At 36.2% G+C, this 224,177-nt stretch overlaps 37 protein-coding genes and 1 non-coding gene across 38 annotated transcripts; 19 read left to right on the forward strand and 19 right to left on the reverse strand.

Annotated features, from left to right (window-relative positions):
- Positions 1–5,032: 5,032 nt before the first annotated feature.
- CBG27592 lies at positions 5,033–6,159 on the forward strand (the record flags this gene model as incomplete). The annotated part of the gene is made up of 3 exons (XM_045239317.1): positions 5,033–5,374; positions 5,426–5,509; positions 6,085–6,159. 3 exons carry the CDS (start codon positions 5,033–5,035, stop codon positions 6,157–6,159), a joined length of 501 nt encoding a protein of 166 aa, XP_045099951.1.
- Positions 6,160–6,656: 497 nt separating this feature from the next.
- On the forward strand, positions 6,657–10,991 carry CBG17224 (the record flags this gene model as incomplete). Its single annotated transcript, XM_045239318.1, has 5 exons — positions 6,657–6,713; positions 9,956–10,064; positions 10,150–10,227; positions 10,738–10,819; positions 10,901–10,991. The coding sequence occupies 5 exons, from the start codon at positions 6,657–6,659 to the stop codon at positions 10,989–10,991; spliced, it is 417 nt and encodes a 138-aa protein (XP_045096126.1).
- Positions 10,992–13,112: 2,121 nt separating this feature from the next.
- Positions 13,113–13,190, forward strand: CBG27593 (the record flags this gene model as incomplete). The annotated part of the gene is made up of 1 exon (XM_045239319.1): positions 13,113–13,190. One exon carries the CDS (start codon positions 13,113–13,115, stop codon positions 13,188–13,190), a length of 78 nt encoding a protein of 25 aa, XP_045099952.1.
- Positions 13,191–16,761: 3,571 nt separating this feature from the next.
- On the forward strand, positions 16,762–17,626 carry CBG17223 (the record flags this gene model as incomplete). The annotated part of the gene is made up of 5 exons (XM_002644177.2): positions 16,762–16,893; positions 16,944–17,066; positions 17,117–17,314; positions 17,364–17,444; positions 17,528–17,626. 5 exons carry the CDS (start codon positions 16,762–16,764, stop codon positions 17,624–17,626), a joined length of 633 nt encoding a protein of 210 aa, XP_002644223.2.
- A 2,820-nt stretch (positions 17,627–20,446) lies between these two features.
- Positions 20,447–21,754, forward strand: CBG17222 (the record flags this gene model as incomplete). Its single annotated transcript, XM_002644176.2, has 2 exons — positions 20,447–20,851; positions 21,461–21,754. The coding sequence occupies 2 exons, from the start codon at positions 20,447–20,449 to the stop codon at positions 21,752–21,754; spliced, it is 699 nt and encodes a 232-aa protein (XP_002644222.2).
- A 168-nt stretch (positions 21,755–21,922) lies between these two features.
- On the reverse strand, positions 21,923–24,204 carry CBG17221 (the record flags this gene model as incomplete). Its single annotated transcript, XM_045239321.1, has 8 exons — positions 21,923–22,043; positions 22,261–22,520; positions 22,740–22,900; positions 22,941–23,050; positions 23,093–23,304; positions 23,593–23,736; positions 23,781–23,967; positions 24,014–24,204. 8 exons carry the CDS (start codon positions 24,202–24,204, stop codon positions 21,923–21,925), a joined length of 1,386 nt encoding a protein of 461 aa, XP_045096127.1.
- A 15,051-nt stretch (positions 24,205–39,255) lies between these two features.
- Positions 39,256–41,242, forward strand: CBG17218 (the record flags this gene model as incomplete). The annotated part of the gene is made up of 5 exons (XM_002644174.1): positions 39,256–39,412; positions 39,480–39,584; positions 39,632–39,729; positions 40,952–41,051; positions 41,097–41,242. The coding sequence occupies 5 exons, from the start codon at positions 39,256–39,258 to the stop codon at positions 41,240–41,242; spliced, it is 606 nt and encodes a 201-aa protein (XP_002644220.1).
- Positions 40,471–40,542, reverse strand: CBG28297. Its single transcript has one exon. It is a non-coding gene (tRNA).
- A 1,584-nt stretch (positions 41,243–42,826) lies between the features above and the next one.
- CBG17217 lies at positions 42,827–44,474 on the forward strand (the record flags this gene model as incomplete). The annotated part of the gene is made up of 8 exons (XM_045239322.1): positions 42,827–42,849; positions 42,909–43,007; positions 43,053–43,133; positions 43,184–43,276; positions 43,327–43,812; positions 43,856–44,034; positions 44,134–44,210; positions 44,295–44,474. The coding sequence occupies 8 exons, from the start codon at positions 42,827–42,829 to the stop codon at positions 44,472–44,474; spliced, it is 1,218 nt and encodes a 405-aa protein (XP_045096128.1).
- A 158-nt stretch (positions 44,475–44,632) lies between these two features.
- CBG27594 lies at positions 44,633–45,112 on the reverse strand (the record flags this gene model as incomplete). Its single annotated transcript, XM_045239323.1, has 4 exons — positions 44,633–44,697; positions 44,744–44,857; positions 44,902–44,968; positions 45,014–45,112. 4 exons carry the CDS (start codon positions 45,110–45,112, stop codon positions 44,633–44,635), a joined length of 345 nt encoding a protein of 114 aa, XP_045099953.1.
- A 3,750-nt stretch (positions 45,113–48,862) lies between these two features.
- Positions 48,863–52,440, reverse strand: CBG27595 (the record flags this gene model as incomplete). Its single annotated transcript, XM_045239324.1, has 8 exons — positions 48,863–48,980; positions 49,028–49,144; positions 49,367–49,444; positions 49,997–50,500; positions 51,409–51,477; positions 51,525–51,935; positions 52,188–52,344; positions 52,389–52,440. 8 exons carry the CDS (start codon positions 52,438–52,440, stop codon positions 48,863–48,865), a joined length of 1,506 nt encoding a protein of 501 aa, XP_045099954.1.
- A 9,088-nt stretch (positions 52,441–61,528) lies between these two features.
- On the reverse strand, positions 61,529–62,413 carry CBG27596 (the record flags this gene model as incomplete). Its single annotated transcript, XM_045239325.1, has 3 exons — positions 61,529–62,102; positions 62,144–62,326; positions 62,373–62,413. 3 exons carry the CDS (start codon positions 62,411–62,413, stop codon positions 61,529–61,531), a joined length of 798 nt encoding a protein of 265 aa, XP_045099955.1.
- Positions 62,414–65,025: 2,612 nt separating this feature from the next.
- Positions 65,026–69,694, forward strand: Cbr-cut-5 (the record flags this gene model as incomplete). Its single annotated transcript, XM_002644171.2, has 10 exons — positions 65,026–65,064; positions 65,209–65,283; positions 65,791–65,949; positions 67,993–68,135; positions 68,236–68,350; positions 68,438–68,553; positions 68,600–68,759; positions 68,806–68,896; positions 68,943–69,028; positions 69,548–69,694. The coding sequence occupies 10 exons, from the start codon at positions 65,026–65,028 to the stop codon at positions 69,692–69,694; spliced, it is 1,131 nt and encodes a 376-aa protein (XP_002644217.2).
- Positions 66,190–66,764, reverse strand: CBG17212 (the record flags this gene model as incomplete). The annotated part of the gene is made up of 2 exons (XM_045239326.1): positions 66,190–66,464; positions 66,686–66,764. 2 exons carry the CDS (start codon positions 66,762–66,764, stop codon positions 66,190–66,192), a joined length of 354 nt encoding a protein of 117 aa, XP_045096129.1.
- Positions 69,695–72,495: 2,801 nt separating the features above from the next.
- Positions 72,496–73,607, forward strand: CBG17210 (the record flags this gene model as incomplete). Its single annotated transcript, XM_002644170.1, has 5 exons — positions 72,496–72,618; positions 72,694–72,919; positions 72,966–73,143; positions 73,192–73,449; positions 73,499–73,607. The coding sequence occupies 5 exons, from the start codon at positions 72,496–72,498 to the stop codon at positions 73,605–73,607; spliced, it is 894 nt and encodes a 297-aa protein (XP_002644216.1).
- A 3,131-nt stretch (positions 73,608–76,738) lies between these two features.
- Positions 76,739–80,165, forward strand: Cbr-acl-5 (the record flags this gene model as incomplete). Its single annotated transcript, XM_002644169.2, has 8 exons — positions 76,739–76,852; positions 76,938–77,052; positions 77,097–77,215; positions 77,262–77,371; positions 78,175–78,315; positions 78,416–78,715; positions 78,765–79,140; positions 79,893–80,165. The coding sequence occupies 8 exons, from the start codon at positions 76,739–76,741 to the stop codon at positions 80,163–80,165; spliced, it is 1,548 nt and encodes a 515-aa protein (XP_002644215.2).
- A 3,564-nt stretch (positions 80,166–83,729) lies between these two features.
- Positions 83,730–88,521, reverse strand: CBG17208 (the record flags this gene model as incomplete). The annotated part of the gene is made up of 10 exons (XM_045239328.1): positions 83,730–84,163; positions 84,227–84,407; positions 84,913–85,206; positions 85,253–85,551; positions 85,599–85,895; positions 85,958–86,078; positions 86,577–87,134; positions 87,181–87,294; positions 87,350–87,734; positions 88,355–88,521. The coding sequence occupies 10 exons, from the start codon at positions 88,519–88,521 to the stop codon at positions 83,730–83,732; spliced, it is 2,850 nt and encodes a 949-aa protein (XP_045096130.1).
- Positions 88,522–90,647: 2,126 nt separating this feature from the next.
- On the forward strand, positions 90,648–93,565 carry CBG17207 (the record flags this gene model as incomplete). Its single annotated transcript, XM_045239329.1, has 9 exons — positions 90,648–90,692; positions 90,762–90,853; positions 90,931–91,260; positions 91,911–92,024; positions 92,082–92,331; positions 92,847–92,994; positions 93,041–93,186; positions 93,266–93,336; positions 93,394–93,565. 9 exons carry the CDS (start codon positions 90,648–90,650, stop codon positions 93,563–93,565), a joined length of 1,368 nt encoding a protein of 455 aa, XP_045096131.1.
- Positions 93,566–94,654: 1,089 nt separating this feature from the next.
- On the reverse strand, positions 94,655–95,270 carry CBG17206 (the record flags this gene model as incomplete). Its single annotated transcript, XM_002644166.1, has 2 exons — positions 94,655–94,755; positions 95,180–95,270. The coding sequence occupies 2 exons, from the start codon at positions 95,268–95,270 to the stop codon at positions 94,655–94,657; spliced, it is 192 nt and encodes a 63-aa protein (XP_002644212.1).
- A 1,425-nt stretch (positions 95,271–96,695) lies between these two features.
- Positions 96,696–100,526, forward strand: CBG17205 (the record flags this gene model as incomplete). Its single annotated transcript, XM_045239330.1, has 14 exons — positions 96,696–96,783; positions 97,022–97,149; positions 97,195–97,358; positions 97,407–97,531; positions 97,578–97,777; positions 97,819–97,932; positions 98,444–98,545; positions 98,594–98,680; positions 98,754–98,861; positions 98,909–99,039; positions 99,084–99,204; positions 99,256–99,362; positions 100,272–100,364; positions 100,412–100,526. 14 exons carry the CDS (start codon positions 96,696–96,698, stop codon positions 100,524–100,526), a joined length of 1,683 nt encoding a protein of 560 aa, XP_045096132.1.
- Positions 100,527–100,790: 264 nt separating this feature from the next.
- Positions 100,791–101,050, reverse strand: Cbr-cnc-8 (the record flags this gene model as incomplete). The annotated part of the gene is made up of 2 exons (XM_002644164.1): positions 100,791–100,953; positions 100,998–101,050. 2 exons carry the CDS (start codon positions 101,048–101,050, stop codon positions 100,791–100,793), a joined length of 216 nt encoding a protein of 71 aa, XP_002644210.1.
- Positions 101,051–102,036: 986 nt separating this feature from the next.
- Cbr-fipr-21 lies at positions 102,037–102,405 on the reverse strand (the record flags this gene model as incomplete). The annotated part of the gene is made up of 1 exon (XM_002644163.1): positions 102,037–102,405. The coding sequence occupies one exon, from the start codon at positions 102,403–102,405 to the stop codon at positions 102,037–102,039; it is 369 nt and encodes a 122-aa protein (XP_002644209.1).
- A 1,760-nt stretch (positions 102,406–104,165) lies between these two features.
- Positions 104,166–104,536, reverse strand: CBG27597 (the record flags this gene model as incomplete). Its single annotated transcript, XM_045239331.1, has 2 exons — positions 104,166–104,370; positions 104,487–104,536. 2 exons carry the CDS (start codon positions 104,534–104,536, stop codon positions 104,166–104,168), a joined length of 255 nt encoding a protein of 84 aa, XP_045099956.1.
- A 14,630-nt stretch (positions 104,537–119,166) lies between these two features.
- Cbr-npr-6 lies at positions 119,167–121,652 on the forward strand (the record flags this gene model as incomplete). The annotated part of the gene is made up of 10 exons (XM_002644162.1): positions 119,167–119,247; positions 119,905–119,991; positions 120,046–120,140; positions 120,188–120,273; positions 120,328–120,617; positions 120,665–120,840; positions 120,891–121,025; positions 121,131–121,204; positions 121,253–121,348; positions 121,558–121,652. The coding sequence occupies 10 exons, from the start codon at positions 119,167–119,169 to the stop codon at positions 121,650–121,652; spliced, it is 1,215 nt and encodes a 404-aa protein (XP_002644208.1).
- Positions 121,653–122,481: 829 nt separating this feature from the next.
- Positions 122,482–125,659, reverse strand: CBG17199 (the record flags this gene model as incomplete). The annotated part of the gene is made up of 7 exons (XM_045239332.1): positions 122,482–122,784; positions 123,390–124,125; positions 124,172–124,281; positions 125,069–125,229; positions 125,283–125,423; positions 125,473–125,551; positions 125,603–125,659. 7 exons carry the CDS (start codon positions 125,657–125,659, stop codon positions 122,482–122,484), a joined length of 1,587 nt encoding a protein of 528 aa, XP_045096133.1.
- Positions 125,660–127,431: 1,772 nt separating this feature from the next.
- Positions 127,432–131,477, reverse strand: CBG17198 (the record flags this gene model as incomplete). The annotated part of the gene is made up of 11 exons (XM_002644160.2): positions 127,432–127,764; positions 127,841–128,065; positions 128,132–128,227; positions 128,276–128,373; positions 129,099–129,266; positions 129,326–129,419; positions 129,476–129,667; positions 130,633–130,793; positions 130,923–131,075; positions 131,130–131,208; positions 131,415–131,477. The coding sequence occupies 11 exons, from the start codon at positions 131,475–131,477 to the stop codon at positions 127,432–127,434; spliced, it is 1,662 nt and encodes a 553-aa protein (XP_002644206.2).
- Positions 131,478–146,725: 15,248 nt separating this feature from the next.
- Positions 146,726–148,147, forward strand: CBG17197 (the record flags this gene model as incomplete). The annotated part of the gene is made up of 7 exons (XM_002644159.1): positions 146,726–146,849; positions 146,900–147,045; positions 147,093–147,234; positions 147,355–147,506; positions 147,554–147,638; positions 147,868–147,997; positions 148,048–148,147. The coding sequence occupies 7 exons, from the start codon at positions 146,726–146,728 to the stop codon at positions 148,145–148,147; spliced, it is 879 nt and encodes a 292-aa protein (XP_002644205.1).
- A 10,115-nt stretch (positions 148,148–158,262) lies between these two features.
- CBG17195 lies at positions 158,263–168,394 on the forward strand (the record flags this gene model as incomplete). Its single annotated transcript, XM_045239333.1, has 16 exons — positions 158,263–158,331; positions 159,347–159,412; positions 159,488–159,610; positions 159,655–159,801; positions 160,621–160,767; positions 160,815–160,906; positions 160,951–161,020; positions 164,273–164,347; positions 165,194–165,310; positions 165,662–165,829; positions 166,406–166,639; positions 166,684–166,796; positions 166,847–167,198; positions 167,247–167,471; positions 168,192–168,248; positions 168,305–168,394. The coding sequence occupies 16 exons, from the start codon at positions 158,263–158,265 to the stop codon at positions 168,392–168,394; spliced, it is 2,145 nt and encodes a 714-aa protein (XP_045096134.1).
- A 2,533-nt stretch (positions 168,395–170,927) lies between these two features.
- Positions 170,928–173,398, forward strand: CBG17194 (the record flags this gene model as incomplete). Its single annotated transcript, XM_045239334.1, has 8 exons — positions 170,928–170,991; positions 171,599–171,758; positions 171,822–172,018; positions 172,063–172,259; positions 172,358–172,447; positions 172,946–173,059; positions 173,110–173,273; positions 173,323–173,398. The coding sequence occupies 8 exons, from the start codon at positions 170,928–170,930 to the stop codon at positions 173,396–173,398; spliced, it is 1,062 nt and encodes a 353-aa protein (XP_045096135.1).
- Positions 173,399–179,801: 6,403 nt separating this feature from the next.
- CBG17192 lies at positions 179,802–187,502 on the forward strand (the record flags this gene model as incomplete). Its single annotated transcript, XM_045239335.1, has 10 exons — positions 179,802–179,869; positions 184,324–184,423; positions 184,476–184,867; positions 184,921–185,071; positions 185,118–185,252; positions 185,301–185,591; positions 185,639–186,146; positions 186,198–186,369; positions 186,413–186,861; positions 187,279–187,502. 10 exons carry the CDS (start codon positions 179,802–179,804, stop codon positions 187,500–187,502), a joined length of 2,490 nt encoding a protein of 829 aa, XP_045096136.1.
- A 901-nt stretch (positions 187,503–188,403) lies between these two features.
- CBG27598 lies at positions 188,404–189,438 on the forward strand (the record flags this gene model as incomplete). The annotated part of the gene is made up of 1 exon (XM_045239336.1): positions 188,404–189,438. One exon carries the CDS (start codon positions 188,404–188,406, stop codon positions 189,436–189,438), a length of 1,035 nt encoding a protein of 344 aa, XP_045099957.1.
- A 1,295-nt stretch (positions 189,439–190,733) lies between these two features.
- Positions 190,734–191,800, reverse strand: CBG27599 (the record flags this gene model as incomplete). The annotated part of the gene is made up of 3 exons (XM_045239337.1): positions 190,734–190,916; positions 191,577–191,672; positions 191,717–191,800. The coding sequence occupies 3 exons, from the start codon at positions 191,798–191,800 to the stop codon at positions 190,734–190,736; spliced, it is 363 nt and encodes a 120-aa protein (XP_045099958.1).
- A 2,495-nt stretch (positions 191,801–194,295) lies between these two features.
- On the reverse strand, positions 194,296–196,833 carry Cbr-ugt-46 (the record flags this gene model as incomplete). The annotated part of the gene is made up of 10 exons (XM_002644155.1): positions 194,296–194,584; positions 194,641–194,754; positions 194,801–194,912; positions 194,956–195,028; positions 195,073–195,394; positions 195,939–196,133; positions 196,190–196,325; positions 196,376–196,468; positions 196,511–196,628; positions 196,690–196,833. 10 exons carry the CDS (start codon positions 196,831–196,833, stop codon positions 194,296–194,298), a joined length of 1,596 nt encoding a protein of 531 aa, XP_002644201.1.
- A 319-nt stretch (positions 196,834–197,152) lies between these two features.
- Positions 197,153–197,488, reverse strand: CBG17189 (the record flags this gene model as incomplete). Its single annotated transcript, XM_002644154.1, has 2 exons — positions 197,153–197,371; positions 197,420–197,488. The coding sequence occupies 2 exons, from the start codon at positions 197,486–197,488 to the stop codon at positions 197,153–197,155; spliced, it is 288 nt and encodes a 95-aa protein (XP_002644200.1).
- An 8,762-nt stretch (positions 197,489–206,250) lies between these two features.
- On the forward strand, positions 206,251–208,006 carry CBG17187 (the record flags this gene model as incomplete). The annotated part of the gene is made up of 3 exons (XM_002644153.1): positions 206,251–206,470; positions 207,415–207,684; positions 207,732–208,006. The coding sequence occupies 3 exons, from the start codon at positions 206,251–206,253 to the stop codon at positions 208,004–208,006; spliced, it is 765 nt and encodes a 254-aa protein (XP_002644199.1).
- Positions 208,007–211,890: 3,884 nt separating this feature from the next.
- CBG17185 lies at positions 211,891–214,401 on the reverse strand (the record flags this gene model as incomplete). The annotated part of the gene is made up of 4 exons (XM_002644152.2): positions 211,891–212,115; positions 212,794–213,072; positions 213,375–213,572; positions 214,234–214,401. The coding sequence occupies 4 exons, from the start codon at positions 214,399–214,401 to the stop codon at positions 211,891–211,893; spliced, it is 870 nt and encodes a 289-aa protein (XP_002644198.2).
- A 2,098-nt stretch (positions 214,402–216,499) lies between these two features.
- CBG27600 lies at positions 216,500–218,999 on the reverse strand (the record flags this gene model as incomplete). The annotated part of the gene is made up of 8 exons (XM_045239338.1): positions 216,500–216,535; positions 216,789–216,950; positions 217,000–217,218; positions 217,266–217,499; positions 217,596–218,027; positions 218,077–218,334; positions 218,432–218,629; positions 218,823–218,999. The coding sequence occupies 8 exons, from the start codon at positions 218,997–218,999 to the stop codon at positions 216,500–216,502; spliced, it is 1,716 nt and encodes a 571-aa protein (XP_045099959.1).
- Positions 219,000–221,017: 2,018 nt separating this feature from the next.
- Positions 221,018–222,635, reverse strand: CBG17183 (the record flags this gene model as incomplete). The annotated part of the gene is made up of 2 exons (XM_002644151.2): positions 221,018–221,245; positions 222,339–222,635. 2 exons carry the CDS (start codon positions 222,633–222,635, stop codon positions 221,018–221,020), a joined length of 525 nt encoding a protein of 174 aa, XP_002644197.2.
- Positions 222,636–224,177: the final 1,542 nt, after the last annotated feature.

Here is a 224,177-nt window from a genome sequence, read left to right on the forward strand (position 1 = left end):
CTTTTTTTTTTGGATCTGGAATTGATGTCTAAGAACAAAACACAGCTACAACGAGGGAAATCGAAGTTTTGAGTCCATGGAAAATCTGGAACAATGGACAGCTTTGGACGCAATTTCCAGTTCCTGGAGGCTACTTTGAACGCGGCATTAAGAAATAGGGGGTTGGCATCTAAAATCATATAATTTTTGTCGGTTTGTCTTTTTCCTGGGATCAATAGAGAAAAAAACAAAAAACAGCCTTTGACATTCTCACTCAGTTTTGCTCAGATTTCTGATTCAGTGAGGCGGAACTCTATCTATTTACCATTTTGGTTCATGAATGACTGGGGTTACTGTAGATGACGACATGGCTCACGGAAGCAATAAAGCATCCCACCTTGTTATAACCTGTCTCGACAAATTGTTTTCCTCCGTCATACCACCCAGACTCTCTGTCAACCACGTCATCAGGGGTACGGTAGCTGTTTTTTGGATTTTTTGCCTGGAGAAGAGATGAAAGTGTCCGACCAATGTCACTGAGATGGCTCGAAGTACCGTACTTCGCCATCAAATGGGGAGAGAGGATTAGTAAAGTCCATCCGAAAATGTCGGAAAATGAAAACAGCAACCCTTTGATGGGCCGTCACCGTGTTTGTTTTATGCAGATGTCGACAAAAGTTGGTCTGGTGGTAGAAACAGAACCACACTCTTCTATAATTTGGTTTCCTTTCTTTTCTGACATCTCGAGTTGAGAAAAAATATCCTAGCTGTATATTTTTTCCACATTCGTCTAAGCATTATTCTCTAATAAGCTATGAGTTGATGACGTCATTCGGATCATGGTAGTTTTTAGATTTGTCGTCTGGAGCAGAAAAAAAGAAGTCTTAGAAATATTCACAGTACTTTATTTGGTCTTGAGTCGACGACGTCATCAGGGGTACGGCAGTAGTTTTCAAAGATTTTTTAACTACAGTGCGTCCAATAATTATAGGACCCCTTTAGATTTCGAGGGTTCTGAAAAAAACTAAAAGTGATATAAAAATTCTGTAAACGCCATTCGATTTAGAATACAAAATAACCACCAGGTACAAATTTTCATGTTCCTACCTCTTTTCACACCCCCGTACCAACAAAAAAACCCTCCAGCAGGCGTCCAATAATTATAGGACCCCATAGAAAAATGAAAAATCTCAGCTATTTTAGGGTTAAAAAATTGAATTTTTTTTGTTGGAAACTGTTGAAATAGCCTTGGAACAGTCTATTTTGACGTTTTACGCAAAAATTGATCCCTCTATTCCAGTTTTAGAAAAAATTATTTTCAGACATTTTCGCCATTGTAAAAAAAGATAGGGACATGTCTGCATGTTTTCAAAGGATCAGCTGAAAGAACTCTTATCTTATTTCAATGTATTTTTTCGCTCGGATTTCTCTGTTCCTCCGTTTTTTTCTTGCCTCATGGAAAGCTGGGCATACTGTAGATGATGCAATAGCCCTCTGATGCCATAAAACAGAATCTCACTAGGTTAACACATGTTTCGAAGTACCATAGCTCGATAGACTGTGTAGGTGACGTTATCCGGGTTACGGTAGTTTTTTAGATTTGTCTTCTGGAGCAAGAATGAAGGTGTCTTAGCAATATCTTTTAGGACCGCCTCATAGTAAATTCTAGTACAGTTCTACAGTAGCATTTGAGTCGAAAACGTCAGCAGGGGTACGGTAGTTGTTTTCTAGATTTCTTCTCTTCATTCGTATTCTTTTTAGATTTTTGTCGTTCCCAGCCCATTTTTATTGAAAGGCACTGTCGGCGTCACAATATCAGACGTAGGGATTGAATATTCAAACTCGCGATTTTTTGATTTGATATTTGCAAAGAATCGAAGATTTTCGTACCGAGTTGCTTTTATTCAGTCCATAACTTCGTACAAACAAGAAAGTCAAAAATCGATACTCTGAAATGTTGACATTTTTTTTCTGAAAAAAACTTTTTTGAGCTACCTTGAGAGAAATTTCCTTGTTTTTGAGTATTGAAAAATTCTGCAAACTTTGAAATTCTAAAAAATCTGAATTCTCGGAGTTTTGGAATTTCCAGTTTTCATATTTTTCTTGCCTCATGGAAAGCTGGGTATACTGTAGATGATGCAATAGCCCTCTGATGTCATAAAACAGAATCTCACTAGGTTGACACGTCTTTCGAAACATCATACTTCGATAAACTGTGTGGATGACGTCATCCCGGTTACGGTAGTGTTTTGGATTTCTCATCTAGAGCATAAGCAAAGGTGCCTCAGCAATTTCTTTCAGGGCAGATCGCCGCAGAGTAGAGTTTTTCAGTAGGATTTGAGTCGACATTGTCATTTGGGGTTCGGTAGTTGTTTTCTAGATTTCTTCCCTGGAGAAGAGAAGAAGATGTCCCAGCAGAATCTCCATCACCAGATGGCTCGAAGTACCGTACTTTGCCATCAAATGAGCGGGAAGATTAGTTTGTTCTATCCAAAACTTCTAAAAAACGGATAAGGTTGCCGATGGACTGACAAGGTGCGAATTATGATAAATTATCTAAAAAGTTAGTTTTGTCGAAAAGTGTTATACCTCTCTTTTCCCGCTACAGTATCCAGCCACTTTTGCCTTTTTATGATCATTGGGACTTTTTTATTATTGTTTTCCCATTACAGTACCCAGACATGTCTGTTTTATGATCTGGGGAAACGGTTATAAAAGATAGTATTTTTCGTTTTTTTTGCCCTCCTAGTTCAATACAGTATCCTGACATTTTTGTCTTTCTATGACCAGTGCAAAAATTAGAAGAACCGCGGCTTCTTGTTTGAAAGGTGATTTTTTCCCACCTTATAATTTGAATACAGTGCCCTGACATTTGTGTTTCTTTGTGCATATCAGAAACCGCCGTGTGTTGCGTGATGGAAATCACGACATTTTTTTTCGTATTTTTCTAGTTTTCCGCCGTTTTCAGCTCTGTTGTATTGAGATGAAATGCCAGAATTTGAGGGATACACCTATGGAAAATTCTAATATTTCCCTTTCCGAGTTTCTCCTTTCTCTTGGCTTCAAAATTGCGTTTTCCTTGATTTGAAAATGGCAAAAACTTGGAGATCTGAATACTTAGTTGTTTTTAATCAGTCAATAATTTTCAAAACACATTTTTTTTAAAACATAATTTTTTTTAACTCGAAAAATCACATAAATTTCGACCTTATTTTTTGTGCGCTTTTCATCCCATGTGCAGCAACCATTTTAAAGTTTTGGAATTTCTTCAATTTAATCTATAATAGTTTGCAGCTCGCTTCTCGAAGATCAACCAGCCGTTCATTTTTGTTGAAGGTCAAGCAATTCGAAGGTTAGTTTTCAGTTTTTTTTTCGGGTCAGCTTAGTGTTGAAAAACTGATGTGGATGTGACTTATCATCTCTTTAGACTCATCTAGAGCTGGGTTACTGTAGTTGATGCAATAGCCCTCTGAATGAATCAGAACCTCACTATGTTAACACCTGTTTCTAAGTACCATCCTTTGATAGACTGTGCGGATGACGTCATCTGGGTTACGGTAGTTTCTTAGATTTGTAATCTGGAGCAGGAAGGAAAGCGTCTTAGCATTATATTTGTCTGCAGATAGTCTCATAATGTGGTATTTCAATAGAATTCAAGTCGACAACGTCAGTAAAGGTACATTAGTTGTTTTTTAGATTTCTTCCCTAGTGAAGAGAGGAAGGTGTCCCAGAAAAATCTCCATCACCATATGGCTCGAAGTACCGTACTTGGCCATAAAATGAGTGAGGGGGGGGGGGGGGGAGGGGATTAGTTTGGTTCATCCAAAACTTCTAAAGAATGGATAAGATTGCCGATTGTATGACGGGGTGCTAATTGTGATCAGTTGTCTAAAAAATAAGTGTCGTCGTAAAAGTGTTCTCCTCAGTATTTGTTTGTCTTACCTTGTTTGATGATGACTATTGATAGTCATTTGACGAATGGGATCCTTTGTTTCCTATTTTCTCACCTTTTTCACGGTTTGCAAGGTCCATAAAACCCTGCCCTCAAATTGTTAAATTCTAGGGTTAAAAATTCCATGATTCTAAAATCCTGAGTTCTTACTATCTTGAGATCCTGAGGTTCTGAGAATCTGCGTTTCAATATTCTGAAATTATTTTTTTTCGAAATTCTGAAATCATTAGGAGTCACCAGGAAACTCGGAATTACTTCTAGAATTTCAGATTTCATTAGAGTTTTTTAAATTTCCAATTTTTCTAAAAATTTCAAACTTTCCGAATATCCACCTCAGTCATATTGCCATCTCTCATTTTTTACTTATCTCGTCATAGAAAATTTTGAACTTCCTTACAGTAGCCAGATTTTTTTGTTCATTTTTGGCCAAAGGGAAAATTTGGAAATAGCGTATATTTCCCCTCAAAAATTTGTAGTTCTCTTCTTCCCCCTATCAACTACAATATTCTTGCGCTTTTGTTAAATTTGAATATGCGTCCTCTCTCTCTCTCTCTCTCTCTCTCTCTCTCTCTCTCTCTCTCTCTCTCTCTCTCTCTCTCTTTTTTCTTTCCTCCCACTACAGCAGTTTTAAAAGTTTTAAATTTCTGAGATTCTGAGATTCTGAGATTCTGAGATTCTGAGATTCTGAGATTCTGAGATTCTGAGATTCTGAGATTCGACGAATCATTTCAAAGTCACCATTTTTTGCATGAATTTATTCCAACGGCCTGACCCAACCCGGCCCGGAATTTGACAAGTGTGGTTGTATTAAATCGAAAAGCGGGTATTCAAATTCGCCTTATTTGAGGTCAACTGAGTTCTATCCAAATTTCGGAAATTAGGAAAGTCTCGTTTTCGAAAACACGGGAATTTATTTTTTGGCAGTTTGATTTTTGTGTGTTCTTCCGTTCTAAATTTTTGATGTTCAACTATTAAGAAATATCAGAAAATCTCGCAGATCCGAATCATGGAAATCTAGAAATTCCAATTTGCGGATTACGTCACCAGTGAAATTTTTCAGAATACTCAGCTGAAGAAGAGAGAAACATCTTCGTGACAAACATGTCCCAAAATCAGTTCGCCGTCAGTGAATTGTTAGCTGCTGAGGCAGATCAACAAGCTGTTGAAGAAGCCCAGGCACAGATCGTCGATCAGAATAAGCAAAAGGCTGAAATGATCGCTTTGCTGCTTGCCGATTGTTTAAGTATGGTGCAAAAATTTCCAGAGTTTTACGCCGAGGTTGCTGAAGCCCTGGCACTTTATACAGGCGGAAAAATCCAAATGGCCGATGCTCTAGCTATGATGGCACCATCATCACAAGAAGAGCCTACAGCTGGAGGAGAGCCAGAAGCTCAAGAAGAAGAAACATCGGCTCGAGTTCTTGTCGCTTCCGGTGACTCCAGGGTAAATTCATTTCGAGAATTATAAATCTATTTTTTAAATCAATGATTGTAGAAACGTAAAGCGGATGGAACTGCAAATGAGGGAGTCATCAAACGGCCTAAAAAAGTCACAGGAAGCTTGGTGGAGGAGATTGAGGTGGGCCATTGTTCAGATTATTTAGATTTCATTATTTCGAGGAAATGCTGAGTTCAAATTTATCAGTAGCATTTAAACTTGTATCCTTGGAAAAAGGAACAATTACTAAGGAATAACAAGAAACACGTTTAATTAATAAGCGAAAATTTGTTTTTCATAGTTTTCGATCACCTCACAGAATATGTTTTACAGGCTGATAGAGAAAATGCCGGATTCTTCAGCTCAATGATGACGAGAGCCAAAAAATTCCTACGTAGCTTTCTCTAGACAACCCCCCCCCCCCCCTCACCTATATCTCTCCCCCCCCCCCTCTCTCTCTCTCTGCCTGCCAAAACGGTTGTCGATTTTCCTTCTTGAAATTGTCTCTAATACCTCTCCCTTCTCCGCGCCATATCTTTAATTGAAAATTGTGTGATTTAGGAGAATAATGTTTCTTCTCCATTTGTTGTTTTATAATCAGTTTGTTGTTTTCTAAATCCAATGAAACTCAGCAGTTTTTTGAATAAGACCTTTTTCTTTTTTTCCTAACTACAGTTGATACTGTGAATTTATATCTCATCCTAAAACTTTTTTAGGTACAGGGAGAAGCTGATTGGAACTGTCTGGAGAGGGAGGAGCTGGAAAAACATGGAATGAAACTATTGAGATAAGTTTTATTTTAAAGAATTTTTTTGAATATCTACTTTAAAGTCGTCACTTACCATTTTTTTCAGATATCGACAAAGTTTTTCAATCCGATGTGATAACACACTGAAAATGCTGATGGCCAAGAGAGCAACGAAAAGTCGAAGTCTTCTATATGACAATACTCTTCAATGCTGTAAGACAATCGGGAAATTTGCTGGTAGGATGCTTTGAGACAGCTTCGAGACCAATTTTGGGACTGAGACCACAAGGATGATTTGCGGTGAAAATGCTTCGAAATGTTTGCGGTGAGTTGGTTACCAATTTTTTTACAGAGTCAAATAATTTTTTTTTCAGAAATCGATGTACTAATTCACGCTGACCCAATAAAGTGATGGTAATGCTGTTGGTCGGTTGAGACTCTTGGAATCCACAATCAAACTCTACTGGAGCTGATATTGCGCAAGAGTACTACTGTTCATCCCCAAGATGATTTGAGGAGCGACAAAGTGATGTTTCGATAATGTATTTCAATATTCTGCTCGTCATGAGTGATCAATTGATGAATAACCTTTCGATGGTGAGTTCAAATTTAGTTTCTTTCAGAATCAAAAAGTTATTTCTTCAGATATGGACGTGATCCTTCAATAAGACCTTTCCAGAAAACTGCAGATGAGAAATCTAATAAGTGAAAACTTCTAAAGGGGTTCGGAGGAGTTTACTGACAGAGAAACGGTTTTGGGATAACTGGAAACAAAGTTCACAGGACGTTTCCATGAAATTTGCAAGAAGATGAGATGACATTTGCAAACTTGGTTCATGTCTGGATGCTTCATATTGCAAAAAAAGTGGGTCTGGAATATGATCAATTGAGGAATAGAATAGGCTCATTTGATACTTTCGGCCAGGACATCACCAGGACACGACTGAGGGCTCAAGATATCACTCGAGAGATCAGCAAAAATTCAAATTCAAGTTCAAGCTGCAATTTTTGGCACAAGTAAAAATCCAATATGCGGAAGGGCGATAAAAAGAAAGATGAGTTTGATTTAAATTAGTTTCAGTCAGCAATGCAAGCTTTCAGGGACTTTAATCCCTACTCATATCAACTGACAAGATGAAATATGTATCTCTCAAAAACCTCATTGGCGTCCTATCTATTAGAACAGACTTTCGTCCAGAAAATAGCCAACGAGAGAGTCGAGAAAAAGAATAATGTTTATTTCCACGTTTTCGAGCGACAACGAGTACTGTTTTTATACGCTTTTCGGATTTGTTGGCTCTACATATTTGTTTATTTTTCAGATCAATCTACAAAGTTTTCAGAAAAAAAAACTGAATTTTGAATTCTACGTTTCGCTTATATTTTTTGGAACGCTGAGTTTTGACATATTCAACACCAAAATGGATTTTTTTTTTCAATTTTTTATTTTCTCTTTCTTAGTTTCTCTTTTCTTTCAATTTGCGTTTTGTCTAGCGCATTTAGTGGAAAACCTGAAATTTCGCGCCTACTCTCACATGGAATGACTCCCAAGTGTTACCCTCGAAAAAAAATCAAAACCTATATGATGGAATAGAGCGTAAAAATTATCCAAGAATCCAAATGGAATAGTTGGTAAAAAACATTTTTTTTGAGTTATGGTCCAAAAAGTACCAAAAAATGGCTGTTTTTTTTCAAAAAATCATAACTTTGCCAGTTTAAGCGTGTCTGTCAAAAACTAAGAACAGTAAATAGATTATAAATTGAGCTTTCAAAAAAAAAATTTTTTTGATTTTTTTCTTATTGATTGGAATATTGATTTTTTGAAAAAATCAAAAAAATTTTAGATATCTCAGAAATCCTACGTTAGCTTTCTTTTTCATTATAACCATTGAATTCAGCACATTTGATTTACAATAGAAACATATTAATACCCCGGGGGAAATCATGCTCACACAAGTTATAACAAAAAATGTCGATTTTTGGCACTTGGCTTCTTTGAATTCGTTGTCCTCGGCGGCCGGTATGGTGAGGGGCATACTTGTTTTCGTGATTTTTACTTGCATATCGTTTGCTTAGAGTGTTTGAAATAGAATCCTGCGACATACAAAGTCAATTTTTCAAATGCCGTACCATTTCTTAAAATCGTCATCTTGAAAAAAAACAAAACTTTGACATGTGACAGGGCACATCTATAGTTAAACTTGATAGAAACGGCTAGACTATTTTTTTAACATAATCAGAAGAACATAATCTTATCAACGGCTTGAACAGAATTTTGCTTTAGGCCCTAGAATCAAAAATAGTTACGATTTTCCGAGCCTGACCCCTATTTTTGGTGAAGTGTGACATGTGACAGGGCACATCTATAGATAAACTTGATGGAAATGGCCAGACTCTTGTTTTAAATTAGGCCTTAAAAATAAACATATTCAGTGATGATGGGACACCTTGTGTTTTTGATCATAACTTGAGAACGAAAAAAAAATTTAAAAAACTGGTAACGCCATTCGATTAAAAATGAAACAATAACATAGTACAAGTGGAATCAACTTGGACCCTGTGATGAAGGTAATTTAAATGAACGATTTCCGAAAGATATCCTTCCAGCTTCGGACAGCCGAAATCGACCTTTTTTCATTTCACCTTTTTTCACGATACGAAACAAACCAATAACATTTGTCTAATAGTATTTTTTAATTTTAAATGGCGTTACCAGTTTTCTGATATTTTTTTCGTTCTCAAGTTATGATCAAAAACAAAAGGTGTCCCATCATCAGTGAATATTTTCATTTTTTGGGCCTAATTTAAAATTCTGTTTAAGCCGTTGATAAGATTTTGTCATTTTAATCATGTTTAAACAAGAGTCTGGCTATTTCCATCAAGATTAACTATAGATGTGCCCTGTCACATGTCAAAATTTTGCTTTTTTCAAGATGACGATTTTAAGAAATGGTACGGCATTTGAAAAATTGACTTTGTATGTCGCAGGATTCTATTTCAAACACTCTAAGCAAACAATATGCAAATAAAAATCACAAAAACAAGTATGCCCCTCACCATACCGGCCGCCGAGGACAACGAATTCAAAGAAGCCAAGTGCCAAAAATTGATATTTTTTGCCATAACTTGTGTGAGCATGATTTCCTCCGGGGTATTAATATGTTTCTATAGTAAATCAAATGTGCTGAATTCAATGGTCATAACGAAAAAAAAAGTTAACCTAGGATTTTTGAGATATTGAAAATTTTTTTAAAAATTATATTCTAAAATGTTCAATTAATTGTCTATTTACTGTTTTTCAAATTTCAACAAACGGACAAAATCTGACAAAGTTATGATTTTTGGAAAATTTAGGCATTTTTTGGTACTTTTTGGACCATAACTCCCAAAAAAATTTTTTTACCAACTATTCCGTTTGGAATCTAAACTAACTTTTTACGCTCTATCCAACCATATAGGTCTCGATTTTTTTCGAGGGTAACACTTGGGAGTCATTCCATGTCAGCCAATTCATATTTCCCTAATGTTCATAGTTTTAAACCGATCAAAACAAATTTTCGCATATTATACACATTTTTTTTCGAAAACTCTAGAAAATTTTCCCCCAAGTTTCTTTAAAATTTTCTTTAATTTGCTTTCCAACCTCAAAGCCTAAATTTCTCACTTCAACTTGCCCTATATACATTTCAAAAAAGGCGGTTTCCGTTTTTCTTGCTTTCTACTTTTTTTTCTCCCTTTGTTTATCCTTTTCATTTTTCCCGATTTTGGAACTCTTCTTTTCGTTTATCTTTCGCTAAACTTGCCCTTCCGATTTCATTCTCAATTTCCATTTTTTTCAGTTCTCGAACTTCATTTCCTGTGTCGTCCACACCGACTGTACTGTTCTTGGATTCAAGCTCTTGTGTCTCCAACTTCACGAGACATCAGGTTCCGGCTTCAGATTCATAGGTAAGTTAGTGGAAACGCATCATGTTTTAGCTCCATATTTTTGGATGAATTCGAGGTTGATTGTTTATACTTCATGTTATTGCAGAATCTTCAATTTCGATTGTCTTCGAGACTTCTCTTCGTTCGACCGGCTCCCAGGATTTGCAGATCGCTGTGCTGAAAGGTAGTGAAAACTCTACATTCTTTAGGTTCAAATACTGCTATTCGATGTTTCTATTTTTGTTCAGAGCTTCAAAAATAGAAAGCCCAGAAAAAATAGGGGCCCGAAAATAGTAGGAGATTCGGCTCAATCAAGTGAAGACAATGTGTAATTTTTGATTTTCTGTATCTTTCTCTGGTTTTCAAAGCTAGACCTTTCCAAATCTAGACCAACAAACATTTTCTACCCTGCATCTTCCCGAGCTTTACAAATCTACCGCTTCGGAACCTCTCGTTCGCTCAACTTTACATTGTTTCAGATCTCCGATCTTCAAGACTCGCTGCACTCTTCAAGACAGTGTATTGTTCTTGAAATTTTGGATTCGAGAGAGGTAAGGGGCTCAAAAACTTTCCATGTCATTTCTATGTTGTCAAAAATTCCTTCTTCCCAGTTTTAAAACTGTATTATGTTTATCTTTGAAGTCATTTTCTCAAATTTCTTCGCATTTTCATATTCTAATTGTAATAATTTCAGTGATCGAATTCGTCGTCGCTGATTTCTGTTGTTGTAGATTCTTCGAGCAATCTTCGAGGAATCGTCTTCTTGAAAGTCGCAGGTAAGGTTGAAACATTTCACTTTTCACTTTTTCTTGTTTCCGCAAAGAGAGTATTACACGGCACATTTTATATTCTTGCAGAAGCGCTCTTCGTGTTCTTCTATCCATTGTCCAGCTCGTCGTCGTTGCTTCGTTTGGATTCGAAGTAAGAATTTTTTTAGTCTCCATGTAGTCAAAAAATTGATTTTTTGCATTTGTGGGTCACACTTTTCTTCAATCTTACCGTAAAACCTGGAAAGACCTTCTACAGTAGTCCACATAATCATTGTTCCACCCTGAAGTTTGACTGGAACACCTATTTAGGGCAAGTTTCATGAAAAGGTGTCAACATGAAAGTTGTAGCCCTTCTTGAGAAATGGTACCTCGAAAAATTCGGGTCGACTGCGTGACCCAGAAAAATTTTCTGACAGAAACTCCGAAAAACACGTTTTTTCCCATCCACAAAATCATTGTTCCACTCTCAAAATCACGCTTTTTGGGAAAATTAGGTAGAGAAAATCCTGTTGATAAATTGCAAAATTTTGGAAAGAAGATCAGCTGTGTAGAATTTTTTGCTTAAAAAGATGGGAAACATTCCCTCCCGCGTCTCTGTAGCGTGCGGTGACCCCTTCTATTCCTCTGATATCGATTTTTTTTTTGGCCGCTATGGTTGTAACTATTATTAAACATAAACCTCGAAATAAGAGAAAAGCTCTCTCGGCCTTTAAAGATGAAAATGGCGGTAAGAAATCCAAATTGTCTGAATATTCCAGTAAGGAAGCTGTGGATGATATAATTGAATCTGTGGATGATATGTCTAACCCATTATATATCTGCTGTCAAATGATTTCAAATCGAAAGAAGAATTCACTGTGAATGATATTGCAATGATGTTTAAGTCGCTGGCTGAAACGATTCTCAAGCTTCAATCTCAAAACACAATGTTGAAAAACCAAAACTGTATTCTAAATGCCAATTTGTCGAATCTTACGGAAAAAGTTGATGGCTTGGAGGAGAATCTCAAATTGTTATCATCTCAACCTAAAGAATCACCAAAACCTCCTACTAAATTAATTAAAACTTTTGCTTTAGCTGTCGCCTCAACCATCTCTGCTCCAGAATCCCAAATCACTTTCATGCGAGCTGCCTCATTGGCTAACTCTGAAGATGCACGGAAATCGAATGTGATCATCAAAAATATCGACCTTTCGGAAGAAGCTATTGAGAAAGCTGAATTCGCCTCCAAAATTGCCAAGGACTGCGGTACTTCGACGCCATCGGTTTTTCGCATACCTCATCCGGCCAAAGGGCCGCCCATTGTGCGCCCGGCATTCAAGTCCAAGGAGGAAGCAAGAACTGTCCTCACCAAATTCAACTCAATCAAAGCTTCAATACAGGGGTGCTTGAATGCGTCTCCCCGCCCAGACCTCTCCAAACCAGAACTCGAGAAATATCGACAATCCTGGAAAACGGTGATCCAAAAGAACAACGAGGCAGGTCAAACCATTTATACGGTTCGCAATCTGGAAGTCGTCAAAGTTGTCTACAGAGAAAATCAGGAGCCGTGGCCATGGGCCAAAAAACACTCGATCCCAGAAAATTTCTAAAAATTGGTTACACCAATAGCTGCTCAATTAAGAACAAAGTCTTCCAACTCGATCTATGGTCTTCTAATTCCAACATCGATATTCTCTGTTTAGTGGAAACTAAAATTGATTCAAACTATCCTGACTCCCTGCTATCTCTTGATGAAAAATATGCTGTAATCCGGAAAGATCGAAACAGACATGGCGGAGATCTAGCCATACTAATCAAGAAGCCTATCAATTATACGGTAGTATCACTTCCGACACATCTTGAATCCGTTGAAATTCTATCTGTGGATATCAAAATACATGGCAAAACTACAAGATTAATTGTAAGCTACAATCCTAATCACCACTACTGTTTTAAGGACCTTCGAGAATCACTTAACATACTCTTGTCAACTGAAAATCCATCTATTATCACTGGAGATTTCAATTGTGCCCATGTTGATTGGAATTCATATACAGCATCTGATTCTCAATGCCAGTCACTGTTGGACTTTTCGCTTTATAATGGCCTGACGCAATTTGTACAAAATCCAACAAGACTCGAACCACCAAATATATTGGATCTGGTGTTCACTAATTCCATGGACATTATTCGTGATGTCATTGTTGGTGAGAAATTCAGTGACCATTGCAGGATTGAGATTGATACCTTTATATTGCTTAATTCTATTTCACCCCTCAAATCAACGAAAAATTTCAAAAAATGAGATTTTAGATCGATGAATTATATTCTATCAAATATCGACTGGGATTTACGATTTTCAACATGTCAATTGATGAAATGTTTGATGATTTGAGAGGAATTATTCTGGAGCTTATTGAATCTTTTGTACCAACAGAAACTCATCGAGTTCATAATATAATTTATTCCAAAGAAACCAAACAATTACTAAAGAAGAAATTATTGATTTGGAAGAAAGCAGGTAACTCGGACGAGTATAAACATGTTTCAGCACTATTCAAAAGGTCACTCGTAAAATCTGAAGAAGAAAGAATCTATAAACGTCTGAATTCTGGATCAAAAAATTTTTTCGGATTTATGAAATCGAAATTTAAAGGGAACAGTGATATACCGGCAATTCGATATAAATCTAATGATAATGTTATCATGAGTGATGAAGGAAAAGCCGAAATATTTGGAGATTGCTTCAGTGAATTTATCAACATTGACAAAGATATCCTTCCTGCTACAGGTAATCTAATTTCTAAGTTCAGCTCAGATGTCATATTCACGCCGGAGAATATCGAGTTATTACTATATAAACTGAAAGGCCGAAATAATACTTCTCCGGATAGTATCCCGTCAATATTTTTGAAAAGAGCGTGTACTCCTCTTGCGATTCCACTATGCATTATATTCACAGAAAGTTATCGAGTTGGAAGAATACCAAAATCTTGGAAGGAGGCGATTGTTATGCCGCTTCATAAGAAAGGCTCCCGCTCCGATCCTTTAAATTATAGACCAATCTCTTTAACAATATATGCAAGATTATGGAGAAGTTGATACGAAAACATCTAGTCCAATACTTATCCGAAAATAATCTATTATCAGAAAAACAATTCGGGTTCCTTAATCAGAGAAGTACAATTTCCCAACTGATCGCCTACCAGAACAAGCTTGTTTTCAATTCTTTAAATGGGTTAGATACCCATAGCGTCTATATTGATTTCCAGAGGGCCTTCGATACAGTGCCGATAAACAAATTGATTCATAAGTTGGAAAGCTTTGGGATATCTCCCAAACTAAGAAATTGGCTCCATTCATCTGTCACGGACAGAAAATTTCAAGTCAAAATCAATGATATACTATCGAAGGAGAGGCGCGTATTGTCCGGAGTCCCGCAGGGATCTGTTCTTGGGCCTACCCTCTTCTTGTTATATATTAATTGTATTGGGGACAAATTTCAAAGTGACTATCTACTGTTTGCAGATGACTTGAAAATTTATGATACGAATGATAGATTGATTGATGCAGATTTAATTGAATTGGAGAATTGGTGCTCGAAGTGGAAAATGAAAGCGGCTCCTAAAAAGTGCGAATACATCAAATTCAATGCAACAAGAAAATATACCAACTCCAATGTTATGAATCCCAAATTAAATCAAGCTTTGATTCCCCCTGTGGAAAATGTCCGTGATCTTGGAATCTACTTTTCCAGTAACCTGAGTTTCCATTATCATTATTCGTTGATTATTCGGAAATCACATCAGAGGATCAACATGTTCTTTTCCATTCTAAAAAACGCATCGTGGAGTGTTTTTATAAAATGCTATACAATTTACATACGCCCTTTACTCGAATATGGAACGATAGTCACTTCTCCAATCCTAAAGGATCATATTATAAAATTGGAATCGGTGCAAAAGTCATTTGTTTTCAGAATTTTCAAAAAATTCAGGATGGCATACACTTCATACTTTGAAGCACTGGAAGAATGTCGGCTAAGTTCCTTGGAGTAACGCAGGCTCTATAATGATTTGGTCTACACGTATAAAATTATTGTTTCCAAAGAAATTATCATGGAGGTTCCAATTTTCGAAATATTTAATCATGCTGGATCATTGCGACGTCACAAATACTATCTCAAATCACTTATCAAAAACTCAACAAAAATATCTTCTCGATTTCTCTCTAATATAGTAATCAGATGTTGGAACTCTTTACCCGTCAAAGTGTGTCCGGTAAAGCCCTCGTCAGCGGCTTTCAAAAATCGACTATTATCCTGTGATCTAAAACATTTTCTTGTCTTGAATTCAACTAATTACTAACTCGGTTTATCCTTCATCCCCCAATTACTACAAATGTATGTCCCTGTTATATCTCCTAGTTTCATAGACATTTCAAGTGTTAGTGGTTTTCTCCCCTTCGTTGAAATAAAAATAAATAAATAAAATAAATAAACAAAGAAAAAACTGAAAATTAGTTATCTCTGAGTCCTCAATGCATCTGGATAGACTGGAAGTTGGAGTGTCTATCGAAAGATACCGGTTATCAGTAATTTGTTGACTAACTTGTCTCGAACGATAAATTTCTCGGTTTTTTGAGTTCATCCATAATCTGATAGTGTTTGTTAGTTTTGTAAAAAACTCCCATTCATTTTCTATCAGGTTTATGTTGTGTGTACCCCTCAAATAGATGGGAAACCCTCAAAATTGTGTTACTCTGAAATTGAAAATTCTGTAACGGGATTATTCAGCTAGGTAATATACAGGTAAAAAACGAGGTATTTTAGCTGTATCGCTTATTCAGTAAACAAGTTAACAACCCCCTGCTAGAGGTTTTTTACGTGGTGTATTCCTGCGTCTCTTGAAAACACGCCGCGTGCTTGTTTACTGAATGAGCGATACAGTTAAATACCTTAATTTTACCGATATTTTACTGAGCTAATAAGTTTTAGATAAAAAATAAACCGAAAATTCAACACTTTTATAGAAAACTGTTGGAAAACTCTTTTTTTGCTAAAAAACAGGCCCCATTTTGGTGCAATTGATGGAATTTCATTGATTTTGAACGAAAATCCACCAATTTGGAAATGCCAATTTTCTGGAAAAATAGCGAATATCTATAATAGGCCGATTCTTTCCTAAAATCTTTTTACCCACACATAACGTGAACACCCGTCACTTGCACTTTGAGCTCAATTATCTCAATTTCTATAGAAGAAAACAAACATCAGCTAACTGACAAAATATTTGTCATGATATCACCAACATTTTATTAGATGACATATTTTTGATAGCTCTCATAGAAATCGAGATGATTGAGTTCAAAGTGCGAGTATAAGGTGGCCTTCCACACATTGTGTTCACGGAATGTGTAGTTGTTGTTCAATGAAAAATCGTGAAGATATTTTTTTTAGAATTTATATATTAGATTAAGTGCGTTCAAATAATTTTTCGTCACCCTCTTATTACTCTGATCTAATTCGAAAATACAGTCAAAGAAGTATCTTCGGTCCAGCAGCAAGAACATCTTGTTCCAACGAATGCATGCGCCTTTCATACCGTAACTCGCAATTCATTCATTTCAGAACCATATTTGGCTGCTCTTGTAGTCTATAAGAGAGATGAATTAAAGTTCAATAAAATTGAACAAAAATTGACAAAAAAGCAAACAATTAAAGAAAGAAGACAAAAATTAAGTTGATTACGATATTAAAGGCGCATGCTTTGATTTGGAAAACCGTAGCTGTTCTTGCTGCTGAGCCGAAGATTCGCTTTTGCATTATATCCCGGCCGCAAAGCTCATGGAAGTTAGACCAGAGTAATAATTCGTCGCTTAAAAATTTTAAAACTACTGAGAAAAGGAAGATTGCAAATGTAGAAAATTTATTGAAATTCGCAATCTAAACGTATTTTGTTTCAGCAATGCCGTCTGTAGGTGACGTCGTCTACGCCAATACCTACCCAGCGGTGTTACTTCGCCGCCGTGGACGTACAGAGTGGCACGTGCGCTATTTGAGCGCTCAGGAGAATTCGCAATTTCACTGCGATGAAAGCGTGAGTAACATTTTGTTAACTTAGGTACTAAAAAAGTAAGATTTTTGCAGCGGATGAAAGCAGTCCACGTGGAGGACACAGTGCAGGTGGTCGAAAACCCCTGGGGCCTGCTTGAAGATGGTCTCAAGGAAGCTCGGAGGTTGATTGAAGTGGATCCCTCTAAAGGAGGCTGGGTGAGTGGAAAATAACATGCTTTCTTTTTATCATTATTTTATGATTGCAGGGGTCCGCGGACATCAAACTCCGGAGGCCGACACAAAGTCGGACTCACGGAGTCACCAGATTGGGCCTCCAAAGACATGGAGCTGGAATCGAGGCTCAAGGTGCCCTGAATGGATTGGCGCCAGCTGCAGCGAACGTTGTTGCCCCAGCTCAAGGCTCCGTTGTTGGACCTTCAACTCCGGCTCAGAAAGCAGCCAAGGTAATTTTTTTAAATCGAGATTAAAAATGAAGCATGTAATCTTTTTCAGAAAAGATCGGGAGACGGAGACGAAGGAGCCTCAGCCAAGAAGTTCCAAAAAACCACCGAAATGCAGGAGGAAGAGGAAGAGGTAATTTTATTTTTCAAATTTTGTAACGCTTGAATATTTGATTGAGCCCATCACAAATACTGCTTAACATTTTGGTTTTTCAGGTTGAAGCCAAGGACACGAACAGCGCTGAAGAGCCAGCACAACAGCAAAGCCTCTTCTCCAAATATTGGGAAACAATGGTTCAGTGGTTGAAAAAATAAGAGATGTGTTTCAAGCAATTCAGTCAGACATCGTTCCCAGGAAAAAGAAAATCGATATTTTGCATCTCGTTTTTTCTTTCCAAGAATCAGCCGGAGCGCGATTTCTGACTGAATGTTCTATATGACCTTATTCCTTCCCTATTCATCCCATTCACTTCTGCTTCTTTGTCCCCTTTTTGGAAATTTCCTCCTCTCCCCTTTTTTGTCTTCTTCCTCAATGCTTGTAACATTCACCTTGTTTCGGATTCCAAAGAATCGCACTTTCCCAAACTTTTTTGTACCAGAAGCTGGTAACATTTCCCAAACCCATTCATTCTCTGATTTCCAGAATCCCCTTTTATTCTGTCTCATTCTTCTTTTTTTTTTTAATTTTCAGAATTAATTATTTCTTAATCCCCATTCATTATAGAGTCTTCTGAATCCCCTTTTGACTTAACATATTCTTCTGGAGTCACCCAGAATCTTCAATTCACTATCCCTTGAAATCAATAAATATTTTATAAATTGAAATTCGGTGGGTCCTTTTTTGTCTTTTTGTCTAAAACCGTTTGTGCTGTAAATTTCATATCTCTGAAATTATATCATTTGCCGATAACAAGGAAATCCGATGAACAAAAGTAAGTTTCTTATTTGATTTTTTAACACTAACGATACAAATTTTCAGAAATCTGCAACTTCATCGTTTGCCAATACTGTTGGACGATAGAAAGATGCTATGTGTTCCTATGATGAAAAAAAAAAGATTGATGTGGGACAATATCTCTTGGCAAACTCGAAAAGAAATGCTGATGGCTAAAGAAACCGATTTCAAGAGAGCATCACTCAACAGTGCCATGGAAGAACTGGAAACTCGGTTTCTATGATGATTTGACGACATCGTCAAAATCACAAAAAAAGATTCGCTGTGAGAATGCTGTAAAACCTTTTGGGCCGAGTTGAGTTTTCCTTCCTTTTTAGAGTCAAACTATAGTTTTTTTTCAGAAATCGATGTGATCTCTGCACCTTAATCTTTAAAAACGATGGGAATGCCGTTGGTTGATTGAGATACATATCATGGACCAGGATTAGTATTGTGATGGTCCTAAATGATCAATTGATACTGGATGGATAATTGTTCGAACGTAAGTTCAAACTTTGTTTTTTCAGAGTCAAGAAGTATTTTTTTTTCAGATGCAGACATATTCGTCATATCCTATCTAACGACACCAAAAAATAAGGGACCAGGGGTTCAACAACCAGCATATGCCAAAATTATACACTTCCCGAGGAAGCTGCCGATACTGTTATTATTTCGGAAATTTCGTTCTTGGATGTCATTTGTTTAATTTCGAGGATATGAAAGTTTTTTTTTCAAGTGGATGTGGAGATTGTTTGTTTCTAGAATGATAACGGTAAATTGATTATAACAGTTTTTCCGAGTTAAATGATTTGTATTTTTTTCAGAAATTGATGTTATTTTCAGTTGAAGTCGAGTTGGTCAACCTTCAACCGATTGACGTAAAGGAATTATCCCAATAACAATTTGGATAACATGGAACTTCATCGAATGGTGTTTTGTACGTTGCAGAAACCGGGACTTTGTTGGGGAAAGTCAATATTTCCTTCTTCATTCCCAGTAACTATTGTTACAAAAATTGACTGAATCGTTTTCCGAATTTTTATTAATTATACGTTTCCTTAACCTCACTTCCCTTTTTGTTGTATTGTTTTTTTTTCGCCTTCTCCTAAATTCATTTTAGTTTTTTAAACAAATTTTTTTTTCAACTTTTCTTATTTGTATCTTGAATCTTTATTGTTTTTTCGTTATGTTACCGCATATCTTATCCTCTTTGTTTTACTGAGTTTCTCTAATTGATTCTTTATATCAATCGGTTTTATTCCTATATCTTATTTCCCATACATATTTTTCAACAAGTTCACTTCAATAAAAGTCATTTTTCTGTTTTTTTCGTACGCCTGTGTTCTCATATCAGTTTGTTCTGGTGTTGCTTCTACCGATTTTTGTTATTTCTCATTTTCAAAACAGGCTCATCTTAAAGGTGCTGTACGGTGAATTGTTCAAATTCTCGTTTTGTGCAGAAAATTATGTCGATTTATATAAAAATGGAAGAATTTTTTTCGATAGAAACTCGTTCATTTAGAAAAAAAAAACCCTCATCAAAAAATAATTTTTCAAACATGTTATATTTCAGAACAAGTATGAGTTTTCTAGTCCCCCACGGCCACTGCGGGTGCGCCAAAGTTTCCAACCATTTTTATGTAGAATTTTTCGATTTCCATTCGTTTTCTACCAAATTTGCTTCGTTTTTCAAGACAGTTTTGATTAAAAAGGAATTGATTCCACATTTTTAAAAAATAGATGATCGATTTTTTGAGTTGCTTAGGCAATCACCCCCGTACCCTTTCTACCAGTTCCCCATGCGCATGCAACGACACTCCGCTATTCCGCTGTGACGTCACGCGCGCGAACCTGGTGTGTTTGAATTTAATGAGTGTTAGGACTGATTGAGCTTCTCTGAGTTTTTGACACAGTTTTTGACACAGTTAGCTGGTTTTAAGAATTTCGGAATTATCCTTTGTTGCGTTGTTTGTTCTTTAATCATTATACGGAATAATAATCGTCCCTAAGAGCTGACTTCAGAAAAAGGCATTTTTCGATATGTTGTTCTCAATGAAAGGATCATTATTGAATTTTCGAAATTTTCAAAATTCTGAAGCTACATAATTTTCTGCACAAATTGAAGCAATAAAACAACTTCACCGCTCCATTTACAAATTCTTCCGTTTCTCATATTTTGTATACTTTCAGATTTTGTTTTCATGGACCCGGATCGTGCCGCTCGTTTTCCTTTGGCCATTCAGCGTTTGAAAAGGGCATATTTGAATGGCGAAAACGTCATGGATTTGAAAGAATTCATATTTGAATGGCGAAAACGTCATGGATTTGAAAGAATTCATCACCCGCCAATAGAGCACCCCGACTACTGGGATGAAGAACTTGCTAGTGTGCGCGATCAACTCTTTTGGTATCATTCTGACTGGTTTCTCATTTGGTGTCAAGCACCGCTCGAAAAAGTCTCGCGAGATATGGCTCACGAAATTGCGGCCCTCCCACTACCGCTTCGTCGAGAGAGGCTTCAATTTCCCCCGGAAAAGGCCGAATGTCTGCCACACGGTTGTCCCCTGCCTCCGAATACTGCTGTGGATGATTTCTGGCATTGGTCGGTGAGTATACGTTTTTGGTTTTTAGAAGGATTTGTACTTCTTACAAAAAAACCTCAACACCTTGTAAACTTAGGTTTGGATATAATTTTGAAAATACATTGAAGATACTTTATTTAGATTTCTCTGAAAATCCTAGAATCCGATCGCCAGTTTCAGCGGAGTTAGTATATCAGTTTCATTACCAAAAATCACCCTTTCAGTGCGAAACAGTGATTTTCAAATGCAATGAAATTTGTTTTGTTATACTGAGAATCAAATCAAATTGCACATTTCAGACATTTTCCCAAAAAAACAATTTTTCAATTGCTGTTTAAGTTTGGGAAATCGTTAGAAAATCAGATTTTTTGAAATGACCTCAAAGTTGAAAAAATTGCATTTAAAAATTGCTGGTTTGCACTGACGTCGCGAGTTTTGGTACTGAAGCTCATATAACTCGGCTGATACTGGAGAGCGGATTCTAGAGTTTTCAGAGGCAAGCTATTCTCCACCGATCTAATGAGTTACACCAAAATCGGAGTATACAAGATCTTGAGGTTCTATGTTAGTTGCTTTGAGCAAAAACTATGAATTTGCTTCATTTTTACAACATTTTCATGTCCTTATTTTCAGAAAGAGACCGTTTTGTCATGGATGGCTCTTGTCATCCCTCAAGAACACCAAAACGGTGTTATTGGGCGTCTCCGAGAAGTGGATTTGGATGGAGGCTGGCTTCCGGAGCTGGCCAAGGAACAAACCATCAAAAACGCTCTGAATCTCACCGACACCCAGCACATGTTTCTTCAAGGATTCGCTATTAAAGTAATAAATAGATATCACGATCGAGCATATGCTCGTGAAGTGAAGGAATACGAAAAATATGTATCTTGGGTTCACAGCTTTCTTCATCACTTGGATGAGTTTTGAGAGCCCTAAACCTATCCTTCGCCCTCCTCCTTTATCTTTTATCCGAGATTACGGTTCTCTATTTTACTCTCAGTTATTATTGTCCTGCAATTGACTAAACTGTTATCCGAGTATTTATTAATTTCACAATAAATGTAAACTCTCTATATTTTGAATTTCAATAAATGACTATTTGTGACTAGGAGTCTGCTTCCAACGAAGATACTTGTCCGTTTCCAAACTTGACTGGACCAAATTGAAACGCCATTTGAAGAATTGTAAAATTCTTCCCGGTGCGAATTGGTTCTCACTGCAACATGGAAACTATCCCAATAAAAGGACTACAGGCTCGATTGGCTAATAATTCGGAGGGTACCAATATTGTGAGGTCATTGGAAAACAAAACAATTGAGGGACGCAAAATCCTCAATTCAGAGGTACAAAACACCTCAAACATTCGATATTGGTACCCCTGAACCCTGAATTATTGTACCCTCCGAATTATATACATATGCCGGCTTAATTACCTGAATGTAGAAGCGTCGACGTCTTTCAAAAACACTCTTCCCTCGGTCCATGTCTTCCGTCCTTCTTCTGAAATGTTCACCAATCTCCGATTGACGTCATACTCCAATATAAAGTGAAGACCGTACAGTACAGATGGAGCATCAACCTGAAAATTTTGATTAATGTGTTTTTTTGTCGAATTCAATACCATGGTACAACGGAACTTAAGAATCGCAGGAGAATTGAAGAACTGAGTTGGTGGTGGTCCGTCTTCCAGAATCTGGATTTCGAAAATTGTAAATATGAATAAATTATTAAAAATTGATAAGATGAAATCGGAGCTATAAAAGAGAAATGCAGAAATGCCGGTGACCGTCACAGAAGGTCTCGAACAACACTTTCTGAATTTATTCTGTAGTTTTTTCACTGGTTTTTGTCAAATTGTCTGTTATGTTTAATCTCTTCTACATCTCCGATTTTTTTCGTATCAGAATAATACCTGGCTACTGTAATTTGCAAAATCAGTCTCCCCAAATTGTTGACGAATGAATGATTTGGTCTCGTCGTTGGCACACTCATAAACAAACATTGGTCTGCAAAACACATCCACCCAAACTCCAGGACGAATGTCCCACCAGCGATAGTCTCGTCGGGGCATTTCTGAAAATGCTAATGTAGGTTATTGGTTCCGAATTCCTACCTGGTTGCGTTGGAAACGGGATGGCTATTCTTTTCAGGAACAGTTGTCCTTCAAATTCTTTGGTTTCTTCAATGAGAGCTACAGTATGATCGGTGCAATATACGAACATTCTGGAAGAACAAGAAAATGTGAATTAAATGAGCTCAACTCACTTGAAAATTCTTTTCATACGACAACCATGGAAATCGTTCATGTGATCTAGCCAACAACAACGATAGACCAACATTGGCGGTCTGTTTATGAATTCTCGTTGGTCTGGGAGCTTCGGGGCAGTTCGTGGAGCACCGCGACGTCCTACTAACCAAGGATCTTCAGGGAGTTCTTCATCTTCATTTACCTTGATTCCATGCTCTTCAAGAAAGTTCTGAAATCGAGATAATTGAGCTCAATATGAACGCATTGGGTGGGCTTCTATTAATGCGAGTACGGTGTTAGAACGTCAACTTTGAGATTTAATTTTCTCGATTCCTGTGAAAGATATAAGAAATTTGTCAGCTGATCTTGTTTATCATAATGTCACCAATATTTTATTCGTTGAGTTTTTTGATATCTTTCAAAGGAACCGAGATAATTGAGCTCAAAGTTATATATAGGGTAGGCTTCTATTATAGCCTTTACATTATTCATATTAGTTGAAAAATGATAAACTCACTCTAGTAAATCCATCGCATGAAGTAATTCTGTAAATAGTTTGAAACAAGTTTACGTCAGATCCAACATTCAGATCACTCCAATGAATGTATGGTTTACCGATACGATTAGGTGCGGGAACTTTTTGACGGCGAAAAATTCTTCCCTTAAAAAATTCATTTCTCACTATTAATTAAATATTATACTCACATGTAGATAGCCAGTGTTGTCGACAAATGGTTCATTAACAGTTACGGTATCATCATTTAAATGATAATTGATTTTGAAAATTCGAATACGATGAATCTCTTCATCAATCCCGTCTTCTTCTGCGTATGCATCAAAAGATAATACTGCAGAATTTGCTGCTTCCGCTTCATGAAGTAGTGGTCCAGCGCTGAAACAAATTCCTGAACTTTTCCTAAACTCAAAAAAAAACTCACTTGCAAGAATGATGAAAGCTCCGTTGTTTTGGATAATTCTGAACCAAATCTTCTTCAGCTACAAAGCACTCTCCATTTTTGTACTTCAGCTGGTGACGTCTTCTCGGTGCCGGATCACTACCAAACTGTTCTAGAATATCTTCGGTAGGAATGTCTTGAGCCGGGTCTTCGTAGCTCCTAAACGACGACATGAGTGGTATGAATGTTGCAATACTTGTGTCGTTGTTGCATTTAAACGTCGGAAACGACACGACAATTTTGTTGTTCATGGTAGCGAAAGGCGAAAAAGCGGCGAAGAGTGAATAAACGGCTTCCGGCGGTATAGATTTCCTCTCTTCTCGTCTTCCAGTTCTGGCTTGTATTCGTTGCTATTTTAAATACCAAAGAATATAAACAAAAAAGGGGAAAGTAATACTTTTAGAAGGAAGGTAACATTTTCAAGAGAAAATGTGAGTAGCAAGGAAAAAAGTAAATGAGAAGTTCTATTGAAAATGAAACTGAGGTTTATTCATTTTTGCATAAAAATTGTTGGAAACCAATCAAAATGTTTTATTACATCAAGATTTGTAGGTAACCATGCATATTAACGAAGCAACAAACAAAACACTGAAACAACAACTCGAAACTTCAAAAAATCACTTCAAGGAAGGTATATTTTAATTCATGCCTATTTCTGAATCCTTCTATTCGTTATTTTCAGAGTGTTTTTCGAGGGTTTTCAATTTTCTTTTGAATTTCCTCTATGTATGGTTACGTGTTTTTGACATGAACAATCGTGAACATGTTGACATTATCAAAAACATTTTAATAGTTGACAAAATTTTTATATTATTTGGAAGAAATTAGACAATTGAGCTGAATATGCAAGTTTAGTGGCGTCGGCTTCTTCTGATAATTTTCAATTGAAATAGTACATCGGATATGATAGAACTCGACGAGTACTAAAAAAATATTATGCGGAATATTGTATCTTGTCTGCGAACAAAGTTACAGGCCATATAGTGGCTTTTTTCGGACGTGCCGAGCAGGGCCGGGCCGGGCCTGCTTTTTTTGCTCTTTTTTGCCTGTAACTTTGTTCGCAAACAAGATACAGTTTCACAGATAGTATCATTCTGTAGTACTCGTCGAGGTCTATCCTATTTATTTTAGTTGGGCTGTAAATAATGATTCTGAAAGAAACAATGGCAAGGCCCGGATTACAAGTATGAAATATGCCCGAAGAAATATGAAACAACAAACATTTTTAATATTCAATAATATCTCGTAAAGCAATTCATTAAAAAAATATCACAAATTTCATTTCACTGAACAATTGAAATTTTGGCAATCAAACTTTTTCTTAAACTTACAACTTGAAAAATGAATTTTTGCTTTCATTTTTTTTTCTCTCCGCGATTTTATGTATTTCGCTTTTTTTTTGTGCAAAATTCCAACTGTTTTAGTAATGATGATTCAACCATTACCATTTGTTTGCAATATTAAATCCACTGAAACAAAAGCGGTTGCCATCGTCGAGTGTTCCGTTTATTCGGCCGTTTATTTAAGCACACACATCCCGAATATTCCCGGAAAACAGTATGGCGGGCAGTCGAAAAACGATCATTATTATTCTGGATAAGTCAAAAAGATTTCAATGCGCGATTGTTTTGTTGTTGACCCAGCTGGATTGCCGGAGAAAGCGAGAAGAAGTGAAGGAGGGAAATGGACATCGTTGTCGCCACCTGCAAATGTGGTCATTTCAAAACTGTATATCCTGGTTTTGTCAAGTGGAGAGGGACAAAAAACAAGGATAACTGTGCGCTGATTCTGGCCATAGATTATCGCCTATTTTATTTCCGATCTCCATTTCCGTTCATTACTTTTTGACAGGAACAAGCAGTCGCTTTCTATTTTCTCCTTTTCGAAGGTCTTCTGGAAGAGATAAGGACCAAACCGAGGAACAATGCCGACATTCTTCGCTCTCAACCATTTGGTAAGAATTTTTTATTGTTTTTTCTAAGAAACTGGAATTTATAATTGGTCAGTTATACTTACGAGTGTGTCGTTCAGGGCTATTATGGGAAAAACGGAAACGAAGTGTGAACATTGAGAAAAATACGAATATTTTTCAGTTTTGTTTTTTTTAAGGAAATGTTACTTTGAAAAAATGGTACTTTGAAAATTTTAATTTTAGAGTTTTTTTGTTATACAGTATCTGTCAAAATACCGTATTTCCTTTAATCAAACCGTCAACTTCGAGCTGGATTATCTCGATTTCTGTGAAAGATTTAAAAGTTTGTCAACTAATATATTACTTATCATAATATCACCAATGTTTTATTTGTTGAATAATTTTTGAAATCTTTTACAAGAATCAAGATAATCGAACTCAAAGCTGACGGTTAGGGTAGGCTTCAAAGAAACGCGATACATCATGGTTTAACTTTTTCAGTGAAAAATAGTCAACTTAGAAATTCTGGAAAAGTATTCCAGAAATTTCCGATTTCTATGAAAATTCCAAAGTACACTGGACCAACTTAGAACTTCATTTTTGTAGTTGACAACTTTTGTGCCAAATTCCATTCTAGTGAGATATGCAGTTCAGAATCAAAAAATGTCATAAATAACACTGAAGTGAAAATTGTGCCACTGTTGAGTACCTTATATCGCTTGGTTTCATTTTCACAAAAAAGTTATCAATTACAAAATGAAGCTCTTGTTCAGTTTAGTGTATTCTGAGATTTTCAAAAATATTGAGAAATATTGAACCACTTTTGTAGGGCTCCAAAGTTGATTATTTTCCAATAAAAAAATCAATTTTTTTAGTATTTTATTACGATGATTTTTTCGAACAAGTCATTCCAACTAACTTGCTTAAAATGAATTTCTCCAATTTTTAGAAGATCCTACTGTAGAGAAATAAATTCTAAATGTCTTCCACTTCAACACCGGAAAATCCTAATCCCAACTTCTGATCTCTGTTTTCAAATCCGTGTTTATTCCTAGGAAAAAAAGACCAATCCGCAACTTTTGTCTAGTACGCCATTACTTTCCCTTACTAATCCGTGTTCTGAACTTCTTGACAATCCCCTTCAAGCAAATCATTTCAATACACAATCTCGGAGTCATTTTTCACTTTTTTTTCGCCTCTCCTTCTTGACCGTGAATGATGAATGGGTCGAAATGTGAAGAAAAATATTAATAAATCAGATCCGAAAAAAAAAATTAAAAAATGAGATTTTGTGAAAAAAAGACTAGTACTAAAAGCTTTTTCGCTTCATCTTTTTTTTCCTCTCTTATTTCACTTTTACCCGTTAATCGTTTAGTTCTTATGCATGAGAAAACTGTTTCAATCAACGAGACGTCGCAGCAGTCCGTTATGCAATATCCGCGCCGGTGGCTTGCCCTAATCTGTTCATCGTGTGGAGACAGTTTTTTTCAAAACCGAAATCGCTTCTGCTATTTCGCTCCTTTTCCTTTCACCATGATACTTTTTTGCCCTTCTGAAATCTACGTGTCCACTAACTTATAATACGGGGCATTGCGCAAATGGATTCTTCCCGGCGGCAAGTTGTTGGCATAATTATACAATTACCAGCCATTGGACGACAGACGGAAGACAAATTGTCTTCAGTCCAATATTTTTTTTCATACTTCAAGGATTTCGGTAGTGTTCATAAGTGTTGAAGATCATTTTTTGTAGAAGTCGAACTTGGCAGTTTTCATGGCGCGTGATTTTTCTCATCGAATAATTTTTTTTAATGTTATTTATCATTCTGGGAAAAAATTAATGCAACGCTTCTTAAATTAGTGAAAAATAAATATAAATAACTGCATTAAAGAATTGCGGCATTAGTTTTTATTACCAATTTTGGAATAGATTTCTGCACATTTTTCACCTGTTTTCCTCCATTTTCCATTGTTTTTCAAACATTTTCTCCGATAAAAAACACTGAAAATCGTGGAATTATTGAAAAAAGGCATACACTATACCGTAAATTTTCTATAGCATTTCAACATCCCACATTTCCTTTAATAGAAGTCCAGCCAATCAGCCAACTTTGAGCTCCTTTATCTCGACTCCTATGAAAGATATCAAAAATATGTCAACTGATAAAACATTCATCATCATATCAACAACATTATATCAGTTGACCACTTTTCGATTCACTTCACAGAAATCGAGATAATTAAACTCGAAGTTGAAGGTTCGGATGGGGTTCTATTGGATGAAATAAGTATATTTGCACTTTGAGAACAATTATCTCAATTGCTGTAAGAGATATAAAACTTTGGTAAACTGATAAAATGTTTGTGATATTATTATAAACAATTTGACAGTTGTAAATTTTTGTATATCTTTGACAGGAACGCAGATAAATTTGCTCGAAAATAAAAGTTATAAGGTCCTTCCACTTAAGGTTGAACGCTATGTAATGTTTCGTTCTGTTTAGTATTGAAAGAACGTGGTAATTATTTCTTGTTTTTACTACAATTCTAATTCGCACTCTTCACCAAAACTTGCAAGCTTAACTATTAAAATAGGTGCGATAATTGAACCTTTAAAAAATCCTACGTTCCTATCTCCCATCCTTCAAATAAAATATCACCGCTAATTTTGGCATGCTGCAGGTGGTTGACAGATGCTCATGCTCACCGAAATAGAAAATAAATGACCCTGAATGACCTGCAAACAGATGTTCTCTCAGTAAAAACAATGCACGTCTCTCAAATTTTCTACATTTTATTGTTTCTTCCTATTAGACGACAATCCGAAAATAAACCCAATATGCTTCATCATTAAAAAGCATTAAAAACAACCTCCGTAAATGTTTTATCTCTCTTTTTTGTCACCCCCGATTGCCGCGCCGCCGTTAATGCAGTTTTTCGGGAGACAAGTGATTAGGTATGGAAAAAAGGGCATTCACATAATAAACACGCATTTTTCGGGTCGATCTACTAGTGAAAAGAGATTGGAGAATGGACATTATACGGATTATTGTCGGCTTTTTTCTTTTTTTTTCCGCGTCTTTTATCCCATTTTGCGTTGGATATTTATTTCTAACACAATACAACAACTTCCTGTTGATCTTGTGTATTTTTATTTTTTTTTTTGTTTTGCAATCTCTCATTGAAACCCATTCTGACGTGTAGTTTCAATTCAATTCATTTGTCATACCTAAAGTTTCATTCAGATTTCTTTTGTTTTGACTTTCTGGGAGGTGGCTTCTCCGTCGTTTTTTTTCTGGCTTGTTTTGTGCCCTGGGCACTGTGCATAACTGAATATTTGCACGTCGGATAACTAAACCCAGTCTGTTCTTTTGTGGGGGCCGAAAATTAGAGGAAACCCATGTTGCTTCGCAGAAAAATGACCAAAGGGCATTGTTTGTAGTTTTGACCGACAGGGAGGTGGAGGTTTTTTGTGTTTTTCTCTCTAATTCCCTTTTCTGACCTACAATTCCTGAATCTTCTTTTTTTCCTTTAGTGGCCAAGTGTTCTTTTTCTCTTGTTGAGCTTTTGAAAACTGTCAAAAGACTGTTCAAAACTGTAACCAACTTTTTTTTCTGTTTATTTACACTTCTTACCATTTTTTCTGCGCATGGTACAATTTTTCTTGGGTTCACTCTTATCCGCAAATATTACCAGCTCCACACAGTGCCAACCACCTCTATTATATGAATCACCATTTACTTATTCACATTTGAGCTGTTTTTTTTTCAATCGAAAAGTGGTAAAATGTGTGATAATGCAGAAAAGTGATGGTTCGAAAAAAAAAAGAAAAGTTTATAAAATTTATTTGTCCGTCCATTCTATTTCTGAAAAATTTGTTATAAAGATTTATTGAGTTCGCAAAGTGTCAATAGTTTGTCAAAAGTGAATTTTTTTAATTGGAACAAATGAAAAAATGATGAATTTGCTAATTTCGTATATTCAGAAACCTACAGGATCTCAAGACTTTCAATTTTGTGTAGTTTTGAGCTTTTTTCGTTCGGTGTGACTCAATTTTGAAACCTCTATAAATTATAGTAATCAGAATTTCATAATTTCGATTCAATTTTGAATTTTCAGAATTCTACAGTATTCCTAGACTTCCGATCCCGTGAAGCTTCCAACTTTTTAAAATTTAGCTCAATTTCAAAATTTTCATAGCTTTAAAAAAGATTTTCAAAATTCTATCACATTTGTAGCTTTTGATTTAGTTGAATCCAATTTTGAACAATGCAGTTGAGAAATTTACAATTTTCCAAATTATAGGAATTCAAAATTCCAAATACTCGAAATTTCTCGGAGTTTTATTTCAATTTCTCTGTATAAACTTTATGCATATTCCATATCACCATGACTTTCTTATATAATTGGCATTCCCTCTAAATTCCGAAAGCCAAATAGGTATAATACCTTATTGACTCGCCGCCCCGCACTAGTTCCCCTCTTCGACAGAGTTTGACACACAATCTGTAGTAGAGGCTCAGATGGCATAAAACTGACCAGGCTACTAAAGTTCCGTGTGTCTCTATTACAAAGTGTAATCCTGGACACCCATCACTTTTTTGTCTTCTCTCCTCATCACTCTTTCGTCGTACGAACACTTTTGTTTTGTTTTTTTATTATCTGCCGTGTTGCTTCTTCTTCTCTTCCTGCCAAGTTCGTAACGTACGTCTGTTGGCAGGCAGGCGGGAATCTGGCGGGTTTTGACGTGACGACGTTCATCATCTCATTCTTTTTCATCCTACGTTTCTGTATCCCTCATTTCCTCTCTGCTACACCTAATCATTTACGGTTCGATTGGTGGATGCGTAATTTGAGAGAAAAGGAATGTTGGAAGGATTTACAGAAAACGATTCATGAAATTTTTTCGAATTTTTTTCAATAATCCTCTAGTAATGACCAATAGAACTCTAGTGAGTACAGTAATAGTTCAAAAGGGTAGATTGAAATTTCAAAACAGGATTTTTTCCATTCGATAAACAGAAATATTTTAACATATTTTTTATTAAAATTTAGTCATCGAAGTCGGAAATGATATCATAATAATTTTATGGGTTTTGTCTAAAGAAATCACATTTGTCGTACAAATTTATGAACCAACGTTCTACTCATTCCTTCACTTTCCGTAGTAAATCTGCGATTAAAATCTGATGTCCTTTTTCCGAACCAGCCCCCCCCTCAAAACCAATGACTAATCGTTTTCAAAACCTTGTCACGCTTTTATATTGTACAACACATTCCAATATGTCATTTAATCCCAACTCTAGGTGATGTGAAAAATATTTATATCGAATTATCGAAAAAAAGTGACCATGAAATTTTGACGTTTTTTGAAAACGAGTTTTTTCCATTTTTTTTCCGACCAACTCTGATTTTTTACATTCTACATTCACAATTTTGGCGATGGATATCTAAAAGTGCAATTCCATCCCGTATCTTGTTTCTTAATTTCATGACTTTTTAATTTCTACCCCTTTTTTCAACCAGGTCTCACTAAAAAAAAAGAGAAAAGAAATTTTTGTAAGGAAACTGTTATCAATTACATGAATGTAAAAAGGAAGTAGTCAATTATGATTGATGGCCTTTTTCGGTATCGACCCTTTTTCAAACACACGCACCTACAGATCAGTATTACCACCTTCAGATTTGATTGTTGGTCTAAACTGATTGACAGGTGTTGCTGTTTTGTTGCAAGCGATGCCTTCGTACAGTATCCGCACGGGCATTTTTTTTTCGTAAGACTTCAAAAATAGGTAATAAATCAGTGACACAAGGTGGAGGGATGAGGGAGAAGGTAGAACCAACAGAAGAGGCAAAAAATACATTTTTCTCTTGTTTATGCCGAACTTGATTATTTGTTAGAAAAAGGTTTGATAACAAAAGCCCCTTTTACCTGCTGTAAATTCTTTGTGTTAGTTTTTTATCGCTTTTTCCTTTGTGTTAAGGTGTTAAAATTTACTTAGAAGTTTAACTAGAAGGTGATCAGAAAGAAGAAGTTGATCATTGAACATTTATTTTTGAAAATTTTGATGCAAATTACCGTAAAACCTGTAATAGAAGAATCCCTTTACTTAATTTTATCTTTGAGCCGATTTATTTCGGCACCTGTCAAAGAAAACCAAAAGTTTTCAACGGATGAATTGTTTGTCATGATATCACAAACCTGTTATCAGTTGGCACATTTTTTAAACGATTCACAGTAACCGAGATAAATCAGCTCAAAGTTGACGGTTTTGGTAGTCTTCTATTCCCGGTTTTTATGATATTGCGAAAAATTAGGTCACTTTTCAAAATCAAAAAAAAATTTCAAAATGAATTTTTTCAAACTCTCAAGAACCTTATGGTATCAATTTTGATCCAGTGTTTAAGTTATTTTTAAAAGATTGGCACAATTGGTACTATAAAAAAAACTCGAAAAGGAAAACTTTCCTCATTTTTATTTCGAACCAATTTTCCCGGATCCTGTAAACGGTATCAAAAAGTTGTCAACTGTCATAATAATTTCGATATTATGATAAACATTTTTTTCAGTTGACCACTTTTTGATATCTTTGAGAGCAAATGAGATATATACACTCAAAGTTTACGGTTTGGCATCCCATTAGAGTTTACAATAAGTGAATATTTTCTTTGAATTTCAAATAGTCAATTTAATAAAATGCAGTTTTCAAAAACAAGAAATTCTTTCTCAATTAAAATTACAAAAGCATTTTGCCTTGCGGCTTTCCGCGATAGCCAGCCAGGCCCCCAAAAAACTGTAGAAAACGACGGCGATTATAAGGGGTACCCCAGACCAGGCCTGTGCGGCAACAATTTTTTTCGGCAATTCGGCAACTCGACAATTTGCCGAATACTTTTCGGCAACGTTCGGCAACTCGGCAATTGCCGAAAAAAATTCCGGCAATTTCGGCAACTTTCGGCAATTTTTGGCAACAAAAGTTTTGCGTCTTTTTTTAGTAAAATCAATATGTAACTCACCTGAAAATGCTTCTATCAGGCTCAGAACTACAGAAAATGTGTTTCATAAGTTCCTTAAAGAAGTAATTACAAAAATTGGCAACTCAAGACCACATTTTTTATGCAAATTTGAAGCCCATTTTTAGATCCGATGCAAGTATTTTTGATGATTATTGGGACACATTTCCTCTAAAATTCACTCTGAGGGATGATGGTATTCAAAATTTGATTTTTCGAACTTCGAAATCATTTTTTTGACTAAATCTCTAAATTCAAAAAAATTTCAGTTGCCGAAATCGCCGAAATTTTTTTGCCGAAATCGGCAACGGCAATTTGGCAACTCTTTCTTCGTTGCCGATTTCGGCAACGGCAAATCGGCAACAAAAATTCGGCAATTTCGGCTATTTCGGCAATCGGCAATTTGTTGCCGCACAGGCCTGCCCCAGACGAGCGGCCGACATCTCACGAGTTCCGCCGCCCGCTATGTTATAACGTGGTCCCTAGAGGGAGTGGTAGAAAGAGGAGACACAGCGCACAGTGAAATTAATATAGCTTGGAAATTGCAATGGAGACGGTTTTCGAAGAGAAAAAAAGAGAAGTGGGGTAATCGAGGGTGACAAAACTGAATTTCGCCTTCATTTTGCAAGAAAAGTCGTTTAGAAAAATATTTTTACGTTTATTCCCTCTAAAAAATTTTACGAAATTCTGGTAAACCTATTGCAAACTTTTCGAACTAAAGACCACATTTTTTGAGTGCGATCTTATCTGATGTAGAGTGAGAGAAAAATAATTAGGTACAAAGTTTTCAAATTGTTTCCCTTTTCATCCATTTCTCATTTTGAAACATTCCTTTCCTTCTTACCCATTCCTTGCCATTCAAACCCAAACACTTGTCCACCCACACAAATCATCAGAATTCTTCTTCGAAGCCGAATCCGATTCTGAATTCCCGTTAATCCGCAAATTCATTTCATGAAAGAGAAGAAGTTTCCCACCATTTCTGCCTACAACAACTCTGGCTAAATTATCGCTCGTTTGCATAATGTTATTCCTCAATCAACGCTCCCCTTGCCTTCTTCATCACCTTCTCTTTTCCTTTTCCGTGTGATGTTCCTACACCAAAGAGAAAAGAAGTGTTTATTCTCGCACGGGAGCGCCATAGTAGTACTGCCACCAGTGTACATTTTTCGCTGAGAGAGAACTACTCGGAACGAAAGATATCACTCTTTTCCTCACCATCATTACTATATATTATCATAAACTATGTACTAGTAAGATATATAGCTTTTCAGTTCTCTATATCTGCCAAAAGTGTCGACCTGTTCCTTCTTCCTCTCTCTTTATTTATTGTATATTCTTACTTTTATTGTCCACCTTCCGACAAAACCGACCATAGATATTTTTGAACGCTTTTTAAACTAGTTCATTTCTTTTCAGGAAAAAAGGAAAAAAGAAAAAATAATAGAACAAACAAATTTGATGTAATCCTCACAGGAAATTAGAACATGCTGCAAGATTTGAAACGTTTTTCTCTTTTTTCCTCCAATTTCCCCGGAAGGATAATGTTGCCTCATTCGTTTTGCGTCATTTGCTGCTGTTTAGAAGCAATGTGACTTTTGGTTGGAACTGTTGTATAGTTAGGGAATTCGAGAATCGCTTTAGATTAGTTTCAATTACAGTAATCGTTTTGGGCCCCCGGAAATTGATTGGGTTTTTTGTTCATTGCTTTTTTTGTTGGGTAGAATAGAAATATTCCGATAATGATGCTACCGGCCAAAATAAATCATAGTTTGATTTTTTCAGTGAAAACTAGTCAACTTTGTGCTCTGAAAACTTCAAAATAGATATAAACTTCATTTTTGTAGTCGACAACTTTTCTGTCAAATTCTATTGCTGTGAGATATGCTGTTTGAAACCAAAAAAAAAAATGCTGGAAATTACAATATGAGAATTGTGCATTTTTAAAAACGGTTATTTCGCTTTTTTGAATTTTCACAACAAAAATATATGAATTACAAAAATCGAGCTTTCGTTTTGTTCAGTATAAATTTGTAGAAAATTTGAAAAATATATGTCATGATATCACCAATGTTTTAGCAGTTGATAAATTTTTAATATCACTCATAGAAACCAAGATAATAGCGCTCAAAGTTAGCAGTTTAAGCTGGTTTCTATTAGAGGAAATACGGTTACCTTCTCCGATACTGTAGTTGAAAAGTTGAAAAAATACACAGATTTAGCGTTTATTCACTGAAACTATCAATTCTCTGTTTTTTCATCAGTAACAAATGATAATTTCCGACTGAACGTACTTTTTCCTATTTACAGTAATCCAAAAAAAATTACCACGTGCCCATTCAAAGTTTCACCCTAAAGTTCATTTTATTTTTTTTCGAAAATTCGATGATACACTCATGTTCAAAAATAAACTCTCGAGCATCTGGTGATAACTCTTGAGTAAAACAAATATCAACATCTGGGCTGTCTGGTTACGAGTAGTGACTCACAACGACCACTTCATAAACACATGTATCACTGAATTTCAAACTCTACTATATAAAAACTAACCATTTCCACCGCTGCTGCTTTTCGCCACCGAGAATTCGATGAACCAAACCGCCGTTTTGCCTATACTCTTAATGACGTCATTATTCAATTGATTTTACACCCTGCCGGTCTTCTTCTCCCCCCAACCAATCATTTCAAGCTTCACTATTATGCGATCACCCCTCTTTCTGCCCCTCCGATCATTTCTATCCAGGCAAACTTCTCCTGTAAACCTACCCCAGCCATTTTTTATAGCTTTTCCGACTTGAAACGCGTTAGTCCCCTCTCTTCCGCTCACTGCCATTTACTTTTTCACTTTTCTCGATCTACATGATTCTCAAAGTTGGCGGTTTATAAAACATGCAAAACCGTCCAATTTGGTTAGTTTGAACGTGTGCCATAAAAGTTTAGTATGCAGTTGGAGGTGGTCAAGGCGGAATGACAAATTTTGGGTTGTGTTCTCGAAAATTGTTTATTTCTGAATTCGACCGTTTTTTTTTCATTTGGAATGGAACAATGGAGGCACTTGGTAACCGCCCTAGTTAATTGGTTGAATCACAAGTTAGTTATTTCAGATGAGAACTATTCAGTTTAGTCATCAGCTATTGAGATTTTTCGAACTCAGATAATCCAAATAGGATTTTTGTTTGCCTGTACACTGTTTCGGACGCCGTTCTTCAATTATGCTGATTTCGAAATTTGAAATTATTCATAAATTTGACTTTGTTTCAGTCTTTAACAGCGGCTTACTAATCGAAAATAGAGCTTCAATTTTGTAGTTAACAACTTTATTGTACGAGTTCATCCAAATGAGCTAGACCGCTCGAAAGTGTTACGTCTAAAAAATCTATGCTACTTCATAAAGTTTTGGTACCTGGTTGGTTTAGCGCGTTTCATCTCATTTGATTAAATTAGCGCAAAAATTGTGAGCTCTAAAATTCAACCTCTATTTTCATCAGTAAATCTGAAATATTTCAGTTACGTGTTACAAAACCTGATTTAAAACATTCAAGGTTCATTTTCACAAAAAAAAAATACCGCAAACTCTCTAATAGAAGGCCACCCTGTTCTTGCACTTTGATCTCGGTTATCTCAATTTCTGTAAGAGCTAACAAAAATCTGTCAAATGAAAAAAATATTCTTATTAACATCTCCTACATTGTATTAGTTGACACTTTTCCGCTATCTTTTATTGAAATTGAGATAATTGAGCTCAAAACGTAAGTATAGAATGGCTATCTCGGAGCTTTCATGGTTAGCAACGATGTTTACTCTCTACACTCAGTTACTTTACTCCGAGTCTGATACTAAATACCCACTGTCCACCCTCCTATCAATCTCCTCCAAATTTTCGGTCAACAAGAGTACCCCTGGTAGATGATAAGTGTCGGTGCTCTATCTCCCGTTCTTTTGATATCGTCACTTGACCACCGCTCTTTCCCATGATCCCAGGGCGAGAATCTCTTCTCCAAATGTTTTGATTGTTTTGTTCTCTATTCATTTTTGATCAAGATTGGAGCCACCGGGCGGGGCCCCGCAGCGATCGGCTTTCGCATTGTAATTTCCGGCTTTTTTGCCCGGAGAAGGTGCCAAGAGAGGGAGAAAGAAGAGAATTGAGCACACAGAGACACCCCGAGAGACCACCGCAAGGCGATTTTATTCGACTTCTTATCATAAACGAAACAATTTCCCTGTTCCGGAAAATGACGGCTCTCGCTCCTTCCGAAAAATTGAAGGTTTTCACATGGTGTTTGACGCGTGTGCGGTTAGTTGGTGGCGCGTAAAAGCCCAAATGATGTGTATCAATTTCTCATTTTAAAGGAGAAAAGTAAAATCTGCCATCATCGGCTGTCATTCAACTTTCCATTAACTTTTCTCTTCTGGAAAATTCTGCCCCCTCCCCTCTCACATATCATTTCGGAGATATAATTGCAACACTGATTCGATTTCAGTATTTAATTACCAGGGCGTCATTTCAAAACTTTTTCGCCAGGGGGAAAAGAAAGTCGTAAGAAGGGTTCAGTCCATTTGATTGATTGACAAGTTAGTCCATTCCTTCCTGTCTATCCAATACTTGGATCATTTCACCGAGTGCAAAATTACATGCAGGGTTGTTCTATTTACTTCGTCGGTCGTATTTACAATGTATTGGCGGTTTTTCCTTTTGAGATCCATGATTTACACAATACTGAGAAGGCGAAAACGAATGAAAACCTATCTCGTGTCGTCCATTCGCTTCTTCCATCTCCCCCTCCGAAATTTCTGTGATAGTGATTTAGGCAATCGAGAGTTTTATTTATGACTTATTCTCCATTTTCTCCTAGTATGTATATCATTCATTCTTCCACTTCTTCTTCTACCACCATTTCACTATTTTTGTTATTGTCTCTGTATGTGTGTTCTAATTACCAGTCTTCACTTTTTTGCTGTTTTTCTATCACCTAATGATCATTAACTTTATGGTACGATTTCCAAAATGAACAACTTCTCGAAAGCCTAAAGTAACTTTTTGTAGTTTTCTAGGTTCATCGCGTTCACAATAGAAATTAGATGTACAGTTTTATTGGTTTTTTATCTACTGATGGAGGTGGACTTAGCAGTTTTGGAAATGTGTAAAACTGCTGAAAAGGGTTCGCAAAAGTTTTAGTGCTTTATAAATACAATACCAGACTTTTCAGTGAAATTTAGTCAACGTTAGAATCCTGAAGAGCTACTGTATTTCCTCTGATAGAAGCCCACCCAAACCGTCCACTTCAAGCTTAGAAATCTTAATTTATGTGGGAAATATCAAAAAATTGTCAACTGATAAACTGTTTATGATGTTATGATTAATTATTTATCAGTTGACAATTTTTTGGTACCTATCAAAGAAATTGAGATACATAGTTGAGCTCAAAGGTGATGTTTTGGGAAAGGTTGTATTAGAGGAAATACGATATTCTCAAATTATTTTTGACTCGGAAAAGCTTAAATTTTCTATTAGTTTTCAAAAATATTATTTTGTTTCAAAAATGGCAAAATTGACACTAAAATGGACGTTGCGCTACTTTGAACCGATTATCTTGTTTTTTTGGATTTTCAAAAAAGTGGTCTCTTATAAAAATCAAGCTCTAATTTTGTTCAGTGCGCCCTAAAACTTTCAGACACTTTGAAAAATTCTATACAATTTTTTCAGGGGTTCAAAGATGTTTTTTTTTCGACCGAAGTCGTCAAAATATGATTTTTTAGAATGATTTTCTGAATTTATCCATTGTGGAACGTTTTGAAAATCTAAAATTGCCCCGACCTCCCAAAAACACCTGATCCGCTAATAAGATAACATGTTTTCAATTTCAATTATTTTCAAAACTGGTCAGTCTAATCATACTTACTACTTTGTTTTGCATGTCCCCCAAATTGGTGATTCCCACTATCGGCCAAATAATGACTGAATTATCTCGTGAGGCCAGATGTTTTTTTGTTCTAGTCGTATCTTTCATGACAAATCTTTATTAAAATTTAAAAAAATTTTAGATTTTCATCTTCCTCCCTCCCCTTTCACAAACTTTACGACTCGCTTGAACTTTACCAGCTGTTTTTTTTCCATTGCTTCTTATCATATATAAAATTTTGGTTCCTCGTACCCCTCTCAAAAAATCAGTATCATGTTTCCTATACTTCCTTGTTGGTATAATATTTATTTCAAGTATGACACCTCCCTAGTTATTCATCTCCACAAAGATCAATTCCTATAAGACAAGTTTATCTAACAAAATCTTTTTCAGTTTCGAATGCCGACGTGGGTCGTCGTCATGTTGGCGGTGATCGCCGGCATCCTCGCTGTCCTCATGATTCTCATCTTATTTTTCTGTATCCGGTCGAAAGACAAGAAACAACCACCATCGCCTGCCGAGCCGAATAGACGACTTCCAACGAGAGCGGAGAGTAGTAAGTTTGATTTTAAATTTTGAACTTAAACGTTTGATTTCAAAAAAGTCATAAAGTTAAAATTCAGCAATTGGAATCAGACCCAAGATCCCCAACCCAATCTACACTATCAATACAGCCAGTCCGGAGACACGTGGCACCAGTATTGCAGACACATTGACCACGAGAAAACGTTTGTAAAACTCTAGTAGCGAAAGAAATTACAAAGCCATGTTACAGTATCTCAAATGTTCGACTCAAAGAAACGGTTCTCCACCGCATTCTCTCATAAATCGGTCTACTTTGATTTCGAGAACTCTCCACTTCCACGTCACAAGGTAAGAATGTTACCGTAAGATAAGTGTGTTTATGTGAAAGAGATAATCGCGAATCAGGTGATTGCTAAAGCTTGAAAATTAGAAAATTTATAATGCTCCAAATTGAGGATTTAAATGCTTTGAAAATGAGCAATTGAATAATCAAGCTAGTTGAAGTTTAATGAGTCTGAGATTCATAGGATTCGCTACAGCTCTATTTGATATTCATGTAGTCCACATTTTATAGAATTTAGAACTGAAAATGTTTTAGAATTTAAAAAAATTAGGTTAAAAATTAGGATCTCGTGGAATCTGGGAGTTGTCAGTATCAGGATCTATCTACAGTATTTTTTTAAAATACAAACCCACCCGAACATTTGACCTAGACTCAATTATCTCAATTCCTGTGAAAGATATCAAAAATTAGTCAACTGATGAATTGTTTATCATATTTAATCAAACTTTTCTTTCATCGGTCAACCAATTTTTGATACCTTTTACAGGAATCAAGATACTTGAGCTCAAATTTGACGGTTTCGGTGGACTTCTTTTTAAGGAAATACGGTAATTTAAAATTCTTGAAATCTCGAACGTCTAAAACCTTGTGTTCCTGAATGTGAGTTCATCTGTTTCACGGCAAATTGACATTTTTAATAAATTTGCTTTTCGAAATTTTGGATCCAGCAGGAACTTCAAAACCTCGGAAACCTTCATTATGAAAAAAGAACGCAAAAAAAATCACAGAAAAGTAAAAAAGAATTCTGGAGGTATGGGGAATTGAACCCCAGCCCTCTCCCATGCTAAGGGAGCGCTCTACCACTGAGCTATACCCCCGCATGGCGCAAAGGGCGCTAGTGGTTGTATTCAAGCGAGGGGAAAAAGATACAGAGAAATAAATGCGTTTACGCTTGGGAAATGTAGTGTCACCGTGATCACTCTAATTCCCAGAATGCCCCCAAAATCTTCAACTTTACATTAAGCCAATTTACCTCGCTTCCTGACAAAAATATCGAAAAGTAATCAACTGATAAAATGTTTTTTTTTAATATTAAAAATATTTCACCAGTTGATCACTTTCCTCTACCTTCCACATGAATCGAGATAAATTTGCTAGAACTAAAAAGAAGAGGGATCAGTCAATTATAACGTCCACGGTATAAGGATAACTGAATTTTGAGTAATTTTTAAACAAGACGTAAAAATACAAAAACTTTAATTTCCAAGTTCTATCGGAATTTTCTAGGAATATCTCGACTTCAATGATATCGAAAATATGGTCCCAATCAAGAAGCAAGTCACCACTCCGGACCGCCCAAGCATTGATTTTTTGAACGAAATCCATGGTAATTATCAAGTGGTTAGAAACATTTAATATCATCCTTTTACAGAATCCCATTCAAAAATCAAGGAAAACAAAACGAACGACGACTCAAAAATTCCAAAGTCAAACGATAAACGAGCAACTGTCAAACAAGTGTTCGCCGAAGAAGACCACTCCTTCAAACAGAACACTCAACCAATCTATGCAAACTGAACATATTTAATGAGAAACTGTCATTTATCATGACTCCCTTTCTCCCAAAAAGAAAACTCATTCCATCGGGTTGCCAATACGCATTTTTTACAATCTTCCTTATTTGTCCCCGCTGAAAATAACTTCCAAGTATTAGAATTCCTTCCGCGTGACTGTTTCTTTTCTGGCTGCTTAGCTTTAGATATCTCAATCTAACTTTAAAATACACTTAACTCTCTACTAAACACCCAAATCAACAACCAACTTTAGTTCCACCGGCCCGGGTTTATCCAAGCAACAATACAAAAATAAAGAAAATGTTTGCAAGATTGTTATTGCAAAATTTCTGTTTTTTAACCCAACCATTCACACCTCTTTATCTGTATCATTGAACTTTTTTCTGCACTAATCGTATTCTGCACAAAGTGCACCACCCAACCAATTTTACGTGTTATTCCACTCTCTCCTCCCGTTTCATTTCCGCGTTCCCTGATATTTATTATTATCGTTTCAAGCAACGTTTACGTTCTGATATTCAGTTCGAATTTTGAACCTAATAAAGAGAAATGGTGTTTTGTATTTTGATATTTTTCAAACATTAGAATTTCATAAATTTCCGGTTATCAGATTTTCAAAATTAGAGTATCAGAATATGAAAGCTTCAGAATTTTAGAAAATTCAAACTGTGAGAACTACAAAACCTCAGAATCATCGGATGTCTCAAACTTGAAATTTCAGCGCGAAAAATGATGGAGATGTCGAAACTGAAACTAAAAAAAACTGGCAAGTGGTGATGAAGTTGGTTGAAGGCGAATAAAGTGAAAATGTGAAATAGGCGTTTTGAGAGCAAAAATACTGACCTCAGGAACAGTATCAAAACTCCTGTATTTTTGAGCCAAATTTTGAGCACTTAATATAATTTTCTCCATTTTTTTTCGTTTTTTGAATTGTTTGTCTGTTTGATCGAAAAAATCGAAAAATCTCGAAACAAAAGTTTTCATCGAAAAAAAATCACATAAGGGTCACCCCTTATGTGTTTTTTGAAATTTTTAAAACTTGTGAAATGACGGGCCCGGCCTGTTACAAGTGTGGTTTATCGTTTTTCAATTTTTTCGGGATTCGAGTCATATTACGATGTCGGTGATTATGTGACCATTTTTGATAATATTTCAGATTTTGCAAAAATAAAACTTTTTGGCAGCATTTTTTATAAAAGCCTATCAGATACGTGAATTTTGAACTTAATTATTTCGGTTTATATATCAGATATCAAAAAATTGTTCACAGATGAAATGACACAATTAATTATTTTTCAAATTTTACATTAGTCAATTTTTAATCAAAATCAATCAATTGCTCTTATTCAGCCACCGTTCAGAGTTATCAAATTCTACTATCACATGATGCATCTAAAAGATACCAGAAACTTCTAAAAACAAAAACTGTCTCGAGTTTTTGAGCGAGTCGACAGGCGGACTCTGATAATTTCGTCTCTCGATTTCATGACCTATTTTATCAACTCCACAGTTGTGATGATAACAAATTTGCCTAAAAATCGCTGGAGATAAGCGAGCAGTCAGTTTGCCCTGCACACTCGCTTGTGAGATGGTCGCAATTTCAATGTTCAAGTGAGTTCTAATTAATAGATTTTTGATTTTTAGGATTGAAAAATTGATTATATTTTCAGACAGGAGGATGAAAAGGCCTCGGCGCCACTCAGTCGGGTGGAGCATCATCCATTGGCTGGGGAGCACCAATCAAAGAGAGATGAATGGAACTATGAGTTGTGAGAAAATATTTTTGTGATCTTTTGATTTTTTGATTTTTTAAGGAATGCTAGAAGACGAGCTCTAAGAGCAGTTGTCTATTTGATGATTACCAGTATTCTCCTTTTGGCTGTTCTTCAAACATAGTGAGTTCTTATTCTGCAAGTCTCTTTAAGCCAAAAACTTAATTTTTTAGCTACACATACAACAGACTAAAAGAGCGACAAGTCCCACACAACGAGAGAGGAATTCAGACTATTGCCCATGAGTATATTGCCTATACTGAAAAGTGAGTTTGAGAATTTTTCTTCCAAGATCTTACTCAACTGTGACGCACAGATACAACAAGAGCTATTCAACAAGCAAGGAATCTTTGAAACGATTGAATGCTTACTACACCACCGACGAGAATGTTGCCAACTGGAATAAACAGAAGGAGCATGGAAGCGCTGTCTATGGTCACAACGATCTTTCCGACTGGACCGACGAGGAGTTCACCAAGACCCTGCTTCCAAAATCTTTTTATCAAAGACTCCACAAGGACGCCGAGTTCATCAAACCGATCCCTGAATCGTTGGCAGCCATGAAGGGAGAACGCAACGGACCACTTCCAGACTTCTTCGACTGGAGGGACAGAAACGTTGTGACCCCTGTAAAAGCACAAGGACAGTGTGGAAGTTGTTGGGCTTTCGCGTCCACCGCCACCGTCGAGGCCGCGTACGCTATCGCACACGGTGAGAAGCGAAACTTGTCGGAGCAAACACTGCTCGATTGCGATTTGGATGATAACGCGTGCGATGGAGGAGACGAGGACAAAGCATTCAGGTGAAGATAGGTAAAGGTGATGGTTTACAAAGATCGTTTTCAGATACATTCACCGTCAAGGATTGGCATATGCTGTTGACCTACCATACGTTGCTCACCGTCAAAACACATGCTCGGTTGATGGTCACTACAACACCACGAAAATCAAGGCAGCATATTTCCTTCATCACGATGAGGACTCCATGATCAACTGGCTTGTCAACTTTGGACCAGTTAACATTGGTAAGAATGGAAAACTATTCACAGGGAAACAATCAGAAAGTTTATAAACATTCACTTTAAGTTTCAACCTTTTTCTTTTTCTAATTTTCCAAATTTCAGGAATGTCCGTTATCCAACCAATGAGAGCCTACAAAGGTGGAGTCTTCACCCCGAGCGAGTACGCCTGCAAGAACGAGGTAAGTTGTACTTCTTCCTCCTCCATTGTCTCCCCATATCACCTTATCATATTACTTCTTTTATCAGTAATTGTCATTTTCTAGGTGATCGGACTGCACGCTCTTCTCATCACCGGTTATGGAACTAGCGAGAAAGGTGAAAAGTACTGGATTGTCAAGAACAGTTGGGGAAACACTTGGGGAGTTGAGAACGGATATATCTACTTTGCTCGTGGTATTAACGCGTGTGGTATTGAAGATGAACCAATTGGAATTCTGGCTTAATTTGCTTATGTTCGTGTTTTTTTTTTGTTTGTACGAGTTTTTCCCCAAATTTTCATTCCCACTTTTCAAATACTGTTGACAAATAAAATATTTAGAAAATAAATTAAGAACAAATAACCCGCGGTTCTCAAAAAAGTTGGAAAAAATCAGACAATTGATTAATCCCCATCTTTTGCTCTCCAGCTGGCAGTCTTTGGTGCGTCCTTCAACTCAATCGCGTCGTCTGGAAAATTATATTCTTTTTTTTCAAAGTTTAAGTGATTATTCACTTTCTTCTAGATCAAAAGACCTGATAGCCCCATTGATGTCTGCATGTGGGAGACCGTCTGGAAATGGATTCTGTGTGCTGGCCTCCTTGGAGAATGAGAATCTGGTTCCGGACTCTGAAAATTTCTTTTATAGTTATGAACAGTTAAGGAGTAGTTACCATTGAGCTCAAATCCATTTTCACCAGCTTTTGGAGTTGGTGTTCCTGACGACAGTAAATTTTTCTCCTGAATATTATTTTTTCTTATTTCATTAAATCTTTCATTTTCCACATATGGAGCAAGAATAAAATTACTAATCATTTTCTTCGTTACCTTCTTTTGCTCAACTTCATTCAGCTCGGAGCCAGTTGGAGTTTTTTGGCTAGACATTTTTTAGAATATTGAGGCTGAAAATTAGTTTATGGAAAATTATCGAAAGGGTCAATAGTGAACCGGAGGGCTTATCCACTAATATCACAAGACTTTTCGAAAAATGATGAATCTCAGATAGTTATGAAGCTTAACTGAAAGAGACACCTATATCAGATTGGTCATTTCGTGAATGTGATTTTCACCTTTAAACCAAAATTTCTCCTTTGAATTAAATTCACTCCCTGTCAATGTTCAAAAAACCTGTCAACTGTTATACCGTATCCTCTGTAATAAAAGCCCAACATGCACTTTGATCTTAATTGTCTCTGGTCTTGCGAGAGATATCAAAAACCTATGAAAGAATGAAATATTTATGATATTGTGATTAATAATTTATTAGTTGACGTATTTTTGATATCTTTCGAAGAAATCGAGGTATGATATTTGAGCTCGAAGTACACGTATAGAATAAGTTTTTATCAGAGCAAATATAGTAGTTTTGGCCATAAAATTATAAACATTTTAATTGTTAGAAAACTTTTATATTTCTCAAAGAAATTGAGATAATTGAGCTCAAAGTGTAAATATCGGATTGGGAGCTACTAGAAGGAAAATTGGAAGTTTTGAACTATACATTTCAAAGTCTCGAAACAAAAACTGGGAGTTATACATCTGCGTCTTCAAACAAAAATGCCAAAAAATAAAATCGAAAAAGTAGCGCTGAGCAACCGCAAGATCGGCACCCAGCAACACGACCGACATTGACTACAGAGACTTCAAATTTAGCGGACATGATTTATTAGTGTTGAGGAGAATCTGAAGGGAGATTTTTCTTTGAAAAAAGTAGCCTCAAGTTTCCAGAACCCATGACGGCATTTCCCATGAACTTTTGATTTTTTCTGATTGGTAATTCACTTAAATCAATAGGCCTTAAATTTCCAAGAATATTTGGGTTTATTCCAGTGTGGGGATTCCGGGAAATTGAAGGCAACGCTGAAGAAATAGTTCAAAATTTACAGTTTGAAACAATGAGAGCACACAGTCATTAAGTGTAGTTGATGTAAGATCCAATATTCAATTTTTCAAGAAATTTTAGATAAAATTGTTTTTATATTACACATCATCTTGGCTGCCGGCTCCCTATTCTTTCTTAAGTTCCTCTTTGTTGTGGGTCCCTTTTCTTCAAGATCATTCGTTTTTAAACATTTACAAAAAAATAATTGGGACCATTAAATTAGAAAAGAGCTGAATGTTTTGTAAATTTTCTTCCAAATAATATGATTCATGATACAAAATACTTTAAAACAGGAATGCGACATTTGTGTGGATAGGGGCGACCAGAAAAATGCTGAACAGCAATTTCAATTGGACAGGGGAAAACTTTCAAAGTGAAGTGATTGCTAGAAGTTCAAGGAAATCATGGGATCACTTAATGACAGCAATGGGACATTTCAAAGTTACATGTGAAGCAAACAAAGTGGGCATGGAGCTCAGAGTTTTGTGAGTTTGGAACATGAAAATTCGATAATTTAAAATCCAGATGACAAAACAAGAAATCTGAGTGGGTGGTGGCATTCACAAAGACAAGAACAGAGAAAAGTGAGCCCTGTTCCTGAAGAAGGTTGATAATAAAATCGGTTTTGAGAGTAGTAAAATTGCCATTCAGAATATTACGGAGTGGGTAATAAGAGAAATCTGAGGGACCCAAGTTCAAGAGAGTACGGATTCAGAAAATGGGAGAGTAATAAAACTGAGGTTTGGTGAAAAGAAATATGGCTCGAAAACAAGGGAATGGAAAAAGGGAAAGTGGCTTTTTTTGAACTTTTTTTCAACATAAGGGAATAGATACGTTTTTTTCGATGATGTGGTAGAATGGGGCGTTAGGAAAATGATAGTGAAAAATCAATTTTTTCTGAAAACTGATATTTTCAGAAGTTTCGATTCAAGACAATCATTCTGAAACAAGATTTTTTGCAGAACAGAGGCCGTATGCAAGAAGGATTTCCCAGAAAACCGTTTTCTTTGGAAAACGTTTTCCGTGGAAAACGCGTTTTCCGGAAACTGCCGTTTTCCGTATGCAAGAAGCGGAAAACGAAATGGAAAACATTTTCCGGTAAACGATCGTTTTCCAGCCTGTATTTTCCGGAAAATGTTGGCGTATTTCCGGTGTCGGGATATACGTCAGTGATATTGTTAGCCCGAAAATTGATAATTTCGAGTTTTCACCAAGTTAAACCTATCAATACATAATACAATGTTCGGAAGACTGATAAAAGTGGCAATTATGATTATTGGTGAAATTTCTTTTGAGTGGAACGTTTTCAGAAGATTCCGCTATTTTTCTATCTAAATCTTACCCTGTCTTCATCATAATTGAGTGAAAATTGTAAAATAGGGGTTAATTTATAATTTTTGGAGCTAGTAGGAAATGATATTTCATCATTCAACTCGGCAGACGATAGTTTCAGAGTGAAAAGGGAAATACAATAAAACCGTGAGCTGGAAAATGACTCCTCAAAAAGTTACATAAGTCATGAGTTATAGTTCACTATAGGAGAAATTGATCAAACTTTACATTGCCCTAATAAACACATATTTAAATATGTTTCCTTTGAAATTTATATTATTTTTTCAGACTGATGCAGCCAACTAAGCCATTTAAAAAATTTCGAAAAATTCGCTCTCAAGACACTAAAATAAAATTTTTTTCTAAAAATGTTTTGTTTCATACATCTGCTTCAAAAAAACAACGAGATTTCGAGAAATTCGCCGATATTAACCCTTTTTTCTGTTCCGGAAAATCGTTTTCCTCTCCATTTTCCCACCTCCGAGGTCGGAAAACGATTTCGGAAAAGAAAACGCCTGGAAAATGGTTTTCCAGAAAACGAAAATTTTCTTGCATACCGAAATCGTCATTCTCCGTTAATTTGTTTTCCGGAAAACTGTTTTCCGTCTGTTTTCCACTTTCTTGCATACGGCCTCAGATATCTGAGTAATTTTTCTAGAGTTTTGGTTGAATCGTTGGAAAGGGAAGTGAGAAAGTGTATGGAATAGAAAAACCGTACTTCCTTTGACAGAACCTTCTCGAAACCGACAACTTTGAGCTCAATTGTTCGGGGGTGGTCTGGGGTGGCACTGTATTAGGGGGTAGCATTCAATTAGAGGCTGGCACTTTATTGTTCGGAGCTAATTTCTACTGAAGCTCACCACAAAAGGACTCGATCTTCAATTCTAAAAATTCATAAAATGACTTCAGAAGTTTTCTTGATTTTTCTACTTCCTTTTTAGAGATTTTCGGAGTCTGATATTATCCTGAAACCTTTTTGACAAATACAGTATCTCTTTTGAACTTGAAAAAGGCTAGAAACCTAGTAAATGGTTTTTTGTGTTTCTCTTCAACTTTCACCACAGTGACATCTAATCCGCAGTGGCATTATATTAAGGGCTGACACTCTATTGTTCGGAGGTGCTCTGGGGTGGCACTATATTAAGGGCTGGCATTCAATTAGGGGTGGCTATCTAAAAGAGTTTTTACGGTAATGGCGATATTTGATAAAAATTTTAGGTGACAATTTTTTGATACTTTTCCCAGGAACGGAGACAATTGAGCTCAAAGTTGACGGTTCGGGTATGCATCTATAAAAGAAAATGCGGTGAGAGTTTTGAGACTTTTTTTGGGTATTTGTGGGGTTAGGAAAAATAGAGAAATCAGCTGATTAGAGTTTTTAGAAGTTTTGCTTCAGGGTCATAAAGTTATTGTTGAATATTTTAATTCTTGTCGTTCTCCGAAGAAGGTGGCTGTCTGGCTGTCCACTTGATCTCGACATCCCATTCATCGCCTTCTTTCTTGTCTGCTCTGTTGAGCCATTCATGAACTTTTTGATTGCTACAATATTTATCTACATATTTGTATATCTCCACGTTTCAACTCACTAATCATTTTGGGTTATTCCTGCCAAACATATAGCCTTCGCAAATGGCAACGAGATATTTTCCAATCCAAGTTCCTCGCAATATTGCTTCTGAACGAAGCGACGGACCCAGTCAGCACTGAAAAAAAAAACAATTTTTCTTTAAAGGAGGCGAGACAGCAAAACTTTCGGGGGACAGTTCGGGGGATGAAATCGCTTATGTAGACCATCGGTCGTCAGGCCCCTTCGCGCCCCCGTAGTTCAGCCGGTAGCGGCGCTGTACCACTGAGCTGCCTGTCATGAGTTCAACCCCTCATGGGGGTTCTCTACGCAAAATGTATCTGGCAATTGATAAACTTACGCAAAGCGCTGACTCCACTCGGGGTCTTTGGTATCAGGCATTGTGAAGGGCTGGATATCAGTTGGGGGCACCAAATTACTGAAAATTAAAAAAATACAGAGTTGCAATTAAAGAGATGATATCAGGTCTGTGGTCACAGCTTTCTAATAGTATCAATAATTATATAACTTTTTAATGTTTCTGGAAAGCTGGAAAATTTTAATGGATTCTATTCAGTGAGAAGCGAATCATCAAAGAGCTGTTTTTTCCTTATGCAGAGAACCAGCGATTGGGGGGGGGGGCGATTGTTGGATTTTTTCAGGCTATTTCTTGTTCTCGTTTAACTACACGACAACAAAAAGTTTTTGCGAGATTAGAAATTAGAGGCGCATGGAGTTTCCTACTTGGTCTCGCTGAGACAATCGACCCCAGCGAATTCGCTGGTTTTTTTCCTCTGCATGAAAATCCAGCTGTTTGCTGATCTACTTCTCGCTGAATAACCCCATGAAAACTGTTCAACTTCTGAACTTGATAAGCTTATTTCGAACGAATCTCAAAAACTCGTTGACTAAAAATCAAACGCCTAAATGTGAAACGTAATATCCAGAATAATTTATTGCGATTCCTATTATTTTTAAAACTTTGTTTCACCTCTGCGTCGATGGAAGATGGGTGCGCCGCCTCCTGCGTGATGTGAAGTTGCTTTGAACCGTACTTGGCACAATTGGTTTTTGTTCCAACGCAAATTCGGTACTGGGACCAGTTGGTTGACTGTTCTGATTGGCTAGTCGTCCGAATTTTACATAACTGTGAGTTTCCATCAATGACAAATGCTTGATCCCCATCAAGTCAATATCATCCCTCGTCATTTTGTTCATTGGTTTAGCTTTTCTCTCCAATGTTTGAATAGCAAAAATGAGTTTTTCATAGAATAGTACAATCAAGTTCTGATCGATCCCTAGCTCGTGTCCCATTTTTATGAGACTGTCATGCATTCGCATCTGATAGTTAGGGTATGATGGAGCTGTGTTTGGATTCGGAGGAAGTGAAATGTTGAGTTCGGAGAGTTGATGACTTTGCCACATCAAATTTGTGTCGACGACTTCATGACATGGAAGGCTGAGATCACTTGTTGTTCCATAGCAAACGTACATGCTGAAAATACCGGAACATTTGGCATACTTGTAAAATCAGGCCGGATTAGCACAAAGCCTGGGTTTTCTAGATTGAAATTTCAAGAATTGAAAATTGCAAGAATTGAAATTTCAGAAATTTTTTGCGAAACTTTTTTTACGACACTAGTTAATTTTTGGCGCGCTTATCAATTGACAGAAAATCTCAACTAACCCAGACAACTTTTCGGAAAGACGAAAAATTACTGAATACCCGGGATTTGAAAATTCTGGGAAAAAACCCGGTCCGTTGCAAGTATGCTTTTTAGATGAGGAACATACCGTTAGAATAAAGCGAGAACCGTAATTTTTTATAAATGCAAATTGAGAATTCGAATTTTCTTTGCTATCCAAATTGTGAGAATTCTTTCCACCTCACAAGGAAACCTCAACACTCACAAAACCCAGATTTTGATGAAAATTCCATGATAGATTAAAAATAGCCTATCTAGAGAAAAAGAGTAACGTTTAAAGGCGATTTGCACAACTTCACGGACATTTCAAACGTTACATTTTTACACAGAGTTAAATGAAGTTTTATACGTATTCCAAAAATTGCAAAAAAGACATGCAGCAAAATCATGTTCTGAAACGTCCTAAGAGTTGAAAATCAAGGAGAAAACCGCTGTATTTGCACTGAAAAAACATTTTCAGGTACATAAAGTTTAAAAACTCGGCAGAAACTGGACCAGTGGATTCTGAAACTTTCAGAAGTGCCAAGGTAGGCTAATCTTAAAATAACTGAAAATTTCTAAAAAATTTCAGCTCGCTAGGTTTTGAAGTTTTTTTGTTAATTATTTAGATGAAGCTTAATAATGAAGAAATTTGAACTTTCTTTGCTATCGGAAGCGGCGCAGTTTTTTTTTCTACCAAATTCTTCTGCAAACTCACTGATTGTACGGATTCGGCGGAAAGTTTGGAGCTGTTGCCTCGTTGTATGCTACCAATCGGTCGTTTATACTGTAAAGAAAAAGTAAAGATTTTCAACAGAAGTCATAAAATCTTACACTGGAACAACTGTGTTGTCCAAACGCGCAGCTCTCTCCTCGGGAGACAAACGTGTGAGAGCATTGAAAGTTTCGATAGCTGTATGGAAAACAGATGCTGGCGCATATCTTAGACCAGGAGTTTGAGAGACTCCTTCCATGTATAAACGTTCACTGAATTTCAAGAATTCTTCCAAATAGACATCCAAAGCTTTGTTAAATGTGTTCACATACTCCTCGCTAATTTGTTCTTCTCTTGCTTTCTTCCTAAATCCATCTTTGAAGTTTTCGAACGTATCTCGGAGTAGCTGGTGATAAGGATTAACGTGTGGCTGAGCAGGAGCCTCCTCTGTTGGCGTTCCTGGTGGAGTCTCGGGTGGAGTTCCGGATAAAATGGATGCTGACTCATGCTGCTCTGGTGGAGGATTCTTCCTGAAAGAAAGTTTGTTCAAAATAATCTAGGTTTTGTAATATAGCTACTTTTCATCTTCACCATCGTCATCCTTGACAATTTTATACCCCTTGGGCAAGTAGACAATATGGCCCGCGACCTTCCAAATCCCATACCCATCAATTGGTTCAGATGACATAACTGGTTCTTTGCTAACCCCATGCTCACGGATTCCTCGACCAAGATGTCTTAAAACTTGCAAATTTACAATGGAAGCTAGTGACTTTAATTACTTTTCGATCAGCTTTTTCTCCATGTCGACAATTTCCTCATAGGAACCTTCCAAAGTATACAAAGCTTTGACGAGTTCTTTCTCATCTCCTCTGAGTAATGGGATATAAGAATCGAAAAGTACACAACATCGAGAAGCAAACAACTTGATTCCAAGCTCTAGAATATTTTCATAAGACTCATTTTTCACGGATACGTTATACCTATTGGGGAATAGACATGAGGGTTCTGCGTTCTTCCAGGTGGATTCGCCATTTTTTTCCAAGTTCGATTTCAGTTGTCAGATTCTTAAATGAGAAAACCAATTTTTTTAATTCGATAAACTGTAAGACGGAAAATTATAACTTAAAATTGAGATGAAATTTCAATCCTCATGAGCAGCCTCTCTAGAAAATAAATGAACAATGAAGAGAAAGAAACCGAACCCCCAAAAAAATGACTTCTCAAAAAGTCAATTTCCTCAGGAACTCTAAAAATGAAGAAATGAGCTCGGTAGGGCTAGTTTTTTCTCATGGCGGGTTTTGCAAGAAAATGAGTAGCCAAGATTGAAATTTTTGAATTTTTGGGAAAAAAGAGAAACTGAAAGAGGATGGAGAACTTTTAGCAACGGGATGAGGGGAAATACTTAACGAGGAAGGATACAGAGATTATAAATACTTTTATACACTGCTGGACATAATTATAAGTTCACTTTCTTTTTTTCGAGTTTCTCGAAAACTGTGAATATAAACTGAACATCATATGAACGCAATAAATACTATTTTGAAATGTCAATTAATTAATACCATTCGATACCACTATCGTTTCTTGATTTTGGAAATTTCAAAAAAATCGGAAAAGTGACCCGAAAAATAGGGACATAATTATAAGTTCACTTGAAACGATCGAGCATAACTCGGAATATAGGTTTTGCACAGTGAGGAAACTACAAATTATAACAAATATAACTTCATTTAGTCCTAGTAGCATAAGAAACTTGGTTGTATCTATACTCATAATTATGCCTCATCCGTTTTTGGCCAGCTTATACTGAAAATGAAGTTTTTCGTTAATAAATGTTCTGAAAATTACGAGGACTCTAATTTTTTGAGTTTTTTAGTATTATTCTTAAATGCATTCCTCATTTAACTGTTGAAAACATTGTGATTTTTTCACCAACCGGAGAAAAAACCCGCATTTCAGCTCATTTTTATCGCTATGTTCCGAGTGATACTGTACCTTGCTCAGTAGAAACTTTACTGAGCTAATTAGAAGAAAAATACACTCGTGTTTATTCAGAAACATACATAAAATCATGAAAATCTGTATTTGTGTTCATGGAATCACGCAAAGTGTCGGACCACATAAATTCCAAGCTTAAAATTGGCTTATGGGTAGGCATGTTTAAGGAGTTGTTTTGTAAAAAAGGAGACACGTAATCTAGATTTTTTTACTGTAATCACACCTGCTGGTTCTCGAATTGACATATAAACTAGCGAGATTGTTTAAGCATTCCGGTATAGACAAACAATGCACCTTGGGAAACTGCAATTTTTTTGTAAAACATGACCTATTTCCGAGCTCTCAATTTTTGTTTAGAAACAGTCCCACCTATTTTAAAGTTTCTGAACACATTGATAAAGTCCGAGTTTATGTTTTTGTAGTTGACGTCTCTTTTCGAAACAATCATTCCGAAGAGATATGAAGTACCTTCTGAGGTTAGAAACGTAGATTTTTGACTGGTTTTTTTTACTTGAAGTGGACCTATCAAAATGAATCTTTTTGCATATTTTATTTGCCACTTTTCCACTTCAAAATAGTATTTATTGCGTTCATATGCTGTTCAGTTTATATTCACAGTTTTCGAGAAAACTCGAAATTCAAAGTGAACTTATAATTATGTCCAGCAGTGTAGAAGGCAACCTTATACTTGCGCTTTGAGCTCAATTATCTCAGATTTTATAAAAGATATCAGAAATAAGTACACTAATAAAATATTGGTGCTAATTTGACAAACATTTTGGTAGTTGACAGATTTTTACTTTCTTCTTCAGAAATTGAAATAATTAAGCTCAAAGTGCAAAAGATGGTGAACGGAGTGTTTACGGTATTCTAAGAAAGTCCAAAAAAGTTTCAATTGAGATTAAATCAATGTCTTCCACGCTACAGTATGCTCACTATCAGATACGTCCTGATAATATACTAAAATAATTTCGAAGGTTTGTCGAGCTTCTAGAGCAACTTGTTGAAATTCGTGGCTTAATCCCGTGGACAGCTGTCCCCTAGGTCCTAAATTCATACAGTCAGCTTCTGTAACCACATTCTAAAAAACAAATGCTGGATGTTTAGCTAATGATGTCCAGTAAATGGCCAGCGTATGAACAATGTGATCTGCACCCGAGAAAATCTTGAAAAATGCTTTGAAATCCCGAAATCGCCATTTACAGAGTCCACCCATTTTCATACTACAGTGCTGCCATGCAACTAAAAAACTTGTCAGATTCTGGTTAAGACAACTACTGACACGACTCCGACCTTATGGTAACGAAAAACTGAAATTCTGGCCAAAATCAGACCATGTCCCGCGTTTGTGGGCAAATTCCTATCAAGACCAGGCCAATATCCGTCCAAAAGCCAAATCCCTCAATTTTCTGACCATGAATTTCAAGCCGACAGCTCATTAGATTCCCATATTTTATCATCATTGTCCCTAATTCCATTATGCCCTTTTGATATTCACCGCCCGAGTTCAACCCTTTATCACCCCAACTCATTATTCAATCCCCTTTCTATCCCCCAACGAATTAAAATGCGCCTTTCGTGTTGACCCTCTAAAGTTTTCGCCTTGGAGGCACCTATGAGCAATCATGATCACCCATCCCATTCTGCCGAAGATGTGTTGGCAGAGTCACCAGACGGCACCAACCGCGACGCAACACGCAACGCGTGTCACAAAGCATAACTGTACAGAGAGACAGGAACACAGAGATAAAGCGGCGGATGGATGACGAAGAGCCAGATCGAGGAAAGATATGCAAATGAATTTCGTAAAAAACTCCACAAAGGAAAGAGAAATGAAGGAGATGTGCTGATGGATGGGTTGGTAGAAGTGGAAGATCAGGAGCCTATTTGCATCGAAACAAGATAATGTGGCAGAAAACTATTACAGATCCCAAGAAGATATATTTTTGGGAATTTCGGTTAGTGTTTTTCTCCTACTTGAGAAACTATGTTCATACGACGACGCCCCCAGTTTTGATTCCCCCTTTCCCCGTTTTCCTTACCTCGATTTTCCTTTTTTGGATTTCTTTGATTTTTTTTATTGGCCATCTTGAAAAACTGTTTGTAATATCCGCGTAGAGTAAAATAATACATAGAATACGGTCGAGTCTTAGGGGAAAAGACCAAAAGCCGTTCAAAAACCTGATACAAAGTTATCAACCGCTTTTTAAACAACTGGTAGGGTGGAATGGGGCGATTGCGCTTCTCTCTTTCTCTGGACACTCTCTCTCAGTCTCCAAAAAATTCAAATAGAGATAGACGGCGCCAATAAGCAATGTGGGGTGAGAGAGACGAGACGAGCGGGTAGGTGTTCGGTAGTTGAGTGTGTCCGTGCAAACTCAAACACGGGGTGTCGTTGATGAGAGATCACGAGACGCAGAAAAGGACCGAATCACCATAGGTGCACTCTCGCCCAGACGGCTCGGTGGAGGAAGACACGAGCAACAGCGAAAGACGACATTTGGAATAAGAAGGAGGGAGGAAAATAATGGCTTTCGACAGAAGGAGGAGCCATTCACGGTCACGAGCCCGAAATTCATCTTAATCGGATGGAGGGAAATTTAGGGGTGAGATTGAGATCGGAGGAGGAATTATTCAGAAGCAAAATGTCAGGTTTTCATTCAGCCATGTAGTTTGTCATAAGATTACTGTAGATCATCAAACCAGTTAATTTCAGCAGGCGTGTGATAATGAGGAAAACTGTTCCCAAAAGACAATGATACGCAAATTATGCAATTCTTTAGAAATTCCAAATTGTGATACTAATTGAAATCTCTGATTTCACCAATTGAAGAAGGGAAAGGAGAAATATCGTTTGACACTGAATCATGCTCTGAGATTACTGTAGCTTTTCAAAATAGTTTATTCAATAGATTTTAACAACGACGTCACCAATTTTAACGAAATTCGTAATCAGAAAATGATACCATTTATTAGAAATGTTTTTGAATCACCAAATTCTAATATTATCAAATTTTGGGTTTTGTCTAATTGAAAACTTAAAAACGTTGTTTCGATAGCTGATGCGAATTTTTAAAAGTGCTCGTTTACCGTAATCCGAGGAGAAAAACAATGACCCAAACTACTCAAATCCTAACCGTTGTAATCCCAGTCATTTTGCAGACGCGAAGAAGACAATTTTGTCGAAATCCCGTTCATATAGGACACACAATTTGGAGGGTACAACTATTCGGTGGTACAAGGAAAAAGTGATTTAGGGGTACAAAATCCACAACTCAGGGGTGAAAAAAAAATAGATTTTTTCTAATATTTTGTAATCCCAAATTCAGAATTTTGTACTATTAAATCGCATTCCTATAACCTCAAAATTTTTGTACCCTCGAATTTATTTGCCTTCATATGCGCCCCTCAAGGAATGGACTACGGTAGCGTTAGTTGAGGTTGCCAAAAGATGAGATTCCCAAAAGCACCACAAAAGAAACGCGTTGCACCAATCACTGCACACTAACACCAATCACTGTACACCATCACGTCAAAATGTATACTGTAACCCAAAAAAACTGAAACATTTCTTTCCTCCCCTCCTTGAAAACTACAGACCCCTTTGAAAAACGATAGTACTCCATAACTCTTGTATTTTCCATAGCCATAGTCATAGTCTACATACAGCAAGATATTCATCAATTCAGCCGTTTTCTATTTCAAAACTACAGTAATCCCCCTAATGAAGTGCCAACCAGTCCCCCCTCCTTTGATCCTCTAATATGATCCCAACCGAGCAGCGTACTTTGAGACAAATTATCTTGGTTCCTGTTACAAATATTGGAAAGTTGTCAACTAATAAAATGTTTATTTTAATATCACAAACATTATATTAGTTGACACGTTTTCGATACCTTGCATAGGGATCGAGATAAATTGGCTCAAAGTTTGAAGTCATGAGGGTCATTCTATTAGTGTTTACGGTAGAAATACAGTATACAAAAAAAAGCAAAACGATCAAATATTCAAAAAAGAGAAGATGGATGAAGTGAATGAAGATGAAAAATATCAATTCAAGTAACTGAGTCCAACTCCATTTTTTTTGAAAAAAAAAGAAGAAAAACAGGCGGCTCATCTTTCTTTTCTGCAATGATCCTCTATTCAAATAGGCGATATTAGTTATAATCTGTCTGGATAATGATAAAAATGAAATATTTCTATTTTGAAAAATAGTTTGAAGTACAAAAATCGAAAGGAGACTCATTGGTAAAGAACCAGGAAGAATGGATAGGAAATTCCTAGTCGCTTTACACTAATCGAAAGAACAAAATTCATTTACAACGGCAAGGGCAGAAGACACATACACTAGGGAGTGCCAAGGGAGTGGATGAAAAACACAATTGGTTTTTTGTCTTTTCCAGAAAACAAATGATTCAACAATTTCTTTCTGAAAGTGCATAAATATGTAAATGCCAAACAAAATATGTATATGTCGCCTGGCAAAGTACAACAGACGACTAGCGATTAAAGAGAGAGAGAGCGGAGGAAAATGAGCATGTACTTTCTTCAGATGCACTTGACGCTCGCTATTATTAGGTGTCTATATACATGTGTGAGAAACCAACAAAAAATAACACGTCTTCTCATAGTGGGAATATGTATCAAAGACTACTCTTCGGATGAGAGATACACGCTTTTCTGGAATAGATTATGGAATTAAAAATGGACATGGGAAAAGGCGCAAGTTTTTGCAAGAAAATATTTATTTATTTTTGGTGATGATGATGAGAATGATGAGTCAAAAAAATCTCTAACGATTCAAGAATCTAATGCATCAGAGCAATTGGCCTAAAAGGCTCTAATAATTTTTCCTGGCTAGTATCCTCGTAAAAACCTCATAAAATACATAAGGTGGAAGAGAGCACTCGGCTCAAAAGTCCGGATTGAAAGGGGCGGGGCCTACAATAGCCACAGACGAAAAATGTAGGGCAGCGGATGGGAATTGACAAAATCTGGTGTGACATGGAAATTGTAGTGTTTTCGGGGCCTGGTTTCGGGGGCTCTTCAAAGTGACTGACACCCATGATTAATCGGAAACACGGCGCTCGAAGTCACAAGATGCCGAAATCGGAAATTTCAGAAGCGCAAGCATAAATCTCTTTTTTTTAATATTTGAGATGAAAACTTGATTGATGAATTGAATATACGAATTTGTGGTGGAAATAGGAAAATACTTGGAAATAAATGAAAGGAGAGAGAAGATAAAAAGGAGCAAAGAGATAAGGTGTTGGTTAGTGCTCGGCACTGAAATATAATGTGTTTTCCAATGGGATTTCCTAAAATTTGTGATGATTTCAATGTTGAAATTTTTGATGTTGAAGAAGACATCTAAAACGTGCAAATCCTATGATCAAAAGAGAAAGTCTAGCTAAATAGAAATCTTATTAAGGGCACACTAATTAGTTTGAGGGGGATAATCATATATCCAACAAACGATGTTAGAGTTTTTTTAGTCTTTGATTTCTGAAGAAAAGGTTTTTCTAGAAATAAAAGAAGAGATTATAAGGATTACATTACAAATTAATAAAAATTCATTTGACAAGTGAACCACAAAACTTTTTGATTTCATTTTTTGATGAAAATTCAGGATAGATTGAGAATAGTCTATCTAGACATTTCTGAAAATATTGGAATTTGATCCTAAGTTTCAACCGAGTTATACGAGTTTCAGCACCGATTTCAGTTCAAAAACAGAGATTCTCAAACAAGATTTTTTTTCACTTCTATGACGTTTCAGAAGAAGAAATGTGTTGTGTAATACTAAGAATTCAATTAATTTACATATTTCAGGCATTGTTTCAAAAAGCACACTTTTCCAGTTTTTGGAAAAATTCAAGTGGTGGAAAATATCGAGAAAAAAACTTGATAAAATGTCTGAAATGTTTTACTAAACTCTCAGTTTTATCCCTAATCAGGAGATGTCGTGCAATTGTTAGTATCAGAAATGTTCGAAATCGCCTTTCCCAAATTTTTCGTGAAGTCGAAAATTCTAATTTTCCAAATTTCCGGATTTTAGAGTATTCCGATTTTCCAAATTTTCGAATTTTAGAGTATTCCGATTTTGAGAATTCGAAATTTTTTTTGGATTTTCGGAATACTCTAGCTATGAAATATTCAGAATTTCAGAATTTTTGAACATTTTTCAAATTTTTAAATTTCAAAGAAACATTATGTTTTTTATTATAAAAACGTCAAAAACAGGTGATGACCTCACTTCAAAAATCTCTTTTCCCAAAAAAAGTTCCTAATCATAATTAAAAATCTATTTTCGCACAAAATGCAATTTTTGGTACTGAAACTGATAAAGCTCGGCTGAAACTGGCGAGCGAATTCTAAAATTCTTAACATCCCAATATGGATTCACAATATGTTGCGGTTGAGGGCCTTGTGAGGGTAATTGTGGGAGACTAACTTATCTTTCTTCAAAATCGAAGTCACAATTTTATACTACCCTGAAATCACAACGATCACATGATGACGTTATCAAGATTTTTTCAGGAAAATGTACAGAAAAAGACTAGTATGACGACGTCTTATGACTTCTTATGTCGGTCTCCAGAAATAGACAAAAACTTCTAATGACGCAAAAAAACTATAGTTTTGAAGAAGGAGCCAGAAGCGCGGTTTGACGTCTTCACTGCTCCATAGAAGCTCAATTAGTTGTATCTATACACCTCGCGCGCGCACTTCAAAGTGCGAAACTATAATTATAGTGGCAATGATGAAAAATAATATTTTGAAAAATGATGAGGAAGTTTTGTTATGGGGGAGTTTATTTTTATTTTTTTATGAAAAAGGAGTAGAGAACGTAATTATGAAAATGAAATAATTAGTGACGTACTTTCAGGAATTTTATTGAAAACTATTATTCACTGAAGAAAAACCGAAGTTCAGAAACGCGGGAAATTCACAGAATTGTTAACATTTCTCCCAATATAGATAACAATCATCTTGGAACTGAAAAATGTTCCTTGAACATCACATTTTCTTGACGACCGGGAAAAAACTGTAACTAGTTGCGATGATGTTTAGTTTCAAGGAGTAGAACTTTGAAACCTAGTATGGAAGAGGAACTAGAAATCTGAGAAGACTGAAAACTAATTATTTGAAACTGCAGAGCGCAGAGATGTGTCATTTTTCAAATGTGATTGTCTTATACCCTATAAATCAAAACCAAAGATGCTCAAAATGGCCTTTCGGAAATGTTTCGGGAAATCGAAATTTCCGATTTTCACAATTTTTGCTTTTTTTTCTAAATTTCGTAATTTTCCAATTTCGAAACTTTGGAATCTCGGAATCTTTAGCATTTTTCGATTTCCAAGTTTTTAATTTTCAACTATGAGTCCCGTTTGGAACATCTCACTGTAAGTCAATGTATTGAAGTTTACAAATTCAGAAAAATGGAAAACTGCAAAAGGTCAGAATTACAAAATAGCCAGTCACATAAATGTGTCACGGAACAATATGAATTAAAGGCACACGGAATACACATTCAAATTAACCAGAACATTTTTCGGAACCAAAAAAAAATGCGACGAAGGAGAGAGGAGGGAATATGAGAATAATATAATTACTGGCCAGAAGGCAAACATTGAAAAAAAATTAAGACAAGTATAGGAAGAAATTAAGGGAGAATAGAAATGACGTGAATTTCAGAAACTTTGCTTTATGCAAAAGTTCAGCTAGTTCATATCAGAAAGATACTACCGTAATCCACGCTATAGAATGAGCACCACACTCTCAATTTTGACTCAATTTATCTTGTTTCGCGAACAAGATTTCAAAAAATGGTCAACTAACAAAATTTGTGTCAAAAAATGGGGAGCAATTTGTTAGTTGACCAATTTTTGGTATATGCTAGAGTGACCGAGATAAATTGACTTGAAGTGGGGGAATGGGAAAGATAGTTAAAAGAAATGAGAAAGGTAGGTATTCCATGTTTGCCTACTAAGAACCGAAATGACAAAAAAAGAAAAATATGAAAACATGAGAAAACGGGAAAGGCGTGGGAAAACGGAAACGAAAAACACATTATTTAGAAAAATTACTCATTCTCCAAGAAATGATGAATTGTGAAGATTTATTTCCCATGATTTTGTTCTTCCTCTTTCCCAGAACCAGCTTCTTGTTCCATTTGCTCCTTTTCAGCTTCATCAGATTGATCCTTCAAATCAGTTTCCTTCAGTTGCTCGCCGATCTCTTCTATGTGTTTCTCCAAGTTTTCATTTCCAAGACCAACATTTTCGGCTCCAACCTGTAGCTTCTCTTCTTCACCGATCTTCTTTACCTTCTCTTGTGGCTCTTGTTGACCATTTTCCGCTCCTCCGTTTTGGATTTCTTTTCCATCCCCTGGTCCATCTTCCTCGCTATTTCGCCCATCTCCAGCTCCCATTTCCTTGCTCACATCTCCAGATTCTTTCAGTTCCTCAGAAGGTAGATTTGCGAAGTTTATGACAAGGAATGGGCGCAAATGAGAGATGCTGCATCCGATCACTGGTGGATGGTAACGCTCGTAAGTGGTGAGAAGCGAGAATTTGAAGATGACATCGGCGAATGACGCATTTGGCTCCTTTTCATACTTGGCTTGGTCGTTCATACGATGGATACGGCATGCAATGATACGGTCGTTGATGTGGTTACTGAGAGCTTGGCCACTGAAAGTAATTTTTTTTAAATTCTTCTCCTTTCAACATACATTTCGAGGATTTGGCGATCAGTTTCTGGAACTGGGTGACCTTTGTTTTGAATCAGAAAATCATGGATCCAGTTAGCCAAACAAGGCAATGGCTCCGCACCGTAACGAGCAACTTCCCATGGAACATTGACAAATATTGATCTGGAGACCCGAGCATTCAAATGTTGGGCAAGGATGAGAGCACTAAAAATGCATTTAAATATTATAGATTAAACGTAGAGATTTCTACTTGCCGCGTTTTATGATTGCCATTTTTGAATGCTTCGACATCCTCAGCACTGATTGGATCCTCGACCAGTGGAGGCAACGGTACTTCGCGGTTCAGTGGTGGAAAAGGATTATCCATTTCTTGACAACTTCTGCAATTTGTACTAGTTTTTAGGGAAAAAAATCAAGAGAGAATATGGACATGACGGGAGAGCGACAGCTCAATTCTGTCTCAATATTTTTTTCGCTCACTAAAATATATATCATTCAATTAGAAAATTACCACGGTAGACGTATGGCTGACAGCCGTCTGTTTAGTCTAGCAATTGATTTACAAATAGTCACATTTGTAAGAACTTTGGGAACAGTACCGCTATAAAAATTTTATGGCTCGTTGTATGCAAATGGAATAAAGACTGTGTGGGCTTCTTCTAGGGTGGGAGACCGAACGATGAGATGAAACAAAACCGAAATCTTACCATATAGTCTTTTTTGACGAAAAGATGGGAAACCGAAAATTTATGAGAAACGGTAAAGATGGGATTGTGCGACGAGATGAAAAAAGTAAATTCAAAAATTTGAATATTATTCCCAGTAAAAAATAAAAAAATAAGAACAGTGTAGAAGCAATGGGAACTGTTACCGTAATGCATTGTTTCTAGAAAATTGGGATGAGTCACTGGATCTACAGAAACCCTCAAACGGTTTTCTAAATTAATAGTTTCTCTAATACTTATCAAAAAGCTACGTAACCTAAAATTTTTCAATCTTCAATAGTTTTTTAGCAGCTCAACATAACGGAAATCATTTTGTTACTGGAAAAAGTAAATAGAAAATCGAGAAGTACAGTAATCTTTAAGTTTTATTCCAGCTTTTTCAGCTGTCCGATTATATTAGGGAAATTTTTCATAATTTCGAAATTTTTGAAAAAAGTTGATCGGATTAAACTATGGTATCGCAAATCAACAGTCAGAAACTCAAATGATCTAAAACCACAAATTTTCAACTATTTGGGAAACTGAATGCTTTTTAAATTGAGAAAAACTGATTCGAGAAGGGAAAGTGTAATTTTTCATGACATTCTTAGGTTTCAGCTTACAGGACTAATGATCTGAAAAAATTGTATAAAATTCTGAAATCGAAGGTTTTCAAAGAATTTTAGAGAATCTCGTGATCAAACATGTCTGTGTGGGCGAAGGCGCTATCAGAGGAATAATGGGAATTCAAGAAATCGAGTGAAACAAAAAAATGTGATTGTGCGGCGAAAGGGAATGGGAGATGCATATTTTTCGAATATCAATTCTAGAATGATCGAGTGAGAGACAATCGAAAAACGTTATGAGTCACACGAAAATTTCGAATGGTCAATGATCAGATAGAATGGGTCGATGAGCAATGGGGGGAGAGGGTGACGTACCGTTTCGAAATCAGGGTTTGCAGAAATAGGGAAATTTGGCTTTGATGCTACTATGATAGTTTTAGACAAGATAGTGCTCAGCAGCTTCGGATTGAGAACTACTTGAATTGGTGATACTCCAAGTCTGATGAAATACAATAATGCTTAAAAATCGCAAAATCGGGGAAGCCGAAAATCCGAAAATTTTGAAACTCGAACTCTGAAAATCTGAAAACTTCTATTTTCGGATTTTGATAGAACATCTTAGATTTTGAACTTTATACAAATCCCAATAAACTTCTAACATTTGAAAATCTGAAAAATCGAAATTTTTCAAACTTAAAAAAGTTAGAATCTGAAGATTGAATAAGGTGAAATCCGATCTGAAAATTTCAAAATCTAAAAATCTGAAACCTGCAAATCGAGAATCTGGTAAATCTGAGAATTTGATGAATTGAATACTTGAATGTTTGAAAAACGAAAAAATGGACAATTCGAAGATGTGAATACATTTAATTTTTAGGGAGTACGATACACATTTTATCAGTTTTTTGGTGATACTCCAATATTTTTATAACTTTGACAGGTACCGGGAAATTGTCTGAAAGTTAAGAATTAAGAGGCTCTGCTAATACAGATTTTACGGTATTGTTTGATTTTCAATCTGATCGTTCAGATTCTGTTTGTAACACCAAATTATTTGCTATTTTTTCTTCTATTGTCTGAAACTATCCACTAGGTACTTCACATTTTCAGAATTTAGTTCCTATCAACAGTATCAGTGCCATTTTTCCATTTCATATCAATTTCCTCATTTCCGTTGGCCAACGAATCCTCGGGGAGGGGACAGTTTTGAGGGACTTTCTCAGAAGATTGAATGGCGATTGCGAATGGTAGGGGACAAGTGGAAATCGAGGGAATAATACAATTGAATGGTCTGATGCATATCTATGCATATTTCGGGAATAATAAGCCTTGTTCACTCACCGCCTATTCCATCCGACTAGCTTTCGTTTTGTCTCAACGTGTCTCCTTCTTTTTTCTCTTATTTTCAAGAGCTTTTGTCAAATTTGTCCTCATCAAAAGGCCAACACAAATCTGGGAATTAATAGAGAAGGCGGTCGTATTAGAAAGTGGCCTCAACCGAAGCTAATCTATCAGTTTTATAGGTGTTTTCTCAGCGTTTATTCTACTATGTCTTCATGTTCATGTATTTCTTTTGAATTCATTTTCATTATCTTTTTCTTTTGGTCAGTTGATTGATTTTCAGAATTTGTTCATGAATTTCGTGCTTGCGGTATTTGCAATTATTGTTTTGGTGAGTTTTTGAAGTCTTTTTTTATTCTAAAAAACTTCTGGAAAGTTTTTTGTTCGCGAAAATTCTGAAATTTTAAAATTCTGAAAAAAAAAACATTTTCAGAGTTTCAAACGTGAGGGGTTTTTCTAATTTTGTGATTTTCAGCAAACCGCCCAGGGTGAAATAGACAATGCGATTATTGGCGATCCATCTGTAGAATGTGGTGATGACTTTTTTGAGGTAAGATTTTTTATTACATTCTTTTGGCCCATAATTTGGAGAATACAACAATTCTGGTGTAGAAAGGGGCTAAAAATGATTACAAAACACAAAACCCACAACTCGGGGGTGCAAAATTCGAATTTTTCAAGTATTTTGTACCCCCGATTTGTATCACTAAAATGATTCGAACTCTAATGACCCTAAAATTGTTGTACCCTCTGAATTGTTTGTCTTTATTTTCTTTCATTTTTTTCTGGATATTTGTAGAAGATAACCAAAAATGCAAATCAAACATTCTTTATTATAATATCTCCAGTATTTTATCAGTTGACAAATATTTGATATTTTTCAAAGGAATATATGAGTTCGAAGTGGACGGTTAAGGTTGGATTCTATTAGAGGAAATAGGTATTTGCTGCGGTTTTCTGAAAGAAATTCCAGGGTTGATTTGAAACTACTTCAAAAACTTAAATAGGATTTTCCAAAGTTTTACTTATTTTCAAGTCACTAAAAATAATTTTTCAGGTCAAATTCGACACTCGTACCACATTCCACGGCATCGCGTTCGTTCAAAACCACCTTGACAATCCGGACTGCCGAACGTTCGCCAGAAAAGACGAATCCGCAAAGAACAGCAGTCTTCGGCTGACTTTCGATCAGTGCGCAATTGAGAAAAGACATTCGGTAAGTGTTTGTTGATGTGTGTATGCATCTGTGTGTTCATTTCCGGTTCTTCTTGTCTGAACACTGGGTTATCTGATCCGAATGGAATCTATATGTGGGATAATTAGCATAGAAAAATTTTTGACAATTGAATATTTTATTTATTATGAGTCACTTACGACAGGGAGAAGATACAAAAAAGGTGTCGTGTGTGCATATATAAGATACAGCGGATAAATATTAAATAAGAGATAAATAAAATTAGTTTGGCATTGGTGGCCATCCTCCTTGTCCACCACCTCCGTAAGGTTGTCCTCCATATCCTCCTTGTCCACCTCCCGGTTGTGGTCCACCTTGGTAGGATCCGTATCCACCACCGCCTCCCATATTTCCTCCTCCCATGTTTCCTCCGTAACCGCCACCTCCGTATCCACCGTCTCCACCGCCGCCACCCATACCGTAACCTCCTCCCATATCACCACCAGCTCCATATCCGCCACCTCCGTATCCTCCGTATCCGCCATCACCACCGCCTCCTGAAAAACGGAAATCTTTGAAAGTTATGGAATAAAACCACTTACCGTATCCTCCTCCCATATCACCACCACCTCCATATCCTCCACCCATGTCGCCACCACCGCCGTATCCACCTCCCATATCTCCACCTCCACCGTATCCTCCGCCACCGTATCCTCCCATATCACCACCGCCTCCTGGAATAAAGAAGTTTAATTTCATGTCTTTCAATTATACTTACCGTAACCACCACCACCTCCCCAGTCTTGTCCGAGGGCTAGGAGAGCACAAGTTGAAAGGACCAATACAGAACGACGCATCTGAAATACCGGTGGCTAGAAAGGATTTTTTGGCTACGAAAGAAAAATGAAAAGGCGATATTGATGATGGCATATCAAAAAGCGGCCGCCTTATATAATCGGTGAGAAGAGCCGGCTCACGAACGGTTCTGCGCACGGCGGCCCTCCCCGGCGACAATAAAGAACCGGTCATTTGTCTGAGCAAACGAATGGCTCAGATTATTTATCAGCACATATCACTTTCATTGAGTGAAGAGAGGGGAATAGTAGAATGAAAAACGGAAAGGAATATGAAAAAAACTGATATTGGGACAACTTTTTGATCATGATCACTAGTACCGGAATTGATAACACCGGTTGGGACTCATAACTGATCTAAATGGTTATTATCGTTGGGTGAGGAAAAAACAGTTAAGAGAGGATAACTCTTTAAACTTTTCTTGAAGTCGGAAAAGCAAACTACCATATTTTTTGAAACTATGAATATATGTTGCCTATTCTTGCAAATTTTGACGATTGTCGTATTTCTTCTAATTATTTTCACCATTTTAACCCTTTTTTTCCGATTTACATCACAAAAAGGGTGAAAATCGACAAAAAATTGATAAAGACAAAGTGATATTTGAAATAGACTCGAAGAACATAGCTGTTCGCTACCATATTTCTGTAGCTTGCCCGAACCGGTAACTTTTATCTTAATTATCTCGATTCTTGTTAAAGATATCAAAACTTTGTCAACTGATAAATTTTTCATCATAGTATCACCTACATTTCATCAGTTTCAATCTTTTTAGTATCTTTCAGCAGTTTCGAGATAGTTGAGTCCGAAGTGGAGGGCTTCTATCAAAGGAAATACAATGTTCTATTTACCTTAATTCAAATGTTTGCCAAATTTTTGTTATACTTTTAATGATTTTCATAATTTGAATTAATGTTTTCCGATTCACATCGAACAAACGGTAAAATTAATTTGTTGAAAAAATTGAAAAAGAAACAAGAATATAGGATTTGAAGCAAGACAAAAAACATGGCAGCTCACTTTTACGCTTTTGAAAAAAATTAAACGAGATATCCGCATTCAAATTTTTTTCCGTGCAACGAAACTATGAAGGAATGATTTTATAACACTTTTTCTGGCTTCCAAAAAATATATTTAGAAAAAAAATACATTTTTAAATGTCAAAAAAAACAATATTCGAATTAGGGTTTTCTGGAAGGCCTTTAGAAACCACAACAACAAACATTTCAGACATCTCCACGCGGTTTGTTCCTTTACACAAATGTCGTGGTGGCATTCAATCCGGAATTCCTCACCAAAAACGATCGCGTGTTCAAGGTGCAGTGTTTCTACATGGAGATGGAGAGACGTATCCAAAAGGAGATTCAGATTTCGTATGTGCCATTTTTTTCACTTATATTAGGTGTCATTTTTTTACATTAGTCCAGATCAAATTTTCATATATCACTATCAAATTTCGATAAATGTTTTCAGTATGCCTCCACCGACTATGCACTCCAAGCAGCTTAACATGCCCGTCTGCAAATATGAGGTGTTGGATGGATCGCCAACTGGCCCACCTGTTTATTTTGCAACTGTCGGTCAGATGGTCAGTTTATTGCTCATGTGGGAAGCTCAGGGAACACAAAAATCAAAGATCGAAAAGTCGCAAAACATGACAAGACTCTTTTTCTAGGTTTATCACAAATGGACATGCGATACGGAGCACGAAAACACGTTTTGTATGCTTGTACACTCTTGTTTCGTTGATGATGGGAATGGTCAGCGGGTTCAGCTTTTGAATGAGAAGGGGTTGGTTTTTTCTGGGTTACTTTAGCTCAAAACAGTTAATTTCCAGATGTGCCCTTGACAAGTATCTCCTGACCAATCTTGAATATCCCACCGACCTGATGGCAGGACGCGAAGCCCACGTGTACAAATACGCCGACCGTGACAACATGTATTTCGATTGTCAAATATCAATAACAGTCAAAGAACCGGGCCTTGACTATTGTGATGTAAATTTAAGAGATCGAAAAACCAAAAAATAAATAAAAAGTTCAGGTACCATCCTGTCCGGATCCACCTAGAAGGCGAAGATCCAGCAATATAGCAGCAGAGAACACAACAATGACAGCTCAAATTGATTATGAAGGTATTTCAAGGGTTACTGTAGATAACATAGGACAAAATTTTTTTAGATACCGAGATCGTGAGCGACTACATCATCCCGAACGATGACATTATCTCGTTAAATTGGATTCAGAGAAATTTTGATATGAGAATCGTAAGTGGTTTATCATTTCCTTATTTTTTTTAATAAAAGCTAACCCTATACTTGTAATTGGAGCCTAAATATCTTGGCTTCTAGAAGAGATATAAAAAATGTGTCAACTAATAAAATATTGCTGACAGTATGATGAATAATCTATCAGTTAATAGATTTTTGTTATCTCTTATTTGAATTCGAATAATTGAGCTCAAAGTAGCAGTAAAAAGCTGCCTTTCATTAAACGGAGAAAGGGAAGAAAACCTAGAATATCAAAACAAAACCGAAAAGAACGGAATAACCTGAAATTTAGCTTAACAGTAAAAGACGTGCGCTAAAAACATACACTCAAAACTTGTGATAGAAGGGACCCAGACACTGCCAATTACAGTCCAATTATCTCTAAATCTATGAAAGATCAAAAAATTGCGAACGAACTGTTGGTGATAAGATGATAAATAATTAGTTGAAAATTTTTTGATACCTGTCGAAGAAACCAAGAAATTGAGCTCAAAATTCAAGTCTATACTTTTTCAGAGTGAGCTGTGTATGACCGCAATGGGAACTACCGTACTCGTCTTCCTCAACGCATTCCTTTTCATCGTTTCACTGGTTTTCATCATGCATGTATGCTGCTTCCGAAGCTCCACAAAACTTGACAATATACAATCCACAATGTTATAATTCTGGCTCTAATATTTATTTATTTAGTATTTTAAACTTAATTTATTAATGTATTAACTAATAACTTGTGCAATACAGTTATACAGATCTTTGACTTCTTCTTATTTTATCTGTATCTATTTTGGTCATAAATGTTAAATATCTTCTTTCTTTGAGATCTAACCATTTCAATGAAAAACCGAATTAAAACGTGACAAACTTCCATGGAACGCGCGCAGGAAATGACTTGCTAACTAGTGTTAAAACTGGTTTTCCGTTATTTTTCGTTGTTTGTTTGATTCTTTGGAATTTGAAATTTTATTCGCAAGAATTTTCAGGTCATAGTGTAAAACAAGCCGCTTTTCGTTGAAATTCTAATCTTGGTTTTGCACACTAATAAAATTGCACCCTGCTCTTTCTCTTTTCCTAGGCTCGTATTAGTTTTCACGTGAAGCTTCACGTGTCAAATTCATGTATGATGAAATGTGTCACCTTATTTTCGTGGATCGGAAATGAATGTTTTTGTAGCCAAAGACTTAACATTAAATGACTACACAATAGTAGATGAGTGTAGTTCGTAAATACCGTATTTCCCCCTCCTTTCCTCAAAGTTTAAGCTCAATTATCTCGGTTCCTATTAGAGATATCGAAAATTTGTCAACTGATAAAATTCCTGTCATAACATCACCATTATTTTATTAGTTGATAGATTTTCGATATCTCTTATAGGAACCAAAATAATTAAGCTCACAGTGCAAGTATAGGATAACCTTCTATTAGAGTGTCTACAGTAATCCTGAATCTAAAAACCCCTATTTTTTATGAAATTTTTCCTGTTCAGCGTAGGTGTTTCTGATCTCTGTTTTCGATCATCACCATAACCAGAAAACAATTTTTAATGAATACCGAAAAATCATTGATACAATGATTATTCATTTCCTGGTTCTCACGGTACTGAATGGTTTTTCCTGGTTTTTGAAATATGACAATAATTTTTTTCTATCCAAACATCAATTAAAGCAGTATAACAATTCATATATAAGGGATGGCAAATTTTCGAACAGTATGTGTTCTGATATTTCATTCTTGAGGACTACCCAAGCTTCTCTGATAGCTTCATCTCTAACAAACGGCTCTTGACAAATTGAAAACGGTGAGTGAAACGCTTTAGGACACACAAGTTCAACTAGGAACCTTCATAGTTTTTTCACAAATTTCTTAGGATTACTGTAGAAAAAAACAAAGTTTTATGAGTGTCACAAGGAGTTTTTAAAGTGATTTTCATTTGGAATTTAGACTGCAATGAGTTTTTTGGCTTAGGAAACCTTATCATAACTGAAAATACTTGAGAAACTGGAAACAATAATAATCTATCTCAAGGTATTCATGAACTCGTGTACCGTATTTCTTCTTATAAAACGGCACTCGGATATTTTCAATTTGACCTCAATTATCTCGATTTCAACAGAATGACCTCGAGATGTGAACTTTATGCCGACATATCTCATTTTCAGTAAAATATATCAAAAAGTGGTCAACTAACAAAATTTTATTCATCATTCAAACAACATTTTGTCAGTTGATCTTTTTTTGATATCTATGACAGGAACCGAGATACAGTGGCCCAAAGTTGGTTTGAAAGTTCGTTTGGGGGAGATTCTATTACAATGGCGACGGTAATTGTACAAAACGATAAATTATAGTAGTGGCGTTTCATTGAAGGAAACACGAATGTTTGAATCTAGTGATCATTCATAAAAATGTTATACATTATCAGTAATAAAAAATGCTCCAATTTTCAAAAATCAAAAAAGGATGAGACAAGAATCCACCAACATTTTGAGTTACAGTAATCCCCCACATAGTTTCTACCGTTGTCAAACACAAACCAAATGTGAAAATTCCATTTCCTCAGATTCTTTTCTATAATCTAGATAGATTTTCTTCTTCTTCCTCATTTTTCAGTCCTTCATCTCTACACACCACTAATTGTACATCTCCCACCTATCAGCTTTTCAATCTCAAAAACCCATCCATTCAGTCACATCCTTTCCCATTATACAACTTTTTGCATCCTTTCTCTCCGAGCTCTTCTCGAAGATCACAGCCTGCAACAGTTGGTCATTCTACTAATCGCAGTGGGCCTTCCTATTCCTCCTTCCTCCTCCACATTGTACCTCCCTCCCCCCATTTTCTTCAGCTGCCATTCACGTGCTCTTCCCGCCACTCCGTTCTGGGGGTTTTCCTTGTCGAGTGCGACCTCACCCCATCTTTTGTCTTAGTCTCCTCCACCCCCAGCCACTATATCAACGCATTTTGCAAAGACTGCGCTGCATAGACCGTTCTTGTTCTCCCTTTTTTTCTTCCTTAGTCATCTTTGAGATTTCATCAGCTTGATAAATAAGGAATGCTTTTCATGGCGAACGAACGGGACCACATGATGATGTTTTTCTCTAGAAAGTTTTGGGGTGGTGGTGCATCAAAATATATTTTTAGGGCATACGATTTTTGGGTTCTTGTAAAGTTCCTGAAGCTGCCCACGTGCAGAAGAGGAAGCTTCTTAGAAGAAGAAAAATCATTCTCTCTCCTATCAGCTGGTGGTGTGATCTACGTCTCATTTCTTTGCATTATCAAAGAGTGTGTCGTTTCCTTGTCTCTCTTAATGACTGCCTATCATACCATTGCCGCATTTTCAAATCAAGTTCATTCATTTTGCAATGTTTGAGAGTCTAGGACTTTCATCATACTACTCCACTTTCCTTCTCACGCCATTTACTCCTAATTTGAACTGAAGAATCTTTACTTTTCAGCTTCAAACTCCAATGGCATCCACATCAAGTCTAGATGCATTTGAAACGTGCAAAAAATGTTTGGCAGGAAGTGCCGCCGCTGCCATCAGCAAAACGACAACAGCGCCGTTTGACCGTGTCAAACTTGTCCTCCAGGTGAGGAATTTGTGTCTTTTTTGTTTTTTTTCTCATTCAAAGGCAATATCAACAAACAAATATATAAAATTTCAGCTTCAAAGGAAAGGAGAATTCGCTGTAGCAGAATACAATGGAATTCGAGACTGCCTTACAAAAATTAGACTGGAACAAGGCCCTATGGCTCTTTGGAGAGGAAACGGAGCCGGTGTAGCTAGATGTCTTCCAAACCACACGCTCAATTTTGCATTCCGTGACATCTACAGAAATAAACTTCTCAAAAACGTTGACCGTCAGAAGAGTTTCAGCAAGTTTCTTGCCGGTCAGTCATTTCCTTTTGTACTCATCAGCTGATTAATTACTTTCAGGTACATTTGTATCAGGAGGTCTTGGTGGCGCGACTACACTCTTCATTTTGTATCCATTCGACTTTGCCAGAACTCGTCTTGCCTTGGACACCAAGAAAGATGGATCAAAGAAATATACAGGAATGGTTGACTGTCTCCAGAAGATTAGAGCCCGTGAAGGCGTGACATCCTGGTTTAAGTGAGTCGAATCCTTTTGAAATTCTGATTTTATAGAGGAATTTTCTAGAGGACTCTCCGCAGCTATGCAGTTTGTCATTGCCTCTCGAGCCATCTTCTTTGGAATCTTCGACAGTATTAGAACAAGTGTAGAGGATCCAAAATCCTTGAATTTCGCGGCATGCTGGGCAATTGCACAGGTGTCTATCACTACAAGTGGCATGATGTGCTATCCGTTGGATACTGTACGACGCAGTATGATGATGCAAGCTGGAAAGAAAGTGAAGCAATATGCTAGCACGAAAGATTGCTGGAAAACTTTATACAAGTGAGTTGAAGATTTATTTTTTGAAATGAAAAATAAACTAATTTTTCAGAAAAGACGGATTCAATGGATTCTACCGAGGTGCTCTCACAAACTCGCTCCGATCTACTGGTGGAGCACTTATCATCACATTTTATTACGAGTTCTCGAAATACATGTAAAACGGGTCGTCATGGTTTCTATTATTAATTTATTTATTTCATCAAATCCCTAATCTTGTCTCACATGAGCATCAAATGTCATACATTTCAAATGAATTTTCCTGGTGATTTTAATAAATTTTTCTGGTGTTTTAGAAAGTTTTGAAGACGTTCTACTAGACAACAAGCAAAATGATCAAAAATACAAAACGGAGGTTCTGTTTTAATGAGAACTTTTTTGAATCCAATGCTTTTGAGAATGTGCAAAATGAACTCTGACATTCAACTTCAACTAACTCACATTCAAAAACATTTTCAGTGATCACAGTACCGAGAAAAAAATATAAAGATGACCCGTTAGTTGAAAAGGTTAATAATTGATCTTTCGGATTCAAAAAGGTCAAAAATTCACTAACTTTTATTCTGGATTTAACTTTGAAGCGAAAACGGGTATCCTCACATGGCAAGGTTTCTAGTCTTATATTTCAAAAAAAAACCTGAATTTCGCATTTTTTTTATCAGCCACGTTACAGATGAATAAACATGAACGGCTTTTTTTCTGCATCTCATAGTTCTACGATTCAGGTTTTTAAATAATTTCAATTTGATTGTTTTTGCGTGGGAAGCCTGAACGGATTTGAAAATTGAGAAATAATTTTATGGAGATTTTTTCGGATTACCTCGATATGCAAGGAGCAGTGCTCAGGGGTTGGTAAGATGGTGTGTGAAAGTATCTGTGTCCTAATGGCTTTGTCGAAAGTTTGCGGGATATTCAAAGCCAGGAAAATGTTTTTATTTCGAAAAAAAGTAAAATATTTGAAATGCAGAATACGAGGAATTCAGAAATTCAGAAGTTCAGTCATTAGAAAATTCCTAAAGGCCAAACTAGAAAATCAGATATGCATAACAATTCGAGTAATTGAAGTGGTTTTTGATAAGAGCATTTACGAAAAAAGCGAAAAAAGGTTAAAAGGATTTTCAAAAAACATAAAAAAGTTCTGATCGTTGTAACACTAAATTAACAAAAAATGAATTTGTCAATTGGTAAAACTTTCGTGATATTACTCAGACAAGAATGGAGTTCCTGCCGGGGGGTTAAGATTTCCGCCGGCAGGAACTATTGTGTTCAAAGTTATATCCGGCAGGTAAAATGACGATTACATCATCAAAAAAGCTGCTGCCGGCAGGCTAGAAGGTAAGAGATCCTGCCAGGTCAAACGATGCTCCGCGCGGCTGGATTTTTTTTTCATTTTCTATATTTTTTTTTCGTCGTTTTTTCTTATTTTATAGTAATTTTATTTGGTTGGCCCCTGTATAAGTTATCATATGGCGTAATTTGTGATAAAATAGGAAAATTTTTGCAATTTTTCTTTTCTTTTTCAGAGCATGGTCAATGGCTCGTCCTAGCTTAACACACCCGTCAGCGACAAAATGAAGCACCGATGACTGTAAGTTACGTTTTTCGCTGTCAATATCGACTATTCCTCAGATTTCAAAACTCGTCTTCGGCGTCTTCCCCGATTGTGACAACTCTTTCTGAACACACTTCAAAAGTTCGAATGTTTGGCTCGGAATTTCAAAGTTAACAAATAATTTCCCCTATTTATTTCATATCTCCTTCAATAGTCATTGATATTTAAGACACTATTTTATTTCCTATTTTTTATTTTTTAATTGTATCTAACTATGTATAAGTATAGAAATTTTCATGCTTAATAAATTGTACTCAATTTTCATTTTGTTTTGATTGTGAAAAACGCAATGAAAGAGGGAGGATCAGTAAAGGGAATTTACCTGCCAGCGGGAAATCTTTCATAGAAATTGTCGTAATGTTGCTCGAAGCGCAAGAATAGAATATCGTTTCATCAGGCTATTCACGGTATTATCGTCATCTAACTAGTAAGCAAACAAATTGTCTTTGAGAGCGGATATCTCGTTGAATTTTTCTTAAGGCGCAAGAGCAAACTGTCCTTCAGCGAATGGATAAATTTCAGACTACAAAAACAATTTTAGGGTTAAAAAAATTTTTTTTTCTGATAGAACAGAATCTGAAAACTGAAAAATTCAAAAAATCTTCTTCTTTCAAGATCATCAAGTTTTGAATTTTTGCGATTTTCAGAATGTGTTCCATCAGAAAATCATGCTTGGGGTTTTTTCCTCAAATTGTTTTTGCAGTCTTAAATTTATCCGTTTGCCTGCATTAATTGTCGAAAGATTGAGAAAATAGGAAAATAATTTTCAAAATAGACTCCAACAATACAGTAATTCGCCTTTGCGTTTTCAAGAAAAATTAATTGAGATATCCGCTATCAACCTTTTTTTCTCAGACGATAATAGAATAGTTAGGCTTTTGTAAATTTTTTGTGATCTCAAATTTAGATCTGTTTTTTGTTTCGTTTCGCTTTCTACTATAATCTTTTTTTTCTATAAAATTTCATTTTCAAAAAATATCATTCGAATGAGTGTTTAGAAATAAAAAAGAATAGATAGGCGATAAACATGTTAGACTTGCTACCTTCCACTCTGCTCGCTAGACTAGACAGAGTAGGTCAAAAAAACTTCTATTGATGTCAAATTGACCATTGAAACACAACAAACGTGAGGCCCCGAGGGTCCAAAGTACATTGTAGTGCTGCGTACCCTGTACTCTAGGGCCCTCATTCCGCGCGCTCTTCTTCCCGCCGGTTAACCTCCTCCCGTTCGTCCTCACCGTTTAGTATTGTTGCCTTTTCTCTTGTTCCCCCTCTCATCTCTTCCCAACCTATCGATTTTCTTCCAGTCCATGTGCTGCTGAGAGTTGTTTACTAGATGATGTTAGAGAGTTGGTGATTGATTCGGGGTCGTTGTTGGTCTTATCAGTTGAAAAATCTTTTGTTTTATTCCGCAATCGTTTTCTCAAGTTGTTGCCAATTTTTCGCATATGTGGAAAGTCGAAAATGCGGAGAAAAAATTAATCAAACATATCATTTTCAACAATTGATGGATGATATCCCTGATCAAAATGAGTGTTTACATCCCATTTTTCTTCTTTTTTTCTCTCGCTTTTTTCATTTTTCTTCTTGTTGCCTTTTCACTAGTTTTTTCGACCCTCACGTACGCAATCTTTTTTCTTTTTTTTCTCGAGTTTCTATCTCATAGTTTCAATTTTTAGGATGATTTTCCTCTTATTTTGGTTCCTGATCCTTCTACTGATCTTCCTGGCAGTCACCGGCAAGACTTTGGGACTTCGTGAGCTTTATGTGGAAACATTGATTCGAATTTTCGAGGTAAGTTTTTGGTTGGGGAGGAGTGAAATGCGGGAGGAGAGCAAAGATTACTCTGATAACCCACTTATCATTATCATTTTTTCAGTGGGGAGCCACGCTCAGCGAAGAATCTGATGTCGAGGAAGACTCGGTTATTGAAGAAGATGAATTCCCGGCACAACACAAGAAAATCCGGCGGTCTTCATCCTCATCCGACCTTGGTGAGTTTCTTTTTTTTTAATTTTTTGATCAATACATTTTTCAGGCATCATCAATCGAGAGAAATCTGACATCATCGACGCCAAACTGCATGAGACGAATGTAACGGAATCAAAACAATCAACAGTCAGCGTTCTTGTCGATGATACTCTGGATTTTATTACGGTATTACATATAGCTTATGAAATAAACTGAAAAAAAAGATTTTTAGGCTGGAATGGAAGCTGTCATCGAGGATCAAGTCACCAACCGGTTCTCTGCAGCTCAATTACCATCATGGAATTTGCTAAGTCGCACCAAATTTACGTTCCATTTTCTTAAGTGAGTATTTGAAAATTTGAAAAAATGGAAAAAGTTGAAGAACATTGAAATAATCAAGTCAAAAGACATCAACACATACAGCACTGGTCAATAAAGTATACAAAAACTCATTCTTCAGTTGATTTTTGGCCAGTTTGATCATTTCCAGAAGTCTGGAGATTGGCGGTCGATTTTCCGGTGAAAAAAAAACTTGAAAAAAAACCGAGGTCTTCAAAAAATTGGCAAATCGCTGAAAAACTAGGATATTTCAGAAGTTCTATGACTGCGAAGTTAGTAAACAAAACTCCAAAAATTTTGAAGCAATGGGAAACTGTGCAACCAAGCTCCAGGGTTCTGAAAATACTCAAAAAGGTCAAAAATCTACTGAAAAATATGTTTTTGTACATCTTTTAGATTGGTACTATACATGAGAGAGTTCGGATAACTTGAGCAATTTTTATAAACATGATATTGCGAGCTAAATTACAAAAATACTTGTTATCGCAACCTTACAATATCTCAAGATACTGAAATTTCCCAAAAACCCCAAATGGATGCATCAACATAGAAACACAACTGAACTCAATTGGAAACTGCCAAGACTTGATGGCTAAAATATGAATGCTTCTGAAAAGAGCCAATTTTTCAGACTCACAGCTCACAGCGTCACATTTGACACATTGAGATTTTCAAAGCCATGAAAACTGATTATTTAGTAAACCATACCAAAACTTATAAAATGAACAAGTTTAATAGATAAGTTTTGTTGTTAGAAAGACTACTAAAATTTGGAAAACATTTTCTTTAAAAAATCTCTTTTCCAGCTGGCAGCTGACCGCACTCTGGATCGCTGGGTTCATGTTCCGCTACTACGTGCTTGTCCCATGCAGAATTGCTCTGTTCGTCATTGCAATCGTACTGATGATCGTTTCAACATCTATCATCGGATTGATCCCACATGCAAAGTGAGTTTTCTGCCTAAATTCGAAATCCCCGAAATTGATTAATAATGCGGCCAAATAAAGCTAAAAAACTGAACGTTTTGCAAATTTTGCATTGTTCCAGAACCCGAAAGTTCCTGAACCGAAGATGTATGTTGATGTGCATGAGAATCTACTCTCGCGCATTCTCAAGTGTTATTCGTTTCCACGATAAAGAGAATCGAGCCAACAAAGGAGGAATATGTGTTGCGAACCACACGTCGCCAATCGACGTCATGGTTCTGTCCTGTGACAATTGCTACGCTATGATTGGTCAGAAACAAGGAGGATTTTTGGGATTCTTGCAAACGACGCTCAGCAGATCGGAACACCACATTTGGTTTGAGAGAGGAGAGGCTGGAGATAGAAAACAAGTCATGAATAGGTGAGTTTTTGACTGCAGAAGTTGTTTTTCTGACTCGATCCTTTCCCAGAATGCGTGAACATGTTGAGGATGAAAACAAGCTACCGATCATCATCTTCCCCGAGGGAACATGCATCAATAACACTTCCGTGATGATGTTCAAAAAGGGATCATTTGAGATCGGCTCCACAATCTACCCAATCGCTGTCAAATACGATACCCGTCTCACTGATGCCTTCTGGAACAGCAGTGCTCAATCTTACGGAAGATATTTGTGGAGTATGATGACTTCTTGGGCGATCATTTGTGACGTTTGGTATCTGCCACCAATGACAAGAGGAGATGGTGAAGATTCTATTTCGTTTGCAAAGAGAGTGAAGCGAGCAATTGCTAAAAAGGGAGGATTGATTGATTTGGAGTGGGATGGAGCGTTGAAGAGAGAACGGGTGAGTATTTAGCTTGGAAAAAAAGAACAGTTTCGAGAAAACGTGCATTCTAATTTTTATCTTGGTGGAGCTATTAACTTGTTTTCAACCAGTAGAAAAATATAAAAGGAAGCTCTCAATTTTGGAAAAACCGAAAGCATTTGCTATCAATTGGATAACATGTCGAAACGAGCTGGTAACAGCTTCTTTGAGCCTCAATATTTTCGGAACAATTGAATATGATTTGATGGAAATCGAGAAGAAGTTTTTTAAATATGATTTTTTAAAATGAAAAACTGTACTTTACATAAAAGGTGTAGTCAGGAATGTTCGAAATCGCCTTTTCGGGTTGTATCGGGATATCCAAAAATTCTGGTTTGTTTTATTTCGGAAATTCAGAATTTTGAAATATTCCGATTTTGAAAATTTCGAAATCTCAGAATCATCGGAATATTCCGATTTTTGTAAAAAAAAAACCACCCATTCAAAAGTTTTTGGAATTTTCGAAATTTGGAATTCTGTTCCGAACATCCCTGGTTCTAGACCATGAAGTTGTTGAGGCGAGAAAAATCAACCAAAAATATTTTTCCGCTTTCTACTTGGCTAGTGACATTACATATGTGAAGGACAGATTTTCAAACAGTAACATCTTGTAGTACTGACCGACTTGCTTCATTTAAATGTTAAAATATCAAAAAATTGGTCTGGCTTATTGCATGGTTGTCAATACGCTTTTCGATTCTCACTTATCAATCACCTTATCAGTTTTCCAGGTATCAAGCAAACTAGTAACACTGCAACAAAAACTCTACTTTGAACGTCTTGCTCGTACCACCACTCTGAACTCGATGCTCGAAGAAAAATCCAGCGACATTTTGAACATTATGCAAGGAATCACAGAAGAGGAACGAAATGAGCTGCTCAAACAGATTGATGAACAGGACGACGAAGAGGAGATGATCAGGAAAATCTCATCCTTGAAACCAAAATTCAAACTTGGAGAACAGGACACCGATGATAGTCAGCAGCACATCAAAGTAGATTGAATCATATTTTTATAGTTTTTTGTTTTTTTTTCTACCCAAGTTTATTATTACACTTTTGTACAAAACACACTAGCCATTTCTCCTTCGCCATTTTTTTGCTCAGTTTTCCGCGTGTTGAATCGTGTATTGAAATTATAACTTTTTGAAACCGTAATCTCGTTTTTTTTGTTGAATGAAAGTACTTTATTCAAAGGAGTGGGGTTTCAAAAATTATGTTACAAAAATTATTTCCTGCCAAAAAATATATCCGGCCGGATTGTTCCTGGTCCGCTGATCTTCCAAAGACCCAAGTGGGAGCATTTGCAATCACGGTATACGAGGCATTCCGAAGCACATGGACCACGAAGCGTTGTGGGTGGTTGCGTGTTGGTCCTCATCCACAGATACGGATACGCAGCGACAGTAAGAGCTAACATCAAATGTTTCGTAAATGTTTCAAACAAATCATTGTTGAGTTTGTCTCTGTATACTAGCTCGAAGTTTTATATAGAGCAAATATGTTTTTCAAAAACAAATCTCGATGGACTGTGAATTATGTAGAAGACTGTGAATCACATAGACAATTTTTCTACATGTTTTCACTCTCTCATGTATTCCGTTGATGTCGAACAGACTCGAATACAATTAATGTAAGAAGCAAAGAAATCAATTTCAAATTAACGATATTGTAGTTTGTAACGGATGTTTTGATTTTACTCCGAGGGTACATCGAAAAAGGGTACATCACTCTTATAGGGTACATTGACTCAGAGGGTACATTGACTGATAGGGTACATCTGTGGAGGAGTCTGATAGGGTACATTTAAGCAACTCTCATAGGGTACATCGACGAAATACTCAAAGGGTACATCGAAAAAATCTGAAAGGGTACATTGGTCTGATTTCGCACAGTTTTCGAATGTTCGTAACTTAATGAGACGGACAAGTTTTATAACGAAGTTTCGGTCATTCATCGGATTATAAGCAACTTACTGATGCTCGGCGAGGTTTTGCAACGTGCTCCTCCTCAATCTTGAATAGTACGCGCTCATTTCTCGATCACTCAGGAACGCTATTTCAAAACAATTTTAGTAATTTACCCGCATTCTGAAAGCTTGAGCAGCGAGCTACACTTTTTTTTCTAGCCCAGGAAGATAAATAACTTCAAACAGATACAATGAAAGATACAATGTTCGTCCCTAAGTGTCGAGGAATGAGCGCTTACTATTCAAGATTGAGGAGGAGCACGTTGCAAAACCTCGCCGAGCATCAGTAAGTTGCTTATAATCCGATGAATGACCGAAACTTCGTTATAAAACTTGTCCGTCTCATTAAGTTACGAACATTCGAAAACTGTGCGAAATCAGACCAATGTACCCTTTCAGATTTTTTCGATGTACCCTTTGAGTATTTCGTCGATGTACCCTATGAGAGTTGCTTAAATGTACCCTATCAGACTCCTCCACAGATGTACCCTATCAGTCAATGTACCCTCTGAGTCAATGTACCCTATCAGACTCCTCCACAGATGTACCCTATCAGTCAATGTACCCTCTGAGTCAATGTACCCTATAAGAGTGATGTACCCTCAATGTACCCCTTTTTGATGTACCCCCGGAGTATGGGCCGTTTGTAACGGATGTTTTGATTTTTTTTTCTGAAATCGACTTTTCTGAAACATTTTGTATTGAAATCATTAGTTGCGAAATTATTAGTTCTAAAACGTCCGGTTGCAAAATGATGAAATGATATATCCATACTTGCAAAAATCGTTGAAGGCCCGGAAAGGAATTTTTGATCGAAATTTCTCAAACAAAAATGTTTTTTGGTAAATTCTTGAAATTTTTTTAAACAAAAACAATTAGTTTTTGAGAAAAAAGTGTTATTTTACTTCAAAAATGCAATTTTCAGTCCGATCCCACATCCGGAAAAAAGTAAGCAAACATTTTTTATTTTTATAATTTTGTTTAAGCATTGAAAATTTGATACTTACAATTCAGCTCAAAATTAGATGCTAATTCAACGTTTTTCCAAAAAAAAAGAATTATTTTTCCTAAATTTGGAAGCTGGCCAAAACTGTCCGGGCCTTCCGGGCCGGGCCGGGCCTTGACCAACTTTTTGAAAGCCCGGCACGGCCCGTTGCAAGTATGGATATATCTATACAAACGAACCCCACAAATTGTCAGTTTCATCAAGTCGATCTTCCGAAATTTTCGAAAAACTTCGGAATTCAACAGAATTCATATTTTTGAAAGTCCCATTACAAAGTATCCCTTTTGGAATAGAAACAGTATCTAGACTGGCCGGAAAAACTAAAACATATTTCTATTTTTGTGAAAATATTCAGAAAAAAAAAGTGAAAAATTGTTACTTCAACGATAACAACCAATGCCGAGAATTTTCTGGAAACGATTGGGCTTCAGAAAAATTCCGGCAGCTCAAAAACACAATGGCGTTTTTTCAAATTTTCCAGAACTTTACCAGGAGGAAACAAAGTAGAATTTCAACAAAGATTGAGACGTTAACAATGATATAAACCAAATATCAGAGCCTCACTCAGATTAGAAAATTTCAAAGCCTGGAGTCCTGGAGATCATGATCTACCGATATGAGAAGTGGCTTTATAAACTTTCAACAGTTAAAAATGACAATTTTCATACTTTTGAAGATAGCTCCAATAGTTTTCCACATTGCAGGACAGAAATCGCTTACTAAATGTATTTTATTTGTTGTCTAAAATCCGATTTTTCAATTTTTAGAATGATATCTCTAGCGATTCACAAGTTGTGACCTGAAACACAAGTGACCGTATGAACTTGAAACGCACAGTTTGACAAGTTTTACGTTTTGTGAACGTGCTTCCAAATTTTATTCCGAAGTTTCGTACTTGTCTGAAATGGGAGAATCCTTCTTTTTTGCTTGAATTTAAAATCATAATACAAACATTTTATTAACACTAAACATTACTTTTTTCCTATGGGAACATGAAAGCAGAAGAGGTCAAATGGGCATACTTGGTGATAATGCCAGCATTCCGGCATCAGGAAACACGGCGTTTGCACGAAAGCTTCTCTCTTCTTCCGAGAAAGATTGCAAATTCCCCTTCTACATGTGCCAAACATGCAATCATCATTGTTAACACAAAGTTCGGAGCGAATGGAACGTTTTGAAAGTCCGCTAGGTAGAATCGCCGAATTCACAGCAAGGATGAGAACTAGGAGTAAGAATATGGTAGTTTTGGTTTTTGAAGAAAACATTTTCTGAAGCATTTTTTGAGACGATCCTGAGCGCTTTTTATATTGTGCAACACAATGTTATATTAACGTCAGACGAATGAGAAAACATTTTTTAACAACATATTGCATCAGGGATGTGAAAATAATGTAACCAAATGCACTCCATACATACTGTAGCCTCTAAATGCTAGGATTTTGCAAAAATAAATTTTCATTAGAACTTGTTCACAAGTGATACCAGTCAAAAAAAAACGAAATAAAATGATTAAACGCAGATCAAGCATAGGTATTATTAAAATTATTATTATCATTATTATGAATTATTAAGTACTCCGTTATGGCTAAACGTCTATGACACCTCAATATTCAAGTTATCACATTTACATCTTCTTTCTATTCGATGTGAAGAACGAGTAATCTGTCTTTGTATTCTTCTCAACCTCATCAAACGGAACTGATGGTCCGGATCCACCTCCGAAGCCTCCACCACTCCTCCTCCAAACCCGCTACCTCCTCCAAAGCCTCCGCCTCCAAATGGGGATGGAGCTGGTGCTCCGGGTGCTGGTGGTGTTTCAGCGGCAGCTGTGGGAGCTGAAGTGCTAGCTGTGGTTGCTGGTGATGGCGGAGCTGGAGCCGGAGCTAGACCGAATGATTCACTTGGCATGTTCATAAAGTCAGGGGTAGGCATACTGTGTCTACCACCCATCATCACTCCGGAATCTCCATTAAATGTAGCATGAACATCATCACGTCCTTGCTCATAGCCCTCATCTTTGGTTCTTGCTGAAAAACGTTTTATATGTTGATTAAAATGAATAAAAAATCAGCTCATTGAATGTGACTCACGAGTTTTCTTAGTGGTGATCACTGGAAGAGTCGTTGGTGGAAGGGTCACTGGCTGAGGTGTCTCTACTACTGGAAGTGGTACTGGAGCTTGTGGGGCAACACGGAAGGTTGGTGGTGGTGGTGCTGGTGGTAGTGGTCCGACGTATCCTTTTGGTGGGGGAATGAAGTATGGAAGGTTTCCCTAAAATTAATTTCTAGTTGTAAGGTTTCATAAGTTACAGTAACGATCAATAAAATGTACAAAAACGTATTTTTCAGTTTGTTGAGTTTTGGCAATTGATCATTTTCAAGAGTGGATCTCGACTGTTAAGCATCCGATCACTTTGAAATATTCAGAGGGTGTAAAAAACACACAGATTGATAATTTTGATTTGACATAACTTTTCAAATAATTCCTTGGATTTCCAGCTATTTGCCGACTTCTGAATAAAACCTGTTTTTTTCACGTTTTTAGTATAAAACGAGTCAAATCTTGCGGAAATCGGCAAATATCTGGAAAATTAGGAATTTTCGAAAAACTCTATAATACAAAGTTTTCCAACCAGGTCTGATTTACACCTTCCAAGATTTTCAAAGTGATTGGAATCTTGATAGCCGAGCTCCAGTCTCCTAAAAGTCGTGAAAATCAACTAAAAAAATACATTTTCGTATATCTCATTGAGAGCAACTGTAAATATTTTAATTACATTTGTTGCCACTGGTTTCTGTTGTTGAGCATAGTTCTGATAGGCAGAGAGGTCTAGCGGTGCTCCAGTGGCCATTGCCTCCGCTGCAGCATTGTTTCTGATTTTTGCTTCTTCAATTTTAGCGGCCATCGCTTTTTCTCTTGACTGCTTATCTCTTTTCAAAATACCCGGATTCAAAATCTCTCTAGCCAGCTGTGAGCCGAATCCTACTAATGAGTTCTCAGAGTATCCATCAGCCATGATATCTCGAATGTTTGGAGTTCTGGCTCTCTCGTAGGTTCTGACAGAAGCGGCCTGAATATGACTTGATTTTCAATTGGTCTACAAATTTCTAGTTTACTCTAGCTCTTGAAGCAGATGATCCTTGAAGAATGGAACCGAGAATTGGACGGATGTCCTCCATAATTCCAGCAACTGGCCTCATGAGTTGAGAGAGTTGAGGAGCGGTTAGTTGTGGAAGAGCAATCTGTGGTGGAGCAGCTGGTTCTGGGAGGGCGACGGCAGCTGCAGCAGAAGCGGCGGATGGAGCGCCTGTGATGAAGCTCGACGGTTCGCTGGTTGAATCCTTTTGTTCAGCAGATGATGTTATTGGCTTGGCATTGATAGCAGCTTCGAGCTCGGCTGGCGACAGAGTTTTGACTGGAATAAAGGGATCATCTAAAGAGAGTTTGACCCTGAAAGCTCACTTCCAACTAGCGCATTTCTCTGTTTTATATATTCTGGAATATCTGAAGTGGTGGTCTCTCCATCTCCAGCTGTAGTAGTAGACGTTGCTTCTTCTTCTTCAATCTCCTCTTCCGCTTCTGGAATGTTCGATGGTGGCTTTGTACTCGTCGTAGCCTCAGTGGTAGTTGTAGTGGCTTCTGGGGTGGCTTCAGAAGTCACAGCTTCGGTTGTAGCCGTCGTTGTCTCAGGTTTAGTCGTCTTTGGCACCTCTGTTGTCGTCTCCTTATGCGGCTTGTTTTTGTTTTCCCTAGCTTTCTCTGGAAATGAATATCTGAGTCACTGGCTGCCCCCCCCCCCCCCTATGTTTTTGATATCTTACGCATCATTTTCAAAAAGTTGTTGATTCTTTTTCTCGCGGCGTCTCGTTCGTCTTTGCGCTTTTGGACTTCCACATTCTTCTCCTCGTCGGCTTTTTCCTCTTCATCAAGCGATTTGAGAACCTGAATATCAAAAAGTAATGGGAATTGGTTATGAATAGATAACACTCAGAGTACCGATCAATAAGATATGCAAAAACATATTTTTCAGTTGATTATCGGCCAATTTCAGGAGTCTAGAGCTCGTCTGTAAAGTTTCCGATCCGTTTGAAAATTTTTGAAGGTGTGAAACTAAACGAGAATAAAAGTTTGGCATTCACAGAATTTTTTGATATTACTAGTTTTGCCAATTAAAAAAAAACATCCGTTTTTTTTACGTTTTCGGTACAAAGAAAGCTATTGAAAAATCTCTCTCAGAAATCGGCGCATAGCTATGAAACTAGGCATTTTCCTAATTTTCTGTGAATGTAATTTTTCGATCTAGGTTAGTTTCACACCCTCCAAAGTTTTGAAAGTTCTCGGAAAACTTGACAGTCAAGTTCCAGACTCCTTAAAATAGCCTAAATAACAGAAAATCAACTGAAAATATGTGTTTGTGTCTCTCACGGCCCGGTACTGTACCTCGACAGCTTGTTTAGCAAGTTCTTCATTCTCAGCTAGTGGATCCTTGGTAGTCGTTGTTGGTTCTGTGGTGGTTGTGGTTGGTTCTGTAGTCGTTGTGGTCGTTGTGATTGTTGTAGTTGTTGGTGCCTCGGTAGTAATCGTGGTCGTGGTTGTAGTAGCTTCAGTGGTAGTTGTGGCTTCAGTGGTGGTTGTAGCTTTGGTAGTTTTCGTTGTAGCCTTCTTTGTAGTTGGCTTTTTCGTAGTGGTCGTTGTGGTGGTGACTTCTTTCTTGAAAATCTCAGCCACAGACATATCCGCCAACTCCTTCTCCACAAGCTCCTCCTCTTTAGCATAAATCTCTTCCAACTTTTTCATGTACTCTGGCTTGTCATCATCGGACAGTTTGTCCTGCTCCTTCTTCTCATCCTCACTTCTAATTTTTACAGATAACTTGGTGTCTTTTGAATTAGAAGGAGCTTTGGAAGTAGCTTTGGTTGTAGGTTTAGCTGTGCTGGATTTTTCTGTAGTAGTGGCTTCAGTAGAGGCTTCAGTAGTTGCCTCTTCTTCCTTTTCTTTCTGAAAAAAATAAAACCAATGATTGTTCTTAACAACAAGATTAAACCTCTTCCTTCTTATCTGGTTTAGCATCCTCCTCCTGGCTAACATTGTTGTCATCGGTCGTAAATTCCACTCGACTTTCCTTTTTCTTCTCGATACCATCTTCCGCCGACTCTGGCTAAAAGAAATGAGATTGTAAATCGAGTCGTTAAACGAACAGGGATGTGTCTTACCTCGCCACTATCCATATCCGGCTGAACCAATCGTCCGGCAAGTTGTTGTTTTGGTAGTTCTTCGGTTGTCGTTGTGGCTTCTGTGGTAGTTGGGGTAGTTGTAGGCTTAGTGGTTGTAGCTGTTGGTGCGGGAGTAGTTGTAGTTGTAGTTGTAGTCGTGGTGGTGGTTGTAGTTGTCTTGGTAGTTGTCGTTGGCTTTGGTGTCGTGGAAGTGGTGGTCGTGGTAAATGGGTTCTGCCCCTTCATACGCGGCAGGAGCAACGTCAACATTTTCTCGTTAATGATAGAGTCTCCTTTTCCACGTTTCAGCTTGTTCAGATCGAGATCTTCTGGTTTGAATGCAGGTGGTTCGATGGTGAATTGTTTCACGTTGCTTGGTGCGTAGCTGGAAAAAAAGAATCCTGTCACAAATATTTTTTGTTGATATTTGGACATTTTCATCATTTCCAGGTGTCTGAAGCTCAGCTGTCCAGAGTTTGCGATTATTTTGAAAACATTGGAGGATGTAAAACAGACCTAAATTAAAAACTTTGCATTCACAGAAATTTTTGAAACTTCCTAATTTTTAAGAAATCCGAATTATTTTAAGAAATACCCCTTTTCCGCCCGGTTTTATGTTAAAAACAAGAAAACGCCGGCGAATTTGAAAAATCGGCAAAAAGCTGAAAAACTAGGAATTATCAAAAATTTTGCAAACCCAAAGTTTTAAATTAAGGTTTGTTTTACTCTCTTATTTTCTAATTCTTTTGTCTATTCTCTAAACTTTTAACTAAACGTTAAACTTTTAACTAAACGTTAAATAATGAAAAACTGAAAAGCTCTATCCTTCTAAAGATGATCAAAATTACTAAAACTTTCTAAAATTGAACATCTAATACAATACAATTAAAAAATTTTGAATCACAATGTGAAATTATGAGAATGGCAACCTGTTAGAAAAAAGGCAAATGGTTTTTCTTAACTGGAAATATTTGTCCTTACAGTAATCTTTAAAAAAAAACTCACAATTTAGGATTATTCCTGAGCGCAATCTTCCTCAATGCATCACTCCATGAACTAATGGCATCCTTGACTCCAAACTGATCGTTATAACTCTCTCGATTATTTCCAGACATGAAAAATTGTGCAGACGACGAGGCGACCACCGCGAGGGTGTACAACAACACCCTCATCTTTCAAACCGATAGTTTTCTGAAATTGAGGCTTTATAGAAACTTGGCTTATCTTGATAAATGTGAAAGTGATGGGAATGGAAAAAAGAAAGTGAGATTAGCGCGGGAGGGAGGGGGGGGGGGGGCGAACTGTCCGTTAAAAGAGAAAAGAAGTGAAATGAAGTGATATATCCGCAAGAACGACGAGAAGAAGAAGGGTTTATCTCGTCGACCGAATTTATGTGGGTCGCCCGGTCTCGACGTCCTGGAGCGAATGCTTGGAAACTATCCTGCTGGGTATCCTTGCCTTTATCGCCTTCCAATTTTCTTTTTGTGCGGTGTCCTGAATGTTGGCCGGCGTAAGAAGCAACGGTCTAGGTGATATGGCATACAATAGTTTCTATGAAGCGAATGAAAAAAGGTCACTCGAGATCAGAGAAAACGGGTCTCGCCATAGCAAAATGGATGAATGAAGAATATGATTTCATGACAAAAAACTTTCTAAAGGGACAGTCTAGTAGTATATACACAGTCTATTTACATATTTGCCTCGTGTTTTTGCAATCTGGGTCATACCAATTTTAGTCGTCGCACCCCGTCTTCCTTTTTTCTTCAAACGCTTATTTGACCAGTGAAAAGTATTAAAAATCGAAAGTTCATGATGAATGCTTATTTTTCATACTGCTACTGTATTAAGCACATATTCGAGTGGGAGAAGATGATGAAGATGTTTGCACAAATGGTTTTTTTTTTGGAATCTTAAGATGAGATCGGAAAGTCTCTAAAGAAAAAAATTTTTCCTGAAGTTGTTAAAATTTCACCTAAGGAAAATGTCTGAAAATAACCAAATTTCAAAAGCTAAAAATGTCAAAAAAAGTTAGAAGATTCTCGAAGTCTTTGTTAACTTTGAAAAAAAAAAGAATTCTTCTGGAAATAATTGCATTATCCAAATTAAACAAGACCAATATCTCTTGACGATTGAAAACCCAAAAAAAAACGAAAAAAGAAAGATGGCAAAGCATAACAACAAAAAGTAAGAAGCTTTTTCAATAAAGTCAAATGAAAAATGAATCCTCAAAAACTAGAAAAATTCATATTTCTTTATTTCTGTGAACTTTTAGGAAAATTTCAATCAAAAATGATTTTTTTCCAGATTTTTCAGGTGTGTTGTTGACAATTTTAGTAACAAAAAAACATATTTTATGGCCGGACTTTTTCCATTATTTTCTTGGCTTGGCTTGGGTTCCCAGTATTTACTTTTCCTGATTTAAAAAAATCGGAGTCGAAAAAATAACGGATTCTTCTGTGACACTTTGCAACCGGCCGTTTTCAAAGTGAATAGACACGTTTCAGACAACAAAAATTTAAAAAAAAATGGAATTCAAAAAATTCCAAAATTTTAAAATTTGTTCAGTTTTTTGAATTTTTCGAACTAAATTTTTTTTTTGGAAAAATATCAATTTGCCGTATTGTTATGGTATCAAAATGTCTAGTCGCTAAATGTCTAGTGGCAAAATATCCCGAAGCTCAAAAATGCAAATTTTTTGATTTCTGTGAACTGTTACAAAATTTGAAACCTAAGATTTTTACTGTTCCACAAACTTCGAACTCTGTTTTTTCCAGAATTTTTAACGCTCAAAAACAGCTCACTAAAAACCAAAACCTTCAAAAACATTATAACCCATTGAAGTCTTCTGCACTTTTTGAAAAGCTTATGCATTGCCCCAAAATGACCACCGCACAACTTCACGGCTTCCTCTAGCTTCATTCTCGAAATTGCTCAGGAAATTGGCTGAATAGAAACCATGGGATTATTCTTTGTGGATGTGTATGTGTGTGTGAGCATGAGCCATGCGATAAAGCGGAGGGAAACGCCATCACTAACACTTGTTTTCTAGACGGTTTCCATAACAACATTTGGTCACTCTGACGATGGGGAGAGAGAAACGCCTGCGCTTGTGTGTCTCCTTCTCTTCTCTTTAGAAAATTGCGCTAAGTTTCGTTACATATTCGTACATTTCCTCCCTTTCCTTCCGTTAGAAGGAAGGAAAAGCCTTGACCACCCATTATTATTCATATTTTAAAAGTGGTCACTTTTTTTGCGTCGTTTAGTATAGCTCTTTTATACATATTTTTCAGAAAAAAAAATGGTTCGCACATATGCATTCAACGCTTCCAGCCGGTCTGAAATTGTAAGTGATTATTACCTCAATGTGTAATCATGAGTTTTGTCTTTTTTCTTGAAAAATCCTTTTTTTCAGTTTGAGCAGTATAAACATACTGCAGCTGCGCCTCGTTTAAAACAGCAACAATCTACATCTCGGTCTTCGGATACGGTACCATATGATAACAGGTGAGAATTTCAAAGTGAATACCAAGAACACCTAAATTCACCTGGTTCCTGAAAACCAGATAAAAAAAACATTCCAGAAAATTCCAACCCAGTGATTCCCCATTTATAAACTCTACTGCCAACAGCATGACTGATAGCTCTTCCTCTACATCTCAGATGAGCAATCAAGAGAATAATAATCAATACATGAACACTGCGATCCCACCTCTTCATCAATCGAATATCTATCAGTCTTCTTTCCATTCCTCAATGATTGATCCTTTGAATTCCATAGTTGCTTTGAGACCAATTTATCTGAATGGTCAATTAGTCTACATGCCAGTGGAACCTCATATTAACATGATGATTAACCAGCAGTTTGGTGGGATGAAACAAAACGGCGGACCAGCTCAAGTTGTTTACCGCAGGTGATATCACGCACTATATCGGTCAATAAGATATACGAAAACGTATTTTTCAGTTGATTTGTAGCCTTTTTGACCATTTTAAGTGGGCTGGAGCTGCTCAGCTCGGAAGATTCCTCATTTTGAAATTTTTGGAGAATGTAAAACATACCTAAATCAAAAACTTTGCGTTTAAAGAATTTTTTGAGAATTTCAAGTTTTTCGGTTATTTGCCAATTTCAGAAAAACTCTTTTTTTCACGTTATTTGTAAAAACGGGCCGATAGAAGGTGTCTCTCAGAAATCGGCTAATAGCTTAAATGCCAAGAAATATTTGAGAAATTCTGTAAGTGCAAAGTGTTTTATGTAGATCTGTTTTACATCCTCCAATGTTTTCAAAGTGATCGCAAACTGGACAACTTGAAAGCCGAGCTCCAGACTGCTGAAAATGTTCAAAATGGCCAAAAATCAACTGATATACGTTTTTTGTATATCTTATTAACCGGCACTGTGTAGGAAGTGAATTCACTCAGAGAAAATTCAGATTCAACAAAACATGCCAATTCTTGCTCAAAATGCGGCTCAACCATACCCACCGCAAGCCTCTCAGCCTTACTCGGATGCTCCCAACCCAATGATGCGTAGCCAATCCAAACAAGACCTTTATCAAAATAGACAAGACCCATACACCACGCAAGCCAACGTCTCCCGTATGTCAGCTAGCCAACAATACCGACAGAACACGATGAATGCCAAATATGGAAGTCTACCCAACCTTTCGCAAAAACTGTGAGTTGTTTTCCTGAAAACGAATTTCAAGAAAAATCAGAAGAATCTTTTTTCCAGTGGACAGGAGCAGTACAAGTTGAGCAGCCAGGAGCAGCATAAACTAGAGCTGCAACAACAAATCGAAGATAATAAGAGACGGAAAGCCCTGGAGAAGCAGAAGGAAATTGAGTTGGAGCAACGGGAAATTCGGAAATGGGAGGAATACCAGAAGCGGATTCAAGAAGAGGATAATAGAGAGAAGAGGCAGATACAGGAGAAGGCCAGAGCTATAGAGTTGAGGAATCAACAGGTTTATGAGAGGCAGCAGGTTTGTTAGTTTTCAAATGTCTAGTTTGATTTTCTTCAAAAATTTTGCTGTTTATATAAAGTACAGTGAATACTTTAATGGAAGATCATTCACGCTACTGATTTAAGCTAAGTTATCTTGGTTCCTTCGAAATATATCAAAATTTTGTCACTGATGAAATGCTGGTGATATCTTTATGAACCTTGTATCAGTTTCACTTCTGATATCTCTCATGAGAACCGAGATAATAGAGTTTTTTGTAAAATGAGATTTTTTGAGAGCTGTAGTTTCAAACGCCCAAGAAAACCTTCAAACTTTTCGTTGTATTCAACATTTTTGACAAGGAACTTTATTTCTTTTTTTCTGGACCACAGAAGTTCACTCGATTTACGGGTCTTTGAATGGAAGTCTTCGAAAATACGATTAGTGTTTTTTTTTTGAAAATAGAATTTCAAAATTTTGAATGGCAAAAAAAGAAAAAAAACTGTTTCTATTTTCGACGTCACAATTTTTGAAAATAGAATTTCAAATTTCAGAGACAACCAGAATATCAAAAAGAACGGCAAGTCCCAAAACAGCGACCACCACCACAACCACAACAAGAATACTATGACTCGTACGACGATGAGGAGCCAATTCATCCGCGGCAACAAAATCCGCGCCAAGCCAACTCGTTTTCTCCCGGTGACTAATTGACACGCGCCTCATTACATTTTGATTTACTTTGTAGACAACTCTGAACAAGCGCAACAACCGATTAGAAATCGGCAGCAACCGAGATATGAACAACAATATAATGTGGCGGCCAGGGAACAAAGACCTGATTCTTCACAACCACGAGAAGTGGAATGGTGGGAGAAGAAGCAACCGAACAAGGTTTGTGTCTTCTTGTTGTTGTTCCTTCTCTCTCATATGATATTATTGATTTTCAAAAATACGTTCAAATCTTTTTCAGGCGGTCACCCCTCAAAGTGCCGTGATCCCTACACTTCGTGGAAAACCACCCGCAGTTCCGGATAGCCAAAGGTTAGTATACTCGGCTAACGAGTCGCTAATGAGCATGGAAATGTGATACTTGTTTAGAAGTGGATATGATTCTTCTGGGAATGTGGGTGAGCATCAAAGTCGCCCTAGCTCACGTACGACATCAAGCACACAAAGATCATCCTCCGACGCAATGTCCGAACAGCTAATTGTGGCTAGAAATCCGTCAGGAGGACGAAAAGCGCCCACTGCATTTACAATTACCGCTTAAATTAGTTTTTTAAACACTCAGACGGTGACAAGATATATTTTTTGAAGACGATAAAATTTTTGGAATAAAAATATTTTTAAACAAAAAAAATGATTTTTTTTAAGTTGTGAATTATCTAGAAAATATTGTGTTATTTGGTAAGAAAAAATACAGTTGAAGATGTAATGTAAAGATTCACAAAATCAACTGCAGATGAAATAGATAAATGGGATTTTTGTAGTAGGCTCTTCTTGACAGTGTATTCTTTTTCCGGAAAGTGGTTTGTTATTTTTAAGAATAATAATAAACGAACCACAAATGAGTGATTTATTATTTGTTTGAACTTGTGTTTTTTGTCCAATTTCAAAATTTTCGAATTTTCTCGAAAACAAAGAATCGACATTAACCAACACATATGTGTTTTTGGAGTTTTGCTTCAAAAGAAATTCAGTAAAAAAATTATAGTTTTCATAGTTCAAATAAAACATCGAGTTGAGGAATTTCGGAAAATCTTACTACAATAATGATAGGACCTGGCTCGATTTTGAGGGTTCCAGAAAAAGTGAATATGATATGAATGATTTGCAACTACCATTCAATTTAGAATACAAAATAACACCCAGGTACAAAGTTTCATGTCTCTAGCAATTTCGGTACTCGAGTGCTAACCAAATATCACTTTTGCAATATAATGTATTAATGGAAGAACTGTTTTTCGAGCCAGATCCAAAACAAAATATGTGGAAAACTTTCAAATTTAAAAACTTTATTCAACTCTATTAAGCTATTGGAGATTCTTCTTTGAAGGTTAAAAATCATCAAAACTACCTTTTTTTAAATATTATGTCTTTGGGAGTTCAACATGTATCCAAAATTTTATTAGTGTTACCAGGTGAGCTGCGAAAGCGAGAATCGGCCAGGAGCAATACTTAAAATCTATTTGAACAATTCTAGAGAAAATTTAATAACGTTTTGTCCGGATTACCTTAAAATATTTTGCAATGTCCGATCCAAACAAAAATTTAACATGAATGTATTTATTCGCAAGACAAGTTTTTTTATTCAACAGAATTCATCAAGTTTGACGAGAAGATAAGAACTCTTCTTCCACTACCACTGGTCGTACGAGCGGGCCGCGGCGCGTCCACCGTGATTGGCGAAGCCGCGGAGTGGCATCGAAGACTCCACTGATTGAACGTCGCCAATTATTCCTGTAAACACCGAAACTTTACATTTCTCCTAGTATTCCAATTCGTATCAGCCGGAAAAGGAAGTAGCAAGCTTTGCAACTCATCAAGTGTACGCCTATGGAAGCCCATTATTTGTCAAGCGTGAATAATGCGAATGTATTTTTAGCAGTGATTGTTTTTGTTAAAGGCAGCGAAAAGACAGCAGAAATAGAACAAAAAAGTCAAGCAGTTAAGCAAGGATAGGAAAGATCACACTCCGATGAAAATAAGCCTAACTTTTTAGTGTCCTTTTTGAAATTCATTAACAAGTTTGGCGGAATGTCATCTGTGTCAATCGACATATCAGCTATCAGTTGCGCATTCTTTACTGCAAATCAAACATTCTAGATTTCTTATTTGTCTGATTTTTGATAATTCTGAAAAAGTTCCTGAAAATTCTAGATACCGTAGAGCGGACGTCCATGTCCTCCGCGGAATGCCGATGCAACAGCGAAGAGAGCAAAGAAAGCAATGAGGAGAGCAGCCAAGACTTGCATTCTGGAAATTTCTGAATTACTGGGAAATCGTGGGGGTAGGAAAACTGAGAACATCGGGAAAAATTCTGACTTTTCTAGTGACGCGAGCTCATAGAAATCTCAAGCTCCGCCCACTAAACTCCACCTCTTCGTTCTCTTTTTTGTTGCTCTGAATTGGTTTATCTCGTTATGCTAACATGTTTTTTTTTCTGTTCCTTTTTTCTTTTTAACAAAAGAAATGCTTTTAGGAATCAAGCATTTTGGGCACATTGGGAACATCAAAAAGAGAGAAGGTAAAGCACTTTGAATAAATTTGCGCGGGGGAAGAAAATGGGAAAAAAGGAAACAAAAAGTGATTGGTTGAACGAGTTGGACAGAAGTTTTATAAAGCTTTAGGGGTTACAAAGAACATCAAATTACAGGACTAAAAGTTTCAAATGTTGTTTTACGGAGGTGGACCCAAATTCGGAAATAAACAACGGATTGGAAAACAAGGGAAAGTGGCCAAAAAAGTTCATTCTCGATTAGCGGAGAGATTTTCAATAAAATTGAAAAATTCCCAGTTTTCGAAAAAGAACACTATGTTTTTGACGAAAACTAAGATTTTTTTGTTCACAAAAAAATCAGAATGTACACTTGAAGCGGGAATCCGGCAAAAATTGACGTTGGAAATTATGAAGATTCATATATCACAAAATGAAAGTTCGCAAAATTGCAGAACCATAAAAAATCACTTCAAAAGTCGCTAATTTTTCTGTTGTTGTCCATTTCTGAAAACGTCTAGAAGGTTCTCGGATTTTTCAAAGGTTTTCTTCAAACTTGAAAATTTTGGGCCCCCTCTAGAGGAGTATCAAAATGAAAACGGAGAGTTTTCCGTTTTAAAGATAATTCGAAAATTTTTTTTAACTTTCTTGAAGTCCAGAAATCGACTAGAACGTAGATTTTTGAATTCTGAAGCTATTTTTTGAGATTTTGCTCACGGTGTTAATTTTCTTTGGTGCTTTTTTAAATTTATATATTTTTTCATACAGTTTTATGTGTTTAAAAAAAATCAAAAATTAATGGTCTTTGACACAACTAAACAACAAAATTTCAAGAAAAAAGTGTTTTCACTTAAAAATGGTTTCCACATAATGTGGGCGTGAATTTCTCCTTGTTTTTTCACATCTACCCATGTCAATTTAATTGACATAAACTTTGAATTACAAGTGGCTCTCATCTTGATATGTCAACGCCGAGTTTTCTCGAAAATTCACGTAACACAAAATAGAGCAAAAACTAAAACACCCGAGGAAAGGACACTAAACCAAAAAAAACTGCAAAAAAAGTTCCGAATGCACTTTCTTTTTATTCATACCGAGAAAAGACGGTGAAGGGAAAAGGATGAACCTAATTAATAGAGCTATAAAAGAGGGACGGAGCAGAAATGAGTTCTATGCAAAAGTAATGGAGTCCACATTCTCTCATCAGAACTCGATACCGAGTCTTCCACTTCCTGGATTGAAGGATACAATTGAGAAATATCTCAAATCATGTATGTATGTTTGAAAAAATTTACCTTATGTCCATTGATAGACGCCCACCAAACTCGTCGACTTTGAGCTCAATTATCTCGATTACTGTAGAATCTATGAAAAAGTTGTCAACTGATAAAAAATTGCTGACGTTTTGATGAATAATGATTCAGTTGACAAAATTTTGGTATCTTTCAGAGGAAACCAGATATTTGAGCTCGAAGTTGACTATTGGTCATCCTATTGTTTTAAATTCAGTGTCTCCAATTGATTCCAAAGAAGAACTTGAACATGTAACCTCCCTTGCAAGAGGATTCGGAGATTCCGAAAATGGCAGAAAACTTCAAAATTTCCTTGAACTGAAATCAAGTAGCTCCAAAAATTGGGTGAGTACTTGAACAAAATTGTTTTCAATAAAGACAATTTTTCAGCTGGAAGACTGGTGGTACGACGCTTATACTACAAACCAAGACACATTGCTCACACAAAATATGGGAGCAATTATTCCAAAGTCATTTATGAGTAACACCTCACAAATTGGCATGGCTTCACAGATTATTCATCACCTGATGAATTATTGGAGTCGAGTCAGGCAGTGAGCAAATTTTTTCTAGAATCTGTCATATGATTTTTGGTTTTTTAGTGAAAAAATCGAAATCACTAAAAGCAGAGGGATCAATTGGGATATGTCCCAAGTTTATAATTTGTTCAACGCTTGTAGAACTCCAGCAGTCTCAAAGGACAAAATCGAACGGTATTTTTGCACTGGTAGATAGAAATTGAAATAAAAAATCCACTAAAAATGTGAATTTAGAATCCGAAGGCTTTTGTCCTTCACATATCGTGGTCCTCTACAATGGACATATCTGGAAAATGGAAACTGTGCAAAACGGAAAGATTTTGAGTGTTCCTGAGATTCGAAACATTCTAGAAATCATCAAATCTGGCTCGAATAGAACTGACGAAAATTCAATCGTGAAATTAACATCACTGGAAAGAGACACCTGGGCTAAAGTAGGTTATATTTGGAGGATTTTATGTTAAAGGTTTTTAAGATCCGCGAATCCATGATTTGCAATTCTAGCCGAAACCGGAAAATGTTTGAAGCTATAGATAGTGCGGTTCTCTGTCTAACACTGGCCAATGATTTTGTAGAAAATGATTCAGAGGTGGGTTTTTGGTAATTTTCTCCAATTTTCTCTAATTTAACATTCCGTACCGGTCAATAAGATATACAAAAACGTATTTCTTAGTTGGTTTTTTGTCATTTTGATCATTTGCGGGAGTTTGGAGCTCTGCTGTCGAGTGTCCCATCTCTCTGAAAATCTGTGAGGATGTAAAATAGACCTAGATGGAACACTTGGCATTTACAGAATTTTTGAATATTCGTAGTTTTTCAATTATTTGCCGATTTTTGAAAAACCCTGTTTTTGGCCCATTTTAATACTGAAAACCTGCAAAACAGGTGTTTTTCTGATATCAGCAAATAGCTGAAAAACTGGGAAATTTAAAATAACTTTGAGAAGGCACAGTTGTTTTACACTCTACCAAATTTTCAAAGCGATCGGAGATTTGACAGCCGAGCGCCAGACTCTTTAAAATGGTCAAAATAGCCGAAAATCAACTGAAAAATATGTTTTTGCATGTTTTATTGACCTTTACTCCGAATGTTTTTTTTAGCTCATGAAATACTCTATCTTTGGATCCCCCTTGAACGCTTATATGGACAAAAATCTCAATATTATAGTACTCAAGGACGGAAAAGCTTGTTTGCAAGCGGAGGTTACTAATCTTCTGATTTTTCGATTTCCTAAATTTTCAAATTTTTAGCACGGAAATGTTGACGCGATCTCTCTATTTGCGCCGTGTGACTTTGCCGCTGACCAATTTCTGGATGATTCCGAATTGAGTGAAAAGGTACTAATGAGAATTTATCTGTTTATGTGTGTGTGTGTGTTTTGAAAAAAAAACACTCAATTTATTTCTTCAGACTCTTGAAAATAGCTCCTCAACGCCCACTATTGAAAAAATCGACTTCTTGTTAACGGGATCGGTTTCCTCAAGGATTGCCGAAGCTGAGAAGCAGTTTTTCGCTTTGGTGATTTTCTGATTTGATTTTGGATGTGAAAAAAACAAGTGATTCAGAGCTCAAGAATCAATGTGAACGTGTATCACTACTCAAATTTCGGAGCAACGTTTTGTAAAAGCAGAAAATTGTATGCTGATACAATTATACAAATTGCATTACAAATGGCTTACTTGAAAACTCATAACAAGTATGACAAATGATTTCTGAGAAATGACTAATTGAGTTATTAAGGTTGGCACCAATCTATGAAACTGCCTCAACCCGGAAATTCTACCATGGACGGACAGAAACAGTTCGAAGTTTGACGCCAGACCTTGCCAAGTACCTAGAAGCCTGTGAAAATTCCGCAACGGTAAAGAGTAAACAAATACCTCGATTCAATTTGTTTTCAAAAATTTTACAGAACGAAACTATCAAAACACTGTTCTTTGATGCCTATAACTCACATAATACGTTGATGGACGCTGCTCGAGACGGAAAAGGAATTGATAGACATTTCCTTGGACTGAGGTACTTTATTGGAGGGCGCAGCGGGTTGGTCCGTGCCCATAAAAAGTTGTTATTGCGGGATGGACCAAATTAGAAGTTTGGGGTGATGAATAACGACAAACTACACAGAAAGAAAAACGCCATAAAATTGCAAAAAAGTTGGTTCCACAATAAAGAAAAAGTGTTATTGTAATTTGGAAGTTATCGTGTTTCCACTAATAGAAGCTCTCCCAAGCCGTCAACTTTAAGCCTACATATCTTATTTCCTGTGACAGGAATCAAAAAGTGGTCAACTGAAAAAATGTTGCTTATGTTATGATTAACAATTTGTTAGTGAATTACGTTTTCATACCTGTCACAGAAAGTGAGATATATCTTGGAGCAAAATTGACGGTTTGAGTTTTCTATTAGAGTGTAAACGTTATATGGAAAAATAAGAAAAATAGCTTTTGAGCGTCCCTGAAAAAATTTGAGATCCCAAAATTTTTGAAATTTAAGATTTTCCAATACTTGAAACGTCAGAGCCCGGGTTTTTCACAAACAAAAAAATTTTGGAAGTTTATACATTTTCTATTGACTTCGAATTTCTTGACATTGAAAATTTTGGAGAGTTCTAAATTTTAAATTTGGAAAACAAATATTCTATACCATCCACACCTCGAATTGTTTTTCAGTTTTTCAGAATGTCCCAATTGGCTCTGAAATCTTATGGTGAAAAAATCGCCATCCCATTTTTAGACGACCATTCCTATGCGGCTAGTGGGGGAATGGGAATTTCCTATTGTCTACAAGGTAACGTTTTTTTTCAGTTTTTAAAGAGAAGGATACATTAAAAAATCACTTCCACAGTCTCTTCAAAATTCACACGGTAACTCAAAAAACCCATAAATATCACCCCTTTCCTTTTCTCTAAGTTAACCTATTTTTCAGTTTCCTTGGCTACAATGAAAATGGATGTTTCGGCTATGTAGTTCCAATGTGTAAAGACGGATACGGTGCTTTCTATCGCATCAATGCTTCTAGGTCTGAAAAACCATTTTAAGATTCACTTCTCCTTTTTTAATTTGTAGATTCACATTCACCTTATCCAATTACTTTGACGACGCAACGAATGGCGACGAATTCCGCGAGAACCTCGAGTATTCTCTCGATTTCATCAAGAACGTGATTGTGACCAACGAATAAAACCAATGCTGGTTTTTATCTTCTTGATTTCTTCTGTTTTGTGATATAAAATGTTTTCTCTCGGTTTCTTTTTTTTCCTTCTCCGAATCTGACCGTTAACCTTGGTCGATTCGGGTTGTGATCAGAAAACCAAAGCAGAGAATGGAATCTCGAAAATTTCTGACTTCTGTGAACTGTCTCATCGAAAAGAAGAATCATCTTCATTGTCGTTGAAAAAAAAATTTTGTGGAAAAAAATTCAGATATACATAAAATTCAAATTAATCTAGACCTTATGGGCCCATGGTCCTTGCCTGATGATGACAGTCTTCTCAATAACAGTTGGTCGTGGTCCCCATGGTCTTGGTCCCCATGGTCGTGGTCCCCATGGTCGTCCATATCCTCCGTATCCTCCTCCATATCCTCCACCATAACCTCCCCATTGAGCGCTGAAATTTGATTGAATGGATAATTCGAATTTCAGAATGTTTACCTGGCAAGCCCAACAAGGGTGGCAAGCAGTGCAATAAAGAAATTGAAGTTCATATTTTGTAGGCGTTAAAACCTTCTAGAAACGTTTTATTTATATAGCGACCCCCAATTAGTTTCTGTCACGGTCAAATCACACCGAATCCCCGCCTTTTTCATTCTGAAACCAACCGATAACCTCAAGATTGGTTTTGGATTCGTGATATAGACAGTGTAAAGAGGAATGACGTCAGCTTTTCGGTGAAAATGTTTGTCTTTTTCTTCTGTCCATTTCACGAACAGGTAGGGTTTGATATTGGGCGATTTTTTTTTCTGGGCAATTTTTTTTTGGGGGATGAAGGCAGAAAACAAAAAATATGTATCGACCTGATTTGAATAATGGTGGGTGATTTTTAGAGATATGCATAATCATTGATGATCACATTTGAAGAGAAAACTCGATTTTAATAAACGTATTGCTGAGAAGATGATCACTATGACCGTACCTAACGAAAATCCTAAAATTGAGAATTCTGAGAAAAACACCAAACTCTCAATGATTATGAAAACTGTCGTATAGTCTGAAAAAATTCAAATTTTTGAGCTAGTCAAAACAGCAATATAGAGCGTAAAAATGTCTGAAAACGCGAAATTTCGCGAAACCTCAATGAATGTTTTCGTTACATTTCTAAAATTTCTATTTGAATCCATTTCTCTGACTTTATGAACAAAACGCCTTTTTTAGGGAAAAACAGATTTTTGGAGCTATTCTTGAGGTCGCAAAAATTGGCTTTTCTATACGATTCAACTCGCGAAGTAATACTTTCAGAGTAAAACAATACTAGGAAGTACAATGATTTCAAAATTCGAGATGTAGTAGTTTCTTTAAAAAATTGAACGGGTCGGAATTTTAAAATTTTTTAAAAATTCCTAAATTCTCTTATGTGTGTTTTACTGTAGTCATTTTTCCAATGAAATTCCCTAGACAATTTTTGTTACAATTCACGTGAAGGTTTAAAATTTATTATCGAGGTTTTTTAAGACAGAATATTAGAGAAAAAAAATTATTTTCCACCGCGGATGATGGTCTCCTTGATGATGGTTGGTCCTCCCCGTCCAAATCCTGGTCCTCCACCAAATCCGTTTCCTGGTCCACCTCCGAATCCTCCACGTCCACCATATCCTGGCCCTCCTCCGAATCCATTTCCTGGTCCTCCTCCAAATCCACCACGTCCTCCGTATCCTGGTCCTCCTCCGAATCCGTTTCCTGGTCCTCCACCGAATCCTCCACGTCCGAACTGTCCTGGACCTCCACCAAATCCACCGCGTGGTCCGGCGGTCTCAATGATTGTCGTCTTCTTGACGAATCCTTGTGGGGCAGCCATGGCGGCGGCAAGGAGGCCGAGGAGAAGAATAATAGCGTAAGAGTTCATTTTGAGTGAAACTGATTGGAAATATGGAAAATCAACGCGTTTATAAAGCATATCGGTTGGGCAGAGGCGTGATAAGGCGTCATGAGAAATAGAATGGGTGCATGTGAGGGTCGCGAGAGAAAATCGCTAGATATTTCGACATTTTTGTCGGTCGAAAAATCATCCACTCGTCTGAATAGTGTAAGAGTGTAACAGAGAGATGGACACAGTGTGTGATGTTTAGAAGAGGTAAACCAAAGTATTGGAGGAGACATATGAAAAAGAAGAAGATACGGAACACGAAAATTGGTACAAAAACATAGATTCCTTCGTTGATTCGGGTCAATTCTTATCCCGGAAGTGATATTTTCCAGGTTTATTGATCACAGGAAATGGATTATTTGGTCGATGAATTGTGCGAAGCATGACTATCAATTTGACAAACTGATTTCTGTCACCAGCGGATGTCAAGTTGTTTGAAAAAAATTTTGAAACACATGTAATGTTTATTGACAATCATTTTCAAAGGAAAGTAAAACACCATTTTTAAATCAGAGAAAGTGCGTCATCCTCTGACAACAGTGGTTCTGACGACAGTTGGTCGCCATGGCAGCCATGGATTCACCACAGTTCTTTGCACAGCCACCGGTCGACGCCATCCCCAGCCCCATTGAGCAGAAACCCTGAATACATGATGATTGGATTGATAATTGATGTTAAAACTTACGAATTTACCAACATGAGAATAACCAGAAGGGATAGGAACTTTACGGACACAAACTTGGACAAACTGAACCTTAGAGATTTAGAAATATGACAAACAGTGGGAAACTGACAAAATATTGTGACATTAGGGTGTCGGACCACCATTTGAAGTTTCTGAACCTGTCCCATTCGTCTCAAAGCCAGTTTCCAAATTGTAATAACTTTTGTTTTCAAATTTTAATTTTTCAACTATAATAAATTTTTTTGGTTGTATTGTGATAATATCAAAATACAAAAACAGTCAGTTCAAAATACGTAAAAAAGGCCAAAACACGTACAAAAGTTTAGTTTTACAATAAATTGTCAATATTTAAACCACTAGCGTTGACGGAAACGTCCAAACACTTCAGACGTTGTTTAAGTTAAATTTTCTTCAACTTCAAATTGACACAAAATATATTTTTGAAAAAAAATTTTAGCATTAATGATAATTTTGATAAGCATTGCAGAAACCTATAGGACCTTAAAAATATTCCAAATATTCAAAAAACTTTCTATTATTTGACTACATTTTACTTTTTTATCTTTGTTGAATAATATAACTAGTTTCCCTTCTATTGACATTTTTTAACTGTAAAAGAAGACGGTTCGGGCCGAGAAAGTCCATTATTCGGTCCAATGTGGTCCGCTGCTAGTATTAAAAAATGTAATTTGTTGAACTTCTATAAGCCCCTTCTAACTGGTTCATTTCAGATTTCCCGTACAAATCGCTTGAATAGAATACCAACCCGTCAACTTTGAGCTCAAATATCTCATTTCTTAGAGAAGATATCAAAAAGTAGTACATCGTCAAAATGTTGATCATAATATCAAAAATAGTTTGTCGGTTGACTATTTCTTGATATAATTTATAGGAACTGGGATAGAATGGCTCAAAACTGACGGTTTCGGTAACACTCTTTTAGAATGAAAAAAATTTCCCAACAACAAAACAACGATTTTCGTTTTTATGATTTCATTTATTAGTCAAAAAATATTGCATTATAATGAGATTACAATCATTAAAATTGTAGTATTTACTTTCCTGGACGGATGATGGTTTGCTTGATGACAGTTGGTCCACGGACTGATCCTCCGAATCCTGGTCCTCTGTTGAATCCTGGTCCACCGAATGATGGTCCTCTGTTGAATCCTGGTCCTCCGAATCCTGGACGTCCACCGAATCCTGGTCCGCCATTACGGATGATGGTGGTCTTCTCAATGACTCGTTGTGGGGCGGCCCTGGAACGAGAAATATGAGTTTCCGAGATAGATAGAGCGTATTCTGGATTCTATTTTTGATCACAGAATACTGAATACGGTAACCGAAAAAATAGAAATTGAGTAAAAAAACTTACAAAGCGGCAACAGCCAGAACAGCGAGGAGGATGACAGAGTAGAAGTTCATTGTCGACGAGTTGTCTGTTTGTTACCGAGATCTTATTGCCTATTTATACGATTTTCAAAGGTGCGAATGGACCGCCCGATGACTTGAATCGGGTCTCTTTCATTTTGGAAGAGATCTTTTGATCGTCAAAGTTTGTGATTACAATCTGTGTGCCCCCGTTTGTCAAATCATGTCGGCGCATCTTCAAAAGATATGATGTTTTCTTGAGAAGTGTTGCATTTGTCACCGATCTTATCGCGAATTTCGAACCTATGGAATCGAAAATATGGTTTGTGTATGAAAAATAGTTGCCAATGGTTTTGAGAAGTGACGAATTGTAACGGTTTGACGAATGGCATTGATATAGAACTTCTGAACATTTTTCCCATTTTTCGCTTTCAATTTTTATACATTACTTGACAAAAACTAGATTCAAGTTATTTCATTATCTATCTGTCAACGGTTAGATCTTCAAGTGACATCAAACTTCTGAAGTTTTGAAAAGAAAGAGACGTAATCTTCCCTCTTGATCGAAACGACTTCGCCCTGCGGGACATTTTGTGTAATATTGCATTTGTCAAGAGAGAGAGAGAGAGAGTGAGTGACCTTTTTTTGATAGACAGTCCGATACTGTACCGTTTGCTTGATGACATCACGAGATCTATCGGTAAGAGCATGTTGAGGTCAATGTGAAGACAAGGACAAGGTATAGATCGTTTTGTTATGGGAAGGAATTGCAAAATTACAATCTTTCGGTGCAGATGGTTAATTATTTGAAGATAGGGGTGGCCATAAAAAAACAATTTTCTCGAAATTCGGTCCATATATGTACAGTAATACAAATGTGCTTTTTTCAGTTGATTTTGACCATTTTCTGGTGTCTGGAGCTCGGCTGTAAAGTTTCCGATCACTTTCAAGAGTGGTTCGTAGTGTAAAACAAACATAGGTTGAAACCTTTGCATTCACTTAATAATCATTCCGAAATTTTTAGTGTTTCAGCTATTTGCCGATTTCTGAACTACACCTGTTTTTTCACACTTTCCGTACAAAACCATTCAAGAAAGGAGGGTCTTTTGAAAATTGGCAAATAGCTGAAACACTAAAGACTTTCAAAAAAAATTTTGCGAATGCAAAGTTTTCAATCTAAGTGTTTTTCAAATTTAGAAAATAAACTTAACCGCCAAGCTGCACACTCCTTAAAATATGGAAAGTAGCTCAAAAGCAACTGAAAGACGCTCTTTTGTACATTTACTGACCGGCACTGTAAAGGAAACTCCGAGTAAATTTTTTTCATATTCCCCTTTGTTCAAAAATGAGGAAAAAGGGATAAATTAGAGAAAAATTGTTATGGACCGCTTTCTATTTCAGTCTTTCTTGTTTTTATTTTTGTTTACAAAGGGAATCGAATAATGATGAGAAGGGCAAACGCTTCAGTTCAACTCTACAAACAAAAATCAACATCCAATTTTATCATGGAACTGAAACTTCTAGTAATTTTTTTCTGAGCTTTACGAAAGATAATTCAATAAATTGATTTCAGACAACTAGCCTGGCTGGCGCGGCTTCGGCGCGTTTCAGTTGCACCGCTATTCAATTGTGCGGGCAAGACTCAGATCAAAACTTTCAATTTTTAAGATTTAAAGTTTCGAATCTACAATTTTTATGCTATAAAAGGAAAATCCGCCGTCCCAAACTTCAATGGTTCTTAGATCGTATTTTTAGATTTCCTGTGTTCAGGGTAGTTTTCGATTATTGGTTTTCCGAGAAGCGATAACATTATTTTTATCAGACCATCGGAAATTGTTCGTTTATCAACGAGGAAGTGTATCAACGGTTGACACCCTGCAATGAACAAACGGATTTTCTGTATTTCCTTGTTTCTGAGAAACTTGTTTCTAGATGGTTGGGCCTGAACAAAGAACTAGACTACCGGACGGAAAAATATCAGAGTTTTTAATGGAAAATAACCTGTGAAATAATAAACAAGTCCAGGATTTTTCGATTTGTTTGAAAGCGATTATTACAAATTGAGAAAAGTTACTTGCTCTATTAGTCGCCCACTCCATTTGTGTACTTTGAGCTCGATTTTCTCGTTTTTTGTGAGAGAAATTAAAAATTTTTCAATTGGTGAATTATTCATCATTTAATCAACAATAGTCCATCAATTGGCAAATTTTTTATATCTTTTAGATGGACCGTGATAATTAAGTTTAAAGTGTCCGCATAGGGTGGGCTTCGCGTATTTCGTTAAAATGAAATCAGTCGAAAAAGTTGTCAATTACAATATTCTTGCCGAATTAAAAATTTAGTTAAATCTCAAATTTTCAGAGCGATGGAAACTTGTAGAGTACCGCCAGGACCAAAACATTGACTGTATTCCACTGAAAAAAGTTGGTCCGGTAATATGATTTAAAAAAAAACGAGTAAAGTATCATTCGAAAAAGATCACGGATAGAGCAAAAATGTTATTTATAGAGTCCCAAATGATATAAGAAATCTATTGATACAGTGATACCATCAAATTGGCTCATCAACTGGATAATGTGACTAAGAGGGCGAGCTAAGGCAGTAAAAAAACAAACAGAGAAATGAGAGCGTGGGGTTCTCAATGACCGGGCTCAAGTGCATCTCGATTCGCAATCTTCTAGTGTATCAAGTGTTTCGCTCTCGCTATTTTTCTCCCTACATTTTAATTTGACCCCGAATTCTATATTCCTTCTTTTTGTCCTTTCTCTTGTTCTTCTTTTTTTTCAATTTCATTCATCATCGAATTCAAATTGGTTTCGTCTCAAGTTGATTGGCATTTTTCGTTCAAGTGAACCCATAAAATTTTTTGTAGCGTTTTGTTTCATTGTGCATCTAGAAGTATCGCTCCCATACAACGACTTTTCCCCACCCAGCACTTATCAGGTTTTTTTTCGAGAGCAAACTTTTTGACAACTTCGTAAGAGAGACATCACTTCTTGAGTTTTTGGAACAGAGGCATAATTTACAAAGCACTTGAAAAAAAGTCTGTTCTCTTCCCGTTTCTGACAAACAAGAAATTTGAACTAGTTGATTTCACTGAAATCGTTTCAGTGGATTTTCGAGAATTCTGTTCTGGTCGCTGACAAAAAAAGAACACAGACACATCTCAAATTAGAACATTTCTTCGTGTTCTGTTTTTTCTTTCCGATTGAGTTTTTTTGAGTGAAAAGAAAACATTCTTGGAAGAAGAACGGAGGAAGACGCCTTCAAAAAATTCTAATCAACTTCCGTTCTTGTTTTTTATCAAATTTGGTTTTGACTCATCTACTTTTTTCCTTTGGAAACTTTTTTGTGTGTTTGTATGCCTGTATGTCTTTAATTGAATTACTCAAAGGGTTGTTAGTGGTTTGCAGTATGTAGTCATGGACCACCGAGCCCTTCATGTTCATCCTGTCTAGAGTTTTCAGCTAATAGGGAACCTGTACCGTGAAAAATCTAAATTTTTAAAAAATTGTAAAATCTTTATGAGAAGTGAGATTCACTTACTGTTAAGTTCGAACCAATTTCTCTTGGCTCCTATGCGAGATATTGAAAATGTGTCAACTGATAAACTGCTTGTGATATGATAATAAACGATTTATCCGCTGACCAATTTTTGATACCTTTAAAAGGAAACGAGATAAACTAGCTCAAACTGAAAAATTAGGGGCACTTTCATTAAAAGTTTAACGGCTTAAAATTTTCGAAAAATGAGAAAATTGAAAATTTGTTTCAAATGATTGATATTCCGATTCCGTGACCTGCTGAAAAAGTGTCATACCCATTTTTCAATCTTTGACATAATGTACTTTTATCTCTCGAAAAACTCGGCTTAACCTCGAAATTCCTACTTGTATCTCCATGTTTTACTTCTTTTTGTTTTTGATTTGAGTATGATAAAAACCTAAATAGATCACACACTTTTCTATTCAATTGAAATGTTTTCAGATTTCACCAAATTTTACAATCTACTATTATAGGATTTAGAAGACAAAATGAGGATTAGCATTTTTTAAATCCATTTTGATCCAATAGAAGATCAAAAATTGAAAAGTGCTATCAGATAGCACATTTTCCTGACTTTTTCTATATACCTGTTCCGCCGGATTGGACAACCTGGAATCCAGAGAGAATTATCACTTGCGGTCCTCTTTTGTTACCCAAAAAAAAGATCGAGAGGTAATATTTCCCCAAAAAATGATTAAGACGTAATATCAGCTGTAATATTATCTTTTTTGCTGCTTATTTGTTTTCTTCTTTCGAAAATTTGAAACTTGGAATTTCAAGATTTTGGGATTTACCTCAAATTCAAAATCACGTAAATATGAAATCGGAAAGTTCCAATTTTAAAACATTGACACAGAATTCAATATGAGGTTGAAAAAGATGACGATTGAGGAAAATTGACGATTGAGGAATCTATTTTCGAAATTTGCGCTTATTGATAGTTGTGAGATCATTCCAGATTCATTTTTGGAGGTTTGAAAAATATGCGTGGGTCAGACATTTTTTAATCATTTAGTGTGCAAATATGAAAAGTTTGTTTCAATGGTTCTCTCATATGAGACAATTTTTCTTCAGAATTTTTGAGTGAAATGAGAAAAAAGTTGAGCGTAAGAGTTTTTAGTTCATAATAGTTTTGAAGATAAGATTTTAAAAAATTTATATTTTTCTTTTAGCTTATAAGTTTTCTACCGGCTGAGCTATGCAAATGAGAAGCCAATTGCTGGTTGATGATTTTTCCGTATACCGGATTGAAGCTCTGAAAATGGGAATTTTGGTTGCATCACTTCTTTTTTGTTGAAAAATGGTCAGAATGTGTTTTTATTATGATTGAAGGGCATTTTTTTTTAAATATGATCAGTGTGCTTTCATTGTTTTGGTGTTCCCCTTCCTTCGAGGAATCTTTTAATTCCAAAAAAAGTTCAAAATAAGGGACTTAATCTAACGGAAATGCGACCAGCCACTCCACAGCTTCTAAGAACTTCTTGAATTTGTTATAAAATTTTTTGAAACATCCAACACTTGTACTGTTTTCCTGTAAACCCGCTCTAATTCCACAAATGTTTGAAAAATCGAAAGGAAGGTTTTCTGATTTCTGACCATAATTCATTTTCTCACTTTCTTGTTTTTCTTTTCTTGTGGGTTTTGATGAAAGGGACACCATCTGCATAAGCAGTTCCTTCTTCTTCTTTCTTTTCGCAAACGGCCGTGGTACGCTTTATTTTTGTCCGTTCAGAATAAAAGCGAACGGGAAAAGCCATTTCATTAAGACCCTTCATTAACATACGGCGTGGCGCTCCGAAAAAGCACATTTTCGACGCCACTCGCCGCCCCAACCATCACCACCCCCCAATGGTTTTTATCTATTCTTTCATTTTGTTTTCATTTATTTCTTTTTTCTGTTCTTGAGCTTGCGTTGTCCCAACAAAACACTCGTCACAGATTACGGTAGAATTTTCTGCTTTAAAGAAGGCTACGCTCAGTGCTGTGATATTATTTTCGATTCTATTCATTTTGGCAAGTGTCATTTAGTAGAAAATCGCCAAAAGTCATTGAACTGTCTTTTTGAAATCTTATCAGCAGTTCCTATGAACCAAAGTTTAGGGTAGAATTCTCGCTATACAAATTTCTAACCAAACCCTGGAATCAGCGTCTCCGTGAGAAAGCAAACAGCCCACACAAAAATATTCGTGAGTTTTTCTTATTTCAGTGTTTTGGTTTCAAGAGCAACCTAATGGGATTTGTACGTGGTACTTGAATGAAAAACGGATTTTGCTCACTTCCAGTTTCTTCCTGTGGGCGATCTTTTAAAAATGAATAAGAATAATTGCTCCTGAAAAAATACTATGTATTGCTGCACATCGTTATTCTTCTCCACTGAGTTTTCTTTTGTTTCCGGTGGTACTCATTGAATAGGTGTTCAACAAAAATATTGCTCTTTTTTGTATTTTTCTCCTGTTTCCCGTTCGTCCTGGATTTAAGTTATTTATTGTTTTTCAAGGGAAAATCCACAAATAACCTTTTGGTATTTCCTGTTAGTTATCGAGTTCCAGATTTAAAAAATACATAATCTTACGAAGTTATATTTTCAGAATTTTCCTGTACGTGTCATATCTTTTACCACCCACCCCATTTTTTTCGGCTCGTTTTTCAAACGAACTCTTCTCTAGAAAAGAAAACTTTCAGAAAATGTTAAATCTTAATGCAAGTGACATATTTTTGTTCGTTTCTTTTCCTTATTTTTTGTTGATTTCAGAGAACTAGTCCCAATTTTTGTAGACAAAGAAGGAAGTCTTACGATTTAAAATTTTGTTGCAGAGTCTCTAGAATAGCCTAGGTCAATTCATGTGTGAAAATAGTTTATCATTGTTTGAACGTTTTGATATTTTAGAATGAAAAAAATGAAACTTCAGTTGTGCTTAGACCACCTCGTTGTGATTTTGACATAGTTTTTACCTAATTTGTATCAAAAATCGCTTTGAAATGTTTTTTCGTCAAAATAGAAGTGTGGTATCAGAGTTAAGGATTGAAAGTGGAAGATTGAGTACACGTAGTGTCTTTTTGATTATTCTCAGATTAAGAAACTGGGATTTTTCAACTCATTTTTTCCGTATACCGGATTGAAGCTCTGAAAATGAGAATTTTAGTTGCATCACTTCTTTTTTGTTGAAAAATGGTCAGAATGTGTTTTTATTATGATTGAGGGGCATTTTTGTTATTTCCCTCGTAAGTTTTGTCTAATTTTCAAGGCTTTATGGGAATAAAATTTTTAATCATTAAATTCTCAATTGAAAACAATATCCAAGCAAGATGTTCGTATCCTATTGCTAATTTGAAAATAATAAGTTCAAAGTTAGTATCAGCACTTTTTCCAATTCCTTCTTGACAAAAAAAAAACAAACGGACAACTGTGAACAACATTTTGTGTGTGTTCTGAATAATTTCGAATAACTAATAAAACCATTAATCGTTAAAAAATATTAACTTTAAAATCATTAACCTTCCGATAAAAGCGGTTAGTCAACTTCAAAAATCCGCAGAGAAAACCTCTCATTTCTCGCGTCAGAACAGAAGACTTATTCATATGGAACCTGTAAATTCCTAGGATGTTCCGGGAACCTTCAAATTTTAAGGCCTAAAAATTATATCGAACTTTTTTGATTTCTGAAAGTCTTCTAATTTTCATACTTGTAAAATTGCGGGCCGGGCTTGAGAAAATTTTCAAAGCCCGGGCCCGGCCCGGAAAGCCGGTCTAAAAAAGCTTGTATTTTTGAGCCAAATTTCGAGCTCTCAGTAAAATTTTCTCCATGGCCCGTTACAAGTATAATTTCCTATACCTCCTGTCAAATCATGTAGAATTCGCAATACTCGGTAAATCTCAAACAGTCCCCTCACAATTTTTGAAACCAAATTTTGAATCTAACGAAGGTTTTATAATATTTTAGAACACACAAAATATACTAATTAGTATTACTCTGCGAATTTTGTCCTGGGGTTCAAGTTTTGAAAATTTTGGTTCTAGTTTGGTCTGGAACTTATTAAAATCAAACAACAATTTTTTTGTTTCTACTTATTCACGGTCTCAACAACTCTGATGCCGTCATTGCGCGTAATGTCTTTTTTGTTACTGTTGGCAACATTGCTTCTTTTTTCAATTTTTCATGTTTCGTGACCAAATGTATCTGTCCTTGAAAACTTTTTTTGAAACAGAAATGCAACTTTTGAATTTGATGAAACAGTTTTCATCACAAGACGAACACCATAGATTGCAAATCGGATAGATCAGAAACCAATTGAAAGTCGAGAGGGAAGAAATAAATTGAAAGGGTTTGGGAAAATTTCGTCCAATTTCTCACGATTCCAACCAGTTATATCAAAGTACGTGTTACAAAATGAGTAAAATACACTTTTTGAACTTCTAGCCTGTTTCTTGTTGCACCGTTCTCTGATTTCTGATTGCTGAGTGTTCAAGACTACTGTATCCCGTAGCCGGAAGTAGTCGAATGAGGAATACAAATCCATTTTGAGCTCAAATGGTTTTTTCATCTGCACATTTTTCCTTGTACGAAAAAGCGGGGTACAAATTGCCACCCATTAGCATTTTCCTCATCCATTAGTCTTTTTTTCTCAAATCTCGACTATAGTCATAAAACCACAGTATACCCTAATTCATCTTCCTACGCAGAAATTCGTTTTTTTTTTTCGTCATCTAGTGCTGTAGGAGTTGGGGGCGGGGCTAGAAGTCAAACGGAGAAGAGGAGCCAGCGATTTCGTTCAAAACGCGTCTCTTTTCCTTTCTCACCACAAATTCCAATTCGAGGACGATGTTCTTTTGGTGGTTCTGGGCTGCACTTGTTTTTTCTCGATTGGTTGTTGTGACTGATTGTCAACAACCATTTGAGAATCCAACCACAGTAAGTTAATGGGATAGAAGAACAAACTTGCGAATGAATAGAAATTGAATGCGGTAAAGTTAATAGTTTTGGGAAACAATAGGAACTCAAAAACCGTAAAACATATCGTGACACCTGTAATACAAGAGCCCTACACTATCAGCTGTGTTCCATGGTTTCTCCTTTCCTGTCATCTTTATGAAAAAGTCACAAACTAATAAAATTTATGCCATAATGGCATAAATAATTTTCTAGTTAATCCTTTTTTAGCATCTTTGAACCGAGAGTAGCCTAGAGAGAGGGAGAGATGATTTATTGGGTCAAAATGTGACGGTCTTTTTACTGCTAATTTTATGTTATTTTCAGTGTTTGCATCTTATTTGTGAATGATTGAAAAAAAAAAGCAAAATCAACAAAAATGGAGTATATCAAACTCTAGTTCTCGAAAAAAAACAAGGATTTCCAAATCAAATAGTTTTTAGATTCTCTATATTTTTCCATGTAATCAAAGAAGTCTGAAAACAGGTAAATCTCAGAATTTGGCATTTTAAATACTCTCATTTTCTTTCAGAAATTTTCCTGAAGTTTAATAAGTTCTCTTTCTCAATATATCCCATTCTGTTCCAAATTTTCTGGTTTTCCTCTCCTCTGTTGAAATTTACGCCACTCGAATCCGCGCCCATGCACGCCACGTTACCAGCAGTCTGAAAAATACAGATTGTATGGTTTCTGCTCCGACTGGAAATATAAAAATTTCTGTTTTGTATTGCTTTTCTAACCCAGCAATGTAGTGAGTTCCTGTTTTTGCATCCACATGACATTGTCTGAAAATCTGGAAAAATAACAAATACATATTTTTGCCAGTTTTTTATTTTTTTGGACAATTACTTCAAACTGGGGGATTTAAAAAATCTTCCGCGTAGTTCAAAAGTCAGATTAATTCATTTTCCGAGAAAAAGTTGATTCAAAATTTTTCAAAAATAGATTGACAGCGCAACTCGAGTTTTACGACTTTCTGCCTAAAACGAAGTCGGCAAACTTCAAGAATAGGATAATACGGTAGAAGATGGAAAGTCGTAAAACACTCTTTCCGATGTGCTCTGACGTTTATGAGATGAATTGACAAAAGCACAAAGTGACGCCAGCAACTAAATGAATTTTTTTCGTGGTTTAGAGGACTGACTGAAAAGTGAATCAGCTAGGGACCATGATCTTTTGTTCGTCTAAAGGGATGACACCTTATTGGATGAGTGTTTTGTTTCACCCGAATTTTAGGTTTGTAGATTTGGAATAGGCTTTTTTTGAATTAGTCACTGATCCTAACAAATAGCAAACAGAAAATCATTGTTAAAACTTTAAAAAATGTGTCAATATTTTCGAAAAACCTTCCAAGAAAGTACTACCGTATTTTCTCTGATATAAGCCCACTGAAACCGAAATACATATTTGAGGTTAATTATTTTGGTTCCTGTGAATGATGTCAAAAAACTGTCAGCTGATAAATTATTTATCATAATTAAACCAATTATTTATCTGTTGACAAAATTTTGACATCTTTCAAATAAATTGAGATAGCTGAGCCCAAAGTCGATGATTTTGATAGGTTTATTTCATTGACAATACGGTAGCTCTTATCAGCATTTTAAATTTTCACCTTCAAAAAATTTAAATTGTTTAAATTGAAAACGCTGGAAATAATATTTCCTAAAGGAATGCGAGCGATTTCGCCCTTGTATAAATGAAGTTGCAATGGGCGAGTAGTAATCTGATTTACGATGAATACATTTTTGGTCCTCATGAGGAGAGCACGAAAGAAAAGAGAAGCGGAAAAAAAATCTGCGAGAAAGGAGAGAAAGAGAAACATGGGTTGCGCTGACACCTTCCTCTCTTATTCCATTCTCACACGTCTTTAGTCTTTGGGAAAAATTTAAAATTCGGAGTGTAGCTTCCACATACATGATTCATAAGAAACACACACTTCCACCATATACCTCCTTTGTTTGGTGAAACTAAAAGTCTTAAGCTAGAGAAAAGATGAGGGATAGGAATGGAAAAAAAAACTCGCACTTCCTTTTCCTTTTTTCGTCATTTTTTGCACCTAGTTCTTCCTTCTCGAATTTCTGAATATATTTTTAACGGTTTTTACGAGAATTCTCTCATTTTTTGAAAAGTTCATACCGTAAAACGTGTAATAGAAGGGCCCCTTACTTTCAAATTTTAGCCAATTCATCTTGGTTTCTGTCAAAGATATGTGAAAATTGTTTCAATGGATCTTTATCATATTATCACGAACATTTTCACAGTTGGCACATTTCTTATATCTTTCTGAGAAACCGAGATAAATTAGCTCAAACTTGATAGTGTGGGGACCATCTATTATAGGTTTTAGTGTAGTGCTAAATTTCTTTCTTCTAAATTTATCAAGTAACATTCTAGCATAGAGAACCTGAAAATATTTTCATAAAAATTTCAAGTTTCAAGTTTCAAACTCTCATGCATTGTTATTGGAAAACAATGCGTGGTATGACTATTCCTGTTTGTTTTTCCAACTTAAATGGAATTCTGTCTGCAACACTTTCTTCCTCTGAAACTCATTTCATTTCCCCTAACATCATCGAAATGATCCTGTTGTTGGCTTTCGATGAAATGAAGAATCCCGAAGCTTTTCTCTAATTGAAAAATTTCAAAAAAGAAAAGTATAAAGATAATCTCTAGTTCCTGTTTTCAAACATTATTCCAAACAATTGCTCGTCATCTCCATTAGTCAGCCATGTTTTCGGAATATTTCTTCCGATTGAGCCCTGTCTCTTCCAGCCCACCCAATGTTTTTTTAATATTTCCGGGCGTATAGTTTCTCACAGTTATGCATATTTCATCCTTCCACAAATTTATGTTTTCTGTCGTATTTCATTATCCTAGAAAATAAAAATAAGATCTTGTTTTCCAAATATTCTGTTTCAACAACCATTCTGAATATCTTTCTATTCTTATCTCACATCCGGTTTTTTAGAAAAAAAATATAATTTACATAAAACAACGTAGAGTTCTTCCTTTTTCCCAGCAATTTCTCTGAAAATTAAGCATGCAATAACTTGTCTTCTTAGCTTTTTGAGTTCATTTCTCGTATATCCCTTTTTACTTCTTTTTCCCATTCTCAGATTTACGAAAAAAATAATTAATTTCTTTTTTTTCCGTTTCTCTTGACTTCCCAAATTTTTTAGGTTTTCGAAATGTTAGGGGCCAGAAAATCATCCAATAAAAAATATTTTGATCTTGAAAATATATAAGGAGGAGTTTCTATAAAATCAACATTTGACAAGCGAATGATCCTGTTGAAAGTCTTCTTATCTTTGAAAAATCCTATTTCGCTAATCATAAATCTAATTCTTTTTTGAAACGAATGAAAACGGATGGAAATATCACATTAGCTTAAAACTATCAGTGCGGAAAATTGCCTAAAAAGTGCTCATTTTGAACTTTAGGCTCAAATATTCACTCAATAAAAATCTCTATGACCCAAAGTGATCCCTTATGCAACTTGATCTTATTCCATAAATCCCACTCTTTTTTCCCCGGAGCAAAGCTCGCAATCTTTATAGAAGAAAAAATCCTAATAGGATAAAAAGAGGGTGGCTGTAAATCAGAATAAAATATTTTGAGTGCATCCTTCTTCCGCTTATGATATCATTATCAGGAAGAAAACACTTGACGTTTCACTTTATTATTTGATAATTTATCCTTTTTTTCCAGTCGTGATCTTTCATGAATCGGAAGACCAACGCACATTGAAAAAAAATGAAAATAATAATTTACAAAGTGTTTTCCTCAGAAAAGAAAGTCTGGGTTTTTGAAAACAGTAATTTCGGGCATAACTAGAACGGATTACCTATCCCGTCGTATACACCTACGATTGTTATTAAAGGATTAAAAATTCAATTGGAGTTCTACGAGACTATGACGACTGGAAATCTCACATTTCTCAACAATGGTGGATTTCAGCTCATGTGTGTAATCTCTATTCGTTATTACTCACGCATCGTTCAATTTTTGTCTGGTACAACCGTTTGTACCTATTTTTGTCTTTTCGGTTGGAAAATTATTGTAGAATTCAAATTTTGATATCTTTCTTTTTTCTAGGAAGGTGTGCTTTTATGGTGATGAATCAGGAAAATTATTAGGATAATATTATTATTTATATCAAAGTTTCAATTCGAAATTTTATATTCAACGGTTTTTGAAATATGAATTTATAAGATTTTGAAATTTTCGAAGTTTCGGAATTAGGGAAAGTTCATATTTTGGAATTTCGGAAAATTCTAACTTTGAATTTTCAAAAATTCCTACATTGAAAATTTTGTAACTCCGGAATATTTTGTTTTTGGAACTCCAAAGTAATCCAGTTTTCGAAATTCCGGAATGGTCTTATTTCGAAATTTCGGAAATTGTTGAATTTCACTTTTCTATCACAAAAACGGAAAAATTGCTGAAAAAAACGACAAACAGATTCCGAAAACACAAAAAAAAATATTTAGAAACATTTTGCTGGAGACTCACATAGAAATACAGTAGTCCAAAAGTTTCTGATTCCGAAAAAAACGTTGAAAATTTTTCAGTTTTAATTAATTCAGAAAATGGTCAAAGTTTTCCGAATTTTCGGGAATTCCGAGTTCAGTTCCAACAATCCCTGATAAGAACCTTTCGGAATATTTTTGAGGATTCGAAAAACTCAAATTCTTACTCAACTATCCATTTTTAGCCCTCGTTTGTTTTTCTAACAATCCTAAGATCAGAAAATAATTTTTGAAAATGGATTATCTATTGTTCCCCCTGCTTGTTACTTAAACTCAGTGTAGTTGATTTTAGAACAGAATTTTATTTTTCCTGTCACCCTAAAGATAAAGTGGTTCTCTCGATTCTTAAGAAAGCGTGCTATTATCTCCACCAATTCCTCAATTCTTGGCCTGTTTCTGGTGGGGCCTTCTCAGTTTCACCGAAAGCTTATCCACCCCTCTCCAGAAATGTTTACTTTACTTCATGTGCAACGTTTCTTCTCCTTTTTTCTTTTTCTTCCAGTTCAAGGACGGACGGACTGCCTTCAGTTTTTTCTCGACTTTTCTTCGTCCCCCCACCAGACTCCCAAATTCAATTTCCGTGCTCTTGGTGTCGAATTTCAGAGAATAGGCAAAAAAATAGACGGATGAAACAGAAACTATAAAAAAATGTATTCAAATGGTCAAATCATTCAGAAACGCATTATCCCTAATAACTTTATCCTCTGCCTATTTTATTAGTATATGTATATCTTGTAAATGTTTCAGGACTCCTCCATTTTTGAGATTAAATCCACCAGCTCAGCAAGAAGAAGCACACATTATCTTCATCCTCTTCATTTTCCTTTCCTTTCTTTCTTCTTGATCTCAAACCCAGAAATTCATCCCATTTATTTTGAGTTCTTTTTTTTTGTTTTCTTGGTCTCTCATTCATTTTCCTTTCTTTTTTCAGAAGTCAATCTCATTCATTCCATATTTTTCTTTTTCCTGTCTTCATCCAAGATTTATTTGAAACATAAATCAGAAACCCCCAAGATTTTTGGGAAACAGAAATTGTGTTCTGGTACCAACTACCAAATTTTTTGGAAATGAAAAACATTGCAAATTTTTTTTCTCGAAATTTTCAAATGTACGAATGTCTAGTAAAAGAGGGATATGCTGAATTCTCACATGTATATGGATTCTTCCCCTGCCAAAAGTTCACGCCTCCACTCTTTCCTCGTTTTCTCACTTCAGCTCCTCAAATCTCTTAAAGCTGTGGAAAATTTTTAAAAAGGAGAAAACTAAACTAGAAACTTTCAAAAAATGGAAGAGGGCCCATTACTCTAATTCCACATTGTTTTCATAGTTTAGTAGAATCTCCAAAAATATATCTCAACAAAATCCAAGGTGCGCTGCTCATTAAATTTTCATGACTGACAGAGTTTCCAAGCTTCATATTTCACAACTAATGTTTCCGCTTCAAGTGAAACGTGTGAAATCTGCATTTGCCTTCGTTAGCCATCAGGTTCACTTTTTCCACTTCCCTATCTTTTTGATATCGAGTTCTCCCACGTCAAGACTTGAACTTGTCTCACTAATCCGGAGACATCTGGCACGCACTTCCGATTTGAATTTTCTAAAAAAAAAAGCGAAACCAACGTACTTAAGTCTCGATGTTTTTACAATTTCCACTAGTTTGAAGCTACTAAATTTTCAGATGTCGAACGACCTCTCCTCAATAACGTCTTTAGTTGACAATGCGACTTTGGACTATGATAACAACTGCAAAATCAAGATTGTAAGTTATTCGGAGTAATGTAGTCAGGGGGAAAGAAGGCGAGGAACCGTACAAGCAGAACTTCACCTTCATAACCTGCATTTGATTTCAATTAACTTATTTGAGAGATTTCAAAAACCTGCAAACTTAACAAAAATGATTGTATTATTAATACAGAAATTTTCTCAGTTGGCATATTTTTAATATTCTACATAAACTGAAATAATTGAGCGCCCATTGCAAAAACAGTGCCGGTCATTTAGATATACACACTTTTAAGTTGATTTTCAATCATTTTGGCAATTTACACTAGTCAAGAGCTCGGCTGTCAAATTTTTGATTACATTTAACATTTGAGAGGGTGTAAAACAGATGTAGATTGAATGCTTTGAAAGAATTTTATTGCTTTAAAAGAATTTTTCAAAATTTCTTAGTAATTCAGCTATACGCCGATTCATGAAAGACACAGTTTTTTTCACCTTCTCAGTATAAAACTGGTCAAAAATGAGTGTCTTTCAAAATTTGGCAAATAGCAGGGATTTTCAAATATCTTTGTGAATGCAAAATATTCAATCTAGGGCGGTTTTACATCATTCAAAAATTTCAAGTGATCGAAAACCTGACAGCCGTAATTCTGACTTCTGAAATTACGATAATTCCCACATCATCATTTTTTAGAATCCATTGACTTTGCCCTACTTTCAACAAGCGTTCATCTCAGCATATTTTGCGATTTTCTGTGTTGCCATATTCGGAAACTTTTTGGTGAGCTCTCCATTTCAAAAAAAACATCGTATGACATCTCTCTTCCCATTTCAGGTTATCTATGTAGTTATGAAGAACAAACGTATGCAAACAATCACAAACATTTTCATCACAAACCTTGCTGTTTCGGATCTTATGGTTAATTTCACGTGAGTCTCAAGTCATTTTCTAACACCAACCCCTTCTTCCGTTTCAGGTCGTTGTGGCTTACTCCGACATACACCAAAATAGGGCATTGGGTATTTGGAGGCGGTTTGTGTCATGGACTACCACTGTTCCAAGGTATAAAATTACTCAGTTTTTTTCTCAAAAATGATCATTGATCAAACTATACAGGTACAAGTATCTTCATCAGTACATGGACATTAACAGCAATTGCAATCGATCGATACATCGTGATAGTGCACAACTCGTCAAATATCAATATCAATGATCGAATGTCGATGAAATCCTGTCTCGCTATCATTGTTTTTATTTGGGGTGCGTCCTTACTCATGGTCGCCCCTTATGGTATCAACATGAAACTCATCCATATTCCTGCGCCTTGTAACTTCTATGTTTGTCAAGAGGACTGGGCTGATCAACACTTCCGTTCCACATTTGGCCTGGTGGTGATGACTCTTCAGGTTGGATCTTTTTGAAAAACTAATTTTTTCATCCCACCGATTTTTAGTTCATCGTCCCATTCGTGCTTATTGCAATCAGCTATACAAAAATCTGGTTGTTCTTAAATAGTCGTCACAGTATGACTGAAAGAAAATCGGATATTAAGCGGAAGAAGCGTCTTCTTCGGATGTTGATTTGCATGGTTGTCATTTTCGCAATCTGCTGGTTCCCATTCAATTTGCTGTAGGAGATATTGATGTGCAATAAAAACGATTCTAACTTTTGCATTTCAGAAACTGCCTGCGAGATTTGAAATTTGTGGATTTCTCTAACTACTTCGTCATGGTTTTCACCCCGGTTCACCTTATAAGTATGACGGCGACGGCGTGGAATCCGATTCTTTACGCTTTGAAGAATGATACCTTCCGGTGGGTTTATGTAAATTTAATCTTTGTTTCTCCTTTTTCTTTTTTTTTTGAAAATTTTCGTTACATCACAAACTAGTACAATAAATATTGAAATTATAATCTCAGAGAAGAATTCGCAAAAGTGGTTCCATGGCTGTTTGCTGGTCGCCCAGGATCTGGACCCATCCGCGTTATCACTGGTAAAACTCCAAAGCTACTCGGTCATTCTGTATTTTAACTTATTCTAGAACGCACCGCAATGATTGCCAACCCATTTCGCCGGGGTAATCAGAAGAAAGCTACCTCTACCCCCACTGAGGAGCAACCAGTTACAGTGGTTTCCGGTAAGCCTTGTTCTCTTGTTGACTGTGTTTTTTAGTTGTATATTGGGTTAAGAACTTTTGCACGCCACATCGAACGAGGAGTAGAAGAAGCCAGAATGCCTGTCTCGTCGTTTGCCGTCCTCTCCCCGTCTCTCGTTTTTATGTTCTTCTCATCTTTGTTGTCCATTTCTTGTTAGAAAGCCATATATTATGTATAAAATCCGATTCAGAGAGTCCAAGCCAAGCAGCACCAGAGCCAGTGCGCAGCATTGTGTACCTCGATGAACCTGAAAACGGATCGAGCTGCCAGACGCTTCTGCTTTAATCTCGGAATATATTATGTTTAAGATATACAGCAATCCCATGATGTGTTTGAACAGTTTCTACCGGACAGAATGTTTTGATTAGTTTCGAGGGTTACTGTATCTCAAAAGATTTAAAGTGCACGTGCTTCTATGAGAGTGAATACGGTATACGTTTCCTTTTCTTCGCTTGCCTGTAAATTTTTCCGCTTGCCTTAATTCAAATCTCATTTCGAATTTAATTCGAATCTTCCAACATTTTTGTCACCCACGTTTCTCAATGTCCTCTACATGTCCTCTTTCGGAGGCATCAAAGTTTTTATTATCCCGCCTTTTTCTTGTTTACTATACCCCAAAAGCAAAAAATGTATTTCGCTTTTTCTTAAATTATGAACTGCTTTTCTTTTTCTGTTTCCTTCCATATTGCATAAAATTGATACAAATAAAGATATTTTGTAGTTTACACAATACATTTTAGTGGGTTTTTGCATGAGGATTTCAACTGGAATGGTTGATAAGATCAGACAAGGGGGGTTGAATGGTGGAAAGAGATATGGAAAATATGATGAATTTGAAAAAAAATAGAAAAAATCATGACAAGGCATCAGGATTTTGAGATTGAGAAACGGGGGATTACGGTGGAACATACAATCGCAAGGGAAAATAAGTAACTTTTCCGGAAAAAAGGGAAGTCAGTTGAAAATGGAATTTGAATTGACTTAACATAATAAAAACAGCTAAAATTTGAAGACATGCATTTTTTGTTTGACTTTGAAAGAGATAAAAGAAAATAATGATTAGATTAACAAGGTGGAACCATGAAAAAATTTAATAATTAATTTAACAAGTAGTTTAATATCTCTCGATAACAGTTTCACTGCGATATTCAGAGTAGGTTTTTGGGCGCGCCGCGTAAATGGAATCATCCACGTGGTCTCCATTCATGTAACTTTTATCCAAGTTTTGCTCCATAACTGGGGAGTCCTTATCATTGTAACGAGATAGACACTTGGAGCCAACAAGGTTGAGTAGGATGTCGAAAATTGGGGCGGTCACTAAAACGGACAAAATTGCTGCTTTCATGACGAGAGCAGCGTCCTTGGACATCTCTGGGAATGGTGCGGCCATCAGAACTAAAGTTGGAGCAAGGTCAGCCTGAAAATGTTTCAATTTTAAACGACAACATACAAATACCGGTCAATAAGATGTACAAAAACCTATTTTTCAATTGACTTTGACCATTTCTGTAGTCTGGAGCCCGGCTAGCAAGTTTCCAATCTACTTTGAAACTTTTGGAGGATACAAAACAGGATATTTTGGAGGATAAAAAAAACCTAGTGTTTTCAGCTTTTTGCCAATTTCTGAAAGGCATCTTGGCTCTAGTTGGTTATTTTAAATTAAAAAAAAAATTTGGATCGAAAAATTTTTTCCGATAAAAAAAAGGATTTTAAAGATATTTTTAGATTTTGAAGATTTTGAGAAACGTTGAAATCCAGAAATTTCTTCAAAGTTTAAAATTTTCTGGCCTTCAAATCCAAAAAAAATTTCAAAATCCAAAACTTTATGAAATCCGAAATAACAGACTGGAGCCGACACATTTTACTGGTCTGCTCTTTTAGTGAAATGTGATAAAAACAAAAGTTCATTCTAGGTCTGTTTTACACGTTCCAAAATTTTCAAAGTGATAGGAAACTCAAAATCCACTGAAAAATGCGTTTTTGTTTATCTCATCGGACTGATACAGTATTAAGCTAAAAAACCTGGAACGTGGCTCTTGGCAACAAGCTAAGAGCAACCACAACTTGCTCCTTGAAATTGATATGAGAAGAAAGAGTGACAAGCATCACGAGAATGGTTCTGACCAAGAGACCGATTGCAATCACAGCGATGCAGAGGAATACGATTTCCCATGTGAGCTGTAAACACAATTTTTGTTTGAAACTTGAAACAGAACCCACAGTTGAGCAATCAAATTTCATTCCGAGGCAGGTAAACAAGAGTGGAAGTGCAAACGAGTCCCAAATGTATTTGTAGGTTGAGACCACTGATTCAATCTTGTCCTTATTGTCCGTGCTCCATTTCATGGCACACATGGCACTGGTAATCAGGGCAGCGAGGAATCCAGAGCAGGAATACTTGATGAGATAGGTTCCAATCATCATTGAAAGGCAAATAGCACCAAGAAGAAGGATTCTGGCAAATTGGGTGTGTGGGGCATCGGATCTTGGGAATCTCCAAAGCAACCATCCTACAATGACTCCTCCGATAATGCCAAAAACAATGGTACCGGCGTTGAGAAGGATGGTGGTGGCGATTGGAGCATCAGTGAAGATAATCGAAGAAAGAACCATAAAGACGACCACACAGAAGAGGTTGTCTACGCAGCAGATGGCTAGAACGTTTTCAGGGATTCTTTTCAGGGATCCCAAATTTTTTTCCTTGAAAGAAATCATTGCTGGAACAGTGACAGCTGGGGATACAGTAACCAAAATCAGTCTGCAAATAGGGAAAATTCGAATAAATGGGATTTTGAGTCACTTACGCGCAGAAAATGGACATGACGAATGAAATGTTGAGGATAAAATAGGATGCGATTGTGACAGCGATGATTTCTCCAATGGCAGTGACAAGCCCAATAGTGACAGGCATGACCTGTAAAATTCTAGGATTTTTAAAACCACACTTTCCCAAAACAAAATTGTGGCTTCGTGCGAGCGAAAGGCTCCATTAACAGTTTTCAAATTTCAATTGAATTTATCCTGGTTTTTGTCCAAGATATAAAAATATGGTCCATTGAAAAAATGTTTATCCTAATGATAGATACAGTACCGGTCCATGAGATACACAAGACAACGTAATTTTAAGTTTATTGCCAGTCATTTCGACCATTTTCAGGAGTCTAGAGATGGGTTAACAAGTTTCCGAACACTATGAAACTTTTGGAGGGTCTCAAACAGATCTAGATTAAAAAGTTACAGTTCACAGAACTTTTTGAGATTTCCTATTTTTTACCTACTAGCTGATTTTTAAAAAAGGCCGTATTTTCAGTGCAAAACGGACCACAAAGGGCGTATTTCAAAAATCGAAAAAAGCAAAAAACTAGTAATTCTCTAGAAATACTGTAAATGCAGTTACTTGTGAAAATCGTTAGAATTTTCGAACATTAACTGAAAAATACGTTTTCGATTATATTATTGGCCAGTACTGTCTATTTTGTCCAAGTACCACATTTCCATATCTTTTACGGTAACTTAAATTAGGTCTAAACTGAAGTCTTTGGTACTAACAAAATTTCGAGACGAACTTGGGTCAAACCCGACTGTTGAGATAACTTTGGGGTTTTAAAAATCTATTTCTGTTAGTATAAAAACTTAAATAAAACCTCAAAATGATCTTCAACGTTATTTTTATTCAAAACTTCAGACATTTTACCACTTACTGCATTTTCATACAAGAATTGCACATCGGTGGCAAGTCCCCATCGAATCACAATCATCACAAGAGCCACTTTTCGGATCATGGTCTCCACAAATGGAGGGAACACGAAAAACTGCTCAAACACCACAATGTTCCTGATGACAATTCCAAGAGCTAGGCAACCTGTAAAGAACACATTTTTCAAAAAGTTTTAATTAGAAAATTCAAAATCGTACCAAAAAGAGGAGGGAGTCTCAAAGCTTTTGAGAGTTTTGCCACAATGATTCCAACGACGAGAAGGATGAAAACGACGAAAATGGTTCTAACTGTCACATCTTCATTTGTAGTGGTAACCGGGTGGTCGGCAAGAGGGTTTACTAAAATTTCGCCAATTATAAAAAAGTAAAATTTTGAAAAATCACTTACAAAAGTTCTCACCCAGAAGAGTGATAATAGAAATGTACAAGGACAGAAAAATTAAGAGAGTTGTAGCAATGGCATTGATCTGAAAATTTTTCAAAAGAAATTTTTGAAAAATAAAAATAATAAATCTTACCTCTCGATTATTGAAAAAATTGTGTAGCGTGTTGTGTAATCTTGCCACGCAATGCATATTTTTGTTTTGATCACCACGTGTGTTGTTTGATATAACTGAAAAAAGAATGTAAAAGCTGGGAAAAAAAATGAAAAAAAAACGAAAAAAAAAACGAAACGGAAGAGCAGGCCACAAGGTGTAATAAAAGAGAGGGAGGGATGAATGCTATAGGGGGAAGAAGAGTGATTAAACTGTCAAATGGACCCCGAAATCGGAAGCGAGAGCCTATTTGCGGTGTTGCTTCCCACCATCACATACTAACTTTTGATTCACAAACTATCTTCCCTTTCTCGGAGAGTAGGAAGAGGAGGCAGCAGAGTGCTTACCGCTTAATCTGTTACACTTATTCAATAACGCATGACGCCTCTTTTCTCTATTTCGTCTTTGCATATTATATACTATTATACCAATGTTGCTACTTGCCCGTTTATGTAAATCCCTTAACGTTGACGCATTGACAGTCCAGTTTTTCAGATTTCAGTTGATAATGTATGGAAAAAGAATGAGTCAATGGAAATAGGAAATATGAGTTTGAGAATGAAGAATGTGAAAAAATAACATGATCTAGAGGGAGATTGAATGAAAATGTGTTTTCCCGCTCGGATGGTCAGGAAAAAAAGAGAATAGAAAAAGGGTAAGACACTGAGAAGAGATAGAGAGCAAAACAAAAATAAAAAAATTGAAATAAAAATGGTGGATTAAAATGAGGTTCGATGAAATAAAATTGACAAAGTAGAAAAATTATTTTAACAAATTTAATGTTGGTGAATTTATTTTAATTTCAAAATTTTAGAAAAAATAAACTACCGTGAAGACTCTAATAGAACGCCACCTAAGCCGTCTACTTTGAGCCAATGTATCTCAATTTCTTCAAATGATATCAAAAGCGGCACTATTTTATCAGTTGACTTTTTGACATCTTTCATAGAAACCGAGATGCAAAAGTTTAAAGCAGACGGTTAAGGTGGCGTTGTATTATAGTGTTAACGGTATTGATATTTCTAACAAATGACAACAACTGCTTATTAAACGCCAACTTCAAAACACTGAAAAAATAGTTCTAATAGGTATTTTTTGAAATATCATTTTGAATAAACCTTAAATTAATAATAAGCTTGCAACGGGCCGGGCCCAACAATGAAAGTTTTTTGCCAGGCCCAGTACTGATTTTTTTTGTGGCAACTAAAAATGTGATAAAGTTCTCAACTTGATTCGAAAATAAGGTTTCAGTGTATTTTTTCCGCAAATTTATAGAATTTGACTTTGTCAAAGTTCAACGACGAATTGACGACAAATTATTTTCTTAAATGACGATGTTGCATTTAAGACTACATTGAAACAAGTCTTTTTTTATTTTTAGACACAAAACGGCCCTTCTGTTTTCTTTATGTCACTCATTCCTCGCATCACAGATCAACAAAACCGTAATGATCTTTACAAAAAATTATTTGATATTTTAAGAACACTTTAGTTCTTATCACAATATCAAATCTCAGAATTTGTGATACGAATTTAGCAAATTTCTGTGTTCTTTCATAGTCCACTGATAAGAGAATACGTTACGTCATAATTTTGTAAAATGTTGCGAAATAACACTTTAAAAATCGTAAATGGTTTCATATCCGGTGCAAAAATCAATAAAAGTTGGGAAATTTTACGAAATGTTAAAATAGAGTCTAGTCGTTTTAAAGATTCATTTTTGTTTTATAAAAACAATGAAATCCAAGAAAAAAATATGAAAAAACGTCTGAAACATTGATCAGACTGTAACGAAGAAAAACAATGCAATCTCAATTCCTCATTCCGTTTCTGTATGTATTTGTGTTGTTAAAATACTGATAGTGTGGTTTGGGATAACCGTTTTCCGAGATGTTAATTGGTACAAAATTCGGATTCAGCTCATAGATTACTCTATTATTTAAAGTAGTGTTGTTCGAAGACGACTTGATAATTTGCAGATTTTGCTTCGAATCGACTTCATCCAAAATTGTGGAGTTGGTGATATCTCGATTATACAAAGATGTGCCTTCCTTGATCCTTAGGATCCTTGGTCCAAGAATATCCAATAAAATCTCAACGACAGGACTTGTCACCATTACTGCGATAATGCAAATGTAGACGATCTGCAAATAAATAAAAAGAGATTAGGCAAATAACGCTTCCCTTCTTTTCTCGTATTCTTTTATTCTCCTTCCTTACCAGTTTAGTTTGCTCTCGGAGTTCCGGAAAGCCAGCGGTCATTAGAATAAGCGACGGGGCCAGTGCACACTGAACAGTTGCTTTTGGCATCAAGGTCAGGGCCAGAATCAGTTGTTCGTAGATGTTGAAGTGCCCGCAAAACGATAAGATCATTGCAGAGATCAACCGGAAAGAACAACCAACTGCGATGAGGACAAACGCGGTTTTCCAATCCGATGCTGATAGCTAAAGCGTAGTTGATAAGTAATTTGATAAGGATTAATATATAGTAAATAACAAAATTCTCCTCACCTGATCAAAATCAAATGTGTATCCAACAAGAGAAAATAGCAGAGGAACTGCAACAAAATACCATAAATTGTCGTACTGGTGAACCAAAACCTTGATCTACAAAGATCAAGAATTATAATTTATTTGTTGTTTGAGGCCACATACTCCTTTCGGGTTATCTTCTCGCCACTGGGTGGTACTAACACAGCAAAGGCAAAGACCAGCAACGATTCCAGGAAACGGGTAGCCAAGGACAAGCATACCTGAAAAACACGGATTCCATTTAGAACGTTTTTTCGTCAGAATGTTTTTTATGTAAGATACGAAATTTTTTCGTCAACTTTTCCGGTGAGCGAGCAAAAAAATTAACATTTTCTTGGTCCTGGAAATGTTTTTATAATCCCTGGTTAAGTTTGGTCTTGGTCTAAAAAAGAAATTTTGAAATAGTTGAGAAAAATTTCGAAACTACAGTACCGGCCAAATAAGTTATCGTATATTCACTTTTTACCCAAATTTGGAGTTCTGAAAACCTTAATTCGGAGGGTACAACAACTCGGAGGGGGTACAAAGTGATTTAGGGGTACAAAATCCGGATTTTTTCAGGTATTTAGTACCGTATTGAGGATTTTGTACCCCACAATCGTTTTGTACCTTAATGACCCTAAAATTTGTGTACCTTCTGAATTATTTGCCGAAAATCTTCTCATTTCTAAGAAAATCGCAGAACACACCGAGCAGCACACACTTTTAGGCAAGTTTTCTATAATTTTTAGTGCATGTGAAAAATTTCCCTGATTGAAAAATACTCTTTTCAACTCGCCTCAGAAATCACAACTTGGGATTTTCATGTTTTGTGTGTGGCTTGCATCGAAAATCACAATTTCCCATATAACTCAGTACTATTCTTTGATGTTTCCGGTTCATTCTCATTCAAATTTCTGTTCATCAAAGTTCCCCCTTCAATCTATTTTTGTCCCCCAAAAATTACTTGTTATAACCGCATAAGTGGACGACGCAATGACAAGAAACCGAGCAAAATGCGTGTGTCTATTGTCATTTTTTGGGAACCAACGAAGGAGCCAACCGATGACGCAACCAATTATCGCCGCCAGTACAATGGCCCCGATACTTTTCACCATTGTCGCGAAGACAGCGTCTGGAAGAACAAAACACATGTTCTTTTTTTTCATTTTCAGAGAACCAATTTGTGCCTACCATGTGTATAAGTGACAGACGATGTTACGGAAAATATCAACAACGACGTAAAGTTATCAAAACAGCACGCAGCTGGAACCACATCAGGAATGTTCTGGATTGGAGGAAAATAAAATATGAATTTGTGTATGTATTTTGATTATTACTCACCTTCGTTGTTCCTATTCCTTGTTCTTTCAGCCGGAGCATCGTTGGCATGCCGACAGCTGGAGATACTGTAGCCACTACGAACCCACAAATAATGCCAAGTGAGATGGGAAAGTTGAAAAAGACGCAAGCAGTGAAACATATCGCAATTGCTTCGCAAAACGCGGAGCCGATCCCCAGAATTGGTGGGAAAATCTTTAAAAAAATTGTATTTTTTTTTGTTATTTTCCAGTGGTTTTGATTTTTTTTTGCTTCGTCATGATAGTTTTGGTTTCGAACAACTTAAGCCTTATAAAGCTGGAAAATAATGGGGGATAATGACTTTGAAAATCAAACAGCACAAAAAAGGCATAAACAGTTTTAGATTACTGTTTTCGTGGTTTTCGAATATGATTTCTCTACATATTTTGTGCAAAAAAAAACCAAAAGTTTAAAACGGCAAGTTTGAATACTGTAAAACTTGTAGTAGAAAAGATTTCAAACTTTTGACTTCCAATCGATTTATCTCGAATCCTGTTTAAAAGATGAAAATTTTGTCAACTGATGAATTATTTATCATATCATCATCGTTTTATCAGTTTACAGATTTTTGGAATCTCTCACAGGAACCGAGATAATTTAGCTCAAACCTGACACTTACTTTTTTCGTAGTAAGTGTATTTCCAAAATTTGACCCTAACGTACGTTTTTCATGTGAAAAAGAAGTATCAATATGCCAAATATGTCTTAAACTCAATGAAAATCTGAGAAAAAAGCTTTAAAACGGAAATCGTCTTTTTTAAAAGACATTTTCAAAGGGAACATGGTCAAGTTTTGGAAAAAAAACACTATTTTCAAATATCGGAATTATCAAAATTTGTATGTTTTTTTTGCTAGTTTCAAAATTACTTGGTATTTGAAGATCTGTTTGTTCAATTTTGAGAGAAATTTCTTGAGAGAAATTTTGTGTTTCTACCGTAATCCTTATCACACAATTGTGATTTATCGTGATATCTAATCACAACACACAAGATTTCTCTCAAGAACCAAACAACAAACCAAAACAATAGTTTTATTATTATTTTTCCTAATTTTTCTTCTTTCTAGGCCGATACATTATTTTTATTTCTGTATATGTTGTTCTTACTACACTAAATGTGTTTCAACTCTCTCTCCCTTACATAGTTCTTTTTGATAAATCGAACATTAATGGAGATCCCCCACCGGATGATGATGACGACCAAAGACAGTTTTCGCAGGATGAATTGCCAATACTCGTTGATATAGAATAGTTCTCCGAACTGCGGCACGTTCCTCATTGCTATTCCGACCAGCATGCATCCTGTGAAATTTTGACGATTTTCAGCTTTCCAGTAATTAGTACTATTAGCTTTTTTGGCTATTTTCTATATGTGCCACCCCCTCTGTTCTATTTTTGTTGATCTCCCTTGAAAACACAAGACCAACCTACCAATTAATGACGGGATATAGACAAATTTGACGAGCTTTCCGGCGGCCACCGCCAACACGATCATCATGAAGCAAGAAATAATTGAGTGAAGAATCTCGTTGGCTGCATTTTGCAAATTCAGCGTGTTTGAAGTGACCGGCAAGAGTGGGTGCACTGCAAAAAGGAATGGAATGGGACCAAGACATCACTTAAGCAGAAAATACTAACAAAAATTCTGTCCCGTAATTGACACCATTGATACATAAAGGCCAGCAGCAATAATTAGGAATGTCACGATTTGGTTAACCTGAAATTTTTTTTTTTTGATTTTCCAATTATTAAAATAAAATATAAAAACGATTTGTTGGAATCGGTGTCACGCTGTCATCTTTTGGAAAGCTTGAAAAATGAATATAAATTGATGTGACACTTTAAGGAAAGTGAGGAGTAACAAACTAGATTAAATCGCTCCGAAGGCGCAACAGCTTTCTGGTTAAAATATAATACACCTACATGATTATTATTGAAAAACTCGGAAATCCTTGTCTTTGCTCCAGGCCACATATGTGCTCCCATTGTTTGGTCCAACTCTGAAATACTCAAAATATAAGGAGATACGTGATATACTGTAGATCCTATAAATAGGATAATGTCCTCTGAATATGAACTAAATAGATAACAATCAGTTATGATTCACGAACTCGCGCGGCCCCTAAAAGGTGAAAGGGTGTAACAGTGAGTGACATAAACTGACATAAACACAGACTGATTTTTGGGAAAAGAATATTTCGATAGTCACGAAAATTTGCATAACCCTTCATAATCGGCTGCTAGAAAAAAGAAACAAAAACGGCTGGAAATTTACCGGTGAACTGGAAGTGCAAATGTACAAATATGAGAGAACCAAAACTGATGCATTTTATGTTCGTGTACCCGACGTAATTTGATTATCAGACCTAAAATTTAATTGGTCATACGTGACAGATGAAAGAAGTTCATCTGGTCAGTTCATTTTTTTCAGGTGGTTCATGATATCACTTTGTTGAAAAATTGGAATTGTGTAAAGAAGAGAAATGAATTTTCAGAGTTTCTCGGAAAATCCCTTTGGTAATTTTTTTAGGTTTGGTGTCTTGAACATTTCCTGGTCTCTTCGTCGTCATAGAAAGCTGATTTCTCTTTATTATATGTTCATTTCCTCGTGGGTTTCCGATGGTCATGATGATGTAACGGCGTCAAAATCGTATCAATTCTTGTCTGCCTTATGAAAATCTCCTTGACGAGCGGGATGAAAAAAGATGGACAAGGTTTGCAGGAGATCAGGCGCAACAACGAGATAATGAAAAAGTTTTAACCGCATTCACAACCCATTAGTCACAGATTCATATATTGTCTCCGCGACCCGCTTTTTCCTATTTTTTTTTGACTTGTGTTTTTTTTTCATTTGCCTCTTTTTTTTTGGTTTTATTTTGAGCTATTCTTTTTTTCCGAATCTGAAAATATCCCAAATCCGAGACCTATTTCTGGTGGAAGATCTATAAGAAAATTTTGTGAATGTTCTATGACCTACCTTTCAATAAATTATGGTGGTCAAGAAACAAAATGATTCACAACTATGCTATCTCTAGCGGTTTTCTCAATTACCATTCCCCATAAACAACAAAAAAACCGTTTCCTTGTTTATAACCGTAACTTTCTCCATTCATTCAGTTCTTTTTTCTATTTTTTCTGACATATAGTATAGTTGTGATTGATGTCTTAGTCTCTGAACTCTATACGTTTCTCAAATCACTAATAAAAGAGACATTTGGGGTTTTTTCTCACGCCCAGAAAACTTGATTCGAAATTGACTTGAAACTTTTTTCGTAACGTTTTTAAAAGTTTCTCACACTCGGGAGACACACCTTGATATGTACCCGTAATGTATTATCTTTTGACTTTTCCCAAATTTTTTACGCAAGAAGAAGGTCACTTGAGACTTTTAGGTTTTTAGGTTTTATGTACTTACGATTTTTTAAGGTTCTATACTATCTATACTACGTTTTTTGACTTTGTAACTTTACAAGGGAACTCCCACAAACTCAGATTTTCATTCTATTTCTATATAGCAAAGAATAGCCTATCTAGACAATTCTGAAATTCTCAGAATCCGTTTCCTAGTTTTAGATGGGTTTAATAATTTTCAGAACTAAAAATGGCATTTTCAACAATTTCCACAATTAACAGAACAGTTCGAAACATAAGACTAGTTGTGTTATACTTCAAATGCTACGAAATTTTATGTTTCAGAAACGAATGTTCAAAAAAACCTATTTTTCCAAGTAATATCAGTTTTAGTACCAAAAATAGTTTTAGTGCAAAAAATCGGACTTTTCAAAACTAGAAATTTGTTGCTTGGTTTTCAGAGTTCCATGAAATTCCACACTTCAGAAATTTTTTCAACAATTATTTTTTTCAAATTTTCGAGTTTTTCAACCATTCAGACTACGGCGCTTTCTGGTACTAAAACTGATATAACTTGGCTGAAATTCTATTTTTTCAACTAGATACCTAAAAACATACTTATCATGGACCCCCTCGGGGTCAATTTGAGCTTTTCTTTAACCAAAGTCAAATTTCGAATATTTTGAATTTTTTAAAAATTTCAGAAAAATGAGTCGAGATTTCCTTCTGAGGTACTGCTATTTCCAAACTTTCCAATATTAAAATTTTGTTTTGCAAATTTCGGAAAAAGAAGATCTTTATTTTTCCAAATGTGAGATACATGTCTACGTGTGTTTTTTCTTGACTTCCTGTTGCTAAAAGTGACCTTTTTTGACCTTTTGAAAACTTCCACTTGAAAAAGTTTTTTTTAGCACCAAGTGAACTTCGTCACCGTCCAATAAAACCCAAATATAACTTTATCTAGTTAGCACAAATTTCGAAGAATACGCTTCATTTCGTAATTTATGGGGGCTCCGCGTCACCCGTCTCAGGGCCATCCATCCATTATACACACACGCACTCCACTGACTCATCGAACGCATATTGGGACTATTTTAGCTTCTCAATCTCGTCTCGCCCACCAGTTCTTCTTATTCCACCCCAAATGGAAAGTGGTTCTGGAGAAGAACACAAGTAGAATAATGAGGGGTTCGAGGGCCCTCCCCAAAAAAGACAAAACCTACACGTCGTCTTCCTCCCAATGAGACCCATATAATTTTCCGGGGGTTCCTTTATGCTCGCTTTTGTGCAATGAGGCGTCGTACAACGACTCTTCATTTCAAAATCTTGGAAGAGAAAAGCTTTTTTGGTACCAAGCCACGCCCATTTGCACTCATATAGAAGGAGAGGAAGAGCTCAAAGAGTCTTCCAACATTGCTAACTGTGCTTTTCTTGTTTTTAGTGGTTTTTTAAACCCAGTTCTGTTCTTTCAATCATGACCAAACTTACTGGAAAACCTGTAATAGAAAGGTCCCTGACTTTTAGTTTTGAAACCGATTTTTCTAGTTTTCTGTCAAAGATATAAAAAAGTTGCCAACTGATAAATTGCTTATCATAATATCAGAAGTGTTTTGTCAGTTGACACATTTTTCATATCTTGCATAGCAATAGAGATAATTGAGATCAAACCTTCCTAACACAGGTTTCACGGAAGTTTTTCTTCAAAAATACCGTATACCCCTGACTTTGTGATTTTTTGCGGTTCAGCATTTTGGAAGGTTTCAAGCAGAAATACAAATCATCCTTCTGATCCCATTCCTTGTTGATCCGATCAATGCATACCCCTACGCAATAGGAGATGCAAACTAAGCGGATTGTCTGAAACTTTACTCTTCCTCAATCTAAAAGACCAGGTCTATTAGTCACTGAATGAAAAATATCGTGCTCAGCCCACATCATGGTAAATGTGGGCTTCTGGGCTTTTTTTCCCACATGGCGTCAATAAAAAAGAGCTGAAATATGAAATATGATTTGAAAAACGTAGTCAGAAACGAAACAACAAACTGAAATCACATTTTGCACTTGGTGTGTATGATTGTGGTGAGAATTTGATGGGAGATGTGTCTGAACAAAGTAAAAACAAATCGGATTGGGTACGAATTCTTTGAATCAATTGTGAATACTTTTAGCTAACAGGATCCCCCATGTCTGAGCGGGTCCTCAGTAATCTGTGTTTCATTTAGTACTTGTTTATTTTCTTAGGAGGAGACTTGAGACACTGTACTTGTTCTTGATCGAACGTAAAACATGTTTATTTTTATATTTCGAGCACTTTTTTATTTGAGCAATCACAAATTGAAAATTTATCCTACCAACTACCAGGATTCACATCCGTCATCAGTTTTAAAGCATAAGAGAAAGACCTTGACAGGCTTAAATTTGCAGTTCTGATGAGATCACTGATTTTAAGAACCATACAAGTAGAGTGTTTTCTTATGATTATCGTAGTAAAGCATAAACATCAATTCAGTAATCAAAAAATAGCAAAACACCACCTTGAAAACAGGTTCGACCTCTAGATCGGTTAGGTAGTAGAAAAACATCTAGTAGATCTTGATCTATTTTTCATCCCGCCCATAATTGTGATTTTTGGAAAAAAAAATACGATTGTGATAGTTCCTGGTTTATTTCGTTTGAATTTTTGAACGCTAATTTTGTAGCTGACTATTTGGAAAATTCTCTATGAAAATTTTTTGAATTCTCTCGTCTACAGAAGGTATTTATTTTTTCCAAATTTTTTCAAAGTTCCCAATTATTCCGATTTTCGAAATGTTGGAATTTTGGAATCTTCGGAATTTTCGGACTTTCGAAACTTTCCGTTTTTGAAAATTTGAAATTTCTAAATTTTCGAAATGTTGCAATTTTGAAAATTTCGAAATTTGGAATATTGCAACTTCGAAATTTTCGGAATTTCAGAATATTTGGATTATTCCAATTTAAAAAAATGTTTGAATTTCCTATCAGAATAGCGGGAAAAATTAGTGAAAAATTGACCAACAGATTTTGAAAACGAGAAAAATTGAAGTAATTTTAATCGCGATTTGCATGAAAGACTTTTGCCTGCGCTTTTGACATACCGTAGTCTCCAAATGCCTGATTAAATAATAAATAGAACCTTATTCTGGTTAATAAACCTTTATATTTTTTTTTATTTTCTGAGATCTTCAAAAGTGTTCCTATGCTTCCCACGTGTTGAAAGCGTGTTCCAAATTGTATAAAAAATAATCTAAAGCGGATTTGCTCCTGTCTGACACCTATAAAGAATACTAAAGAGGATCTAGTTCTAATGTTTATAAATCCGAAAATCTCAAGAACGTTTCCGAAATGCAGAGTTTACCAACAAAAAACACTCATCCCATGTTAATCTATTTGATTTTCTCTTTTTGCGTCTTTCTGTATTTCTAAACTACGATTTTCGTGTTCTTTGAGTTTCATTCAGGACTTCAATTAAATTCCGGGTGGGTGTCCCAAGACAAGGAAGCAGCTCTCATCAAGTGTTTTCTTTTGCTGCGTGGGTCAATTTCAGTTCAATTTTTGAACTTTTCCTCACGTCACTTTTCTTTTACTTTTTTCCTGTTCTTAAGAACGTTCGCTAGACTTGATGTCTTTTAATATTCTATCGGCTTCACTTCAAAATTGCGCATTTTTGATTATTAGTGCAGACATCTCATTTTGCTTCAATAGAGCAGAAGTGTTCCATCGAATCATTGCAAAAAATGATGATTTCATTACTTCTGACTGGACTAAGAATAAGTTTTTTTTTGAAAAAGATTTCTGAAACTTCCAATCTGATACATTCTGATACCAACACCAAAAAACGTGTGTCGCCAATGTTTCAATTTTATTATCAGCTGGAATATTTATATAGACCTAAACCTAATTTTGGATTCTTACAACCTCAAATGTATTATTTTCAGCCGTCATAGTATCCGCCATTTTCAGATCTGCTACGAACTACTCTATCGGTAAAAAGAAAAAAGTCTGGAAATCAGCGTTCTGTATATTTGTGATTCACGTTTTGTTTTTCTTGGTGTGTGTAGTATTTGTTAGATCTTTCCTCGCGTTTTCCTTTGTCATTCTGTCTGAACAATTGTCATTTAACCAGACTTTTTGAATTGGGGTACTTGGAATTTGACACCAAGTTTTTCTATCAATCGATCCTCTTGTAAGTTCAAGTGTTCGTTCAAATTATATTCTTCAAAAAATTAGCAATTTTGAGCTACAGTAATCCCATTTTCGAATAATCCCCTGTTTCTTGCTTTTCTTATCATTTCTCCGAGTTCAAGAAACTATAAGACCAGGCGGATTAGACAATGTCTGACTGCAAAACGCCCAGCAACAATTTAATTCTTCCCAAATGTTTTTATCTGAACGGATTAACTATTCGAACACTTGGATTAATCTCCAAATCTCAAGAAGTTGTCTGAATCCCGAACTATTTTTCATTTCCAAGATCAGGAACAGTTACTCAGACGTCAATCAACGTTTTTTAGGAAGCCGAAGATCCCTGACTTTCAAATCCTTGCAGTTAGGAAACTATAAAGTTCTTGGAAAAAGTGATAAGCTTATCGGATGATTCTATATGATATAAAACTTTAGGGAGGAGATTAGCTATTGTTGGAACGCTTAAAAAGATTAAAGAGTGCATGATCTATTGGTTTTAGCTGCTTTGGAAATTCTAAGAAATTGAGATTACTGTAGGTAGAAACTGAAAAAGCTCAAAATCTAAGTTTTGAGGTGGTCAGCTTACTGTATTTAGTTCAGGGATGTTCGGAACGGATTTCGGAAGTCTGAAAATTTCAAAAATCCCGGTCGGAATATTCCACGAATTCCAAAATCTTCGAATTTGGAATATCCTGTAATTTTGATGTTTGAAAAATCGATATCCCGAAATTTTCAAACTATGATATTCAGTATTTTCGACAATTTGAAAATATTAAAATCAGTATTTACTAGAATTCCGAATATTGTAGAATACGAATTTCCTGAAACTCCGAAAAATTAGAAATTCGAGTAGTCTAAAAATTCTGTAATTCTTCTGAAATTCTCAAAATGTGAATACTTTTAAATTCGGAATATTCTGAAATTCTAAAACCTGGAATTCTTGATATTTCGAAATTGTTCAAATAGAAATATTCCAAACTGTTTTCGACATTCCGATAATTTTGAAATCGAAGTTCTCCAAACCGAAAAATTCTCAAACTCAGTATATTCCGGAATTACTATTTTTAGATATTCAGAATTGTTGAGATGTCCGAAAATCCCAGAAAAGCCTTTCCAAAAAACTTTGCTCTAAATTTTCAGCTCCTCAGCTTACTGTAATTAGTCACCATTTGATATATGATGCTTACAAACCAATGCAAAGTTTAATCTCAATGAATCAAGTCTTAAATACAAATTATGCTTCCGCCGAGACCACAATATACCAGAAAAAATTGTCTGCCTGATCTTATAAAAACTACAATTTGTTCCAACAAAAAATGCCTGCTCGGGTGATTAATCAAACCTCTCATTGTCTTTTCTCAAGATTTTCGATTTTTGCTCATTTTTCGATCTCCCTCCCAGCCGCGCGCATCATTTCCGCACCACCCTCACATTTTTTCTATACATACACCCTCACAACACCTTCCTATTCTAATTAGAGATACATCCTAAATGCCAATCCAGGATAACATCCTTGCTCTGGAATAGAAAAGGGTTGAAAAAAAAGAGAAAACCACGCGACCCACAGATCTTTGCGTGAACTTTGAAAATTGAGAATTAGGTGTTGGTTGCAACCGGAATTGACTCACATTGCTAAAGACTCTTCTAAGAAGTTTCTTAGATATGACGAGTAGTAAATAAGCGTAAAATTGATAAACATAACGTGAAGTGACAAATGTCATCCCTATGGGGGGAAATAGCAGCCGAGTCGGCAGGATACGCGTGGTTGGCTGTAGCCGAAGCACTTATTAGAACTATTAAAGCGGACGTCTAAACCTTCCTGATAAGTCGTGTTGGTAAACAAATTATTTTTTCTTTTTCTCTTTGGTAGACTTTATAGAACTTCCAAATTGTATTTTTTTAGCTATAAATTCTGTCAAAAAATTTGCTGTACTTTGTAGTTTTCTAAAAGTAGTTTTTTTGGCCTCCGTCATTTTTAAACCCACCCTGAACTTAGACGAAACACCCGCTCAATTGCGTATATAAAATTTTCGCCATATATTCATTTTTATTATATTAAAATTTAGATAATGCGATTTTGTCTTTCCCCCACTTCTAAGTATGATCCTCCCGCTTCCAAACATTATTTTTCTTATTCTGCTTTTAAAGCAAATTACATTCTGCAAAATTTTGCAGATCTATCTCTTGGTTTTAGGGTTACTGTAGTTTTCTAATTTATTCTAAATCTCACATGCCAAGACCTAATGTGAGCTAATGTGAGCTGACACACCTCTCCGGCGTATTCTAGATCATTCTAAATGACATTTATTCAGTAGTTTGATTTTTGACTTCCAGAGATATATAGATCCTTGATCTTCCTACTGTACCTAGTTTTCTGTTCCCTATTTTCTAAAACCCTTATTAAAAACTGAGTCACTGAGCAAGGTTTTCAGCCTCCCGTACTACGTACTGAACTTTGTTTATTCTGACTTTTTTATTTTCGGATTTCGTCGACATTTAGTTTTTCACCAACTTTTTCTTTCTGCTGAAAATGTTTGCCTGTTTCTGATACCAAAAGTTGTTGGCGATTTTAGCAAACAAAATGTGCGATTTCTAAAGATCCAGCTGTTAACCAAAGAGCCCTACCAACCGGTTTCTGGTGTTTCTCGAAGATTTCTAGTGATCCAAATAGGCGCCGACACAGATCAAAGGTGCAGCAACCCAACTTCGTAGTGTACCACATTTTTTAATTGGCTCTGCTATTGCTCATTTATTTGATTTTCTTGATTTTTTGCGCCTACGTAGACTCTTGATCGCCTATTATGATATGCACCTGGAATCGAATCAAAAGGCCCCTACAAAATATGGTGTTATGAGTTTTTGTATGTGTCTGAAACAAGTATTCTGGTCTGAAGCAAATTATGAAACTATAATACAAAAAATTGTGAAACTCATTTTTTTGTTTTGTTTTATTTCAACATCCCTTTTGCAGGAAATTGGTGAATAAGAGGATTTTGCATTTAAAAATGTAGTTTTGACTTTCGAGACCAAACAGCTCTGTTTCCGGTGCCACTTAGCTGAATAAAAATATTAAATCATCCAAAAATCATCTATATTGTTTTTCCCCAAACGGATATAAACATTCACACCCTCATTTCCGGTGAACACTAAGATTCATTGAATTAATCATTGGATTCGTTTTTTTTTTGCGATATCCTGGACCTGTTCTATGAAACTATGTCAGTTCGTGTTCGCGAACACGTTGACGTATTCTTATATCTAATTCCAGGTGCATTTATGTCTTAATACGGCCACTCACCCCTTGAGAAACACCTGCCAATGACCCCCATTATATTCCTATTTGATTGGTCTCGTTTTCTAGATTCCCAGCTTCCTGATCTGGATGATGTTATATGTACTTGCTACATTTTGACGATTGACCTAGTGGGGGTTTATACAATTTCTCCAAATGCCAGACACGATAGTCCGTGACCCACACTACAAACCCACAACCCACTAGATCGAATCAAATTTCTGATTATTCTACATACAAGTCGACATCAGAAAACTCATGACCCATGATCTTTTACTTTTTCTGATTCCCATTGTTTTCAAAAAACGTCTTCTCACCCCGACACATCTTTCTTACGTTTCATATGTTTCACACCTAGCGAAACCTTATCAAGTTCAACTATTCTCGATGACATCAGAAATCACCAGAAAATAACCCAGTATCCCCCGCTTAGACGACCCTCGTGCATAATTATTCACGCTGTGTTCAAAATGTTGATCCGGTTAGTACTTTGGCACGTTTCTGGTTTGGATTTCGATAGATCATCACGCCTGAATCGTGTGTATTTTAAAACATGACTGAATTTTAATTCCGAAATTTTAAATCTATCGTAAACAGTCTAGTAGATGCCCACGCTACACACTGTTAGCTCAGTCATCTCAATTTCTATAAAAGGTATCAAAATAGTGTCAATTGATAAAGTGTTAGAGATATCATGACAAACATTTTATCAGTTGACATATTTTTGTTACCTCCTATAGAAATTAAGATAGTTGAGCTAAAGAAAAAAGTATAGGATGGTTTTTTAGTAGAGTGTTTACGGTGTATTATCAGATAACTGTCGGCCGGAGTTTATGTATTGCTCATGCTTACAGTTCTTCAAATTCTCAACTCTATTCCAAAAAAAGAAATTTGTTAATCCGACAGATTTATTTTTACTTAACAGCTTTTGAAAGCTTCTACCAAAGAATGATAACGAACATCATCGTGTGTGGATTTTCCTTATACAATCAGTTAATGTGTTTTTCGACATTTTTACGTAATTTGTTATTTGTGATGTGTTCTGTGCTTAGAACTAGTAGTTACGGTATTCTATTATTTTTTGTTGCTCATAACTTAGTGACATGATGAAGAAGAAATGGCTTGAAATCTGAGGTAGACTTCCTGCTTAAAACGCCTCCAGTTTCTGAATTTAATACGAAGAAATCCTTGCAATAGTCATTCATAGTAAGAAAAATGATAGATTTCATATTTCGTGAGATCTTGAAATCTCTATTTACCATATTCCATATTTTATGCCAACTAATGTTTTCCGAAATTTTCGAAATATGAATTTGAATAAAACAGCACAACGCAATTTATTCCAGATACAAAATTTCTTGATTGTTTTTGACTTATAAAGAATCTGGGCTCCATACACCGACAAACAAAATCTGATCTTTATGCTTGTATAATACTGAAATCTATTTTGTATTGTAATCAGATTAGTGCCACAAAATTTCTTATTTCAATATTCAAGCTTCCAGGTTTTTAGTCGGGAAAAATCCGATTTCTGGTTCCAGCTACAACTTGGAGTCTTGTGTCCCCGCTAGGCACCAGTACGATTTCTATACAATTTCAGGATTTTTAAAGACAGAAGTTTTGAGTTATAGTCCACAGTCTAGGTGTTCTTTGTGCTTACAAGGTAACTTACACCACCTTGTCAACTCAGATTTTGATGAAAATTTCTGGATAGGATAAGAATACCCTATCTAGACACTTTAAAACATTTTAGAGTCCGCTCGTCAGTTTCAGCAGAGTCGTATCTGTTACAGTACCAACATCGAATTTCCAGTGCAGCAATTGTAATTTTCAAAGATGATTTTCTCAATTTTTAGGACGTTATAGGATATTAGACCTGTTGTTTTGTATTTAGACATTCGTGAAATTGTTATTTTTCAGACATTTTCTCAAAAAAATATTTATTTGAAATTTTCAAATTCTTCCATTTATGTCGAAGCAAATGTTTTAGAGAAAATGTCGGAAATATAGAAATTCGTTGTGTTCTAATTATAATAGAACAAATTTGATAATATAAAATGTCCTGGAAATTGAGAAAATTGTCTTTGGAAACTGCGGTTTTTGCTATAAAAACGCGATTTTTGATACTGAGAATGATACAAGTCGGCTGAAACTAGCGAGTGGATTCCAAAGTTTCCAGAAGTTTCTGGATATGCTATACTCAACCTATTGTGAAATTTTCATCAAATTCTGGGGTTAGGAGGTGTTGAGGTACAGTATTCAGTCTTAATTGGTTTTGGCCCATTTTTCAATTCAAATTTTTAAGACCTCTAACACTTCCTGTTTCTTAGGTGGATGAGACATTGTTGTGATTTAAAACAGAACTAACTGGTAGACAAAAAACTAACATTTCTCATTTTTCTTGAATGTTATTCCAAAACATTTGAAATTGGTAAATGAGATGTGAACATTTGGTTATGATTCATTTTAATGAGCACATTCTTCTAACATCCTGCAGTTTGTTGTTGGTGCTGGTGGCCGCCATATCCCTCTAAGTTTTGAAGATCGCCACCATTCTTAATAAACATCAAACTTCGAGAAAGGAGTGCGGAGCGCCAAATCTCTCAGAAGCTTTGTCTTCTTACAATCAGAAACTTGAAATCCAACGAAATTTATGGAATTTTTCAAAACCCCAGAATTTCATTTTCCCCACCAAGTTTCCAGTAATAGACCCTCCCACCCAGACAATAATTAGTTCCGGTTCTTGATTATTTCCCAAGTGTGATTCCTGGTTTCTAAGCGGCGATCATTGAGGAATCCAGGAATTTCCTCAATTGTCTACCGAGGGAAATTGACTCAATTTTCCCACAGCGCTCGTGGTATTTCACGTTTTTTTAACCGTCGTTTTATGTTTTTGTTGTGGCTGTTAATTTAATTTTACGTTTGAAGAAATGAATGAAAATTTTCTTGGGCCGATTACCGGGAGCTTATGTAAGTCTCCCTGATCCTTGCATCTAAGATATTGGTAGTCGAAATTCACTTTTTTCAACATGCGACTTCTATTCCAATCCGATTCCTATTTCAAACGCATTCATCATTTCAATTTAGGCTATGATGGTCATTTTGTATTCGATTATTTTTACGCAGATTAGTAAGGAGTCACCCAAAAATTTTTGTAGTCTCTTTTAGTGTCCTATATATAAAGTTTGCTGTTTTTCCTGAACATCACCGGATCAGAGTGACACAACTGCAATCCCAGCGACATTTGTCCTATTCATTCAGAAGGACAGAAAAAAAAAGTGCGCCTCTTTCGGAAAAATCAAAGTGACTAGGAGCTTCTCACTTCTAATCTCCATGATATGTTGAATCCCTATTCTTAGCATTTTTTCTTTTATTTTTTCTAGGATGGGTATACTGTAGAGTTGTGTTTTAAGATAGTTGTTACATCGAAGCTATTCGGCTGTGGGATAGGAATACTGTAGAAGTTTTGTGTTTAGGAGAGGTATTACAGCGAATTTTTTTCTGTGATAGGTGTACTGTAGAATTTTTGTTGTTAGGAGGGATGTTACATCTGAATTATTTTTTCTTTGTTGTTTACTATCGAATTGTGTTATTTAGTGTTTTTATATCGAAATTATTCATAGGCGGGTAGCTATTCGAGAATCTAACACCAAAACTGTTTTCTGAGAAGCTTATCGCTTTCTTCCAATTTCCCTCGCCCCATAAGTAGCTCTCACTAGCGTCATTGCTTTCTCATCGCTGCCTACCAATCCGTAGATGTTCGTTGTTCTACGTTTATCTTTTTTTTTTTGGAAGAAGAAACATCTTCTCCTGGATTTTGTGAAGGTTCCTCCTTTGTTTTGTTTTTCGAAAGAATTTTCATTTCCTCCTTTCCCCCATCAATTCGTTGTTATTAATCAAATTTTCTCAATTTTCGAAAATGGAAAAAAGGACGTACTGGCTTCTGGAATTAGTTAGACATTCTTCTGTATGCACTTTAGCCACTTCTTTTTCTCCTTGGTATTTCGAATTTTTAAAATAATGACGTCTGTTTTTGTGTTCTTCCTCGTTGTCAAATTAATTTATTCTGGATAGGGCGTTCTTTTTCAAAATTTTGAAATTTATTGTTTACTTTTAGATTTTATTTTGAATCAAAAAGGAATTCAGAATTGGCTTGTCTTTGTTAATTCTGGTTAATTCTTCCGTGACGAAATGAGTCAAAGCCTCATCTCACTCGCCATTTTATTATCCAAGCCCTTTTTTAACATTTTCAGTTTCATATCCTATTATATTCTGACACAAAAATGCATGGCCTGCATCATATTTATCTCCTAGTTTATCACAAATCTTCTACATTTGCATGAATGTGTCACCCTTTTCTTCTTTTTCTGATTTTTTTGTTTACCTGGTAGTACACTGTTTTGGAGTTCCGAATTTCATTTTGTGCATTTCTTCGGACGCCCCAAACAGAAAACAAAATGTAAATTTCGAGTACAAATCATGTCCTGTGAACATTGCTCAAAAAGCAAAGTTTTCTCGATTAGAGGACGACAGGATGTACCGGTTAATTTTTCCTGGAGGATTTCTTGGGACCGATAGGATAGATAGGAAGTCAAGTTCCTGGTTGCTAAAATTTTTCTACACACATCAACTTTTTTTTTGCATACATCTGCTACGTAGTGGATCCTAATGTGCACCAAGGCACCGCGATTTCTTTCCAGTTGAGATTTTTCTGGTTTGATGAGTTTTGGTAGGCATTACGTAGTAGTTGGTAGCTGTCACCACACTGGAATCTTGTTCTTTTGAGTAATTGCTCATATCTTTGATGCCAATCTTTTTTTTTTCAAAAGAATGAGACCTCAGATGACCTGTTAGGCCAATTTGGCTGATATGGCTGATATGAAATTCTATGAAATCGAACATTTGTGACAATTCACTCTATTGTCAGGCGATTTTCGGGGCCGGGTAATCCTGCTAGCAATCTCTCAATAGACAAAAATCAACTCCTCATTTTGATCTACTTGCACTTGTGTTTTCATGACCAGCTCTTCCTTCGCCACCCGCGAAAAGTTGTGCTACAGTAGTTATATTTTACAGAGCTCATCCTTGACGTCTAGGATCAAATAGTCTTCTGAGAAATCTGGTCTTCCCATTTCTCTAGTTTAAGACCAAAAAAAATACGGGCGGGATGTATCATAATCAGACTAGATGTATTTCTGTAACCTATTATTATTTCTCATTGTTGTTTTTGTTTGATAAAAACACATGCTGATATTTTTTCACTTTTTTCTTTCGAAGATGTGTTTTACCTGATTCTGACACAGCCTTCCCTTCACTGAGAGTACTGTAGTTCTGTTCTTTCATTTAAGATAAAACACATTTTTCAGAATGTGTCCAATATTTTATTCATTTCTATTCTATTGTAGGACTTTGAGAGCGCCTAGACTTTTTCGCATCATTCTTCTTATTAATTTTTCAGAATGCTAGTGAGTCGGGAACAGAAGCCTAAAAAAGAAATTCCCAAAAAAATCTTTGGGATCCTTTTTGAAATCTACTTCGCTTTTTCCAAACTTTTTTCTGATCACCTAGGACCAGCTACGTAGTCACCACCCTGACTCGCTACCATGATCCCGATTTTTACGCTTTGTTTGATTTCCATTTCCAAATTTAGGGATCTAAACACACTATGTGTTTGCAAAATCAGTCATCCCGAAATTGTGTGTCATCATCATCAATGCCAAAATTTCAGAGACGGTCTAAGCACTTTGTTTTTTTTCTTCTAGCTAAACTAATCAAAAAGCGCGGCGCTCAAAATACAGAGCATATGATAGTGCTTAAACTGTTTTCAAAATTTTGACGACAGTGTTTGTGATATAGTAATCTCGATCAACTCTCCAACGATCAGTATCTATGAGTTCATCCCCCCTCCTCGATTTGATCAGTTCCTTATACGAAAACACATTTTTTTCCTCATCATCTTTATTTTTATTACAATATCATTTTATTTTATTTTATTGCCCTAACCTCCACAGAAATTCGAGTGCAAAGAAAAAAGAACGTTCGCACATTACACCTGCTAATGGGGCGGCGCGATCTTCCTAGGCTCCGCCCCCTTTTTCTCTCTTCCCAACTCCAAAAGTGGTCCTATCCTATTCATTCTGTCATGGGTTTTGTTTTGTTTTTTTTAGTTGCTATGTATTATTTACGTAAACTATCACAAGTGGTAGCCTTAATTGCAAGGTGGATATACGTGTCAATTAGTGATTCAGAGACAAAAAAAGTATCTGACATTTTCTGGTATAAAACCCCCTCTTCTCTCCTCCTCTCGACTCCGCCCACTTTCCTCTCCTCCTTCTTTATCCGTCCCCCCGTATGAATAATAATTTCTCCATTCATCCGATTACAGACAATGTTCAATTTGGAAAGGCTACTCACTATCATTTGTGTCCTTCTTTTAAACCTTGGCTATGTCACACCGACGCTTGCCGAGTTCCTTCAACTTTTAAAGAATGCAGAGGAACAGAGAATAGCATGTGAGTTTGGAAATTTTAAAATTTCAAAAATTATTTTTTTTTAATTTCAGATATAGACTGTTTTCATAGTATCACTCACACGGGGATTTTTATCTTTAATTCGGACGAAAGCATACCCTCAACCCAATGTGACGTTACTGTAGAAGTGCCAAGAGGTAGCATGGTTTACGTGCGGCCCACAGAAAGGACATGCGAGGTAATGAAGCTTAAATGTCTTCCATTGTTCCAACCCCCGAATTTTAGATGTCGTCAAGCGCGAACATCTCCACAATGTGCGACCGACCGCATCAGGAAGAGCAACTAGGCGCCGGCAGTCATCATTTCCTTTTTGATTCCACTGAATCACTGAGCATCCAAGTAATCATCACGCCGATTATCAGACTTGGTGAGTGAAAGCATCCGAAAACGAATGTGTGTGTGTGTGTGGCCTTTTATATACATCTGTGGCGTCATTAAAATCTAGGCTATAACATTTATGTTTACTAATGGTTTGCAAAAATTACAGGTTGTGGCGAATGGGCTAAAAACCTATATGAACTTGTTGGCTCTACTATTGTTATGGAGAATAGCGATAGTAGTAAGTACTGTATGGTTCAACTACCACCGTCCCTAAAAATCACATGGGTCAGCTTTGAGACGGAAAGCCGAAAAAAGCCGGTAAGTCAAGCCAGTCTAGAGATTAATGCTCATCAACCGTGTTTCAGTGTTGTCCTGATATATTTACGGCGTCCGCGGATCTGGACCAAAATCCGATATCTTACAGTGATTCATTCAACGCCTGTGATTTGCGTAAGTCTTCTTCTCCTTTTTCTTTTTTGGAGCTTGGAATTTTAAGAGCATCTCATCATCTTTTTTAAATTAAAAGAAGAGAGAAAAGTCGTTATCCGGAAACATGCCGCTAATAGGATATATTATGCTTGCCTAGTCAAAAGTGCTAATCCGTGTATAGGCTAAGTCTAGAGAAAACAAGAGAGATGATGCAAAACGGAAAGTTCATCCTAACAAAGTTAGTTTTCAGGTAATACTCGCCCATCTGTAATCACAAATTGTGAATCTACATTTATGTTTCTTCGCCAGTCGGCTCTATATGACCGTGCCTTTTTTCGAATAGAGGCACGGCCGAAGACAAATGTGACTAAATGTATTGCGTAAGTTAAAAATCATAAAATTGCAATAATTTCAATTTTTCGATTTTCAGACCTGTCATTGAGCCAGAACCATCAGACTACCTTTGCCTGAAAAAGCCGAAATCCAGCAAAAAATCAAAGTCCAAAACAAAATCGCTGTTATCCTTCTAAATTATTATTTTTAGCTATTTTCTAGCAACATAGAATAATTGGGTTGATTTTATTTTGTCATATCTTATCTTGATTTCAATTCCTTTTTGCCCTCCTGATCTCATTGTGCCTTCTTTTTGTGTGATGTTTTTCTCTCCTTTTAGAAATAGTAACTTATTGTATCTTATCAGTTTCCCTAAAGTGTTATCATACTTATCATTTAGATTCATTTTGAATCCGCTCCTTCCGTATCAGCTTGATCTGATGATTCCCATTTGTTCCTCACGGGTCCTTCCTCCATAATTTTTCGTCCCAAGTACGATTCCTCAAACATTTTTGTTCTGTTCACTGATATATTATGCTCCTCGCACCAAATCTCCGCGTATTATCTTTCTGCTGTTAATGAATTTGCATAATCTCTACACGTTTTGACACTTGCGGGCAAAAGGATTGGGCTACTAAAATAGAAACAGTGCACTTTAGAAACAGTGCAAAAGATAATGAATGGGGGATTTGGGTTTCTCCAGGCAATTAATTCATTGCTGCTAATCTTCTAGTAAAAACCACATGGCGTTTTTTGTTCCTATAGACACACTTCATATTCAATTGGATTATTTTTCAATGGGGGGAGATAACTTCGTTGAACTTCGTGCAGACGAAATGACGTGAAAAACAATGGGGCGCGAGAACAATTTGACAAGAGCAAAACGTTCAATTAGATTTCAGGTCGATTGTATAGACGTCATTGAGTGGAGCGGGACAAATCAAAACGCTGTTTGACTCACGAATAATCGAGTCAAATTTAAAAGCCACCCTCTGGCTACAACGAACATGAAAAGCAGAAACTACGACAAAAATGGTCTGGGGTTTTTTGATCTTGCAATCTGATGGGTTTACTTCACGCACACATTGACGCCGTTCTCTTCTTGAAGTCTCCGGAGTTTGAAGATTGAAAAGTTTCCAATTTGTCATGGGGAGAGACTTGAAGGGACCTGAATTTCTAATGAAATGAGCTATTGAGACCGTGGGAGTTTAGAAATCTGAATTCAAAATGATTTCGAGTTATTGTGTCGTATTCCGTGAACTAGTGAAGAAAAATGAAATCATGCGAGATAAATTTAGTGTTGATAGTTTTCATCTTGGGTGTCCTAGTAGGAATTTATTCTGAGTCACTCTCTGAAAAGAGAAACAAAAACAACAAAAACACCCAGATTTAGCAAATCCCTTCTATGTAAGTTTCCATATTTATGTTTAGCGCGAAAGTTCATAAGTTTCCGCGATCAAGCAGAAACCATTTTCTATGATTGGGACCAAACCGAGATGATTCTTTGGTTGAAACTGAAAAAACCGCATGTGGGATTTCGACGTTTTCAGAAATCATTCAAAAATTAATCCCCGTTCTGTAGGAAGGGTTTTTTAGGGATTGTAAGTTTAAGCATAAAGTGTCGAAAACCAATGGAATCGAAGTGCATGCCTAGAGAAGATTTTAGGAAAACGTGGTAGGGATCAAAAAACGTGAATAATCTTGAAATTATTTCAGAATTGAAAGGTTTCGATAAATCTAAGTCTGCCGAAAAGTTTTGAGGTGCCTGAATAGGGAAAAAATGTATTTAACAGTTAAGCCCTAACATTTTGTGAACCCAGATTTTGTTAAAAATTTCAAGATAAGTTGAAAAGGGCTATTTAGACAAATCTAAAAAATTTAGAATCTGCTGGCCAGTTTCAGCCGAGTTATATCAGCTGCAGTACCAAAAATCCCGCTGTCAGTGCAAAACAGTAAGTTTCAGAAACGATTCTTTTTAATTCTAGAACGTTTCAAAACATAAAACTTATGATGTGGTACTTAAATTGAACGAAATTTCAAATTATAGACAGTTCCTCACAAAAGTTTTAAACCAATTTTTTGAATTTTTCAGCCATTTTTTTGAACATTTTTCATATTCTGAAACGTTCTAGAAATCGAGAAATTGTACTTGAAAATTGAAAAGCGTTTTTTTTGCGTTAAAAATGCAATTTTTGGTACTGCAACTGATATGACTCAGCTGAAACTGGCGTGCGGATTCTAAATTTTTCAATAGTCTTGAGATAACCTATTCCCAACCAATCCTGTGCTTTTTGTCGAAATCTGGGTGTACAAGGCGTTCAGGTTTTCTTGTTATCTGTTACCGAAAAAAATTTCTAGATACCTGATTCAAAAAAATTTACATTTCTTGAAAAACTCTTTTCCAAAACCTTGAAAATTCAAAAAAGTCCGTGTATATTTAAATATTTAGTCCATAAAGTTTTCTATCAAGTCCATATCCGAATTTATCACCAGAATTTCAATTTTTCAGCAAAACATTTTTTTTCAAAAAATATGCATCCATCTGAATCAGTTTCTATTTTCCTCTGCACTTTGTTGACAGGTATTTATGTTTACTGAATGAGAAAAATATGAGGAACTAACTTTCTAATGTCAGTAGAATATGAAAATTTCATTGAGTCACGTTAAAAAAATGAATGGTGTCATCCGGAAACAAAAATACCAATGGAACGGCTTCCGATTTTTTGAAAATTCAAGACCTCCATTTTCGATTCCCAGAGAAATGCATCGGAACTAAAAAAACTACCGTACACCTCACGTCACTTTAAAAATAGTTTATGCCTCAATTCTGTTTTCCACCGTTTTTGCTTTCCAATTTTCGAATTTCTAGAACATTTGAAGAAACAAACACCCATTATCCAAATGACCATTGTTAGACAATGGAATGACGACCATTGTCCAAGTTTAATAATCTATCATTATGCAGAAGTCACACTATCCCACGTTCTCCAGCTAACGTCAATTGTGTAATTGGAATGTTTTCGATACATCAGGAAAAAAGTTCAACTATTGAACAGCTTCTGATTTGTCTTAATCCTCTGATAAAACACTTAAAAGTCTGGTGTTGGGGATCGAACGTTACTGATGAGCAATTGTCCTAATTTCATTTTCTGCCCACCACACGATGGTCACCCCGGAAAATTCGTCAAGACTGGCTGGCCCATTCGGAAAAACAAGCCTTGAAATAGAATTGCCTCCAAAATAGCTAATTAATTTGTGAATGTGAATAGCCATTCCGAGAATTGCATCTTTTTAGGGTCTCATAAAACACACGTCTATCGTCATCCTTATTAATATCATTCGTAGCTTAAAAAGGCTAATAGGACAGACGAAAGGGTTTTCTTTTAAATTTTTGCTACTAACTACAAATTCCAAACGTCAAAAGATTGCAAGTTGATTGAAATCCCTCGTCCAAAAAGCTTTTCTACATTTTGGGAAAAAAAGAACGGGGTTTAATGAAAAAGAGAGAAGCGTCACTTATCGCCACCATCTATGGAATCTCTCTGCACCGCAGTGCGGTCAAGAATGAATGAATGACCTGCAAATTTATGGGTTGGTGAGAGGAGGATGAGATCTGTTTTTTGACACAATTCTCAAATGTAAATGGAAATGTGGAGAGTTAGAATAGGAAGTAAAATCAAATAACACTATTCTTCATTGTTGGAAGCTTATACTGTATTTCTTTCAATAGAAGGTTTCCCAAACCGCCCACTTTAAGCTCAACTATCTTGCTTTTCGTATGAGATATGAAAAATATGTCAATTGGTAAAATATTCGTGATATTATGATACATAATTTATCAGTTGACCAATTTTTGATACCTTTCGCAGAATCCTAGATAATCGAGCTCAAAGTTGACCGTTTGGGTGGGCTTCTATTAGATAGAGGAAATAGGAAAAATTAGGTTTTATGATCTTCAAAAAGGTTTTCTTAAGGTCAAAAATTTTGAAATCGTTCATAAAGTAACTGAAAAAAATGTTGAACCCATCGATTTCAGAAGCATCCACAATGTAAACAAGAACATTAGAAAAATTTTTAAAAATTTTAAAAATTCTGAAAGAGGTCCTGTTCCCATGGAAACTAGAAAACAATAAAATGGAATGCGATCCACTGAAGATAACCCAAAATTTGAGTTCCCCATTTTTCCTTTATCAGCAGATTTTCAAAAAAATGTACTGAAAGAAGCATTCTCCAATTGATTCTAAATTTCTAAAAATCCAGTCACCAAGCTTATGAAAGACTACTTCAACTACACCGTTCAGGAACATTCTGGCGTCTTTTAATTCTTCAAAGTGTTCTACATGTTGCAAAAATAATTAAATTTGCACCTCTCTCTCAAAGCGTTTTTTTTCTTCTCACCAAGTTTTGATGACTGCTGTTGCGGGGCTAAAGTGATGGATCATGTGGCACTCATGTTACACATGAGCTAAGGGACCAACAGCATTTCTTCAACTGATACGGGCCGCCAACATGATATCTTCATATACTCTTTTTCTGATTTTTCCTCATTTACCTCTTCCAAACCAAACATCATATTGTTTGCTTGTTCTCGAAATTTAGATGTACACATTTATCTTAGTCTGCTCCAGAAAGTTTACCACATGTTGTGTTGGGCAGAACAATTTTTTTATGAGACAGGAGTGGTGTCGTAAAACAAAAAGCTCAATGGCTACTATCGTACACTCCCCTTGTGTTCATTATCCGTGTTTTTATTTGCTTTCAAGAAAGAAGAATTGAATAGATCATCATTCAGTTTGGAATGTGATGTTCCACACATTTACGTGGTTGTGTTTGGTTCGTGAAGAACAAGAATCCTACACAGGCTTTAGGAGTAGTGACGGGCCTCGTAAGATCTCATCAGCCCCTCATTTTCGAAGCGCGATGAAAAACTTAAGATAGTAGCTGCAATCGCCTCGAGGCTGTTTGTCCGAAATCTAGACCGTGGTATACAGTTTTTTCAACACCCCGCCACTCAAATGTCGCCACCAACGCTTGCCGTGTCCGAAATCCAATTAACTAGGGGGTATATTTATGTTTGGTGTGTAACAGTTTTGGCTTTTGGCCAGTTTTTCAAGTTTCTCAAGTTTGTCTCGTTTTATGAACATTTTGAATCGAGGATTACTGTAATCATAAATTTCATTAGTTTTTTTCAAGAATTACCGTAGCCAAATATTTCATTGATTTTTGTCTTTGTACTTTAATATCATACTTGTAAATAATAGTTTTGAGAACATGAAATATTTCTGATTTTGAGACAGAAACTATAAGTGCTCTGATAGAAAGCCACCTGCATTTTGAGTTGAATCATCTCAATTTCTGTGAGATATTAAAAATCTATTCACTGTGAAATTATTGTCGTTATCACCAGCATTTTATCAGTTGAAACATTTTTGATATCTTTTTTTATATTTGAGGTAAATTAGCTAGAAGTGCGAGTACAGGGTAGCGTTCTATTTGAATTCTTACGGTAGTAACTCCTCTTCTCACTTTTTTGTGACTCTTGAAATTGTATTTGCAAATCCTCATCTACTTTTTTTCATTGTTTTCCGTTTTTTCTTAGTTTCCTAATATTCGATTTTTTTTTGGAATCTTTCGGAACTGTTGATTTTTCAAATACCACTCTGCTGTTGTGAAAGAACCTCATCCTATATGTACACTTCAAGCTCAATTATCTCGGTTCCTATACGAGTTATCAAAAATTTGCCAACTGATAAAATATTTATCACAATGACATCAATACTTTATCAGTCGACAAGTTTTGGATATCTTTTGGATGAACCGAGCTAATTGAGCTCACATCGAACGTCTAGTATTAACTTAGAAATTTAGAATATCTACGGTACACTATTAGAAAAACCAGTTTACATTTTAAAAATTCTAAAATTACGAATTCCTTTTTTTATACTTCATTTACAGAAATGTACGCGTTCACTTCCGATATTCAAATTGTAACATCTCATAGAAAAAGATCATCTTTATTTTCTTTTCCTTCATTTTCATCTCATCATCATTTTCTTGTGCAATTCTTTCTCGTGCTCCTATTTACAACCTGGGAGCCAGGAATACATTGGCTATCAGTGAGGTTAAGAAAAGCTGGACGCTTCTCCTCTCCCCCCTCGGTCAGCTGTTTGCACTGTCGTCATACCTCCGCAGAAAAGACTCTTTTCAACACGTTCATTATTTTAGAAAAATACTTTGATCCCTTTTTTTACATCATGTGTATGTGATTTTTCTCAAGCTCCAAATCAGATTTGACAGATCAATCATATTTCCATTGTTTTGCATCCCACTCGCTTCCGTCAAAGCACAAAGTTTGAAAAGCTGGATTTAAATTGAACTCGTTCTAGGCCCACCAGAAAAAAACAACGTCATCTTCATTGTCTACGAAGTTCACGGGTATTAGTTACAACAAAAAATGTCCGGCAACGAACGCACGTAAGTCACAAGAAAACAAATTGAGTGGGGGCGAAAAGAAAGGGGTCATTGTTGTGTGCACAAAAGTGACCGCAAGGGGTCGGAAGAGATGAGAAAAGAAACTAATTAGGTGATAAGGGTAAAAAGAAACAATTGACATTCTGTGATTGTACTATATAGTTTTGGAAGTCATGCTGGCAAGTCCTAGATCCAGAAATAGCTATTCTAAGAGGTAAGAAAACTGAAAATTGTTTCGAAAATTTAAAAAAACGAATTTCCAATAAATCACTAAATTTTTGTGCCAGGGAACTCAAAAACGGGGTTTCAAAATAAAAAAATTTGAACAAAAAATTTAAGAATCGAAAATGAATTGAAACCAAACAAAAATGAAAATTCCAAAATTTGAAAATATGAAATTAAACAAAATATATTTTTTTAATTAGAAAAGTGAATAAAAAAACAAAATTTAAAAAAAAAAATTAAATTCCTAAAATAAAAAGTATTAAAAAGAACAAATCTATTCAAACGTTTAACTAAGGGTTTTCAGCAAAAAAATATCTGAAAAAAATTCTTAAAGTCCCAACAACTTTTTCTTCTTTTCCCCGCTACTACCATACCTTTTCATACCATTTTTTTGTCAATAGTTTTGTTGACAAGAAAACTCTACTACACTGTATAACTAAGGCAGAGATCATATTTCAAATATCCACCCCACGCAAAATGCATACAATCAAAAAATGAACCCGGTTTTCGATAGGTCGTAGCTGTCAAATAAGCCCCAATCACAAAAAAAGGGCCGTAGGAAAACTGAAAGTTCAATTTCTCATTCATTTGGTAGTAAATACGAGTGACATAAAGATTACAGCTTTTTTGTTCTTTTTTCTTTACGAATTTGTTCTCGCTCAATTTGAAGTATCTACAAACAGTTTTCTTCTCACATTTTTTTCCGACTTCTCCCCCAAAACCTATTTTTATGCTCACAGCTGTTTGATGTTTTGATCGGAGCATGAATGTTTGAAACATTCACATCTTGTTGCTCATCATCAAAATCACATTTTCTCTCTGTCTCTCTCATTTTCTCTTACATTTTGCGATCTAATCAATTGGCTTTGAAGTGAGCACCTATTTTTTCCGCACCTCGACACTTCCGTTACACTGAGAATATTCTAGCAGCAGCTCAAAACCCGTCAATGAGAAGAAGAGGGTGGCGGAGGCTATCTGCTCTTGCAAAATTATAAATAATTGATGAATGGCTAATGGCAAAATCGTAATGTCATAGTTGACATGATAGTTGGAGTGAGGCGAGTGAAGAGTTAACTATAGTGGGAGGGCTGAGATGAAAAGGAAAGTGACAATTCTTCTAGTGGTAATGAATATTACGGAAACAGGGACCGGAGATAGTGAGAAGAGTTTGACAATATTAGGTTTGGCGGAAAAATGAAAACAAAATCTTGTATTTCCTCAATTATCTCGATTCCTGTGAAAGTTATCAAAAAATCGTCAACTAATAAGTTATTCGCATTATCATAAAAATTGAATTAGTTGACAGATCGGAAACATCTTTTACAGTAATAGAGAACATTGGGCTTAAGACACAATCTCTGAGAAACTCGAAAACACCATGGCAATGGAAAAAAAAAAAAAATGGTCCCTAGGAGTCAGATATTGTATGTGGTAGATATAGGGGCTACTTTAAGACTTTTGGCCATGGTAACCATAGGCCACGCACCCACCTGGGCGCGAAATGATACCGTAACCACAGAAAATTATTTTTTTTCAAAATTGTGATATCAACTCAAATGTTTCAGATCTCAGTTTCTGGTACATTAATGATCATTTTTTGGGTTGGGACCATTTTCCTACAGAAACCCTGAAGTAGAGAAAAATTCTATTTTTTGAATTTTTTTCACTTTTTTGGAAATGTAAAATACAGTTGACATTTCACGATTGAACAATTTTTAGTCCAGAAACTGAACTTTTATACTAAAATCTATCATTTTTACATTGAAAAAGTGATAAATAAATCTTATATCACGACAATGATTTTTTGAAGATTTTAAAAATAGTAATTTGTTTCGAAAACCAAATATATTCAAACAAACAGTGTCTTAGATCCTATTCAGCTGTTTCCTGGCATTTTTTCATAAAATTTCATTCAATTTCTTGACATGAAACAAAAAATGAATTCTTTAAAATTGGTATCTTTTAAGAGGTTAGAAAAAAAAACGTTTTCGTCAGACTATTTTTGAATACACTTATATGACTATTAAAGGAGGGGAGACATCAAAAATTTCAAAAATTTCATTTTTTCTCAAAAGATTTTGCTCTGAAGTATAAATATAGCCATGTACTTAAAAATCTGAAAAAAAACACTTCCTCGATGAAAAAATGCTCTTTTTTGTCACCCTAATTTCTTCCCCTGCTTGCTGCTGCGGCGTCGCTTCATAATGTGCAACAACGCGATGGTCGCCTCTTACACGCGTAGTGTAGTGGGTACGCTCTAGCTTAGTATTCAGAAGGTCAGAGGTTCAATCCCTGCTGGTGTTTTTACATTTTTCTTAGCTTGCTTCTTTCGGATTGAACTTTTTGAACTTGGAATTTCTGATGGGCAACCAGCGTGCCGCCGAGGCCTAGCTCCGATATATCAAAATCAGTTAAAAATGAAAATAAAGATGTTTTATTATGTTAACAAATAAATTATGAAAAAAACTACAATTAATTTTTCGAAAGAGCTCTAACAATTGAAAAAATCACAAAATTAAAACCAATCTCGTGCAGGGTTGGTCGTCGGAAGGCAAAGGAAGTAGTAGAAATGGAGACGTCTCTGAAAATCGCAGTCATAAAACATTTTCTTATTCCCATAGTAATAACGAGAAGAAATGAGATAAATAGGAACAGTGAAGAAACGGTTATCGGAGAGAAAATAATTTTTTCGCATGTCTATAAAAAACACCGGCCACTGACAAAATAATCGGCTGGTTGAACTTTAAATTTACATTTAAAAACTCTATTTTATATGGGTTTTATAATAAATAAATAAAAAAAAGCTTTTTTCATGTTTAAAATAGTTAAAAATTGAAAAAATAAAGTCGAAAAAGGGAAATAAAAAAATAAAAATGTTTGGGGGCGTGGGATTGCGTGCTTTAGGTGCGAACACCGCGACGGCAAAATACACGTTCTCTGAAATTTTCTCCGAAATTTTTTGCTGTCTGGCCCTCTTTAACCATACATGTGAATGGCCGGGCCGGGCCCGCCCTGAATACCATTTCAAAAATTTTACTTCCGGAATGTGCCAAAATATTCGAACGAATATGATTTTAAATACATAACACTGTCTGAGAAAGTCAATTCAAATAATTAAAGTTTTTACAAAAGAAATCAAATTTAATCTGGTTAAGGATGAAACTATTTCTTAATTGCGACCTCAAAACATTTTTTTTTCCGACAGAATCAGCATCTAGTGTAGAGTTTCTTTTATCTAAATAGAAGATAATCGATCTCGAAAAATTATTATTCGCTGTAAAATTTCAAAATTTTCGAAGAGCGGGATGGCCCGCTTTCAAAAAAATCTCAGACCGGCTATAGCCCGGCCCGCGGCCCGGTCATCTTTTCCACAAGAAAATAAACCCTTTAATTTTGAATGAGTTGAACTAAATGTGCAAAAAAGCCATAACTCATTTCCTGCCGAGTCTTTTGCTCCCAGACGAATCAACATACGGTCCATTGAGCAGTTCAAATCAAAACTAGTTCTTTCTCATTTTTCCAAACAAAATCTACTTAGAATTTTCCCCGTTCTAATTTTCAAACCAAACCTCTTGTTCCCCAAAATTTGATAAGCGTAATTTATCATTTCAGATCAATGCCCGATAGCCCGTTTCGAACAGGGACACCGTCGAAGATGCCATCGGCGTTCGGGGAGAAGACCTATGTAAGTTATCTGTGTGTTTTCACTTGATAATAAAATTAATACAACGATGGTGAAAGTCGAAATGTCACTTTCTCTCTATTCAATTTTCTGATTATGCGTGATATTGATAAGGCAATTCGAACATGGGAAAGCTTCTGGAATGAGAAAATATAAAATAGGTCATTTTGAGATGTTTGGCGGGGAAAATCAAATCAAAGTGAAATTGAATCACAGCTGGAGATCATCTTTCTTTGTTGCAAAACCTTCAAAACCTTCTTGATGATGCCGCCCATCGTTCCCGCCCCTGATTATTCAAGAAACTTAATTATCAAAGCGTCATATGCCAAACTATTTCTGGATCCATTCATTTCAGGACTTTTTGAAAATGCTTAGAATCTAAATGAAGTTTCTAACGAGTCTAGGTCTCTAAGTAACTTGTTAGTTTGCGGGGAGCAGCTTGTCCAAAACATCTGCATACTATTCAAAAGGCAGCCCATAAGAATTTGATCTACTTCAACTCGACAGCCGGTCTAGTCTAGTGGTCCGTCTCTTGTTTTCTGCGCACACACACCTGCAATTACGACTCACTATGAGTGTGTATGTGCGTCCTTGTACGGTCCGCTCTCCCTCTCTTTTTATCGTCCCTTCTGTCGCCTTTCACTCATCTAATCCCCCCACACACTGACCCCTCTTCTTCTGGTTCTTTTTTTTTGTCTTTTATGGACCAAGTAAATTGGATTTGGTCATTTACCCCACACTTTTTGTGTAGATCGTCTAGGTTTCCCATGCAGAACACCCATGTTTGTGTTCGCTTTTGTGTACTCCACAGATTATACACTTCTTCTTCTCTCCTTTTTTATTCCTTCGACGATTCGATCTTGAGAAAACAGTCATGCCCACACAAACAGTGATTTTTTCGCGCGATTAGGTTTTTTTCTTCTGACGCCTCCCTATTGAAATATAAGTTTCTTCTTTTTTTGCATTGTTGAATCTCATTATCTTCTCTTATCGTATCTTTCTAGAAGCAGTATTAAAGATGCCAAGAGTCATTGATAGGAATCGTAGAGCTACAGTCACCACATTTGACTTGGCACCGCTCCAGGTTTGTTTTCAGGATAAATAATTAAAAAATTATTCATTATTTTTTTTCCGTATTTTCAATATTGAAAATTTGCAGGTCAGCAAAGAAGAGCATGAGAAGGAAAGGACGAGATGGTTGGGGAAAATGGAGGAAGTGGAGAAACGGTTGATGGATGCGGAAACTTTGAACTCTTCGTTGACGATTAATAAAGCGGAATTGGTAATCAAACATTTTCAAAATATCGAAAAATCGCTGAGTTTCAGAAAAAGAAGATTGTGGAGATGGAAAAAGGACAACGCCCGATGATTGATGCAAATCGCAAACTTTCCGATCGCAACAAGACACTACAGCAGGAGATGAAAAAAGCCGAGCAGAGATTCAGTCATAGTCGGGACGATTTCCTTACCCTGGTTAGTCAGAACTTTGTAGAATTTCAAGAAAAAATCGCAAAATGTCTCCAGAGATAGAGTCACGGTCAATAAGATATACCAAAACGTACTTTTCAGTTGATTTTCGGCAATTTTGACCATTTTCAAGAGCTGTAAATTACCTCATAACTTCGAAAATTTCTAAGGGTGTCACATAGAACTAGATTAAAAACTATGAAAAATAAAAACGGATTCAGATGGTTGCATGTTTTATTTTTGAAAAAATCTTTACGAAAAAGTGATTAAGTTCTGGTAATGAATCTGGATATGGGATTGATAAGGGAATGTACGGACAGTAATACAGTAACGGTCAATAAGATACGCAAAAACGTACTTTTCAGTTGATTTTTGCCTATTTTGAATTATTTCAGAAGTCTCGGGCTTGGCTTTCAAGTTTTCGATCACCTTGAACATTTTGAAAGGTGTCACAGACAAAAATTGAACATTTTCATTTAGAAATTTTTTGAAAAATCCTAGTTTTTAGCTATTTGCCAATTTCTGAAAGGCATCCATCTTTGAATAGTTTTTTTTAACTGAAAACGTGAAAACATAGGTGTCTTTCAGTAAACGGCAAGTATCCAAGGAGCTGAATATTTTTAAAAATTCAGGGAATTCAAAGGTTTTCGTCTAGGTCTGTTTTACACCCTCCTAAATTTTTAAAGTGTTTGGAAACTGGACAGTCGAGCTTCAGACTCCTGAAAATGCCAAAAATCAACTAACAAATACTTCTTTATATATCTTATTGACCGATTCTCTACGTTTAATATATCCAGAGTAAATGTCAAGTCTTCAACATTCCAGAAAGACATTCACGAACGTCTACTGAAAGAGAATGCCTGCCTCAAGGAGAAACGTGTATCCCCCGAAAAATTGGAAGAGCTCAGTCGCTACCGTGGAAAAGTTCTGGAATATTCTAAGTGTATCACAGCCCTCCGCAGCTCTGCATATGTGAGACTTTTGTTTTTGAATTGTTTAATTATTCATCTTCTTGTCAGGAAAAAGACAAGCGATATGAAATGTTGGTCCAGAAATTCAAGCGTCTTCAGAAGTGTTTAAAGAAAAGTGAAAACGACGATGACAGAATGAGGTAAACCTCCGCCAAAACCCCAATTTTTAATCCTATTTTTGCAGTAATGGTGGATCGGATTGTTCGGCAGCCAGTACTGTCAGTCTTGATACGATTACAGAGGATTTCGAAGAGGTTTGTATTGTGTCTTCTATACTTTCCAAGGAAACATTTTGTCACACCTTTCGCATTATTCATCAATACACATATTCTTGATTTGTGGCGTCTAGATGTTTTTAGTTCAAGCAAATTAATTTTTTTTTTCGCATCTAATCTAGTTTAACATTTACAGACCCGGGGTGGATAAACTGATCTGGATTCTTTGTCAGTTGACTCAGATTCCAGGCATATCTTGTTACGGATAAAGTTACCAGTATTATTACTATTACTACGTAAAAAATTCCCCTGTTTTTAAAAACAAGAGGAAAAATAGATTTGTGGTGGACAAAAAACATATGAAAGTAGAATGTTAGAAAGGGGCCAGGAATAGTTAATTCTATTAGTTAGAGCCGCAGGGTAAATTGAAAGAAGGAAAAGGGAAAAACTAAAAAAAAAACGAAGTAAAAAATTAAGTTGTTTTGTTTTCGTTTTTTGAGTTTTTTGAAAAATGAAGATTCCCAAGAGCCTCATATTTCAAACAAAGGTTGGGTTTCATTTTTGAAACTTTGCAAGAAAAAAAAATCAGATTTTTATTTTTGCATAATTCCGTTTACAGTTTTTTTTTTTGAGAATTTTGAAAACATTGATTTATTTTTTAGTACAATTACGTAATTTACAGTAAAAAGTATCAAAGAATATTATGCTGATTTTGCGAAAAGTGCGCAAAATACTTGTTATATATCATCAAACAGAAAAAAATTGAAAATTACCCTAAAACTGTAATTTTTTTGTTGTCGAGGACGTTGTGCTTCTTGGCTGAGTTTTTTAGCGATTTTCGTTTTCAAAATTTCTCGTAGTTGTCTTATAACACTTGATGAAACAAGCAAATTTTTGCTGTAAACTCAACTTCTTGTTTTTCAAATTGTAAAACCTATGATAGAAGAGTCGCTTTCAATATTAAGCCAATTTATCTTGGTTTCTGTCAAAGATATAAAAAAGTTGTCAACTAATAAACTGTTCATTTTAATATTTCAAGAATTATTTAAATTGACGCATTTCTGATATCTCGCATGAGATTTGAGATAAAGTAGCTCAAACTTGACAGTTTGGGGGCTTCTTTATCACAGGTTTTGTAGAAAATAAAATGTGAAAAAAATAAATTATTCATTTTAAAACCAAAATGAAATTCAGTTCATTAGCACTAAAATGTGACACAGAAAATATATTAGAAAAAAAATGCATCAAATTTTTTTTGCAAGAAAAATTGCAAGTTCAAAAGTGCAATCAACGCGAAAAAAACTAAAAAAACCAGCTATAAGAAGTTTTTTTTCTGTTGCTTCTACAAACAGTTTATCTTTTTTTCCGACGTCATTATGTATGACCAACCGCACTTCTACACTTTTTGATAAATGTTAGTCTATCCTCAAACAAACGAATCGTAAATGAGACGAGGGGATATCTATAAAAAAACTGTTTGACGACCTAAACAATCATTCACTTTTACTTCTTCTTATTCTCCATTCATTATCCCCAATCCTTCTTCTTCCAGTTTCTCTTTTTACGTTTGTTGGTATAAGGAAGCGAATAATTGAAGAAAGAGACAGAGAGAAAAAAAAAGGATTGTCGTAAATCTAGAAAAGGAACAATAAAAGTGTATATAGAGAGAAAGCAATTCTCGAGGAAATATCAAAGCTTGCCGTCTCATTAGGGTGCGGTGGTTTTTGTCTTCTCAAATCATTATTTTCTCCTATTTTTCCTTTTTAGAACAACTTTATACACTTCCTAAGAATTACCCTTGAAAGCCTTTTGTTCTTCGTTCATTTCTCGATCTTTCTAATTTGATAAACTAGACGATCCTCTACTACATCCCTTGAAAATGTGAATGTCTTTTTCTCGTGTTCCATTCTTGTCTCTCCCGCATAAGGTTAGTGCCCCCGCTCGCTCTCTTTTCAATTCTTATGCAAAATTGATTAATTAAAAATGCTAACCATTTTTATTTCCGTCATGCCGCTCTCAGCATGACTCATTTTGTAACCTGTATAGTTTCGATAGCAGCACAGTAGGGTCTTTTTGGTGGTCTTATTCAAAATCGAGCATGTTTACTCGTAGAAGAGAATGCTATATTTTCGTTATTTCAGAAAAAAAAGTCAAACTTGAAATCTTAAAAAAATAATCGAAAACGCTTCAATTTGTTTGAAAGTTACGCAATACGCCAACCATCATAAGAGCTTTGTTATTGACCACTGTTTTGTACAAATTCAACCAAGCGATATGAAGCGGAACAGAGGCATTTTCGACAATTTTTTGGTTAAGATGATATATCTCATCAGAATAGAGCTTGCTTGGCTCTAAAATTTTTATGCACTACAATGAAATTCTATTATTTAATAAACTCTGATCCTTTTAGAGCAATGCGAAAAGTCTTAACTTTATTCTGGGATTTGTATAATTGATTAATTTCTTCTGAAAATATCGTCTTTCATATAAACGAGGCTCAAATCAACTGTCAATTTTTAGCTTCATTAGCTCTATTTCTGTTAAAGATATCAAAAAGGTGCTAGGTGATAAAAGACATTTGGGTGAATAACCGAGCAGTTGCCAATTTTTTAATATCGTCAACGGGAATCGAGATAATTGAGCTCAAAAATATTATATTTGTCATCTGGTTCTCTGCTAAAATATTAACTTTCAAACTTTTCCATAATACAATTTAGGGTCACAAATTTAAGAGTAACACTATTTTAGTTCAATCTGGTACCACAGTGTCCTTGAACACCCTCTTTTCCTTCTTGCGACAAACAGTAATCAATCACTTTCCTAGAATCAAATTAAGACACCAGCCTTCCAACGTTTACCCGTCGGTGATACGATACTGACAAGTTGTTTTTCTTAGCGAAACACCTAATTTTTTCTTTCTTTGTTTGAAACTTGGAAACTATATATTTATTAAAATTTTTGGTCAACCTAGAAAATAAGCAGGTCAACCTGAGATTAGAAATTTAGAAATTGAGGGGGAAATTGTGTGAATTGGACCGTAAATTCGAGAAATCGTGTTCCCTTTCCCCGCACACACCGATGTTATGTTAATGAATGATATGAATCTATTCGAATTTCGGTTTTCACTTCTTCTCGACCAATAGAGATATTAGCCACTTTTTTTTCGACGTCATCACTCGTTTTTCAATTCTTGGGCTGTGGTAGTGTTTTACGATCAGATAGACATCTACAACCTTCACCTAATCGGCCCCACTAGTCACTTCAATTTAAATCAAAAATTTTTATTTACAGGTTTTCGCCAAGGATATCGAGACCGACTATCAAGCACTGTACAGAGAGAACGCCGAGTTGCAGCGTGCATTAAATGTAAGTTTAATGATTCATTTTCAGACTTTTCTCAAATCTAGATAATGAGATTTTAAATGAAACCATAAAATTTAATTTAGGAAATTTAATTTTTCCGAAATATCGAATTAATTACTTAGAAAACTTTGAAAAATAGGTTGAAAGTGTGGCTCACTGAAATTGTTCGAATTTTCCCATTCAAAAACTCAAAATTTTGAATACAAACCTTTTTTTCAAATTTCAAAAATTGGAAATTGCGAGCTGAATTCTGATTTTTATTATTGAAACTTTTGTTTTTCTCTGGATGTCAAGAAAAAATCGGGATGTCCACATCAACCGTATAAGGCAAATGTTTCATCAGTTGACAGATTTTTAAGATTTCTTGGAGAAATTGAGATGATTGAGGTCAAAGTGCAAGTATAAGGTGTCGTTCTGATAAGACAGGTGCTCAGAATAATGTATTTTTGCAATTTTGGGTTCAAAAAATTAACGTTTATTTTCAAATTCAAAAGTTTATTTAAATCCATAAACGTTTTACTTACAAAGCTCAGCCGGTGTTAGTTCCTAGAAGAAGAATATTTTTTATTCTTACTATCACAAGTTTTCAAGCAATTCCTTCAATAGAAACCATTTTAAACCGTCTACTTCAAGATCAATTATCTGGATTCCTGTGTAAGATATAAACAATTTGTTAACTGATAAACTTTTGTTTTTAATATCACAAACGTTTCACCAGTTGACTAATTTTCAATATCTTTCACAGGAATCTAGATAATTCAGCACAAAATTGACTGTATGGGTGGGCTTCTATTGAAAGAAATCACAATTTCCAAAAACTTTATTTTTAAGAAAATTCCAAATTTGCAGGAACTCCAATTGAACACATCCGACCTTAGTGAGGAAAGTTTCCTACGCGACCAGATCAGTTTCGCCAATTCCACAATCGAACAGCAACAACTTGTCATCGACGCGACACAGGACATGGTCAGTTGATAAACCCAACGCCTTTTTCTTCTTTGTCCATTCATTCTTTTCTTCTTCTCCTAAAAAGCTCTTCTATTGCATCTGTCTGTAGTGCCTTGAGCATTGAGCAGCTGCCCCGCCAGCAAAATGACGTGACTACCGAAAAAAGGGTGGAGCGGCGACGCGCGGCAGTGGAAAAAGTGCGTTCCGCGTGGACTTTCGTGTGTATGTGTAAATACAATATACCAGCTGGCAATTACGTACAGCCAACGCCACTACCAATCCCTCTCTTTATTCCAATTGATATACTGATTTGCTTGCGTTTCGTGTGTATTTTTTGCCCTTTTTGCATGAGAACTAACCAAATTTCAGATGTCCCAAACTGCCCAACTCAAATCGACCATCGCTGGTCAACAGGAACACATTCGTTGTATGGAAACTACAATTGATGACTTGAAACAACAAATTGCGTCGCAAACCGAGAGAAATGATGTGCTCGAGTTCCAAGTGCTTGAGATGGAGGAGAATCAGAAACATCAGGTTTGATAGACATAACCATAATAGAGTTTTTTTGGTTAAAATGCTGTGATTTTGATTTTTCGTTAATTTGAATTATCTGATTTTGATCTGACTCGGTTCAGTTGGGATAATAGAGTTTGAATTAGTTTTCTTGTAAAATTAAAAATTAATTATTGGAAGCCGCAGTATACCGCTAAACCTGCGATAGAAAAATTTTAAATGTCCACATTTACCAGTTACTATTTACCAGCACTGATAGAATGTCTTAAAACCGTCAACTTTGAGCCTATTTATCTTATTCCCTGTGAGGGATATCAAAAAGTGAACAACTTACAAAATTTTAATGATAGCATTAAAAATTTTTTTCTGTTGATAATTCTTTGCTATCTCTTACGAGTGCCAGGATAATCTGGCTCAAAGTTCACGGTATATGTTTTTGAAACTTGTACAGGAACTGAAACATCCTTTGATTGACTGTAAAAAACTTCTTCTATAATATTACAGGTTAATTAGTTAATTTTAATTAATAATATTTAATTTTTAGTTAATTTTTGGTACAACTTCTATGTTTTTAATACCTAAAACTGTATATTCCAGGAAACGCTTGCCGAGAAAAATACAAAATTCGAGTCTGAAAAATCCCAATTGCTCAAAGAACTAATCGAAGTCAAAAAGGCTCATGCTGCTCAACTTGAAAATATTGCCTCTATCAGAAAGGAACTTGAAGAGCACAAGTCTGCTGCTCCAGCCGCCAATGCTTCAGTATCCGAGTCAGAGAAAGTGAAGACCATTCAAGAGAAACTAGAAAAAGCTGAATCTGCCAATGTTACAGTAAGAAATTGTTCAATTACGCAGAGAGTTAATCCAATTTTCAGATTAATGAGGAACTAAGGTCGGCGTCGAAGGAACTTGGAAAGATTCGATTCCAAATGCAAGGGAAAGAAAGCGACTTAACTAGAGAGAGAAAAATGACAGAGGCTCTCAGCGCGTATGTTTCTGAAATTTAGAAGTTAAATTGAATAATGTTTCTTTTTTCAGACAACTGCAATCAGTAGTGTCCTCATCTCAAGAAGAGGCATTGAAAAAAGAAGAGGAACTAAAAAAGTTGAAGGCTACAGTTGAGCAACAACAAGCAGATATCGAGAAGATGAATAATGACAAGAAGGAAGCTGACCAGAAATACAAAACCCTTGAAAAAGAATTCGCCGCATTCAGAGACGAGCAACGGCCAGAGATCAGAACAGAGTTGGAGAGAAGATATGAGGAAGCCAAATACAGATTGAAGAATGCTCTAGAAAAGATTCATGACTATGAACTGTTGTACGAGGCCGCCAAAAAAGCAGAGAATGACGGAAAGATTTCACAACATCTGGAAGAGGAGCTGATTGAGGTAACTTCTATCATAAATTTTGATATAAAATATCGTAATTTTTTTCAGGTAAAAGAATTCAATGCACATCTTGAACGGCAATTCCAAGCACAATCCGATATTATCGAAGCGCTTAAGAAGAAGCTATTGCAACACAGATCGTTCTGTGACAAAATTAACAAGCTGTCAGAACTAGAGGATGCTAACAGAATTCAGGAAGAATTGATTATGTTCTCCAGAGAAAATAATTGTGATGAAGGAAAATTGGCAGCGAATATTGCACTTATCATTAAGGTGAGCTCATTCCTCTCAAAGAAGCCCACCCAATACGGGCGCATGGAGCTTGATTATCTTCGTTCTTTCGAAAAATATCAAAAATTTGTCAGCTAATATAATTTTTTTTTATAAATATCACTAACATTTTATAGCTTGACTGTTTTTTGTTGTATTTCGAAGGAATCTATACAATTGTGTGCAAAGTGCACGGATCGGTGTGGGCTATGGTGTAAATATGGTGTCTGATTTTTTGAAACTTCAGAACTTCAAAAATGAAGAACTCAAAAATCTGTGAATTCGTGAATTTCTGGTTTGAATCATCAACAATTTTCAATTTCAAAATTTAGAGTTCCAGGAAAAATGGGATTTTCAAGATTTAAAAATTGAAATTTTTAGATTTTTTTTTTGGATTTTTGGGATTGAAAGTTTGAAAGATTCTAAAATAATGATTTTATTTGTTAAAAATACTAAAATTCTGGAATCATAATATTTTAAGATTCTGCCAAGATGTGGAGAACTCTGTCTAAATTACAGAGTCTGCAATGATTTCAGAATTTTAAAATTCCAGCTTTCAAATTCACAAAATCTCAAACATTTCAATATTGTTTCCTTTCAAAAAAAATGCAGACTCCAAAGACAAACCAAATTGTTATATTTTTGATTTGAAAATTTTGTGAATCAATGACTTTGACCTTTTGAGGCTTGAATTTATACTTGGTACTAATGACAAACTTTCAGGACATCCGAAAAAACACATTCTACTCGCCATTGGAAATCTCCACTGCACATCATAAGGTAAACATGACCCCCATCGCCAGATGGTCTTTTAATTCATTTTTTGTTTTCTTTAGATTCGCCCATACAGCTCCGTTGACTCATCGGCCGAGTGGCAATCGAACAGCAGTGAAGGAATCGTCTCGCCAGACGAGCATGACGAGTAGAACATCATTTCAGATGTTTGCAATCGATTTTGTGCAATTTTATTATAATTTATGACAATGCCTTTCCCTCCGTCACAACCTCCCAAACCCATCTTTTCATTAAATTCCAACTTATTGCCTTTTGTTTTTTCTAATGGTGTCCGTTTTACGATTCTGATTTCTGATATTGTCACGAAATTCCAATTTTTCTCATCCCGAGATATATATTTTTTCTAAATTTACTTTGATTATTCTCACACATCGGGAGCATTAATTGGAAAAATAATGCAGCACACTCACTTATCCCGGAAAAACTATTTTATGATGTTATTTTAAACACTGTATTTGTATAATTTGCGTGCGAAATAAAAATGAAGATGATTATTTGAAAAAAAACGGGATGCGGGAATTTTATTAGTGTTGCAAAAACAAGATTTTGTTTATAAAAACGTTTTAATAAGATGGGATGATTCATAAATAATGGAAAAACGGGGTTTAAATTTTTCAGATTCTGTACATTTTTTGATTTTCGAATTCTTACAGTTTTCACGTTTTGATGAAATTGCAAAAATTCGGAAAATTGGAAGCTTTGGAATTCTTTCATGTCAACAATTTTTAAATGTCGAAAAGTGAACAATTTTTGAAATTTTCACAATTTTTCAATTTTGGAAATTTTGAAAAGTCCCAATTTTTCAAAAATTGAAAATTCGCATTTTTAGAGCATTTAGAAAATTCCATTTGTAATTTTTTAAAATTAGAAAAGTAAAAAATTTTTTAAAACTTTGAAAATTCAAAAGTTTTTGAAAATTTGTGAATGTTCAGACAAATATTTCCGAAGGGAATAACGAAAAACGTTCATCCAGAAATTCTAGAATTTTAATTTTTGCATAAACCGCTGAACATTTTTTCGAGTTTCTGAAAACCCGAAAAATTATAAACTTTCACTTTTTTTTTTGAATCCCAAATAAAATCAAAATGTCAATTTTATGAATCTCTCTCTCTCTATACAACTTCCCAGGTTTAATGCTCCGTGTGTGGGGGAAAAAGTTTCGGAACTTTTCCAAACCTTTTCAACAAAAAATCCAACAAGCATTTCACAGAAGCCATCAATAATCAAAACGCTACAAAAAAGGCATCATCCTTTTCGGAACATGTATAATTGTCAGCTACTCAGTTATTCACTACTATTAGTATAATTAGCGTTCATCCGTGCCTACGTGCATCCTCCCAGATGTTCCTCTTCTATCTTTTCTTCTTTCTCTATCTCTCTCTCTCTCTCTCCCTCTCCCTCTTCTCCCAATACTCTTGACCCAGATTCTATTACACTAATTTTCGTATTGATTGACGTTTTCTGATACTTCTAGTATCTCTACACAGTTGCCAACTTTTATCAGTTCGCTAGTCTTCCTAGCTTTTCTCAACTGTTTCAAAATAAAACAACTAAAAACCGAAAGTGTCCAAAGAAGTCCATATTTTTCCTGGCATATGTGTCCTTCACGAAACAGTTGGCCGAATGTCTGCATCTCTCTCCTCTGCCTTATGTCTCAATCTCTAATCCTCAGAATTCCTATATCTCCCACTTCCTTCTGCTTCTTCTTCTTCTTCTGTCTTCATTCATATGCTTCTTATTCTTTTTCGTCTTCAGTTTCTAAATTAGTACTTGAACAGTGGTCGTCATTTTCATCTGGTTTTGAGAGGAAAGAGGAAGAAGCGTCATACGTCTGCTTATTTTCTTCATTGGTTTTCTCGTTTTCATTGACTTCCCCCCCATATATCTCTATAACCGTTCTCTGAGTGTCTTCTGTTATCGGTTTTGTTTTGGCGAACTGGTTTTGGATGGGTGTCGATGCAATCGTATATCTGATTGGATTGATATCAAAATACTGATCAAGATTGTGTGGTTTGCAAAGGAAGATTCCAGATATTCAAGATATTTTCAGCTAGTTTTTTCAGATGTTTGGCGCCTTTTTTATTGATTTGTTTCGTTTACTTCTACTAAGAATGAAACCATAATTCTATCGATACCAAGAAACAAGTTTGGGAACCCCCGCGCATAAATATATTTTATTATTCCTCTCCTTCTCCGCCATTTTTCATTTCTCCATGTGTTCCTTTATTTATTCAGCTTCTCCCCTTTTTCTAACAATACCAAAAGTATCCCATCAATCTAGGCGATTTGGAAGAAGCGACCTAATGCGATTAGAGACGACTACCTTTTCTGGGGCTTCTGAATCGATTGAATCGCTACGACTTCTTTTTTGTCTCGCGACACTTTCTTCTAGAAGAAGGCGACAAAAAACCTTCAAACGGCAAAAAACACGGCAAGAAACTGGTTTAGTTCTTCTCCAACACCTCCTTCATTTCTCTATTCTCTTCTCTTTTTCCTTTTTTCGTTTTTCTGTAATCAACAAAAATCAAATCGCCATCTCTACAACACCGTTTCTTTTTTTCCGTTTCCTTTTCTCCGTTTCGCTTTTTGGTGTAAAACTTCCGGGTAGTTGGTAACCAAAAATGTTTTCTTCATTTTCATTGTTTCAGAGTTAGGCCGAGAACCATGTTCTGGTTCATACTACTCTCATCATGTATTGCCATACATGCACAGGAGGGATTATTGCTCGGTGAGTGAAAGAGAATTTAATAATGGACAAGTTGGAAGTTCATGAAAAGGGCAAAAACGACAATTGTATTATATATTTTCACTTGAACGTTTTTTAGGGCGCTTTATCTTTTCTTTGAGACCATATACCGTAAAACCTGTATTAGAAGTGTACCTGTAGTAGACGGGCCCCTAATAGAAGGGATCTTTAAGGGGGGCTCCGAAAAATGGAGGGACCCTTGCAAATATATATTGTTTGAGGCTGAAATTTTTTTTTCACTTTCAGTGAAAAACATTCCGGACAGTCCACAATTTTACTGAAATCTGTTGAAATGTTTTTTTTCGCTAAAAAACTGCTCAATTTTGGTTTAATTGATAGATTTTTCATGAAATTCAGACGAGAATTCACCGAACTATTGGAAAAATAGAAGAAAAACTAGCCGGAAAAATAGAAAGGTCGGCCCTTCTAATTCAGGTTTCGCGGTGATTATAATCAGTAGAACATACAAAATACAAATTTCAATGCTCGGTTTCAAACCTGTACAAATGAATTCATAAATTGGGGGTAACACATAAACATAGAAGTAATGTTACTTCAATCTCAAACAAAAATTTTTTTTCGTTTTCAGACCTCCACCCGGCTGCTGGTCCTCAATTTTTCGAGGAATCCCTTCTGGGTGGGACCAACGGTAACAAACTGAAGTCAGAGTTTGATGACGTGGCCGTGGACTCGTTGATGGATCCAGAGGGCAAGCCGATTCACGAACCGCTTAGAGCACACGCTATGGTGTATGTGTTGTTTCCTTTGGGGATTTGATTTCTTGTTGTTTTTTCTCACACTGAACTTTGCAGACTCGAGGAGGAGTTGAGAAAGGAGGCAGCCGAAATCCAGAAGATTATGTGGCAGAGCGAGGAGGAAAACAAGCAGGGAGATGTTACCGCTGCCACGTGGCTCTGGACTCTGTTTGGTTGCTCGTTGGTAGTTAGCAGTGGAATCGTTCCAGCTTTCTTGCTTCCAGCCAACATTCACGATTTCCTCCAATCGAGAGGTTAGTCAAACTTTTAAAAATAATTTCAAATTTTCAATTTCTAGAGGGTCAACGCCGCCTCAACCTGGTCCTTGCTTTTGGTGTTGGAACTCTTCTCTCCGACGTCTTCTTGCATTTGCTACCAGAAGCCTATGACAACCATACGGACCAAATCTCTATTGGATTATGGACACTTGCAGGATTCCTCTCGTTCTATTTTATTGAAAAGATTGGAGCATCCACTGAAGAGGGACAGCATCAGGCAAGTGAAATGTATAGGTTTTTGAAATTGAAATTGTAAACACTTGGGAGGGCGGAGAAACAAATTGTTGGAATAAAAATTAACTTTTGAAATTTTAGCTCTGCGCCTACATGAACCTGTGTGCCAATGTGGTGGACAATTTCGCTCATGGACTCGCTGTTGGAAGCAGTTTCCTAGTTTCCACGAAGGTTAGTGAACACTTTTGGGAGTTAATTTCAATTCTGACAAAAATCAGACTTTCAATAAAAAAGTGGTGCAATGAAAAAATATTCTGTAAATTCCGAAATATCGAAATTTACCAAATCCGAATATTGTAATATTCCGAAATTGTCAAAATCGGAATATTGCTAAATTTTAAAATTTTGAATGTTGAAAATTCTGAATTTAAAAAATCCTGAAATTCCAAAATTTTCAAAATCAAAGTGTTCCAATTTTTCGAAATATTTCCTACCGGATTAATTTGAAACTCTGAAAATTTCAAAATCTTAATATTCCGAATTTCACAAATTTTGAGTTTTTGGGAATTTCGAATATCTGATTATTTTGAAATTTTGAAATTCCAATCTTTGCAGAATCGGAACATTCTGAAGTGTCGAAACTCGCTATTTTCAATATCCCGAATTCCAAAAAAGCTTTTCCAAGAATCCTATATAAAAAGTTTCAAGATCAACTCGAAATATTTGCAGTTCGGATTCCTTACCACTATCACCATTCTCCTCCACGAGATTCCACACGAAATCAGTGATTTCGCTATCCTCCTCCGCGCCGATTTCGACCGAGTTGCTGCTATTAAGGCCCAGGTACGTCTACTAGTTCAAAAGCTCACCCACCAACCACCAATTTTTTTCAGTTCGTAACTGCTTCCGCTGGAGTGTTGGGCTCATGTGTAGCACTTTCTCTTCACACCTCCAACGTGCCCGTCATTGAGACTCTCCTTCCGTTCACTGCTGGCGGTTTTCTGAATATTGCGCTGGTTCAGATTTTGCCAGAACTTCACGAAGAGAGATCTCCTATGTGAGTCTAACTTATAAAATTAAATGTTTTTTTTTTACTTTTATTTCAGTCAAAGTTTCAAGCAGTGGGCCATGATCGTGACTGGAGTCTTGTCAATGATGTGTCTCAACAATTTAAGCTTCTAAAAAATTCTGTTCTATATTTTTCTTTGTATTTTTTAAAAATCTCTTCGTGCCTTCCAAAAATGGTTAGTGAATATATCAGTGCCTTTTTCCATATAAAATACCGCTCGTCGTGCTTGCCAATAGTAATGTAAATCTGTTCCCTTTTTTTTTGTTCTGCCTTTTTGTAAACCTACCGGTCCTCTTTACCGGTCGACCAACCGATTTTGTTTTTTTTTGTTCAACAATTTTTTTTTTCTTTTTCATAATGAAAAACCTCTGCATCATCGAAACATTTTCCATTTTTAATTTTATTTCATGTCAAATTAGAATTCCCAATGTTCAAAGTCGAATATAAAAAAGGTGGAATCGCAAATCTCTTCGAGTTGCCTGTGGAGATGCTGACAGCTCTTGACGGGTGCCTAGAAACCACTTCACTACTGAAACATCGGCCCCCACGGACCACGCGCATTTTGAAAATTTCTTTGCATTAGTTATTTCGGTCCCCTTCCCGCTCCACCAACACTTTCTCTCTGTTTTTGTGTGTGTCAACAACATATGGTTGATGCTCCGAAAGCAGAGCTCATTGTTTTTGAATTTACAAATAGTATATCCATGTTCCTTTATATGGGGGAAACCAAAATGCTCTGTGTGAAGAGCCCGACCGAGAGCATTTTGCGGGCATTTTGTGGTAAACAAGTGGGAAATGAAACGTATAAGAGGACGAGAAAAGAAAGGTCTGAATATGTCGACCTCCGTTACTAATCTTTCATTGTGCTCCGTCTTGTGTCCCGCCAGCTGCACAATTCACCTCGAAATGGTTGTGTACTAAGGACCACAGAAGATTTTATTGCTGAAATACTGGGTTGAAATTTATGGTTTACGACTGGTGCTGGGTCAGATTTTATTCTCTCTTTGCACTTTCATTTTATGTCAGTTGAACTATAGGTTTTCTCGAATTTAAAAATGTTTGTTTTTCTTAACAGATTACGTATTTCGGGCCGCCCCCTTTTCTGGGATAGAAAACCTCTCACCATTTTTTTTCTTACTCATTTCTATTTGAATTGAACCTTCTAGAGATTCTCTTAATTCTCAAAACACTTCACTTCTCAACAATTTATTTATCTTAAAGTTCACTGTTGCAGGATTTACTATTTTTTATATGTTTCTGTCCTAGACTAGCTTTGTATGTGTTGCTGAACTACTATTGTTAACTTTCCGGTAGTTGAGTATGACACCGAAAAAAACGAGAACTAATAGTGAGAAAATACTAGAAAAAGTGCCATTGTTTTCATATGTTATCGCTGCTGTCTTTCAAATTTCCTAGACATTCATTTTCAATTGATACTGGAAATTTAAGTTCCACTACCTAAAAATGATAGTGAAACGTTTTTTTGTTCATTTTCCAATATGTTTTCATTATTTCAAATATTTTTATAGGTAGTAGTCTTGTTTTTCAAGCTTTATCTGGAATATATATTCTTAGATATAAAATAGAATAACTAAATTAGTAGAAATTACGAGTACAGCGCCGGAAAACGGCTAAAATATTTTTTAGTGACACTTCCAAGACCTGAGAAAATATTTTAGAAGTTATATTTTTCTGAAAGTTTCAAATCTTATTGAGCCTAAAAATATATTAGCTTTTTTAATAATTTTATTTGAATAGTCATGTCAAATATTGAAATAACTACTTTTTTGGAATTTACAATTTTTAACCGAATTCCATTCTGGTGAGATATGACGTTTGCATTTAAAAATGTGCTAAAAATGAGAAAGCTAGAACTAAACTTAAAGTTTGGCCACTTCTCAACTGCTTATCTCGTTTGCTTAAATTCGTTGTCAATCACAAAATTAAAGCTGACCATTTGTTCAGTATACGCAGAAAATTTCCGACAAATCGAAAAATTCTGTAATACTTTTTAGTACACAAAAGTTACCGTGTTTGCTCTGATTGAAGCCCACCCTGTCCGTGCACTTTGAGCTTATTTACCTGAATTCCTGTATAAGACATCAAAAAATTGTCTACAGAAATGATTTTCAATAATACCACCTATACTTTATATATTGACAAATTTATCTTTTAAAGAAACTGATTTAATTAAACCTAAGGTTTATGTATAGTTGGCTTGAATTAAAGCAAACACAGCTTATATTTTCCACTGAAAAAAGTATTTCAAAATTTTACCATTCTTGCGAAAATCGTAGTCGTAAACCAAACCTTTTCTCCTTATTTCTTTCCTTCCAATCAGGTATTTATGACCCTTGACCGAACTCTTCTCGATGGTGGTCATGTTGTAAATCTGCTTCCTCATCTATTTCTCCTTCCTCTTTTCCCACACATATCCCCGTTTTTTGATTCCTTTTTTGTCACCCGCTCCTCTCAAAAAGTATTAACCTAATTTGAATTCTTCTCATTCTTGCCCCTGTCCACACTCAAAGGACGGCGTTTACGTTTACGAGCCTAGAGGTGTGTGTGCCTGTGAATGGAAAGGCTAAGGAGGTGAAGATGATGAGTATGATTGGGTTGCGCAATTCGGGTCAGGACCAGCACAGATTGTTATCATTTGGGCAAAGTGAAGTGTGCTAGTCGAACTGTTACCCATGCCATGGCTATTTTTGTCAACTAAACAAATGTCCCGGTCCTAAAAGTTTCCAGTACTCGGCCAGTTTCTCGAAAGAAAATTTACGAAAAAATGGAATATTGTCTTTCAACTTGATTTGCAGGTTTAATAACCATGAGATTCACATGAACTCGATGATAAACAGTTTAATTGACTTTTTTCCCAAAAAATGATTCCATTTTTTCCCAGGAAGCTATTTTCAGTATCAGGTTGCAGTTTTGTAAAGACTTGAGTTTCTTTTTTCATTTCTCAATTTTCTTGGTTTTCAGTTAAGGGTGTTAACTGAAAACTTACCAACCCATTCTTTTTAGTGTCTTCCGGAAAAGGGTATTACTCAATTTTGTCCTAACAGAAAAAAAAACAAAGATTTGAATATAAAAACCCAACATTTTCAATTTCCGGAATCCGCCTCTCCAATTTCCGAACGACCTTCCTTATTCCGCAACCTTTTTCCTATTACATATATTTTCACCCAAACCTTGCAAAGACTTTTATTTCCAACTCGACGACACCGATTTATGTTTGGAAAGCGGAGAAAAAAAATACAAAAGTTATGACGCATTTTCCAGGCTTTTCCTGTTTTTTCGTTGCCATTTTTGGAAAAAACCTCCAGTTTGCAAGTCATCTTTATGTATCTATTGTAATTGCAAAATCAGCCACGGTCCGGGTTAAAATTCTGAATATTCAAGAAGATTTCAATTTTTTTGGGAAAATTTTTTCAAACAACACTCCTTTTTTATAACTCTTATTATTTTTTGAATATTTTTTGACTCCAAATTTTTTTAAAAAAAATACAAAAAAAGAAACCCGGGCCGAGAAAATTCTGAAAAAAAAGCCAGATACGGCTCGGACGGGTCGTTGCAAGTATGGTATCCATCGCTATTTCAAAAATCCGTTCCATAAATGATAGTTCTTTTTCCTTTTTTTTTCGGTGACTGCTTTCACATCCCGACCGCCATGTAAGCTGTCGACTGACTGACCCCGTGCGTGTCTTCCGATTACACGTGGTATCTGGTTTGCATCGTAGGCCGAAAGAAGAGGCTGAAGAATGGACATGGAAGACAGACACCCGATTTTCACTTTCGGACACTACTCTCGCACCATGACATCTCCCCCGCACGCACTCGTGTAAACATTTTCACATATGTTTTTTTTTCTCTCGCTTAATTCATTAGAGCCACATTGTGAGCAGAATTATATAGTATTTTGGAGGAAAATTTCAATTTCTCATTGTCAATGCCAAGATGTTGGCCTCTAAACAGTTGAATAATGGACAAAACCAATTGGAAACATTTTAAAAAAATGATTCTAATCTACAGTAATATCCTTTTTTCTCATTTTCTCGACCTTTTTTTATGAGGTTTCCCGTTCCCCTGATTTTTCATAATTCAATTGGAATTTCTAAAAATCCTAAAAATTCGATTCCAAAGTTTGGCTTCTTAATCCGTTTTCCAACCAATTTTTTCGGCTGTGAAAAAAAGGCCAAAAAAATTTCGAAAATCCTCCGCACACTTTTTTAGGTCTTGTTTCATAAAGACTAAGCGGTTAGAAACGGATTTGGATTCGAAGTACGCGATTGTAAAATTCGGTATGGGTTAAACTCCCCCATTCTCTTCCTTTGCCCCGAACAGTCACTCCACTTGAAAATAGAAAATTAGGTTACGTAGTTATCCTTGAAAGTTTATTTCGCTTTTTGAGGAAATTATGTTTAGCAATTTAGGTTTAGAAATTTCAGTCATTTGGCAAAAACTGCTATTTCAACACTTACGAAATAGTGTGTTCCGTCATTTCACTAGTTTTGAAATTTTTAAAAAACACATTAGGGGGGACCCTTATGTGATTTTTTTTCGATCAAAATTTTTTTTCGAGTATTTTCGATCTTTTTTGATTAGACAGACAAACAAACGAAAAAAAAAGGAAAAAATTATATTGAGAGCTCAAAATTTGGCTCAAAAATACAGAATTTGTGACACCGGTCCTTGAAAATTTCCTCAGGCCCGGCCCGGAATTTTACAAGTATGTTTTTTTTAGTTAAAAAAAAAAACTTTCTCTACGCCTCCTTATATGTGTAAAAATGTCAAAAACAAAAAAAAACATTAATTTTAAACAATTATGAAAAAGTGCAATGAATCGGGTAAACTCTCAACTTTCAACCTTGTTTATTTTTCTAAATGATCTTCTCTCACCTCTTCATCGAATATTTTTTTCACTCATGAAACAGAGGAAGCAAACTTCCGTGCCAACGCCCCGACATGTTTACCAACACACACACGATGGTCGTAAGTGACAGTCATTGTACTTTTTTTCAACTTTCGAAATTGACTGATAGTTCTTAGTCGCGTGCAGTTGATGGATTGGTTAGTATGGGATGGATGGGGGAGCAAAGAATCGCAGCTAATTACATAAAGATGTACATAGTAGTTTTTGCAATATTTTTTGTCAAAGAATGTGGGGGAAAAATCATTTCTCTCGGTTTTCAATAATGTTGAAAATGTGTATTTTCGGAAATTTTTGGGAATTTGTAATTTTTTATTCTATCAAGTAATCTTTTTTCAAGTAAAAACTATTTTTAAAAAATAATTTTCGAAAATTAAAAAAATATTTCCGCAAAAAAATTAAATTTGAAATCGGGCATTTTCGAATATCGCCTAGCTGAAAACCGTGTTTAAAATGTTCGTGGAAACACAAAAATTTGAATTTTTAAAATTCAAATTGTTGTAAATATTGAGAAACCAAGCTTCTCCCATGAACCACTTAAAATTGGTTAGAAAATACCACTAGGATTTTTTCAAAGGTTTCATTCCAGCAAATAATTTATTTTGAAAATCTTGAAAATTGGCTCGATCCCAATTTCCGTTTTCCAGCTCAAAATCTACGGTAAAACCTGTAATGCCTAACTTGTAACTTGGAGCCGATTTCCCTCGGTTCCTGTCAAATATACAAAAAACTTGACAACTGATAAATTGTTTATCATAATGACAGAAATGTTTTGTCAGTTGGCACATTTTTGATATTTTGCATAGGAAGTGAGATAATTGAGCTCAAACTCGACAATGTAGGGGGCCCTCCTATTATATGGATTTTTCTCTTCTCCCATTTTTTTTGCTCCGAATTATCTCTTTCGCATGACCACATGTAATTTTTCATGTTCTCTAAAAATTCACAATCTCGACCAAATCATTTCGAACGTTGTTTTTCCCATAAACAAGAAAATGATGCGGCGTTTTCCCTCTCTCTTTTAGGCTTCATAGTCCAAAAAAGAAAGCGAAAAGATGTTAAGATATAAAGAAATGAGGCAAAATACAGGCAGGCGGTTGTACTTTATCTACGCGGATCTCTTCAACTTCTTCGTTCCTCCTTTTCTCTTTCAATTCTTAATCGAATTCGCCGGGCGCTGTTTTCATATTATTGGATAGTCCCTCTATATCTATCTATCCAAAATGCCACGTTGCAAATACGAACACCATATATACGAATCCGCATAATTTTGTATCAATCGATGGAAAATCATTTTTGCACTAGCCTGCATTCGTGGTTTGTTTGTTCAACACCTTTTGTTGCCTTTCTCGCTCTCTCATTTTCTTTTACTGTCAGTTTTCCATCTTTCTCTACCTCCATCGTTCCCCTCTTCCTGTACCTCTCTGTATTTGTCCCCTCCCTGCTTACTATCTTTGTCTGTTCCATCATTTCTCGTCGTGGTAGAGGATGATGCCACGTAGATTGTTGATGTGGCCACTAGCTCGACTCTCGCATCGCATTTTAGCCGTTTTACCTTCCTTTTTAATTTTTCCTTTTTTTTCAGGATGGCCACGTCTGCTGAAATGTCGGGCACAGTTCAGCAAATCGAGAGCATCATTCAAACAATTGAAAGGTGAGTAAGAGGGCCTGCAAAAGTTTACCGAACACTAAATAGAGTATTTACCGTTGAAATTACTGTCTAGACTTGGTCACTTAGTGTCATTATCTTGACAACTGGTTTTTTTGCAAAAAAAACTTCTGGAGACGTCGAATTCTTCAAAAAACGAAAGAAGAAGACAAGCAAAAGGGGTGGGAAGAAAATAAAAATAGAAATGCATGCAACGAGACGAGGAACGCCATCTTAATGGTCCCTTTGCGGACACCTCCAATACATTTTTCGCGCATTTTTGAGCTTTTTGTACTTTTCTCGGGTTCAGAGCATGTTTCGACGTTTCACTTCTTTCTCATTTTTAAAATTTTTTAAATTCAAATTGAAATTAAAAAAAAACCGGCGACCTACTAACTTTTGTGTGTCCCAGTGTCCCAATTCATCTATCGATTCCACGGATCTCTATCTTTGAATTCGTTGTCTTCCTTCCAGATCTTTCTTTCCTCCTTTCCCCTCCAAAACTTTTTGCGTTCGCCGAGCGGTGTCAGATGTTATCGTGGACCCGGTTTTTCCTGATCGGTCTCTCTGTCGGTGCCCCACTCTCTTTTCATTGACTGGTGTCTGTTTTTCATGAAACCTATCAACAATGAAAATTTCGGTTGGGATTGAAAGGAGAGGAAGAAGTTGGAGAGAGGAGGAATTCTATGGACATCACATGAATCATGTTTACACAGTTTGGGGATAGCATCACAAAAAATTCAAAAGGTGAAAAATCAGAAAGAAAGTTTCAAGAAAAAAATTTGGTTTGAATAGGTGACGTGGGTGACTTGGTTTTCAATAAAATTTGAAAATATTGAAAATTGTAGGGAAGAAACTTCTTGGGTTACTGTAGGTGAAACGTTCGAATTAGAAATTCGGTAATATAAATTCAAAAAATTGAGCGGGGTTTTTTAAAATTAAGGGTTTTTTATTTAGGTTTTTTGAATTCCGTATTTTGTCCTAAAAAACTTTCATACCTAAACTTTGAGCTCAATTATCTCGGTTCCTGTTTAAGATATCAAAAATAGATCAAATGATAAATTGTTTATCATATTATCACCAACATTTTATCAGTTCACAATTTTTTTTATATCTTTCATAGGAACCAAGATAATCAAGTTTGATAAGCACTTATATGGTGAGTATTGGAGCAAATACGGTAGCTTGTTGAATTTCAGTGGGGTGGGAAAAATCCCTTTCACACTGTAAACTTAAAGCTCAATTATCTAGGTTCATTCGAAAGATATCGAAAAATTATCAACTTGGAAATTGTTTATCATAATATCACCATTTTTTCTTAGTTATTATTATTTTGATATCGATTACATGAACCGAGATAATTAACCTCAAGTGCATGTTGGTGGGTATCTGTTAAAAAATGAAATGATGGATAGGAAAACCTTCTCATTTGTTTATTCAAATTTAAATGTTTTGTTAAAATTGAATGATTTTGTTGAAATCGAATATTATATCCTTCAGTTACTGAACCTACCGTAACCTGAAACATTTTGAGACTCAGATCCTGAATCTTTCCTAGATTCATGATACTAATATTAGGTGTGAAAAGTGTTCGACACATGAAGCTGACTCATTTTATTGGAACATCACATGTTCTTTTCTATCTTTCTCTTTTTTTTCGCCCCAAAAAACTTTTCCAAATTGTATGGCACTAAACACTGCATTCGAAATATTCTACCCGGCTCCTGACTTTTTCCGGTGTGTTTCATAAAATTTTCAAAAAGCGTTTTGCACTTAAGTAACCTGATACATTGAAATGAAAAAGGGCCCTTCGGTGCGTGCGAATATTCATATTCAACCAAAAAATGCTCAAATGCCTCCGGGGGCCTCATTTTTTTTGCAACCAACAAATCGGAGCGGCCCGGTGTGGATGGTGGTCGTGTCATTCGTTCATTCTTCAAAACGAAAAGCAATGAATAAAGCACACATTGAGCCCCCCCCCCTCATTTCACACAGATAGACAAGTCCCCTATTTCTCCTTTTTGCATCAGCCCACCCTCTATCCCTTCTATTGTCCATTATTTGATTTGGTATTGCCCGTGTTCGGGAAGAGATAAAAAAACGAAACACAGAGCAGCTGGAGCATATGATGGCACTTCTATCTTTCCCTTTTTCTTCTTTTTTGTCGCCTCCGATAATGTCAATTTGAGTTGTTTCCCTATCTGAGACGACGACTCTTTTTCTTCTTGTCCAAGTTTTTTATGGTTGTCCTTGATTCAGCATTTCGCTTTTGACTTGCTCCAGAAAGTGGACAAGTTGCCAAAATGACAGCAAATTTCTGACACTTTGTTTGTCAAGGCTTGACTCAAATATGGGCGTATAAGATTTGTTATGTTCAGTTTTAATTTTATTTTTCGGTCAGGGAACCGGAAACATGGGTCCTAAAACCAATCTAGGGAAGTGAAACTTTTTATGGGGTAGATAACCAGACAGATTTGCACTTTTTATTGCCCTAGTTTCCTTTTTGTTTCTCATTTTGGTTCTGAGCGCAACTTCGTTTTTTTCAAAGCCTCTTTTTTTGAAAATGAAAAAAATTAGCTAATACTCTATTTCTTTTTTTGTTTATATTATATTCCTAACTTTCCACTTGCTCTACAAAACAAACACTTGGGGTCGGGTTGAAATGAAGGAAAAATGTATGCAGTTTTCATTTCGAGCTACTCTACCCCCTTATTTTAGATTCAACCCTTTTTCGTCCGCCCATTTTTCTTTTTCTTCTTCTTCTACTGAATCAGATTTTATATATGAAAAAACCTCGCTCAATTCAATTGTTTTTCTTTCGCCTTGTCCTGTGTGCTCTTCTTTTTGGATGTCATGATTTATTTGACTTTTCAGAATGAGGCGATGAGGCACAACTCTGAGAGCTCATCATTCATGTTACCATGCTCATCGCATAGATATCAGAATCATCCGCCATTACCGTCAACGTAATAATTTGTGTTGTCAATGGGGAAAATTTCAATTTGAGAATAGAAAAAAAAACATTCGAAATGATCTTTTTTCGGGGGCAAGCAATGCTCTAAAAAAACTACCGTATTTTCTTCAATACAAGCCGAACCAACACTTTGACCCTATTTATCTTGGTTCGTATTAGAGATACCAAGAATTTGTGAATTGATAAAATATTAACAACCTTATGTTTAAGAATTTATCTGTAGACAAATCTTTAATACTTCTTAAAAGAGCCGTGATAATTGAGCTCAAAGTGGACATATAATAAGCTCATATAATGAAAATACGGCATATAAGTTTCTTGAAAATTGAATTTTACTGTAAACCTCGATACTAAAAAAATGAGTCTCAAAGTTTGATTCTAAACACTTCCCTACTTTTTTTTTGTGATACAATTTGCATTCTAAGTGATTTTGTCCCAAGAGCCCTGTGCTTCCTTCCCCCCGCTACTACGCTAGTGCAATGTTCAAAACTTGAGGCATTTTAGCATGTTTCTTGAATAAACTGAATTTTGTGAACTACAGTAATTCCTGTAGAAATACATACAGTACCGCTCAATAAGATATACAAAAACATATTTTTCAGTTAATTTTTGGCAGATTTTACCGTTTTCAAGTGGTTGGAGCAGCGCTGTCAAGTTTTCAACCTCTTTTAAAACGTCGGAGTTGGTGAAACAGACCTAGACTGAACAATTTAAATTCAAAAAGTTCTGGAAAATTTCTAGTTGCTCAGCTATTTGCGGATTTCTGAATAACACCTATTTTTCCACGTTTTGAGTACAAGCTAAAGGAGAATCTTTTAGAAATTAGAAAGACGCTTAAAATTCATGAAATTTCAAAATTTACTGTGAACGCAAAGCTTTCCAACTAAGTCTCTCTTACACCCTCCAAAATTTTCAAAGTGATTGGGAACTTGTTAGTCGAGCTCCAGACTTCTGAAAATTGTCTGAAAGGCCAAAAATCAACTAAAAATACGTAATAAAGTACTGTAATTGGACATTATAACATTCTGAGCATTTCATAATGATTTTGCTCTTTACTATCTCATGACCCTTCATCAAAGTCCAATGGAGCATTTCAAATGCTCATCAAAAAACAAAGAGCATCCCAATTAAATGTGAAATTCCATTAGCAAAAAAAAGAACTGACTGGTTTCTAGTCGTTTTCATCATCTACTTCTTCTTCACCCCTCTTCGCTCCCCCACTTAATTTCAGAAATTGCGTACATGTGTGGCGTTTTATGCGAATCGAGTTTCGTGTATGCGTGTCAATTTCTAGAGTGACTGAGCGACGACACGAGTGAAAATACATGAAAATACATGTGTTAGTGTTGCTGTGTTGTCCCTGGGGAACGTCTTCCCTCAACTCTTTGTTCAGCCATGTTTCGAGAAACATGGTCGACGAGAAAACACTAAAAAATTCACACCTTCTAAATTTAGTTTCCCATTTGATAATTTTGGGATCTTTCAGCAAAATAGAGGTGTCCTCCCAACAGCACAGCCCAGCATCGAATAGTTCTTCAACAAAGTCTGAGGACAGTGGATTGGATGATGGACCAAAAAAATCTGTTGTGAGTTTTTTTTGTTGAGAAACATGTGTGGAACACCCTGCAAATTTTCCAGACCTCCACCGTTTCGGCCAAACCAATCTCTCGCAAATCTTCGCGAATGTCGCAATCGTCTGGGGTTTCACTTCCACCGGTGCTCGAGCAATTGGAGCACATGATTATTTCTGACGACTGGCTCGGAAATGAGACGACCACACCAGTCGGGTTAAAGCAGCACGTCCAAGTGGCAAAGACTAGGTTGGCGCTTGATTTCGTATTCATGAATCAGCTTCCGTTTTTCTTTCCTTGCAGATCTCGCGAAGGACAAAAGCTTTCCGAGTTGGGACGAACTTTGGTCACATCTGCAAGTCTCAAGTCCTACATTGATCTTTTGAGCAGTCACCATCGCCAGAGCATTGCTTCCTGGCTTTACGGAAGTGTCAACCATGTCTTCAGCAACCTTTTCAGGTAAAAATCTTGAAAATTTCTTAAAATCGAAACTTTACTTCGAACATTTCCAGATTTTCGGACTCGCAAGTCTATTGCTCGGACCCGGAAGCTACTATTTCTCTCTCAATTAGAAATGGAATTGGACATGCTATCAAACTTGCGCTCAAGTCCTCTTATGGAACTGACTATGCTACCAAGGGATGGAAGGCGTTTGTTGAGCAGGTTTGTGAATTAAAATGCACATAAACTATTTAATTCAAATGTTCAGGGAGCCCCTGTCGTGTATGTGTCTCCAGCTCTTCACATGGATGTTTCATCCTACCTGGCTTCAGAGTTCGGAATCGCTGATGTTACCATTCTTCCAAAACTTGAGTCTGATTTGAGTGAAATCGAAGGAAGAATTGTTAGTGTTTAAAACATCTCTAAGATTTTGAAACCAATAAAATTTCAGGACCATCAACAATTCGAGAAGATCCTTGACGAGGACTTGGCTGCCGGGAAGAAGCCCCTCATTCTCATTGGTGTCGTCGGAACGACCATTTTGGGACAGAATGACATGATTTCCAAGATTTTGGAAATTCGGGAGAAGAAGGCGCATTTCTGGCTTCATATCACTGGACAAGCAATCGCTGCATTGACATTCCGCGAGCCAAATAATGTTCTGGTTCATGTGTTGTCTCAAGTGGACAGTATGACATTCCCAATTGCTCTTTGGCTTGGTATCCCATCCGCTCCAGTTGTGGTAAGCGTCAGGTTTCAGCTATTGAAAATCTAAATGTTTATTTTCAGACTCTACACAAATCCGTCGAGGGATACAAGGCATCGTACCGTGAGAAACTGGACAGCCTCCCTTGGTGGGTAGCCTCGTCCTACCTTTCCGGAAAGAAAATCGTCGACATGGTCGAAAACGCGTTCTTGCTCAGCAAAGTGATGCTCAAGGGACTCTCCGCAATCCCAGAGGTCGAAATTGTTGGCGTTGAAAACCCAGTAGATTTCGCTAACCGTGTCTACAAGAGCAAGTACACTGCTCCAACTGTGCTCATTTTCAAGTACAACTATGTCAGCATCAAAAATGCTATTCAACATCATAAGGATTTGATCCAGAAAAATGAGGATCATGATGCCATTTCAATTGCTGAGAAGACGCTTCAAGATGAGTTGGAGTATGGAGATTATCTCAATGCTTGGCTCCGTGACGGACTTCTTCCAGAGTCACAAGCCCTTGGAATTGATACGATTGAGCTTGGAGGAAATTACGGAATCGCTTTCCGTTTTTGCCCATTGGAGCACGCAGCTAGTAAATTTTTACTTTTCATAAAAATCATATGATTTAAAAAATCAATTTCAGCCTTCTCCTCTCACATCGATCATGTGCAACGATTTGTTCGTAAGCTGACTGACATTATGAGAATTGTTGAGTCTACTGTAGCCGCCAAGCTCAAGTTCTCGGAGCTCAAAGATGACTTCCCATCTTTGGTGCTTCTTCCAATCCGTAACTGGGCTGGAATTGGAGCTGTCTGGTATGCCTAAAATCTCGAAAGTTCAATAAATATATATTTCCAGCTACATCCCATCTATTGTGAAAGAGACAAACCCAGAAGACTGGAATGCTATTCAAAAACAACAAATCTCGCATCTCAACTTGGAGCTTGTGCACCAATTGAAGAGCGTCGACGCCGCTTTCTCTTCCGGCGACTGCACTCGTTATGGTGTCTCTTGTGTCAAGTTTGGCATGCTTTCCGACGTCAAGGATTTGCATAATTTGGTCCTGATGGTGTCAGATAAAGGAAAAGAAATTGAGAACAGCCAACAGTATTTGGATAGTTTGGCGGACTTGATTCGACAAGGAATCGAAGCAGCAAATGAGGCGTTGAGAAAAGAAAATGATCAACGACTTCAAAATGAGGGAATGATGAGGCAGCTGCCAATTATGGGATCGTTGGTTAACTGGTGGTCTCCACTCACTCCAGAATCACAGAATATCCGAGGAAGAGCATTCAACTTGAAGACAGGTTAGTAAAAATTGAAATTGAGTGATTTATCCTGTCAATAAGATCTATAGTGAAAAATTTGCATTCGTAGATTTTTTCGAGAATTTCTAGTTTTTCAGCTATTTTCCCGTTCCCGAGAGACACCTGTTTTTCCACGTTCTCAGTTCAAAAACGGACAAAAAAGCGATGATTCCCAAAAACTAGCGAATAGCTTAAAAACTACGAATTTCAAAAAATAAACTGTGCAAAAATTTCAAGTTCTGATCATTTTTATACTCTCCAAAGTTTTAAAAGTAATCGAAAACTTGACAATGGAATTCTAGACTGCTGAAAATTCTAAAAAATCAACTGATACATAGGGTTTTGTTTATTTTATTTTTGCTAGAAATACGGTTTAGTATATGTAATTGTCCGTTACTGTAACTCAACGTTTTTCAGGAGAAATGCAAGAAACCGATGTTTTGTTCAAATCCAAGAAAAATAGTGATGTCACCCCACCAAAAACGAAAAACGAGACTCCACAAATTCCACACGAGCCATCAGCCACAAAACTCGAGGAGGAGCCATCTCAATCGTCGTCTGAGGGTGAAGCTACAGTAGCCGAGGAAGTTACAAGCTCGTCTGAAGAAACAAAACCTGCTATTGCTGCCGAATCCGCATAAATCCTTGATCAATCCATCTGTAAAATTCTTGTACTGGTACCTCTTTGTGTGATTTATTTTAACTTTTTCTCTGATTTTTCAAAATTTGATTCCGCCTGTTCTTGTGACGTCTTCTTCTTAGATATCTCCTAAAAAACGACTTTAAAAGTTGGGGTAGAAATTTTTGTATTCTTGGTTTTTTCACATTGGTCATAGATCACGTTTTTTTTTCAAAGTAAGCCTTTCTGGTTGTGCATTTTACATTTTCTTTCTTCTCCCTTTTTCCAGTATTCCGTGTTCAGTTCCTCTTGCTCTCTGTGTTTTTTCATTCTTTCCCACCACCTAGTTCGTTTGACTGGTTAGCCCCCCCCCCCCTCATTTTCTTTCTCGGTTATATTTTATCTACACTCCCACTATTTTCTTTTTTGTTGAATATTCTTCTTTATGTAACGTTTAATAGGGGTTTTCGCAACAAAATATTATATGACGTTCGATATAATTTATTAATGTGCAATCCGAAGTGACATTTTTATTCGTGAATTGATAAATTTGTTTTGGGGCAGATCGAATTGAGATTTAGGCGGGGAAAATGCAATAAAACCAGCAAATGAGAATTGTAAATAATTCAGAGCCCCTGAAAAATGATTACCGGTGTTAGGGGCTCAAGTGCTGAACTGTATGATGCAAAAAAATGCGATTTTCAGCTACACAGATGCATACGACAGACAGAAACACTCTTGGGGCAATTTGAAATGAAATTAAAACTACAGGGTGGCCGATAAGTATAGGACGCTCGCTTTCAGCGTTCCCTGGCACGGTGCCAAGGGATATTTTCGAAAAATTTCGAAACTTTTCGAAAGTCCAGAGACTATATAAGTAAGCTTCTCAGTCATTTGTTCTCACTTCTCCATATCGCCGAGCTATGAAAAGTTCTCCTCATCGTCCTTCCATTGAACTCTTGTTCAAGAGAGGCCTCGGAAGTGCTGAGATCGCTCGACGCCTTCAAATTTCGTCTTCGACGGTTCGAAACGGTGTCGCTGCTATCAAAAAGCGAGGAGATGCTTCTGAAGTAAAAAAAAGCGGACGTCCACGTTCTGTCAACACCCGGAATACTCGTGCAATCATCAAGAAACGGATCATTCGAAATGATGGATTGAGTCTCAATAGGATGGCGTCACAGCTTGGAATTGCCCGATCCACTGTCCAATCGATTGTCAAGAACGACTTGAAGCTCAAAAGTTACAAACTACGTCGTGGACAGTACCTCTCGGACAAATCGAAAGCGATGCGACTCGAAAAATGCCGAAAATTACTCCAGCACTTTCAAGTGCGCCGCGTCTCTGACGTTATCTGGACAGACGAGAAGATCTTCACTATTGAACCTCTTCCCAACCGTCAAAACCAGAGACAGTTATTGTCAAAGGATGACAGCATGTCTCCGAAACGTCGTCTTGCCCATAACCGCCTTTTCCCGAAAAGTGTCATGGTTTGGGCCGGTATCACGGCAACCGGTAAAACTCCGTTGGTTTTCATTGAAAGAAATGTGAAAATCAACTCGGAGGTGTACCAAAAGATTGTGTTGATGGATAATTTGTTACCCTGGGTCACTCAGCACTTTGCTGGTGGTCCATTTATCCTTCAACAAGACTGGGCACCGTCCCATGGCTCGAGATCGACATTGGCCGTCTTGGAGGCGCATTTCCCTGGATTCCTGGACAAGAACTTGTGGCCTGCTTCCAGCCCGGATCTCAATCCGATGGATTTCAGCGTTTGGGGCATGTTGGAAGGGAAGATCGCGGGAAAAGTTTTTGCTACTGTCGATGACTTGAAGGCCGCTCTCGAGGTAGCATGGGCTTCGATCGACGACGGATACCTGCGGCGCACTGTCAATTCGGTGAAGAAACGTTTGAGAGCCTGTGTCAAAGCTCGTGGATCCAACTTCGAATTTCTCTTGTAAAATCAAATTTTCTGCTTATTTTTTGTTGTTTAATAAAGGTTGTTCTCGAAAAATCCTCAAATTGAAAAAATGGGAGCACTTTCAAAACGTCCTATACTTATCGGCCACCCTGTAGAAAAAAGAATCGAGATTCGAAAAGTTTTTTGAGAGATTCCGAAAAATTCATAAAACCGTGATGAGTCGAACAAATTGATAGGCAATTCGAAACAAAATTTACGGTATTTGCTTTTATAGAAGCCCATCCTATACGTACATACACGTCGAACGCAATTATCTCAATTCATATAACAGATATGAAAAAATTCGTCAACAGATGAAGTATTTGTGATAAAACGATGAATAATTTATCAGTCTAACATCTTTCGATATTCTTTAGAGGAACCGAGATAATTCCTGAAACTTTGAATTTGGAAACGCGAAAAATTGAATTCATGAATAATATTGAAGTCGAAAGCTAAATTTCCAAAACCGAGAAACGTATAAAATTGAGAATTTCGAACATTCAGAGACTAAATTTAAGGATAACTAAATTTAGGGGAATAAATTACAAAAAATTGAAAAATCGGAGTTTTCCAATTACTAAATTTTGAATTTCAGAAATACGGAAATTGAGAGATAGAGAAATGCTTCAAAACTTACTAGGGAATGGTCAGAATTTATCTCGCGATCAGACACGCAAGTGAATTCACTGAAAAGAAGGTTGCTCCCTGATTCCAGAACAGTTTTCAAATTTTGCTGAATGGCCCGGAGAGCCGAGATATTTCTGCTCAAAAATCAAGCTGTAAACCATGTGAATCTCGTTTTTGATTTTTTGATTTGCTGCTTCCCCTCTTTTTTTTTCCTTCCCTCGAACACCTCATTCTTATCCGTCACCTCTGGCCACTACAGAATGCTGTTCTGTGGCCGAGTGGTGTGTGCGCTTGTCTAGGAATCTGCTTTTGCGGGTTCAAATCCTCTTTGTTTCAAACTTTTTGTTTTTGTGTTATTTGATCATTTATTTATTTTTTATACTTTTTTATCATGATTTTCTAGCTTTCTGAACCCGTAGTAAGCCCTTGTCCCAATCGCGAGCCCTTTACTAGAAATTTCTGCATATCCGTGTTTCTAAAATTCAAAAATGCGTGAAGTTTATAGATTAAAAAAAGAGAAATCGGGAAAGCCTTGAATTCCAAAACTCCGAATTTTGAAAATTTGAAAACTCAAAGGTTTTGAGATTACTTTTTTTCCGATTTTATTCAAACCAATTTGAAAACATTCAGGCACTTTTTTCGCAATTCTGAACTTTAAAAGAAAAATCAAAAAAAAATTGGGACTCCTGTGGGACTCGAACCCGCGGGCAATAGTGTGGTGCGTTGAGCACTGCACCACGGATCACCACATCTAACATAGTAGAAATGGTGTTCTAGCTTTCGGAACCCGTAGTAAGCCCTTGTCCCGATCGCGAGCCCCTTACTAGAAATTTCTGCATATCCGTGTTTCTAAAATTCAAAATACGTGAACATTGAGATTACTTTTTTCCGATTTTATTCAAACCAATTTGAAAACATTCAGGCACTTTTTTCGCAATTCTGAACTTTAAAAGAAAAAGCAAAAAAAAATTGTGACTTTTGTGGGACTCGAACCCGCGGGCAATAGTGTGGTGCGTTGAGCACTGCACCACGGATCATTCTTCCTGACCCAATTTCCTGACACACAAAGATGAACTCTTCTTGCCAATATCTTTTTGATTTTGTGGAATATTTTTAAATCTCCAATATCTCATTTAAGACATTCGAAAAAAGTTCACTTGGGATATTAAACAAAAAGTTCAAGGTATCCCCGAAATACTCGAAAAACCCAAAAAAGTGGTCATGATCAGATTGAAGAAGTGTGAGAATGGGAATTTACTTCTAACTTCCTATTCGTATAAATAAAGAAAATGAAAATTTTCCATTCGAACGCACCAAATGTATCTGAGATCCTACATAATCTGGACTCAATTCTGATCATCTTATAGTTTTATAGACATGATTCATTTGTACCTTCAAATCAGTGCTCCCAGCGTACAAAAAATGGCTAAAATGTTTTTTCGAGGGACATTAATCTTCCACGGAAACTACTACAAAAAATATGAAGAAAACATTTTTCCTTAATCTTACCTTCTCTCCAATTTTACTGAATCCTTCTGAAACATATGCTTGCATTGCATAGAGATGAACAGTGTTGTCGTCCGGTAGATTCTTAAGTTTTAAGAGCTACAAAACTGTTGGAAATCCTGAAAATTCAGCTCGAAACTCACAATGAGATGTGTATCTTCCAATGTGGAGAGAAGCGTGATGAGTGATTCAAATACTATTTTAATTCCTGAAGCCAATTTTCCCATATCTTAAAATCGATTCTAATCACAGTTTGGAACTATATCTGCCAAAGTCTTACATTCAAACAAATTAAGTTCGCAGTTTTTTTCTTTGTACTCTTAGTTCCCAGTGCGTCGTACAACTCAGCAAATCCTAAATCAAAAGATTTAACTGGGGGAAGTTTACTCATTTTATACCCATAATCTCTTTGTACAACATGTAGATACACGTGGTCAAGAAGAGAATACTGATGAAACTGACAGGCTCGACTACTGCACGAGGGCGTGGTCTCGGTAGTCTGAAAAGCGTTCAACGTCAAAGAATTTCATTTAAATTGCACTGCTCTGTTTGTATGAACAAATCTAGAAGGCTGGCACGAACACACCCCGTTAGAGTTTCGAAAATGGACTATGTAATTTTTATATTCTTAGAATTCAAAAATGCGTTTTGAAGTGGCCGATAGTTTGAGCCGCACTCAGTTATTACTTTGTGTTTGAGTTGTCAAAAATGTTTGATTTGCAAAACTAGCTTTTAATCGGGAAGGGAAACTTGTTAAAACATTTGAAATGGCACATGTAATGACTGACCATAATCGTCTTTACTTGTGCTTACAAAAATGCAATAGGAAAATATTTGAAAATCAGATTCACAAAAACAAACACTCGAAAATGGCCTTCATCAGTTTTAATGTTCCTACCTACACTTTTTACGGTATTTTGTTTCATGTTTTTGTTTGTTTCTTTGTATCTGCATGTTTCTGTTCGCGCGCTAGAAAGTTGAAGGTTACGTCATCCTTTGTCTCTAATATCCCTCTTTTTTTCATCCTTTTTTGAGTCGTCTCCGCTTTTTTACTCAACACTTACAAATAGTCATGATACTCATTCAACAGGGCAACATGAACGGTGTTCGGTTGGGTAGCAAGTGGGTTGGGATTGAATTGCAAATACTGCCTGTCAATAACTTCGTAACCAATGAATTGTGGTGGAGCACGAGGTACTCTAATACGCGGGACTTCTGGGATTTCTGGAGATGGACTTCTGGATCGACCGGCAAACGGCATACTAAAATTCATATTATATTTGTATGCGCTTTTGACAAAAATGTAGTTTCAGTGACAGCTATGAGCGTCTGCAGATTTCTATTTCAGACAAAAAAGTGAATTAAAATCCAAAGAAGGTGAATAGACAATACAGAGAATTTCATGGTTAGAAGAGAAAACCAATCTCACTTTTGACTTTTTGGGACGAAAAGAGGACAATAAATGGCACAGAAATTGAATAGGAAAGGAATGAGAAAATACGAAAATGGTGAAAGACCGGAGAAAAGAAAGACGAAGGCAGATACGTCGTGCCCGTAAAGGACGTTGGAAAAATGAACAGATGTGCCTTATTTTTTTTGGCAGGGGGTTCACCACTTGCGAAAACAGGAGCCGTGACAGCGCCGTAGCAGCAGCTGATGGTCATTTTCTCAGCTGTCCTCATTCAAACGTTTTATGGCTATTACTATTTTCCAAGATATACGCCTTAAAAAAAATATAAATTGAATGCTGTGCTGTGTATAAATTGATGGTAGGAAAAACAGAGGAAGACATGAGCAATTCAAAAAAAATATGAGAGGATGGGATGAGGGGGATGGATCGTTCAAAAAACCCACTATTTTCATTCATAGAATTAGTTTATTTCTGTCGTTCATTTACTATTCAAATCCTCTAAAAGTGATGGTCAAATAAGAGTAGAATTTGACCTTTTTTTTTGAAAAAATCTGTTGAAATATGAAAAAAAATGCTTGCAACGAGCCGGGCCAGGCCGGATGACTGCTGTTTTCTTGGCCCGTGGGTCGACCTGACAGGGACCGCCGGCCCGCCTTACTCATACAGAACATTTTATAGTGAAAAATTGAGCTATTGTTTTATAATCAAAAAGGAAAAAAAATTAAATTATCCAAAAAGGTTAACAAATTAGAACGTAGTCAAAAAAGATATAGTTGTTTTTTTAATTTGTGAGATAACTTTGAGAATTTCAAAAAAGAATTCGAAACAATCAGCGTTTGTACAATAACGGGCCGCCACTTCATCGGCCCGGCCGTGATTTTGCGAGTATGAAAAAAACCGTTAGAACTTGCGGAGCAAACACTATCTGCAATTCTAGTGCAAAGGTACAAAGGCAGCATTTCTCTATGATTAATGAAATATTCAGATGTTGTAACAAAAATGAAGTGACTGTTTGTCATCACAGGAGGCACAAACGTTTGAAGATTTTGGGCTATCAATGATGACGAAAATTGACAATAGATAAAAAGATGAAAAACATGTTAGAGCCTTTTGCTCAGTGTGTTGTTCTAAATGTATTTTGACAAGTCAACGGTGGCTTGGTTTTTGAAAAATTGTTTTTCGTTTCTTTTTTTGTTGTTTCCATGGGACTCAAATATCATTGAAGTGAATGGGTGTTCAGAACGGTACAGTTGCTCACGAATTTCTATGTAACTCACATTTATTTTCAAAAAATTTAAAACGCAATAAAAATTATTCTTTTTTACTTTTAGTTTTAGACTTTTCTTCAATATGTCCAAAGCAGCTGAACTTGTACCATCCAAAAATAGTGGGAATGATAAAAGCGAAAACTATCCATAAGATTGGAAGAATCACATCAAGATTGTAATAAGTCCATGTGGTTTGTCCGCGATTTTCAAATTTCAACTCGTCCAATCCGTTGTTTTTGATCGCCCATTCTGTGGTTTTGACAAGAAGCTGAGAGGCGCTGAGAGGTTTGGATTTGATGAGATCTCTTATTCTAATTGCTTTGTCTGAGTATCTGAAAAAAATTATGAGACTTTTTCATATATTGGATGAATGGCGAAATGAACTAACTTTTTATTGTGGATTATTTCGTTAATAGCCTCTTCAATTGCTTCTGGTTGCGAGAGCAATTGATTCTTAAGCCTGCGGATTCCCCATCCTTTTTTCTCAACAGCACGACTGTTTCTAAAAAAATAGCCTTTGTTTGAAATGAGAACAGAGCTCTACTTACAAGTTCTGGTCAAACATGAACGGTATATTAATTAGTGGAATTCCAGCTCGTGCAGCTTCTACAATGCTGTTGTATCCAGAATGAGTAATGAATAACTTGAGACGGGGGTGATCTGAAACAGAAACTTAGCTTTTTGTTTTGATTTCACTGCTTACGAAGCAGTGAAGTTTGCGGTAGCCAATCAGATACAAATGCATTCGAAACTTCCTTTGCGTGCTGTCTCGTACTCTGAATAACTAATTGTAGATGGATATCTGTAGTGAATCACTTACAATATCGTATTTATCAGCTCTGATTATGAAGTGATAATCTGGGAATTTTTTGACAATATTCAAGACACTAATCATAACTTTGTTATCAATTTTGGTGGTATTTGCTATAGTGCCGAGAGAGAAGTAGATAACTCCAAGTTTCCCTTTCTCCATTTCATTGGAAAACACCTTGTCCATCTCGGTGATATCGTCATCAACACCAAGACCTCCAACATGAACAATCGTTTGCAATGTAGTGGTAGAAATGTCAATCACTTCATCGGTGGCAATGAAAATGACATCAACGTTGCTTGCAATGCTAGCTGGGGATGGAAAGTCGGCTCTGAATACAGTTACATCAGGTTATTTTTGATATAACTAATGCAACACCTAGGCTGATTTTGTCATTAAAATAAAGATGAACAGTTTCTTTCAATCTATAGTTACAAAAAGGAAGTGGATCACTCTAATATCATTCTTCTGATTAATCTTCTCGAAAAAAAAGTTTCTAAAAATGAGTAGTACATCAGCATCACTTCTGATAGATTCAAGTTATTAATAAAGTCATAGGGCAACTGACCGATTTCTCGAATTGTTGTGCCCTTAGACTAGACAAACGTAAGTCGATGAGATTTTGATTAGGTGTCATTTTCCTCCGAGAATACGAAATTTTTATTTTCGAAAAGAACAAGACAAAACGTCATAAATTGTGGAAACCTCTAGTCAATATAGGGGATTTACAATTTCAGTAAAAAGTCGAGAATTTGTTATTCGTCTACACATTTTAAACCAAAGTAACATGTAGCTAAACTTAAAGACACCAATATGCATATTATAATAGTTATAGTAGTATTTCTAGCTTTCTAGCTTATTAAAAAATAACTCACCCCCATTTGTGCAAAAAATGTTCGTGCAACCGACTATTTAGCATCATAAACTCGAACTTGGTAACAACGGCGGCCAAGAAGTTTCTCGCACGCTCGTAATACGATGGATCATCACTCATGTCGGCAGCAAATGGAACTGTCGAAGTTGGCATCGGTAGACCAGTAAAATCGTAGACAGGGGCAGAAAATGGACAGCTGTAATTCAAAGTTATGTGTATATTTCATTCAAACGATATTTTCGAGGAAAAAACCTGGAAATCAAAAAACGTCTCTGGATACCCAACGCGTGAGCATATCCAAATCCACAGAGATTAATTTGCTCAGCAAAAAAGCCGTCAAAGTTTTCTTTTTTCAATTCGTGGAACACTTTATCATTCTCCAGAAATTCTGCAAATTGAAGAAGCAATCAAGTTGTCAAAATTGTTTCAATTACTCACCTGCACAGAGATCATTGTACACATTTTGATAAGCCCACCAACCTTTCACCTCGTCTGTGAAACTTGGTTCTTCCATTACAGTTTCGGAGAAACCTTAATAAAAAAATGTTTTATGAAATTTTTTTTCCGATAAACCTAAGAGAACATTTTTGAATTGCGTAGCTTGTTCAAATCCGCCAATAATGCGTTTTTTTGCTTTCTTCACACTATTTGTGGTTTCTGATATACCCAGGAAATCCAATTCTAGAACAGTCTGCAAAAAATACATGAAAGGATGCAAAAATATTCTTCTATAAAAAATGAAAATAACTTACCACATCATGACCAGCTTGCGCGAGTTCATCAGCCAATCTTCCATTCGATATTAAATGCGATTTACTAGTTGCCGGGGAAAATACTAAAATTTTATAGGATAGTGCAAATTGGGTCAATAGTGCGAGCACCAGCAGCAGCCTCATGGTGTAAAATACCATGACACAAGAACAAATGAATTGCTGTGTGTCTTCCTATCTTATCGGTTGTTGCGTCGCCACCAATAGAAAAGAAAAAAAAATCGAAAGAGAGATAATCGAGACACAGAATAGAAGGGACTACTGATAAAAATGATTTTTCGTGATTAGTGACGACTTAGTTTACCGATTCATGTTGAACTTTGTAGTAGGTTGATATGGATTTTATAGGTGTGGTAAATGTTGGTTTTTGATTTTTTGTCAAGTGTTATATAAGTTTTAATGAAAAATCAAAAAATTAAATAGGTTATTAATAAACAATAGACAATTATTTTCCATATCCGCATCCACAACATCCAGCACATGGAGCTGCAGAAACTACTGCAACTTTAGCGCATCCACAGCCGCAACCGCATCCGTAATATCTCTCGGCACGAACAATCAAATCCGACGATTGTCCTTCTTGCATTAAAACCGCAGATAATCCTCTCTCAATTGCCGCTGCTTCCATGTTGAGGAGTTGTTGAATTTCCACATTTTCCGAATTCTTGAATTAGTAACTTTTCGAAAAATTTTAACACACTATTTTTCTCACCTTATTCAAAATTTTAGAATGGACAGCGACAATGAAGAACATGGAAGCAACGAAACTAGCACGGATCATATTGGTTTTGAGAAATGAGGCTTTCGTTCCAGAATATTTTGGATGTTTCACACGGGAATTTTCAATACCATTCTACATCGTAGACAATATAATAATGATGTTTGAACACGTGTTTTTTCGAAAGTTTTTTCTCAATAATTTATACTGACACTGAACAAACACAAAGGTTCTCGCTGCCATCAAAATTTGTTGCGTCGTTTTGTTGAGGTGAAAATTCAGATGACGGTGTCATTTGAAGCTTATTCAACTCTTGGTATTACTGTTGTCTATTTTCAATGCACGTTGCGGCCGAAAATATACTCAAAATCGCATCGTCGGTCAAACAGCGAAAAAAACAAATTAATGCATGCGCCTTTAAAATCTTACCTCCGACGTTTTTTTTTATTTTGGGCCCTATTTGGCTGTTTTTTTACCAATACAGTAGTGTTCTGTCTGTGGGAGCTAAGCTCTGCCCACCGTTGTTTTTAGATGACAACGGAATGAATCTGAAGACGAGCAATACTACGACTCAGAAATTAGCGCATCTCACAAATTCCACGTAATTTTTTACTAGTAAATTTTTCAATCGTTTCAAAATATAATTAAAGGCCGACGAACTATGGGATCGTCTCGAATTGTGCGGCGATATTCGAGAAGAGGAAGATATGGAGGAGGAAGAGCAATATGGCGAAGTTATTCAAATCGAATCGGAATTTATCGACTTCGCCAAAAATAAAGATATCGCACCTTAATTGAAAAACGATCATTGATTTTTAGCTATATAAGAAATAAACGCAAAAAAAAGAAATATGCGAATCGATGGACATAAAGCATGATGAGCTGTTCGAAGTGACATCCTTTTCCTTCATCTAAATCTCAGCTTCTACTCCTCCAACCAGGTTTTCTTCATCTCGAATCTAATTCTTGAAAATTCTAATTTCTCATTTTACTCTGCCCAGAACTCACAGCTCTTTCTTCCAATTTGTCCTTTTCAAGATTCTCTAGTTTTCTCTTCCAGAGCAATTATCTTTTTTCGAATTGAATTGTACCCAAAAAGCAAAAACCTAATCATCGATACTCCTCGATCCGCATTTCAGAATCCTCATAAATGTGTCCCCAAGGTCCTCCTTCTCCCGGTTTTCCCTCTCTGATATCAATATGGCCCCGATTTTCTTCCTTCTAAGACATTATTGTTTTGCGATTCTCACAAAAATAATATATATTTTTTGACATTTTTTGGGTCATTTAGGTTCTTTTTAGCTGCAAAATGAGAAAAATCGGAGGAAATTCTCTGATAATTAGTCACAGAGTCTACTTTTTTGCTAGGTCTGGTTTTTTTTATTACCCTGTTCCTCTTTCTGAGAATGTTTCCCAAAAGAAATTTTGTAATTTATTTTTTTTGTTGTTAAAGTCTGAAAAGTTTCAAAAAAAAAATTTTCGGAAAAAAAGAAATAAATAAACTTGGAAATTTCCTGGATCATTCGATCTGAAAATTTTGAATTATATCAAATTCTTAAGTAGTAAAAACTACCTTAAGCTTCTCCATCAGGCCACAGAGCTCGTCCAGGAGCTGATTCTGCTCCTCCTCGTCCTCCTCCTCTCCGGATTGGTATCCGTCTTTGACTTATTGATTTTCGTCTTTGACTTATTGATTTTCTCAATAAGGGCATCCGCAAATATTTCGGGACCCTGCGGATGAGTCGTTATCGAATTCGGTATACTAAGACGTAGATTTACAATTGTAATCAAATTCCGGAATGGTCCGTGACCCCGAGTGACTACTTTTTGGAGTTCCCGGAGCAAAGCCCCGCTCATTTGGACCTATCAAAATTTAAAATTTACTCCTACACCCACAAAAAAATCATTTCACTCAAAACACTTCCTCGCATCGTCTCGTATTCCTCCATCTGCTCCTCCACTTGGTCCAGCAAATTGTTCAGACAGACGGTAACGTCGAATTCAGCCATTGATAATATTAGAATAATAGAATAACTTTAAAAAAAAAGGAATATTTACGAAAATCAAAAAAGACGTCCTATCAGCCGGTAGTCAAGTAAGATAGAATGAGTACTGTTCGAAAAAATACTCAACAACTGACAGAGAAAAAAAATAATGTGCTGCGGAAACGACGCAGACAAGGACCAAACATAGTGACACATACAAAGAAGCCGTCGCTTTGTCTTCCCAAAAAGTACACTCAAAAATTTCAGAGAAAATTTCAAAAAGTCCAAGAAAAAATATAAGAATATTTCTTTTATTCAATAAAAATTTGTGTTCAAGTATTCAAAAACAAGTTTGAAAAAAAGTAAATATTTTGATCTGAAAATATCATATTCGGAATCAGCGAAAAATTTTAGTCCAAAAAACATATCGTCACATTATAAAAATTTCAATATTCATGAAAACAGATAATTAATTAATTAATGAGTTCGAAAATATACATCTGAATTAGTGTAAACTCCCGCGCGAGACAATATACTCTCATTTTTACGCTGAAGCATCGTAAAATCTTGTTTTTGAGGAATTTGCTCGGGCAACCGAGAATCTTGATTAGATAGTAAAATTACTGTGACGTTTTAAAAATCTTTTCAACGTACACTGGTAGCCTAGGAAATTCAAATCCAAGACAAAATTCGGAAAAAAGTTTGAAATTTTGAAAAACTGATCCTGAGAATTAAGACAAGTTATAGAAAAAATAACAACAAATACTGATTCTCAAAATTTTTTGACTAACGAATCTTTCAACATGAATGAGCCCAACTCTAAAACTCACCAAAACTTCAATCTGTCGAGAAACGTGACTTGAAGAAGAACATTTTGTGTGGTGTGGCGAATAAAAAACAATTAGTCTGATATCAAGAAGCATGCGTAGCGGCTCCGCGGAGATCGAAAACTATGTGTTAAGTCATCCATCCAAACCTTTTGGTAAGTTGTATTTATAGGTGAATATGACGTTGACCGATATGGACAAAAACTTTCAAGTCTTGTCATATATCAGGCCTAGATAGATTATTCACAAGAACCCTACATCTAGTTTTCTGCAGGAACAGAACATTAAAAGTCCCAGCTCAAGATAATTCAGTAAAACCAGCCCGAGGACCGATGGCTTCACAATATCTAGATTTTTTGATACCAGTCGATTTTCGCTGCTTGTTTGATGATAAACTTCATTAAAAATATGTATAAGCTAAGAAACTGTGATGGAGAACAAAAAATCCTCGAAAATCTATTATAACTTTGGAGCTACTTCGAGAATCCAGGAATTAAAAAAAATTGAATTCGAAAATTCAGAAAAAAATTGGATGTCAGTACAAGCCTGAAACTTTGAATTTGGAAACGCGAAAAATTGAATTCATGAATAATATTGAAGTCGAAAGCTAAATTTCCAAAACCGAGAAACGTATAAAATTGAGAATTTCGAACATTCAGAGACTAAATTTAAGGATAACTAAATTTAGGGGAATAAATTACAAAAAATTGAAAAACCGGAGTTCTCCAATTACTAAATTTTGAATTTCAGAAATACGGAAATTGAGAGATAGAGAAATGCTTCAAAACTTACTAGGGAATGGTCAGAATTTATCTCGCGATCGGGACATACAAGTGAAAAAGAAGGTTGCTCCCTGATTCCAGAACAGTTTTCAAATTTTGCTGAATGGCCCGGAGAGCCGAGATATTTGTGCTTAAAAATCAAGTTGTAAACCATGTAAATCTCGCTTTTGACTTCTTGATTTACTGCTTCTCCTCCCTTTTTCCTTCCCTCGAACACTCATTCTTATCCGTCACCTCAGGCCACTACAGAATGCTGTTCTGTGGTCGAGTGGTGTGTGTGCTTGTCTAGGAATCTGCTTTTGCGGGTTCGAATCCTCCTCGTTTTAAACTTTTCGTTTTTCTGTTATTGGATCATTTAATGATTTTTTATACTTTTTATCATGATTTTCGGAACCCGTAGTAAGCCCTTGTCCCGATCGCGAGCCCCTTACTAGAAATTTCTGCATATCCGTGTTTCTAAAATTCAAAATACGTGAATTTTGAAGTTTAGAGATAAAAAAAAAGAAATTGGGAAAGCCTTGAATTCCAAAACTCCGAATTTCGAAAATTTGAAAACTCAAAGGTTTTGAGATTACTTTTTTCCGATTTTATTCAAACCGATTTGAAAACATTCAGGCAGTTTTTTTCGCAAATTCTGAACTTTAAAAGAAAAAGCAAAAAGATTGGGACTCCTGTGGGACTCGAACCCGCGGGCAATAGTGTGGTGCGTTGAGCACTGCACCACGGATCACCACATCTAACATGGTAGAAATGGTGTACAAGTGTGTGGGTTTCCCTCCCCTCTCTCCCTCTTTCGACCTCCTCCTTCTCTGTCCACGACTCTTCATTGTTGCGAATACCACGAGAAGTAGGCGCCTGTAGACCAACGCCCGCCTGCTCTAAAACGAAGAGGATTTGAACCCGCAAAAGCAGATTCCTAGACAAGCGCACACACCACTCGGCCACAGAACAGCATTCTGTAGTGGCCTGAGGTGACGGATAAGAATGAGGTGTTCGAGGGAAGGAAAAAAAAAGAGGGGAAGCAGCAAATCAAAAAATCAAAAACGAGATTCACATGGTTTACAGCTTGATTTTTGAGCAGAAATATCTCGGCTCTCCGGGCCATTCAGCAAAATTTGAAAACTGTTCTGGAATCAGGGAGCAACCTTCTTTTCAGTGAATTCACTTGCGTGTCCTGATCGCGAGATAAATTCTGACCATTCCCTAGTAAGTTTTGAAGCATTTCTCTATCTCTCAATTTCCGTATTTCTGAAATTCAAAATTTAGTAATTGGAGAACTCCGGTTTTTCAATTTTTTGTAATTTATTCCCCTAAATTTAGTTATCCTTAAATTTAGTCTCTGAATGTTCGAAATTCTCAATTTTATACGTTTCTCGGTTTTGGAAATTTAGCTTTCGACTTCAATATTATTCATGAATTCAATTTTTCGCGTTTCCAAATTCAAAGTTTCAGGCTTGTACTGACATCCAATTTTTTTCTGAATTTTCGAATTCAATTTTTTTTAATTCCTGGATTCTCGAAGTAGCTCCAAAGTTATAATAGATTTTCGAGGATTTTTTGTTCTCCATCACAGTTTCTTAGCTTATACATATTTTTAATGAAGTTTATCATCAAACAAGCAGCGAAAATCGACTGGTATCAAAAAATCTAGATATTGTGAAGCCATCGGTCCTCGGGCTGGTTTTACTGAATTATCTTGAGCTGGGACTTTTAATGTTCTGTTCCTGCAGAAAACTAGATGTAGGGTTCTTGTGAATAATCTATCTAGGCCTGATATATGACAAGACTTGAAAGTTTTTGTCCATATCGGTCAACGTCATATTCACCTATAAATACAACTTACCAAAAGGTTTGGATGGATGACTTAACACATAGTTTTCGATCTCCGCGGAGCCGCTACGCATGCTTCTTGATATCAGACTAATTGTTTTTTATTCGCCACACCACACAAAATGTTCTTCTTCAAGTCACGTTTCTCGACAGATTGAAGTTTTGGTGAGTTTTAGAGTTGGGCTCATTCATGTTGAAAGATTCGTTAGTCAAAAAATTTTGAGAATCAGTATTTGTTGTTATTTTTTCTATAACTTGTCTTAATTCTCAGGATCAGTTTTTCAAAATTTCAAACTTTTTTCCGAATTTTGTCTTGGATTTGAATTTCCTAGGCTACCAGTGTACGTTGAAAAGATTTTTAAAACGTCACAGTAATTTTACTATCTAATCAAGATTCTCGGTTGCCCGAGCAAATTCCTCAAAAACATGATTTTACGATGCTTCAGCGAAAGACATGTTTTGTTTTGTTGCCATCGCATTTCGCTCAGAATTGTTTTTTTTATTTAGATCTGCAAAAATGACATGTTTTGAGATCGTTCTATCTTTCTGCTAGCGAAATTGAACATTTCTTGCCAGCTTCAAACCTAATTTAATCTTAAAAATGATGCTTTGTGACAAAGTGACTTTTAGTTTTTCCCACACGAACCAGGAGCAGTATTCATAATCTTTTTTCCTGTAACATCTTTTTTTTTCAAAAAAACAACTTGGTCATTTTCCAAAAAAAAATTGAAGCGGGAGCATTTACTGTTACTCATTTCAAAAATTTTCCTATTCACAGTGTCATAAATTACCTTTGAAATCTTAATTTTTTCGAAAAATTTAGAAGGAAATAATGTTGCAAGGAAAAACGGTCTCAGGTGATCCTAGCTGATCTCGATATGGAAAATTGTTCTTTAATGTGTAGTTTATGTACATGTTTCTCGAGATAACGTCCTAGATGTTTTTCATGTTAGCCAACCCGCACAATGCCTACGTCTCGATATCCTAATTATTTTCGACTGCTACCTCTCTTGTTATTACTGACCAGATTTAGCTTTTTTCTGTTTGTGCAGTAGGGTGTTTTGTTTTTCTCTAGCTTCACAAATGAGTAGTATTTTGAAATTCGCTTCAGAGTTCACCTCGAAAATCTCTTCAATTTATCCTCAAAACTTGGTTGAAATATTGTTCATTTTCACATGAATCTAAACATATTTTTTCGATGAAAAAAGTTCTCGAGAAATTCATTGTGTGAAATTCTGAAAAATAAAAATGTTTGTTTTCTTTTCAAGTCTAGCATTTCCTGAAGACAGACAGCGAAACAACATCAAGGTTAATCTCGGTTAGCATTTGCGGCCTTACGTCTACGGATGACGCATATGCTTCTTATTACCAGATGTTTTCTGCTTACTCTCCGAAATGATCCGTTTCAGTGTCCTTCAAATTTTCAAGGTTTCTTTATAAGACACATAGCAAACATTCTCGGCTCTAGTTGGTATTTTGGATTAAAAAATCTTTTTTTTTTCAAATTGGAAAAACATTGAAATCTAATGTTTTCAAACCGAAATTTTTTTCAAAATCCAATTCTTTCAATTTAAACTAATTGTTCTCTACAAAGTTTACATTCAGCACAATTTGTGTTGTTTGGAACGGATTTTTTTGGTTTCATCGGTTTTGTGTATCTAAAGGATTCTATCAACATTTATTCAATAGAAAGTTGAGACTTTTTTTGCCTGGCGGCACTTTGACTATTACTATAATTTTTGTTAGAAGTACTGAACACTTGTTTTCCAGATTTAAATTTTCAAAATTTCTCATCATCATGGAAATTTATTCCATAAAGCCTGTAGTAGGAGGGCCTCCATACTGTCAAGTTTGAACTGATTTATCTTGGTTTCTTCAACAGGCATCAAAAAGTAGTCAACTGAAAAAATGTGTGTGATAACATTGACAACATTTTGTAAGTTGACCACTTTTTGATATTTTCAACAAGAACCAAGATAAACTGTTCGAAATTTTTAAGCCTGCTGGTCCTCTTATTGTATTTTCACGAATACTTGTTGAATTTTGGTCCTGCCGGGGACTCAAATTTTTTCACCACACTCAAAAATTGGTAGAGATATTTTTCTTTTATCTTTGTGATCAATTATATTTTGTTGACTAGTTGTGCGCCTGATAAGAAACACAGAAACATAAATTTGTTTTTATTGTTTCTTTTTCTCAGTTGTTTACATACTTTCTAATGTTTGCATCATGTCTCTTTTTGAGAAAGGACTAGAGTTCATTTGACTTACCCCCAACGTTTTTCTTTCTCCAGTTTTTTCTCTATTCGGGCATCATAAGCACTCCGAAACTATTCGTTTTCCAACAGGACGGGGAAAAATAATATATTTCTTTTTCTTTATCCCTCTTTTTTAGATCTCAACCTGTGTTCGCGTCGTTGACAAGCGCAATAAAATTTTTTTTTCCTGGTCAGCATGTCACGAAGAAGCAGTTTTACGACTTACATTCAGTGATAAGGCTCGAAAATTCAAATTTCTTATCAATCAATGAACTGACCATGTACATTGCCCCCCCACCTTGTTTCCCTCATCAATATGGAGTTCATATGATTCAAAAATTCAAACGACCACCATTGTCAAAATATGTTTGTCATCGCCAAGTAGCTGCTCCGTCTCTTTGTATATAATCTCTGGTAGATCAGTTAATGAACTCCTTTCTTCTGTTCTTCCTCTCTCTCTCCCAACCTTTTCTCCTCCTCCGATCACATGTGTTGTGGAACTGGATACAGCGATGATTTTATCTTTTCGCCTTTTTTGTGGGGGTTCTCTTTCTCTTCCCTTTTTCTTCCTCGCATTCTGATACAAACGCCGTCATCCCGTTTGTTTTTTGTTCCTACTTCCACTTTTATACCAACATTCTCGAACATGATTGTTTCTCATATCATACGACTGTCATGGTGATACGAGTCGGCGAAATGTCAGTGCTGGTCAATGAGATATATAAAAACGTATTTTTTTCAGTAGATATTTCGCCACGTTTCGGCGTCTGGAGCTCGGTTGTCAAGTTTTCGATCAATTAGCCAACTTCGGAGAGTGTAAAACAAACCTAGATTGAAAAATTTGGAATTCGCAAATTTCTAGTTTTCATTTGTCTCCCGATTTTGGAAAGATAACTGGGATTTTTTACTTTTTCATTACAAAAACGGGCCGAAAAGCAGTGTCTTTCAAAAATCTGCAAGTAGCTGAAAGTTTTAATATGAATACGTATTAAATCTTCCAAAACCTTCAAAGTTATCGAAAACTCGACAGTCGAGCTCCACACTCCTGAAAGTGACTGAAAATACGTTTTTATATATCTTATTGACTAGTATTGCTTATGTATTAAAACCCAGATTATTAACTTTTTCTCGAATTTTCAGAAAAATGTTATCCGCAGAACAGAGCAATTGTCTCAATCTCATCATCTGCCACTTGCCAGAGCATGTAAAGAAGTCCACAATGATGATGGTGGATGTCATTGATGATAGTATGCGTCACATCATGGGAGGAGATCCGTTGGAATCGCTCCGTATCAAGGCTCTCCGTCAAGTTCTTTCCGACATTGCCCCTACTAATCAGAATTTTATCGATTTTCTCAAAACACGTGAGTCTTTTTTGAAATATAATTTTTCTGAGATTTTTCAAACAATCAGAAATTCTAGAAATCTTCTAAAATTTCAACAGAAGTATTATAATGGAAAACTCACCATACTGGCAGTTTCAATCAAATTTATCTTGGTTCCTAACAAAGGTATCAAAAAGTGGTCAACTATCAAAATATTTATTATCTCATTTGAACAATTTTATTAGTTGGCCATTTTCTGATAATCTAACAGTATTCAAGATAAATTAAGTCAAAACTAATGATGCGAAGTTCTTACACTACAGGTTATAGAGTACATTTAAGGGTTTCATAAAAAAATATTACGTTTCAAAAAACATATATTGGTTTCACCCAAAATATCAAAGTGTTGTTCACTAAAATATTTTTGTCATAGTGTCCTCAGTATTTTTTATGAATCTCAGGCTTTTTGTATCACTCACAAAAACTGAAACTATTGAGCTCAAAGTTCAAATATCAAACGGTTTTCTGCCTAAGCTCTTACATCATATTTCACCGAATTTTAAAAATTGTTATCTTATTTTCTGACTAGTTTATCAATGATTGTCAAGAATATTAGGTGCTTTATTTAATCTAATGGAAGCCCACACTATACGTAGAGTTTAATTATCTCGGTTTACATAAGAGATAATAAAAATATTTCAACTGAAAAAAACATTGGTGATAGATAATGATTTATCAGTAAAATTTTCGAAAGAACCAAGATAATTTAGCTTAAAGTGTACGTATAGAGCTAGCGTTTTTAAAACAAATACGGTATTCCACCTCACAAAAATCCAGCAGGTTTCAACTAAAAATTATTGTGTTTGTGATGAAATTCGGCATTGAAGCTCCATTCACGTTCACAAGAACTTTGAATAACTTTGAAAACAATGTATAGGAAACAGATAATCAAAATAAAATTATACGAAACAAATATTTTACAGATCATCTTGAAAACTTTGGCAATAGCTTGTTCAACAAATCCCCAGAAATCATGACACTGATGTTTAAACACTGCCCATGGGAAAACACTCATGCAGATAAACGGGTCAAAATCTCTCTCAAGGCAAAACAATGGATCGTCATTGTTGACGATAGAAAATATGTGGATATTCAACACTCTGACGGACTGTATGTGGTCCCATATTGGTTCCCGTGCTTCATGCATCGTTTCACCTCGGAGGGCATTCGCAGTATTGATGTTCACTTCGAAGGTGATTCTATACTTTCGAAGACCTATTTTTCATCATAATGTATTCAGGTGGACCAGATGAGTTGGATGATCTCTTGAACTACGAGAAACGTACATTCAATGAACTCAGAAACTTTGACTTCTCTGACACTAAGACAACAACGATCTCATCGAAAACCACTGTCAACTGGAAATACGTCGCATGTCGCGGAAGCGTGTGCTACACGGCTCATGCAAAACGCGTCGGAAGCGCTCAAGCGTTTGCGAAGTTTGATCGCAAGCTGATGGAGGGAGACAGCGTCCAGCGCAATATCACTGATCTTATAAAAACGGATTTGTGCTAAATCTGAATTAATATAAAATGTACATACACTTGTTGCCAGCATATTTATTCCCACCCTATGATTTCATCACCATTTCAATTTTTCCTATGCACCCATCACATACCTCGAACGAACTTTTTGTTTCCAATGTCACTCAAAGAGAATGACCAAATGAATACCTTGTCACTTTTCCCACAAAAAGATATAGATGAGATAATCACTTTTTTAGATGACGACAAAATGAAAACGTGATAATTGTGGCTGAAGAACACTGTAGTGTGAATGAGACAAGAACAAAACAAGAATTCAATTATACCCTTTCTTATCTATGATCACGTGACTGTTTTTCAGAAGTTTCGTGAAGAAAAAAGTGTTTTTAACAAATCCGTGTTTCTGGAAAAAATTTTCAAAAACTTCAGTTGCAAATGTGCGAAGTTGTAAAACACAAGACATAGTAGACACGCTATGAAATGAAAAAAAAAACAACGCGAAAAACCGCTTCAACATGAAACTTTTTTTCTAATGACGACTTTAAAACAGTTTTTGTCGAGAGTACCGGCCTCTATTGTGCATTTCACTAATTCACTAAAAAGAAAAACCATCTTGAAAAATGATGATTCGCTCTAAAATTTCAAAATTTTCAAAAAGGCCCGCGGGATGGCCATGTGTAATCCTTTCCAGCCCGGCCCGGCCCGCTTTCAGAAAAATCTCAGCCCGGCCCGGCCCGGCCATCTTTTCCACAAGTGTGCTTTTAACTTGCCCAAACTCCGTTTGAGTCTGTCCACGACACGTTCTGCTTGGCCATTCAGTGTACTGATAGACTTGACTGAGAAGTGTATCCTTCTTAGAGGTAGCTCGGAACATGTCTGCAGTCATAGGTAGTTCCTCGCAGGTAGATACCAAATTTGTCACGACTTCTGATTCCACTTGAGCAACGACACGATCCTCACATTCCTTTTGCTGGATTTGATCAGGAATTGCTGGATTTGATCAGGAATTACATTGTGAGATCATGAACAACTCGGGACGGCGGACTTACTTGGTGCGATCAGATGATGCTTGGCATTGAAAAGTCCATTGGAACTTGACATCCTTCTTGGAGGGGGCATCCAATGATGAGCGGAGCTTGAACAACTTCTTGATAAATGATTCATAGAATAGAATGAATCCAAGGAATGACCAGTAATCATCAAACCAAATACTTGCTGGGACAATCCTGAATCTGATTTGACTCTGAATTGTGGACGAGTGTACCAATAAAATCGTTTGTACGTGTTATGCACAGCATACTTGCTCATCAAGTTCAATCTGAAAATATGCTCCGGCCAGATCTATCTGAGAGAAGGATTTCTCACCGTTCGAAGTAGAAAATATGTCAATAGCATTTTTTGTAAAACAATAGTTCTAAAACTTTCTGAGTGATCGACAACTTTATTTATATTTTAAATTCATGATTTAATGAAGAATTTCAATATGATCGCCCCCCCCCCCGCGATTGGGCCGTTTTCAGAGCAAGTGGAGTAAAGCTGCTTCTCTGAAATTGAAGTTTAAGGTTAATCGACTGTTGCAAATTGTGAACTTACCATGAAAAATGTCGATCAAGATCGACTTTACATGGAGAATAATAAGAGCAAGTAATTTTTCCATTGTATCACAGAAATTTGTTCGGTCGGGACGAACTGGCTTTTCTGAGGTTTCTCTTCTTTACCCGTCCTTTATATACTCTTATTTTATTGCAAAATATTATGATTGTGACGATCCCTCGATAATATTTTACTTTTTTCTTTTGTTTTATGGTTTCGTTTTCCGCTTTTCCTGTTTTGCAAAACATCAGTACCAAAACTTCCAGATCGCATTGAAACGAAAAAAACTACCGTAAAACCCGTAGTTTAAGCTCTATTATCTCGGCTCCTACGAGAAAAATCGAAAATGTGTCAATTGATAAAACACTTCTGATATTATGATAAACAATTTATGAGTAAACAACTTTTCCATATATTTGACAGCAACTGAGATTAATTGGCTCAAAATTGAAAGTTGGGGGTCTTTCTATTATAGGTTTCACGGTTATTCCAAGTTCAGGAAGGAATTCATCAATTTTCAATGCGTTTTTCATCAAAATAATCATACATGTGGATGGCCGGGCCGGCCCGCTTTTCTCAATACCCTCGGCCCGCCTAGGACAACTTTTCGAAAATGTTACTTTTCAAATGTGCCAATATAATAGCACAAATATTAATCCAAATGCATACAACCATCCGAAAAAGTTAATATAATTGAATTTTTAGCAAAAAAGTCAAACTTCATTAAGCCAAGGATGAAATTTTTTTTCTAAAAACGACCTCAAAACAGTTTTTTTTTTGGCAGAATCGTCCTCTAGTGTGGATTTTCATTTATTAAGGAGAAAAGCCATCTTGAAAAATGATGATTTGCTCTAAAATTTCGAAATTTTCAAAAAGCGGGCCGGCCCGCGGGCCGGCCATCTTTTCCACAAGTATGCTATAGTTGCACTTTGAGCTAAATTTTCTTGGTTTCCATGAAAAATATCAAAATCTCATCAACAAATAAAAATGTTGGTGATATCATGACAAACACTTCATCAGTTGACACATTTTTGTTATCTCTTACAGAAATCGAGATAATCGAGCCAAAAATAGAAGTATGTGGTAGCTTTCTATTAGAGTGGTTACGGAAAAATTTCTCGGAAAAATTCTTCAACTGTTTGTCACATTATTGAATAATTAGGATTACATATGTATCAGGTGATTATGAATAATGAAAGCAGAGAATTATCAAAAACACCAGCAGAATTTGGTTTGCGGCAAAATGTTCACATGAGACAGATTTGAATGAGCAGATGAAATCGAGAAAGATAATCCAGAAAAATGTAAAACAATTATGAACTGTTTCAAACTTTTAAGGGAAATTATCAGAAAGTGATAATGGGTGGAGAACGAATTACTGTCAATTCTAGAACAACTTTGGAAACGGAGGTCACATTAAAGCGGATGTAAGATTTGAGGAAGCGGGTAAAACTGGCTCAAATAAATATGACATGCTGACGAGACAATATGCATAAAATACGGTAGCTGAAAAGGGTAACAAATAAAAATATCAACAAATTGATGATAGATCAAGGGGGGGGGGGAAGGATTCGAAAAATGATAGGTTCTTGGTGACAAAACTAGAACCATCTGAACGGTGATTGCAGCCATCTTATGCCCGATGTATCTTGGGCCTGAAAAACATATGTTATTAGCATACTTGCAAAATCAGGGCCGAAGATTTCCAGGGCCCGGTCGGGTTTTCCAAATTTGAAAATTTTTTTGAAATTTCAGACATTTTTTCAAATTTTTTGTGAAAAAAACTATTTTTATGGACACTTTTATCTTGAAAAGTTTTTTATTTGACAGAAAAATCGTCCATTTTTTCAGTTGACCGCGAAAAATTTTTTTGAAAAGACAGGAAAGATTTGTTCCTGAAAACTCGGGCCGAGCCTGGCCGGGTCCTGGAAAATTTGAAAAAAGCCCGTCCCGGCCCGTTGCAAATATGGTTATTAGTTACGGTGTGTACAGGACAGTTAGGGTTCATAGTTTAATCATCAGACAGTAAAGTACCGTTTTTCCTCTAATAGACACCCATTCAAACTGCAAACTTTCGTTCGAAAAATGAATATATTCATCAATGGAGGTAATGACTTGATCTTTGAATCTTAAACATTTGGCTTTTTTTGCTATTTTGAGCATTTCTTATGTTTAAACGAAATTTAAAACTCGTTTCCTTTCATCAAAAATTTTGATTTGTATCTAAAATTTGAAAAAAAGTTACTAAATTCAATGGGATTGTTGTTTCTCAATTATCTCTTAATTTGTTCAATCAATATTGTTTGTAGGTAATAAATTCTTTTAAATAATAAAATACTGTGTACGGACCATGAAAACCTTGTGAGCGTGCGCCTGGATAGTCTCATAGTCTTCCAAGTTGATTCCATATGTCGTGTGAGCTGGCTTGTTTAAGTAGATCGTTTCGATCACAGCACCGTCGATTTTGAGCTCCTTGAGAGTTCGGAATGTCTCAACATGCTCACTGCGCTTCAAGAACTTGGCCACCCAGCAACGAACATCCTTTTCCTGAAAATATAAAAGAATTTTATTTTTCTGATTTTGCAAGTTTTCGTAAATTTCGATTTCTGTAGGCAAGGCTGTTAAAAATATGGTCCAGGCCGTGTGCAACGTGCCGTTCACAAATCTGCTGTTCATTGCGGTCGACTGTTTGGCAGTCATGTTTTTAGCTTTTCCAGCGCATCGAAACTATGTTTTTGAAGAGTAGCGATTTTCAGACATTTTCATTTCAATGCAGATATTGACAAAACAAAGAAGAAGGCTTATGAAAATCTGAGAGCCGCTGCTTTTGCCTTAATGCAATTTTTCAGAGGGAAAAAACGAGCAAATTTCTGGTTTTTTTTTGTATGCAGAATGAAGCAAAATCTTCAATTTGCTGCTGACGTGTCCATCAAGAATGCAGGAGTTTTCTAGACCATTTCGCTAGTCCATGGCCAACCAAGCAAGACCGTTGCAGGAAATCCCATGCGACTTCAATAGTAAATCGATTTTCGAGCACAGATTAAAGAATCGTAGAATCGTCTGAATACATCTCGCTCGGCTTGCAGTGGACTAGCAAAAAAACTAGAAAACTCCAGCATTTTTGATTCTAGCGGCCGCAGCAAACGGCAGATTTTGCTTCTCTACGAAAAGCTGTTTTCGTCTCTGAGATTCTCAGGTTTTTAATTCCCTAAAATTGGAACTTACAGTCCACAACGACACATCGGTTGTTTTCCCACGTGGAAGATAGAACTTGGCTTCCGGTTTTGGAGAAGGAGTAGGTGGCTTGCTTGGCGGAAAATCTGGGTCCATTAGCTCAATTTTGATGTCATTTTCCAACGGGCTAGCAGCCTCTGGAGCAGCATTCAAATTTGCAGGAACCTCTGGTGGATTCAATTCAGCTGGTCCGGCGAGTCGGAAATGAATGTTATTGGGAAGGAAATACTCATAGGCAGGGTCGTCCCAGTAGTTGTTCGTAATTCTTATCTAAAATTTGAATAAAATTGAGTTGAGAGGTCAAAATTTGAGATTGAGGGAGAAGGAAGTTAGCGGAAAAGTCGAGTGCTTTCTCCTTCGTTCCGACTTTAATAAGCGTAGTTTGAAACGCCACCGCATGGTTTCTGAGTGGCGCAGCACAAAAATTTTCGTATCTTTTTTCATCTCAAGTTACTGAAAGACGAAAGAACAATGCAATCAAATTGTTGTTTTTAAATTGTCTCTTAATTTGTTCAAATAATAATTTTTGTAGATAATCAATGCTTTCAAATAATAAAATACTGTGTACTGACATTGAAAAGCTTGTGAGCGTGCGCCTGGATCGATTCGAAGTCTTCCAAATTGATTCCAAATGTCGTGTGAGCTGGTTTTTTTTCGTAGATGGATTTGATAACAGCGCCGTTGATTTTGAGCTCCGCGAGAGTTCTGAATGTTTCGGCATGCTCGCTGGGCTTCAAGAACTTTCCCACCCAGAGACGAACATCCTCTACCTGAAAATACCAATGAATTACATTTTTCTGATTTTGCAAATTTTCGTAAATTTCGATTTCTGTAGGCAAGGCTGTCAAAAACATGATCCAGGTCATGCGCAATTTGCTGTTGACCATAACGAAAGCGCTATTTAAAAAAAATTGCGGCCAACTGTTCGATAGCCCTGTTTTCAGCTCTCTAAGGGCATCGAAACTGTGTTTTAATGGCGATTTTGAGACATTTTCATTTTCATGCAGATATTGCTGGAATAAAGAAGAAGGACCTTGAAACTTTTTTCAGAGGGAAAGACGCTATCAATTCTTTGGTTTTTTTTTTGTGATTCAGGCAAAACCAAAATCCCCAATTCGATGCTGCATCGTCCATCAAAAATGCAAAATTTTTCTAGACTTTTTCGCTAGTCCACGGCCAACCGAGCAAGACCGTTGCAGGAAATCCCATTCGAATTCAATATTGAAGAAATTTCTCGAGCTCAGATTAAAGAAGCGTGGAATTTTCTGAATGGGTCTCGCTCGGCTGGCAGAGGACTAGAAAAATGGACTAGAAAACGGCAGCATTGTTAATTGCAGGTGCCGCAGCAAATTGCTGATTTTGTTTCTCTATGAGTGACGGTTTTTGCCTCTGAGATTCTCAGAGTTCGAATTTTCGAAAATTGGAACTTACAGTCCACAACGACACGTTGGTTGATTTTCCAGGTGGCAGATAGAACTTAGCTGCCGGTTTTGGAGGTGGAGTTGGTGGCTTGCTTGGTGGAAAATCTGGGTCCACTAGCTCGATTTTGATGCGCTTTTCCAATGGGCCAGTAGCCTCCGGAGGAGCATGGTTGTTCATGATTTTTACCTGAAAATTGGGGAAAAGTTGAGCTATAAGTTAAAAATTCAAATTCGAGATTGAGTGAGAAGGAAGTTAGCGAAAGAGGGAAGATTTCAATTTAGAAAAAAATTAAGTGACAAAAACTTTGCAAAGCGTGCTCAAAACAATGAAAACGCTGCTGCAAATCAATCCAGAAGTGGAAGGCCAAAAATTGCGCAATAGAACATCAAAAAACAAAAATAGGATTGGATGGAACACCAAAATTATGGTTTTTAAATGAAAAAGGCGCGAAAACTTACGATGGAAAATGGAGAAAGACTACGCGCGGGGAAGAGGTGGAAAAGAAAAGAGAAAAGACTAGGCAACAAGAAGATGGTTGAACGGCTAGACAGCGTAAGAAATATGCTGGGGGGAAGAAGAGGGTTGTAATAGGCGGAGTTTGCAACGCCCCGCGTGGTTTCTGCGGGTGCGGCACAGAAAATTTTCGGTATTTTTTTCATCTCAATTTAATTTTAAAAAAACAGAGAAAAATTTAACGGAATCGCTGTTTCTTGTCTCTAAATTTGTTAAATTGATGTTGTTATTTAATAATAAATGATTTCAAATAATAAAAATTCTGTGTACTGTTGTGTTTCATGAACTATATCGAGAAGTCGAACATTTTATTTTTTGCCCTTGATGTTTAAAAACAGAGGACAAGAGGAAGTTGTCATCGAAGAAGATGGTGAAAAAACGGAAAACGGAAAAAATGGTAAGTCTTTTAATATTGAAAAAAAACAAAAAAAAATATTTGAAAAACTGAAAGCGAATTGTCATTGTTTCATTCGTGTCATGTTGATAGTTCCGTAGTGCCTGATATTGAGCCATGGCAGCGTATACTTTTGATAAATTTCGGATTTGTTCATACGCCTGCTTACGCAGTGTAATCTCACTGTGAAAATGCTCAATCGATTGTTTTTCCTCACATGCATGCAACTCGATGAACGAAGTAACATGATTAGCTAGTAAATGAAGCTCAGGTGTGACAGCTTCGTGAGAATAAGTTGTTTTTAGTTCATTCACTGAACTCCACAACAGATAGCTTGAAGTCTGTGATACTGTATTTTTTGAAACCACAGAAGATAAGGCAGACATAATGTCTCCCGCATCATACATCATACGTTTCAACAAGCTTTAAAATCCCATGCAGTAGTCTAGGTCTTCACAGCAATCACCCAAAGTGGAAGCTCTCCATGATTGGCCGACCTCGAATCAGAAAAAGAAGTATTGAAATTCCAAAAAATATGATATTGCTTTTTTCAAAAATTAACATATTATTTTAGACATTTCATAATAAGAAAACTGCCGTAAGCACTTGAATAGAAGGCTACTCTATACTTTCACTTCGGGCTCAAAGTGGAAGTAAAAAGTGGCATTCAATTAGTGTTCTCGGTATTTTAAGAAAGAGTCTTCAATTGTTTGTCGTGCATTCTTCTGTATTGATCAATTGGGGTTACACATGTATTGGGCGATACTAGATAATGAGATCAGTGGAAAATTTAAAAATACCAGCATGTTTGGTTCACTGGAAATTATTCACGAAGGACAGAGATTCAAATAAACGGATAAAATGGCAAATCGGGGAAAATAAATGAAATTCTCAGCTGAGATTACCAACTTTTGTAATTTCTAAAACATGAGAAAAATTATCAAAAAATGTGATGGGAGGACATAATAACATAATTATAAGCGCAATTTGATAAAGGGGGGGGGGTGGAGATCTCACTCACAGGGGTTCAATGACACGTGTCTATTAGATAATTTCTAAAAAACAAGAAATTAAAACTTTTCAAATAATAGTATCAACACTATCACCAAGATTAAAGGAAACCATATGGAGATGGTGGGAGAAACTATTTGACAAAGGACTCAGAATAGCTCTTGAATGGGTAGGTCTTTTAATTCAGGAATTATTCTAGAAGAAGGGGAATGAGCATAAATACGGAAGATAAAAAGAGGTCTAATAAAACTTTTCACAACATACATATACGAGAGAATTCTAACCATATTCAAGGGCAATAAAATAATAATATTGATCAGTGTGGAGGTCAAAGCAGATTTTGATGTTCGAAAATCTTTACAATGAAGGAGCTTCCGCCGATGCATCTTGTCCCTGAAAAACATATGTCATCAGTTGAGATATGTACAGTTAGATGTAAAAACAAGTAGATTTATCAAAATTATTGTATCTTCATAATTAGTAGGTAAAAAAGTTTCGCTTTGATTTAATGAAAATCTATCAATTGTGAAATGGTTGAATGACTACGTGACAAAATAAAATTACTGACAGTTTACTATATTACGGGAATTCAGTTCGGTTTGAGCTTTAAGTTTTGAATTTTTATAATTGAAATACAAAAACTCACTAGACGTGTGTTTGGCGCAGCTTCATAATCATTGGTATTCGGATTCGCAGATGACACTGGAGACTGGAGGGCCGAAAAAAGGCCATGAGTGTAGACGTCGGATTGATTTCCGTTTTCAGATGATTCTCCGAGTTGGCCTCTTCCGTTCAGATCTTTAGACTCCTGAAAACAGAAAGTAATACAAAAGTGTAGAGGAGCATGTTCAAAGTACCATCGTCATTTTAGATTCATACACCGATTTATTATATTGCTCATCCGGATAGTCTGGGTCAATGATTTCCTGCTTAATATCGGCCAGAGCGACTGGAAGTGGAATGACAATATGATTCGACGAAGAACTGCTTCTGCTGGATGGTTTGTCCTTCTGAGAAATTGAACCTTTGTGTGATGCACATGTGATCGTATCCAAGCAGCTCTCATCTCCCAAATTCTGAAATTAAAACATAAATTTCAGAAAAAAAGGAAGCAATAAAATACCTTCATCGTCACTTCCGAGTCTGTGTTTATTTTTTGGAATGAAACATCCGAGTATTTCGGGTCGTCGACCTTCTGTTTGATACTGTCGAGAACGACCGGAAAAGAAAGCAAGGCGTTGGCGATTGACTGGCAAAAATAGCTTCCATCGATCAGTTCTTCGTCAGTGGAGGGCTCTTCCTTAACTTCCCATGAGGGCTCTTCCTTAACTTCAAAATCCATATGAAAATCATCATCCTGAAATTAAAGCTTGGTTTTTCTATGGTGGCGTCGTAAGGAAAATTTTCACTATTACTATTATTTATCATTTCGAATCTTTCAGTTCAAACTCACGGAGAATACGCTCCGGAAGTCCTCGCTTGCAACTGGAGAGGGAAGCCCCAAAATGGTTGATTTGGAAGTGGGACGTCCGAAGATGGAATAATCTTGACTTTCGGCATCTGAAGCACTTCCCATTTCCTCGTCGGACGCGTAATAAGAATAACTCTTGAGAGTTGAGGAACTTGAGGAACTCGCGGATCGGGGATTGTTCACGTCAGAATCGAATACCTGGAGACTTGCTTCTGTCTCGATATGTCCAACGTGATTTTCACATGATTCCGTTCCATCCATTCTGTATTCAAATCGTCTTCCATTTGTATTCACATCATAATCACTCAGCAACGCGTCCATAGTGTTGCGACGGATTCTGGCGTCGCCCGATTCGACCAGCTCCTTATACGAGTTATGGTGTTTACACTGAGTGTCTGGAGTGCCTTCAAACTTCTGAAATCATAAAGTTATACAAGCGCGTTGAGGAGCGTTTCTAAAGTACCTCGAATGTATTTTCAGAATTTCTCACATATTCGTAATCCATATAATCTGGATATTCAGGGTCTACAGACTCCTGCTTGATATCCTCAATCGGAATCGGAAGTGGAATTGAATTATGAGTCGAAAAACTGTTGGCAAACGATTGAGAATGATGCTGGCTTCCGGAAAACTTTATGCGGCAGGCACTGGAATTTGGGACAGTAACATTGATTCTCGGTGCCAACAAATTCACAATCGAGTGACGCAACTGATTAGAATTCTGAAAATGAGATTTAGTTTTAATAACGACAGAACAGTTTTCGAAATAGAAATTGCAGAACTGTTTACAAAAGCCTATGGTAACGTGTTCAAAGTACCTCAATTGTCACCACAGATCCTTTAACAGATTGGTCTTCCAGATGATCCAAATACTCTGGATCGAAAGCTTCTTTCCTGACATCCTCAATTGGAATTGGAAGTGGGGGCGAAAAACTTCTTCGGCTAAAATTGGTATTTCGGACCATGGTTCTCGGTGCTAACAAATTTTCGATCGAATGAATCAAGTGGTTAGACTTCTGAAAATTCATAAACTTCAGTTCCACAAAGAACGTGGCTGCTTTTTTAAGGTATGAATTGCGCGACAAAATGTTATTGAGCTTGAATGAGTTAATACCATTAACTATATCAACTTTTTAATTCGACTTTTCTCCTATTAGTCTGCGAACTGCGAACGAACCATTTCTCGAAATTTTGGAAAAAAAAACTCACAAATTGCTTTTGAACCTGATCGACTGTCATTTGGGTCGCTTTTGTTAACTCCTTGATGTTCTTCATTGGTTCTTGTACTGTTTGCGGTCCCTGTAAGATCGTTGAAATGGAGAATGGGAGGGCTGGAAGTGTGTGAGTAGAGACGGCAGATTCTCGAGGAGTGTCGGTAGCAGGCATCACAAAAGGATGAGGGCCAAGTTGTTCTGAACATTAAAATTTAAAAGACAGTTTGATGAGCAAGCGAGAAAGTGTTCCCGTTTTTGAAAGGGATCAGTTTTCCCTTTTTTCTTCTCAAAAACGGAAATTGTAAAAAGAAGATTTTCTAAAATTGAAAGAGAGTTAGTGACTGGAAAATTTGTTGACAGTAACGCTTTTCCCAAAACGAACTACAAATTCCTAAAACCACAAAAAAAACAAACAAAACTTCTACCAAAAAATGGAAACTCGGCAGAAACCGGGCGGTGATAAAGGAAAATGAGGGAATAAAAACAAATGATCGATCGGTAAGACAAGAACAGTTACAAATGAACAGAGAGGCCCCACACATTGTAGTGACGAGAGAGAAGAGACGCAGACAGAGGAAAAGAGGGGGAACGGACCATCGGAACGATTATTGCGTGTAGCCAAGGTCAGATCAAAAAACAAGATCAAAATAGATGAAAAATAGGTGAGTGACCAGGCGTATGATTGCGGAGAGTTGCTTGAAGGAACTTTTGGATAAGTGACATATTCTTCTTGAATTTTAAAACTAATTTTTGTATTCTGTTTTCCCGCCCATTTTTTCAGAAATTGTTCATCGAAAAATGCAGTGAATTCTAGGGAAACATTTTATGAAAAGCTATTAAATTTACGAACTGAGCAGATTTTTCTGCAAAAAAAAGTGTTTTTCTACCATTTTCTTCGAATTCTTGAAATTTATGGGATATTTTTCACTGAAAACGTATGGAAATTTTTGATCTCGAATAACACATTTTGAAGAGGGCCCTTCTATTTTTCCACGCCCCTCTCGGAGGACCTTTCTATTAGATGAGCCCATCTATATTAATGAGGCTGTTTCAATACAGGTTTCATGGAACTCGGCTGCTGCTGTCTTCTTTTGGACGAAGGTTGGCTAGACTTTGCTTAAGTCGTTTCTGAAAGTTGCTCGTCGAAACTGGAAACCTTTGCCTAAATTTGGCTAAAAAACGCGTTAAGTTTGCCTAAAAACGCGCAGCGTTTGCTCGAAACAGCGCTAAATAAGCACTGAAATTTGCATCTTAAGCAAAAATTTGCACTCCATGGCCTTATGAGCAAATTTTGACGTTTTTCGAGGAAAGTGAGGCGAATATCTCTTTTTTTTTGACTTGCTGTTTATTTTGAAAACTTAAAAACTGTTGATTCCTGCAGAAAATAATGCATTTGATGCTTTTTTATATCGAAATCCTCTTCAACAAATCCATCCAGTTCCAAAACTTGAGACACGTCTCCGACATATTATATAGCATACTTCGGTTGAGCTGAAAACTTTCCAAAACTGGAATTCTCTAATTCTAGATACCGTAAAAACTCTATTAGATAACCATTCCTAACTGAATTCCAGCCTCTAATATAGTGCCACCCCAGAGAATCTCCGACCGATAGAGTGCCAGCCCCTAATGTAATGCCACTGCGGATTTGATGTCACTGTGGTAAAAGTTAAAGAATAACACAGATAATCATTTTCTGGTTTTCTAGTTTTTCAAGCTTAAAAAAGGTACTGAATTTGTAAAAAATGTGTCAGGATAATATCAAACTCTAAAAGTTTCTAAAAAAATAAGTAGAATAGTCAAGAAAACTTCGGAAGCCATTTTATGAAAGAATTGAAAATCGAGCACTTTTGTGATAAGTTTCAGTAGAAATTAGCTCCGAACAATAAAGTGTCAGCCTCTAATTGAATGCCATTTCCTAATACAGTGCTACCTCAGACCACCTTCTAACAATAGAGTGCCATGGCTATCTAATAGAGTTTTTACGGTAATTATTTATTCAATATATCCGGCAAAAATGCTTTAATTGTGAAAAGTCAGCCACTATACAAACGTAAGACACCGAAGAAATTCTAAAATAGAAAAAGGCAATTAAAAGAATGAGGACGGGATTTTATTAACTGAGAAACTTTGTATCAGAGAACGGATTGGAGAACGGCGATCAATAATTACTTGAAGATTTTCCTTCTTTCAAGGCTCGTACTTGACTTTCTTGTTGACCTTGAACAGCTCATGAGCGTGTGCCTGGATAGCTTCAAAGTCTTCCAAATTGATTCCAAATGTCGTGTGAGCAGGTTTGTTCTCGTAGATTGATTGAAGCACATCGCCGTCGATTTCGAGACGTTCGAGAATTTTGAATGTCTCGACATGCTCCTTGCGTTTCAAGAACATGGCCACCCAGCGACGGAGGTCCTCTTCCTGAAAATACGAATAAATGTTTTTTTTTGGATTCTGGTAATTTTTGAAAAATTTGGTTTTTCAGGCAACGGTTTCAAAAAAATGGTCACGGCTTAGGCCTTTAGCAGGTTACCATGGACCAATTTGTTTTTTTGCTTTTTCTAGAATAAGCTCAGCAACCCAAAACTGACTGGTAGGCTGCCGCAACCTTCACAGCCCAGAAGTACTTCACAGAATGTGGCCAAATTTTCAAAAGTCTTGTTTTTTAGTCTAGCATACTTGTGGAAAAGATGGCCGGCCCGCGGGCCGGCCCGCTTTTTGAAAATTTCAAAATTTCAGAGCGAATCATCATTTTTCAAGATGGCTTTTCTTCTTAATACATGAAAAACCACACAAGAGGCCGATTCTGTCTAAACAAACTGTTTTGAGGTTGTAATTAGAAGAAAAGTTTCATCCTTGGCTTGATGAAGTTTGATTTTTTTTTGCTAAAAATCCAATTAAATTAACTTTTTCGGATGGTTGTATGCATTTGGATTAATATTTTTGCTATTAAAAATATTTTGGCACACTTGAAAAGAAAATTTTTCAAAAAGTTGTTCTAGGCGGGCTGAGGGGTTTGAGGCAAGCGGGCCGGCCCGGCCATCCACATGTATGGTTTTTAGATGCTTGAAGAGAATTTTGGAAGAGCGTCGAAGAGAATTTCGATGTTTTTTTTTCTGCCGAGCTGAGCAAAATCAGCGAACTACTGCGTTCGTGGCAATAAAAATACTGGGTTTTCTGCGCCGAATTGCTAGTCCACCGCTGCCAAGCGAGACCATTGCAGGATATTCCATGTGCCTTCGATTTTGAAGCAATTTACGAGCTCAGATTAAAAACGCGTGGAATTTCCTGCAAGAATCTCGCTTGACTAGCAAATTGGCCTAGAAAATACCAGATTTTTTGATTGTCGCAGCAGCAGCGAGTTGCTGAGTTAGCTTTCCTTTGAATAGCATTATTAGGCTTTTTCGAGATAATGTTTGCCTTCAAGAAAAACTGGATGCAGAAATTTTCGAATCAACGAAAAAATCCGTCTCCAAGATTCTCAGATTTTCATTTTTTGAAAATTAAAACTTACAGTCCACAACGACACGTTCGTTGATCTTCCAGGTGGCAGATAGAACTTGGCTGGCGGTTTTGGAGGAGGAGTTGGTGGCTTGCTTGGCGGAAAGTCTGGATCTTCTGGCTCGATTTTTATGTCCTTTTCCAATGGGCCAGCAGCCTTTAGAGCAGAATCATCAACTGGAGCAGGAATCAAATTTGCAGGAACCTTCACTTCTGGTGGTGGACGCAACTCAGCTGGTCCGGCGAATCGGAACTCGAAGTAATCACCGACGAAGTATTCATCAACAGGGTCGACCCAGTAATTGTTCATGATAATTACCTGAAAATTGGGAAAAAATTGAGCTAAAATTGGAGAGAAGGAAGTTAGCGGAAAAGTGAGAATTTGAATTATTAAGAGAGAAAATTAGTTTTAAAAATTCGGCAAAAATCATAATTACCAATGAAAACTGCTCCAAATCAAGGAAATTTGTGGAAACTGGCATTCAAAAGCAGAAGTCAAAAAATGCGCGGTAGAACATAAAAAAACAAAAAATATGGGTTGCTGGAACACCAAAATATTGGATTTTCAATGGAGACCGCGCACAGTGACATACGATGAAGAGCGGTGAGAGAATACGCGCGAGGAAGAGGTGGAAAAGAAAACAAGAAAATAGTGGGCAGTAGGAAGATGGTTAGGGACGGCTGGAGAGCGTAAGAGAGATGTCGTAGGGGAAACCCGCGTCGTAATATATGTGTGTGTTCGCGTTGGCACGTCATGCAGAGGAGAATTCTCCGTAGAGCGCGAATGCAATGAAGGGGCAAACATTCAGCGGGCTACACGCTTTCTTGATGGAGTTGTAGTTCTCAGAGCTAATTAAAAAAAGGAAAAGTCAGAAAATGAGATGGAATGTGATTCTTAGGGTGTATATCCGGTTTTATAATTTTAAAAAATGTGGAAATGGTGATTTTTCCAATCTACATAGAACAAAAAAATTCAAGTTCGAAATAAATATGTATAAATAATTGAAACAGAAAGATCTCACGGCTTAAAGGGACCAGGGCTTATAATTGACGTTTAAGACACATTCTCTGACAGAACCAAACATAGTGCTGTACAGAAAAATTCAAAATTGTTGTTTCTGGCAGATTTTTCATATATTGAATGTTTATAAACTTTTAAGGTATATGAAATATAATTTGTCCCGACTTGTCCCACACCTGCAAAAATATGGTCGTGGGGTGTCTAAAAAAATTTTTTTCAAAAGTGAAATAATGATAAGGTCTTATTGTAGAACGTTTTTGAGCATTATTTTAAACATTTCTTGTACTGGCACTATATTTATATTCTCCCATCTTCCCTGGAAAAATTTCAATTTTTTGCAAAAAAAGTTATTTTTGGACCAAAAAATGACCGTCCTGAAAAAAATTTCCATTATTTTATAAAATTAAACATGAAATTCAGATTCTACATTAAACAATACATTAGCAACTGTTTTGAGATAGAAGATAAACTTGAGCACCTATGAGTTTTAGGCCAAAATGTGTTTAAAAATGAGGTGATAAAATGTTGGTAATATTATGATAAATAATTTATTAGCTGAAAACTTTTTGATAACTTTTGAAAAAACCGAGATAATTGAGCTCAAAGAGAGCGTGTGGGATGCCCTTCTAATAACACGAACCTTGTCCAGTATATATTCCCTTTGAGAAGCGATTATCCTCTACAGAATTGTAAATGCGGTCATTAAGTGGAATGCTACCGTTAGTACAACCCCTCCTAGACCTGTCTTCACCCCCACAATGCCCATATGAATACTTATTGATAAGAGACCAGCAAAATACTGTCATAAGAATCAAGTACTACTGCCATAAA

The sequence above is a fragment of the Caenorhabditis briggsae genome, assembly GCF_000004555.2.
Source record: "Caenorhabditis briggsae complete genome, chrX, whole genome shotgun sequence".
NCBI lineage: Eukaryota > Metazoa > Nematoda > Chromadorea > Rhabditida > Rhabditidae > Caenorhabditis > Caenorhabditis briggsae.